The sequence below is a fragment of the Pan troglodytes genome, chromosome 19 (genome assembly GCF_028858775.2).
Source record: "Pan troglodytes isolate AG18354 chromosome 19, NHGRI_mPanTro3-v2.0_pri, whole genome shotgun sequence".
Lineage (NCBI taxonomy): Eukaryota > Metazoa > Chordata > Mammalia > Primates > Hominidae > Pan > Pan troglodytes.
This window is the reverse complement of record NC_072417.2, coordinates 62068225-62356582: the sequence shown is the minus strand read 5'-3', so window position 1 is coordinate 62356582 and position 288358 is coordinate 62068225. Positions and strand designations below refer to the sequence as shown.

General features: G+C 43.7%; 5 protein-coding genes, 1 long non-coding RNA gene, 1 other non-coding gene and 1 pseudogene across 34 annotated transcripts; 4 read left to right on the top strand and 4 right to left on the bottom strand.

Annotated features, from left to right (window-relative positions):
- Positions 1-16747: 16747 nt before the first annotated feature.
- Positions 16748-24011, bottom strand: KRBA2 (KRAB-A domain containing 2). The gene is made up of 3 exons (XM_024350497.3): positions 23901-24011; positions 19422-20194; positions 16748-18497 (listed from the first exon to the last, which is right to left on the bottom strand). Exons 2-3 carry the CDS (start codon positions 19510-19512, stop codon positions 17245-17247), a joined length of 1344 nt encoding a protein of 447 aa, XP_024206265.1. The 5' UTR covers positions 19513-20194; positions 23901-24011; the 3' UTR covers positions 16748-17244.
- On the top strand, positions 21536-30699 carry LOC107969259 (uncharacterized). Of its 2 annotated transcripts, none has more exons than XR_008540316.2 (3): positions 21536-21922; positions 23723-25280; positions 30416-30699. It is a non-coding gene; the product is annotated as an uncharacterized LOC107969259 (long non-coding RNA). The 2 variants fall into 2 exon arrangements; XR_008540317.2 differs by having other exon boundaries at positions 21758-21922; positions 23723-24949.
- Positions 25562-33391, bottom strand: RPL26 (ribosomal protein L26). Of its 3 annotated transcripts, none has more exons than XM_009432777.3 (4): positions 32488-33391; positions 31512-31684; positions 29168-29308; positions 25562-25731 (listed from the first exon to the last, which is right to left on the bottom strand). In XM_009432777.3, the coding sequence occupies exons 2-4, from the start codon at positions 31677-31679 to the stop codon at positions 25603-25605; spliced, it is 438 nt and encodes a 145-aa protein (XP_009431052.1). In that variant the 5' UTR covers positions 31680-31684; positions 32488-33391; the 3' UTR covers positions 25562-25602. The 3 variants fall into 3 exon arrangements, with proteins under 3 accessions (XP_009431052.1, XP_063655851.1, XP_009431054.1); XM_063799781.1 differs by having other exon boundaries at positions 32360-32497; XM_009432779.4 differs by having other exon boundaries at positions 32142-32495.
- A 6600-nt stretch (positions 33392-39991) lies between these two features.
- RNF222 (ring finger protein 222) lies at positions 39992-42781 on the bottom strand. Its single transcript, XM_003315596.5, has one exon. The coding sequence runs from the start codon at positions 42754-42756 to the stop codon at positions 42094-42096; it is 663 nt and encodes a 220-aa protein (XP_003315644.1). The 5' UTR covers positions 42757-42781; the 3' UTR covers positions 39992-42093.
- A 24343-nt stretch (positions 42782-67124) lies between these two features.
- Positions 67125-122173, top strand: NDEL1 (nudE neurodevelopment protein 1 like 1). Of its 5 annotated transcripts, XM_063798058.1 has the most exons (10): positions 89744-89948; positions 98169-98266; positions 99620-99773; positions 100660-100808; positions 102448-102584; positions 104677-104850; positions 108675-108766; positions 113872-114023; positions 117175-117209; positions 120937-122131. In XM_063798058.1, exons 2-10 carry the CDS (start codon positions 98181-98183, stop codon positions 120942-120944), a joined length of 987 nt encoding a protein of 328 aa, XP_063654128.1. In that variant the 5' UTR covers positions 89744-89948; positions 98169-98180; the 3' UTR covers positions 120945-122131.
- Positions 122174-128365: 6192 nt separating this feature from the next.
- MYH10 (myosin heavy chain 10) lies at positions 128366-282829 on the bottom strand. 21 transcript variants are annotated; one of them, XM_009432773.4, is made up of 44 exons: positions 282297-282739; positions 274804-274877; positions 274280-274655; positions 256123-256279; positions 240425-240452; positions 228583-228685; positions 227990-228019; positions 221067-221159; positions 205288-205351; positions 203378-203476; positions 201463-201606; positions 201133-201228; positions 199363-199481; positions 198282-198434; positions 194931-195104; positions 188593-188766; positions 188224-188338; positions 183468-183530; positions 173946-174139; positions 173732-173853; positions 171733-171802; positions 171483-171643; positions 166729-166837; positions 166479-166610; positions 165394-165600; positions 162776-162913; positions 161518-161641; positions 159301-159472; positions 157679-157891; positions 153773-153917; positions 152217-152423; positions 149177-149281; positions 147775-147927; positions 146815-147063; positions 146336-146548; positions 144396-144608; positions 141510-141671; positions 138224-138352; positions 135402-135490; positions 134444-134567; positions 134152-134360; positions 132389-132497; positions 130928-131100; positions 128366-129983 (listed from the first exon to the last, which is right to left on the bottom strand). In XM_009432773.4, exons 3-44 carry the CDS (start codon positions 274622-274624, stop codon positions 129839-129841), a joined length of 6024 nt encoding a protein of 2007 aa, XP_009431048.1. In that variant the 5' UTR covers positions 274625-274655; positions 274804-274877; positions 282297-282739; the 3' UTR covers positions 128366-129838. The 21 variants fall into 21 exon arrangements, with proteins under 21 accessions (XP_009431048.1, XP_016787918.1, XP_063655841.1 ...); XM_016932429.4 differs by having other exon boundaries at positions 282030-282297; XM_063799771.1 differs by lacking the exon at positions 227990-228019 and having other exon boundaries at positions 282297-282829.
- LOC112206133 (U7 small nuclear RNA) lies at positions 164069-164132 on the top strand. The gene has a single exon (XR_002940336.1). It is a non-coding gene; the product is annotated as a U7 small nuclear RNA (small nuclear RNA).
- LOC129137627 (small ribosomal subunit protein eS26-like) lies at positions 212550-212978 on the top strand (annotated as a pseudogene).
- Positions 282830-288358: the final 5529 nt, after the last annotated feature.

Here is a 288358-nt window from a genome sequence, read left to right as displayed (position 1 = left end):
AGCCTCAAACTCCTTGGCTTAAGCAATCCTCCTGCCTCAGCCTCCTGAGTAGCTAGGACTACAGGGATGTGCCACCATGCCCGGCTAATTTTTATTTACAAAACGTTTTTTGGGCCAGGTGCGGTGGCTCATGGCTGTAATCCCAGCATTTTGGGAGGCCGAGGCAGGTGGATCACTTGAGGTCAGGAGTTTGAGACCAGCCTGCCTAACACGGCAATACCCTGTCTCTAATAAAAATACAAAAATTATCTGGTCATGAGGCCGGGCGTGGTGGCTCATGCCTGTAATCCCAGCACTTTGGGAGGCCAAGGTGGGCGGATCACCTGAGGTCGGGAGTTCGAGACCAGCCTGACCAACATGGAGAAACCCCATCTCTACTAAAAATACAAAATTAGCCAGGCGCAGTGGCACATGCCTGTAATCCAAGCTACTAGGGAGGCTGAGGCAGGAGAATCGATTGAACCTGGGAGGTGGAGTTTGCGGTGAGCCGAGATCGTGCCATTGCACTCCAGCCTGGGCAACAAGAGTGAAACTCCATCTCAAAACAAAACAAAACAAAACAAAAAAATTTAGCTGGGCATGGTGGCGGGTGCCTGTAATTTCAGCTACTCGGAAGGCTGAGGCACAAGAATCACTTGAACCCAGGAGGTGGAGGTTGCAGTGAACCGATATTGTACCACTGCACTCCAGCCTGGGCAACAGAGCAAGACTCTGTCTCAAAAAAAAGAAAAAAGTGTTTTTGGAGATGGTGGGGGGGATCTCATCATGTTGCCCAGGCTGGTCTCGAACTCCCAGCATCAAGAGATCCTCCTGCCTCAGCGTCCCCAAGCACTGGGATTACAGGCATGAACCACTGTACCCAGCCTAAAATTTATTTTAATTGAATGTCTTGGTCCATTTGTGCTCTATAACAAAGTACCTGAGATTGGATAATTTATAAAAAACAGAAATTTATTTTTCACAGTTCTAGAATCCGGGAACTTTAAGATCAAGGCACCAGCAGACTCAGTGTCTAGTGAGGGCTTGCTCTCTGTTTCCAAGATGGTGCCTTCTTGTTGTGTTTTCACATGGCGGAAGAGAGGGAAGGGCCAAGCAAGTCTCTGAAGCCTTATTTTAAAAAATTAGGGCCAGGTGTGGTGGCTCACGCTTGTAATCCCAGCACTTTGAGAGGCCGAGGCAGGCAGATCACCTGACGTCAGGAGTTTGAGACCAGCCTGGCCAACATGGTGAAACCCCGTCTCTACTCCAACCCCGGCTGGAGTGCAATGGCGCGATCTTGACTCACCACAACCTCCGCTTTCATGCGCGTCCGTGTGAAGAGACCACCAAACAGGCTTTGTGTGAGCAATAAAGCTGTTTATTTCACCTGGGTGCAGGTGGGCTGAGTCCGAAAAGACAGTCAGCAAAGGGTGGTGGATTATCATTAGTTCTTATAGGTTTTGGGATAGGCGGTTAGGAAGTTAAGAGCAATGTTTTGCGGGCAGGGGTGGATCTCACAAAGTACATTCTCAAGGGTGGGGAAAATTACAAAGAACCTTCTTAAGGGTGGGGGAGATTACAAAGTACCTTCTTAAGGGTGGGGGAGATTACAAAGTACATTGATCAGTTAGGGTGGGGCAGGAACAAATCACAATGGTGGAATGTCATCAGTTAAGGCTATTTTTACTTCTTTTGTGGATCTTCAGTTACTTCAGGCCATCTGGACGTATACATGCAAGTCACAGGGGATGCGATGGCTTGGCTTGGGCTCAGAGGCCTGACACCGCCTCCTGGGTTCAAGTGATTCTCCTGCCTCAGCCTCCTGAGTAGCTGGGATTATAGGCATGTGCCACCACGCCCGGCTAATTTTGTATTTTTGGTAGAGACAGGGTTTCTCCATGTTGGTCAGGCTGGTCTCGAACTCCCGACCTCAGGTGATCCGCCCACCTTGGCCTCCCAAAGTGCTGGGATTACAGGCAGGAGCTACCGCGCCCAGCCTAGGATTGGGTATTCTTTCTTCCTTACCTATTTGGTGTATTGTGTCAGCTTAGCTAAACTGCAACTATTTTCCAGAAGTCTCTTCCTGCAGTGTTTCAGGTTAGCTTGAGCCACAGAGATATTTGGTAGGAGATTTGGAAGTGGATGTGGAGCATTTAATTACTAGTGTTAGTTCCCTGTGCCGCAGTAACGACATTCAAGGTGGTGGCTGATCTGTCACCCTGGGTGCTGGAATGAGGAGACATGGAGAGGAGCCCACAGCAGATACTTGATGGACAGGTAGTGCTATGGACTAAACCGTTTCTCCCTGAAATTTATATGTTGAAGCCTTTACTCCCAATGTGGCTGTATTTGGAGATAGGGCTTTTTAGGAGGTAATTAGGGTTAAATCACGTCATAAGGGTGGGAGCCCTATCCGATAGGATTAGTGGTTCTTTATAAGAGACACCAGAGCTGTTTCTTTCTCTCTGCAAACATGCACTGAAGAAAGGCCGTGTGAGGACATAGCTAGATGGCAGCTGTCTTTGAGCTAGGAAGGAAGCCCTCCCCAAAAACAGAATCAGCCAGAACCTGGATCTTGAATTTCTTGCCTCCAGAATTGTGAGAAAAATAATTCTGTTATTTAAGGCGCCCAGTCTATGGACTTTTGCAGTGGCAGCCTGAGCAGACCAAGACACACGGTGTGGGTGAGAATTTAACCTGGTTGTTGTAAGCATCTAGGATTTTAGGGTTGTTTATTACCTTAGCATAACTGAGACTGTGCTGATGGACACAACTTCTTTGGCTAAAGGGAGGATAAAAATAGACTGAAACTAAAATTGTTCTGCTTTACAAAGACAACTCCCGATCTGCAGACCTCAATTTGAATTACAATCAGACAGCAAGGCTTGAAGAGGCTGGTAATATTCCATCAGAGAGAACAATAAATGTATGAAGTCTGAATAATGAAGGAAACATTTACAAATACACTTGACAGAAGAAGAAGGGAGGCAGGGTGGTGGCTCACGCCTGGAAGCCCAGCACTTTGGGAATCCAAGACAGGCAGATTGGTTGAGCTGAGGAATTCGAGATCAGCCTGGGAAACATGGTGAAACCCCGACTCTACAAAAAATACAAAAATTAGCCGGGCATGGTTGCACAGGCCTATAGTCCCAGCTACAGGGGAGACTGAGGTGAGAGGAGTGCCTGAGCCCAGGAGGTCAAAGCTTCAGTGAGCCGAGATCGCACCACTGCACTCCAGCCTGGGTGCCAGAGTAAGACCCTGTCTGAAAACAAACAAAAAAAAAAAGAAAAAGAATGTAAAGATTTTAAGATACAGCACAGTTATGCTTTTGATGATCATGTCTTCGTTCCTCAATATAGATTAGAATTTACAGTAGTTCCCTCACTATCTGGTATTTCCTTATTATCAGTAGTTCTCTCATTATCAAGAAATCCAAGATCAAGGTACCTGGTGGTTTTGCTTCGCTTTCCATGGTGTCAATTACCCGTGGTCAACTGGGGTCCAAAATTATTAAGCATGGCCAGGCGCAGTGGCTCACGCCTATAATCCCAGCACTTTGGGAGGCCCAGGTGGGTGGATCACTTGAGGTCCGGAGTTCGAAATCAGCCTGGCCAACATGGTGAAACCCCGTTTCTACTAAAAATACAAAAATTAGCTGGGTGTGGTGGCGCATGCCTGTAGTCCCAGCTACTCGGGAGGCTGAGGCAGGAGAATCGCTTGAACTGGGGAGGCGGAGGTTGCAGTGAGCCGAGATCGCACCACTGCACTCCAGCCTGGCGACAGAGCAAGACTCTGTCTCACAAAAAAACAAAACCAAACAACATTCTTAGGTTTTATTAGTTTCCTCAAGTGACTGAGTGCTAAGCATATTGATTTTGATTTTCACAGCACTGGAGTAAGTAAACTTTTATCTTGAAAACAGCTTTTTTTTTTCTTTTAAAAATCTCTATTGTTGTTAGTTCAATAGTTTGTAGTCTCTGGCTGTAGCCAAGATTAGCCAGCCAGCTCTGAAACAGAGACATAGAAATAGGGTAAATAAAAACCAAGTGTTGGGCCGAGCCCAGCCATGGGGCAGGCTGAGGCAGGAGGATTGCTTGTGGCCAGTAGTTCAAGATCAGCCTGGACAACATAGTGAGACACTCAAGTGTCTCAAGAGTATGAAAAGACAAAGCACTCACTGGGACAAAATATTTGCAAAAGACATATCTGATAAAAGACTGTTTTCCTCAGCAGGCAAAGAATTCTTAAAACTCAACTAACCAATTAAAAAATGTGCAAAATATTTAAAAATATGCAAAAGATCTACAGACATCTCGCCAGAGATGATATACATATGGCAAATAACCATATGAAAAGATGTTCAACATCATATGTTCTCAAGGGAATTTCAGATTAAAACAATGAGATACCGCTGCATTTATTTGAATAGTTAAAATCCAAAATACTGACAACACCAAAAGCAAGTGATGATGTGGAATAACAGGAACTCTCATTCATTGTTGGTGGGAAGGCGAAATGGCCAGCAACATTGGAAGACAGTTTGGCAATTTCTTTTCTTTTTTTTTTTTGGGACAGTGTCTCCCTCTGTTGCCCAGGCTGGAGTGCAGTGGCACAATCTTAGCTCACTGCAGTCTCCGTCTCCCACATTCAAGCAATTCTCCCACCTCGGCCTCCAAGTAGCTGGGATTACAAGGGCGCGTGCCACCATGCCCGGCTAATTTTTTTTTGCATGTTTAGTAGTGACGGGGTTTCACCACGTTGGCCTGGCTGGTCTTGAACTTCTGACCTCGGCCTCCCAAAGTGTTGGGATAACAGGCACGAGCCACCGTGCCCGGCCTGGTTTGGCAATTTCTTAAAAAACTAAACATACTTTTTTATTTTTTGAGATGGAGTCTCACTCTGTCGCCCAGGCTGGACTGCAGTGGCGCGATCTAGGCTCACGGTAAGCTCCACCTCCCGGGTTCACGCCATTCTCCTGTCTCAGCCTCCACAGTAGCTGGGACTACAGGTGCCCGCCACCACACCCGGCTAATTTTTTTGTGTATTTAGTAGAGACAGGGTTTCACTGTGTTAGCCAGGATGGTCTTGATCTCCTGACCTCGTGATCCGCCCACCTCAGCCTCCCAAAGTGCTGGGATTACAGGCGTGAGCCACCGCGCCCGGCCAAAACTAAACATACTCTTAAAATACAATCTCGTGATTGTTGTGCTCCTATTTACTCAAATGAACCAAAATCTGATGCCCACACAAAAACCACACACAAATCTTTATAGCAGCTTTATTCATAATTGCCGAAAATTAGGAGCAAGCAAGATATCCTTCAGTAGGTGAATGCATAAACTGTGGTATATCCATACAATGGAATATTACTCAGTGCAAAAAAGAAACGAACTATTCAAGCCACAAAAGACATGGAGGAAACTTAAATACACATTGTGAAGTATAAGAAGGCAGTCTGAAAAAGGAACATACTATATATAACATTTTGGAAAAGGCAGAACTATAGAGAGTAAAAAGATCAGTGGTTTCCAGGAGTTTGGGGAGTAGGAAGGGAGGGATGAATAGCTAGCTAGAGTACAGGGGATTTTTAGGATAGTGCAACTATTCTGTATGATACTTTAATGGTAGCTACATGTAATTTTACATTTGTCAAAACCCATAGAATGAGCCAGGCATGGTGGCACATGCTGTAGTCTCAGCTACTTGGCAGGCTGAGGTGGAAGGATCACTTAGGCTCAGGAGCTTGAGGCTGAAGTAGACCATGACTGCGCCACTGCACTCCAGCCTGGGCAATAGAGTGAGACCCTGTCTCTAAACAAACAAACAAACACAATAGAATGCATAGCACAAAGAGTGAACCCTAATGTAAACTACAGATTTGCAGAGGCAGGAGAATTGCTTGAACCCGGGAGGTGGAGGTTGCAGTGAGCCGAGATCACACCATTCCACTGCAGCCTGGGCAACAAGAGCGAAACTCCGTCTCAAAAATAAAAATAAAATAAAAATAAAGTCCATTATTAAACAACAAAAAAGCACCCCAAAAACCAAGGGCCAAGAAAGAGGGAATATTATTTTTCTTTTCTTTTTTTTTTTTATGGAGCTCTGTTGCCCAGGCTGGAGTACAGTGGCGCAATCTCTGCAACCTCTGCCTCCCAGGTTGAAGCGATTCTCGTGCCTCAGCCTACTGAGTAGCCGGGGTTATAGATGCCCGCCACCTCGTCTGGCTAGTTTTTGTATTTTTAGTAGAGACAGGGTTTCAGCATGTTGGCCAGGCTGGTCTTGAACTCCTGACCTCAGGTGATCCACTCGCCTCGGCCTCCCAAAGTGCTGGGATTTCAGGCATGAGCCACCACACCTGGCCTAATTTTCTATAATGGAGAAAACACAAGGCTTATGATTTTCTGCTTCCACAAAGCATTTGGCAGAAATAGGCCAGGAATCCCTATTTTGTAGCCAGGGGAAAGGAAGAATTGTTCTCGTTAGGGGACCACTCTCTAGGGTGAAGCCTGGTCAGTGCCATAGAAACTGTCCTTGGTATTTCTGAGAATTCTGGTTCCATGCTTGGTTAGCTGAGAAACTTGTCAGACACCATATTCTAGTGAGTGCCTGGAAGATACCTGTGAACAGAAGGGGAAACGACACAAGGCCTGGGGGCTTTCAGGCAGCTTTTGGGATCTGCTACATAAAATGCCAGGACTTGAAGACAAGTGACTCTCACTCACATGAATACTGCCTTTGCAGGCCAAAGAGCAAACTGCCAAGTTACTACCCTGTATTTCCATGTTCAAAGCTGTCTCTCCTCTTTGGTGGGAACTTGTCAATTCTTCTTTTTTTGGACGTAATTGTAGACTTACAGAAAAGTTGCAAGAATAGTACAAAGAATTCCCACTCTTCACCCAGATTCCCCAAATGTTAACATTTTACTGCATTTTTTTTTTTTTTTTTTTTTTTTTTTGAGACGGAGTCTTGCTCTGTCACCAGGCTGGAGTGCAGTGGTGTGATCTTGGCTCACTGCAACCTCCGCCTCCTGGGTTCAAGCAATTCTCCTGCCTCAGCCTCCTGAGTAGGTGGGATTACAGGCGTGTGCCACCACACCTGGCTGATTTTTGTATTTTTGTAGAGACAGGGTTTCACCATGTTGGTTAGGCTGGTCTCGAACTTCTGACCTCATGATCTGCCCACCCTGGCCTCCCAAAGTGCTGGGATTACGGGCGTGAGCCACCGCACCCAGGTGCATTTGTTTTATATCTCTCTGTCCCTCTGTCCCTCCCTTCTCTCTCTCCACACACACACACACACACTCTCTCTCTCTCTCTCATTTTCCTGTACTATTTGATAATAAGTCGCCGACATAATGCTCTTTATCAAGATATTTCAACATCTATTTCCTAAAAACAAGGACATTCTCTTACATAACCACAGTACAATCCTCAAGATCAGGAAATTAACTTTGATACAATATTATACTCTTCAGACAATATTCACATTTTACCAACTGTCCCAGTGATGCTCATTGTAATAAAAGAATATCCTGGATCATGCATCACATTTGGTTCCCACATCTCTAGCCTACTTTAACTGGAATAGCTCCTCAGTCTTTCTTTGTCTTTCTCAACATTGCCGTTTTTTAAAGAGTACAGGGCAATTATTTTGCTGAATGCCCCTCAATCTGGGTTTGTCTCTTGTCTCTTCATAATTAGATTCAAGTAGCGCATCTGTGGTACAAATGACACAGAAATGTTCTCAGTGCATCCTATCAGGGCAGCAGTAGTTGTACATGTACTGGGGAGGTTAACTTTGATCACTGGGTTAAGGTGGTGTCTGCCAGGTCTCTGAGTGAGGATCCTGCTGATTATATTTCTCCCTGCAAGAAGTCCTCTAATACAAAGTAGGCAGGATGGAGAATGTTCAGCAGTGATCTGCAAATGGTCCTTGGAAACTGAGCACTCCTTTACAGACTTACAAGTCTTTACTCCGTGCCTATTTTTCTGCATTTAGCAGTCTCTTTATTTGTTGGTACCACCAAAGGCCAGCATGATGCCTGGTACATACTTAGTGCTTATAAATGTCCAATGAATGAGTGAAACTGACAGGCTAGAGAAGGGGGTAGGTAAGGAGAGCTGGTCCAGGAAAAGCCCAGAATGACAGTGGATTTCAGAGAGACTCTCTTCCTGATACAGAGGGCCCCTGCACCTACAGATGAAGAAGGGTGGCAGTTTCAGGTGTCTGGACTGGTTCTCTGCACCCCATTCAGGGCAGAAAGGCAGGGTTTCAGGACTGGGAGCCAGCTGTGTTATTACAGGTGACCTGGGTTCTGTGTTGAGCGAGATCCTAATGGTCCCTACATTTAAGGCAGCCATTTCCAGCATTTTGGCCATTGCATCAGGAGAAAGAGAGGCAAAAACAGAGGGGATGTCATTCAAAGAACAGTACACTGAATTGTGGGGGTAGAGTGGGGAGGAGGAAAGAGGCAAACATCTGGCCACTGAATGACTCACCAAAGTTAGGAGTGAGCCATCTGTGTGAAACCCAGAGGAAAGGCTCACAAGCACTCATCTGCTACATACTCACCCTGTAATGTCGCGGGAAATGCATAAAAGTGAAAAGAACTCCTATGCCAAAGTTCCAGGTGTGGAAAAGTTATTCTGAGCAAGGAGCTAGTCAACAGAAAGGATGTAGCAATTCAAATTACATAGAACAATAAGATTTAACAAATTGAGACATGGGGAAGCAAAAAGCAAAATATCAGGACCAAATTTTAAATGGAAAAGGGAAACTCTAACTAGATCCAAACCAAAATGATAATAATAATGATAATAATAATAATAACAATGAAGAAAAGTAAACATAAGAAAAATATGATTCTAAAAGGCAAAGTCTCATATTAAAACGGAAAGGCAATTTGCTCAGGAAGCTCACGTTTCCTGCCTTCTTTGTTTGCTTGGAAAACACAGTAGAGTCGACCATCTGGGGTAATTAATTCTAGGGTAAAAATGTCAGAACCTGGGTAAACAAAGATTAGCACCATGATAAAAATAAGGAAGAACCAGGAACTAAAAAGGAAACCAAATTCAGTAAGTTCAAAGGGATAGAATTCTGAAGAAAATTTTGAAGATTCCGGGGACAAGCTTGTTTTGCCATCAGTCAACTTTTTGAATGAGAGTCCTGGGATAACTCTTGCTCTTTTATATTTCAAAGTATCTCAGGTTTCAAATCAATTTCTATAAAGCTTCCACAAAACAAATGGAAGAACTGTAAATCACAAACTAAAAAAAACAAACAAAACAAAAAACCTTTCCCCCTTACAATTCGACAACCCAAAGTCACCAAATTGAACAAGGGTAAAGTAATTGCAGAGGTAACGGGCTCATGCAGTGATTGAACCTAACCTTGGCAAACCATACTTCAATGGTCTGTTGTACTAATGTCCAGAAAGCATGTAAAATAATTTGGAAGCAAGAACGTAAGTCTGAGCTTCTCGGTTGCCTCCCCCGCTGCCCTTCCTTCTCAGTGCTAATGACATTCTAATGCTTAGTCTCAAAAAAACCATTGGTAATAGGGATCTCAGAAATATCAGAAGAAAACGTTCCTTCTACCCCTAGAGCTGCAGACAAGCAGATTCTATTCCACAATATAAGGCCAAAGCTAGTTCTGAAAAAGTGGGTAAATAGAGAACATTCACAAAAGCATTCATCTCTAAGTCTCCCATCTTCTCTCCATCTCGGAAGTGGGGACATGTGCCCTGGCAGGAAGTTCAGGCTGGGGTTCTAGAAGAGGTAGGAAGTACAAAAGTACAAGAGGACAGTCTTCACACTACACAGGGCAGAACTGGAAGAGAACTTTAAAACGAGTTGGTTCAATTGTCTGTCACCTTAGATGAGGAAGCCAAGTTCTGGAAAGAATAAGTGACTCTGGCAGTGCCTAGAGTAGCCGATGGCCTGAGTTTCTTCCTGCCACCCCACACAAAACAAGTGAAACCAGGAAATTCATGTGCCTAGACCTGATGCCTTAATTCCAAAGCTGCAAAGGTAGTTGGGACCATATGATGGTCCAACTTGGATGCCAGGTTTAAGTTGTTATCCTGCGAGTGAGGAACCACTGCAGATTTTTTTTTTTCCCCTGAAGGGCTGTGGTGCAATCGTACCTCACTGCAGCCTTGACCTCCTGGGCTCAAGAGATCCTTCCACCTCAGCCACCCAAGTAGCTGGGCCTACAGTGTGAGCCACCAAACCTGACTAATACCATGCCTCACTATGTTGCCCAGGCTGGTGTTGAACCCTGTGGCTCAAGCAATCCTCCTGCCTCAGCCTCCCAAAGTGCTTGGATTACAGGCACGAGCCACTGCACCTGGCCCAATGGAGATTCTTGAGCAGGGGAGATGGTTATAAGCATTGACCTTGGACTTGACACTTAGGTTTGAACCCTGGGCTAGTTATTACTTTCTGAGCTTTATTTCTTTCTTTATGAGAGGAAAATTAAGTCCTTAATACACCTATTTAAACTCATTTCTTCAGCTTCAACTGACTTTGTAGGACTGTAAGGATTACATAAGAAAATGAATTTAAGGCCAGGTGTGGTGGCTCACGCCTGTAATCCCAGCACTTTGGGAGGCCAAGGTGGGTGGTGGATCACGAGGTCAGGAGATCAAGACCGACCGTCCTGGCTAACACGGTGAAACCCCGTCTCTATTAAAAATACAAAATAGCCGGGCGTGTTGGCGGGTGCCTGTAGTCCCAGCTACTTGGGAGGCTGAGGCGGGAGAATGGCGTGAACCCGGGAGGTGGAGCTTGTAGTGAGCCAAGATTGCGCCACTGCACTCCAGCCTGGGCAACAGAGCAAGATTCCGTCTCAAAAAAAAAAAAAAAAAAAAAAAAAAGAAAATGAATTTAAAGCTCAATACTAATACTGTAGGTAAATTAGTATTCAGTAGTGTTAACTATTATTCCAAGCAGAGCTTTACTTCTGGAAGATTCACTAGGTGGGTTGTCTCCAATCAACAAAGGTAACAAGGGCCTGTCCTGGGGGAATGGAGAGATGGTAACAGATTTAAGACATTTCAGAGTTAGCCTATCAGTTATGTACTGTTGCATAACAAACCACCTCTAAACTTGGTGGCTTGAAACAACAACATTCATTTATTTTGCACATGACTCTGCAATTTGGCCAGGGCTTGTGTCTGTTCTATACAGTATTGAATGGACGATGAACTGGGGGCTGGGGAGTCTCCTTTTAAGATGGCTCACTCACATGGTTGGCAGGTTGGTTCTGTCTGTTGGCTAAGAGCTCAGCCAGGGCCGAGGGCCCAGGGCTTTGGCTCCTCTCAATGTGGGCCTCTCCACAGGCTGCCTGGGCTTCTTCACAACATGGTGACTGTGTTTCAAGAGTAACCATTCCAAGAGAGTGAGGTGGCATTTTTATAACAGCCTCAGAAGCCACATATTATTACTGTTTTGTACTAGACTGGTCAAGGCAAGAACAAATTTCTGCCTAAGTTCCAGGAGGGGTGATAAAAACTCCATCTCTTGATAGGAAAGTGCAAAGTTCTCGAAGAACACGTGTTACAGATATACTGTTGCATTGACATTTGGAAAATATAATCTGCCACTGGTAGGGATGACATGATTTAGCAAATTGGCTAGGGGCAGTGAGGGAGAATGATACACTGATGACTCTGGGTTGGGTGACCCATGGTGCCATTAATAGAACTAGTGGAATACAGAAGGAAGAATATGTTAGGGGAGATTATTGACTCTGAGAAGCCCATAGTAGTCAGAAGGCAGGAGCCTGGAAGAGGCATAAGTGAGTCTTACACAGAAAAGTCACAGCTAAAACTAAGACTAGAAGAAATGGCCAAGGATGAGAAAGAAAATCATAACAGATTTTTAGAAAACAATTTTTTTTTTGAGAGGGAGTCTCACTCTGTTACCGAGGCTAGAGTGCAGTGGCACGATCTCAGCTCACTGCAACCTCCGCCTCCTAGATTCAAGCAATTCTTGTGCCTCAGCCTCCTGAGTAGCTAGGATTACAGGCACCTGCCACCATGCCTAATTTTTGTATTTTTAGTAGAGATGCGGTTTCGCCATTTTGGCCGGGTTGGTCTCAAACTCCTGACTTCAGGTGATCCGTCCATCTTGGCCTCCAAAGTGCTGGGATTACAGGCATGAGCCACTGCACCTAGCCTATTTTCTACTTTTTAAATGGCATTATTTTTCCATACCAGTATTTATTTTTATGTAGCCAGATGTATTAATATTTTTCTCCAAGATCACAAACATCTTTTTTTCATACATATATATATATATATATATATTTATTTATTTTTTAGACAGATTCTTGCTCTGTTGCCCAGGCTGGAGTGCAGTAGTGCGATCTTGGTTCACTGCAACCTCTACCTCCCGAGTTCAAGTGATTCTCCTGCCTCAGCCTCCTGAGTAGCTGGGATTACAGGCGCCTGCCACCACACCCAGCTAATTTTTGTATTTTTAGTAGAGACAGGGTTTTGCCAGGTTGGCCAGGCTGGTCTCGAACTTCTGACCTCAGGTGATCCACCCACCTTGGCCTTCCAAAGTGCTTGGATTACAGGCATGAGCCACCGCACCCAGCCCCGCAATATTTTTATCATTATTTTTAAATGTTTAATGTTTAGGGGTCAGACTTCATTTTTGTCAAATGGAGAGCCAATTGATCCAGCCCCATTAACTGAATAATACAACCCTTCCCACTGATTGAAATGCCACTTCTATCATAAGTTCCTAGAGATACACAGGTCTGTTGCTGGCCATTTTTCTTTTTCTTTTTTTTTGGAAACAGGGTCTCTGTCACCCAGGCTGCAGTGCGGTGATACGATCATGGCTCACTTTAACTTTGGCCTCCCAGGTTCAAGTGATCCTCCCACTTCAGCCTCCCAAGTAGCTGGGATTACAGGTACATGGCACCATGCCCCGCAGTGGCCTTTCTTCAGCAGTGGGCCACAGAAACGAATATGCATGTGAGTGGCTGAGGGTGGCCACCTGGAGAGTGCCACATGCACTGCGTCTCCTCATTTGCTGCTGTGCAGAAATTGTGGACCCACTGTAGCCACATATGCCGAGTTCTCAAGAGGTGCTAGACATCCAGATTTTTATATGAACTCTCCAGTGTTTAAAGTGTTGGCAATTAATTAAAAAAAAAAAATTAAAAATGCCGGGCACCATGGCTCACGTCTGTAATCTCAGCACTTTGGGAGGCCAAGGTGGGTGGATCACCTGAGGTCAGGAGTTTGAAACCAACCTGGCCAAAATGACAAAACCCCGTCTCTACTAAAAATACAAAAATTAGCCAGGCGTGGTGGCAGGCACCTGTAATCCCAGCTACTCAGGAGGCTGAGGCAGAAGAATCACCTGAACCCGGGAGGTGGAGGTTGTAGTGGGCCGAGATCACGCCATTGCACTCCAGCCTAGGCAACAAGAACGAAACTCTGTTTAGAAAAAACAAAATTAGAAACATTATGTGGACAAAATACATTTGCAAGCTGAGACTAGCCTGTGGCACACCGGTTAGTGACCTCTATTCCACATGCTGAAATAATGCAGGCCAGACTGGGTCCAGGAATCCACCTCTAACTCTTTCCCACTGCCAACATTAAGATGCAAAAGAGGAAGAGTGATGTGGCAGCTCCTGGAAACCCAGGCATCTCTGGGAAAGCAAGCAGTGTTATGGCTCATGTGTCACCTTTTACCCACAGGAGTTGATGATGTGGTTCCCGGTATGCCAAGTAACTAGGAGGGAGGAGGTCAGCACTGGGGAGGGGAAGGTAACATCCTCAGTCAAAGTTGGACCTCCCAGACCTGTTAGGCAGAGTTACAAAGAAAGACAATGGGTTGGAAGGAGGATGGAAACTGACGTGCTGGCCAAGAACATAGCAAGATTTTGGCCCCCCAAAACAGGCTGGAAAGTGATGTCACTTCCTATGTAATAATAATGCGGCTTCCGTGGAAACCTTCCAACTTAACACTGCAGAATCTGAAAAGAAATGGCAATGAGCAGAGGTCTCCCACTCTCACGTGGAGGACAGGGTCCGCAAAGATGAGTCACATTGTAGAACTTCACTATTCAGAGAAAGCCCCTTCACATGCAGAATCTCGCTGGTCTCTCAGGACAATCCTGTGAGGTAGGCAGCACCAGGGGTGTTACTGCCCCTTACAGAAGAGGGAACTGGCATTAGTGATGATCAGAATGGGTCTTAGATGGCTCTGGGATGTGCAGGAAGGACACTTGTATAAAGAATAAAAGACTGGCCGGGCGCAGTGGCTCATGCCTGTAATCCCAGCACTTTGGGAGGCCAAGACAGGCGGATCATGAGGTCAGGCATTCGAGACCAGCCTGGCCAACATAGTGAAACCCCATCTCTACTAAAAATACAAAAAATTAGCCGGGCGTGGTTGGCGGGCGCCTGTAATCCCAGCTACTTGGGAGGCTGAGGCAGGAGAATCACTTTAACCTGGAAGGTGGAGGTTGCAGTGAGCCAAGATTGTGCCACTGCACTCCAGCCCGGGCGACAGTGTGAGACTCCATCTCAAAAAAAATAATAATAAAATAAAAATAAAAGACTGCAGGCCCTTTCTCCTTCCCCATGCCCATTTCTGTAGAATCATTTATTCATTAAATTCACTGAACACTTTCCATGGGCTGGGCACTCTTAGGCATTGGGAACATAGGAGTACACAGGTCCTAGGCACTGTCCTCCCCTGTGGCTGGGTCAGTCATCCTTACTCTGAATCATGGCCCAGACTGGCCTTGCCCTACTCCTCTCTAGGTAGAGCAGTGATCTCAGGCCAACTCTTGCATTTTGTTCCAGAAACCTTGATTATTTCCCTGACTATTGGTCACTTCCCGAAATGCACTGAACTGTGCCAGAAATAGGATATGTTTTTAAGTGCTTGAGACACAGACAAGTGGCAGACGCATACCCAAATTCCAACCATACTTTACTTCTGACCTAATTTTAATATATGTTTCATGCAGTTACACAATTATCTGTGCATAATGCTCTGAGAAAAGGGATGGCACATACAGTTTCTCCTGAAGCGGGAAACAGAGCCCAGTTGGTAAGGTGGCCAGTCTCTAGGGCATCTTAGATGAACCTTGTTTCTTCCTATTACTTTTCCTTCATCTACTTTTTTTTTTTTCTGAGATAGAGCCTTGCTCTGTCACCCAGGCTGGAGTGCAGTGGCATGATCTCGGCTCACTGCAACCTCTGCCTCCTAGGTTCAAGGGATCTTCCTACCTCAGGCTCCTGAGTAGCCAGGATTACAGGTGCATGCCACCGTGCCCGGCTAATACTTTGCATTTTTGTAGAGAAGGGGTTTCACCATGTTGGCCAGGCGGGTCTCGAACCCCTGACCTCAAGTGATCGGCCGCCTAAGTCTCCAAAGTGCTGGGATTACAGGCATGAGCCACCGTGCCCAGCCTTCCTTCATCTACTTATTTTCCTGTGATGCCTCCATGTTTTAGAGTATGTGTCTGAGGGGCAGGAATATGTATTAGATACATCTAGGGCAGTCCCACCAGCTTTACATTCTTGAGACCTCATCCATCAGTTCTTGTTTTGCAGACATATACTTCTATTGACTATAATGAGAAGAGTGTCTCTTAAAAATGTAAGTCTGGCCGCACGTGGTGGCTCACGCCTGTAATCCCAGCACTTTGGGAGGCAGAGGCAGGTGGATCACGAGGTCAGGAGATCGAGACCATCCTGGCTAACACGGTGAAACCCCGTCTCTACTAAAAATACAAAAATTAGCTGGGTTCATGGGGGTGCGTGCCTGTAGTCCCAGCTACTCAGGAGGCTGAGGCAGGAGAATCGCTTGAACCTGGGAGGCGGAGGCTGCAGTGAGCCCAGATCATGCCACTGCACTCCAGCCTGGGCGACAGAGTGAGACTCTGTCTCCAAAAAAAAAAAATTAGCCGGGTGTGGCAGTGCACGCCTGTAGTCCCAGCTACTGGGGAGGCTGAGGCAGGAGAATTGCTTGAACTGGGGAGGCGGAGGCTGCAGTGAGCCCAGATTGTGCCACTGCACTCCAGCCTCAGTGACAGAGCGAGACCCTGTCTCAAAAAAAAAAAAAAAGTCCTGGTTGGGTGTGGTGGCGTGTGCCTGTAATCCTAGCACTTTGGGAGGCCAATCCCTTGGGCCCAGGAGTTTGAGACCAGCCTGGGCAATATAAGGAGACCCTGTCTCTAAAAAAATGAAATAAAATAAAAAAAAAAATAAGTTCAAGTTCAGGTCCCTAGTACCTGTGAATGTCACCTTACTTGGAAAGAGTATTCGCTGATCTAATTAAGGTAAGGATCTCGAGATGAGATCATCCTCATTAGAGTGGGCCCTAAATCCAGTGACATGGATTTGGTGTCCAGTGATGTCTTTACAAGAGACAGGAAAGAATACACACAAGGTATTCCTGTGTATCTCAAGTCAAGTTGTATATGGTAGTCCTTACTTAATAAGGGAAAAGTTCGGGTCTGTGTATTTATTCTTAGGGCTGCCATAAAAAATTATGGCCTTCTCAGGGGAGAAGGCCACATGAAGATAGAAGCAGAGACTGGACTTACACTGTCACAAGCCAAGGAATGCCAAGGATTGCCGATGGCCACTAGAGAAAGGAGAAAGGCATGGAATGGATTCTCCCCCAGAGCCTCCAGAAAGAACCTTACTAACACTTTAATTTCAGACTTTGGGCCTCCAGAACTGTGAGACTCAATTTCTGTTAAGTCACCTACGTGGTGGTAATGTTTTTTTTTTTTTTTTTTGAGACAGAGTCTTGCTTTGTCACCCAGGCTGGAGTGCAGTGGCATGGTCTCGGCTCACTGCAACCTCTGCCTCCTGGGTTCAAGTGATTCTCCTGCCTCAGCCTCCTGGTTAGCTGGGATTACAGGCACACAGCTCCAAGCCTGGCTAATTTCTATATTTTCAGTAGAGACAGGGTTTCATCATGTTGGCCAGGCTAGTCTTGAACTCCTGATCTCAAGTGACCCGCCCACCTCGGCCTCCCAAAGTGCTGGGATTACGGGCATGAGCCCTGCGCCCGGCCAGGTTGTGGTAATTTTTTATGGCAGCCCTAAGAATAAATACACAGACCCGAACTTTTGTCTTTTTGAGCAAGGACTGCCATGTACAACTTGACCTGAGAGTGCAGCCTTCAATCTTTTCCTCTGGGGCCTCTGGCAACAGTTCTCAGATGACTATGCTCAGAGAGACACCTGTGACTGTCCACCCAGCAGCCATCTGTTCACCAGCAGAGGAGACCGGAAGTCCCTTGTGAGGTGCTGGGTTCTGAAGCTTCAGGAGTGGGATCCATGTCATCGTCCATATCAGATCTGTCTGCTCCAATCTCAGCCCTTTCTTCCTGCCTGATCCAAAGGCTATTTTCTAGCTGTTCTTCAGCAATTTCTAGCTCTTCTTCCGTTTGTAAAGTAGCCACAGTTTCCCGGGGCAAGTTTGAGGAATATAGCCCAAATTTGGCTTTACAGCCAAACATTGCCTCAAATGGACTTTGCTGCAAGGAAACGTCGAAAGCCTGATTCCTCACCATCTGCATGAATCGGAGGCCTTTGGCCCAGTGACATGAGTGGTTACTCTGCATCCAGGTACTTATCATGTTCTTTACATCACGGCTTGCTCCTTCCAGGGAGCCCTGGCTTTGGCCAGGGTGGTACTTACCAGATACAATCTTTAGGTCTGGCCACAACTCATTGAGCTCATGAACAACCTGGTTTGTGAACTCAACGCCACTGTCAGAGTCTAACACACTGGGTGTACCAAGAATTGTGAAAATATCTAACAAGACACTGACCACCTCATGGGTCTGTTTGGTTCTTAATGGCCGTAAAATAATAAACTTGGTTGAGTGATCCTGGTAGTATAAAATGAACTTGAACTCACCATCGGCACTTGACTGCATGTCAAGTATTTCAACTTGGCATGTGGAGTCTATGTCCTTAAAAGTCATGGGCTGTGGTGCAAGGCCTCTCTTGGGTACTGGGTTCTTCTGGTGGCACTGTTTACACAGAGTCAGATATAAGACAATAACTTCTTTGGTGACATTCCCATATTTTCCTTGCAGCTCCTTGAGCATGCGTGTCCGCCCACCATGTCCAATACTGAGATGTGTATCATGAAGAATATCAAACAACTCTTCCTTATGTACATAATACCGTATTCGATCACGTTCTCCATGAGTAGCCTCTATCAGTTTCTCTGTGCCCTGTACAGAGATTACATCATATTTTGCTGCACGGCGATAATCACGTGATGACTTCTTCCCTTTTTCTTTAGCTTCTTTAACTTCCTTTATTGTTTGAAAGTACTTTTCTTTGGAAAATACCTTGCTGTTGTAACTTTTGCTTTCTACTAACTTTGTTACACTCATAAGAAACTTTTCTCTCATGTTACTTATCTCCATTTCCATTTCACTTGCATTTGAAACCCCAGGTGGATCATTTCCAGCTCTCTGAGGCATCATGGAGAACTGTAAGAAGGATCCTAAGAAAGGAAGAAAAGAGAACAAAGTTAAATTCACTGACACTCCCACCTGGAAGACTTTCCCTCTAAAGTTCCTCATCAATTCTTTCATCTAATTTTTGAAGATGATTATATGGAAGAATGATAATAGAATAATAGTTAAAAAGCAACTAGAAAGCCAACTAGCACCATCCAAAACCAGAGCATAGCAACAGAATTTGACATCAGTAAAGATCACAAATATGTAGAGGTTTTAGACTTTAGGCAAACAGCAAAAACAATGAAGTCATTAGCTTATAGCAAGAAACCTAATCAACTGGTTTTTATTAATTGAATAGGAGAGAGGATAAACAGAAACTCCTAAGGCAGTAGGCTAAAATCTTACCCTCAGTACCCTTTAAAATAATATAAATGGGAGAACGTTGCTAAAAGGTACCACATAATAACAGCAAACTCTTAAACTGAAATTTGTACCAGGGATTGCTTCTGAGCCTTCCCATGATCAACAGAAACAATTTCTTGGCCAAGCACAGTGGCTCACGCCTGTAATCCCAGCACTTTGGGAGGGCGAGGTGGGCGGATCACTTGAGGTCAGGAGTTCAAGACCAGCCTGGCCAACAGGGTGAAACCCCATCTCTACTAAAAATACAAAATTTAGCCAGGTGTAGTGGCAGGAGCCTGTAATCCCAGCTACTCGGGAGACTGAGGCAGGGAGAACTGCCTGAACCTGGAAGGTGGAGGTTGCAGTGAGCCGAGATTACACCACTGCACTCCAGCCTGGGCGACAAAGCGAGACTGTTTAAAAAAAAAAAAAAATTTCTTATGGCTGAAGAGTCTGTCCTTATCTTGGGGAATCGAGAAGAAAGCTGTGGGGATATTTTTAAATGACGGTTTCCCCTTGACAATTGTCCACAAGATTAATAAAGGAAGATTCTGAGCCCTTACCCTGTGGGACCGTGTTCTCATAACTGTCCAGCATTGTGTCTCTGTAGCAATCCTTTTGAGAGCCTTCTAAATAATTCCAATCTTTGGTCATATTTTCAAATGCTGTTGCTTCCTGAAACAACACTGGCTGCTGCCACAGGGACCATACAGTCTTGGGGCATGGGCTAAAGAGCAGCTTCAGCAGGACTGGGGAAGAGACAAGAGAGGGCACCAGGAAGGAAGGCGTGCAGCATAAAGGACTCTGAAAGCGAGTCAGGTGAATAAATGGAAGAAATAAGAAATAGGTCTCACATCCAACAAGATGAGTACAGCTTCATAGATGAGGGAAAGGAGTTTTGCTTTCCTGGGAGGTCTGTTGGTCTGGCCAGTTTTGACGCTGCCAGAGCTGTAGCCCATGTATTAATCTTTTCAGAATAAAGCAGAGTCCAAGTGAACTTGGGCGCAGGCTTGATGACTCCTAACAGGGGTGGCAGGATCTGTTTCCAATGGAAATATTATATCTGTGTACATAAAGATATGTCAGGAGATTATCCTGCAGAAAAGAGATACCCCAAATGGAGTCTACCTGCCACTGTGATCAGATAATTCCTTAGGGAGAGAACTTGATACTCAGTTGTCTAAACTGGGATTCCTTAGTCAGAACAGCTGTAAGACAGGATGGTGATGAGGCCAGGGGAGTTCACATGAGGACTGCAGGAATTCCAGCAAGCTTAGGAAAACAGGATCCCGAGATCCCAGCTGTCAGATGCAGAGCGGAGGGGCAGGGCAGAATCCTGAGAAGCAGAGAAAGATGGAAACTTTTAAAGTCTCTGAGCAAGAGTCTCAGTTAAGTGGGGCCTGCTTCCAGGTCCTAAAGGTCCTTCAGTAAAAGGGCTTCAAACTCCCCTCCTCAGCATTGCTAGTTAATCATGAATATTCCTGATTCTAAGACATTACTGATTGTAAATCACTAACTTAACAACAACTTTCTTTTGAGAGGAAAAACAGTGTGTATTAAATGAATGTATTGATAAGACACATCCAAAATTTAAAATGTGAAAAATATGCATTTTCATTCTTTTTCTTTTGTATTTTTTTATAGAGATGGGGTTTTGCCATGTTGCAAAAAACCCAGGCCGGTCTCGAACTCCTGGGCTCTAGTGATCCACCTGCCTCAGCCTCCCAAAGTGAGGTTTTGCCATGCTGGCCAGGCTAGTCCTCGAACTTCTAGCCTCAAGTGATCTGCTCGTTTTGGCCTCCCAAAGTGTTGGAATTACAGGTGTGAGCCAGCACACCCAGCCGGTCCTACTAGTTCTAACAGACTTGAAACCACAAGGTATTCAATGGAATCCAGAAAAAGCACCTTCCAGATTCCTTTCTGAAACCAGCATCTCTCAGAACCTGAGTGCTGTGTTGGTTGTTATTTGAGTCCCTTCAGGGGACCGCAAAGGAAGGGAAAGCCTCATCTTCATTCTATAAAATAATGAAGGCAACTGGGCATGGTGGCTCATGCCCGTAATCCTAACACTTTGGTAGGCCAAGGTGAGAGGATTGCTTGAGGCCAGGAGTTCAAGACCAACCTAGTCAACATAGTGAGACCGTCTCTAAAAATAAAAAAAAGAAAAAGAAAAAAGAATGAAGGCAACAGGCTAGAAACAATTTATAATCAAAAGATGTAGAATCTCAGTCTTTAGTAGAGGTACAGTCCTTACTATACCATGAAATTCTACAGTAGAGTCCAGGGTCTACAATTGTCTAATAGACCTATTTTGGTTGGTCCATCTAGTGATTTTAAAAAAATTTATCTCCCTCTCCCTCTCTCCGTCTCCACGGTCTCCCTCTCTCTCCACGGTCTCCCTCTGATGCCGAGCCGAGGCTGGACTGTACTGCCGCCATCTCGGCTCACTGCAACCTCCCTGCCTGATTCTCCTGCCTCAGCCTGCCGAGTGCCTGGGATTGCCCGCAGGCGCCACCATGCCTGACTGGTTTTTGTATTTTTTGGTGGAGACGGGGTTTCGCCGTGTTGGCCGGGCTGGTCTCCAGCTCCTGACTGCGAGTGGTCTGCCTGCCTCGGCCTCCTGAGGTGCCGGGATTGCAGACGGAGTCTCGCTCACTCAGTGCTCAATGTTGTCCAGGCTGGAGTGCAGTGGCGTGATCTCGGCTCGCTACAACCTCCACCTCCCAGCCGCCTGCCTTGGCCTCCCAAAGTGCCGAGATTGTAGCCTCTGCCCGGCCGCCACCCCGTCTGGGAAGTGAGGAGCGTCTCTGCCTGGCCGCCCATCGTCTGGGATGTGAGGAGCCCCTCTGCCCGGCCGCCCAGTCTGGGAAGTGAGGAGCCTCTTCCCGGCCGCCATCCCGTCTGGGAAGTGAGGAGCGTCTCTGCCCAGCCGCCCATCGTCTGAGATGTGGGGTGCGCCTCTGCCCCGCCGCCCCGTCTGGGATGTGAGGAGCGCCTCTGCCCGGCCGCGACCCAGTCCGGGAACTGAGGAGTGTCTCTGCCCTACCGCCACCCCGTCTGGGAGGTGAGGAGCGTCTCTGCCCTGCCGCCCCGTCTGAGAAGTGAGGAGCCCCTCCGCCCGGCAGCCGCCTGTCTGGGAAGTGAGGAGCCCCTCCGCCCGGCAGCCGCCCCGTCCAGGAGGGAGGTGGGGGGCAGCCCCCGCCCAGCCGGCCGCCCTGTCTGGGAAGTGAGGAGCCCCTCTGCCGGGCCGCCACCCTGTCTGGGAGGTGTACCCAACAGCTCATTGAGAACGGGCCATGGTGACAATGGCGGGTGTGTCGAATAGAAAAGGGGGAAATGTGGGGAAAAGAAAGAGAAATCAGATTGTTACTGTGTCTGTGTAGAAAGAAGTAGACATAGGAGACTCCATTTTGTTCTGTACTAAGAAAAATTCTTCTGCCTTGGGATGCTGTTAATCTATAACCTTACCCCCAACCCCGTGCTCTCTGAAACACGTGCTGTGTCCACTCAGGGTTAAATGGATTAAGGGTGGTGCAAGATGTGCTTTGTTAAACAGATGTTTGAAGGCAGCATGCTCGTTAAGAGTCATCACCACTCCCTAATCTCAAGCACCCAGGGACACAAACACTGCGGAAGGCCGCAGGGTCCTCTGCCTAGGAAAACCAGAGACCCTTGTTCACATGTTTATCTGCTGACCTTCCCTCCACTATTGTCCTATGACCCTGCCAAATCCCCCTCTGCGAGAAACACCCAAGAATGATCAATAAATACTAAAAAAAAAAAAAAAAAAAAAAAAAAAAATTTGAATGATTCGGCCGGGCGTGGGGGCTCACACCTGTAACCCCAGCACTTTAGGAGGCGGAGGTGGGTGGATTACAAGGTCAGGAGATCGAGACCATCCTGGCTAACACGGTGAAACCCCGTCTCTACCAAAAATACAAAAAATTAGCTGGGCATGGTGACGAGCGCCTGTAATCCCAGGAGGCTGAGGCAGGAGCATGACATGAACCCGGGAGGTGGAGCTTGCAGTGAGCCGAGATCGTGCCACCGCACTCCAGCCTGGGCGACAGAGCCAGACTCTGTCACCAAAAAAAAAAAAAAAAAAATTCAATGTTTCACCTATATTTACAGATTGGGAGATTTCACATAAAAATCTTCATTTCTTTCTTTCTTTTTTGAGACAGAGTTTTGCTCTGTCATCCAGGCTGGAGTGCAGTGGTGCGATCCCGGCTCACTGCAAGCTCCGCCTCCCGGGTTCACGCCATTCTCCTGCCTCAGCCTCCCGAGTAGCTGGGACAACAGGTGCCCGCCATCGCACCTGGCTAATTTTTTGTATTTTTACTAGACGGGGTTTCACCGTGTTAGCCAGGATGGTCTCGATCTCCTGACCTCGTGATCCACCCGCCTCGGCCTCCCAAAGTGCTGGGATTACAGGCGTGAGCCACTGCGCCCAGCCTCGATTTCTGGCTTTCTTGAAAAGGCAACGTTCTGGCTGCACTGGCGGCATTGCTGCCTGGCAATAGCTGGCTGTGATGGAGAGGCGGCATCTTCCTTTGGATCAAGCTTGTCCTACCTGTGGCCTGTGGGCCGCATGCAGCCCAGGACGTCGGGACCTACTAACCTATTCATCTTACTTGCCCACTCCTGCAGATTTCTAAGCTTTCAATATCTTTTTTCTTTCATTTTTTTTTTTTTTTTGAGAGGGTAGGGTCTCACTTTGTCACCCAGGCTGGAGTACAGTGGCATGATCACGGCTCCCAGGGTCAAGGCATCCTCTACCGCAGCCTCCCAAGTAGCTGGGACTACAGGCATGCGTCACCAGGCCCAGCTAATTTTTTCTTTTCTTTTCTTTTCTTTTTTGTAGAGACGGGGTCTCATTATGTTGCCCGAGGCTTCAGTATCTTTTCCAAAGCAACATGAAAGAAACGCGACCGTAAATCAATCAGCTTCTTGGTGTGATCTATGTGACGGCTAGGTGATAAACGAGTTGGTCAGAGAAAACTGGAAATATTTCCAAAGCCATGTTTACTCCCTTCACCCACCTGTGAGTCTTTGCCTTGGCTGTTTCCGACTCGGAATGTTCTCGCATTGATCCTCCCAATCACAGCCAGCTGAAACCAGCCTCCTTCCTGACGTATTCAGTAACTTCAGCCGATTGCCATCTCTCCTTCATCTCAACAACCTGTACCACACTCACTGGAGCACTTGGCTTTGCATCTTTAGTCGACCGGTTCAGATGTATACAACCTATAAGGTAGGGGCGGAGGCTACTACCTGCCTGTACCCCCTTTGGAGGGCCCACGAATACAGAGCTGAGCACAAAAGATGTTTAAAGGACATTTTGTCAAAAATGTCGCTTACAGGTAGGTCGTTATTAGCAAGGTAGAGCAGCGGTACGGCCGAGTCTACGCTTGGGAATTCATTTGCTGACTCTTATCATTTACTGACTAAAGCAAAGTTACTGAGGCCTCAGTTTCCTCATCTACAACCCGGGGAGATGACCAGTACCCATCACAATCGATTGCTATGAAGATTCAATGATAATGCAGATAAGGCATTTAATACAGTGTCCCCTCACCGTCCACACCACGCGGGCACGCCCGCTTATTCCTGAGGACCGGGCTGGGATGTCGCCTCCTTTGTGTAGCCTTCCTACCCTGACTTCGCAGACTGCTCCCACCGCCTGGATCCATGCCCGTCCACCCGCCAGCTCAGGGCTGAACGGCTGAGGCGGGCGCGCGGTGGAGAAAAGAGCCGCAGACTGAGGAAGGTCGAGAAGGAGAAAGGGACACACCAGACGCGGCGTCTGAATCCCCCTCCACCCAGAGGCCCCAGAGCAGCACCTCCGCCCCACCTCCCGCCCGCTCCGCCGGAAGCCAGTCAGCGCCAGCCGGAAGCCCCGCCCCCTAGAGGCACCGCGGATAGGAGGAGCTCCCGCTCTTCGCTCAGCGGACCGCACTGCGGACACCGTGCAGCGCTGTTCACCCAGATGCCAGCTGTGACCTTGGCTAAGCCAGTGACTTAACTCGGGCCCGTTCCCCATTCCCACGTTGTTGCCAAGTCTCCAGCCTGGAAAGTAAACGGGCTTCAGGTATCCTGTTTAGATCCTTAAGGAACGGCAGGAGCACACACACTGCTGCCACCTCACACCTTTTCACTTCATCCTGACGAAGCTGCAGTTTAGTTCATATTTTAACTCAAAGACGTGTTAGGTTTTGGTTTGATGGCACTCATCCAGCACTTGTGCAGAAAACAAGGTAAAGGGGGCCCATGGGTCTATCAGATAACCTGAACCCGAGACCTCTCAATCTGGAGGAACAGCTTGAAGAAGTGATCTAGAAGCTATAAAGTCACAGAAGCTTCTTATCCTATTGAAAGCAAGACTTCCTATCCAATGGCAATACAAACTTTTACACAGTAAGGTAAAAAATATAGCCTGTCCATATAGCAACCTATCCATAGTAAGAAAGTTAAAAGACAGGTTCAAGAGGAAGTGTTTCCAACTAGCTTTTCTTATAGGCCTTCTTCTTCTCAATGACACCCCTCCAGCTTCTGATACATCCTCAAATGCTGCTGCCCACTATAAAAAAAATCTCATCAGTCCTGATTTCAGAAAAATTTTAGACCAACAAATCAGAGGTAAGAGACTGATCCACTGAAAACTAGGGAGTGTCCTAAATCACCACGCACAAAACACAGGCTCTTTGTTTCAAGTTTTAATCAAAGCTTGTATATAAGATTACTTTATTCCTGCATCTTCTCAATGGTTTCTTCCTTGTATTTGCCCTTTTCCTTTCCTACTTGGCGAGATTTGGCTTTCCGTTCAAGGATCTTTTTGCGGTCTTTGTCCAGTTTTAGCCTAGTGATAACCACCTGCAGAAAAATAAGAAAAAAACACTCCCAAGCTTTAAATAATCACTAAAACACAAGGGAAAGCCCAACATTCAATACCATTTCCCAAACCTGGGGTAGGTGGATACCTAATAAGAAAAGATTAGTTAACTTTTAAAAAACTCCAGAAATCACTCTTTAGCCATCAAACCTGGCTTATTTACTAATTTCCTACCAACAAAGGAGAAAAGGCAAGATGGTATCAGTAATTCTTAAAGCCTCTTCTGTGCTTCATTATAAGATTTGTTTCTTTTTCACTGAGAAATATATGATTCTGCTCTTCTCACTACAGTTTTACAAGCTGTCATATACAAATATATTTGTTTCCAAAGTAACTTCAGCCTGGGTGCGGTGGTTCATGCCCCCAATCCCAGCACTTTGGGAGGCAGAGGCAGGCGGATCACCTGAGGTCAGGAGTTTGAGACCAGTCTGGCCAACACGGTGAAACCCCTTCTCTACTAAAAATACAAAAATTAGCTGGGTATGGTGGCACATGCCTGTAATCCCAGCTACCTGGGAGGCTGAGGCAGGAAAATCTCTGGAACCCTGGGGGGGCGGAGGCTGCAGTGAGCTGAGATGGTGCTATTGCACTCCAGCCTGGGCGATCAATTGAGACTTCATCTGCACTTCCAGGCTGGGCGACAAGAGCAAAACTCTGTCCAAAACAAAACAAACAAACAAAAACCCCACCCCCAAACAGAAAAATAATAAAGTAACTTCAGAATTTTAATGCTAGAAATTAAAGGTAGCATCCACACATAATTCCACCTGCAAAATCTTTAGTGAGAAGATGACAATACAGATCTTACTCCAACAGTTCCAATCCTAAAAGACATCCAAATTATGATAAATTTTAGTCTTATGAATGCGAGGAAAGGGTGAAAAGAGGTGCTGGAAATACAGCATGCAGACCAAACAAAAATCTCCAGTCACTGAACTCATTCTAGTATAGGGAGCCTGAAAACATTTACAAGTGAATCTACATCACTTTGATAGAGAAAGAAGGCAAGTGTGAGGAGGCCGAGGGGCTTTCTACAGTGATCAAGCAAAGCCCTACATTTGAACAGAGACCTAAAGTGGTGAGCTATCTATCTATGCACAGGTATCTGGAAGAGAACAGCAAGCTGAAAGGTTCAAAGGCAGGAGATTATCAAGTTTCATAGGTGTTTCTCTCAAACTTGAATAAGAATCAACTGGAGGGCTTATTAAAACATACACCTGGGTCATAAGCCCTAATTTTGCCTCAGTAGGCCTGGGCTCTTAGAATTTATAATTCTACCAAGTTGCTAGGAGGCGAGCAGACTAGAACATATAGAATGGAAAAAGATGTCAGAAGTAAGGGAAGATCAGTTAAGGTCTTTTTTTTCTTTTTTTTTTGAGATGGCGTTTTCACTCATTGCCTAGGCTGGAGTGCAATGGTGCGATCTCGGCTCACTGCAACCTCCGCCTCCCCAGTGCAAGTGATTCTCCTGCCTCAGCCTCCCAAGTAGCTGGGATTCCAGGCGCGTGCCACCACGCCTGGCTATTTTTTTTGTATTTTTAGTAGAGATGGGGTTCACCAGTTGGCCAGGCTGGTCTTGAACTCCTGACCTCAGGTGATCTGCTCGCCTCGGCCTCCCAAAGTGTTGGGATTACAGGCGTCAGCCACTGTGCCCGGCCAGATCAGTTAAGGTCTTACAAGCCAATGTGATGGCAAAGAGCAGACAGAATTCTAGGTATTATAATGAGACAGCAGTCCACAGATCTTATAAACTGATGTGGGGTATATAATAAATCAGTCAAAATGACATTTTTGGTTGGACAAGGCAGCTTACGACTATAATCCCAACACGTTGGGAGGCCTAGGTGGGAAGATAGCTTCCGGCTAGGAGTTCGAGACCAGCACCTGGGTAACACTTGCATGAGCCCGTATTAAAAAAATTTTTAAATGACATTTTGGCCTGAGCAATTAGGAAGATAGAGAGCTGCCATGCACTATGATGGTTTGAACATGCCAAGTTTGGGATACTAATTAGATATCTAAGTTGAACTGCGCAATTGCCAGTTGGATATTGAGTATAGAGTTTAGGGGAAGAGGAGAGTCCTAAGACTGGAATGAGACATGAAGATGATGACTGAGTTACTCAAAGATCGACCGTCACATGCTGCACTAACATCTACAGTACAAAAAGACTAAGAATCTGCTACCAAACTGGTGACCTTTTGAAACAACTTATCTGGTGAGGAGATGACTGGAGTAGGAAAAATGACTGGAGTAGGTTAAGGAATGGGGAAGTCCTTACTCTTAAGAGATACACACTGAAGTAATTACAGGTGAAGTGTCATGATCTTTTTTTAGTAAATTCACTGGGGGTGGAGAAAATGGATAAAGAACACATGACGAAATTTTAATAGAGAATTCTAGGTCAGAGATATACAGGTGTTTTACTATACCAGCCTTTTGACTTCTCTGAGGTTTAAAAATTACATTTATTGGCTGGGTGCAGTGGCTCACGCCTGTAATCCCAGCACTTTGGGAGGCAGAGGCGGGTAGATCACGAGGTCAGGAGATTGAGACCATCCTGGCCAACATGGTGAAACCCCATCTCTACTAACAAACACAAAAAATTAGCTGGGCGTGGTGGCAGGCGCCTGTAGTCCCAGCTACTGGGGAGGCTGAGGCAGGAGAGTGGCATGTACCCGGGAGGCGGAGCTTGCAGTGAGCCGAGATTGCGCCACTGCACTCCAGCCTGGGCGACAGAGCAAGACTCCGTCTCAAAAAAAAAAAAAGAAAAAAGAAAAAAGAAAAACCAGGGCCAAAGTGCCATTTCATCTTACAAAAACCTACTTCCCAAATTTTAAGATCTATGAATTATTGATTGTTGATCAGCTTACTAATAGCTTTTGAAGAAAAAGCACATTTAATATACGTAATGGGATGGGCATGGTGGCTCATACCTGTAATCCCAGCACTTTAGGAGGCTGAGGCAGGCAAATCACCTGAGGTCAGGAGTTCAAGACCAGCCTGGCCAACATGGTGAAACTTTGTACTAAGAAGTACAAAAATTAGCCGGGTGTAGTGGTGCACGCATGTAGTCACAGCTACACTCAGGAGGCTGAGGCGGGAGAATCGCTTGCACTTGGGAGGTGGAGGCTGCAGTGAGCCGAGATTGTGCCACTGCACTCCGGCCTGGGTGACAGAGCAAGACTGTCTCAAAAACAAACTAACAGAAACATAATGACCGTTAACACTTTGATGTCAGAAACATTTTAAATGGTATTAGAATTTTCAATACAAGTGCAGTAGTATTTACTTTAAAATGTTTTTTTCCAGCACATGTAAAATCAAGGACTATTTCTATGGGCTTGCTCTGTAAACAATCACGTCAACAATAATTGCCATAATTTCCTTCTCTCAAGCATTCTCAAAAACACCTACCTTGCTGGGGTGAATGCCTACGTGGACAGTTGTGCCATTAGCCTTTTCCCGCTGCACCCGTTCAATGTAGATAACATATTTCTTCCTGTAAACCTGGACTACTTTGCCAATTTGCTGACCTTTATAGTGTCCACGTACCACCTAAGAGCAAATTCAAAAGTAACAAATATTTGAATAAAAGATTAACCTTGTAAATCAAGTAAACAAACTCATGCATACACCATTCACCCTATCATTATATTAAAAGATTAAAAAAAAGAGCCCACTTCGGCAACCTGTAAGAAGTTGACAACAAGGAATCTGTTACTCCATCTCAAAAGCAGCAACAGACCAAGAGTATTTAAATCTGAACCCATTAATGTGTGCAACCTAGTGCTAGTCAGAGGGCAGCAACAAATGCTTAACGGAACAAACCAATTCTTTCCCAAAGGTTAGCGGACAGGAATCCCAGTGGTCCTCAGTTTGTGAGGACAAGTGTTTCTGAACAGATTCTTCTTCCCAGTTTGTGACTTTCTTGCATTGGTATGTACTGAAAACAGAGATGACTGTTTTCAAGGTCTACTGGCAAGTTTAGCACTACTGCAGCAGGGTCCAATGGCTGTTCTCAACCCACACTGCTTATTTGGGAACCCATTTCATCTTTTTGAAATAGGCATGAAAAAATATTGATGGTGTGTATGTAAATGGCTTTAGAGACTGCCTGAATTCTTTAATCACTAGCTGCACTACAGATTACACCTAAGGGTCATTTATAGAAACCTTCACCTAAATAGATGCAACAAATTATTTACCTGTAAGCGCAAACGATAACGTGACTGTGCTTCAGTTACAGCTCCTGAATCTAGATTGGGAGCAATTCTGTTTACTGGTCCTCAACTGCCTCTTCAATGACCAAACATTGAAACCTCCTTTGCAAAAATTGCCAACAGTGAGAAAATTACAGCAGTTAAAGAGAACTGACCTAACTCCCATCTTGCTTCTAACCTCCAAGATGTCCTTGTTCATTCCTGGGCATAGACCAAACTAACTTTGGGAGGAACTTAGTCTACAGTTTAACTTTGAAACAAAGATGCTCACAGTCCTTTCCTGAAACAAACCCCCTTCTTGCCTGGGTACCAGACTGCCTTTGTAGGCTAACAAATTAGCTGCAAGACTAGAAATTACAGTTTAGGCAGCTAGAGGCTTCCCCAATTGCTCCTAGAGATAACACACTGTAAAGCCTAAGATTTGCGTGATTTTTTTTTTCAGACCCTGCACTGATGGATCCGCTGGTGCCACCCAGATCAATAAACTGGCTCATCTGATCTTGTGGCCCCCATTCAGGAACCAACTCAGAGCAAGAAGACAGCTTCAACTCCCTATGCCTTCATCTCTGATACGACCTATCAACACGCCCCACTCCCTGGCCCCCTACCTGCCAAATTATCCTTAAAAAAACTCCCATCCCTAAATTTTCCGGGAGAATGATTTGAGTAATTAACTCTGGTCTCTTGTTCTGGCTCTGCATGAATTAAACTCTTTCTCTATTGCAATTCCTGTCTAGATAAATCGGCTCTATATGGACAGCAGGCAAAATGAGCCTGCTGGGTAGTCACAATATATTGATAAAAGGATAATCCCAAAGCAATGTTCTGATTATGTCACCTAATTATGGTCACATCATCTGACGTTTGAGGAAACTGATCTTCGGGCAGGATCCCCAGGAGTTGGAGACCAATCTGGGCAGTAAAGTGAGACCCCTCTCTACAGAAACAAAAAAAAGGTCCTACATGGGAGCATCACTTGAGCCCAGAAGAGCCATGACCACGCAACTGCACTCCAGTCTGGGTAAGAGTGAGACCCCATCTCAGCCGGGCGCGGTGGCTCACGCCTGTAATCCCAGCACTTTGGGAGGCTGAGGCGGGCGGATCACCTGACGTCAGGAGTTCGAGACCAGCCTGCCCAACATGGTGAAACCCCGCCTCTACTAAAAACACAAAAATTAGCCGAGCCGTGGTGGCGGGCGCTTGTAATCCCAGCTACTCGGGAGGCTGAGGCAGGAGAATCGCCTGAACCCGGGAGGCGAAGGTTGCAGTGAGCTGAGATCGCACCACTGCACTCCAGCCTGGGGGACAAGAGCGAGACTTCGTCTCAAAAAAAAAAAAAAAAATTGATCTTCACCAAATAATACAATTAAAAACTGAAAAGCAGCTTACTTACTGTTTTTTGGTCCCTGGCTCAACTCATCTTGCCATTCTTTGGGAGCAAGAGTCTCAGAAGCATCTTTCTCAGGAATGCAATCCCTCTTCTAAGCTAAGTGCGTAAAATATCCATCAAGACAACGAGAACAAGTAGGGATACACACCTGAACTTCATCATCCTTTCGGATGGGCATGGATCGCACGTTGTACTTCTGTCTCAGCTCTTTGGAAAGAGGGGAAGACATAATCTTCCTTCGAATGTGGGAAGGTGCATTGAAATGCCTTTTGCGATTCTTGCTTCGGTCGGAAGTCACAAAGGGATTAAACTTCATTTTGGCTAAATAAAAAGTTAAAAAGACTCTTAAATGACCAAAATCTCATCCAGCTTCCAAACAACCGCAATGATTTTATCTTGATAGTCTAGAATGATCATAGGCAGTGTCATGTTGTGCAACTTCAACAAAAACTGATCGGAAGGGCCTATCAACCGAAGCTCGAAACTTTTTATTTTTTGTTTTATTCGGGTGTTTTCCGTATATGTTTACGGACTAAAGACTTTTGCATCAAAAACACTTGTCCTAGTTATAAAACCTTTTAGTTACACTCTCCCAACTCCTCAAGTAGTGCCTGAGGAAATCAAGACTGGACTTACATCTCTGCTGAGCAGACCGACAACGCAATTCTCTTAACTATAACCTCACGTTTTAGAAGGTACAATCAACGTTCATCTTCTACAGGCTTAAGAGTGAATACGTATAGCCCCGCCAAAATGAATAAGGCCCACCAACCCGAACCTGGAAAAGCCTGCACACGTCTCGGGTCCTAAAAGCCTCCCAGTGGGCAAGTGTGGTCTGGAAATTCCGTGAAGACTTTACCGAGAAGTTACTTCGAGACCATTCTCTAGGAAACGACACTACCCAGACTCCAGACTATTTCCACAGGCTCCCTTCCCTCAGCTCGTTTTCGAGTCCCTAAATCCCCGGTCCCTCCATCCATCTCCGGCCCAGCGAACCATCCCAGTCTCTCCTTCCTGGCTGCAACTCGGCCGACGAGAGACTCTCGGGGTCCCCGCGGTCGGAAGCCACCATGCCCAAGAACGGATGGCTGCTGATTACACCCGCTTGCCCGCCGAATCCTTACCCGCTCCCGCTTCGGTGATGGCCGCAAAAGGGAAGAGAACTACACGCTGCTTCCGGTTCTGTAAGTTTACCAAAGATCTCGCGAGACCTATGTCTCTCGGAGCGAGAGGGGCGCGGAGTTTGAGCGAGGGGAGTAAACTGGGAAATAAATTTATGGCTAGTGTCACCTACTGGCTAGGAGGGGAACTGCGAGGGATTGCAAAACTCCCCTCCTCCAGGTCCTAGTGTCTCCCTTCCGAGACCCGGGTGCTGCCGCTGAATCCTCTGGGAAGGGTAGTCCCGGGGCTATTGGCTAAGGCTGCTCAGGGTCCAACTGCCCCTGGGGATGGTGAAGGAACGAGCGGCCCCAGGAGACCGCCCAGGAGACCCGCTGGTACCTTCACTCCCAGGTGCCGGGGTGGGGGCCGGCACCCCTTAGCCGGGGAAGCGCAGGCCCTGCTTCTGGCCGCCAGGAGGCGCGGGGACGCCGGCCGGCCGGTCGCCTGGGTCCCTGCACTCACCGTCCCCTCCCGCCCGTGGCGTGGGCGCGGCCAGCGTGCCGGTACTTTAACGAGCTCCACCGCGACGCCGGCCACCGCCCCTGCACCTGGGCGTCTGCTGACCGCACAGCAGGGCCCGCCAGAGATTCAGTTCTGGGTGGTGAGGGGCCTTGCGAGGACCAGGGCCACCGATCGCCGCCTGCCCCCGCGGAAATAGGTCCAAGGCCGCGTTTCCAAGGCGCCCCCAGTGCTGTGGGAGGTGCTGGTCCAGACCACGCTTCGAAGGAGCCAGGCGAGAGGAAGCCTCTCGGTGCGGGGAGCTGCGCGGGTTTCTAAATGCTCGGCCTGTTTGCGTCCAGTTCAGGACCAGACGGAAGCCGTGCGCTCCCTGCAAATGGTTTCTTTTCTTCTTCTTCGTGTGTGTGTGTGTGTGTGTGTGTGTGTGTGTGTGTGTGTGTGTGTCTTTTTCTTCTTTTTGAGACAGTTTCGCTCTTGTTGCTCAGGCTGGAGCGCACTGGCACGATCTCCACTCACTGCAACCTCCGCCTCCCGGGTTCTCCTGCCTCAGCCTCCTGAGTAGCTGGGATTACAGGCACCCGCCACCACGCCCGGCTAATTTTTGTAGTTTCAGTAGAGACGAGGGTTCACCATGTTGGCCAGGCTGGTCTCGAACTCTCGACCTCAGGCAATCCGCCCGCCTCAGCCTCCCAAAGTGCTGGGATTACAGGCGTGAGCCACCGCGCCCGGCCCCTGCAAATGGTTTCTGAGGCAGCGGCAGTGCAGCAGGCACCGGCGCTGAACGGCTTCTGCTGAATGAATGACACGGGTGTCACAGTGACAGAGGACAGGCGTTTCACAAGAATACCGAAGACGTAGTGAGCCTTCTGAGTGTGGGGACGCTCTTCTCTACACTTTACATCATGAATTCTTTTAATCCACAAAATGGCTCTGTTGTTGCTGGTATTATTGTCCCCATTTTACAGATTGGGCAACTCAGCCACAGAGAAATGAGAGGAACTTGGTGCAAGGTTATACAGGACCCATAAGTCACAGCAGAACCCGTGCAGGCTGGCTCCCCGGCCTCTTCTGGGAACTGTATATGGCCCCAATTTGTGGGAGCCTCATAGTCAGGACTGCCCAGAGGATGGTCAGCAACGAACATGCGTTTTCATGATTTAAAAATAGTTGTGTTCTTAAATATGCTGTGAAGGAAGTAGCCCTAGATTTTATTCATCATTGAAAAATTCAGCAAGAATTCCTCTGCTGCGACTCTTTTCAACAAATATTTATGAGGCTTCTTTCCTGGGCCAGCCCTGAAACTAGACACTGGCGATGCAAAATAGGTCAAAGTTTGTGCCTGCAGGAAGTTTACTGTCTATAAGAGATAGACAAGGGAATCAACAGCCACGAGACCACAGGAAAAGTGCTCGCTGAGCCAGCTGCCCTTGCTGTCTCTGTGATTCAGGAGCAGAAGGGAGCTCTGGGGTCAGGGAAGACTTCTGAGGTGAGGTCAGCATTGACTGGAATTGGAAGAATGTTAGCATTCGCTCCACAAGGCAGTAGGAATTGCTTGAAGGAAGGCTTGGAGGTGTGAAGCAGCGTGACTCGCGTTTTCCAGGAACCAGGTCCTTGCCGCTGAAGAGAGGCATTTAGACGGGAGCCCAGGGGTTCTAGGGCTGAGCTGAGTGTGATTTGGGTCTGGAAGTCCTAGGGAGCTGCCGAAGGTGCCTGCCTTCTTTCCTTGCCTTGCCTTTCTGGCCTTCACGTTGTCACTCCTTCTCTTTCTTCCTACTGTCCTTACTAGTTTCCCAACTCCCTTCCTGTTCGGGTGTCCCCATCGTCTTCCTGTCTTCCCACCAAGACCCTCTCTGTTTCCTCAGCCCTCACATCCTCTGCTGACACCCTACTCTCCCAGGCCTTCCTTTCTTTCTCCCTCTGTTCAATACCGAGCCTCAAAATGAAACCTTCAGGCCGGGCATGGTGGCTCACGCCTGTAATCCTAGCACTTTGGGAGGCTGAGGCAGGCAGACTTGAGGTCAGAAGTTAAGGCCAGAAGTTTAAGACCAGCCTGGCCAGCATGGCGAAACCCCATCTCTACTAAAAAAAAAAAAAAAAATTAGCCGGGCGTGGCGGTGTGCACCTGTAATCCCAGCTACTCGGGAGGCTGAGGCAGGAGAATCGCATGAACCTGGGAGGCGGAGCTTGCAGTGAGTGGAGATCATGCCACTGCACTTCAGCCTGCGAGACAGAGCAAGACTCTGTCTCAAAAAAAAAAAAAAAAAAAAATTAAACCTTCAGCCCACCATCCATACAGCATGACACTTGATACAATGTGAAAATTTGCAGGGTACAAATTGTCCATACAGATGCAAATGGCCAGTAGCCTAGTTAGAACGTCCCTATCTGTTTTTTTTGTTTTTTGTTTTTTTTTGAGGCGGAGTCTCGCTCTGTCACCCAGGCTGGAGTACAGTGGTGCGATCTTGGCTCACTGCAACCTCCGCCTCCAGGGTTCAAGCAATTCTCCTGCCTCAGCCTTCTGAGTAGCTGAGATTACAGGCATGAGCCACTACTCCCGGCTGGCTAATTTTTTTATTTTTGGTAGAGATGGGGTTTCACCACATTGGCCAGGATGGTCTCGAACTCCAGACCTCAAGTGATCTGCCTGCCTCGGCCTCCCAAAGTGCCGGGATTACAGGCGTGAGCTACCACGCCTGGCCGTCCCTTTCTCTCTCTTTTTTTTTTTGAGACGGAGTCTGGCTCTGTCACCCAGGCTGGAGTGCAGTGGCGCTATCTTGGCTCACTGCAAGCTCTGCCTCCCGGGTTCACGCCATTCTCCTGCCTCAGCCTCCCGAGTAGCTGGGACCACAGGCTCCCGCCACCATGCCCAGCTAATTTCTTTTTGTATTTTTAGTAGAGACGGGGTTTCACCGTGTTAGCCAGGATGGTCTCGATCTCCTGACCTCGTGATCCGCCCGCCTTGGCGTCCCAAAGTGCTGGGATTACAGGCGTGAGCCACCGTGCCCGGCCCCCTTTCTCTTAACGTGTGTCTGTTGGGTGCCTTGCCTTCACCCTGCAGCCTAGTCTGACTGCACTCTCTCTCCCTCGCTGCCCACATTCCTCTTCCTGGATTTGAAAAAGGTCCCTTTAGGATCATTTTGAAGCCTTCAGACATAGCAAAGCAGGGATTATAGCTAGATTCCACACCCAGAGTTGATTAGACTTAACTTTTTTCTAAACACCAAGCTGTCAGGTTTATTCATTCATTCACTCATTCTCCAAATATTTCTCCAGCTCTTACTGTTTACTAAATTCTGTGTCAGGCACTGGAGATACCAAGATCTATAAGATCTAGCCTCCCCGGAAGGAGCACTTCGTTAAGGAGGAGACAGATGTGACCAGATAAGCATAATCAAGTGTCACCGATGGATGCTTTGTGGGGGATGGGGGGAGCGGCGTAGGAGCTGGCAGTTCCCTTGAGCAAGGAAGTGGGCACGTCTTCAGAGGTAACCCTGGAACTATACTGTTTCTGAAAAGCTAGGTAGGAGTTTTCCAGGTAGATGGGGTGGAGTGAGGGTTGGGGTGGGGGGAGTGTGTTTCAGTCGGAGTGAGGCTCATAAGCACAGGCCCAGGCCTGCACCCCACTGCATATTGGGAACTGCAAGTGGTTTGTGCTGAGAATGAGCTGTGGAGTTAATTTATCCTGGTAGGAGGAGGAGTTGTAAGGGTGAGGCAAAGTTGTTTATTGTGTGTCCCTGAAAAAGGACTTTTTTTTTTTTTTGAGATGGAGTCTCGCTCTGTTGCCCAGGTTGAAGTGTAGTGGCACAATCTTGGCTCATTGTAACCTCCACCTCCCGGGTTCAAGCGATCCTCCTGCCTCTGTCTCCCGAGTAGCTGGGATTACAGGTGCACGCCATCATGCCTGGCTAATTTTTGTATTTTTAGTAGAGACAGGGTTTCACCATGTTGGCCAGGCTAGTCTCGAACTCCTGACCTCGTGATCCGCTTGCCTCGGCTTCCCAAAGTGCTGGGATTACAGGCATGAGCCACTGCACCTGGACCCAAAAAGGACATTTATACTGACAAGGAGGTCAAAAGGAGATAGCAGCTGAGTGGTCTTGTGAGTCACACAGGGTTCAGTGAGGGGAGAGGTTATGGAACTGTTTCTGAGGGGCACAGAGGTCTCTAATATGCCTGCCCAGGATCCTGGCAACCCTCATCAGGGCCCTGCTGGCAATGCTATGGATCCTTAAGCTTGACTGGTAGGCTCAGACTGTGTAAGTGTGTATTACTGTTAAAGGTTATTATGATGGGAAGTGGCTGTGTGTGTGTGTGTGTGTGTGTGTGTGTGTTGCAGGGGTTGGGGTGCCTCTGGACAAGGGGAGGAAGAGAAGAGCAACTAAGTTTAATCCTAGGCATCCATCCCTCTATCTATCTATCTACTATCTATCTATCTATCTATCTATCTATCTATCTATCTATCTATCTATCCATCTATCTATCTATGTATCTGTCTGTCTGTCTGTCTGTCTGTCTGTCTATCTATCTGTCTATCTCTGTCTGTGTAATGGTATTGTCCTGTAGTGCCCTCACCGCATGATGGTTGCTTAAAACAAAAGATTTTATTTGAAAACAAAGAGGAAAAGAAGAGAAGGGGGAATCAAAATAAGCACATTCAATGACGGGGCCCAGAGAAATGCTCAGGAACTCAGGAACGCTGAGAACATTAAATTTTTAAACCTTACTCCTTGGGCGCCTGTTAGCATAAGATGTCACACCTCCAACCAGACAAACCAGCCCCACTAAGCCAGTAGTTGACACTCTCGAACCACAGGACAGGTGGTTTGGCAGCTCTTGACTGTTCTTGGGGCAATCTTACTTGGCAACAGGCGTGTACACTGAAGATATCTTTAGCTTCTAATAATTTTTCAATTCAGTTTTTGAATGTCAAATTTACTTGGTTCAAACATCAAAAGGGATAAATTTAAGGTAAAGTGAGGCCGGGCGCGGTGGCTCACGCCTGTAATCCCAGCACTTTGGGAGGTCAAGGTGGGTGGATCAAAAGGTCAGGAGATCAAGACCATCCTGGCTAACACGGTGAGATCCTGTCTCTACTAAAAATACAAAAAAATTAGCTGGGCCTGGTGGCGGGTGCCTGTAGTCCCGGCCACTCGGGAGGCTGAGGCAGGAGAATGGCGTGAACCCTGAAGGCGGAGTTTGCAGTGAGCCGAGATAGCGCCACTGCACTCCAGCCTGGGCGACAGGGCAAGACTCCGTCTCAAAAAAAAAAAAGGTAAAGTGAAAACTCCCCTTCCCATTCCATCATTTTCTCATTCCTTTCCATGGCTAGTCAGAATTATTAGTGTTTTGTACATCTTCCCAACTTCCTTCCTTCCTTCCTCCCTCCCTCCCTCCCTTCTGCCCTTCTTGTCTTTCTTTTCTTTGTGTCATCAAGGTCTTACTCTGTTGCTCAGGCTGGAGTACATTGGTGCAATCATAGCTCACTGCAGCCTCCTGGGCTCAAGGGACCCTCCCACCTCAACCCCCTGAGTAGCTGGGGCTACAGAGGTGCACCACCACAAGGTAATTACAATTTTTTTAAAAAAAATAGAGATAGGGTCTCACTATGTTGCCCAGGCTGGTCTTGAACTCCTGGCCTCAAGTGATCCTCCCACCTTGGCCTCCCAAAGTGCTGGGCATGAACCACCGTGCCCTGCATTCCCACTTTTTTGATGCATAAGTAAGCAAATAGGAATGTAAATTCTTATTCTCCCCCTTTCTTTCTTTTTCTTTTTTTTTGAGACAGAGTCTTGCTCTGTCGCCCAGGCTGGAGTGCAACGGTGCGATCTCAGCTCACTGCAACTTCCGCCTCCTGGGTTCAAGCAATTCTCCTGCCTCAGCCTCCCTATTAGCTGGGATTACAGGCACGTACCACCATGCCCGACTAATTTTTGTATTTTTAGTAGAGACAGGGTTTCCCCATGTTGGCCAGGCTGGTCTTGAACTCCTGACCTCAGGTGATCCGCCCGCCTCGGCCTCCCAAAGTGCTGGGATTACAGGCGTGAGACATTGTGCCTGGCCTATTTCCTGCTCTTTCTATACAAATTGTAGTATCCAGTATCCAGTGTTCCACACCTTGCTTTTCCTCATTTTCCATTGTACCTTGGAGATATTCCATATAAGTTTATTGAGTCCTTTCTTGTTCTTTTTTTTTTTTCTTTTACAGCTGCATGATATTCCCTGGACCTTAAGATAGATAACCAGTACCCTATTGATTAGCATTTAGGGTTTTTCCAATCCTTTATTTTTATAAACAATGCTGCAATTATATAGCATCACATGTATGCTGCTGCCCATACATGCAAGTATATCTGTAGGATGTTTCTAGAACAGGAATTGCTGGAGCAAAGCAGAAATTTTGGTAGATAATGTCACATTGCCCTTGATAGGGATTTTAATAATACGCTTTCCCACTAACCATTCCCCTGCCTCCCTCAGCTTCAGTAGCGGAGTGGGTTATGAGGCTTCCAGGTTTCAACAAGCTCATAGGTGAAAAATGGCATGCCAGCCGAATTTTAATTTTAATTTCTTTTGCAACTGTGGTTGAATAGATGTGTAAGAGCCATTTCTGTTTGCATTTCAAACTTTTTCTTTTCCTTTCCTTCTTTTTTTTTTTGAGACAGAGTCTCGCTGTGTCACCCAGCTGGAGTGCAGTGGCATGATCTCGGCTCACTGCAACATCCACCTCCCAGGTTCAAGCGATTCTCCTGCCTCAGCCTCCCGAGTAGCTGGGACTACAGGCGTGCGCCACCATGCCCGGCTAATTTTTTGTATTTTTAGTAGAGATGGGGGTTTCACCATACTGGCCAGGCTGGTCTCGAACTCCTGACCTCATGATCCACCTGCCTCGGCCTCCCAAAGTGCTGGGATTACAGGAGTGAGATACCGCATCAAACTTTTTCACCTAAAGTGAATTGTCCTTCAAGTCCAGGCTCGGAGCTTCCCACATAAATTGCAGAGTCTCTGGAATCTTTGAGAAAATATATACCTTTATTTTAAAAATAGCTTTTGGCATTCTCTGACAATAAAAGGAGTTGCAGCTACAGGTCACCATTGAACATACGAAAACGCTGAGAGTATTTTGAAAGAAACTTTTGGCAAATACGACAGAATCTGAAAAGACTAGAACCAGGTTCCCAGAAATTCATGACACTGTTTAAAACAGCCTGGCTGAGGTTAAAAGAGACTCATTGGAGTCTTTGCAAATTTAACATTATTTTTATTCCTATAATAAATATTTTCCCCATGGAATCCATCTGTATCCCTCCCCTCCAATAGCACCTGTGCTCTTCTGTAATTTTTTTTTTTTTTTTTAGACGGAGTCTCGCTCTGTCACCCAGGCTGGAGTGCAGTGGCACGATCTCGGCTCACTGCAACCTCCGCCTCCCGGGTTCAAGCTAATCTTCTGTCTCTGCCAGGTAGCTGGGACTACAGGCGCGTGCCACCACTCCTGGCTAATTTTTGTATTTTTAGTAGAGATGCAGTTTCACCATATTGGCCAGGCTGGTCTCGAACTCCTGACCTTGTGATCCACCCATCTCGGCCTCCCAAAGTGCTGGGATTACAGACATGAGCCACCGTGCCTGGCCACTTCTGTAATCTTGAAATGCGCACAGAGAAGCCCACAAGTGCTTTTAAAGCAGCCCTCTCTATGTCCCAAATATCCCCTGTAGTGGGGCCCAAATCCCCAGCGGTCCCCAAATGACCACCACTGCAGGCATTTAGGAACTAGATAAAACGTAGACTGCTATTTCTTCCCTCCCTACCAAGACAGCAAATTGCCCAGAGGGGTATAGGTTGAGGGAGGTTGGGGGGGGCTCAGCTGTGGGCACAGCTGGGTGCAGACCACCACTTATTTGAGATAATTGCTGGAGGTTTTTGTTGTTTTCCATTGAAAGGTGTTGGTTGACTTACGGACCTCAATAAACAGCTAATAGCTATCCCCGAATGCCTCAGGCTAGACCCAACCTGAGGCTCTTCACAGTCCAACTTGGGGGCCCCAGGCAAAGAGACCTCGAGGAGCAGCTGAGGGCACCTGGGCCTCAGCATTTCTCGGTTGAGATGGCGGCGTCCCTGACAAGCACAGCTGTTTTCCTCCCCACCCTTCCTCACCCAGCCCAGCCTGGCAATCCACCTAGGAAACTGGCCCAGCTGGTGTGGCCTCTAAATGAGTGGCTGGGTCATGAGGAGGAGGACTAGCTGGGAGGGAGGCGGGAGCCCCCAGGGGTTCGTTTGCCCACATAGTTCTCAGCTGACTCAAGGCTCGCCTGTCAGGCTTCCCCTCCACTCCCTGCCACCCTTGAGAACCCCAGGACTCAAAGTTTGGATCCCTCCTTGGGCCTGGAGGGCTCAGGGAGACCTCTGGCTCCGTTCGTGGGGCACTCTGCTGGGGTGGCCTCTATCAACCAACCCCTGTCTCTGGATCTGGCCTCAGCTCTCCAGGAAGAACAGTTTCTGTTCATTCTCCCAGAAATTCTGGGGCAGCCTCTGAGATCAGCTTCTCCTTCAGGGAAGCCCTTCTAAGCTGGCAGGTTGGGGACAGGGAGGGTTAGGGGATGGGGTGCTGTGGTGGAGGTCGGGGGTGAGTGCTGAGATTCTGGGCGCCCCTTCTGTCTGTTCCCGAGGGCAAGCCACAAATCCCGGGTGGGAATTCTGGCCTGGAGGATCCTGCCATCGGCCAGCCCAGCAGGACGTCTGCCGGCAGGACTTTCTTGTCCCTGGAGGGGCCCACCTGGCTTTGGGCAGGTCACCTGGCAGGTAAGGTCTGCCGCTCAGGGCTGGTGAGCCTGCAGGAGGGCAGTGACCACCCATCTTCCCAGCCTAGAGGAAGGGGAACGCATCTGCTGAGGATTCACGTGGGGAACACGCGCCGCGCGCATGGGGTCAGCTCCAGCCTCTCTGTCGAGCGGAAGCCCCTGCGGGGGTCGGGGAAGCCCAAGGCCCTCTCTGTGCTCAGGTCCTCCCCTCTGCCTGCCCGCGTGCCCCTCGGAGCTTGGTGGCACCAGGGCTGCCGTGGGCCTCCTGTCCCACCCCAGGCCACGGCTAGCCCGGCGGCCTCCCTGAGGTGCGGCTCACGCCTGCTTCCTCACCAGCAGCACCCAGGGCAGGATGGCGGCCACCACGGCCACCACAGCGATGAGCGTGATGAGCAGCAGGGCCCGCGATCGGCAGCAGAAGGCGCGGGCGGAGCGGGGCGCCAGGGAGGCCTCCGAGAGCTCTGCCAGGCTGCGGCGGGGCAGCACGCTGTCCTGCTCCCCCAGGGGCATCCCGTGGCGGCTGATGACAAAGATCTGTGACTCCCGGGGCAGGCTGGGCAGCAGGTCCAGGGGGAGCTGGGCGCTCTGGCCCGGGCTGCCTGGCGGCCTGGCCTGGCCCGGAGGTGGCCTCCAGGCAGACGAGGAGGCAGCCAGGGGGTTTGTGTGGCCCAGGCTGTCCAGTGGGGGCACGGAGGGCAGGCCCACGGGCACAGCCAGCGTCTGGGAGCTCTTGTCCAGCATGGAGGGCCAGCGGGAGCTCTTCTTGCTAAGGAATGTGACGTAGCGGCAGATGGGGCAGACCAGGGTCCTCTGGACCTGCCCATCCACGCGAGTGGACAGCAGGTACTTGACCAGGCAGTCATGGCAGAACACATGGCCACAGCTCAGCGTCCGGCTGGCGCCCTCCAGATCCCGGAACTTCTCATAGCACACGGGGCACTCACTGCCCGAGCTGTCCTTGCTCTCCCCTTCTGACATGGCCACTGGGAGATGGCACGCTCAGCTGTGGACGGGAAGGGTTGTGAATATTGGGGCATTTCCTCTTTCCCTCCCCCGTCCTAACTCCCACCTACACCTCTGCCTCCACTGCCTCTTATCCCCTCTCCCTGTCTTCTGCCTCCTCTCTCTTCCTCCTACTCTTGGCTCTTCTGCTGCTCCTCCTCTATGGCCCACCTGACTCAAACCTAGAGCCCAAGACCCTTAGGAGGAGAGGAGCAGATGCTTCTGGAAGGGAGAATCGGGAGACAGAGAACCAGAGAACCCAGTCACACTGGACCCCAGGAGGAGGTGTGTGGAGTTCCTGATGTCTCACCTCAATCATCATGTACACACATGGTGAGGTCACTGCCTCACCTCTTCCTGCTTCAGTGACGGAAGTGAAGAAAGGAAGTCCCTGTTACCAGGGGAAGCAGGTGGCTAAGAAGATGCATGCACAGCCCCAGTCCAGTGTCCAATTTGGACCTGCACCCAGAGTGGCCATTTTCCAGAAAAGCCCGTGCTAGTCTCAACCTCTGCCCTCACCTGGGGTTGGCGGGTCCATTGGATTTCCTCCAGCCGTTGGATTGCATTCCTCCGTGCTAAGTGTGGCTATAAAGCAATGACTGTTTAAAAAAACAAAGCTTAGAACTTACACATTCAAATGCCTGCTGGCCCTCCACATAGTCACGTCAGGGAGCTTTAGGTTCATTCCCTCACCTGCCACAGCTCAGTCATTCTCCAAATTCTTCTTATGGGGCTGCCTGAGGCAGTGAGAGAAGCATCTGATTAACCGTGATGGAGACAGAATTTCATCCTTTGAGAATATGTCTGATACTTTGGAAATGCCCAGAAGTCATTGGGAGCCAAGTCTGATAGGAAAGTAAATGAGTGATCAAGTGGCATGATATTGTTTGAAATCAAAGCTATGGAGTCACTATAAAGTAACAAGATGGTTGTTTTTTTTTTTTTTTTTGAGAGGGAGTTTTGCTCTGTCGCCCAGTCAGGAGTGCAGTGGCACGACCTCAGCTCACTGCAACCTCCACCTCCTGGGTTCAAGAGATTCTCCTGTCTCAGCCTCCCAAATAGCTGGCATTACAGGCGCATGCCACCACCCATGGCTAATTTTTGTAATTTTAGTAGAGACAGAGTTTCACCATGTTGGCCAGGCTGGTCTTGAACTCCTGACCTCCAGTGATCCGCCCGCCTCGGCCGGCCTCCCAAAGTGCTGGGATTACAGATGCGAGCCAAGGCGCTGGCAACAAGATGGGTTTTAAACAGAATCTGAGACCAGATTTGTTTGATTAACTACATGGCTTCCCAAGTCGATGGCTTTGAAGGGAAACATCCACTGGGGTGTGTGGTGAGGTCCAAGTGTCCTCACTGAAAAGTTCCCAGTGTCACAACTGTGTAGCCTAAACTTATCTGGAACAGCTTCTTTAAAAAGAACCATGATTCCTTGTTATTGCTGCTTTCTTCCATCCATGACAGAGACAAAAGACCCCTGGACACACTGATAAAATAGAGTTGCATGGCAGCCCCCAGACCTGAGAGATGACATAGTGGGAACAAAACCAATGTGTAGGAAGGACAACTGTTAAGATCACAAATCTTTCAGAATCCCTCCCTCTCTTGGCTTGGCTCCAAATCTATTTTGCCGAGTTGAAAATGTCCCATAGTCAAAGAGCAAAAATATTTGGAGGTGGGATAAGGAATCTGGGATCCTGGAGGAGGCCCCCAAACCTCTTCGGGAGTTTCTAGCTTTGGTCTTTGAGATGGTCAATGTGGCCCCCAGGATGGGGGGTGGCGGTTCAAATCTTTGATCTACCCATTACTGTCTGTATAAGCTTAGCCAAGTTGTTTAACCTCTCTGAGTCTCAGTTTCCTGTCCATAAGACGAAATTGATAATAATGGTACCATCTTCCTCGGAGAGTTGTTGGGGGAATTAAGTGAGTTAATGTGAGTGAAGAGTCTGGCTCAGAGTAAGTGCTCAGTAAATGGCAGTTGTCATTATTAAGACAGACCATGTCCTGTCCCCTCTTCTCCCAAAGGGGACTTGGAGACCCCTGTCACAGCTCTTGAGGCAGCCACAGCATTTGCCTTCCTTTCCTTCCCTCTCATCCCCAAATGTTCCTTAGTATGTGGATGATTAAAAAATCACACCCACTTGACAGAGGGCAGCTCACCTCAAATTAGAATAACTGAACAAGATGACAATGGATAAGATAAGTGATGGGCGATGGATAATAATTTAAATGGTTATTCCAATCTTTCTTGGTAGTTATTTCATAACACATTTGCAAATGTTTATACCAAACAGCCATTATAATCAGGATGGGCATGATTTTCTTAAGCCAATCAACTATTAATATGTTTCCCTGCATTTCATAACCCCCCAGAGTGTATGATGGCAAGAGTTCCATCCTTCTATCCATCCATCCATCTGTCTAATTATTCAACACATATTTATTGAGCACCTGCTATGTGCTAGGTACTGACTTACAAATTGGGGATAAGTAGTGGCCAAGGAAGTTCTTATAAAACTTTAGAGCCTAGTGGACATTTATAAGTTTTCTTGAAAAAGATATTTTTTTGAAAGGAGGATTGATGATCAATGGTTTAAGTTGTTTGGATAACTGAGAAGTAGAGACCAAGGCTGACAAGAAGAGCAAATAAGGAATACTAGAGGGAAAAAGGACTTTAGAGATCACTTAGTTGAAGCTCCTAGTTTCAGAGATGAGCAGATCCATGTCTAGAGAGAGGGAAGTGAGTCACCTGAGGTGACCGGTGAAGGTGACGGAGAGGGAGTTAACAGAGACAGAGAAGATTCCGTAGATGGTAGAACATTGTTAGAATCAGCTGATAGGTTGGGTGAGTAGGTATTAGCCAAGTTAGAAAGCACTGTCCTCCTTGAGACGAGCAGGGAAGGAGAAGGAGAGCCTCTACTTTTCATCCGAGTTAGAGGAAAAGTAAAAAGGACCCAGGGAGTGCAGAAGACATCCGAGGCCCCAATGATGGCCTCTCTGGGCAATCCTTCTCCCTTCCAACGATGGCCTCTCTGGGCAATCTCTCCCTGTTACAACGATGGCCTCTCTGGACAATCCTTCCCCCTTCCAATGATGGCCTCCCTGGACAGTCCTTCCCCCTTCCAACGATGGCCTCTCTGGGCAATCCTTCCCCCGTCCCGTGCTTCCGGAGAGCCACGCCGTCAACACCTGGACAATGCTACCTCCTTCCCCACCTTCTTGCCTCCCTTTCCCAGTCTTTCCCTGACCCATCCCTCTTTGCCTCTCTCCCTTTCTGAATCCCATTCCATTCCCCATCCTTGAGTTCCTCTTATGGTATGATTCTGTTTGGATGCTGGGGTGAGGGAGAGGGCAACAGAAGAAATGCAAGGAACATACTCTAGTTTGAGCACAAACGAGTTGAAGAAGAATGCAGTAAGTGCCAAAGCATCCCTGTTGGTGCCTTAGGAAACTGAGGGGAGAGGAGGGCTGGAAAGTATTCCTAGGTGAAGTGGGACCAGTATTGAGCTAATAATAAATAATTACAACAGCGACCATTTATTGAATCCTAATTATGTGCTTGGCATTTTGCATCCCTTCCTCATCTGATCCTGACAAGGCTGGGGCGTAGGGATTATCTTCATTTTACAGATAAGGGAACTGAGGCTCAGAGCTTAAGACTTTGTCTTCAGACTTGGGTCAAAGGAATAGAAGAAATAGCACTGTTAGAAAAGTGACTACCCAAAGTTCCTTCCTCTTTAGGTTTAGAGTGACCCTAAACAAGGATGCCCCTCTGGCCACCTGGGAGGCAGGGGGAGGGCAATGGCTGGCCCAAGGGAGCTGACCTTGGGAAGCCCCAGTACTGAGCCTCCCCCACAGCAGTAGCCCATCTCCGGAACAGAGTGAGGGGGGCAGGTGTCCCCACCCCAGAGAAAACACCCCCCATCCCCACCTCAGCACAGGAGCCAGTGGGACAGAATGATACTTCCAGGCACCTGGGATTCCCTCCTGGAGCCCCAGTGCGAGGTCCTATAGCTTTAGCTGTGACTAGTTGCTTACCCACAGGTATCTCTTTCTCTCTCTCTCTCAATTTCTCTCTCCCTCATTCTCCTGCATCCTTCCAATGTTGGCAACCTTCCAACATTGCCAAGCTCCTTCCCCACGCCCATCCAGGCCCCTAGACTCACTTTGGCTGGGACCAGAGAGAGCAGCATCCACCTTCCCTCCTGGGGCCTCCAGCAGATCTGAGCCACCCCGAGGTGCTGAGCAGCAGCACGATCTCCTCCTGTTGCTGTTAGTGTGACCGCCACCGCCGAGGCAATTCCTAATGACAGAGCAGGTCGGGAGGACAGCGCGAGGAAGTGAATGTCGCCCAACCCGTTTGAGGCCAGGAGGCTTTGGCGTTGCCCAGGGGGTTGGCAGCTGCTGGAGTCAGGTGATCTTGCTGAGGATGCCAGGAGAGGAACCCCCAGCCTGAGGAGGAGCCCAGGGGTGGGTGCTCAGGAGAGTCAGAGGGTCTCACAGTGGAGGCAGTGACCCAGGACCCCTTTGACTGAGGCTCCCCAGGCATGGGTCTCCCTATCAATAGGAAAGTCACCCACACTGTCCTTCCTACCCTCCTGGACCCATTTCTGTGATCCCCATCTTCCCCCCACACCCCTATCCTCACACCATGCACAGGGTGAAGGGGTCAGTAGTAGATCAGCCTCGGGAAGTCTATGACACTCAGAGTCATATATTTGTGGGATCTGCCTGTGTGCATTTGTCATTCATGGAACACCCAAAGGCACTTAGAACTCCAGAGACCCAGCACCACTGGCATAAAGAATGAGCCGAGTAAGACCAGTGAAGCAGGAATGCACACAGATATGGAAAGAAGTCCCCGACATCACGATAAATGGAAGCAACTTTCAGAACAGCCTGTGTAATACAATTCTATTTATGAAGATAATAATACATGATCATATTCATAGAGGAAAATCTGGAAGAAAACACATCAGACTGTTAATAGCAGTTATCTCTGGAGAGACTTTCTCAGTTTTATATTTCTGTGATGTTTGCGTTTTCACCCTGAATGTATGTTTCTTTTGTGATTAGAGAAAAAGTCATCCACTGGGTATGGTGGCTCATGCCTGTAATCTCAGCACTTTGGGAGGTTGAGGCGGGCAGACTGCTTGAGGCCAGGAGTTCGAGACCAGCCTTGCCAACATGGTGAAACCCTGTTGCTACTAAAAATACAAAAATTAGCTGGGCATGGTGGTGCGAGCCTGTAGTCTCAGCTACTCGGGAGGCTGAGGCACAAGAATTGCTTGAATCCAGAAGGTGGAGGTTGCAGTGAGTGAGCCAAGATTGCACCACTGCACTCCAGCCTGGACGACAGAGTGAGACTGTCTCAAAGAAAAAGAAAAAAGTCATCAAGAATAATGGAGGAATGAAATTCGGGGAAATCATTTTGGAGGATTCCCTCCCAGTCCTCTCAGGAGGTCCCCAAGAAACCAGTTTTCTTCTGAAAAAAGTAAGTTACTGGGTCCAAGGCACAGCCCAGCATGTGTGTGACCCCATAGGATGACACAGGATGACCCCTCTTCTGTCCGATCAGTCATGGCTCTGGCTCAATGGACACCTTGAAGCTGGTGGGGAGGACAGTCAGGGCAGTGCACTCGGCCACTTTACCATGGACAGAGATCGGTGAGTGCAAGCCGTCATCACAGTCTCTTTTGTTCTTTCCCTGAGAGTCCCAGGTGGTCCTAGCAAATGAAAATGCAGTATGCCCAGGTAAATTAGAATTTCAGACAAACAACGAATGCTTTTTAGTATAAATATGTCCAGTACAATACAGTACAATATCTCGGATTTTTTTTTTTTTTTTGAGACAGTCTCGATCTGTCACCCAGGCTGGAGTGCAGTGGCCGCAAGCTCGGCTCACTGCAACCTCCACTTCCTGGGTTCAAGCGATTCTCCTGCCTCGGCCTCTCAAGTAGCTGGGATTATAGGTGTGCACCACCACACCCCAGTAATTTTTTTGTATTTTTAGTAGAGATGGGGTTTCGCCATGTTGGCAAGGCTGGTTTTGAACTCCTGACCTTAGGTGATCCGCCCGCCTTGGCCTCCCAAAGTGCTGGGATTACAGGCGTGAGCCACTGTGGCGGCCCTCTGGGACATATTTATACTAAAGAGTATTCCTTTTCTATCTGAGACTCAAATTTAAGTGGGCATTCTGTATTTTCATCCAGCAAGTCTAATCCCAGAGGGCTCTCCAAATTTCTCTCCTTCCACTGGCATCTCCAAGGGGCGCATTGCAAAGTTCTAAGCCCCTTCAACAATGTGGCTCATGACTCTGCCTAGGGCTTTCTGGGGATTCCTGAAAAGGTGCCCCAAATACCTCAGTATCAAGCCCTTGTGTGTCCCCAAGAAAGGAGACGGAGCCAGGCCCGGCCATCCTTAGACTTTTGTGATGTGATTTATGGGGTGATATAAAGTTCCTAAGGCACCAATATCTTTTCCACTGGCCCTGTCATGAAGCTTGACTATGAAAATTACCTTTAATATGTAAATATTTATTATCATTGTCTGTCCTGGTTTGTGTTCTAAAAAAAGAATTCTGGCCTGGCACAGTGGCTCAAGCCTGTAATCCCAGCACTTTGGGAGGCTGAGGCAGGTGGATAATGAAGTCAGGAGATCAAGACCATCCTGGCTAACACGGTGAAACCCGTCTCTACTAAAAATACAAAAAATTAGCCGAGCACGGTGGCATGCGCCTGTAGTCCCAGCTACTCGGGAGACTGAGGCAGGAGAATCGCTTGAACTCGGGAGGTGGAGGTTGCAGTGAGCTGAGATGGCGCCACTGCACTCCAGCCTCGGCGACAGAGTAAAACTCTGTCTCAAAAAAAAAAAAAAAAAAAAGAAAAGAAAAAGAAAAAAGAAAAGAAAAAGAAAAAGAATTCCACTTAAAAAATTGTGTATACTTATATATGTTGGCACGGACACACACATTTACCTGAGTAGGTAAATGCATCAGCCAGAGACACTTTAACTTGAATTTATTTTTCAGGTCGGCTCTAGCCATCTAGCAAGTTTCTGGGAAAGTGGACTGTTGGATTTTGGCAGGAAGAAGGAATTAGTTATCAGCAAAGGTTGAGAGCACAAGTATACTAGCCAGGAGGAACTACACTATAGGACTTGATGGTAGGGAGCTCTGGGAAATTAGACCAGTGCATGAGCATTCACGAGTGCTCTATGTGTGTTTATGTGTGTTGGTGACTAAAGAGAAAATGCCATGTGCCTTTGGGTAGGTTACTTAATCCTTCCGTGCCTCAGTTGCTTCATCTGTAGAAACTGCACCTCAATTGCTTCATCTGTAGAAAATGGGGATAATAGTACCTACTCTATAGGGTTGTTGTGACAATAAAATGAATGAATGCAAGTAATGTGCCTGGAACAACACCTGCTACACAGGAGGGGCTCTGTCAGTGTTTTCTATCTATATGTCTGTCTATCTGTCTATCAGTCAATCAATTCATCTGTCTATCTGGTTTCTCCATTGATCCACCTATCTCAATTGATCTATGTATCTATTGATCTATCTAATCTCTCTCTCTCTATCCTCTCCATCTATCCATCAATCAACCTATCCATTGATCCATCCATCCATCTATCCATCTCTCTATCTAATCTCTATCTCTCCATTGATCCATCCATGTAATCTCTCCATCAATCAATCATCTATCTTTCAATCAATCTATTTCTCCATTGATCTATCTATCTACCTAATCTCTCCACTGATCCATCTCTGTGTATCTATGTATCTACCTATCTCTCCATTGATCTATCTCTCCATCAATCTATCAGTCCATCCATCCATCCATCCATCCATCCATCCATCCATCTAATCTCTCTCTCCAATCTCTCCATAGATCTATCTATCTATCTATCTATCTATCTATCTATCTATCTATCTATCATCTATCCAATCTCTTCGTCTATCTAATATATATGTATTTCTTCATTTATCTCTCTGTATCGATTATTATCGAAATCATCCTTATTATTATTATGGCAAGAAGAGAAGGCTAAAGGTGGGTAAGGAGATGCAAACACTTTCTGACTCAAGGGTCCTGGCCAATCTTGTCCTGATTTAGTGAATAAGGTGTCTGTTGCAAATACTGCCATGTCATTTTGGAGTGTTCTCCCCTTCTCAGCAGAAAGGACAAATGCACGCTGAACCATGGAAGAATGGTTCCAGCTCAGGGACGGACGAGACCAGGGGTCCCTTCCCTGGGCAGGTCATGCTGTAGAGTTTTGTCTAGTTCTGGGGCCACATTGGAAGTGGTGTTGATGAGGCACCAAAGCGTGTCCTGGGGAAGAGCTTGGCCAGGATGGAGATGAGTCTGGTGACCATTTTGGCCCAGTGACATAAGATCTTCCTTAGAGAGACATTTTTGTGAGGCTAAGGGGCTTTTAGACAAGGGAAGAATCCCACCCCCGCTAACCAATGACTAACTGCAGGTGTGGTTTCTGCAAGGGGTGAGTAGCTGGACCAGGACAGAAGTTCCTAATGCCAGAATTACCTGGAGAACAGATTACAGAAACTGATTTCCAGGCCCCACTCATGACTTGCAGATCTTGGGAGAGGCTCAGGAAAGTACACTCTACTTATTTTTAATAATTGGATAGATGGATGGATAGATATATGATAATGTAAGAATAGTGCATGCTAATGGTGGAATCTAGGTGGTGGATGTATGGATTCTTGTAAAATTCTTTCGTCTTTTCTGTATGTTTGGAAATTTTCATAACACACGTTGGAAAAACAAAGTACCTTTTTGAGTAAGTAATATATTCAGATGATTCAAAAGTTAGATGGCCAGGCGCGGTGGCTGATGCCTGTAATCCCAGCACTTTGGGAGGCCAAGGTGGGTGGATCACCTGAGGTCAGGAGTTCGAGACCACCCTGGCCAAAATGGTGAAACCCCGTCTCTACTAAAAATTCAAAAAATTAGCTAGGTGCCTGTAATCCCAGCTACTTGGGAGGCTGAGTCAGGAGAATTGCTTGAACCCGGGAGGCAGAGGTTGCAGTGAGCCAAGATGACACCACTGCACTCCAGCCTGGGCAACGGAGCAAGATTTGTCTCAAAAAAAAAAAAAAAAGTGAGAAAGTGTCAAATGACCTGCAGTGAATATTAATCTCCCTCCCTGTCCCTCATCTGCCCATTTCCTGTGCATCCCTTCAGACGGTAACGATCCCTTCAAAAGGATAAAGAAAAACAAGACCAAAACAAAAACAAAAACAAAAAACAAAAAACAAAACAAAACAAGAAAACCACACCAGAAAATAACAGGGGTTGGTGAGGATATGAAGAAATGGGAACCCTTCTACCCTGCTGGTGGGAATGTAAAATAGTGTACCTTCTTTGGAAAACAGTACGGTGGTTCCAAAATCTTAAATATAGAATTACTGTATGATCCATCAATTCCGCTTCTGGATATATACCCCAAATAATTTAAGCACGGACTCAAGTAGATCTTTGTATACCCATGTTCATAGCAGTGTTAGTCACAATAGCTAAAAGGTGGAATCAACCCAAATGTCCATCAACACATAAGTGGATAAACACAATGTGATCCATCCACACAACGGAATATTTATTCAGCCTTAAAAGGAAGGAAATTTTACCACCTGCTACAACATGGATGAACCTTGAGGACGTTAAGTGAAATAAGCCAGATACAAAAGGACAAATACTGTATGATTGATTTCACTTATATGAGGTTCCTAGAGCAGTCAAAATCATAGAGACAGAATGTGGAATGGTGGTTTCCAGGGGCCGGTTGGGGGATGAGGGGACAATGGGGAGTGAGTGTTTAACAGGGACAGAGTTTCCGTTTGGGAAGATGAGCGCTCTGGATGGATGGTGGTGATAGTTGCTCACAATATGAGCGTACTTAATACTGTGGAACTGTACACTTAAAATGGTTAAGATGGGCCGGGTGTGGTGACTCACGCCTGTAATCCCAGCACTTTGGGAGGCCAAGGTGGGTGGATCATTTGAGGTCAGGAGTTCAAGACCAGTCTGGCCAACATGGTGAAACCCCATGTCTACTAAAAATACAAAAATTAGCCGGGTATGGCAGTGCGCACCTGTAATCCTAGCTACTTGGGGGGCTGAGGCAGGAGAATTGCTTGAACCTGGGAGGCAGAGGTTGCAGTGAGCTGAGATCACACCTCTGCACTCCAGTCTGGGCGACAGAGCAAGATTCGTCTCAAAAAAATAAAAAAAGGTTAAGATGGTAAATTTTGTTATATGTATTTTACCACAATAAAAAAGGTAACTGCTGTTATTAGCAGTTAGTTTTGTGCATGTTATTTATATTTATATATACACAAACAGATACAAATAGGGATTTGTATTCCATGTTTTTTTTTCTTTCCTTTGAGAGATAGGGTCTCACTCTGTCGCCCAGGCTGGAGTGCAGTGTTTCAATCGCAGCTCACTGCAATCTCGACTTTCCATGCTCAAGTGATCCTCCCACCTCAGCCTCCTGAGTAGCTGGGACCACAGGCACGCCACCACACCTGGATAATTTTTAAATTTTCTGTAGATACAAGGTGTCGTTGTGTTGCCCAGGCTGGTCTTGACCTCCTGGGCTCAAGAAATCCTCCCGCCTCGGCCTCCCAAAGTACTATGATTATAGACATGAGTCAATATGCCCCTCCTTCCCCCCGTGTTTTTTTTTTGTTTGTTTGTTTTGTTTTTGAGATGAAGTCTCATTCTGTTGCCCAGGCTGGAGTGCAGTGGCGTGGTCCTGGCTCACCGCAACCTCTGCCTCCCGGGTTCAAGCAATTCTCCTGCCTCAGCTTCCCAAGTAGCTGGGATTACAGGTGCCCGCCATCACGCCTGGCTCATTTTTGTAGTTTTAGTAGAGACAGGGTTTCACCAGGTTGGTCAGGCTGGTCTCGAACTCCTGACCTTAAGTGACCCACCTGCCTTGGCCTCCCAAAGTGCTGGGATTACAGGATTACAGGTGGCTGTTAGCCACCATACCCAGCCCTTCCCCCTGTTTTTAATCTAAAGGTGTGCACCACACGCATGCTGGTGCATCTTGCTTGTTTTACTGGACAGCACAGCTTGGAGCTTTCTCCCTTAGGTTCATGTACAGTTGTTGAATCTGAGTTTTCAGTAGCTTCCCCAGGTGATGTTAAGGAGCAGCCTGTGTGGGAACCTCTGCCCCCAGAGATCACTGGGGTCCTGGGTAGCTTGGAGAGGTATTCCTTCCTCCAGGCTAGGGGAGGAGGACTGGAAGTTGAGGTGGCTCAGCTCAGATGGAGGCCCAAAGGGCCCCCAGGAGCCTCTAGAGTAACCTGCTCTCTGTCCCCACCATCTTCACTGTCCCCAGCTTTCCCTGCACAGCATCTCCAGGGAAGTGGGATCCGTGAAGCTCCTGACTTTCCTGCTCCCCCGGAGGGACACTGGCTGTCCAGGTGCAGGGGTATTCCGCAGCTCTCTGCACTACCTTCCTGCCACTCCCTGTGGGGACAGAGTGGATGCAGCAGGCAGGGGCAACCCTGATGGGATGGGGTCACTCATGCCATTTGGAACCTTATGCCAGGGCTGACATTTTAATAAGAGTAAGTGTGAGTCACCCCGAATATCTAAGGCAGAGGGGTTGGAGGCTGGGGAGCAAACATGGGGCCAGGAACTGCAGGCCCGACCCAGAAGCAGTGGAGAGAAGAGAGGTGGGGAAGGGGATGGGATAGAGTGAGAATGCGAGTTTACAGTTAAGGCCAACCTTTGGCAGGGCAGAGACTCTTGGTCTGTTTACATCACTGCCATCCATGAAAAGACACCTGGCAATGATCTTTGCCATGCTGTTGTGGGCAGGCCTAGATTACCGACCAGGGCCCGGATAGGGGACACTGAAGGTTGTGTGCTGTTTGAAGACAGCCCTGTTGCCCTGAGTGCACGTAGTTGGCCAGGTGGGGCCAGCTCCAGTCCTGGCTCCAGATGAGGATGGGCTCATGCAAGGGAGGCAGGGCGAGGCAAGCTGGCTGCCCTACGTGTGCTCAGCATGAAGACAGTGAGGCGGTGCACAAGGGCAGGAGGTGGGGGCACCTCCCAGCCATGAGTGTGTGTGTGCACATGACCCTTGACCCTCCTCCCACCGCGCCTCCGCTTCTCAGCATCCTGCTTGATCTGGTAACTGTGGGCAGATGGGAAGGCCTCACCAGAGAGGGCAAAGGACCCCATAAGTATGGAGTAAAGTATGGCCGTGTCCCTAGGGAAGCCTACACAGAGGCCAGGGGACGAGATCTGCTGCTTCAGTGGCCCCACAGGATGCCGCTGGGGCATCCCAGGTGAGGCTGCAGTCTCCACAGTGAGACCAGGGGATTACCCTGGGTTGGTGCAGCCCTGAGGGTCTCCCCACCCGTTTGCAGCTGTTGGCTCTGGCCTGGCTTGCTCCAGCCAGCTCAAATGTTTGCTTTGCCCCAAGCTTCCCTGTTGTTTCGCCCTCCTGGGCTCTGCCCCATTATTACATAGCCCAGGACTGCTGGTAGAACCAGGGACACCTTGGACCTCTGAACAGAACACATAGAGGCGCCTCCCTCTAGGAAGTAAATTGGAAAAAGGCTCTCTTTCTTCTCCGGCTGTGTCAGGGCACATGGCTTGGCAGGCAGAATAGGAACTGATTTTCATTCCCAATTCACCTGCTTTGGTTCCCAAGCTCCCCAGCCCAACAATATGCAGTGGCCACAGGTCTCACCCCATCCCATCCCCTCTCTCTGAAGACTTCCTCGGCTCCCTATTGCCCTGAGGCACAGCCCATACTCAGGGAGCCCATGAAGCCCTCACTGCTCTCTGGAGACTTGCTCCAGCCAGCCCCTCCGCTGGGCTATCTTTTGCTACACAGCATGGCCACAGCTCTGGCTTCCAGCTCAGGTCCCTTGAAGGCCCTGGGCTTGTGGGCCTCTGTGATCTTTTTTTCATGCTTTTTTTTGGGGATTGTTTCCTGGCTGGAATGCCTTTCTACCTCATTACATCTCTCCTGGCATCTCCTCTACATCTTTTTTTTTTTTTTTTTTTTTTGAAACAGGTTTTTGCTCTGTTGCCCAGGCTGGAGTGCAGTGGCACCATCTCAGCTCACTGCAACCTCCACCTTCTGGGTTCAAGCAATTCTCCCTGCTTTAGCCTCCCGAGTGGCTGGGATTATAGGCATGCACCACACCTGGCTAATTTTTGTGTTTTTAGTAGAGACAGGGTTTCATCATGTTGGCCAGGCTGGTCTCGAACTCCTGACCTCAAGTGATCTGCCTGCCTTGGCCTCCCAAAGTGCTCAGCATGAGGCTGGGATTATAGGCATGTGCCACCACGCCTGGCTAATTTTTGTGTTTTTAGTGTGTGTGTACATGACCCTTGACCCTCCTCCCGCCGCAGATGTGCGCCATCGCCCTTGGCCTTCCTCTATATCCTTTAATACCTCGATGAAGGGAGATCCTATTTCACGCATCTCTGTAGGCTCTGGCACAAAGACCCAGTATTATTAGAGCCCAATAAATGTTTAAGTAAAAAAAAGCTGCCTTCTCAAGCCTAACTCATGTGTGTTGGGCCAGTAGTGAGGTGAAGGGGGTGTTTTAGCAACGCAGTCATTCTACTTTCCATTCTTTTTTTTGTTTTTTTGAGACAGAGTCTCACTCTGTCACCCAGGCTGGGGTGCAGTGCAGTGGCGCAATCTCGGCACACTGAAACCTCCGCCCCCCAAGTTCAAGCAATTCTCCTGCCTCAACCTCCCAAGTAGCTGGGATTACAGGCACCTACCACCACGGCCAGCTAATACTTTTGTATTTTTTGGTAGAGATGGAGTTTCACCATGTTGGCTAGACTGGTCTCGAACTCCTGATCTCAAGTGATCTGCCCGCCTCAGCCTCCCACAGTGCTGGGATTACAGGCATGAGCCACCGCACCCAGCAAAAACATCCATTTCTTAAAAATATCTTAAACATGGCCTGGCCTGGCACCGTGGCTCACACTCGTAATCCTGGCTCTTTGGGAGGCGGAGGTGAGTGGATCGCTTGAGCTCAGGAGTTAGAGACCAGCCTGGGCACCATAGTGAAACACCATCTCTACTAAAATACAAAAATTAGCCGGGTGTGGTGGAGCGGATCCGTAATCCCGGATACTCGGGAGGCTGAGACATGAGAATTTCTTTTGAACCTGGGAGGCAGAGGTTGCAGAGATCGCGCCACTGCAGTCCAGCCTGGGAAAAAATACGAAACAAAGCACAACCCTTAAACATAAGCATTCATACCTTTAACAGCCTCAAATATAAGTGTCTGTACCTTAAAAATATAATTAGGGGCCGGGCACGGTAGCTCACGCCTGTAATCCCAGCACTTTGGGAGGCTGAGGTGGGTGGATCACGAGGTCAGGAAATTGAGACCATCCTGGCCAACATGGTGAAACCCCATCTCTACTAAAATACAAAAAATTAGCCGGGCGTGGTGGTGCGTGCCTGTAGCCCCAGCTACTCGGGAGGCTGAGGCAGGAGAATCTCTTGAACCTGGGAGGTGGAGGTTGCAGTGAGCAGAGATTGAGCCACTGCACTCCAGCCTGGCGACACAGCAAGACTCTGTCTCAATTAATTCGTGAAACGGTACAAACTTTAATTAATTAATGCAAACTTCTAAGTATAAAAAGGTTCACTTGTGTACCATCTGAAGTGCCACGCATGCGGACTCTGGCACGAGTGGGTGAGAGCTGGCGCCCACGCAGGGGACAGAAACTTGAGGTCCCAGAGCTAGAAACAGGCGACTCTAGAACTTTCCGTGGCTGAGCCCAAGGCCCGGGTGAAATGCTTGACCCGAGAGCCCTTTCGATGGGAAACCACTGAAGTGGATCAAACAAAAGAATTTAGAGAAAAGTAGCTTGGACTCTTTCAACAGGATGAAACTAGCAAGGAAGGACGGTGACCCGAGGGTGCGGGCTGGGGAGGAAGTGGAGACAGCAGGGCGGGACACCAGGTGAGCAGGAAGGGGCTGAGTCATGGCCCAAGCTTGTGCCAGCCGGGGCAGCGCGGGGCTGCACTCCTGGCACCCACCTCACGGATTCCCTCTCACTGTTGTCAAGTGACCCACTCCCAGGGCAGAGATGCTTCAGGACAGGCCGGGGAGGGAAGCCACCAAGACAGTGGAGAGGTTTGTTCCCAGGGACACGGCAGCATTTGGAGAAACAGTGCTTGACATGAGCTGGCCGCCTTGGAGGATTTTCTGAGTTGGCAGTGTTCATCCCAGGGCTTAAATCCTCCCGGACAGCTAGGAGGCCTCAATTCTTGAGACAGGTAAGGCCAGGGTCAGGGACAGAGTTCAGAGTAAGAACAATCTTATTTTCGGATGATAAAAATAGCACTACTATTGAAAAAAATGTGGAAAATTTTAACACACACATAAACACACACGCACACACACACACACAAAATACAAGCTGTACACCACTTCTACAGAAAACTACCATTAATATTTTGGTGTTTATTCCAGCGTGCATATATATATATATATATAGCCATATAATATATAATTATGTTAAAATGTATAGTTGTATTTATACATATGATATATAATTATTTTTAAGATAAATGAGGTCACATTGTATGAATGCTTTTAGGACCTGTTTTTTTTTTCAATTGTTAACTTTTAATCCCAATAAACATTCTTTTAGATCCTCTTTTTTAATAGATGTAGTAATTTGCTTAATTAATCTCATGTTGAATAATATTTAGGTTGTTTCCAATTTTTCCCTATTATAAAAATTGTTGGCCGGGCACAGTGGCTCATGCCTGTAATCCCAGCACTTTGGGAGGCCGAGGCGGGCGGATCACCTGAAGTCAGGAGTTCGAAACCATCCTTGACCATCATGGTGAAACCCTGTCTCTACTAAAAATACAAAAATTAGCTGGGCATCGTGGCATCCACCTGTAATCCCAGCTACTAGGGAGACTGAGGCAGGAGAATCGCTTGAACCCGGGAGGTGGGGGTTGCAGTGCACTGAGATGGCGCCATTGCACTCCAGCTTGGGCAACAAGAGTGAAACTCCATCTCAAAAAAAAAAAAAGTCTGCAATAAGTGTTTTTACTGCAATATATTGGTGGTATTTCCTTAAAATAAATTACTAGCAATGGAATCGATAGCTCAAAGGATAATATTGTTTTAAAGCCTTGTGATAAACATTGTAAATTTGCCTTTTAGGAAGGTTGTGCCAATTTGGACTCCCTTCAGCGGTATATGAAATTGTCCTTTGTTGTCACCCCCACCCACCTTGCCTGGATATTATTATAACTTTATCTTCATCAAAAGAAAAAAAATCTGAAAGTCATCCACCTCTCTGTCATCAGGGTCAGTATCCTAGCTTAAGGCATTATCATCAGCTTATTTGGAATTCTGCAATAGCCTGTTCACTTCATTTTCTGCTTCTACTCTCTTCCCTCATGGTCTTCTCCAGAATGATCAGAGTTCACTCTCTCTCTCTTTTTTTTTTTTTTTTTTGAGACGGAGTTTTGCTCTTGTTGCCCAGGCTGCAGTGCAATGGTGCGATCTCGGCTCACCGCACCCTCCACCTCCCGGGTTCAAGCGATTCTCCTGCCTCAGCCTCTTGAGTAGCTGGGATTACAAGCATGCGCCACCATGCCCGGCTAATTTCATATTTTTAGTAGAGATGGGGTTTCTCCATGTTAGTCAAGCTGGTCTCGAACTCCTGGCCTCAGGCAATCCACCCGCCTCAGCCTCCCAAAGTGCTGGGATTATAGGAGGGAGCCACTGCGCCCAGACTAGAAGTCTCATTTTAAAAAATATGCATCCATTGCCTTTTGCTTTGGTCATGACAGACTTGCTTGGATCAGATTAGGATTCTTTTAGAGGACAATGTAAAAATTAGATCTCTCTCTCTTACACACACACACACACACACACTCTCTCTCTCACACACACACACACGGCTGTTTTGAGGTATCAGAAAGCAATCAGCATGTGCGGAATTAAATAACCAGAATTCTGAAGAGAAGGGAACCACTTTGAGGTCAGGGGATATTCTCCACTGCTTTTGACTCTCAAGAAATTTGCCACTTTGCTTGGGAGGCATTGAGGCTGTGCAGAAAAGGGTAACCTAAAGCTTGGGCAATATCACAGGGCTCAAAAATTGGAATCCAAGGCAAACAGAATTTAAGGAACTAAGATCCTGGGGACAAGGGCATAAGAGAGGTGAGCCCCAAATTCCATGTAGTTTTTTTTCTCAGAAAATTTGCCAAATCATATTCTCTGCATGTGCTGGGGTGAGGGGGAGGGGCAGAAGCAAAGCAGAAAGCTACTCAAGCTGAGGCTCGCTTTTGGGCTTTTCAGCGTGGTGAGAATTTAAAAATTGGAGTTCAGGGTCTCATAAGAAGAATGTGGTAAACGCCCTAGGGTTTCAGAGAGAGTCCTACAGAATCACGACCTAGGAATCAGGGCAATCCAGAAATAGACCAGCCCACACAAAGCCAGTAACATCCCAATTCCTCACTGGAGTAAATGATTTGACCCTACTCTAATGGGCTGGGAAAAAAAAAAAAGAAATTTACATATTTTCTGGAGAAGAACATCATCCAGAGCCTCTACAATTTTTCTTTTAGCTCCAACATGTAAGTGATAATGCAATTTTTCATTTTACTCAGCATTCAGTATTTAACAAAAATTAGCAGATATGCCGGGAGACAAGACCAAATAAACAAAAAGCAAGAAAAAAACAGAACCAGATCTAAAGGAGAACAAGGTATTAGTATTATCATATTTGAGCTCTTATACACTGAAGAAAGTAGATAGGGGTGGGGTACAGTGGCTCACACCTGTAATCCCAGCACTTTGGGAGGCCAAGGTGGGCGGATCACTTGAGGACCCGCCTGGCCAACACAGCAAAACCTTGAGTCTACTAAAAATACAAAAAATTAGCTGGGCATGGTGGTACATGCCTGTAATCCCAGCTACTCAGGAGGCTGCGGCATGAGAATTGCTTGAACCCGGGAAGCAGAGGTTGCAGTGAGCCGAGATTGTGCCATTGCACTCCAACCTGGGTGACACAGTGAGACTCTGTCTCAAAAAAAAAAAGAAAAAAGTAGATAGCTAGAAATTAGTTTTAAAAAGAATTAAATGGTAATTCTGGAACAAAAAACCTACTCACTAAGATGTAAAAAAACCCTCTATAGATAGGTTTAACAGCAAATTAGATACAACAGAAGAAAGGATTCATAAATGAATGACAGGTGAGTGGAAAATATTCGGTCTAAAGTATGGAGCAGGAAAACAGGTGGAAAATACATAAAAGAGCATAAGAGCATATGGAACATGGTGTAAAGGTCTACATACATTTAATTGGAATCACTTAGATACAGGAGAATGAGTGGCTGGGTCAGAGGTAATAGTTGAGGAGTTACTGACTATGAATTTTACAATATTAATGAACGACATTAAACTACACATTCATGAAACTCTATAACTCTTCAGAAAAAAAAAAAATCCACACCCAGGAGCATTGTAGTAAAACTTCTAAGAACAAAGACAGAGAATTCTTAAAAATCGGTGGGGGAGGAGCCAGGTACAGTGGTGAGAACCTGTAGTCCCAAAATACTAGGGAGGCTGTGGCAGGAGGACTGCTTGAGCTGAGGAGTTCAAGGCCAACTTGAGCAACATAGTGACACCCAGTCTCTTAAAAAAAAAAACTGGGCCAGGCGTGATGGCTCACGCCTGTAATCCCAACACTTTGGGAGGCTGAGATGGACAGATCACTTGAGATCAGGAGTTTGAGAGCAGCCTCGCCAACACGGTAAAGGCCTGTCTCTACTAAAAATACGAAAATTAGCTGGGTATGATGGTAGGCGCCTGTAATCCCAGCTACTTGGGAGGGTGAGGCAGGAGAATCCCTTGATCCTGGGAGGTGGAGGTTGCAGTGAGCCAAGATTACATCACTGCACCCCAGCCTGGGCAACAGAGTGAAATTCTGTCTTTAAAAAAAAAAAATCAGTTGAGGAAAAAAAAAGACACGTTATCTTTGGAGAAGCAAGCATAATTCTTTCAAGATAAATGATGGAAATCAGCAGACAATGGAAGTCAAGGATGCACATTTTAATCTTTAAAGGGCTGAAGGAAAATAGCTGCCAATCTAGAATTTTCTACACAGAAAAATGTTCTTCAAAACTAAAGGTGGGCAAGCCAGGTGCGGTGGCTCACGCCTGTAATCCCAGCACTTTGGGAGGCCAAGGCAGGTGGATCACCTAAGGTCAGGAGTTCGAGACCAGCCTGGCCAACATGGTGAAACCCTGTTTCTAGTAAAAATACAAAAATTAGCCGGGCGTGGTGGTGGGCGCCTGTAGTCCCAGCTACTTGGGAGGCTGATGCAGGAAAATAGCTTGAACCCGGGAGGTGGAGGCTGCGGTGAGCCAAGATCGTGCCACTGCACTCCAGCCTGGGTGACAGAGTGAGATTCTGTCGCAAAAAAAAAAAAAGAAAAAAGAAAAAAGAAAGGTGGGCTATAGAGGTTTACAAATGAAAACAGAGATAATTTATTGCCAAACGAGCCTTACTAAAAGAAATACCAAAGGAAGTTATTCAGGCAGAAAGAAAACAATCCAAGGGCAGCACAGAAATGCAGGAATGAATGAGTGAAAAGACGTAAATAGGTGGGGAAAATATATGAATATTGACCATACAAAACAATTAGAGTGTCTTAGGAATTAAAAAATATATGAGGAATTCCATGACTATAATAGCCAAAAGGTAAGAGGGAAATAGTGGAGTTAAATTGTTGTAAGCTTCTTGCATTACCTTGGGAGTGGTAAAAGTATGAATTATAGTGGTCTACTAATTTAATAATGAATGTCATAATCTCTAAGGTAACCATTAAGAGAATAATACAAGAATGCATAATTTAAAAGCTAATGGGGGCCGGGCATGGTGGCTCATGCCTGTAATCCCAGCACTTTGGGAGGCCGAGGTGGGAGGACTGCTTGAGGTTGGGAGTTTGAGACCAGCCTGGCCAACGTGGCAAAACCCCATCTCTACTAAAAATACAAACATCAGCCGGGCACGATTGTGCGTGCCGGTAATCCCAGCTACTCGGGAAGCTGAGGCAGGAGAATAGCTTGAACAGGAGGCAGAGGTTGCAGTGAGCCAAGGTCGTGCCAGACTCCATTAAAAAAAAAAAAAAAAGAAGCAGCTAATGGGGAAATGGAGTAATTCTAAAAATCTGATTATTTCAAAAGAGGGTAAGAAAGGGATAAAATAAGTAAATTTCCTAAAAATGTTTTTGACTATTTGCATTCTTCTGCTATGAACTTATCTGTATCTTTTCCGTAGTTATCTATTTGGATGCTTTCCTTTTCTTATTGATTTAAAATAGATATAAATACAGGTAAATAGAAATATGCCCATGTGGGCCAGGCGCGATGGCTCATGCCTGTAATCCCAGCACTTTGGGAGGCCGAGGTGGGCGGATCACCTGAGGTCAGGAGTTCGAAACCAGCCTTGACCATCATGGTGAAACCCTGTCTCTACTAAAAATACAAAAATTAGCTGGGCGTCGTGGCATCCACCTGTAATCCCAGCTACTAGGGAGACTGAGGCAGGAGAATCACTTGAACCCGGGAGGTGGGGGTTGCGGTGCGCTGAGATTGCGCCATTGCATTCCAGCTTGGGCAACAAGGGTGAAACTCCATCTCAAAAAAAAAAAAAAAAGTCTGCAGTAAGTGTTTTTACTGCAATATATTGGTGGTATTTCCTTAAAATAAATTACTAGCAATGGAATCGATAACTCAAAGGATAATATTGTTTTAAGGCCTTGTGATAAATATTGTAAATTTGCCTTTTAGGAAGGTTGTGCCTTCCTAAATGAGGTCATGAGGTCAGGAGTTCGAGACCAGCCTGACCAACATGGTGAAACCCCATCTCTACTAAAAATACAAAAATTAGCTGGGTGTGGTGGCACGCTCCTGTAATCCCAGCTACTCAGGAGGCTGAGGCAGGAGAATCGCTTGAACCCGGGAGGTGGAGGTTGCAGTGAGCCGAGATCACGCCACTGTACTCTAGTCCGGGTGACAGAGCGAGACTCCGTCTCAAAAAAAAAAAGAATGTCCATGTGAATGTTGCAAACGCTTTCTTATAGGGACCAGTATTAAATCTTTGTGGTTTTACCCTGAGTCAGAACACTAAGGGCCTGGTTTATTTACTGACCACTTGCTTTGACGCTCGTGAGAAGGCTGTTCTGTTGAAGTCGTAATGCTTTGCACCCAGTAGGAGCTCAACAAATGCCTAATGAGCTGAACTCAATTGAGAAGGTCAAGGGGCTAAGCAAACATGGGGGTGCTGCATCATTGCCATTTAGAGAGTAACGAGTTATCTGAACCAGCGACAGGAATAGTGAATGGTGAATGTTGAAGGGGCAGAAATAAAGAACCAAGGGATCCGTTACAGAAGGCTCAGACCTTGAGCTGCAGCTTTGAGAGGGAATGCCTGGAGCCGAAATGAGCGATACATACCTAACCAAGGCCAGCAGGTGGCGCTCTAAAGATGTCTCGTTGCTATCCAGACTCCCAGCCAAGATCTTGCTGGAGCACCGGGAAGTGGAAACTGAGTGAGGCATGGGGAACCTCTCAGCCCTAACTTTTTGCGCTGTGCTTCCTCCGGAAGTGCAGTTCCCAAGATCAGGAGCCCTGTAGGTATTTTTGCTTTGTTTTCCTATGCTTGTTTGGCTTGTGGGTGTCTCTGTAGAGCACCATCCATTCAATTCGGTTTCGAACAGTATGGTCTCGAACTTTGATGAGCAAACCCTCACCTGCTTCTCTTGTGAAAATGCAAATTCTGATTCAGTAGAACTGGGGTGGGGCCTGAGATTCTGCATTTCTAACAAGCTCCCTGGTGATGACTCATGCCCAGTAGTTCTAAAATTTGTTAGAACATGCTGTGTAAAGTTCCATCTCTATGCAATATGGGAGGTGAGAGAGAAGCAAATCCAGGCTCTTCTCTCAAAGAGTTTACCAGAGTGAACACAATTTCACAGAAATGTCTGAAATACAAGTTAGAGTGTGAGCCCACTCACGGCATGACCTTGGGCAAGTTGCATGACTTCTTTGGGTCTCAGTTTCCTCATCTGTAAAATGGGAATAGTAATAGCCTCTACCTTAGAAAGTTACTTGAGAATTAAAGCAGGATATTGTACATAAAACACTTTGCACAGTGGCTAGCACATAGTAAACCTCAACAAAGCTTGGGGCACCCTAAAAGCAGTATGGAGTCAGGCAGGTTACCCTGGCAGGGTGGTAAATCGGAGGAAGCAAGTGGTGGGGGTCAATCCTTACAAAGGCGCCATCTTGGGTCGGGTGCATTGGCTCACGCCTGTAATCCCAGCACTTTGGGAGGCCGAGGCGGGTGGATCATGAGGTAAGGAGTTCAAGACCAGCCTGGCCAAAATGGTGAAACCCCGTCTCTACTAAAAATATATAAATTAGCCAGGTATGGTGGTGGGCGCCTGTAATCCCAGCTACTCAGGAGGCTGAGGCAGAGAATTGTTTGAAGCCGGGAGGTGGAGGTTGCAGTGGGCCGAGATCGCACCACTGCACTCCAGCTCGGGTGAAGAGGATGCCATCTCAGTTGTCAGGATATCCATCATCTGAGAAGAAGGGTGTCAGGAGGTGAGGACAGAGAGCCAGGAAGAGGTCAGGTGCCTTGATTAGCAGGTGGCAAACCCAAGAGCTGCTTTTGAGGGGGATTTAAGTGTGCTGAGGCTAAGCAGGAAGCAGGCTTCCTTCTGGAGATGGAGGTGGGCAGGATTTCCAGGCAGATGAAGCAGCGGCTTTCCGCACACTCCCCTATTTCACATCTTTAGGAGCTTTAGGAACTTGCGAGAGGAGCTAAGAGGAGCCAAGGGTCACCCTGATCCTGCCTGCGTGCATGGCTTTGCCACATCCTGTAAAAGCCTCAGTCCCACTGCTATGGATTCCTCAGCCCAGGTCCCTAAGTTTACCCACATGCTTTAAATAGGGGTGATGTTTCTATGTACCTCTAAGATCCACAAATATTTATGGACTTAACCTCCAGGGCTCTGATGAGTGCTCCTGGGGATACAGAGACAAATCCACACAGCCCCTACCTTCACGGCTGACCCTGGGGAGAAAAGACATCACCCTGGGAAAAGGAAAAGAATGATTAGTGAAGGGCCTCCTAGCCCTTCTTAACAATGGTGCTTCTTCTAGATCGTAAGACTAATTGACCCATGAGACCTAGAGCCACTGCAGAGGCAAGAGTGTTCAGGGGACTCTTTAGACCAGGGTGTCTGACCTAATAAAGCCATAAGGAGTGAGTCAGATCTGATAGGGCTGGAAGGGGACAACCGCTAACAGCTAAAGGGACTAATTGGACTTGGGTGGAGCCAATTACGCACATTATCTCATTTAAGCCCTACAAAATACTATGAGGTCAGTACCAGCATTGTTTCCGTTTATAGATGAGGCAAATGAGACTCAGAGAGCAAAGCAACTTGCTCAAGTTCTTTTTTGGTTGAGATGGAGTCTTGCTCTGTCGCCCAAGCTGGAGTGCAGTGGCACAATCTCGGCTCACTGCAACCTCCGCCTCCCGGGTTCAAGTGATTCTCCTGCCTCAGCCTCCCGAGTACGTGGGATTACAGGTGTGTGCCACCAAGCCTGGCTAATTTTTGTATTTTTAGTAGAGACAGGGTTTCACCATGTTGGCCAGGCTGTTCTTGAACTCCTGACCTTAGGTGATCCACTCGTCTCAGCCTCCCAAAGTGCTGGGATTACAGGTGTCAGCCACCGTGCCCGGTTTCAAGTTCTCACAGCTACAAGTGGCAGGTGGAGGCTATGGGACAAGTTCATTCTCTTGTGTACCACGTTATGTGCTTGGCCCTTGTGGAGAGACAAACAACACTGGCATTCACTGTCTCCCCAACTTAAGTAGTGACAGCTCTTTCCCATGCCTTTACCCTCCAAATATGGGGATGAAGGCAGGAAAGTGGAGGAAAGAACAGGACATCTGTCCGGAAGACCAGTGGCTTCCAAACTACACATGCAGGGGAGATGGGAAGGCTGAAGGCCTGGCTGAGAACTTGAATTTCTTGTTTCCTTCCCAAAGCACTGAAGTCTTGCTCAACCCTAGCTGAGTGACGAGGCGGGCAGGGTTGCCTCACTTCAGGGCAGCAGGCCCCAGCCTTCCTGGCTCTAATCCATTTCCCGTCCTTGCGTATCTTTGGTCGGACGGTGATTCTCACTCTTCCTATTGACTTCTACTTTGCGTCAGCGAGTTCAGCGTGGGCCCCGTATGCTGCCGTGGATCTGATCAGCTGAGGCCTGAGACACAGGACCAGGTACATTGGGAGGAAAGAGCTGATTGGAGAAGGTCTGGGCCACATGAGGGTTTGCCTGAGAGATGCCAGAATGGGGGGCTCCTGATGTCTGAGGACCCTCTGTGCCCATGAGGCAGGCGGATTGTCAAAGGCTGAGGTCCATTTGGAAAGTTGGTTATGTCCCTGTGGCATGAGGGTTGGGTGACATAAAGAGACGGCTTTGGTGGTTTCCTGAAACCATATCATTTGCGCACATCTTCCCCCTGATATTCTGATCACCTTGATTTGGTTTCCTATTTCCTGAACTGCCCACATAGCATTTTTCTGGGTTGCAGAGGGAGTTCATAGGGTTCTGACAGGTTTATCTGGAGCCGACAGAGACAGTCAGTGAGATGCACTGAAGCCATGCTGAGCTGACCAAGTTAGGGGCTTGCGATCACGTCCTGGGACCTTGACTTCACTGCTCATGGGCCATTTGCTTCCCTCTGAACGTGTTTTCTCATCTACAAAATGTAAGACATCTCTATTTTTTTGGATGTTTGTAAACTTAAGCAGAATGATGATTGTGAAATTGTTTTGTAAACTGTATGATTGTATTCTTCAGGGTTTGGGGTTACTTTTATTTCATTTTGTAAATGGAACTAGATGATTTTTCCTGATAATATAATATCTGATAAAAATTTAATCAATACAGAGACATTGAAAGTGTTTGCATAATTCTATCTCTAAAGATTAATATTTTGGCATATAGACACCTAGACTTTTAAATGAATATTTTTATGTCAAATTCTACTTACTGTCTTTTAACCTTTTTTTCACTTAATAGTATCTCTTGAGTGTCATCTCTTGTTAATTCACAATTATCTACCTTGTCCTTTTTAACAGCTATGTAGTATTCCATTGTGTGGCTGTACCATGATTTATTAAACCAGTCTCCTATTGGTGGGTGTTTAGGGTGTTTCCAATTTATTTCTATAATAATAAACAGTGCCACAGTAAACATCACTGAATGTACATCTTTGCATACTATTATTTCCTTAGAATAAATCCTTAGGTGTTGGATTGCTAGGTGAAAGGTTGTACATATATTTAGTTTTCATTCATTTGTCCAGATTCCCTTAAGAAATGTCATACCACGGCCAGGCGCGGTGGCTCACGCCTGTAATCCCAGCACTTTGGGAGGCCGAGGCAGGCGGATCATGAGGTCAGGATATCGAGACCATCCTGTCTAACATGGTGAAACCCCGTCTCTACTAAAAATACAAAAAATTAGCCGAGCGTGGTGGTGGGCACCTGTAGTCCCAGCTACCCGGGAGGCTGAGGCAGGAGAATGGCGTGAACTTGGGAGGCGGAGCTGGCAGTGAGCTGAGATCGCGCCACTGCACTCTAGCCTGGACGACAGAGCAAGACTCCATCTCAAAAAAAAAAAAAAAAAAAAGAAGTGTCATACCATCTTATTTATTTATTTGAGGCAGGGTCTTGCTATGTTGCCCAGCCTGGTTTGACACACTGGCCTCAAGAGATCTTCCCACCTCAGCCTCCTGAGTAGCTGGGATTACAGGCTTGAGCCACTGTGCCTTCATTTGCTTAGTTTTTAGATACATATCACTGATTCCTCTCTAACAGACCTATAAAATTCCTGGCAATATGATCAAACACATTAGATTATCTCTCAGTCTCTATTATCTATTAGATTATATCTCAGTCTCTTTCTCTTATTCCTCAGAGACATCTGCCTGGTGCCTCATCCTACTGCTCCCTCTTGGATTGGTTTCTCCCCAGGACTGCTGAATGTTGTCATCTTAGGAGTTCCCTTTTCTCTTTCTTGTGTGAATCCTCTCTCTTTTGGATACCACCTTCCTTTCTTCCTCCCTTCCTCCCTCCCTCCCTCCTCTTCTCTCTTTCTGTCTCTCTGTCTCCCTCTCTCCCTCTCTCTTTCTCTCTTTCTTTCTTTTCTTTTCTTTCTTTTTTGAGATGGGGTCTTGCTCTGTTGCCCAGGCTGGAGTGCAGTGGTGCGATCACAGCTTACTACAGTCTTGAATTCCCGGGCTTAAGCCATCCTCCCACCTCAGCCTCCCAAGTAGCTGGGGCCACAGGTGTCTGCCATCATACTTGGCTAATTTTTTGCATTTTTTTAGAGACGAGGTTTTGCCACTTTTTAATTTATAGGTATACTTTTTTTTGCCACTTTATAGTTTTAACATTTATTTATTTATTTAGAGATAGGGTCTCACTCTGTTGCCCAGGCTGGAGTGCAGTGGCGCAATCACAGCTCACTGCAGCCTCGACCTCCCTGGGCTCGGGTGATCCTCTTACCTCAGCCTCCTGAGTAGCTGGGACTACAGGCACGTGCTGCCATACTTGGCTGATTTTTGTATTTTTTGTAGAGACAGGGCTTCACCATGTTGCCTAGGCTGTTCTGGAACTCCTGGGCTCAAGCCATCCTCTTGCCTCAGTCTCCCAGTGCTGGGATTACAGGCGTGAGACACCTATTTTCCATTTTTAATGTGCCTTGCCCATTTTACATTTTTTGTTGTGGTAAATAGATGGAGTCTCGCACTGTTGCCCAGGCTGGAGTGCGATGGCGCGATCTCGGTTCACTGCAACCTCTGTCTCCCAGGTTCAAGCGATTCTCCTGCCTCAGCCTCCTGAGTAGCTGGGATTACAGGCGCCTGCCACCATGTCCGGCTACTTTTTTGTATTTTTAGTAGAGATGGGGTTTCACCATGATGGCCAGGCTGGTCTTGAACGCCTGACCTCGTGATCCACCCGTCTCGGCCTCCCAAAGTGCTGGGATTACAGGCATGAGCCACCGCGCCTGGCCCATTTTAATCATTTTTAAGCGTACAGTTCAGTGGCATTAAGTACGTTCACATTGTTGTGCTTACTGTCACCACCACCCATCTCCAGAACTTCTTCATCTTCCCAAACTGAAACTCTGTACCCATTAAGCACTGAATCCCCATTTTCCCCTCCCTCCCAGGCCCTGGCAACCATCATTCTACTTTCCGTTTCTATGAATTTCACTCTTCTAATTACCTCATATGAGGAGAATCATACAGTACTTGTCTGTTTGTATGGATCTCACATTTTCCCCTTTATTTTCTTCCCTGTTTTGGTGACATGCATCTTCCAATGACACGAGGTAATTTTGATAGGTTTTGACTATCTGGAAACAGTCCTTCATTCTATTCTTATACTTGTTGAAGGGTCTGGCTTGATTTAGAATACTTGTTGGAAATGATTTTTTTCTCTGAATGTTAAAGGCAATGGTTCATTGTTTTCAAGCTTCTAGTTTATTGTTGAAGTCTTCTGCTATTATGATTCAGGATCCTTTGTACTTGTCCTGGTTTTATGTCTGTGGAAGTTTTTAGGAGTGTCTTGTCATCCCTAGGATTCTGAAATTTCATCTGTGGGTGTTTTTTCATCGATTGTCCTGCGTACTCAGGAGACCCTTTCAATCTGGGTGCTCATGTTATTCAATTCTGGAGGAATCTCTTGAATTATCTTAAAATAATTCCTTCCTCCTCATTTCCCCTGTACTTGCTTTCTGAAACTCCTATTATTTGAATATTAGACTTTGGGGTTTATCCTCTCATTTTCTTCCTTTAATCTCCTGTTTGGGTGATCTGTCTTTTGTTCTCCTGTTTTGGAAGATTTTCTCAATTTAATGGTCATGCTCTTCAAATGAATATTTTAATTTCAACCCTCATTGATTTTTAAAAAGCGCTCTTGTTCTCACTTCTTTTTTTGAAGCCCCGTGTTCTTGTTTCATGATGTAATGCTTTTGTTTATTTCTCTGAAGATATCAAACATTTTTTCCAGCTTACTTATGCTCCCTGCATTGTGTCTATTGCTGCTGAATCTCTCTCTCTTTTTTTTTTCTTTTTTATTTCTTTCTTTTTTTCGAGACAGACTCTTGCTCTGTCTCCCAGGCTGGAGTACAGCAGTGCAATCTCGGCTCATTGCAACCTCTGCCTCCCATGTCGAAGTGATTCTTGTGCCTCAGCCTCCCGAATAGCTGGGATTACAGGCATGTGCCACCATGCCTGGCTGATTTTTGTATTTTGACCTTAAGAGATCTGCCCACCTTGGCCTCCCAAAGTGCTGGGATTACAGGCATGAGCCACTGTGCGCAGCCTCTTTTTTCTTTTTCTTTTCCTGAACCTATGGATTATATTGAAGCCCTTGAATTTCTTTTGTGCTATTTTGTTCTATCTTTCACATTGGAGGCTTCCTCAAATGTTTGCTGATTCCTTGTTGAATGTTCATTTTTATGTTCAAGGAACTAGAAGCCGATTGAAGGGTGTTTGGGTCTGTGTCTGTGCGTGTGTCTGTATCTGGCCCTGGTTGTTGGATCTCTGTGTATGGTGATCAAATGGGGGGACCAGTCCAAATGATTGGGAACCCCCCAGAAGAATGCTCCAATCTCCTGCCTGGAGGGTACAAGCCAGGCTGCTAACATTCTAGGGGGCATCAGGGGACACGAGGGGGTCTCATCATTCTGTATGTAGCTTCAAAGACTTCCCCTCTCCCAAATCCTTCTTCCCTTTATGTAGTGACTTAACCCTGCCCTCAGATGTGTCCAGTCTCCCCAGATCTGGAGCTATTCTGGTTTAGTTCCTCCAGAAAGCAAACCTCCTTCTCCTGCTGGGGTGGGAGAGAAGTAGATGCCTTGGCTTGTTGATTGCCTGGGCTGTGAAGCCTGTGTTGAAATGCTTTGTAAACACATCATATGTTTCGACAGATCTTCCTGTTTTTAGCCCCACCCTACCTTGCTTTTCAAAGTAGCCCGCACCTCCAGTTACTGAGACTTTCTGGAGTTAGAGGCCCAGCACTGCTTGCTTCTGGTTGGCATTTAGTTTTCAGCCTTTTCTGAGCTACTGCGTCAGCTGTCGCTTACTCATCCACTTTCCAGCTTCCAAAATCCTGTTGACATCCCTTGTCCACTGTTGTTTCCTTTCCTATCATCTGTCCCTGTGGGTTTATACCTTTTAAAATTTTTGTTCGATCTTTCTTTTTGGTGGGATTTCAAGAGGAAGTGAAGATACACGTGTTTAATCCATCATGGTAACTGAGATGGTTACTGCATTTTTCACTCTGTGACCAGCATGGCAGGAGACAGTGGGCTTCCTTACACTTTACTAACATTGGGTATTACCATTTGTCTTAAATTTTGCTAATCTGATAAGCAAAAAGCAAGGAGATATCTCAATGTCATTTTAATTTATGTTTAAAAGTTATTAATGATGTAGCTGAGGGTCTTCTTAGGTGTTTATTGGCCATTTATATCTCTTCTATGAACCATCTATTTGGTCCATTGCTCATTTTTCTGCTAGGGCAGGATGACTGTTAAATTATTAATGTATGGCCAGCTCTATAAAAAAGTTTATGGCTGCTTCCTTCCTTCCTTCCTTCTTTCCTTCCTTCCTTCCCTCCCTCCCTCCTTCATCTCTCTCTCTCTTTCTCTTTTCTTTCTCTCTCTCTCTCTCTTTCCTTCCTTCCTTTGTTCTTTCCTTCCTTCCTTCCCTCCCTCCCTCCCTACCTCCCTCCTTTTTTTCTTTTCTTTTCCTTTTCTTTTCTTTCTTCCTCCCTCTCTCTCTCTTTCTCTTTCTCTCTCTTCTTTTTTATTTTTTTGACCAAGTCTCACTCTATCACCCAGGCTGGAGTGCAGTGGTGTGATCACGGTTCACTGCAGCATCAACCTCCTAGGCTCAAGTGATCCTCCCACCAGAGCCTCCCAAGTAGCTGAGACTATAAGCACACACCACCATGCCTGGCTATTTTTTTTATTTTGTATAGACGCAGTGTCTTGCCATGTTGCCCTGGATGATCTTGAACTCCTGGCCTCAAACAATCCTCCTGCCTGGGGCTCTCAAAGTGCTGGGATTACAGGTGTGAGTCACCACACCTGGCCTGATCCCTTATTTTCTTGTATATGCAGTCTCAGAGCAGACTTCAGAAAATAGTGATTCTTAATGAATTCATCTAAAGTGTTTGATGATTTTCTTCCCTTAGATTATCAAAGTAATGTGTATTTGCTATAGAAAATTTGGAAAATACTGATAAACACAAAAAAGAAAATATGAATTACTCAGAGATAACCACCACTTATAAATATATCCAGTCTAATACATATAAATATATTCCAGTCTTTTTTTCTGAGCATATACTTATAAAAAGAAAAGTGGAGTAATTTTATTTGGTGTCATGCTCTCAACTTATGAAATCATAATTTGTTTTCATATGCATTGTTCTATGACATCATTTCCAGTGACCATACAGTATTTCTTTGTATGTATATACAATCATTTATTTAGCCAATCTCCTAAATGACACACATTTAGGTTTCTATTGGGTTAAAATTTTGATTAACAAGTTCCTCTCTTGATCACGACCCCATCTAATCCTGTTTCCACCATGTATCTGCTTAGCATTCTCTTTTTTTGGGGGGAAAAGGAAAAAGGTAAACTTTAATTCTTTTCAGTTACATTATTACTAATTCCAATTTAATGAATACAGACTCATAGAGATTTTCTAGCACTTTCCATGTTTGTTGCTGGGTCGGAGGGAGTGATCGGGAAGGGTCATTCTGGGACCCTCATTAGATACCTCCACAGCTTTGCATCACAGTGAAACTGACGAGGGCCAGAAGCACCCATGAAGGAGTGCAAGAAGGAATGAGGAGAATAAAGAAGCAGATCACCCGAGAAATAATAGCTTAACGGAGAGAAAAATCCAAAGACACAGACTGGTCTAAGAGCTGAAGACCTGAATTCTGTCCCTGAGTCGGCCACTAACGCAGTCTCATGTGTCCTTGGGCAGATGGCTCAACACTTCCCTGGTTTTCTCATGTGGCAGATTATTTCAAGGTTCTCTTCTACGTCTGAGGGTCTATGAATGCTGAACTTGTCATACTAGCTGTGTGACCTTGGAGACGTTGCTTAACCTCCCTAGGACTGGGTTTCCTCATCTGTAAAGTGGGAACATGAATAGCTGCTTCATAGCATTGTTGTGAATGAGTGTTTGTAAAGCACTTACGAGAGTTAAGTTCTCTGAGCCTGCTCTGGTTCAAGAGCCTGCCCCCCCAAAATAAAAAATAAAACACTTCACACAGGGCCTGTCCCATACTAAATATTCAATAAATGATAGCTATTTTTTTTAAATTGCATGCTGACTGTTATGTAAGAAGAGGACAATTACATCATCCCACACTCTGTGTACAGAAAGGACTCTTGGCTTCTCAAAAGTGGTTTCAAAGTTCAATTTGCATCTGGGACAGATGCCAAAGGGCAAACTACAAAGTCACCACTGGCCACTGACCTCCATTCTCAGCTTATTCTTCCCTGGGGCCTGGACGCTGTCCAGATGTAGGTCAAGTAAACAGGCTGCTGTTTAACACAGATAAGTCAGATGTATGAATGCTGGTTGACAGGGGAAGCAAAGGGAAGCCCTTTATATAAGCCCTTGTAAGTCTCATTATATATTTTTCAAATATAAAATACCTATGAGTGTAAGAGAAGGAGAACCAAGCCTTAGATTATATGAATCATCAATGTTAGGGATGCTATTAAGGAAAAGCTGACGTACTTTGAAGTTGTCATTGATGAACATGGAGACAGGAAGCAGAAGTTGTGGGTGTAGCTGGAGTTTTGCTCTTTGCTGGTGTGTATTCTTGGACAAATTACCCTTTTCTGTAAATTCAGTAGGCTGGACTATATTTTTATTCCCTAAGTGATGGTCTGTGTACTACTGGTGAGAGGCAGATTGATGTTAAGTGGTAAGAGATGCACATTTGAAATTTCAATAGTTAGGTATTTATTTTAGGGAATGTTAGGGAAAATATGATTAACATAAATTCTATAGTTTCGTAGAGATGATCATTTAGAATGAGGTTAATGGAAGATTTAAGCTAATCTTTAAATAAATGAGTACATTCCAATAAATATTCAAAGATGATATGCAGAAACAGCAAATAATGTGCAGGTGGTACAACTGGAAGATCAGAAAGGGGTAGGCAGAATAATAGGCCCCCCAAAAATGTTCACATCCTAATCCCCAGAACCTGTATGTTACCTTATATGGCAAAAGGGACTTTGCAGACATAATTAAATTAAGGCTTTTGAGATGGGGGGATTATCTGGGTCAGCTCAATGTAATCAGAAGGGTCCTTAAAAGAGGGAGGCTTATCAAAGTCAGAGAAGGCAATATGATGATGGAAGCAGCTATTGGAGCAAATGCAGCCACAAGCCAAGGAGCGCCGGTGGCCTCTAGAAGCTGGAGGAGGCAAGAAACTGACTCTCTCCGAGCTTTCAGGAGGAACCAACGCTGCCCGACACCTTGATTTTAGCTCTTTAAGTATCGGTTTAGACACTACTGACCTTCAGAAGTGCAAGAAGATAAATCTGTTGTTTTAAGCCACCAGGCTTGTGGTAATTATAGCAGCCACAGGAAACAAATACACCAGACCTTAGATGCCCATGAAGTGGTTCATTCTGCAAGATCAGCAATTCCTTAGGGCATAGAAAGGAACGTTGGCAAGAATAAGACTATCCTTAGTCATTACCCTCACCCTCCCAGGAGAGGGCTGACTCTGCCATCACATTCTGCAGACTGGCCAAGGAGAGGAAGGGCTCTCTGCTCCACCGGGATGGTGCTTGGCTAGATGTCAGGGTGGGTCCTGACTCACTCACTGTCAACAATGTCATCTGGTTCAACCTGCTCATTTTACAGATGAAGAAACTGAGGCCCAGAGAAGGGAAGTCACTTTAACAAAATCAGCTGGGATGGCGCTGATTTGGCCAAGGTGAATAACATGAGGCATGGCTGGGTTCTCACACCAGTGTGGGAGCCCTGAGAAAAGGTGGTGCCTGCAATGGCTGGGGGTGGAGGGTAGACCTTGCTGTCCTTTGATCCTCTGCTCTATGTCTCTGGGCCTCTTGCTTTCAAACTACTTCCTCTAATATCTTTTTATTGGGGTGTTAATAACCATCCTGTTAACACATAATCTTTAGAAAATTGTTGAAACAGCAACGTGCTTGGAGAAAGGGCTCCCCTGCCTCTCCCCTCCACCCCCACCTTTTTTTGTTGTTGTTGACGGAGTCTCGCTCTATTGCCCAGGCTGGAGTGCAGTGGTGCGATCTTGGCTCACTGCAACCTCTGCCTCCTGGGTTCAGGTGATTCTCCTGCCTCAGCCTCCCAAGCAGCTGGGATTACAGGCACCCGCCACCATGCCCAGCCCCCTGCCTCCCCTTTATCTTGTCCCCAGCACTTCAGTGAATGTCTTCTCTTCTGCCTGGCCTGCTTCCCTCTCCTGGAAGGGGCATTTCTACTGTGATTAACATGGAAACTGGGATGTTTCAGGTCTGCAATTCAGTGTTTATGAGTAAAAATCCACCTCTATAGTATAGGCACTCCTGAGTGAAGAAGTCCCATCGCCTAATTTTCAACGGAAAATGTTTTCCACGTAAAGGCCATAAAACCACCTTGTAATTTTCTTTTTTCCTTTTCCTTTTTTTTTGAGACAGAGTCTTGCTCTGTCACCCAGGCTGGAGTGCAATGGTGCGATCTCGGCTCACTGCAACCTCTGTCTCCCAGGTTCAAGCAATTCTCTGCCTCAGCCTCCTGAGCAGGTGGGATTACAGGCACCCACTACCACATCCGGCTAATTTTTGTATTTTTAGTAGAGACGGGGTTTCATCATGTTGGCTGGTCTTGAACTCCTGACCTCGTGATCCACCCGCCTCAGCCTCCCAAAGTGCTGGGATTACAGGCACGAGCCACTGCACCCAGCCCTCCTTGTAATTTTGAAGCAGACATCTAGATTTGTGTTGTATCTCATAGGGATGGATGAAAACTAGTGTGAAATTTCTTCTGTGATCCCACGTACTGTTATTTTATCATATTAAGTTTTAGTTTTAAATGGTTGGGGTATTATTTTGTTCTTATTTCAAAAATGGTCACCAGACAAGTGACCCCCCCCAGAGAAGCAATCCTTAACATTCCAGATTAGTGACAGTTGACATCCCAGGTAATTCTACCACTCAAAGTCTCACATATCATTATGTTTTCAGTTAGTAGGTGTTTAGAAGGTATGAAATTGAAAAGATTGTAGGGCGGAAACTTACACTAGAGAGCCAGTATATATGTTCAAAAGAGGGAAGTGTAGTCCGGGTGTGGCCTACCATCCCAGCACTTTGGGAGGCTGAGGCGGGCAGATTGCCTGAGGCCAGGCGTTAGAGACCAGCCTGACCAACATGGCAAAACCCCATCTCTACTAAAAATACAAAAAATAGCCAGGCATGGTTGTGCATTCCTGTAATCCCAGCTATTCAGGAGGCTGAGGCAGGAGAATTGCTTGAACACAGGAGGCGAAGGTTGCAGTGAGCCGAGATCAGGCCACTGCACTCCAGTCTGGCTGACAGAGCAAGACTCTGTCTCAAAAAAAAACCAAACAAACAAAAAAGGAGGCAATTGTACATGACAACATACATAACATCAGGTTGGACTAATTAGGGAGTCATAGCAGAAGGGAAATAATTCCTGAGATCTGTGTTGCAGAATTGGGAACCCTTCCTTTGAGGCTTTACTGACACGAGTGCTCAGGTCACTCTTGTATCTACTGGGGTTACTTGGCTGAAAGGCTGCCTTTTAAAAAAATTTTAACAGATCCTAAATCCATAGGCTTAGGAAATAGTTTACATAATTTACAAAGAATTTTGAGGAAATTATCTTGCTTTGTTAAGTTTGGATGCATCCTTATTTTTTAAACTTTAGAAAATTACACGTTTAAGACATTTTTGATAAAAATACAGAAAAGAAAAAAAGGAAGGAAGAACAGACGAGAGAGAGATTAGACTGTGATCTCACCTCATTTTGGTGTTTTTGTCCCCAGACCCTTTGTCTAACGTATAACATATGTATGTTGTTCTACTTTACAAAGATGGGATCCCATACCGATGGTTGAGTTAATTGCTTGATTCATTTAAGTGCATATTGTGGACATTTTCCTTATTAATATTCTTCTGTAACGTTGTTACCATTTGGTTACTATTATATTGTGTAGCTATTACATCATTCCACTTCATTAGTCCTTTAGTCCTTGTTGTTCCTATTTTTTTGCTAAACAATGCTTTGATGAACATCCTGTTGGACAATTTGCACACATCCTTAATACTTCCCTTTAGGTAAATTCCTAGAAGCAGAACGCTGGATCACAAAGGTTGCACCTTTGTTTTTTGCTTTGTTTTTTTTTTTTTCTTTTGTTTTGAGATTGAGTCTCTCTCTGTCGCCCAGGCTGGAGCGCAGTGGCGCGATCTCAGCTCACAGGAAGCACCACCTCCAGGGTTCACGCCATTCTCCTGCCTCAGCCTCCTGAGTAGCTGGGACTACAGGCGCCCGCCAACATGCCTGGCTAATTTTTTTTTGTATTTTTAGTAGAGATGGGGTTTCACCGTGTTAGCCAGGATGGTCTCGATCTCCTGACCTCGTGATCTGCCCGCCTTGGCCTCCCAAAGTGCTGGGATTACAGGCGTGAGCCACTGCGCCCAGCCCTTTGTTTTTTTAATATAAAGTTTTTATTCCTTTTAGATTTTATGTAGAGATGGGCTCTCACTGTCTTGCTCAGGCTGGTCTTGAACTCCTGGGCTCAAGCAGTCCTCTTGCCTTGCTGCCATGGTGCTGGGATTATAGGCGTGAACCCCCATGCCTAGCCTAGGTTCCACGTTTCTAAGTGTTTGATACAGGCTGCTAAACTGCCTACCAAGAACTGTGACATCCTCCTTGGCCCTTTTCACGAGGGTGCTCGTTTCTCAGTGCTCTTGTATGCATTTGTAGTCTAATGTTTTAGAATCTCTTATACCTGTTGGATGAAATATAGACTCTCTTCTTTGCTGTCCTACTTTGAATGTGTTTGATTAGGATCAAGGCAGGATATGATTCACATGTTTCTTAACCACCTGCATTTAAAAATTTTGTCAATTGCTTCTTATTGCTTGTTTCTAAAGGGAAGTTCTTTATTAGAGTTCTAAACTAAAAAAGTGCTTTGAGGCCAGGCACAGCAGCGCATGCCTGTAATCCTAGCACTTTGGGAGGCCGAGGTGGAGGATCGCTTGAGCCTAGGAGTTTGAGACCAGCCTGGGCAACGTGGTGAAACCCCATCTCTACAAAAAGTACAAAAATTAGCTGGGTGTGGTGGCACATGCCTGTGGTCCCAAGTACTTGAGAGGCTGAGGTCGGGGGATCACCTGAGCCCAGGAGGTCGAGGCTGCAGTCAACTGTGAGCGAACCACTGCACTCCAGCCTTGGTGACAGAGTGAGACCTTGTCTCAAAAAAAAAAAAAAAAATCATTGAAAGCTTTTATTCATTGAATAAATGTTAACTGCCCATAACATGCCAGGCATTGGGGCCAGAGATAAATAAGTCATGGCCGCTGCCCTAGATGCTACCTTAAATGTAAAATATTAAAAAAACCTTGACTAATTTTTTCTCCTTAGCACTTGTTACTGCTGACATACTCAGGGTTCTTTTGTCTTTTTTTTTTTTTCTCTTTTTTCTTTTTTGAGTTAAGGTCTTGCTCTGTTACCCAGGCAACCAACCCATGGTACAATCATGGCTCACTGCAGCCCCAAATCCCTGGCCTCCAGCCATCCTCCCACCTCAGGCTACAGAATAGCTAGGATTACAAATGTAAGCCACCTTGCCCAGCTAATTTTTAAATTTACGTGGAGATGGGTCTCGCCATGTTACACAGGCTGGTTTTGAATTCCTGGCCTCAAGTGATCCTCCCACCTTAGCCTCCTAAAGTGTTGGGATTACTGGAGTAAGCCCTCGAGCCTGGCCTCTCTGTCTATTTCTGTTTCCCTTCTATTTTCCTTCTTTTTGTTTTTTCATTTTTAGAAAATCTCCAGGAAGGAAAGAATTTAGCTTCTTTTGTTAATTGTGCTATGCCAGGCATCTAGAACAGGGCCAGGCCCTCATTAAATATTTGTTGAATGGTTGGAAGCATGATCTTTTGGTCCTGGCAACTTTGACTCATTGGCTTACCTGGTAATGGGAATCGGGCTGAAATTGCTTAATAAGCTTAGACTGGTAAGAAACACTCCATTTCTTTTCAGCCCTGTCATTTCATTAGTCTAGTTTGGGAGTAGGTAAACCTGGCGCCACCTTGTCTGTATAAAGGTATGTGAGCACATATCATTTTTTCCCAGGGACAGTCACACTGTTTATGGAGGTGTGATGTCAACAGCCCTTGGGGTTGCCAGGTGTTAACCCAATGAGCAATTAACAGTGTCATGCCATCCTTTTCTTGGGAGGCAGCTGCCACTCTGGGGTGTGGGTAGTGCCTGTCAAGAGGCCAGGATGAGAGCCAAGGAGATAGTGAAGACTGAAGCTTGAGGAAGTCAGGAAAACCATGAGGTTCCAGATCAGGAGGAAGTCCACAGTTGAGGGAGCCTTCTGGGAAGAAATTAGGACTAGCCAGAGATTCATGGGAGCATGGCAGGGTATCAAGTTCCATCAATAGGGGAGAAAAGGCCAGACAAACCTCAATAGGGGATTAAAGGCTCTTGAAACCTCAGTTTACCCCCCCAGATAAGGATGAGGTCTCTTTCTTTCCAGGTACCATCACCCAGGGCAGGACCTTCATAGGAAGGCCTGTTTCAGCCGCAACCTAAACTGTTCTCATTTTTCTCTTTTCTAAAAGCCACCTTTCAGCAGGCTACACCTGGCGGCCTGCACAAGGCAAAGCACCTTCCTGGCAAGGGAGCCAAGGGCCAGAAGCAGGCCGCATTCTCAGGCACAGTGGAAAGGGAAGGAAAGGGAAGGGGGCTTGGAACCTAAGACACTGCATAGCAAATTCATCTCTACCCAATTCCAGCCTTTCTGTTGACTTACAGCCAACTGGAGTTTGAAAGTGTGGGGATAAACTGATGGGAGAGCTGAGGTTTGGGGAGTCTGAGCTGCTTTGAGTGGTCGGTGAGCTCTGTTTGCTCCAGAAGCTAATGAGGATGCAATAAAGACAACAAATGGAACCTTCTTTCCCTTTGGGCTATTCCTGGGTATAGGAATAGCCCAGGCTGGCTGTTTGTGGCTGGCTGGGTCAGGGACCGAACCATAGTGAGCATTTTTGAATCGGACATGAGTTGGTTACCATTCAAAGTCTTGGAAGGGAGGCTGGGCATGGTGGCTCATGCCTGTAATCCCAGGACTTTGGGAGGCCGAGGCAGGCAGATCATTTCAGGCCAGGAGTTCAAGACCTGCCTGGCCAACATGGTGACACCCCGTCTCTACTAAAAATACAAAAAATTAGCTGGGTGTGGTGGTGCAGGCCTATAGTTCCAGCTACTCGGGGGCGGGAGGCTGAGGCAGGAGAATCGCTTGAACCTGGGAGGCAGAGGTCTCAGTGAGCCAAGCTCGCGCCACTGCACTCCAGCCTGGGCGACAGAGCAAGACTCCGTCTCAAAACAAAAACAAAAAACAGACAAACAATAAAACCACCCAAAGTCTTGGAGGGGGAAATTCATCTCCTGGTTGAAGGCTCTGGCATTCTGTGGACCGCCCAGCAAGCCATTTATACGACCAATATTTATTGAGTGCCCAGTCAGTGACAAATGTTATGATGAAAAATTAAGATGCATTTCTCTATTTAAGGCATTTGCATGTACTTTTATGTTCTTTTAAAATTTCACATCTTGGTTACATCTTATATTGCAGTCTTTGGTTTTAAGGGCCTTGACAACTTTACGGAGGAAGAGAATCCTATGAATATTAAGCCCTATTTTCACTCAGGCAGCAGCCCTGCCACACTATATCCTTTGCCCTGGTTGTTTTTCTTTATAGCATTTCTCATGACCTGGCAGAAATAGATTAGTCTGTTTGCTTATTGTCTATTTTCCCTTTAGAATATAAGCTAATTATATTGGGTAGGGGTTGGGGGTGCTTTTTAAAGTTGTGGTGGGATATCCGTGGCTTAGAACAGTGCCTGGTCCTCAGCAGGCACTAAACTCCTTGCTAATGAATGAAAGACTTTTCTCTCTATATAAAACCACTTCTCGCCTCAAGGCTTAAGAGTGTGTGTGTGTGTGTGTGTGTGTGTGTGTGTGTGTGTGTGTATTTTTTTTTTTTTTTCCGAGACAGAGTCTCACTCTGTCGCCCAGGCTGGAGTGTAGTGGTGCGACCTTGGCTCACTGCAACCTCTGCCTCCCAGGTTCAAGCAATTCTCCTGCCTCAGCCTCCCGAGTAGCTGGGATTACAGGCATGTGCCACCACACCCGGCTACTTTTTGTATTTTTAGTAGACATGGGGTTTCACCATACTGGCCAGGCTGGTCTCGAACTCCTGACCTCGTGATCTGACCACCCTGGCCTCCCAAAGTGCTGGGATTATAGGTGTGAGCCCCCATGCCTGGCCCCAAGTGTATATTTTTAAGATTTTTGTTTTTTTGAGATGGAGTCTCACTCTTTCACCCAGGCCAGACTGCAGTGGCATGATCTCGGCTCACTGCAAGCTCCGCCTCCCGGGTTCACACCATTCTCCTGCCTCAGCCTCCCGAGTAGCTGGGACTACGGGCTCCCGCCACCACCCCCGGCTAATTTTTTGTATTTTTAGTAGAGACGGGGTTTCACCGTGTTAGCCAAGATGGTCTCGATCTCCTGACCTTGTGATCTGCCTGCCTTGGCCTCCCAAAGTGCTGGGATTACAGGCATGAGCCACCGCGCCCGGCCTATTTTTAAGATTTTAAAAACACATTATTATTAATATTATTTAATTACAAAAGCAAAGGATATTGCATTAGGGATTATAGACGCTATGGCCTGGGTTTAAGATTTAGGCTAGAGAAAAGGCATAGTTGCCTATGACCCAAATCTTAGTTCCTTTGTAACCTATATCATCTAAGTTCAGCCTTTCACACCAGCGAAAATCTCTGTCTATGGTGATTTTTTTCAGGATTTGGGGTATTTTCCAGAATGTTCTGTCAGTCTTGCCTTTGAAGTTATAGTCACCAGACCATTGGTTCATTCTTTCACTTTCGTTGAAGCATATTAAATGAGTGTTTGCTAAGTGCCTGTTGCTGGGGATATATTAAGACAATCAACACTGTCCCTACACTCAGTGAGTTTTGGTTTCTTGGGGCAGATTGGACATCTCTGTAACCAAAAGGCCATGTTTAATAAGTCTCTTGTGAACTGTGTAGGGCTCCATGTGAGCTCAGAGGAAGGAGTGCTCACTTTGGGACTTTGAGTATCAGGGAAGGCTTCCTGGAGGAGCTAGCATATGAGTGAGACTTCAAAAGGCAGAGGAGAAGGTGGGTTGGCCAAGCCTAGGGAGCAGCTGCAGTGTAAAGGGCAGGGGAAGTCAACAAGATAGGCCCATAGAGGAAGGGAATCATCTATTTGGGGGACCATGCTGGTGGGTCTGGCCAGACCTAGAGAGGTGATCCATAGGATATAGACCGTAGAAGTGGGCTGGAGTTGCTTTGGGAAGGCCTTGAGTATGAGACTACTTTGTTCCTTATCACAAAGGTAACAAGATGCCAAAACAAGTTTTGGAGCCAGGGATGCTCTGCATACAGTGGGATTTTAGAAAGATTATTCTTATGGTTATGTGTGGACTGCTGGGCTGAAACAAGAAGAAATTCGAGGGAGAGAAGTTTGGGGAGAGAGGGACAGACAAATAAGAAACTTTGGATTATGGGCGATGTGGGAAGAAAGTACTGAAATATGACTAGATTTACTTGAGTTTAGGAAGGGAAAGTCTTTGGGCTTTGGTGACCACATGCGTAGATGCAAGCTGGGGAGGGAAATGATTAGGGGGATTGGATGAGTGCCTTGTGCCTCACTGACTGGAATGATGGCACCATAGGCAGAAACATGAAAATTGTTTTGGAAATTTCTGTTGGGGCAAAGGAAAATCTGTTTGGGGTTTCGGCATGTAGAGCTGGAGGTGGTGGTGGGACATCTGGTGGACATATTTGCCAGACCATTAGCAACTGGCCAGTCAGTGGGTGTCCCTTGCCCAGCTAGATCTATACCCTTAGAGATTAGCAAAAAATGCTGGCCAAAGGAATAGAGAGAGATTAGGTTGAAGCTGATTTTGAGATGTCTTGCTCACCTGATTCAGTACAGTTAAGTATGCCCCATCTCGTCAGAATTTCCACAGTGGGCCTGTGTGCATTACATCACCTTCTGTGAGTGTGTGATGTGGCCGAAGTCCAGCATCTTTACTAGCTAGAGTTCGGGCTTGTACCCAGATCTCTCTTAGGGTAGCCGGTCAACCTCCACCCCTCCCAGTGGTGGAATCTGGCCTCTGTTTCCTGAATCTCAGAGTTTGTGACAGGAGATATGTTGGGATCCTCATGCATGCTCTCAGGGACTGTGACATTAACCTCTTTGGCTCAATCCAAGAAAGACCTTGTACTGGGACCCATGCCTCGGCAAACCCCTTCCTAATGATTTATAAAGGCAGAGGGTAGGGCAGCCCTCACTCACCTTTTTTACCACCACAAGGGCTGGTTTTATAACTTCTGTTCCCTTTTGGGGCTGATTTCCATCTTCCTTTCCACTTTATTTTTTCTGGATTTGGTATATTGGAAGCAGGGGCTGGGGCAAAGGTTGCTGATGGTTAATTGCCATGCCCAGCCCCTGGGCCCATCTCCCAGGGAGAAAGCTCAACCACAAGAGGGAAGGAATTACATCAGTTTGGGCCCTTCGGCACCTCTTAGAATCCTGCCATGCAAAGCCCATTCATTAAGATAAGGCCAATAGTCCAGTCCTGACAAACACCAGTTCTGGGTCCAGGCCGCGTGGGAGGGGTGGCAGCTTGGAAGATGATGCCAACATTTTCTGAGGGGCCTGGCCTGCCATTAGATGACTCAGTGCGTTTCCCAGCACCTCAGCCAGGAGGCAGGGAGAGAGCCGCAGCCCTTATTAATTTTTTTCCTCTTGGGATAGGACTGTTTTGTCCTGGCACCAGGTCCACAGGAAAGCCTTCATTCATCCCCTCCCTGTCTGTGATCTCATCAGCCAGAGCACAGCTTCAGCCAGGGAAGCAGAGCCCCAGAGCCTGAACAAGCTGTACCAGTTCATTGTCCCAGGCCACTGGCCTTGAAGTAAGACCTACTCGAGTTTAAGCCCTAGCTCCTCTGGGTCTCAGTTTACAATATGTACAATGGAAGCAATAATCACAGCCTCACAGGCTCATTGTGAGGACTGAGGGAGGGAAAGCATGTAAAGCACTTAGCACAGTGCTCTAGCCCAATACATGGTAGTAATTGCTAATACTCCCCCTTCTTGAGTAGCAATATAATAGTTGTTAATAGTGTGTTTTCTGGAGAGTTAGACAATTCGAACAGGGTGGGTTTGAGGCTTGAGGCCTCATCTTTCTAGTTGAGAGACTTTGGGAAACTTCATCTTGCTGAGTCTGTTTCCTCATTTAAAATATGGGAATAACACTACCTATCTCATGGGATTACTGTGAGGATGAAATTAAGCAGACCAAGTGTTCAGCACAATTGCCAGTGCATACAAGAGAACTTCGGAAAGTTCATAGAAAAATGGAATTAAAAGATAAAATTAAAAGATATAAACTTTATTTCTCAACGTAAGCTCCCTCAAGGTCAAGACACCTTTTTTTTTGTTTTGTTTTTTGAAACAGGCTTGCTCTGTCACCCAGTGGCATGATCTTGGCTCACTGCAACTTCCACCTCCCAGGTTCAAGCGGTTCTCAAGCTTCACCCACCTGAGTAGCTGGGATTACAGGCACATGCCATCACATTCAGCTAATTTTTCTATATTTTTAGTAGAGACGGGGTTTCACCATGTTGGCCAGGCTAGTCTTGAACTCCTGGCCTCAAGTGATCTGCCTGCCCCAGGTCTCCCAAAGTGCTGAGATTACAGGTGTGAGCCACTGTGCCCAACCAAGGTCAGGATACTTTCGTAACCATGATATCAGCCATTTATTTAGTACATCCCTAAAGAATTGAGGATCTGGGGATTTTAAGCATGTTAATGCAGTCTTTTTTACATTATTAACTGAAGAAAAATGGATGCCCTTTAAAGAGAGAGATATATATATATAATATATATATAATATATTATATAAAATATATATTATATATAATATATAGATATATAATATGTATTATATATCATATATATATAATATATTATATATATATATATTTTGAGACAGAGTCTCGCTCTGTTGCCCAGGCTGGAGTGCAGTGGCGTGATCTCGGCTCACTGCAAGCTCCGCCTCCTGGGTCCATGCCATTCTCCTGCCTCAGCCTCCCAAGTAGCTGGGACTACAGGCGCCCACCACCACACCCAGCTAATTTTTTGTATTTTTAGTAGAGACGGGTTTTCACCGTGTAAGCTAGGATGGTCTCGATCTCCTGACCTCGTGATCCGCCTGCCTCGGCCTCCCAAAGTGCTGGGATTACAGGCGTGAGCCACTGCGCCTGGCCTAAAGATTTTTTAAGATTAGGAAACAAAAAGTCTTCAGAGGGAGCCAAATTGGGACTGTAAGGTGATGTCTACTGATTTTCCACTGAAACTCTTGCAAAATTTCCCTTGTTTGATGAGAGAAATGAGCAGGAACTTTATCATGGTGGAAAGGTCTCTCTGATGAAGGTTTCCTGGGCATTTTTCCACTAAAGCTTTGGCTAATCTTCTCAAAACACTCTCATAATAAGCACATTATTATTCTTTAGCCCTCCAGAAAGTCAACAAGCAAAATGCCTAGAACAACCCACAAAATGGTTGCCATGATTTTTGCTCTTGACTGGTTCACTTTGCTTTGACTGGACTCCTTCCATCTCTTGGTAGCCACTGCTTTGTCTTCAGGATTGTACTGGTAAAGCCAAGTTTCATTCTTGGTTACAATTCTCCAAAAAAAAGAAAGCTTCAGGATCTTGATCCCACTTGTTTAAAATGTGTGAAATTTTGAAAGCTCTGTTCTTGTCAGCAACTGACCTGGGCACAATGGTTTTGCCACCCATTGGGTGGAAAGTTAGCTCAACTTTAATTTTTCAGTCAGGATTGTGTAGGCCAAATCTGTTGAGATATCTGTGGTGCTGGCTATTGTTTCTGCTGTTAATCATTGATCCTTTTCAATTAGCACATGAACAAGATTACTTTTTTTCCTCACAAATTGATGTGGAGGGTCTGCTGCCGTGGGCTTCATCCTCAACATCATCATGTTTCTTCCTAAAATGAATTATCCATTTGTAAACTGCTGACTTCTTTTGGGGCTTTGTCCTTTTACGCTTTTATAAAGCATCAATGATTCCACCATTTTTCCACCCAGGCTTCACCATAAATTTAGTATTTTTTATTGCTTCAATTTTGTAGAATATGTGTTCTGATAGGGACTCTCTTCAAACTGATTTCTTATCTTTCTTGGTGCTTCAAGCTAGATCCTGTTCAGACATGTTATAGCAAGTTAGAACAAATTTATTTTGGTGCAAACATTTATTTTCTTTTTTTAGAGACAGGTGTCTCACTGTGCTGCCCAGGCTGGTCTCGAACTTCTGGGCTCAAGTGATCTGTCTACCTCAGCTTCCCAAAGTGCTGGGATTACAGGTATGGGCCACCATGCTTGGCCCTGTGCAAAAAAAAATTGGAAATCCATGCATAGTTTTTTCATAATATGCATATTATTCATAATATTATTCATAATAGGCATATGTAATATGTTACCCTTCCCACAAACCCCATTAATCCCTTCTCTGATCTTTATTGATTTGGGTACCTCTTACAATCCATCTTGCATTGTTCCCGTTTATGTCCATCTCCCTCAAAAATATAAACTGGGCCTCCTAGGCTCACTTTGTTTTCACCTTGAGGCATGTCTTACACATTATTTTTGTGTTCACACCCACAAATCCAATCCTAAAAGCACTGAAATTGGAAAGGATTACATTGCGTGCCGCATGGAGGCTGGTGCCTGTAATCCCAGGACTTTGGGGGGGCTGAGGTGGGAAGATTGCCTGAAGTCAGGAGTTCTTTTTTGTTTTGTTTTGTTTGTTTTTAGACGGAGTCTCACTCTGTCGCCCAGGTTAGAGTGCAGTGGTGCTCACTGCAACCTCCGCCTCCCGGGTTCGAGCGATTCTCCTGCCTCAGCCTCCGGAGTAGCTAGGATTACAGGTGCCCACCACCATGCCTGGCTAATTTTTGTACTTTTAGTAGAGACAGGGTTTCACCATGTTGGCCAGGCTGGTCTCGAACTCCTGGCCTCAGGTGATTTGCCCGCCTCGGCTTCCCAAAGTGCTGCAGCGCCTGGCCGAAGTCAGGAGTTCTTGACCAGCCTGGGCAACACAGTAGACCCCGTCTCTTAAAAAGAAAAGAAAGGATTACCTTGTACATTATACAGCAAAAGTTCTTAAAATTGTTTTTAAAATGAATCTCTTCCTTTAAGTTTCCACTCCCTATGTAAGTTGCCTATCCCTCTTTCCCTCCTTTTTGAGCTAGTATCGCCTCCAGCCTGCTTCCAAGTCCGCTAGGGAGTACACACGCGCGCGCACACACATACACGTGTGTGTTTACATACTAAAAACATATAAACATTAATAATGCAAGATGGGGCCGGGCGCTGTGTCTCACGCCTGTAATCCCAGCACTTTGGGAGGCCGAGGCGGGCGGATCACGAGGTCAGGAGTTCGAGATCAGCCTGGCCAACATGGTGAAACCCCGTCTCTACTAAAAATACAAAAATTAGTCGGGCGTGGTGGCAGGCGCCTGTAATCCCAGCTACTAGGGAGGCTGAGGCAGGAGAATCGCTTAAACCTGGGAGGCGGAGGTTGCAGTGAGCCGAGATCGCGCCACTGCACTCCAGCCTGGGCAACAAGAGCGAAACTCCGTCTCAAAAACAAACAAACAAAAACCAAGATGGATTGTAAGAGGTATACATATATACATAGGACTCCATTTCTTGGGGGACCTGGAGGGGAGAAAGTCACACCCATACACACACGTACACGCATGTATACAAAAATGAATATATGCTCAGATATATACAATATATAAATGGGCAAATATAAAATCCCCTTTGTGCCAACGAATCCATTCATTCATTCATCAAATATTTGAGCGTCCACTTTGCCTAGAACCAAGTTATCCGTTGGGATGAGCAAGGCATAAGAGGTTCTAGCTCTCATAGAACTTAGAATTCTACTGGAGGAAGATGAGAACAAATACAAAATGTAAACAGTGGAAGTTCTGTAAAAACAACAGAGCTTTGTGAGAGTGATGCTTAGAATGCTCCTGGTGTTCCATTGGGTGTTCGGGCAGGGGGAATGGACTCGGAGGGGAACTATGAGCCGAGATTCATTTTATAAACGGGAACACAGACACATGGACACTTGAAGGGCCTTGGTGGCCAGAAAACTGAAGGCAGGTTCCCATCCGTCTTAGCACCACTCTCCCGGATAGCAGTTTCAGGGAACTGCACAAGCCAAAACCAGCCAGTCGCAGAGTCCAGAAGCGCCTGCGCAAGAGGACGCCTGCGCAAGAGGACGCCGTCAGCTTGGCGTGAGCGCGCCGGGCTCTGGCCCGCCCCCTGTGACACCAGTCCCGCCCCGCCCCGCCCCGCCCCGCATACCCGTGCGCTGCCGCGCATGCTCCGAGCCCCGCCCCCGTGCGTCACAGAATGGCCTCGGACACCCAGGCAGTCCCTGACGTGTCGGGGAGGAGCCGGGCGCGGAGGTACGCGGAGTGGAGCTCGGGGCTGCGTAGGGGAGCTGAGCCGAGCGGCTGGGCGGGCCTGGCCGGGCCGGCGGAGCGGAGACGTCGGTTGAGCGGCGGCGAACATGCGCTTTTGACACATTGGAGGTGAGCCTGCAGCGCGGGGCCGCTCCCTAAGGGGCTGCGCTGGGCCGGCGGCGCCGAGGCCTGCCCTTGGGGAGCCTTTCCGGCCCGGGGCCGTGTCTGAGGCTCCGCCGGGGCGGGCCGGGCCGGGTTCTGGGGCGGCCAGCCTGGGGGCAACTGTTCCAACCGCTCTAACTGTCCCCTCCCTTCCCTGGTCCGATGTGTGGCCCCCCAGGGGCGCCTGCAAGGGAACGATTCCGGTGGCCTCCGGAGGATGTGCCCCGTTCCGGGTAGGGTGAGGGCTGGCGGTGACGGAGGCCGGGACGTGGCACCGTGGGCTGGGGCGCTGGCGGCGCAAGGAGTGGCCCAGTCGGAGGTGGCAGCGGCGCGCCCAGCCCGCCTCCTCCTACCCCCTCTCCGAAATTCCTTCATTTGCGAGGGTGGCTTGGAGCGGGGTTGCATTTTGATCTCTCAGTGCCTCTCTCCCATGGGGGGCGAGAGCGCGAGCAGCCCACGTTGGGCTCGGATTGGCATTCTCCTGACTCCCGCCCGGAACTGCTAATCATCCTCCCCCTGGAGTTCGGCAAAGTGTCACCAACGGGCTCGGGTTACTTGTGCTCGACTCTTTTCTTGCTGTAAGCCATGAGATGACCCTTTAAGTTTTGCAAAGGAGGTGAGAGTTCTGTCACCACTGATTATTACATTCTATTTACGTGGCACCCTTACACGTTTCAGACCACTCTTCTTCCTATCTTTTTCGAACCGCATCACCTTGTGGTTGCAACTGATTATGTTATCGCCATTTCGATGGAGAAATGGAGCTGGGATGGGGGTAACTGATTTATACTTAGGTTCAACCAACTGGTGAGTGGTTTAGCTTGGATCATAATTTACATTTCTAGGCTCGGAGTTCTGGTTTCTTTTCGTGGGATTTTTATACCCTTCTCAGCTACAAAACAAGGCAGAAAATGTGACTTGCCAAAAATATGCCAGAAGCTGGTAGATTACTTACTCAATTATTTTTGAGCAAACTCACCTAGGATGAAAACTGCTGCTCAGTCGTGAGAAAAATCTTCCTGTGAAGCTTGTTCAGGAGTTGCTGGTTAATGGCTTTGCTAAATCGTGAAGTTGATGGGCACAGTGCAGCGTTAAGTCATGGGCGGAAGAGAAGTAAAGGGAAACCAAGTGAAGTATTTCTTCTGAATCATTATTAAAATTATTGTTATTTAAAATTAGAGTGCGTGGGAAACAAAACCTTTGGCCAGCCCTGGTTAGAGGTTGACTTGATCCAGACAGAAGTTGCTAAATCTTCTGAAGCTGTAGTTCTTTTGATTTTTTTAAATTAAATACATTGAAGTTGGATAAGGAGCTTAAAATAAGTAGGAACCTTACTAAAACTTAGATCTTGCTTTCATGACATCTGCAAAACAACTTATTTTTGTTTTCATTTTAAACCATGCTGAGATAAATTTGGTTACTAAAGCTTAAAATTACTTCTGACGTAAGTTTCTGAGCACTCCATAAAGTAAAAAAGAAGTCTGATAGAATCAAACAGAGACCGTGTTTATGATCAACTTTGAATAGTTAAAAATTCTGTAAATGTCACCTTTGAGAGTAGTAGAATTTCAGTAAAAAGGCATATATTGCCAACAGTGAGTTCTGAAAGAACTCTTCTAACGTCAGTCCATTTTAGAACTGTTAACCAGAAACAATATCATTGAAAATAGATTTTCTTACCATTGTACAAAGAATAATTTCCTTGTAAATAAAAGACATTTTGGACAGCTGTTTTAAACTCAAATGAGTTGATTGTTGCTAGATTTCTGAAGGTCATACACAGTATGATAATGCTTTACGTAAAAATTGTCATGCTTTTGAGACTGTGTCCATATTGAGATCTGGTATTAAAGAAAGATGGGGTGGGGGCGGGCAGAGAATAATAATTTTTTTTTTCTTTGATGGAGTCTCCCTCTGTTGCCCAGGCTGGAGTGTAGTGGCACGATCTCGGCTCACTGCAACCTCCACCTCCTGGATTCAAGCGATTCTCCTGCCTCAGCCTCCTGAGTAGCTGGGATTACAGGTGCACGCCACGATGCCCTGCTAATTTTTGTATATTTAGTAGAGACAGGGTTTCACCATGTTGGTCAGGCTGGTCTCGAACTCCTCACCTCGTGATCCGCCTGCCTCAGCCTCACAAAGTGCTGGGATTACAGGCGTGAGCCACCGTGCCCTGCCAATAATACATAATTATCTATCTTCATTCTAGCTTCAGAAAATTGTGGATGTACCATTAGAGCATTGTTTTAGCAGTATGTTTTCTATATTAGCTAACTTTCTATAGCCTGAATATCTCCAGTTACATAGTTTGAAATAAGTGAACACATCCTCCCAGTGTAACTTGAAGCAAACTGAACAGACTGTATAACAGCCCCTGAAACTGTCGTTTGAGTATCTGCACTGGTAGCAAATTTTATTATTTGTAAATAATCTGATTTTTATTTTTATTTTTTTGGAGGCAGGGTCTCATTTTGTCACCCAGGCTGGAGTGCAGTGGAGTGATTACAGCTTACTGCAGCCTCAACTTCCTGGACTCAAGTGATCCTCCCACCAGAGTCTCACGAGTAGCTGGGACCACAGGTGCATGCCACCACACCCAGCTCATTTTTGTATTTTTGTTAGAGATGGGGTTTCAGCATGTTGTCCAGGCTGGCCTTGAAGTTCCAGGCTCAACTGACATTCCCACCTCAGCCTCCCAAGTGCTGGGATTAATATGCGCGAGCCACTGTGCCTGGCCAGAATCTGATTTTTAAAAAGAGTAAATCTGATGGGTAAAAGTAGGGCAATAGAGCTGGATAATATCAGTTAGGAAGCAATAAAGATGAGGTGTGACCACAAAGTAAGAAGTTTTTGCTTTGTTATTTTTTTTTTTTTTTTTTTGAAACGGAGTCTCTCTCTGTCACCCAGGCTGGAGTGGAGTGCGGTGGCGCGCTCTCGGCTCACTGCAAGTTCCGCCTCCCGGGTTCACGCCATTCTCCTGCCTCAGCCTCCCGAGTAGCTGGGACTGCAGGCGCCCACCACCACGCCCAGCTAGTTTTTTGTGTTTTTAGTAGAGACGGGGTTTCACCATGTTAGCAGGGTAGTCTCAATCTCCTGACCTCGTGATCCGCCCGCCTTGGCCTCCCAAAGTGCTGGGATTACAGGTGTGAGCCACTGTGCCCGGCCTCTTTTTTTTTTCTTTTATTTGAGATGGAATCTCACCCTGTTGCCCAGGTTGGAGTGCAGTGGCCAATCTCGGCTCACTGCAACCTCCTCCTCCCGGGTTTGAGCGATTCTCCTGCCTCAGCCTCCTGAGTAGCTGGGATTACAGGTGCCGGCCACCATACCCAGCTAATTTTTTTTTTTTTTTTCATATTTTCAGTATAGACGAGGTTTCACCATGTTGGCCAGGCTGGTCTTGAACTCCTAACCTCAAGTGATCTGCCTGCCTCAGCCTCCCAAAGTGCTAGGATTATAGGCATGAGCCACCACGCCTGGCCTGCTTTGTTCGCCTGCTTTGTTCTTAATGTGGCTCATAAAGGCTATTCCAAAAAAGAAGTTTTGGAAATGTTTTTCAGCAATGGTGATATCACTGGAATATGCATATATTCCTGAAATGATCAGTTTTAAAGAATCATTTGCATGTTTTAAATTTTGAAGCCTGTTTGCTTTGTGGTCATACTTGAAAGGTCTGCTATCGAACTACCAATTTTTAATAGCTTGATGAACATTTATGTTTTTACTATGTGCCAGGTTCTGTCCTAAGTACTTTACAAATATTAGCTCACTTCATAAACTCATTTTAATGATTATCCCCATTTTACAGGTGAGGAAATGGGGCACTGAGTCATTAAGTCACTTGCCCAAGGTCACCCGAGTAGTGAGTAGATGCATCAGTAGTGAGTCTGAACTTCCAGGTCTGACTTCAGACTTGGGCAGTTTGGCTTCCCGGTCTGGGCTCTTAACCACTATGCTATGCTGCTCCTATGACTTATTCTTGGTTAAATGTTTTAAATTGTTTTGATCTGGAAGAGATGATGGTCCTTTTAGTAAATGATATCCAACATAGGTTATAATACTGTTAGAGGGGCCAATAAGCGGGTTATGAAAATAGCCTATTGATTAGAAAAGTTGTGGTCAACATTCAATTCACATGAGATTCAGCAAGAAAATAAAGAATGTGACCAGGCGCGGTGGCTCACGCCTGTAATCCCAGCACTTTGGGACGCCGAGGAGGGCAGATCACGAGGTCAGGAGTTCGAGACAGCCTGGCCAACATGGTGAAACCGCGTCCTACTAAAAATACAAAAATTAGCCAGGTATGGTGGTGGGTGCCTGTAATCCCAGCTACTTAGGAGGCCGAGGCAAGAGAATTGCTTGAACCTGGGAGTCAGAGGTTGCAGTGAACTAGGATTGTGCCACTGCACTCCAGCCTGGGCAACAGAGTGAGACTCCATCTCAAAAAAAAAAAAAAAAATAAAGAATGTGTGTGAAGTAAAATAATTTTGCTAGAATTACTTGACACTGAATGTAAGTAGTTGGACAAAGAGGATGCAAGGGCTAGAACTAGATTCTCAAAAAGTTTCATGCAAAAGGCTATTTAAAAACCTGAGTTATCAGGGGACACTCATGGAAAAGTTGGTGTTGTATTAAGAATATGTCCCTGTTCAAGAACCAAAAGTCAGAGACAAATGGATACTCGCAGTACATCCAGAGGGGTAAACAATGCTATTCCTCAGGGATTACTACTTAACTAGGTGCTCTTCAAAGCATTAACTGCTAGTATGTCCTCTGATACTATATAAATGGGTCAAAACCAACAAAAAATACCCCCACGTGGAAATGTTTTGAAGTGGACTCCTGAATAACATTTACAGATTCAAAACAATCCTAACTCTTTTCGTAGAAGAATTGGCCCCACATTCAAATACCTTCAAATAAATGTTAGATGCCAAGGAAGGTATCTAACAGTCATTAGGAACTTCCATAATGATACCGGTTCATGGGCCACACTACTAGCAATATCATCAAATGCTGCACAGTAACAGAAAGAGTACTGAAAAAAGAAAAATGATCCGACCAGTGAATAAAATGTTCAGTACAGAAGCAGCACTAGGCACTCAGCCCCAGAAAGGCAGATAGGTAATCTAGGGGCAATACAAAGCATGACAAAATATTTAAGGGACTGAGATGGCTGCCAAATCATTATAGGCTAAAAAGGCAAGAAATAATCACTTTGGGAAGACCAAGGCTGAGAGGTATTATCATCAAAGGCTACAAAACCAGAGGGGACATAAAAAAGGAGAATACAATTTTGTTCGCCAAATCCTGGAACCTTCCAAGAGAGCAGCACATGGGACTCAAGGCAAAGCTAAGACCAAAAACAGGAAGTTCATCGATGGCTATAAAGTTATGGAACTTATCCCAGTTGCTTCAAATAAGATAAAATCAATACATTACAAGTTTTAGACTTGAAATCATTAACTTACAAAATGCTTTATATAGGGATCAGGACTTTCTTCTATTGCTTTTTTTATTTTCCTGAGCTTTTAAATTTCTCTTTTTCTTAGTGACAGTAGAGTAACATGTCTTCACCACAACCTCAAATATATCTAGCTTCTCACTTGTGCTCTATGCTATCTGTTCTATGGGATTCCTTATTTTTCTTGGTGTCATCTGTCTGAAGCATTCTATGGGCCTGATGGACTAGGCTTCATCCTGGGACTTTTCATTGCAGCCCTAGGTTGGAGCCCCTATTTCCTGCATCCCATGCTGTCCAGGTCATGGTTTTCTCCCTTCTTTTGTACTTGTCTCAGGAAGTGTGTAGGAGGTAGCCCTCCTGACTTTTTTTTTAAAGTCTTTGTCTAGTACCTTCTGAGTTCTTGTATAAGAAAAAATCTCATTTCCTGAACTGTCTGTTTCCTCTCAGTTCACTAGGTCCTAAAATTTTCTTATTCATGCTACTGGGTTTTCTTACTTGTCAGATGGCTCTTGGTTGTCCATTTATATTTCAGGGCTGGATAATGATGATTTGAGGTAGCTAGTGTGCAGTGGTTATCTCTAAGGTTCTTCCCAATAAATCCCATCAACTCCCTATTCTTTGATGTGGAGCCTGTACTGAGCCTATGTCAGTGACTGAATGTGGCTGCCCATGTATCAGATTAATAATTTTGTCTAACTGATAATGATAGGTTTTCTAATATTGATTTAATATATGGTGGTACATTGTAAGGTGGAAGTAAACTACCCGCACATCTTTTTGCTTACTCCATTCCTGAAGTAGGAATTCAGATGTTAATAAAGTGGTACTTTGAAAGTCAAGAGGGAATATTGAAAGGATGATTATAAATCAGTTCACATATTTATTTATTTATTTTAGAGACAGGGTCTTGCTGTGTTGCCCAGGCTGGAGTGCAGTGGCACAATCATGGCTCACTGCAGCCTCAAAATCATGGCTTACTGCAGCCTCACTGCTTCTGGGCTCAAGCAGTCCTCCTGCCTCAGCCTCCCCATGTGTTGGGATTACAGGCATGAGCCACCGTGTCCAGCCTCAATTCAAATATTTATTGAACTTCCACTGTGTTCTATGTTTGATGATGTGGAGAGATTTAACCATTCATTCCTTCAAAAAGATTTTTTTTTTTTTTTTGCTAAACCTTCCTGAGTGGCTTGTGCTAGATAAACTCCAAGTTCTCTGCATCTCCAGGTTTTTATTAATTAATTAATTAATTTATTTATTTTTAGATTTTTAGACGGAGTCTCGCTCTGTCCCCCAGGCTGGAGTGCAGTGGCGCAATCTTGGCTCACTGCAAGCTCCGCCTCCCGGGTTCACACCATTCTCCTGCCTCAGCCTCCCGAGTAGGTGGGACTACAGGCGCCTGCCACCACGCCCGGCTAATTTTTTGTATTTTTAGTGGAGACGGGGTTTCACCATGTTAGCCAGGATGGTCTCGATCTCCTGACCTCGTGATCCGCCCACCTTGGCCTCCCAAAGTGCTGGGATTACAGGCATGAGCCACCACACCTAGCCTATTAATTTACTTTTAAAGCTGGTCTTGAGTTCTTGCTGCCTAGTATGGAATAGGTTGAATCAATTATGGTTTAATTCAGTAAATATCATTGAGTATCCACTATTGTGCAGGCATTGGGCTGAGACGGAAATAAGTAAGCCAGCCTGACAGGCAACACAAAGGTGTAAGCAAATGCATTGCCCTGTGGTAATAATATCAGTGAAAGCATGTGTGGGGTACAGAGGTAGCAAAGAATGCAAGAGATTTTAATGCTGTCCAGTTGAGGACAAGAAAACCTCTCGGAAAAGATGACAATTAGGTTTTAAGGATAAATAGTAGTTTTCCTATTTAGGGGAGCCACTCCAGGTAGAGAAAACCTGGAGTAGTTTTCCATGCCTGAAAGAGCCTGGTGTGTTAAGACAGTTTCGAACAGTACTGCCAGAATATAGAGTGGGATGCCTGGGGAGGGGGTGCTAGGAAGCAGTAGGCATGCCTCTAGAGTGGGCCTGACGGTCAGTTGGGAGTTGTAGGTAGCCAGTTCAAATGTTAGTTAATTAAATCGCTTTTTTTCTCCTCTCTGAATGCCTTGGGAGAGAAGAACCAGGATGAGAGAGAGATCATTGAAGTTGGAGATTAGTGGACTTTTGGAAGGAAGCTTTGGACTTAAAAGATGATTAACAGGAGGTTTTTAGAGATTTGATAATAGTAAATTATTGGGAATGTGGTGCCTGATTTTCTAGTAGGGTCACCTGGCATAAAATGTTCCAAGCAGATGTTTTGAAGCAGTTGTATACCTGGGAAGGGCAGCATGCATGCGGTAGCAGCATCTCTGACAATAAGCTTGTTTCTGTCTCCCGATTCGCAGAAGACCACGTGGCCTTAAACCAACTGCTGCAACTCTGTGTGCAGGATGATTCTGTGGGCCCAAGTCACCCAGCACCTATGCTGCAACCAAAAGTGCCTCCTGTCGCTTTGTATCAAAGGACCTTTGTCATGATCTCAATCACAGTATTGGTGGTCCCTGAGAGTGGAGCAGTGGAGTGATTGACGTGCCTGAGTTTGAAGAGAGTTAACCACTGGAATCTCTCATGTTTTATTCCCTCCAAAATGCTGCAGTTCAGTGTTGTCCCAGATTTTATGCTTGTGCTTAGATTTCTCTGTTCTCTAATTTGTTAAGTTTGTCTTTAATATTTCACAGGCTTTCTTGATCATGGATGGTGAAGATATACCAGATTTTTCAAGTTTAAAGGAGGAAACTGCTTATTGGAAGGAACTTTCCTTGAAGTATAAGCAAAGGTAATGTTGGAAAGCACACTAAAAGTAGGGGAGGGCATTTGGAATACACTGTGTCTTGTTTGTGCATTTTTCTTTTTAACATAAAGCTAAATTTAGAATTGCAGATTTAGGATTCTAGGATTGAGATTCTACAAACAGTCACCACATGGGTTGTATTTAAATAGTGTAAACATGCCATAAGTCTTTATATTGTTCAAATTATTAAAATAGTAGGAAAACTGTCATTTATGATTTCTTCTGATTGTTACCTCTTCTATGCTTTTTAGTAGGCGGGGCCATCTTTGGCCTGTTTTGCATGCACTGATTCTGCCTCATCATTTTGGTCATTTGGAGATTCTGATAAGCTGTCTGGGGCTCCATAGAACAGACTTTACGTTCTCCTCAGGCAAGCATGATCAGTGTCTGGAGCCAGCAAAGCTTTGAGGGAGGGGGAGAAGCTTCAGGGGTATGGAACATTTTATAAAATTTCAGTTATTTGGTTGGGAGAACTTTCAGGCAACAACCTTTTAAGCAACAAAACTTGTCTCAAATTTCTTTTTTAAAAATGGGATCTTGCTAAATAAAATATTGATACATTTTCCTATTTTGGTTAACAGAGTTTACTAAGTCTTACCAAACCTTTTACTGCCCTTTCATTATTATCACCGAAGTCAGTTATTCTATTGTGCCAGTGGATATGAAAGGTGTGTATCTATGGCAGGGTTCTTAATCTTTTTCTGTGTCATAGATGTCTTAATGGGCTGGGGTAGCCTGTGGACTCCTCAGCATAATATTTTTAAATGCATAGAATAATAGAATTACAAAGAAAGTCAATTATATTGAAAAAAGTTATCTAAATATTAAACTAATTTATGGCATAGTAACATGTACTTCTCTATTAATGCATTAAATAAAAAAAGATACAGAAGTGAATGTAATAACTACCTAATTTTGAAATAGTCATGAGAATAAATATATTTAGAGATACATGCAACGATTGTATTGTGATGTGAAAATATCTGTGATTTCTGTTGAATATGGTAGAAGGAAATGCCAAATTTGTTACTTTAATGAAAGTAAAAATGCATTTTTCTCGCATCTGAGTTCTGTGGTGGAAGAAGCTAATGGTATTGAGCCACGTAGCCTTACTTTTCATAAATATTGTAATCACTGACTTGTGGCTCCTTTTTGGGCTTGTCGTTTTCATTGAACCCTGAATATATACAGTAAGAGATGCAAAACAGATTGTCTTTAGTATATTTTATGAGAGCATTAGCATTCAAGCAAAAATTATCGAATTGCTCTGTAATCACCTCCAAGACAATCCTTGTGGTTCTTAGTGTAACTCGTCTTTCCCACTTTGTTTCTGATTAGCTTCCAGGAAGCTCGGGATGAGCTAGTTGAATTCCAGGAAGGAAGCAGAGAATTAGAAGCAGAGTTGGAGGCACAATTAGTACAGGCTGAACAAAGAAATAGAGACTTGCAGGCTGATAACCAAAGACTGAAATATGAAGTGGAGGCATTAAAGGTAATTGCAGCAGTAGACGCTGGGGTCTAATGTGTTGAGTTTTATTAAAATGAGAAATATGTTTTTCAGGTGCTTAAGAGCAGCAGGCGACAAAAAATAGTTTGAAAAAAACGCTTAAAGTGAATTTTTGAATAAAATGTTTTCTTTCATGGAACCAGGGGAAAAGGTGGTTTAGAGTTTAGGAGTTCACTTAGAAACTTTGTAGTTGTCACTTGTCTAGCTATAATATTCCTAGCTATATTATATTATAGTTCCTATAATTTTCAAAAGCTGCCTGATGATTTGTTTTGACAGATAGGTTGCCTCGTTCTGCAGTATGTTTACAATTATATTGATAGGGAATATGCATTTATTTCATTATTGTTCATAGCCCTTTCAGTTTTGGAGTTTAGTTAGGGTTAAAAATTTCCCTTCTAAAAAGGAATTTTCAGGAGCAAAAGGATTCACCCCTTTCTCTGCCCTTTACCATCTACTGTAGCCACATGCTTGAGGGTGTTTAGTGTCTGGGGAGTGGGTGGGTTCTGGGAAGGTTGGGTGGGCAGGTGAAAGGTAGGGAATGTGAACTCTGTGCTTACCCTGGGCCGCATTTAGCCTGAAAACCCAGAGGTTTCCTTAACAAGTTTGCGGATTTTGAGGCAAGGGTTTTTTATATTCTTTTCAGAGAGATTGTTATTGGGTTTCTTTCTGAGAGGAGAATGGTTGACAAAATTTAACATGAGTTTAGGCGCTTAGAATGAATGTGTCATTTAGTTGTTTTTAAAGTAATTGTTACAAGAGTGTGGGTAAATTCCTTGGGTTTCCCCCCCACCCTTTTAACTTGAGTTACCTCTTTAGTAAAGAGAACTGTATATTAATGACATGTACTTTCCTATACTGATGCCCTCAGGAGAAGCTAGAGCATCAATATGCACAGAGCTATAAGCAGGTCTCAGTGTTAGAAGATGATTTAAGTCAGACTCGGGCCATTAAGGAGCAGTTGCATAAGTATGTGAGAGAGCTGGAGCAGGCCAACGACGACCTGGAGCGAGCCAAAAGGTAAACGAATGACTGCATTTTGTTAGAAAAAAACCACCTTGGTAATTAGTGATTAAAATCTTTATTAGGCTCTTCCCCTAGATCTTAGTCCCAGAACATTTCCTGTTGGTGTTTCATGTCACCTGTAACTCATCGGACGGAAAGGAACCCCAAATCCTCATCTCCCAGATAACGCCCTTCAAAGCTTTCTCTTTGAATTTTTCTTTTTTCCTTCTTTCATATACTGTGGTTGATCCTATTGGTTTTGTTTTGTTTTTTGAGACAGGGTCTCACATTGTCGCCCAGTCTGGAGTGCAGTGGCATGATCTCGGCTCACTGCAACCTCTGCCTCCCAGATTCAAGCGATTCTTGTGCCTCAGCCTTCCAAGTAGCTGGGATTATAGGCATGTGCCACCACACCCAGCTAATTTTTGTATTTTTAGTAGAGACGGGGTTTTGCCATGTTGGCCAGGCTGGTCTTGAATTCCTGCCATCAAGTGATCTGCCCACCTCGGCCTCCCAAAGTGCTGGGATTATAGGCATGAGCCACTGCACCCAGCCTAGGTTTTGTGTATTTATTTTTTAAACTGTCTCATGCATTCCCCCATCTTCCCTCTGTGCTCTTAACACTTCCATACTTCCTGTAGGTCCTCATATCTTATACCTGGATTCTGTAGTTATCCTCTAGCTGATATATCTTTATATTTCTATTCCTTTTTATTCTCTTTTAATACTGACTGATGAATTTTCATAAAATGTTGATTTCAGTTCAAATTTCTGAACAACGTGCAGTGGCTTGCTATCACTGTTGCCAAACTTTTATGCATCTGTAATTAGTTGTTTCTTAACCATTCCAAACTTAATTCCTATTACTTTATAATTGTTTCCTGGTATTTCCTTCCTTAATATTTATCCAGTGAGTCTTAAGTGACTGACATGATGCTAAACTTACAGATGCCGAGCTAGTCTGGTCACTACCCTTGGGGGTGACAGATATGTACATTCACTATCTTAATACCCTAGTAAAAAAAAGTGGGCAAGCTGCTGCTCCAGGGCATAGAGGAGGCTGCAGCCAGATTGGTTGCGGGGAGGGGGGGGCTGGGGGGGGAACCAATCAGAGGCTGAAGTGAAGTTACAAAGGGACATCCTATGCAAATGTCTGAGTGGTTGCAGAAAGCAAAGGGAATAGCTTCTGGTCCTTTTGTTACTTAGGTGTGGAAAGTTCCGGTTTTCCTTTTGATTTAGTTCTAAGAAGTCAGTGTGAATTGGCCTTAGTTAGGTTCCCTGACTTGGGACTTAATGTTTTAAACAAACTCTTACATATATTACAAGTTTTGAAAAGTTTTCTTTCTGAAAATGTGTAAACTTGATTGTATTGTGTTCAAAACACAGTGGAGATATAAATAGTGTAACAAATAGCCTTTCTGTAGGGAACATTAAGGAATAGATGGGAATTTAAAAGAATGTATTGCATATATTGCCCAACTGATAGAGACACTACGTGCCAGCAGTGGTCAGGAAGGGGCAAGATCATCTTGTTTGAATGGGGCCAGGCTGGCTAGGTCAGGAAGTGTCGCGAGATAAACTGACAGTTTCCTTTTGTACTATCTGTTTGCACATGTTATTTATTTAATTCGTGTACTCTAATTTTTCTTTTTAGGGCAACAATAGTTTCACTGGAAGACTTTGAACAAAGGCTAAATCAGGCCATTGAACGAAATGCATTTTTAGAAAGTGAACTTGATGAAAAGGAATCTTTGTTGGTCTCTGTACAGAGGTTAAAGGATGAAGCAAGAGGTAAAATTTATAACTTAAAGAATACAGTTGACCCTTGATCAACATGGGTTTGAATTGTGTGGGCCCACTTATACTCTGAATTTTTTTCAACCAAACGTGGATTGAAAATACAGTATTCACGGCATTCAAAACCCTGTATATGGAGGGCTGACTTTTCATATATACGGGCTGACTGTGGGACTTCAGTAGGCGCCAATTTTGGTGTAGGTGGGGGTCCTGGAACCAATCCCCATGTATACTGAGGGACAACTGTATTTATCCTCCCTTACCTTACTGTCCCTATGCCAGAAGAAGCTTAGAGTCAACTTTTTTTGGAGACGAAGTCTCGTACTTTCACCCAGGCTGGAGTGCAATGGCGCAATCTCAGCTCACTGCAAATTCCGCCTCCTGGGTTCAAACAATTCTCCTGCCTCAGCCTCTCGAGTAGCTGGGATTACAGGTGCCCGCCACCACACCCAGCTGATTTTTGTATTTTTAGTAGAGACGGGATTTCACCATATTGGCCAGGCTGATCTCGAACTCCTGACCTCGTGATCCGGCCGCCTTGGCCTCCCAAAATGCTGGGATTACAGACGTGAGCCACGCGCCTGGCCCCATCCAGCTAATTAAGAAAACATTTTTTTTGTGGAGATGGTCTCAGTATGTTGGCCAGGCTGGTTTTGAACCCTTGGCCTTAAATGATCCTTCTGGTTCTGTCTCCCAAAATGTTGGGATTATGGGTGTGAGCCACTGTGCCTGGCTTCTTAATCATTTTAAAGTGTACAGTCCAGTAGTGTTAAGTATAGTCAAATTGTTGTGTAAACAAATTTTTAGAACTTTTTCATCTTGCAAAACTGAAACTATACCTATTGAATAGTGACTACCCATTTTCCCTTCCCTTCAGCCCCTGGCAACCACAGTTCTACTTTCTATGAGTTCAGCTACTTTAGATACCTCATATAAGGGAGATTATACAGTATTTGTGACTGGTTTATTGCATTTAGCATAATGTCCTCAAGGTTTATCCATGTGTAGTATGTGACAAAATTTCCTTCTTTTTTAAGGCTGAATGATACTCCATTGTATGTATTCATTTTCTTTATCTGTTCATCTGTGGATGGACATCAAGTTGCTCCCATCTCTTGCTATTGCGAATGATACCGCTGTGAACATGGGTGTCCAAATATCTCTTTGAGATCCTGTTTTGAATTCGTTTGGATACATACCCAAAAGGGGGATGACTTTGTTCCTTTTTTAACACAAGCAAATATTCTGTAAGTTAAATTGCATAATTGGAAAAGATAACATTAATTTTGGGTTAAAAACTCGACATTGGCTGGGTGTGGCGGCTCACGCCTGTAATTCTAGCACTTTGGGAGGCTGAGGCGGGTGGATCATTTGAGGTTAGGAGTTCGAGACCAGCCTGACCAACATGGTGAAACCCCATCTCTACTAAAAATACACAAAAAAGAATTAGCTGGGTGTGGTGGCGGGCACCTGTAATCCCAGCTACTTGGGAGGCTGAGGCAGGAGAATCACTTGAACCCAGGAGGTGGAGGTTGCAGTGAGCCGAGATTGTGTCACTGCACTCTAGCCTGGGCGACAGAGCAAGACTCTGTCTCAAAAAAGAAAGAAAACCCTCAATATTTGAAAGCATGAGAAAAATTTAAACCGTTCTGAATACTTCTTTTCTAAAACTAAATATTTCATAGTGATAATAGTTAATGCCAGCCCATTTAAAATTACAAAAATGCACTTAGTTGATTTTGCAATAACCCCAAAACTACATCATTTGAAAATAAAAGCAAATAAGTTGGTGAAGAATATTTACTTTTGTGTGAATTGTACTGTGGACTCTGCACTGTTTCTTTTTGCATATAAGCATAAGTAACTTCTCTCAGGTTATAGCATTTTTAAATTCTAAAAGATCGTTTAGACAGTAGTTTTGCCATTTTTATTCCCCTAGAAATGAAAGTTATACTTAAATAGGAAATTCATTTTTGAGAAATAGTAATTTAGGAAGAAGCCCTTTATGACATTTTAGATGTCACTTTGCTTGATATATTTGCTCCCTCTAGTGAGTATTCCTGCCCTTGTTTGCAATATTTTACAGATTTAAGGCAAGAACTAGCAGTTCGGGAAAGACAACAGGAAGTAACTAGAAAGTCGGCTCCTAGCTCTCCAACTCTAGACTGTGAAAAGATGGACTCCGCCGTCCAAGCATCACTTTCTTTGCCAGCTACCCCTGTTGGCAAAGGAACGGAGAACACTTTTCCTTCACCGAAAGGTTTGTAATGTCTTTTCTTTTTGAGGCGATGTGTTAGATGATCAGCTTACGGGGGTTTGTTGCTGAAGGCGGTTGCTAAGGTTTAAAGAGTAATTTTAGTTTAAAAGTTGGTGAAGTCTAGTGCTATGTGAAATAGAAGAAGGAATTGTTTTCCTAGGCCACTAATATATAGGAAACAGTGAAATGATGGTTACATTTAAGATGAGATTTTTAAAAGTTAAAGGTTTTTAAGGAAAGTTAATTTTTTGATGATAGCAATAGATTTTGTGATTACAGCAGTATGTTTAGGTAGAAAATTTTAAACACAGAAAAAAAAAGAAAATAAAAATCATGTTATCTTACCACTTACAGGCACCCACCATTAACATTTTGAGTTTTTTTTCTATTGTGTGCTTGTGTGTGTTTGTGCACATCTCTTTGTCACATGCAAATTTGGGGATCATATTTAAACACAGTTTTATTTCTTCCTTTTGCCACTTTCCATATCATGGGAGACCTGAGGCCTTTCTACATAGAATGTACAGAGAATCATTAAGTTATCTTTCAGACTCATGTAAGACCGGCTTGGATGGACATGCCCATTCTGTTACATGCTTCAGGAGCTGCCATTTTCAAAAGCATTGTTCGGAGTAATTGATGATTGGCACATACAGAATACTCACATTGCCATGAACCAGTGTGTTTTTTAAAATCCGGATAAGCAGAAAAACCACCTAGTAGCCACTAGATAGAACCTTAAAATGGAATCTTAAAGCTCTCAATTGAGATTTGTTTAGATTTTGCAGCTCGCAGTTCATATTTCTGCTACTCTCATCCCCCCTTGCTTTTTTTTTCCACCCTATATTGAAGCTGTCATCCCACCCTTTTTAAAATATAGGGTTTTATCTTTTAGAATGCTGTGTGGGCAACTAGTACAGTGAGCTCTCTCTGTCTGCGCTACTCAATAGTCACCAGCCCATGTGGCTATTTAAATTTATATTAAAATGAAATAAAATATAAAATTCAGTTTCTTCGTCACATTAACCACATTTCAAGTGCTCAGTAACCCTTGAATAGGTAATTCAACTTGTCTTTGCCTTGTTACGAGATGATATCAGATAAGGTATGTGAAGGTGCTATATGGTTGTAAGGTGTTACTAATTGCACTAGGTTTACTGCTGAGGACAAAGGGCAGTTAATAGATTATTAGCAGTCATCAGGAGCCCTCACGGTCAGTTTTTCAGAAGAGCCGCTTGTATATTTGAAGATTTCACAATTACACCTGAGGACTAACAAAGTTTTGCTTTTATGTTACTGATTAGAATTATGCAGATCTGAAAATCCTTTAATTGAAGACGAATCAGAATAGTGAAAAGCCTCAGGTGCGGTGACACCCACAGGTGGTGCACATTTTTTTTTAATAGCCCGTTAGAGTTTTCATTCAGGGACTTGGGGAGTCAAAAGGACATGGAGCCTGCTCTGGCACGGCATGAGATGTGCCAACCCTATGGCAGTAATATTTGCTTAATAGATATGTTTTTAGGCTGGAACCAATAGCATGAATTTTCACTGGCTAACCTAAAAGCTGCTGTGCACTAGATCACTGCAATTTCATTACAAGAAAGCACAGAGTTGTGAGCAGCAGCAGGTGGTCAGAGAAATCGGTAAGATCTTAGAGCTGATCTTTCTGAAGTGGTCTGTCTTTAATTGTATTTTACCTTTTACAATGTTTGTTTCTCTTTCTTTCTTTCTTTCTTTTTCTTTCTTCCTTTCTTTCTTTTCTTTTTCTTCTCTTTTTTTTTTTTTTTTGACAGAGTTTTGCTTTTTTTGCCCAGGCTAGAGTGCAATGGTGTGATCTTGGCTCATTGCAACTTCTGCCTCCTGGGTTCAAGTGATTCTCCTGCCTCGGCCTCCCAAGTAGCTGGGATTACAGGTGTGTGCCACCACACCCAGCTAATTTTGTATTTTTAGTAGAAATGGGGTTTCACCATGTTGGTCAGGCCAGTCTCAAACTCCTGACCTCAGGTGATCCATCCACCTCAGCCTCCCAAAGTGCTGAGAGTACAGGCGTGAGCCACCATGCCCAGCCTACAATGTTTGTTTCTAAAAAGCATTTAAAGCAACTTACCATAAAAGCACAGATTTAATAACACCTAAAATGTAAAACTTGAATAGGGAAAAATGAGATCTAGAAATCCCTGCCAAGAACAGTACAGTGGTTTTTTATATCACGTTGAGCGCCTGTTATGTGTCATGTGTTATTCTGGATGCTGGGAGCACAGTGGTAAGACAAAGCCCCTGCCTTCAATGAGATTATATTCTAGAGGAGAAGAAGGATAATAAACAACAAAAAAGCCACACAAGTATTTTCGTTGCTGATTAGCACTCTGTGGAAAACAAACATAAAAAATAATAGCTAACCTTTATTGAGTACTTACTACGTGCATTTTTAAAGTACATTAATTTAAACTTCACAACATCTTTATGATGAGGTAGTTGTTATTTGCCCCCTTTTACATATGGGTAACTTACCCAGTGGCTGAACTGGATTTGAATACAGTAGTTCAGCTCAAGAGCCGTTAATCATGATGTCATATTATCTCTTAAAAATTAAGAAATGTGCACGACTGAAAACCTTACTGAGTGTGGAAGAAGATATGGGTAAATATCACGGTAAATACTATGATTCTGAATGGGAAGACTTAATTTTCTTACAATATCCATTCTCCCCAAGTCAATCTGTAATTTCAACTTCTAATAAAAATCCTAATAGGATTTAAAAAATTGATATGTTGATATTAAAATTATTTTGGAATAGTAAATGTGCAAGAACAGCTGAGAAAAATTTGAAATGGGCTAATAGCAAGAGGGATCTTTGCCTTTTGAGATCTCAAAATATATTTTAACATTATAATAAAGTAGCATACGTCTGATAGAATAGGCTAATAGTTCAATGGAACTGAAATATATTCATATATTTAGGGAATTTAGTTTATAGTTATAGTGCTATTTCAGATGAGATGAGTTTTCCCTAAATGATACTAGGACAATTGGCTCTCCATTTGGAGGAAAAAATTTAGATATGTATCTTATAGACAACTGTAATTTCTAGGTGAATTAAATGATCTAAATGTAAAAAAATTAGAAAAATACTAGGAGAAAGTATGGGAAACATTATGACATTAAGACGGAAAAGCCAAAGGTTCTCCTACCAAAACACAGTGTTTACAAGATGAATGTCACGCTGAGAGATAGAACATCTATAAGAGAAAGGGTGAACATCCAGAATGTATAGAGTTCTTACAAATTGATTACAGGAAAGACAAACCAGTAGAGAAATGTACAAAGACTAAACAGCTGATTTTCAGAAGAGATTGAAATGACTAGTTACTATGGAAATAGAAACTAAAAAATGTGACTATGAAATTGTCAAAAAAAAAAAGATAATATCTAATATTATCGAGGGCACCACCGCATAGATTGCTGATATTAGCACAGGCTTTTTAGAGAGCATTTTGGCAGTGTCTGTTAAGGTGAAAAAAATGGGCATATGCTCTGACCCAGCAGTTCTATTTTTAGGAATCTCTTTTCCAGAAATACTTGTCTAGATGTTTAAGAGTATATGTCCTTGTAGCATTATTTATAATGGCGAAAAATTTGATATAATGTAAATATCCACCAATTGGACAGTGGTTTAGCCTATTTATGGTATCTATACTTTATCCATAGTTTGAAGTAGTTTGTTGATATTGTATTGAGTGTTACACTACTTTGTAACATCAACAACAAAACCCAAATGTAAAGGGAACTGCAAGTGTAATCACTCAGCTTTTATTTTTCTCTAGCTATACCAAATGGTTTTGGTACCAGTCCACTAACTCCCTCTGCTAGGATATCAGCACTAAACATCGTGGGGGATCTCTTACGGAAAGTAGGGGTAAGTTTCAATTATTTATCACTAGGTGTTTCCACTGACAAGGTATTGAATTATTTCTTAATTTGAAGTGAGGGAAGAAAGAAAGGATACTTTCCTGTGGTAAAGGCTGTCATGAAGCTCAGAAGCAAAAGCATCCATTGACTAGCCAAGTCCAGATGACACTTCATGATGCCCCTGCCGAAGGGCCTGTACCTTGAGCTCTGAGGTTCCCACCGGGGCAGTCTTCCTGTTCCCCACTCCTGTTTCAACAGCACGATGCCTCTGTCCTTGCCTAGAATACTTTGTCTAAGGCCTGCTGTGTGTCTTCTACCACCCTCATCCTGGTCTTTGCTGCTGTCTACCGTCTTCCTGGTCATTCGTTTGTTTTGTGTTTGTGGGACTTTAACATTTGGCTCATGGCATTACTCTCTACTTTTAGTCTTGCCCACCTTATTTCCTTGGCCACCTCAACTTCAGTGCCTTCTCCTTGGTGTGAGCCTTGTATTCCAGAACAGTTTCGCTTCTGAAATATTAAACGCAGCCAGACACGGTGGCTCACGCCTGTAATCCCAGCACTTTGGGAGGCCGAGGCGGGTGGATCACCTGAGGTCAGGAGTTCAAGACTAGCCTGGCCAACATGGTGAAACCCCGTCTCTACTAAAAATACAAAAATTAGTCGGCATGGTGGCAGATGCCTGTAATCCCAGCTACTTGGGAGGCTGAGGCAAGAGAATCACTTGAACCCAGGAGGCGGAGGTTGCAGTGAGCCGAGATTGAGCCACTGCACTCCAGCCTGGGCAACAGACAGCAAGACTCCATCTCAAAAAAAAAAAAATTAAACCTGTTTTTCTGCTTAATCAGTGTGTTACTGTGTACCATACCTACTCTTTAACCTCATCAAGAGTATTACCCCATTTTTTAGTGTGTTTGTTTTTATCAGCCATCTCTTGCTTTCACTTCCTTTCTATTCATCTGTGATCTCACACATCTCTTACTCTGTCACTGTTGACTTCATGGTCTCTCTGGCCACAAAGGAGATCTGCAGTCTGAATTACTGGAAACAGTTGCAGAACCATGTGGATTTATGCCACTATCAAGTCAGCATTTCTAGCATTAGCTCCCATTCCTATTTCCCATAGTGAGTTTTACCTCTCCTTTCAGTAATCAACCCTTGCCATTTCCCACTATCTACTACCCCCTTCGCTTATTTTTGTGTGTGACACTTTCTAAAAAATGTAGAAATTGCATTATACTTTATCTAAAGCAGATATGGGAGGCCAAGACACAGGTCCTATGTTTGCCTGTTTCAGCTCATCATAGGGGTTATTTTCTAACCATCAGATTAAACCTGCATTTTTAAGGTTAAAATACAAAGTAAAGTGCACAGGTCGTTCCTACAGTACATAATCTTTCTTCACTCCCAAGATAACCATTTTAAAATCCTCTATGTTGGAGTATTTGTCTTTATAACTTGAAATCATGTGCTTATTTTTCTGTTTATCTTGATTTACTCAACTTTAAGCAAAGAGATTTTTATTTTTATTTTTTGTTCTTTTAAAAAAATTAACGTTCTTAAACTTTTGTTTCCGAATGTATTAGGTTATATCTTTTTTTTTTTTTTTTTTTTTTTTTTGAGAACGGAGTCTCACTTTGTTGCCAAGGCTGGAGTGCAGCGGCACGATCTCAGCTCACTGCAACCTCTGCCTCCCAGGTTCAAGCGATTCTCCTGCATCAGCCTCCTGAGTAGCTGGGATTACAGGCACATGCCACCACACCTGGCTAATTTTTGTATTTTTAGTAGAGACGGGGTTTCACCATGTTGGCCACGCTGGTCTTGAACGCCTGACTTCAGGTGATCTGCCTGCCTTGGCCTCCCAAAGTGCTGGGATTATAGGCATGAGCCACCATGTCTGGCCAGTATTAGACTATATCTTAACTCTCTGTTCTCTCCCTTTCTTCCCCACCACACTCCCACTCCGCTTTCCTTTTCTGAGCCCTCTACTAGCTGTGTGAGCTCTCTGTTGGTTGGTTCTAAAAATGGAAAAGTAGTCAAACAGCATTTGTAACAATGCACATATATGTGTTATTTACTGTGTAATCACAGAGGAGATGCTGGACTTTCAGGTGGGTCTTTATATTTGTGCCATTCAACAAATGTGTTTTGAGAATTTTGTTCTTTAACTGTAATTTACTCAAAATCATACTGGGTTTTTAAATATTTCGTATTGTAGCTGACTGTACGCTGCTTTCTTTTCCTAGCATTTCTGTTTCCCCTTCTTTCTTTTGAGTAGAAGAAACCTACACCTTTCTTTGCTCTCGGATCTTCTAGCTTCTTCTTCACACTCTTTGTGGGATGCCCTGATGGGCTTCGAGGGCTGCTGCATTGTTGTCGCCCTCGAATTTCTCTCCATTTTACTCTTGGGTTAGTTCTGCCTGTTCCTCACCCCACGTTGTTGTCTGTCTTTGTTCCTTGTTTGTTTTGCTTTAGTACTTTAATTTATTCAGAAGTGGTGCATGAAAGTTTAATTTGGCATCCTTGTATGGTTTACACATTCAGCTGACAATCTGTCTTCTAAGAGTTATCAAAATAACGACCTCCAAAAGTCATCAACACTTTGGGTCTGCTGGTGTCCACCGGCCCTTGTTGGCTTTTATGAATATTTCATTTATGCCTCTTTACACGACTTTGTCCACTGACTTGAACTGGAAGCCCTTCTCCACTCTTGCATGCCTTCACAGAGAAAATCAAGCTTTTGTTTTAAGCTTCTTTGATTTCTTTTCTCATCTTTTGTTATTACTCTCCTATTATTACCTCTATTTGTAGCCATTCCTCCTTTTTGTCCCAGTGGTAAAAGTGCAAATTCCTGTCCATGGCTAATTTTGTCCATCTGTGCTTTGGATCTCATTTCTTCCAACCCGTAAATCTTTATTTCTCCTGTATTTCAGCCTTTTACTATATATGCGTTAATATTTATGTATAATGTTTATGTATTACACATTATATGTTATGTGTTATACAGGTATACTTTGATATTTCTGTATTACACGTTATCCATATAAATATATGTAATACTTATGTGGTACATATTACATACTTTAAAGCTTCTTGAAAGCGTGTCCCCATTTATTGTTAGCATTTTGACTGCATGCACACGCCCCAGACACTTTAGCCTGGGCTCTGTCCCCTGCTCATGCCGCTAAAACTGCTCACTGGTGATCTCAGTGCTGTCAAATCCTGTGGATGCCGTTCTGTCTTAATTTTACTTGAAGCATTCAACACTGACCGTTTTTTTTTTTTTTTAATGCCCTCTTTTCTCTCCTTCTCTGATGCTGTTTCATGGCTGCTCCCAACTTTCTTTCCATTCCTCTTAGTCATCTTGTTGGGTCTTCATCTGCTCACCCTTTCAATATTGGTTTTACTCAGAGTTCTGTCCTTGATTTTCTGATCTTAATCACAGCCATAGTTTCATCCACCCCTGGGTGTGGATGTCTTTCAAATCTTAATCTCTAGACCACCCTTTCCCCCCTCAAAAGACCTGGTGCTCGTGCTTGGATGTCTCACAGATGTCTCAGACATAAGTTGTGCCTGCCGTGTGATAGATACTCAGTATGTATTTGAATGAATGCGTGTCTTGAATATAGGAATTGAATGGCTCTCAATTTGTACTGTGTGTGTGTGTGTGTAGCTTTAATAAGCTGCTGAATTATTGCTGAATTACGCTTATTCAGAGTTTGTTTTACAAGGTCATTACCTCTCTTCCTTTTTTCTGTTGTCATTTTAGTAGGTCATTGTACTTTTGTCATAGGAAAGAAGGAGAAGAAAAAAGTTTGTCTGTTTTTGTTGCTGTTTCTTTTTTTTGAGACAGAGTCTCACTCTGTCGCCCAGGCTGTAGTGCAGTGGTGCTATCAAGGCTCACGGCAATCTCTGCTTCCTGGGTTCCAGTGATTCTTGTGCCTTAGCCTCCTGCGTAGCTGGGATTACAGGTGCATGCCACCACACCCAGCTAATTTTTTTTATTTTTTCTTTAGTAGAGACAGGGTTTTACCATGTTGGCCAGGCTGGTCTCGAACTCATGGCCTCAAGTGATCCACCTGCCTTGGCCTCCTAAAGTGCTGGGATTACAGGAATGAGCCACTGCACCCAACCATTGTTGCTGTTTCTGAATAGCTGTTATTGAAATGTGGCGGGAGGAGGTCCAAATGGATTCTCAAAGTGAAGTATATGTTACCTGTGGGTTTAATTTAGCTGTGCATTCCCAGTCCTTTACTGTCATGGATAATACACATGAATTGTGTGTATATATATGTTTTGCCATGGATAGTATTTTTCTTTTTGGAGAAGGAGGGGTTTGATTTGGGCAAAGTGTTTATGGGAAAGAGACAGCTGGTGAAGTCTGAGTGTGTGGAAATACATGAGAAACGCCTGATCTCTTCATGTCATCTGCGCTGGTAGAGCCCTGTGCTTGCCAGGTGTTGTGGTGACAGGTGCAAAACAAGGGTGCCCAATTTAGAGGTAAATGCTAAAAGGCCAGTGTCATTTGCGGGTGAATTATTTAATTACAGACAAAGGGTATCAGTTAAACATTTTACAGAGTGCTGTCAGAAATAAAATAGCTTTTAATTTCATGTAAAGTGTTGTAAATGTTCTCATCCATTCTCATGCAGTAGAAAAAATGAAGAACCTAGAGAAAGAATTGGCTACTGTAAAAAAAATTCTCAAGTGATATTTTTGGGTTTTTTAATAGTGCTTGCTCCCAAAACACACCCTGCCCCCCAACACCAACTAACAGTCTACAGCTTAGAAACGAGCAATGGATAGGGTCAAGAGACCTGGGATCTGCTGTTCCACCTCCTGTACCACACTTTTTTTAGTTGTAAGGGGAAGATTATATGTATTTCCTTCAGTAACGCTAAGAGGAGGAAACAAAATATTCTGAGGTCATTAGAAAGGGAGCATAAGTATTCCCCCTTTTTATTAGAAAGTTGATTGATTATGGCTGAACTAACCACCATTATCAACTGAGATGAGTAAGTCTCGAGGCTTGAAATAGAAATGGTTTGAAATGCAAATTTTTATGTGCAGCTACTGTTTTGACAACCATATCATTCCTTCTTCTTTTTTGTAGGCTTTAGAATCCAAATTAGCAGCTTGCAGGAATTTTGCAAAGGACCAAGCATCACGAAAATCCTATATTTCAGGGAATGTTAACTGTGGGGTGCTGAATGGCAATGGCACAAAGTTCTCTCGATCAGGGCATACATCTTTCTTCGACAAAGGGTAAGTCCTGAATGTTTTAAGTGATAATTTTTTGAGTAGTAAAGTGACAGGTTAGTAAGTGAGCATAATGAAGCCTTGAAAAGGTAAACTCAGCTTGACAAACCTTCCCGAAGCCTGTTATCATTCTAATCTTAGGGGACATGACGTCTATTGTTGTCCTCTAGTCCCCATGGAGTCTGTTGCCCCAGGAACCCTGAATCTGAGACTTCTGTCCTGGGAAGCAGACTCTTGAAAGGCAGCAGTGTGAGGCTCTGGTGAGTCAAAATGACTGCGATAAGGTCCCTGTTCTCCAGGTGCTTACAGGCTGGCAGACTTGGAAATATTTTTTTGGGGTAGAAGACAGCATCACAATTAAATATATGCAAACTCTACAACAGACATCCCCTGTGAGAATTTTAGAGAAATATAAAGCCCTGAAGTACTTAGGCACTGGATCAAATACAGTTTAGGAGATACAACTTTTGTATAAAGTTAAGGCTTTTTTGAAGATTGAAATAAAATTGTCTTAAGGTTGAAGCATCCTTAATGCAAAAAATTTCAGTTAGTATGGAAGTATATGAACTAAAAAGTCATGGTTTCCTGCCTTCACACTGTTTCTGCATTCCTTACAGTTATTCCAAGGCATGCCAAATCATATTTTTATGGCATCTGCTCTAAGTTGTTTGTAACACAGTTACGGGATTATACTTTAAATATTGCTTTGCAGTGTGCCTATCATGACTTCTATTGCCATTATCTTTCCATGTCGTGTATATTATTCTACCTCAATTTACTTATTTATTTTTAAATACTACATGGTAATACATGGTTGTACAAGTATGCCTTAATATAGGTCACTATTAGGACCTGTGGCCTGGGATGCTCACGGTGTTGCCTAAGGTAGTTGTTATTGAAACAGCCAACAGGCACCCGTAATCCTTGGCCACTGTCTCTGCTTTGAGTCAAAGAGGTAATTCTTGCTTGTTTTTCTCTGAAAGCAGAGCAGGTACAACTCTAGAAACGCTCACAGTTTCTGAAAGCAGCTGGTGTTTTCTGCCGTCCTCAATAATTATGGCACACGTGTAAAGGAGCAGATTCGACACACGGTGCACTCTGAATAGGCTCTTATCCTTGCAGTGGAGTGTTTTGGTTGATCTCTGTCCCTAATTTTACCCTGGAGTATATACATTTCATTAAGGATTTTGTATTAAAAGCACATCCTAAAACATCACTATACAAATTAGAACTTTATTCTTTCTTAAAAAATTTGTTTAAATAATCTTTGTTTTCTTTTGAAGAGATGGGGGTCTCACTCTGTTGCCTAGGCTGATCTCAAACTCCTGGGCTCAAGTGATCCTCCTGCCTCAGCCTCCCAAAGTGCTGGGCTTGCCGCCGCGCCCAGCTGAAATCAGAACTTTATTCTAACCATTGGGTTTCCTCGGGTGGAGTAAACATAAAATTGATTTTCCTCAGGCTTAGGAGTTTCAGGCAGACTTGAGGCAGCCCTTGTTTTTATACTGGAATGATAAATGGAATGACTGGATGGTTTTACATGAGCGTAGCCATTTCCCCTGAATGATATGGAGAACTTTTAGGGTAGTCTTCATAAATGTTGGAAGCAGTGCCTAATTATTTTTCCCTACAACTTATAATGATCCTCTACTACAGTAGTTATTAGTTTCTCCTTGGAATCGTATTTCTTGATGGGCCGCAGGTGCCTTTCATGAGAGCAGGTGTGAATCATAAATGGATAGGTCGGACAGGTGCCTGTGCGTGTGGAAGCCCTGAAGAACAGTCACGAGGAGGGAAGGATGACACTGTCTGTTCAGGGTCGCTACTCCTGCCTGCCACTTGCCTCCCAAGACAGAGCACCAGGGCAGGGATTGCCAAGAGGTGAGCCTGCTCTGAGGGAGATGTGGGGACCTTAGGGTGAGCTGAAGCCAGGAACAGGCCTTGGGCACACTGACTGCACCCCTGCCCCTTGAGAGCATCCGAGATGTAAGTGTAGGCTTTACTTCCTGAGCTGAACCCTGAAATGTGCTGTGCTTCCCAATCGGAACAGTTGCAGATACTGAGTTTTGGTTTTAAATGGTAGACATTTTACATTGTGCCTTTTCTATTAAGAAATATGCTTTTGTGGGCTGGCTGTTGTGTGAGTATTTAGCTTATATGATAAGTGGATTGTGTATGCGCACTGAAATATTAACCTACTGTTGCTGGAGTTGTCTTTCTAGTTGCTGAGGATAACTCTTTTGTGGGTTTTGTTGTGTTTTCACTTTCTTGCCGCTTTGCTTCGATTCCGGCTTTTGGCCTGTCTGGCTTTTTACCTCTGGCTTTTCTTCTGCCGACCTGTTGACCAGATAAAAACCAAGATGTTGTGTAGCAGCCGCAAAAGGAAGGGCAGGATATCCCACTTCCCAGGTCCATTATACACTCTGGCAGGTTAAAAACACAAAAGCCTGTCTGTGTAGAAGTGGAGAAGTATGGCTTGTAGTTTCAGCATGAGAAAAGTGCCCCATTTGAAAAAGCCCTCCACTGCAGAACCTGCCTGCCCTCCCTCTCACTCCTGAGGAGTCTGTAGCACCGTGGCGATGGCTCACTAGTGCTGCCAGAAACCGGCGGCAGGATTGTTTGGGGGAGAGACATCATCAAAGTAGGTTTGTGTGCGTGTGCATGTGTGCGGGTGTACGTGTGTTCACCTTCCCACCCGCTGAAACTTCAGATGCAGTGAAGCCTTCTCACATAAAGCAATATACCTTAACTGGGCATATTGCTCTGTGGCATTCAAAAGTATTTTGTAAATTCTGGTCACTTGAGGGCTTCTTGGAATCAGGATTTTGTCTAGTCTGTGAGTACTTCTGCCAGTTCCTGAAACATGGGCTGCTGTGCCTGCTTCCCAGGTGCCGAGCTGTTTCCTTCAACCATGGTCACCCTTTGTCTCACCATCTGAAAGGACACACATTTCATGTGGAGTGTGGTCGCTTGGAGTCTCTCAAAAACACTCTTTTTTTCCCATAACTTTATGTAGTTTCTTAGGTAACATGTGCTCTATTTTTGTAAGCCACTCTGAGTTCTTTTGGGCTGTGTGTAGGTGGGCATGGACTAATTTTAGAGCATGATGTGGAAATAGTATTTGTATTACTATTTAATATGTTTTCCTTTCTTTTATTAGGCAAGAAAAAGTCATATTTCCCACGTTGTTCATGGGTAACTGAATTTGTTTGCTGTGCTCTTTTTCATTCTTTCTTAATCCTGGTGTGTGGTGGAAGACACATTAACAATCTGGTTTTACTAACTGCATGGGGCTGACTCAGCTTTAACCAACTTACAGCCCATCAGTGAGCTTTCACGGTCCTGTTCGACTTGACTGTATGCCGTTATTAGTTCAGCTGTGAGAAACAAGAACAAATTAGTTGCAGTGGTCCTGGGGTGGCTGGGAGTAGCATGCCAGGTGGCCCGCCTGAGATGGGCTAGGGCGCTGTAGTGTTGATTTCAGAGTCTGGCGATGGGGGTTTGAGGTCACTGTCAGGCCCTGGGATCACCTTTGACTGTCTTCCTGGGACTGGGGTTCTTCCCGTTACCCAGTTGCTTCTGTTTTCTCAAGTCAGGCACCAGTGTGAGCACTCCCTCACCTCTGCGCTCACGCATGGAGTCCCCAGTTAAAATGGAATGGTACATGGGGACGTGTGTAAGATCTGCCTTACATTTCAGAACTGCTTTGCAGTTTGCAGAGCCTGGGCTGAGAATTGGAGCAGGCTGGAGCTGCTCTGAGCCCACACTCATCCACTGAAATAGGAGACTCAGGTGTGGCGTGTGCCTGCCTGCAGGCTCTTCTGGATAGCTTGAGCCCACCCTCCTGCCCTCTCCAGTGTCCTCATCCTTGCTGCTTTGACAGAGTTAATGTTTCCGTCCTTCATCTCAGCTGCTTTAGATTTATTGTCCTGAGTAGCTTCTAAGTGTGCCTTGGCTCTTCCCCCTTTTCACTTCTTCCACTGACATTTTACAACTGACCTTAGCACTTTTTCTTAACTGGATTCTCTATATTTCAGTCTCCTTAACTAGTCTTTGGTGGTAAGATCATGAAATTTTATAGCTCTGGAACCTTTTTTTTTACATATGTGATTCCCAGATCTGTATCTTCAAGCCTGCCCCATCACTCTTCCTTCAGTCCTGTCTTGTGCACTGGGACATTGCCCTGTGGCTCTTTGCTGCTCCCTGAAACTGAATCTGTTGAATATAGAGTCTCTTCTCTTGCAAATCTTTTCCCCATGCACAGCTTTGCAGGCCTCTGAAGGACTTCACTAGACCTGTCATCCCATCTAGAAGGCCAGCTTTCTTCTCTCTGTGTTCTTTAACTTTCTACTTTTTGAGTCAGGAGAGAGGCGCTAGGTGAGACCCTGGTGGATTGATGTTCTCTCTCTACTCCACCCACCTTCACATTAAGCGTTCCATTTCTGCCCATGTAGAAATTTACTGGTTCTCTCTTTATAGTCTGGGCTGCACCACTTACTTTTCCCATTAGAGCCGGCCTGCATTGGAGTGCCGAAGTGGTTGCTTCTGAGGGCTGCTAGGTGGCCTCTGACCAGGAGGAGACTAGAAAAGGGTCCTGGCCTGGGCATCTGGAGGCAGCTGTGGCCCCGACTTCCCCATCAGTGGCTCACTAGGTAAGCCTAGGCTAATGGCTGGACCTTCTCTTGCTTTGGTTGCCTTGGCAGTGGAACAGTGGGATGAACCTGTTGTTCCTTACGGTCCACTTGAAAATGCCAGAATCCCATCCTCAACCTGCTCGAGGAGCCATCTCCTAGTTGCTGCTTTTGCACACCCCCGTGGCCCAGGTGCCAGATTCTTCTTGGCATCCAATGGTGCTCCCTTTCTGCCAGGTTCCGGGCGCTGTCTGCAGTACAGGTTTAGGGGCTTGCCTGCCACTGTGATGTGTGAGGCCGGGAATCTGAGGTTCACACGTGCTGAGAGCTGCAGGCATTTGTGGGGCCTGCCTGGTTGTCCCTGAGGTTTCTAGGAGAAGCAGGTGTCAGGGACTCTGGGACTAGCCAGACAGATGGAGCCTATTATATGAGGGCTACCGTGGCAAATAGGATATGGCCTTGGCCGCGGAAGAGGCACAGGCCTGTGACCTTGGGGGAGTGGGAAGGATGATTTCAAACTTGCAAATGTGTTGAAGCTCAAAAATCAGACCTAACCCAGTGAGGAAAGAGACAATCTGGCTGTTTGTCGTCGAAGTAGGACAGTGTGCAACAGGGAGAAATGACATTTGTCAGAGCCTTTCTCCTGGGGCTCTTGGTCTCTGTATGCGTGGTTGGAATTTAAACTCCACATATGTACTCTGAGTTTAGTTTCTTTAGACATGAACTTTGTTTCTTCCAAGTAGGCAGGGACTATTTGTCAAGTCTCTGCATGCCTGTTTCTCTGTGAGGTTATCCTCGCCCCGTCAGTGTACGAAACAGCTGTCTCTGCAGGGAGTGTGTGTCGGCATTTTTTTTTTTTTTTTTTTAAGGAGAACCTCTCTCCATGAGTCTGTATTTAGCTCCCTGGAGCCGTCTGATGAGTGGGTGGGGGCAGTAGTGGGCAGGTGTGGTGCAGTGTGGCCCCTTGTCGTAGTTGGCTTTATCTCCCAAATTGCTAGTGGGACAAATTTTCCTAGGAAGCTTTTCAAGGTGGAAAGGCTGAAGTGGCTCCTGAGAGAGGTTCCAGGCTGCACACTCCCTCCCCCTCTTGCTGCTTCCTGTGGCTGTGCTGCATGGTGCGTGAGGGGGATGCTGGGGGGGCTCCCTGCATCGCTGGGCTCTGGGTGCGTGAGGGGGATGCTGGGGGGGCTCCCTGCATCGCTGGGCTCCGGGTGCGTGAGGGGGATGCTGGGGGGGGCTCCCTGCATCGCTGGGCTCCGGGTGCGTGAGGGGGACGCTGGGGGGCTCCCTGCATCGCTGGGCTCTGGGTGCGTGATGGGGACGCTGGGGGGCTCCCTGTGTCGCTGGGCTCCGGGTGCTGGGTCCTGGCTGCAGGCTATTGGGTTGGGCTGGGCTGTCTGCACACGAGTCTGCGTTGAAAAGCCTACTCATCTGGCATTGCTTGCTAAACAATTTTTAAAAGGTTATTTTTCTCCACATTATTAAGATATTCATGTATTAATACATTATATTTGGAAAATGTAAGGAGATTTGGAAAATGATTAAAAAAGGATAAAGTAGTAAACAAAATTCACCCACAGCCCAGAGGGAAGAAAAGTAACGACTCTTAAATTTTCTTTTTATGATATATATGATCCTATGTACATATATGTTGGTGTGTGTATATATATGTGTGTGTGCGTATATATAACGTATGTATATATACATTGATTTATACACACTCCCCCTCTGCCCCTGCTTTGTGGATTTAGCTGTATGGATAGTAATGTCTGTCTAAGGGGCTATAGTCTAGAATCTAGAATATACACTATTTGCTTTTTTTTCTTTCATATCATTGAATCTACAGAGTTTGGTAACCTGCATCTTTTTCCACTTAGTGTTAGTTACATTCTGAATATTTTCCCATGCTATTAAAAAACTTGTGGAATGTGTTTTTAATGGCTGTGCAGTATCTTATTGTTCAGTTGTACCATTATTTATTTAACTAGTCCCCTATTGCCAGGCATTTAGACCTGCTTTATGGGGAAAGAATCAGGACTGTGGCTTCCGTGGCCAGTGTGCGGCAGTTGCCAAACAGGTCATGTGGTCCTGGTTCCCCAGGATTCCCAAAGGCTCAATTCTCTAACCAGCTGGTGCTTTCCAGGCAGCCAGTGCCCCTTGGGCCATCAGGACCCTACAGCCTGCGAGGAATAGTTTTAGAAAGCAGATGAATTTCCTATTGTGTGTGAGTGATTTTAAATGAGTTTTTCTTTTCCCCTTTCTTCCCTTCTGTGCTCTGGTTGCTCCCACAGGGCAGTAAACGGCTTTGACCCCGCTCCTCCTCCTCCTGGTCTGGGCTCCTCGCGTCCATCGTCAGCGCCGGGTATGCTGCCTCTCAGTGTGTGAGTGCCCAGCCTCCAGGTGGGGGCTCCTGCCCTCCTCCAACAACCCAGGACACCCACGCCTCACCCCTCGGTGCCTGGGCCCAGCCCCGTGCCCCTCCGTCTGCCTCCGCACAGCTGGCAGAGGGCAGGCTGCATGCAGTGGCGGCTACTGGGCCCTGCCCAGCCCCGGAACTCTGCGCGATATCAATACTGGCTATTTTCTCTTCTCGCCGTAGTGCCGTTGGTTTCACATGATTGCACTTTTGTGGGTCGCAAGGTGATACATACGTGTATTACTTGGTCACTGGATGCAGAAGTACCCATTCATCACACCTGCCTCATAGACCCCACTCTGCTGTACTGATAGGATTTAGTTGTGTTTAGGACATTGCAAATCTTCTAGAAGTTCTCCCCCAAATCAGGTCAATGTGTGCCCTCCTGAGCTCCCTCCCACCCAGGCATCTCCAGTGCTCATGATCATGTGTCCCCCAACTCCACCCCTCACAGTTTGGGCCTGTTTCTGGCAAAGAGTCAGGAAGGTTACTGAATTAGGGAACATTTTCTGCACCTTCTGATTTTACTTAAGCAGCTACCATTCCATGGACTTGCCTCCCAGAGCAGCACAATGCCCGTCTGAGCCCCACGTGGCAAGAGCCTCTGGGACGGGGCACACACAGGCCCAGCCTCTGTGCTGTCTCCTCCTCCGTGCGCCTCAGACTCGGGGTGAGGGAGGCGGGCAGCCTCTCGCCAGCCTTGCCGTCCTTCAGTTCAACGACATCTTTGGAGTGTTTTTGTTTTCTCTTCCAAGGGCCGTCCCGTTGTGTTAGGAAGGGTGAGTGGCTGGTTCCAGGGTGGGCCGGTGCCAGCTCCGGGGTGGACTGAACAGCGGCGGCTGTCCCTGTGCATCCTTTGATTACTCTCATGCTGCATTTACTGTTTACATTTGTTTTATTGTACATAGGTTTGTAAACATTATTGCCTGAGATATTTGTATATAACTTGGGCTTTGTAGCTTTTATTTATTCAGAACGCATATGGCATGTTAATGACTCTGATGGTGTCCTCCTCTGGGCAGCTGTATAGGATCATCATGTGGTTACAAAAAATACTTCCCTCAGAAAAAGTCTTTTAATGTGGAAACAATAAATTTCACAGAAAAAAAGGATTGACGTTGCTTTATTCAGTCTCTGCCATCCCATGAGAGGAGAGCTGGGGCCCGTAAAGCCAGGTTCCAACGTCACTGCTGCTCTGACGTGGGACATGCGATGGACGGACAGCAGCTGTGGAATGGGACAGAGATCAGGCGGCCTCCGGAGATGTTTTCTGTGCGGAGCGGGCGTCCTCATGCTGTTTCTTGGCACTGGCTTCTGGGCTTGGCTGTGATTTCCAGGAGCAGTTTGAGAATGGCCTGGGCCCCATGTGAAAATCTGGAAGGAAGGACCAGGATGTTGAGGGCGGAAGTTCACAAAGTCCCAGAGTAACTGGGATGGATCCGGGACCTGGTCCTGCAGCTGTGCTGCCATTCATGACAGATGTTGTCATTCTGGGATTAGAAGTCGCTTCAAACCGGCACTTCTCCTCATCCCTCAGGTTAATGCTAGCAAGTGAGAGAAGGTGTCAGATATTTGATAGCAAGACACATTGAAGAACGCGTAAACTGGGGGTCTGTGTGAATGCATCAGATTCTGAGCACTGTTTGCTTAGAACAACAGAAACAGTACATTTTATAGTTTTAAAACTGTAAGTAACTGAAAACGATGTGAATCAAAACCCTAAGAGACTTTGGGAGGCCGAGGCGGGCGGATCACAAGGTCAGGAGTTCGAGACCAGCCTGACCAACATGGTGAAACCCTGTCTCTACTAAAAATACAAAAATTAGCCAGGCATGGTGGCGGGTGCCTGTAGTCCCAGCTACTTGGGAGGCTGAGGCCCGAGAATCGCTTGAACCTGGGAGGTGGAGGTTGCAGTGAACTGAAATCATGTCACTGCACTCCAGCCTGGGTGACAGAGCTAGACTCTGTCTCAAGAAAACCCACAAAAACCCTGAGTGAATAAGAACTATTAAGTAGGATCCATTGTCAAACATTTCTCTATTAATCTATAGACAGGAATATCTGCTGTTAGTTCCTGGAGATTTTGTCCTGAGCTGAGTCTCCAGGGACACTCGCAGTGGGTGTGTGCTGTGCTTGGCTGAGCTGCAGTGCTTGAGAGGACAATCCTAAGCCTCTTGTTGATGTGCAGCAACTTCATCATCTTTCCCAGCCCTCATTGGAAGGATTGGATTAGATGAGAGGTTTCAGCATTTAGCCGACCTCTTTATGTAGGAACCCCAACTAAAACACAGCAAGCAGGGCTTTCACTCTGGTTAAAGCACAGTTGATGTTTGGAGCCCTGAATCTTCGTCCCTGGCTCCCCAAATGATTTCTCACTTCCTTTGCATCTGAACACCCTGGGCTCCTCTTATCCAGACTGTTCTGCCAATTGCTGGTCACTCAGTTGATAGCTGGAGGAAGGGCCCTGGCTACAGGGGCCCACGTGTCATCCACTGCATGTCACCACTGCTCTAGGTCCAGAAGAGCCTGGGCCAGGTCCCTGGAGGGGTAGCAGCGTGCTGTTGGGCTTATTTTTGATCCCTTTGGGAAGAGACTTTCACTTTAAAATTAAAAAAAATTTTGTCCTAGCCAGTCTAATTTAGCAGTGGGGGGTTATATACCAACTTTAGTGACTTTTTTTTTTTTTTTTTGAGATGGAGTCTCGCTCTGTCACCCAGGCTGGAGTGCAGTGGCATGATCTTGGCTCACTGTAACCTCCACCTCCCGGGTTCCAGCGATTCTCCTGACTCAGCCTCCTAAGCAGCTAGCGCCCGCCGCCATGCCTGGCTAATTTTTTTTTTTTTTTTTTTTTTTTTGTATTTTTAGTAGAGGCAGGGTTTCACCATGTTGTTCAGGCTGGTCTTGAACTCTTGACCTCAGGTAATCCACCCGCCTCGGCCTCCCAAAGTTCTGGGATTACAGGCGTGAGCCACCGTGGCTGGCCTTAGTGACATTTCTTTTGTGGCTCTAGCAGCTCTTGGCAAATAATCCCCCGTGAAGAAAGCAGCTAACTCCCTGGCTCATCTCCCGCTTTCTGTTTGGACTGTGGGGTGTAAGATGCTACTTTGGACATGGTCAGAGAGAGCATCTGCCACCTGGCATGAATGCCGCTACGTACCGTTTCCCTGTCTAGCTGAAGAGTGCCTCTGGGTAGAGTGCCTCTGTGTGGGTTTTCTTCCTGGAGCTGCCGGGTACCTGGTTTTGCATGGCTCTCCATGAAACCTCGGGAATGAGCCCTCCTTGAGCCGCGTCTGTGTGCCGTTCCTCCCTGCTGGTGGGGCTGATCTCCCGGGTGGTGGACAGCCTCTTGCCTCCAGGTGTTTTCATTTCAGCCGCTCAGTCCTATCCCTTGCTCCCAAATATTGTCTTACAAGAGAGCAGTAGCCAGCACTCCACTTCCTTCAGCCCAGAGTGGCCAGAAATGATCCCTGACCAACGCAGCTGAGACCCAGGAGCCAAAGCTGGGACCTTGAGTCACAGTGAGGCCTGCAAGAACTATACAGAGGTGACCTGAGGACAGGACACAGTGCTCTGACCTCAGGTGGCAGAAAGGACAATGGGCCTGGGTTTGAGTTGACTGAGCTTGCACGGCTAATTCATGGTGAAGCCAGGCTTGGGCATGAGCCGTCTTTTTTCTGCTGTGCCTTTCCAGACTTGAGGCCTCACTGGCCTTGACTCCCACGCTCTGTCCTGTGCCTCGGGAGAGGAGTAGGTTTTGAAGGCTTGGAAATGACGAGCGGCAGGACCGGCACAGCCTTTGCAGCAGGAGGAATCGGTTCACGTAGCCTTCCTCCTGTGCCCGCTGCGCATGCTGACTCCACCTTTCTTGGCAGCTGCCCCAGAGATGCCACTAGTGTGCGTCTCCTGAGAGCCAAGGTGGAAGCTGGCACTTCTGGGAGAGGGGAGGCATCCTGGGTGGAGCCACAGCTTTAGGGAGCGCCCAGTAGCCAGCTCTGCCCCCTCCCGGACTGTAACAGTGTTGTGCCCTGTCTCGTGTGTGTTGGTGATACAGCATTCCTGAAAAGCAGATTCCAGTGAGGCTCCAGAACTTCCTTCTAAGCTGCTGATGCTCATTCTGCAAGTTTTTTGTTGTTGTTGTTGTTGTTTTGAGACAGATTTTCGCTCTTGTTGCCCAGGCTGGAGTGCAATGGTGTGATCTTGGCTCACTGCAAGCTCTGCCTCCATGGTTCAAGCGATTCTCCTGCCTCAGCCTCCCAAGTAGCTGGGAGTACAGGCATGTGCCGCCATGCCCGGCTAATTTTGTATTTCCCATTCTGTAAATTTTGATGCTGTGCTTTATCGATCTTGCCAGGAGTCGGGCAATGACACCATCACAGCTGCGCCTACTGACAGTGATTGTGAGATACAGGAGATGTGGCCCACGTGAAGCTGGGGGTGCCTTGGCACCTGTGCAGTATGGCACATACTTGGGAGAGGCAGCGCTCTGCATGGGGATCTGTGAGACTCAGTTTGTCGGTTATGTCACGTTACCTCTTGAATAAGGCTTTGTGACATCCAGTCAGCCGGAATGGAGCCTGTTACTGGGCTGCCTAGTCTCAGTAGGGGTTGAAAGCCGGGGCCACACTTTCTGCCCAGCTTACAGGCTCTGTAGCTACAGTGAATGCCTCTGAAAAGCAGTAGCATGATGGACTTACACCCCTTCAATAGCTTCATATAAGATTCCCAACAAGAATGAGGTACTTCACAATCTGCTTGATTCCCAAATGGCAGGTGCCTACAGAAGGAAGTGGACTTCTCTGTCTGGTCCTGACAGCTGACTTAGGACGGCATTTTGGCAAACACTCAACATCTGGGAAAGCTCTTGGTGCAGATGTTGTCCCCGAAAGGTGGAAAGGGAGAGGTCCTTTCTTGCATTCCTCCCAGAGACTGGGAAGCCTGTGTGGGTGGGGCCTCGCAAGGGGAGACCTGCCTGGAACTCGAGGGAGAGGAGTCGTCACCACTTCCTAACGATTCCAACCTGGAGCCTGTTCTGGCTTTTTTCTTTTTTGGGGAGTGAAGGAAGAGCAGGAAGGTGTGGTTTGACAACAGTGAGCTCTCTTCTCCAGTCTTGATGTGGACATGTCTGTCCCTCAGCAGCACCGGCCTCTGGGGAGAAGGGCCCTGGGTCGGTCATACCCAGAGCCATAGGAAGGGCTGGCTAGAACAGCTTGGCCTTACGGCCCACAGTTCATCTTAGCTGAGGTTTCCTGGGACAGGAAAAATTGGTGACACAAAGATGTGACAAATCTATAGCCTGATGCCATCAGGAATTGGAAGTGTCCCCTCAAGCCAGCAGGCTAGAAATAGGTGTTAGCTGGGCATGGTGGCTCACACCTGTAATCCCAGCACTTTGGGAGGGAGGCCAAGGCGGGATGAATCACGTGAGGCCGGGAGTTCAAAACCAACCTGTCCAACATGGTGAAACCCCGTTTCTACAAAAAAAGAAAATACAAAAATTAGCCAGGCCTGGTGGCGGGCGCCTGTAATCCCAGCTACTCGGGGGGCTGAAGCAGAGAATGGCTTGAACCCGGAGGTGGAGGGTGAAGTGAGCTGAGAGCATGCCACTGCGCTCCAGCCTGGGAGACAGAGCGCGACTCTGTCTCGGGGAAAAAAAAAGTTGTTATCCTTCCAAAGCAGTTTAAAATAGTCCACTGGAATGGCTGCATTAAAGAAAATAAATAAAAACAACAACAAAAACTGGCATCTATGATGTGGCAAGGGCAGAGCGCTTATGGCCCTAAACGAAGCCCCGGCACTGCCTCATGTCGTCTAGACCCAGGCTCAACGAAAGAGCAAGACTTTCCCAAGTCTGGCCTGAGTTCCTCCTCCCCGGGAACCACACTGCTGCTGGGTAGAAGCTGACCAGCTTGATCTTCTGATACACTCAAAGCCCAGCTGCCATAAACTGTCTTCCTTGTGCTCTGAATGCCCAACGAAGGTTGTATAAACTACCTTTCCTTAGGTCTGGAGTGTCGGGTCAGTCAAGAAGGGACCCTTTTAGTTATTAAATAGTATCTCTGCAGAATCAGGGCCTGGAATTGGTTCACACAGATTGTTTCTCCTGGCACGCTGAGTAGTTGGGAAACTGTGATGTGAACACCAGTTAGACCAGCCAGTAGGGAAGAATTCTTTTTTTTTTTTTTTTGAGACGGAGTCGCCCTTCTCCGTCACCCAGGCTGGAGTGCAGTGGTGTGATCTCGGCTCACTGCAGCCTCCACCTCCCAGGTTCAAGTGATTTTCATGCCTCAGCCCCCCAAGTAGCTGGGACTACAGGTGTGCACCACCACACCTGGCTAATTTTTGTATTTTTAGTAGAGATGGGGTTTCACCATGTTGGCCAGGCTGGATTCGAACTTCTGACCTCAAATGATCCACCTGCTTTGGCCTCCCAAAGTGCTAGGATTATAGGCTTGAGCACCACGCCCAGCCCAGAGTTCTTACTTTTTGAGAAAAACAAGCCTCTGAATTCTGTACACTCTTGGATAAGATACTGGATGTGGGGGTGGGAGCCCTGCTGAAGCACCATACCTGTGACTCACCTTTCCTCTCCTATGGTAGTGGCACAGGAGGAAGAGGGCACTTCGGCCCATTTCACACGTTTCCACTGCTGCCAAGAAGCCTAGTCATAGGCCCCTTACCCCCAGAACCAGTCTAACCCGAGAATATTATGGAACAAGAAATCGGCATTCTCTGTTTGATTCTGCGCTGCCCTAGTATTTCTCTCATCCTAGTTGGCCCGCACTAGAGAGGCTGCCCTTGGCCTCATCACTGAATCCTCCAAAAGCATCTTCAATGCGTGTCTGCCTGAAAATGCAGCCTGAAATGTCTTGGACCCCTGAAAATGTCCTAACCCAGCAGTGAGCTTCATTGGCTGGTGACCAGAGCCCTCCTAAATCACTCCCTTGACAGGTGGGCCAGCTCCTGCCTTTGGGTGGTCTTTCCCTTCCTAGTGCGTGTGCATCCTGTGAGGCACTGGCAGGAACAAGAGTTGGAGCCAGGACTGGCAGGAACAAGAGTTGGAGCCAGGACTGGTCGGAGAATTATTCTGTCGTCTGACCTGGGAGACAGCGCCCTCAGCAAAAAGGGCCTGGCGCCATCATTTGAAGTTGGTGTGTAGCACCCACCCTCCAGTCAGATCACAGATGGGAAATCGAGAACAGAAGGTGAGAAAACAGATTCCATGTTCACATGATTATTCTTGTTTATTGAGGTCTCTTTATTCTCCACGGGTGCTTTTTTCTTCAAGTAAACAGAGCAGGCGCAAATATCTATAATGAATAAATTTATTGTCTTACAAAAATCATTGTCTAGAAATATGGGAATACAAGAAAAGATATTTGCGGTCAGGTGTCTGGTGGTCAACAGCCAGTACAGTTCATAAAGGGGGAAAATCCAAGATTCCAAACCCACAGGACAAATTCTTCCTAACAGATGTTAAAGCTTTTAACCCAAAAGGTTTGTGTTTTCAAGCACATTGCAGAGGATCAAGGATTTAGAATTAACACTGATTCATTGTCACTGAATGTTTGTAATACCACTTTGACTAGAGAGGTACATGATATGAAGCACAGTCAAAACTGAATACATTAAATTGTTATAGAGGCGAATGATATATTCAACATTGTCTTAGTACTGTAGTGTCTAAGGCACTTTCCGTAATGTCAGTTTGCTTAACTATCAACCAAAAACAGGATGCTAAGTGTTCACTGTAACACTGTCCAAAGGGAAGGGAGAAGGAAAAATGAAGGAGTCACACCCACTGGCATGTCAACATTCAGGAAGATGGCATCTGTTCTGGCCTCGGACACAAAACCAATATTCCCATTTTGGGCTCAAAGCAGCGGCTGAATTTGCAAGGTCAGCATGAGGGCCCGGCTGGCGACGGGGAGGGGCCTTCACCAGCTCGGCTTAGGGGTCCACGGCTGCTTGCTCCTGACATGAGGAGGGCGCCGGCAGAGCCAGGCGGTTCGGGAGACCATCTGGAAGTCTACATGATCCATGGCGGCCGCCTGGGGCCTCAGCTGCAGTGTGGCCACTATCCCTTCTATGCACAGACCAGCCCTGGCCAAGGCCAGTTCACATGAGTAGATGCGGGACACCATCGACTCGAGGGGCAGGGCCCCCCTTGGGGGATGGACATGGTAACCCCAAATGGGTGTTGCTTCCAATCCAGCCCACCCCTCCTACTCTTTCCAAAGCCCCTTTCACAGTTTGCTCACTGAAATAGCGTTGATCATTATTTGAAGGAAATGAGAGAGACAAGTGCAGTTTAGAGTCCACAATGGTCCAGGAGACTTGATGTGGCTGAGGAGTCGGGGGCCACGTGAACACAGAACTAGGTTACCTGTCTGTATGACAGAGAGCATGCAGAGCGACTGAGCGACGACCACGGCGCTGCCCCAATCACCCAGCGACCCGCAACCAAGGGCCTGGAGTTTGTTTTAAAAAGGGTCTTACCATGTGTTATAAAATGGTCTCTTGATGACTATATGGAAAATAGATGCAATGATGAAACAATCTGTTTAATATATGTGTCCTGTGTGTGTCTATATATAAAAAGGGGAGCAATTGTACCTAAGTCTGAAGCAGGATACAGTATGCGTAGGCTGGAGAGCCTTAAGACACAGTTGATCTTTCAGGAAGGAATCCCGTAGCTTGCCAATTTCCGAAAGCTGCAGGAGGCCCCGGGTGCATTCCGAACTGTCCCACTGTATTGCCTCCTCTGGCTTCCTGCAACTTTACTCTGACTGGGGTGGCTGCGTCTCGTTGACATCACTGGTCTTACTTTCTGTGTCATCGTCGGAGAGCTCCAGGGAAGCTCCTTCAAGGTGCAGCTGGCGCCGGCCAGATCGGCTGGAAGAGAAGCTGATGGGGCCACCCCGCCTGGAGAACACAGGAAGCAGATGTGTGTGGGTAAACAGACAGGAGCACATGGCTGTCAATATGTTCAACCACTCAATGCCACGGAACCTTCCCCTTGCACCCCCTCCTCGGACACACGACCTTGTGGGGGTGGCGGTACGATGGGGAAGGACTGTGTGCTTTTCTGCCTCTCCCACAACCCTGCCTGCAGAGTACGCGAAGCAGGGTCCTTGGAGAACTGGGGAGGACTTGATTCAGCCTAGGACTGTGTGATGGAAATGGTAAGGAAGACGGATTAAGGCCAAGCTCTACCTGCTAACCAGGGAATCAGCCAGATAGCAAATATTTTATTGAGGATTTGTGGGCCACATAGGGACTCTGTTGCATATTCTTTGTTTTGGCGTTTTTATAACCATTTAAAAATGTAGAAACCATGCTTAGCTTGATGGCTGTATAAAAGCAGGGTATGCACCAAATCTGCCCATTGGCCAGATGTGCTGAAACCGCCGCCGACCTGGTCTTCTGGGGCAGAGACTTCAGCTATAGCTCTCTCACGCTCCGCCCTCTCGCTGGTACAGAGCAGATCCAGTGTGGTGAGGAGGACGGTGCTGAGGAGGGCTGATGGCACCAGGTCCCAGGAGGAGCTCCTGCCCTGCTTTTTAAGAGAGGCTGGGAGCTCACTTCACTAATGGATATCTGGACGGGGATGGATGCCTGACCCAGCTCCAGCCTGGTGTGGTGGATTAGTGTGGTCCTCTAGTGACTGGCAATGAGTAGGGCCGCCTCCTCTTTTATTCTCCCCAAGGACGACTATAAAGGTCAGAAATCTCAAATGAAGTGGTTCAGGAGAAAGAATGGGTCACTGGGTATGGATCTAAGTAAACTTCCTCTGACCAGCTGCACCCCGAGCCTAAGCTAACCCACAAAGCAGCTGCCTGTCAGCTCGGGGCCGCATGCCTGCTCACCTCAGCCGGTTCTTCAGGGTGCTGACCTCGCGGCTCAGGCCCTCGTTGGCCTCGGTGGCATCATCCAGTTCCCGCTGGAGTTTACGCCGAGATGCGTTGGCACGCGTCGCTTCTTCTTCTGCTTCCTCCAGCTGGCGTTTAAGCTGCTTCATCCGAGCGTTGGCCTTCTCCATCTTGGGGAGGGTACATGAACCAAAACAAACCAAACTGGTGAATCCAGTGTCGGCCTCTCTGCACCCTGAGTGTGGCAGTGTGGGGCTCTGCCTGTTACCCTTGTGAGCACGCGTGTACACGGATGTACACGCGTGCCTGGGGGCTGGTCGGAGGCTCTGTAACCGGCCTGCCGCTCTCAGCAAAGCTAGCATCTACAAAGCACACTAGGCCAAAAGAAATGAAAAAGTACTCAAGACTCTGTTTTTACCAGTGAGTTTTCTGCAGAAAAATGACAGTGTTTACTATCTTCACACACGTGACCTAGGGGACTGAAAGGGAATTGCTATTCTTGCAAAATGTGGAAGAACCAGCAATGTGGGACAATCCCCAGCCCAGAAGATGGTACAATGCATCTTTACACCTCCTTTCAAGGATGGGCATCTCAGATACTAGACTCGGATTCAAGCAGAAAGCCACCCTGGGATGACATGCCACAGAACTAAGAGCCTCCCTTTTGGACCCTTCATTCCTGAGCCACACAGGCACTGGTCAGTGCCTCGTGGGTCCAGTGCACACCACCCTCAACTGTGCTCCGTGTTGCTAGGCCCCAAGGGTGGGGGTGGGAAGGGAAGGCCAGGTTGCCTGACTGAATGAATGAAGTTGGGGAGGGTTCGGGCCAAAGGCAGTGAAATCCTCAGATCCATCCACCTTTCTGGCCAGTGTCTGCAGTGTGAAGTCTCACCAGGCAGAGGGCAGGGAGCGGGAGGGAGGGTACAGCTGCCCACGCTGCAATCAGGGCAGGCCTGACCCACAGTTCAAAGTCCTGCGGAACATTCCCTGTGTACTTAGAAAAGGGGGCCTGGATGCAGACACTGAAGCTCACTCGGGTGCAGCGTGCAGTACCTTTGTCTTCCCTTCACTTTCTATTCAGTATCTCCTGTGCCCACCCTACACCCAGCCAGTATCTCATGACTGCCAGCAATATCCAGGAACTATACTAGGCATTAGGGAGATAACAGGGAGCAAAACAGGCAGAAATCCCTGTACTCACGAAGCACACATTTAGTGGAGAAAGCAGGAGCTTTACAGTTCAGTCCAGGCCTCACTGAACTTGCTTCCTGACCTGCTCTCCCCGCCCTCCTGTGTCTCGGGTACTGGGAGTGCCCACCAGGAACATGGAACAGCCCACGTTAGCTGAAACATCAGAATCGGGAGGGCCCTGAATTCCACTGGTCAGTTGTGCCAGCAGCTCATTCTCCACCAGTTCCTTTGCTCACGCGCTTCCCAGGGAGGCACTTCCTCGCGTACCTGCTCTTTATACTGGTCCGCGTGTCGACGCTCATCCTCGACCTGCATGAAGATTTCTTTCAGCTTCTTCTCAGTGCGACGGACTAATTTGTTGGCGGCTGCTCGTTCCCTGTGAAAGTGGTCACAGTAGTATTGAAATTCTTGAAATGGTATTTTGTGTGGGAAAAAATATTTTTTAAAGCCCCTTTTCTTTGGGAAGATGACACATGGTGGAGGCATTATGGCCCTCTCTGTCCAGAATTCATGACTCATGTGCTGAAACCTTTCCTTCTGGTCAAAATCAGAATTGCCTTTAATGTATTCCTCAACAGTGACAGGTAGAATAAGTGCATTATTCCCGCACGTGTAGGTGTTAATTACTGTACACAGGTATTAATCATTGTACTCAGTTATCTTACTTTGTTTGTTTTTGAGATGCAGTCTTGCTCTGTCGCCCAGGCTGGGGTGCAGTGGCGCCATCTCTGCTCGCTGCAACCTCCGCCTCCTGGGTTCAAGCAATTCTCCTGCCTCAGCCTCCTGAGTAGCTGGGATTACAAGGCGTGCACCACCACGCTGGGCTAATTTGTGTATTTTTAGCAGAGACGGGGTTTTACTACGTTGGCCAGGCTGGTCTCGAACTCCTCACCTCAGGTGATCTGCCTGCCTTGGCCTCCCAAAGTGCTGGGATTACAGCCGTGAGCCAGCGCACCCGGCCTGTACACAGTGATCTAAAGAGCAAATGTTACATACAATCTACCTGTCAGTTATACTGAACATAGACTTTTGAAGACACCATCCTTAGTTTAATCACCTAAACTTTTAGCCTGAGAAACAACCCAATTTATTAAGTGATTGTTTCACTTGATAATTTACTAATTACCTATTGTGATGTAGAGGGCTTTGGCAGCTCACATTGAAAAAAAACCCAAAAACAAACCCCCTACACTCCCTCTTTGGTTAGAGGTGAAACAAATCCATGTTTCCAGATGCATGTACGTCGTCCCATATGAAGGAGAGGTAACTTATTTGGAGGACTCCATGGAAGACAGAAAAAGTTATTTTGTTCCTTAACAAATATTATGCAAAAGTAGATAGAGACAGTCAGCTGAAAGGGTGTTAATTCCAACTAGAAACAAACCCTTAATTGTTTGCTTCAGCCCACTGGAGTCCAAAGAATGGAGTGGGAAGTCCTGGCACGAGAGGCTGGGGAGGATGCAGGGTTCTGGCCGCGAGCCCTGCATTTCTGGGCTCCAAGCTCCCCAGCAAGAGGGTGAATCTGAAGGTCTGCCCTGGCTCTGGGCGCTATGACCTAATAGCTTTGTAAATGCCTGCCAGCAGCTGTACTGTACAATTTCTCGTCAATTTCAGAATGCTTTAATACAACAATATGAAAGCTGTTAAGCAATCCCTTCTATGGGGAGAAGAAAGGCTCTGATTTGTGTCATACTGCATTTGTTCTCTGGCAGCAAACTAGCATTTCATGGGATGCCACACGCTTGGGAAATCGACTTTGGGTAGGAGATGCAAACTCAGGGTGCCTAGGAAATTGGGGCGCCGTCCTAAAGCCCAGCCTTCCCTGACTGTTCACGGATGCCGTCTGTCCTCCCAGCCTCTGAATGCTCACAGCTCTTCTCTCACAGCTCACACCAACTTCTGTGTCCCACTCTGGTTATATGTGTTCTCTGCCCACGTGGTGGGGAGCCCCCCCGAAAGGGGCATGCCTGTTTTGTCTCTGACTGAGCCTAGTTGGTAAGTTTTGGTTTACGGTAGCAAAAACCTCTTACTTGGCTTCCTGCTCAAGCTGCTCCTCCAGCTGCCCAATCTTGGCCTCCAGGGCTGAGATGGTGGCCTTGAACTTGGACTTGACAGCACCCTCGAGTTCCTGCAGCTTGGCCTTCAGCTCCTTGTTCTGCCGCTCCAGTTGCTGACGTGCATTGTCACTCTTCTGGGCGGCGCTGCGCTCGGCTGCTAGCTCGGCGTTCAGTGTGTCCACCTAGAGAGGAGAGAGGAGTTTAGTCACTTGTGCCTGAGGGGTGGCACAGCCCTCCCTGGGTGACGGGCTCCTGCATGGGCCACCTGTAGAGTGGTCTTGCGGAAGCGGTCGTTGAGCAGCTCCATGTTGCTCTGCTCCTCTTCCAGCTCCTCCTCCAGCTGTGCGATCCGAGCTTCCAGACGCCGCTTCTCATCCAGCAGCGCGGACCTGGCGGGGAGAGGAGGAGGGGACGGTTCAATCCCAGCTCAGCACAGCACGGGAGCCTCAGGGAAGGCTCCTCCACCCACCCTGTTGCTGGAAACCTGAGCAGCCATCCTGAATTTTCTCTTTCCCCTGCACTCATCCCTGAATCCATCAGTAGGTCCCACTGATGACACTTCCAAACACCCTCCCCCGCTGCCACCACCCAGATGCAGGCCTGTCATCTCTCACCTGGACTGCCGGGTGGCCTCCCGCTGCCCTGCCTGCCTCTCTCCAGCTGTTCTCCACAGACAACAGCCAGAGTCGCTTTCAAAACGCAAGCACGACCCCAGCCTCCCCACCGCTGAAACTCTTCAGTGGTTTCCAATGCACTGAGAATCAAATTCTAACTACTCATGATGGCATGTTCAAAAAGGCGCATGATGGACGTTCAGTTCAGTAATTAAGTGGAGAAATCAACTGAATTGGAAAAAAAGATAATGACTTTTAACGAAAAAATGAATTCAGAGAAAGGTCCTATCTGAGGAACCTGCTTGCCAAAGCTAGCTGGAAAGTGAAGGCCTGCAGTGCCCGTTGGCGCACCCCACGGCTCCCCCCTGCGGTGTGCAGGGCTTGGCAGGACTGGCACGGGTGCAGTGCCCGTTAGTGCACACCACGGCTCCCACCTGCGGTGTGCAGGGCTCGGCAGGACTGGCACGGGGTACCATGGCTGAGGCAGCCCAGGCCCAGCGAGGGAGGAGCAAACCACCCGCTGATGCCAGGTGCGTGGACACCTCCAGCCTTCTCAGCAGTGCGCGTGCCTGAGGGCGAAGAACCCACCTCCGGCCGTGGGAGACTCACTTGCCAGAGGCGCTGTTGGTGATCTCGTCCGCCAGCTCATCTCTCTCCTGCTCGGCGTGTCGGCGGGCTCGCTCAGATGAGGCAAGTTCCTAAGCAGTGGAGACTGCGTTAAGCTCTGGCTGTGAATAGTTTCCTCACCTGTGGAATCTGACAGTGCCTGGAGCTACAGCGACCTTGCTCCTGTCACTGTTTACCTGCACCTCAAGCTGTCATTTAGATTTGAGAAATTAAACTGGCAAGAAAATCTGCTCGGTGCAGGCCAGCCAGGTGGTGTGTGGTGTCAGCATCTGACACACAGATGTCCAGAGGAAAGTCTTCATTGCCATAAGGGCTTTGCTGTCACCTCCAACGTAAGAGGTGGCTGTGTTCCTGCCCTTCTTGGAAAGCTGGTGCTTCTTAATATAAACTGAGCATGTACTTTATATAAACACTGAACCCTAAGAAACATGAGCTATACCAACTTATGGCCCTGAAGTATCTTTCACATAAACACTTTGAGATCAAGGACGCTGGCTGCACAGACCAGTGCGGATCCAGGCAGCTGTGCCGCAACAAGGATCAACGCTCCCATGGAGAGGAGGCAGGTGGGGGCCTCCGCAGGGGCTCAAGTGTTTGCAGAGCTGGGCCTCTAAGGTGGGCAAGGCCTCTTTCTTGAAGGGGACTGTGGCTCCACAGGGGGCTCTCAGAGGACTGGGCAGGACAATGGGGACAGCCCTGTGCCTGCCAGCCCACGGGAGGAACTGCCTGATGGCTGCCTTTCCACAAACTTCTTTGGAAGGATGATTTGCCATGGAAAGGAGTCAAGGGTGCATTTATCTTATAAGTGAGGGAACTGAGGCCCACCTGGATGAAGATACTGGCCCAAAGTCCCAAGGTTAGTCAGCAGCAAAAAGTCAGGGTTCCGACTCCCTGTCCAGGGCTCTTCCCAACAGCTGCCCCTTCCAAAAGATGCCACATTTGGCAAGAGCACACCTTGAAGGTGTCTTAGGAGCAGGGCTGCACGGGAGCTCCTCTGTCTGCTCCAGCACGTGCACCTGCCTTACATGAGTGTAGGCTGAAGGTCCTCTGACAGGCCTGGGTTCTAGCACATCCTGGCACACAGGGCAGGGTGGGAGTCAGGAAGGAAAAAGAGGCAGCTGACGGATGTTCCAGGCCTGATCCCAGGGCCACTGACTCCAGACAGCTCTACCATCTGGCCTCTGGTGTTTTGTCTTCTTGGGCCTATGAAACACTCACTGTCCACTGGCTTGGGGGTGGGGCTCTAGGCAGACTGAGGGACCCACGGGAGAAAGGAAGGGACCCCGGAGCCTCTAAGCCAGATGAACGGAGGTGTTTGAGGGAAGGAAAAGTGTCAGAAATAGGGGGAAGGGCAGGGCCAGCTTTCCAGCTCAGTCTCTTCTCCCTAATGCAGTGTGAGTCAGGCCTTGCCTGAGAGTCTGAAAGAGACACTTTCAGAAAAAACAGTGTGGTACAGAGAATGCCTCTTGGACAGTTGGGTAATGGCCCAGGAGCGCTCTCTAGGAGGCAGGCTCCAACAGCCACATCGCCTTTGGGGAAATGAGCATTTGGGGATCTCACCAATCAACTCCATGATGGATACATAGAGCTTACACACCTACTTCATTGATGAACATGCATCATTTTTAAGTACACACGGAACACTTATAAAAACTAACGTGTTCTACGTCCCAGAGCTCTTTCTCAGCATTCTCTGACCACAATGTGATAAAACTAGAAATCAACTTAAAAAACAAGCAAATGCCATACATTTGGAAATTTAAACCGCAAGCTTAAATTATTCACAGGATGAAGAAGAAACCATAATAGAAATTAGAAAAATTTAGAATTACATGATAATGAAATTATTCCACATCAAAATTTATGGAACATGATGAAAACCGATCTTAGAGGGGAATTTACAGTATTTTATAAACATATTAGACAAGAAGCTTGAAAGCTGATGAGCTAAGTGTCCAACTCAAGAAGTCAGGAAAAAAAGGAGCAAAAAATGGTGAGATAGAGGACAGCAGGATGAAAACCTCTTGAAGCTGGCTCTCAGGTTCTCTCTCAGGGTCGGCTCCGTGTTTACTGATCTGGTTTTGAGTTCCTTGTTCATTCCTGACACCTAGAGAGCCGTCCTCCTTTCTTGCAAGCTCAACTCTGCCTTTGCTAATATTTTATCCAATATTTATGTTTGTATTGGGAGTTTTTTCGTATTAACTGATAATAACATTTAACTTACCTTTTCAGGTTTGAAGAAATTTTGATTATCCATCATTTATACGGTAATGTGTATATTTAAGTGTGCCTCGCACTGTTACAGTTCCTATATGCAACACTTTATCAGTCTCTGCTTCATGAGAACTTACAAAAAAGATAAATGAAGGAATAACAGGAATTCAATGAAACAAACTTCTCTCCTTTTAAGTTATCACATGAGTAGTGCTTCTGTGTAAAAACAAGGCAATTTTGCATCACCAAGGTTGGAGTTACACAGTTCTCGTGCTTATCAACACTTCCCTTTCCTGCACATGGGAACAGGCCAAGAAGGTGGCCTGAAAAGCTACTCATCAGCTCCTTTGTCTTTTGCCAGGTAGAGGAATATATGTGAGCAGTGTCGAAGTGATAACTTTCTGTTTCCAAACTGAAGCAACAAGAAGGTTGAGGACCATATTAAAAATGGATACTTAAAAAAATAAAAAACAAAAATGTATACTGACATTACAGTGGGCTACAAATATATTAACTTTTTTTTGATCTTGGAAAAATTTCAAGGGCAAATATATTTGTTGAACAAATGGATGAATAAGTAACAAACCAACCTCCTGCAATTGAAGGATTTCTGCTTCCAGACTCTTCAATTTCTTTTCACTCTCTTTGGATTGAGCAAAAATCTCATCTCTGGATGCACGAGCTTCTTCTAATTCACGTTGGTAATCCTTCATCTGAGCCTAAGATTAAATAAGAAGGTTTTGGGGTGGTTTACATTCTTAGTTTTAGTTAAAAAAAAATTTTTTTTAGAGATGAGCCCTGGCTGTGTTGCCCAGGCTGATCTCAAACTCAAGGCCTCAAGCATTCCTCCTGATTACAAGTGTGAGCTGCGGTGCCTGGCCCCATTCTTAGCTTGTAAACATGGTATTTTTTTTTCTAGATTATAAAAGTAATATACATTCATTGTAAATATAAAAGTATATGGGAATGACAAGGATATCATAAGAAAACTACAGATCAAAATGAAATCCCTTATGAATACAAATGCAAAAATCTTCAACAGAATAGTAGCAAACTGAATCTGGCAACATGTAAAAAGGATTATACACCATGACCAAGCAGGATCTATCTGAGGAATGCAAGGTTGGTTTGACAACCAAAAATGAATTAATGTAACCATATGATCATCACAATAAATGCTGAAGAAGCACTTGACAAAATCTAATACCCTTTCAATATAAAAATACTCAACAAGCTATGAACAGAAGGAAATTTCTTCAACTCTGATTAAGGGCATCAATGAAAAACTGACAGCCAATATCATACTTAAGGATCAATGACCAAATGCTTTCCCTCTAAAAGATGAGCAACAAGACAAGGATGTCCGATCTTGCCACTTCTACTTAACAATGCAATAGAGATTCTAGCCAGGGTAATTAATTAGGCAAGATAAAGAAATAAAAGATATCCAGATTGGAAAGGAAGAAGTAAAACTAGTTCAATTTGCAGATGATCTGATATTGTATATAGAAAATCTTAAGGAAGACACTGAAAGAATTAGAACTGCTGGTAATATGGACAGTAAAAGAAAAGAAAGCCCACAAGAACTAATTGATGAGTTCAGCAAGATTGCGGGATACAAGATCAACATACAAACATCAATTATATTTCTATACACCAACTATGAACATTCAAAATAAAGCAATTACATTTATAATAGCATCAAAAGAATATAAACTTAGGTATAAAGAAAAAAAGTGAAAGACTTGTATACCAAGAACTACAAAATGTCACTGAAAAAAATAAAAAAGATCTAAATAAATGGAAAGATTATCCATGTTTGTAGACCAGAAGACTTAATATTGTTAAAATAGCAATACTCTCCAAATTGATCTACACATCAACACAATAAACTATCAAAACCCAAGCTGGCTTTTTTTTTTTTTTTTTGGTGGCAGAAATTAACAAGCTAAGGCAGGTGTGGAAATCATTTACTCATAAAGAATTTATATGCAGAATACAGAATTGTTTCAGCTCAATAATTAAAAGAGAGCTCAGCTGTTTAACCTCATTAGTCATTAGAGAAATAAAAATAAAAGCCACAATGAAATGTCACTTCACACTCGGTTACAATCAAAAGATGGACAATAACAAATGTTGACAAGATGTGGAGAAATTGGAACCCTCATACATAGCTGGTAGGAACGTAAAACTGCAGTGACTGTGGGAAACAGTTTGGCAGTTCCTCAAAGTTAAACACAGAGGTACCATATAACCCAGCTCAATTCCACTCCTAGGTATATTTCTGAGAAAACTGAAAGCACATGTCCACACAAATGCATATGAATGTTCATAGAGGCATTATTCAGAAGTCAAAAAAATGGAAGCAACCCAAATGTCCAACTGGGGGATAGATGAGTAAAATGTGGTAGATGTATCCACACAGTAGAGTGTTACTCAGTAATAAAAAGGAGTGTGGTACTTGTTTATGTGGCTACATGGATGAACTTTGAAAACATCATGCTAAGTGGAAAACCCAGTCACAAAAGGCCACATATTATATGATTCCACTGATAAGAAATATGGAACAAAGGCAAATTTATAGAGACTGAAAGATTAGTAGTTGATTAACGCAGGATGCAGCAGGGATACAGGGAATGGGGAGTGACAGCTAATGGGTGGAGGATTCTTTTGGGAGAGACCAAAATGCCCCAAATTTGATAGTGGTGATGGCTGAATAAGCCTATGAATAACTAAAAAACACTGAAAACACTAAACTGGCGAATTGTGTGGTATGTGAACTATATTTCAATAAAGCTGTTAAATAAAATCACAGTATTATAGTTTATATTCTTTGTAATTAATTAGCTTAATAACTTTTGTAATTAGCTAATAAAAATCTTGAGCCCAGGCTGCAGTGAGCCATGACTGCACCACCGTACTTCACCCTGGGTAGCAGACTGAGACTCTTATCTCTGGGAAAAAAAAAACAAACAAAAAAATCTTTATATTTAGCTTCAAAAAAAAAAAAAAAAAGAAAGCATATGGAAACAAGTTCCTACCAACCTATTATCCAGAGATGACTTTCCCTCCAAACTTTTTTCTAGGTATAGTATGTCTGCCTACATGTCTGTATGTGAAAATGTATACACACACACGTGTAGAGTTACAAGTCAAACCGTCCTACACCGTATTTTCCTTCATTCATTTAAGTCTGGCCATCATTCCCCACACCCCCCATCACTTAGATGGTTAGCAGTCCATTGACATTTAGGGGGTTTCCATTTTTGCTATCATAAATAACAACACTTCTGCTAAAGATCTTTGTACATAAAAATTTCTTCTTTATATTTTGTTAAATTTTCAAGATGTATCAACAAGGTCAAAGGAAAAGTTTTCATCATTAACGGACCAGTTCCCCTGAGAAGTTGCTCCCATCCATCCTATAGGTGAGGGCCCCCTGCCTGCCTGCTCACACCATGAACTCTTGCAGAGATCACTTCTTGTCATTGTGGTAGTGAAAACTAGCACATCATCTGGGTAGAAAAAGTGACGATTAAAACAGACCAAAAAGATCACAAAAGCTACAGCACTAAGGGGCTGGGTCAACATGACCCTCCTCTCGAGGTGAGGAAGAGTGGGTTTTAAGCATTGCCAGAGGCTCTCAGGGCCACAGGAGGCCGGCATGATGCCTCCACCCCAACTGTGTTGCTAAGTGCATTCAAGTATCTCCTGTGGACACAGCGGACACACAAGCACTCTCTTTATGGCCTGCTGCCCCACCACTGGCCACGCTGACAGCGGTGCTGTGCCCCCCAGCTTCATTGCTGGACTCTGTGTAAAAGCCACACAGGTCACGTGGTGCCATCCAGAGACTCCATGGGTGGAGGCACATACCTGGAGCTTGCGGAGCTGCTTAATCACCTCATCCCGAGCTTTGTTCGCAGCCTCGATTTGGGCTTCGAGGTCCTTCAGGTCTATCTCCATCTTTTTCTTTGAAGCGACAGCAAGCGCCCGCTGTTTCCTCTCATCCTCCAGCTCCGCCTCGAGCTCCCGCACCTAATGGACAACATCGGGTTATGCTGGGTTACATCCAAGTATCTGCTCGCAGAACAGGCAGACTGTTCTCAAGTGGGGGGCTCTGGTTACTCGGGTGAGTGGAAACTTCTGTTACTCTGTAGAGGTCTCTGTTACCAAACAAACAGTTACTATCAACAGAAAACCACAGTAGCTGAATTTTGTTCAAAGGGGTCTTTAAACACCACCACCTAGTACAAACCATCCCACTGACTGCTACGAGGGCATGCGAGAAGGCAGCCAGTGACCTGAGCTCGGTGTAGATGAAGCCAAGATGGAAAAACCCAAGACAATACGGTAACCATGTAATAAAGGCTGGGGTAGGCACAGAGCGGGCATGGGGTGGTTGCTAAGAGGTACAGAAGACTAAGCGGGCATTCCTGTTTCCTAGAGCTGTGAGGACATGGGGCATGGCCATGTTGCAGGGGTGTCAGAACCAGGCAGAAACTGCCTTTGATCAGCAGGAAAGGGGGGAGCAGTCAAAGCTGTCCAATGGAGGAGGGACAAAATGAAGGCCTGCTCTGGAGCAGGCAGATGGGAGAGTGAGGACGAGTAAGATGTGGGCTGGAAACCGAGGTGGACACAGCTGTCAGCCACTCACTCACTCTGTGGCACTCTTCACTCAGCCTCCTAGTGTGCAGTGGGGATGGGGAACTGTGCTCACACTGTGTGAGGGATGCTCAGAAGAAGGTGCTCTGGAGTCCTTAAACCAAATCCTAACGCCTCTGTCACCAATGACGAGGACCAGACACAGAGCTGTTGAGCTCCACACCTTATCAGCCCATGAGTCCACAGGGACTGTGTGTCATTGCCTTGACATGGTCTTCCCAACCTGTCCTGCTTCTTCCACTTATTCAGCCATAAATGAATGTTTCATCATGTATTTATTAAGGTATAGGTCATAAATACCTTAATAAATACCTGCACCCTATGTAGTGCAGTAGCAGCTGGAGGCTCAGCGAGCAAAGAAAGGTCCCTGCCTTCACAACCTTCCGCTTCCTGCAAAGAGGATGATGGCTGGTGTGGGAGCTGGTATGGAGGCACCAAGGCTTGACGGAGTGGTGGCTCCACTGGTCCTCTCCAAAGGGGAGAAACAAGGCCACCGCTGCTGCTGCTCTGCAGGGGTTGGCATGGGAGAGGAGGAGCAGGGCAGCTGCTTCCGCATAGGGCAGAGGTGCTCGTCATCTGCTTGCTGTGTTCTGCAGAGACCTGGGGCTGTACCTCAAGGCACAGGATAGCAGAAGGCTCCTAATGTAGAGCCACTTACATGAATTTCAAAGTGTGGTTTAAAAAAATTTCTACAAATTCTTTAATACTCTCCACCTTAAAGAGTTGGAGCATAATCTCCTCTTGAATGTGGGCCAGACTTAGTGACTTGCTTCTAATAAACAGAATAAACAAGTGATCACATGAGACTTGGGAGATTAGGTCATAAAAGGCCCGGAAGCTTCCTCCTTGCTTGCTTTCTTTTGGATCTCTCACTCTCCTGAAGCTCCCTCCAGGACACTCAGGAGGCCCATGTGGTGAGCTGCTGAGGCCTCCTGCTGACACCATGTGTGTGAGTCAGTTTGGCACGCTCCTCCAGCCCCGGTCAGGCCTTCGGATTATGCAGCCAGGGCCGAGGTCCTTACTGTACCAGAACCACTGACTCAACTGCTTCCCAATTCCTCACCCACAGAAACTGACAAAAATGTTGTCACAGTTTGCAATAATTTGTTAAGTTTGGGGTAATTTCTTATCCAGCAATAAATGATCAATAATTAGTGGAGCGAAAATAACAAAATAAAGCAAAATTCAGTAATTCCAAATCTGGCCGGGCATGGTGGCTCATGCCTGTAATCCCAGCACTTTGGAAGGCCAAGGCAGGCAGATCACCTGAGTCCAGGAGTTTGAGACCAGCCTGGCCAACACGATCAAATCCCATCTCTACTAAAAATACAAAAATTAGCTGGGCATGGTGGCGTGTGTCTGTGGTCCCAGCTACTTGGGAGGCTGAGACAGGAGAATCACTTCAACCTGGGAGGCAGAGGTTGCAGTGAGCCAAGATTGTGCCACTGCACTCCAGCCTGGGTGACAGAGCGAGACTCCGTCTGAAAACACACACACACACACACACCCCAAATCCAAAACTTACTGCCATGAACTGGAAGGGACTGGCAAAATACCCACAATTCATTTTTAAAGTAAAGTTTTAGACTAGAAATTTAACATATATGCAGAAAAGTGTCTAATATACATTCAGAAAAGTATACAACTTATACATGGATAGCAACTTTATAAAAGGACAAATTTAAATATCTGCTCTTTTTCCTTTTGAAGAGTGATCTAATTATTAGGACTTGGAATCTGAACCACAGACATCTGCCGAATCACCGTGTCTGGGATGCATCAATTCTTTCCTATACCCATGTTCTAAGACAAGGAACTTGAACCTAACCACGGATTCCTTTGGGAGTCCACTGAGGGCTTTCTGACTGATAAGTGTCTGGCTTGTAAGCAGCAATGATACTGAGAAATAGAAAAACCTAAACTAATTACAATAAAATTTAAATAATAAAATTCTCAAATGACCAAATAAATTCATTTTACTCTATGTGTTACTCTGTGTTTACTCAGATGTGTTCTAACACGAATGAACAGGATACTGACCCAGAGCTGGGCTTTGAGAGCCTGCATCCCTTGTGGAGGCCGCACCCTCTGCCCTACCTGTTTGATCAGCAGCCGCTTCTTCTCTTCATTCTGCTCATCCCTGGTTTGCAGGTCTCTCTCGAACTGCGCCTTCATGGCCTGCATGTTGACCTCCAGACGAAGCTTGGCATCTTCCGTGGCCTGGAGTTCGTCTTCCAGCTCCTCCAGCTGGGTCCTCATTTCCTCTACCTGCTGCTCCAGGGCCCGTTTGGATTTTTCAAGTTCGTGAACCTAAACCACCGAAGCATCAGGAAAGAGTTGACTGGGGTGGAGGCACATATGAAGAACAGCAGTCTTACTGTTTTACAGGCCCAGGCGTGGCATGCTGGCCACTTTGGTCCCCCTGGGCCGGCCCCCTGCCACATGCATACACATCCTTCCCTCTCCCCTGAAGGCTGCTGCTATTCTCCATTTCAGTGTATGCAGTTCAGAACTACAGTGCGGATGTCTTTATTCCCACGTGTTCTCTGGTCATCCTCCTCTGATGACCTTTAAGCTGACAGCTCTTCAGTGAGCCAAAGAACAAAGGAAACAGCCATGTCAGGGAACCTGTCTGTTGACTGACTCCTTGCCTGCTGTCTGTGAGGAACAAGTACAACAGTACATCTCTTCTTGCTGTAGAGAAGATCATTCGTATTGAAAAGCACATGTGGAAACTGCTGATTATTAGGGTGGCTTAGGCCTAAGAAGCAGGGCACAGTACACAGGCCTTGATCTTTCTCTGGACAAAGATGCCCCCAGCACCATTTCCCTCATTCTCTGTGCCAAGCACTGTGCTGAGAGCTCCATCTCCTGTGCCCTTTGACCCTCGCAGCAGCCTTTGGAGGGAGGCCTTGGTGCTGCTGTGCACTCCCTCTGGGGTCCAGGACCACTGCAGTTCTCACGGGGAATCTTAGGACAGGAGGAAGGTCCATTTCTACAGTGTCTGGTGCTCAGTAGGCACAAAAGACCTGTTTGTGGGATCAACATGTGAGTGTTGATGCTACAGAAAACGAACATGAAATCAACTGTAGAGTTCTCTCTCCACATTTCACTGTGTAACCATGGCCACTTCTACTTTCAGTGGCCTCTTTTTGTCCATGGGGCTAGTCCCTGGGCGCCAAGTTGTAGGAGACCCAGCAGAAAGGTGGGACCACCTTCGCTGACTTATGATGTGGCCAGATGGCCCATAGCACATGAAAATGAGATCCTGCCTTTTTAGAGGACTTTGTGTGCTTTTCAAAGCAGATGCAGTAACTTCATGAAATTGGGCAAGTATAATGTCCATCTGGCAGATAAGGAAACTTAGGCTTCAAAAGCTTAAGTGGCTTCCCATGGTCAGAATGGAAGCCTGTGGAGGAGCCAGGGAATCTTGCCTTTGATACCAGGCCTGGGTTTGTTTTGCTATCTTCAACACGTCATACACTAAGGGAGAGACGTAGGGTAAATAAATATGGCAGCTGTTGTGGAAGATGTATGCAATGGAAAGAAAAACTGCCACAGAAGCTTCCAAGCTGTGGATAAGCCCCCAAAGCTACTGAAGCTCTCAAAGAAAACAATGGGGCCTCCCTGGGAAGAACCAGGTCAGAGGGAGCTGCCATTCCCTCCTCCTCCTCTCCAGGTCCCCACTCACCTCATGTTTGATAACTACCTGGGACGGCAGAACCATGAAACCTTTTGTTGAAAGGCCCTCCTGCCAGGATGCAGGCTGCAGCAGGGAGGGCAGTGAAAGGACGAGAAGAAACATGTTCACCTCCAGCCAGTGCTGGGGGGAGACTGCAGAAAACCTCACAGCAGTCCCAGAAGACCTGAACCCCGTATGCATACACAGGCCAAAACACTCCTAGATGGCTTTGCTGCTGGGCTGTGCATTCCCAGGTCCTTCAGGCTCCCCTGAGGAGTCGCCTGCTCCCGTGTGAAGGCCCAGGCCCCTGGGATACTCTCCCGTGCGGAAGTGTGGAGCCCACCAGGCGACTTACGTTTTTTCCCACATCATCTTTGGAGCTCATGAGGTCTTCCATGTCTGCTCGGAGCTGCTTGTTCTGCCTCTCAAACTCCTCCTTGGCCTCCAGGGCTTCCTCGAGGGCCCGGGCCAGTGACAGGGCTTTGGTTTCTTTCTCTCTGGCCTCGGCTTCGGCCCGGTCCCGCTCTTCGGCATAGCGAGCAGAGATGCTCTTCTCTTCTGCTAACAGCTGTGCAGAAGGGGATGGGGGAATACGAAAAACCGAAACAGTGACATCAACTTTCCTCTTCCACCACGTGGCTGATTTATCGCTAGAGTGCTGCCACTAGATTATGGTGTTCTTGTATTTCCTTTTTTTTTTTTTTTTTGCTTTCCCTTTTTCCAATTTTGATATAAACATGTATCACATTTAAATGCCTTTAAATAAGATTATTTTAAACCAAACAAACAAAAGCAAGAGCTCTGCCAGGAGGAAACGACACGTGGCCGACCCACCTGGTCAAACTTCTTCTGCTTCTTCTCCAAGTTGGAGGCGACCTGGCGCTGGTGGTCCAGGTCCACCGTGAGGTCGTCCAGCTCCTGCTGCAGGCGGTTCTTGGTCTTCTCCAGTTTGTCATACGCCAGTGCCTTCTCCTCCAGGCGCTGGCTCAGGGCCTCCGCATCCTTCAGAAGCTTCTTCTTGGCTTCTTCCAGACTTTCAATTGTTCCCAGGTCGTCATCTACTTTCTTCTTGGTATCAGCCAACTAGGTTTTGTGTAAGGACAAACAGAAAGCTCAGTATTAATGTACTCAGTTGGGGCCGGGCATGGTGGCTCACGCCTGTAATCCCAGCACTTTGGGAGGCTGAGGCGGCAGGATCACTTGAGGTCAGGAGTTCAAGACCAGCCAGGCCAACATAGTGAAACCTCATCTCTACTAAAAATACAAAAATCACCTGTCTGTAGTCTCGGCTACTGGGGAGGCTGAGGTGGGAGGATCACTTGAGCCCAGGAGGTGGAGGTTGCAGTGAGCTGAGATCACGCCACTGCACTCCAGCCTGGGCGACAAAGTGAGACTCTTATCTCAAGGAAAAAAAAAAAAAGAACTCAATTGGTTTTTGCCTTTGAAAAAAAAAAAAACCTTTTGTTTTTAATATTTTGAGAGAAGAAAAATCAATACGGTGATTTTAAAACAAATGAGTCTTAGACTGTCACTTAATTTCTTAGCTAATAGTCCATAAAATGATGACTGGATTGAAATCTTACATGGTTGACACAGTCCTAGGTCCTTATTTTAAGGGCTTCCAGCATTATAACCAGCATGTGGCTGGGTCAAAGAAAAACCATTTAATGGGCTTAATTTAGTACAACCTAATTAACTGTCCCAGATGGAGCTGAGACAGCCCAGCACAGCAGGGCCAGGATCTGCTGAAGGCACACATCGAGGCCACTGCGGCTTCCTAAAGAGGACGCACACCTGGGACTGCAGGGCCAGCACTTGCTTCTCCAGGTTCTTCCTGGCCTCCTCCTCCTCCTCCTGCTGCTCCTGAAGACTGTTCTTCTCCTCTTCCAGCTGCCGGATCCGACTGCTCAGGTTTAGTTTCTGGCGTGTCTCCTCCTGAAGAAGCTCCTGTGTTTTTTTTAAAAGGGCAACACTTCCGTTATATTTATCACCAAAACAAATACACCTGTATTAAAGAATTCATGTCGTACAAAAGAGACAGCCTCAATGCATGAGAATGCCCAGTGACATTAACAAACACAGATGATTTAAAAACACACACGATAACTTTGTAAAAGCTCTTCACACCAACACTGCTTCAGACTCATCTCTGAAAAACGAACGGCGGCGCCATCCACCCAGGGGCCCAGGCTGGAGCCTCCAGGCATCCCCGAGGCCTCCCCTCCTGCGTCCCCCACCACACCCCGCCTCTCCTCAGTCACACCTGGAATCCCTTCCTCTCCACCCCCTACCCCGTCTTAGTTCAGGCCCTCAGCCCTTTGAACTAGGATCACCTCTCCCGTCTTAGGCATCCCCTCAGTTATCGTCCTTTGTATTTCCTGCCAGATTGACTTCTAAAATGTAAGCACAAACATGTTTTTCCTGTTACTTTCAGACTGGAAAGTCTTCAGAGGCATTGGTTGTGTGGAGCAGAATTTCTGGGCCATGGCTCCGGCCTCCTCTAGTCTCACTCACCAGGCCGCACCTTGTCATGCATGGGGTGTGCTTTGGTTAAAATGAACTTGTCCCCAACTGCCTAATTATTCCACTTTTGGCCTGAGATTTTTTTTTTTTTAATCCCCAGCACCTAGCCTAAAGCCTGGCAAATAAACACTCATAAGTGTTTGTAAATTTAACAAAACTAAGCTGTAAAACTCCAAGAATAAAGTGCTACATTATTTTCAAGTAACCTGTAGCTGACTTAAAAACATCCCTAACGGATGATGCAATACAGGTCTTAACAGTCTGATAAGCCTCAACTCACCCTTTTACAAAATGGACTGTTTCTCACAGGTCAGCACGATGAAATTCCAACCATAAGGAAACAATCTTATTGGAAATGGCCAGCAAGACATTGTGTGCAGCAGGACCATAGCTTGGGTCAACCACAGCCCAGGCAGCGGCCGTGAATGGCAGCTGGAGCTGTCTCCGAGGCCACCCACGTGCCTGCCAGACACACGAACCCCAGGGGCTCTACATCAAGACACTGAGCTTCCAGGGAGAAATCCCGAGTAGCAAGGCTGGCTCCAAATAAAAGTATGACATAAAACTAGTAAGAGGTGACACAGAAGGCAATTCTGGGGCCAGCATATTTCACCAGCTTATATATTACAGAAATGTTAGTTATTATAAAGACCCCTTGCTCCCCAGGGAATACCTGTGTATCCTGTAGTTGAGACTCAAGACTAGCTGCATCCTTAGCAAATTTAATACCCTTCTTCTCTGCTTCTTCCAGAAGGGTGGAGACATTATCTAGCTCATTCTGTAAGGAGCAGAAGATTAAATTCAACTCAATAGTAAGCAAGCAGAAAGGGTCTAGAAACACAGCTTTTAAACAGAACACAAATAGACAAGAACTCGGCGGGAGTGTGAACCTGAAACTACCCATTCAGTTAAGGAAGACTCACTACCAAGAGTCTGTTGCCTTCAAATGGAGCTCAAATAAGTAGGTACTAGAACCTGCCTCCCTGGCCACCTTAATAGTCTCTACCCATGAAAAGGACAGGGGGCGGGGGGTCTCCTAACTGGTTTCCTACCTTCTTCTATTTTTATCATGAAGATACAAAAATGAAAGCAAAGCCTCTGAAAGAGTGACTGTAACCTCTGTGGGGAGGCTGAAGGCCAGCAGGTGCTTGATTTTGGTCCTTCACACGAACATGCGTTAACCATATGTTTTGGGAGGAAAGTATAATTCACATTCTTATAGAACTTGAAGCTTCTATAAAAGGGGTACAAGAAAGTTTTTTTTTTTTTTTTTTTGAGATAGTCTCACCCTGTCGCCCTGGCTGGAGTGCAGTGGTGCAATCTGGGCTCACTGCAACCTTTGCCTTCTGGGTTCAAGCGATTCTCCTGCCTCAGCCTCCCGAGTGGCTGGGATTACAGGCGCTTGCTACCGCGCCCGTCTAATTTTTTGTATCTTTAGTAGAGACGGGGTTTCACCATGTTGGCCAGGCTGGTCTCGAACTCCTGACCTCCTGATCTGCCTGCCCCGGCCTCCCAAAGTGCTGGGATGACAGATGTGAGCCACCAACCCGGCTGGAAGTTCTTTTAGGTTTCAAAAAACTGGTATTATATGTTCATCATGAATATTTAAGCTATTTCTTATGGTCAGATTTAATTAATAATATTTTTTTCTTCTCAATTAATGATATTTCTAAAATATTTTCCAAACATATCTTTGTGGTATAAGATGCTTTATAATTTTTGACGACAGTGGGTGCTGGGAAGACGCAGAGGGACGCAGAGGGGCAGCAGGGCGCCGTGCGTTCTCGCTAGTCCTCGTCACACCGGCCAAGGGAGAGTGGACGGTGGCACAGCCACAACAGAGCACATGCTGTAATGCTTCCATGTTCACTCTGTTTAGCAACATCCTTCACAGAGCTCACACTTCATCAGTCTTGGGAACAGTGTGGTGGGGAAGGGCTCCAAAGTCAAGAGGGACTCCTGCCTTCAGCACCAGCTCTAGAAGTTGCCAGGTAAGTCACCAGAGCGGGCAAGAGCCTTAGCTTCTTTGAGCCTCAGGTTCCTCACCTACCAGAGGGGTTGACTGAGGATTAAATGGGGAACAACGTACATGGGAGCCTAGCATATGCCTGGTGCGGCACAGGGGACAAGGAACTGTCACTCCCCTCCCTTCCCCGCCGTAGGCAGAGTTCATAATGCTGTTTCAGAGATTTTCTCTTTTAGGAATAGCTTTCCAGATTGTGTGTGAGAGCACGCACACAATATTTCAGTACCTACACATTAACACAGCAGGCCGGGACCACCCTCCTTCGAAAGGCCTGCTTGCGATGTTGACCTTTGGCCGGTGTGTGGGAACTTGAATTTAGCAAGAGTTCCCACTATTTCCTGAACAATAAGGGTGGCTTTTCTCTAAACTGTCCATGTAAACAATATGGTCTATGTTGAACACCTACGTTTCTTCTGGGAGTCTGCAATTTGGGTTTATGCTAGGCAAGAGGTGCCTATGTAACCAGCCCCTAATAAAAACCCTGGGGGCCGAGTCTGTAATGGGCTTCTTGGAAGAAAACATTTCACGCATGCTGTCAGGACTCACTGCTGGAGGAATTAAGCACGTGCTGTGTGACTCCGCTGGGAGAGGACTCCTGGAAGCTTGTTCCTGGTTTCCTCAGCACCTCAGCCCTCGTGCCCTTTCCTTTTACTGATTTTGCTTTGTATCTTTTCACTGTAATAAATCTTTGCCATGAGCAGGCCTCTCTGCTGAGTCCTGGAGTCCTGGAGAATCATGTACTGTAGTGTGGTCGTGTGGTCTTGGGCCTCGGACACAAGACAGCTCTGTAATGCTTTTTCAATGTGGCAATATAGGATGTACATCTTTTCTTACCAATAAGGACTCATCGACTATATTGTTTTTGCTGGTTGCATGGAAGTCCGTATTAAACATTAAAGTTATTTCCAACCACAGTCAGCCCTTCCTATCCATAGGTTCCATCTGTGGATTCAACCAACCATGTATTAAAAATATTCAGAAAAGGGCCAGGAGCGGTGGCTCATGCCTGTAATCCCAGCACTTTGGGAGGCTGAGGCAGGCAGATCACGAGGTCAGGAGATTGAGACCATCCTGGCTAACACAGTGAAACCCCATCTCTACTAGAAATGCAAAAAATTAGCCAGGCATGGTGGTGGGTGCCTGTAGTCCCAGCTACCCAGGAGGCTGAGGCAGGAGAATGGTGTGAACCCGGGAGGCAGAGCTTGCAGTGAGCCGAGATTGCGCCACTGCACTCCAGCCTGGGCAACAGAGTGAGACTCTGTCTCAAACAAAAACAAAAACAAAAAAAAAGGTTGCACTCATTTATACCAGCAGTGTAAAAAATAAAAGTCTCGTAAATCTTTGCCAATGTGAAGTATAATTTTTTTGGCCCATTGTTCCTATTCTCTTATTTACTGGACTAATGGAGAAGCTGAAGTGCTTAAAACTGTTAAGCAACTGTAAACACAATTCAAAGTGGAACTGATCAAGTCCAATCATGCTGTGTTCTTCTTAAAATAAATATTATTTAACTTCATCAAAGTAATAGACACTAGGGACACCTAAGACTCGATGTATTTACTGGATAGCAATTTTCAGGTATTGCACAGCACACTGGCCATGGGTCTCTTATTGCACAGAGGGATACAATGGTAAATTAGGGACATGCTACAGTGGGACGTGTGTAGAGCGGAGGTTTCCGGCTTACCTGCAGCTTACTTGCTTTCTCCGCCAGCTCCACCCTGAGCCTGTCGCCTTCAGAGACCTTGGCATGGAGCTCCTGGACCTGCGCGTCGAGCTTCTTCCTCTTGTGCTCAGACTCGGCCTTGACCTGCTGCAGGACCTTCACCTCACACGCCAGCTCCTTGTTATCTGTCTCCAGGCCCTGCTTGTTCTTCTCTAGATTTGCTTTGAACTAGGAGACGGAAGGGAAAACATAATTCACTAGTTATTTTCTAAAACTCCATACAGAGGACTGCTTTTTGAGTCTGCAGAATTGTGCCTAACACACAGTGAGTCTGTAGTCAACATCTGTTGAATGAATGAATGAAAGTGTTTGCTGTTCTCTGAGTGTGAGGATTTCTACGTAAGGAACACACGCGTACATACTGCTCCGAGGAGCAGATGCAGATATTTAGGGGCTCACTGTGCTAAGTAATTAGCCTTGTCCATGCCAGGTGTGTCCTGTCTGCAGCGTCATCACTCACACTGTCCTCTGTATAAAAAAGTGTTGTTAGTGTAAAGAATTGTCTTACACTTACTAACATGAGCAGGCACCCTTGGTGCAGGGGTGGCCCCAACAGGATGTATCTCCAATGACATCCTGCCTCAGGGACAAGATTGGGTGTAGTAAGGTGGTCACATGGGAATCTGGGCCAGACTGTCTGGCTTCAAGCTGCCTTTCCACGAACCAGCTGTGTGACCCTGGCTTAATTACCTAACACCACTGGACCTCAGTTTCCTTGTCTTTTAAATGGGAATTATAGGAGACTGTGCCACAGGGTTGTAGCAAAGATTAAGGAAGGCAATTCGTGTAGGGCACTTAGCACAGTACTTGACACAAACATAAATGTTCCGTAAATGCTAATATTGTCATTGTCTAAATTAAAAGGTGGCATGTGGCTAGGCAAAGAACAGAAAGATGGAGAAACTGGAGCAAGAACCAAGTCACAAAGGCAAGGATGATTATGGGAAGTCATGGAGGCCAGTCTGCACAGGAGGGTGGCGTGAGTCACAGGGCACATGAAATTAAGTTTCAGGAGAACGGAAAGCCTGTGTCTGAGATACAGAAGCAGGAACAATGAATGAAAGCCAACACTGTGTTTGGTGGCTGAGGTGAGATCACAGGCAGGGAAGGACAAGAAGGGAGAGATGAATGTCAGGAACCCCTGAAGGGGAACATCGGCAGGACTTGTGACTTACTGGCAGCAGACAAGTTAGGGAAGAATGACTTTCAAACCATTCGGGGTTTTGAGTGAAGCCACTGGGAGAAGGGTTTAGTGAGAAGAGACACTGGGGAGGACTGTGTGGTTTGAGATGGTGGCTGGATCCATGCACTTGCATCTGGCTTTTCTTCCTAAGGAGACAGTGTGTTTTCTGAAAGCCGCTCCTGCCTTGGCAACTGGGTACCCAGCAGCCCACTCAGTGACGTACAGAGGCTGGAGACTAATCAATACATGACTGAACAGAACGGGCAGATAGGATGGGAGTGGCTCTGACGGCAGACTTTCTCCAGGCCACAGCACACGGCAGGGCCTCCCTTACCCGCTTGGCCTGTTCCAGCTGCTCTGAGAGCTCCTCCAGGGCTGTTGCGTGTCTTTGTCTCATGTCCTGGATTTGAGCTTCATGGTTCTTAGTCTCCTCCTCAAGAGCTTTCTTCAGCTCTGCCACTTCTTGTTCACGTTTTGTACTAGAGAAGGACATTTTTTAAGAGAGATCAGAATTAGCTGACTGATTAAAAACACATTTTCTTTTTGAAAAAGTACTGTTTTTGTTTTAAATATTACATAAATTCCTTTAATAAATATTTGATGTGCTATTTCCAGTAGGCTGGCAGGTCTATTACTGCGATATCAGAAATCCTCCTAGAGAGCTGAGTAGTGGTTCATGCCTATAACCCTGGAAATTTGGGAGGCTAAGGTGGATCGCTTGAGCCTGGGAGGTTGAGGCTACAATGAGCTATGATTGTGCCACTGCACGCCAGCCTGGGTGAGTGAGACCCTATCTTTAAAAAAAAAAACAAGAAAACAAACAACCAGTGCAACTTCCATGCCATGTCTGGCTTATCAAGACACAGGGTGACATCCCTAGGGGTCTTCAAATTGTTCTGGGCAGTCTGGTTTCACCGGAGGTCAGGAATTGGTTAACACAAGATGCCAAACTGCCTGCCATAGCCCCAACAGACTTGAATAAAACTGGAAAAAGGGAGTCTCCCAGAGATTTTCAAAAGTGAAGGGATGGCAAAGGCCAAATGAATCAGGACGTTGCAGTGTAACAAAGCAAGACTCTTAGCGTTCATGTGAAGAAGCCGCAATTAACTAACATCCTCCCAAAATTCTACCAGGAAATGGCTTAAGGTTGGGGAGGAGGGCATTATCTTTTGGAGGGGCAGGAAAATTAAAAGGCAGCTCAAAGGGTTCAGAAAGGGTCTCTGATGTTTGATATGAGAACACAGCAGGTCTATGGCCATAGAATTGGAATGTTCTGACATAAACTGTGGTTTTATCTAACCTGCACTTTACGGTATGAAGATCACATTAGCATTAAATATCTTTCCATGGCTTTCTTATATTTTTAAAATTGGCTGTAACAAATACAGGGTAACTTGAATAACCAGAGTTATTCACTGTCTAGAAGAGATCTTACTTCTCATGGCCAGTCCCTCTAAATTTGTTAATCTGAGCACCGTGTTTAAGCACGAGCTTGATGAAGACTGAAGCCAGTCAGGTAAACAGCACTCCTGCTAAGACCTATATTAGCACCGTTGAATTAGCTATAACCTCACACTAATCCTGAAGCACACTGCTAGCAAACTTGCTCTATACTTTATAACATGTCACAACTTAGAACAGTGATTTACACACTGATTCCCGTGTGGACACGTTATCCCTCTCTTCACCTCTCTTTTCCTCTCTTCTCATGGAGTCACGAGATGCAGGGGCTGGCTGAGAGATCCCTGTGCCAAGAGAACAGGGCCTGGTGGCTGCCAGCTCCATGGTCGCATGTAGCCCAGCCAGAAGGAATCACTAAGGATTCTTTGTGGTCCAGCCTAGCTCAGCCCCAAGTTCCACTGGCTCAGCCAGAGGTCAAAGATGTGCTGGTCTAGTCCTGTCCTCTGCAAGGCTCCCAATGAGATTGTTTCAGCTCACTCCAGGGAAATCTCTCCTACTAGCAGCCGTTGTCTTTTGGGAAAATAGTTGTGTGTGTGTGTGTTGTGTGTGTATATGTGTGTGTGTGTGTGTGTGTTCCTCATCCCTACTTAAATCCAGTGGTCAAAGGAAACCTTCACCTTCTCTTCTCCAGGCTGAACAACCCCATTTCTTTCAGTTTTTCATCAAAAGTCCTTAAGAGAGTGAAAATGCCAGTGAGTCTGCAGAAGAGTATATGATTTACGGAGGACTGTTACTTTATACTAATCATGGGAAGAACCAGGGCCCAGGTGGGGTGGTTTGCGTTCTCTAAGGGTCCTTAGCAAGAATGGAGGACATGTCTGAGCTGCAGGCAAAACAGAATCAGTGAGTGCTACAGCTGGGCATAGGCATGGTTTTAATAAATATGCGCATTTAGTTTTTTGCGAGGGTTGGATGGAAAAATGATCAGAACCTTATTTTCTATTGCAGTCAAAAGCCCAGCTGGGAGTGGAGAGTTCAGCCAAGTCTAGTTCAGTGGTTTCTAGATTTTAAAAAAGCAGATATGTCAAAGAGAAGTCCAGGACTTAAACTACTAAAAGCAGTTACTCTGCTGAAGTGGGGTAAGGGCTGGGCGCGGTGGCTCACGCCTGTAATCCCAGCACTTTGGGAGGCCAAGGCGGGGGGATCACCTGATGTCTGGAGTTTGCGACCAGCCTGACTAACATGGAGAAACCCCATCTCTACCAAAAAATACAAAATTAGCCGGGCGTGGTGGCGCATGCCTGTAATCCCAGCTACCCGGGAGGCTGAGGCAGGAAAATTGTTTGAACCCGGGAGGCGGAGGTTGCAGTGAGCCGAGATCGCACCATTGTGCTCCGGCCTGGGCAACAAGAGCAAAACTCCGTCTCAAAAAAATAAAAAATAAAAAATAAAATAAAATAAAATAAAAAAGTGGGGTAGGAAGCCTCGAACCATGCCTGGCTCAGATGGGGTTTTTCCTCTCTCTGGGTAAAAGCTGAAGACAAAAACCAACCAACCTCTGTCCAGCTGCCATAGCTGTACATATTCATGGCTAGGATCATGGCAAACATTCCAAGGCTCACCCCTCTGTTCTCCAGCACAGAGAGCCTCCCCACACCCACCATCTGACCTCAGTCTCACTGCTCTATCGAGCCGGCCTGCCCTGTGGACACCATGATGTCATTCTTTCCACGACCAAGTGCCGAGGTTTCCAGCTGCTGGGTGGACCCAGCTGATGACATCCTTGTCCTCTGGGGAAACGCACTGGTTTTCACCACAACCTGTTTCCCTCCTGGTTGCTCTGGGTCATTTTCTGCCTCTCTGGCCACACCTGCATTCATAAACAATTCCCTCTCTCCTTCTTGCTTTATTCCAGGCCTCAGCAACTCCCCAGGGTGATGGGCTATCCTTTCCATCATTCACACCCTGGAAGAGCCAGCAGGTGTGCCTGCAGCCAGCCAAGGCGCGAGGGTTCCCTTCTGGCTGGGACTCCTGGGGTGGCCCTGAGGCACTTGGCAGTGTGAGTCTGGGAGGGAGCAGATGGCCTCTGCCAGGACAGCAAGCTGGCACACCCCCCACACTGCTCTCCACAGTGATGACACCTATGAGTCCGTGGGAGCCGCAGGCCAGCACCTCCAGGCCTGCGTACCGGCTCACTGCTAAGGCTCTCCTGCGACTCGTGGGCTGCCACACTGCAGCTTTCTACCCGGGAGCCTTCTCTGGCCATGTTCACCTATGCTCGTCACTTTTTTCATGCCCGCCCTGGCTGCTGGCTCATGATGCTGCATATGCCTCTGCCCACTGCACACTCTGTCCCAGTGCGTGCACCAGCCTTCTCACCCTTGTGAAGGCACCCTTCCCTTTTCAGCTGGTTACCTACACCGTTCACACCACCTGGCACTGCCAGCATATGTGCCTGGCCTCCTGGATATCTCCTCCTATTCCTGTGTTTACCCTTCTCCCTCTGGTCCTATCTATCTAAATCTCTTTTCACTGCCCCCTGCTCTGTGTAGTTGTCACTCTCTCCCCCTAGATATCCATCACTGACCACAGCTTTTCCGATCACATCCATCTCACTCTGTGTCCCTCAGTCTGCTGGTTTACCCACCCACCCCTGCACAGGTATTTCTACCCATAGGCTGGTCTGTTTCTAACCATTACCATTTAATCACCGTTCCACCTGCCATCACAAGGAAAAGCACACCACCTCCCAAAGATAGCAAGCACACCAGGCATTTCTGCACGGGCTCGGTGGAGAGGTTGGCGGGCGCCCGGGCCCTGCTTCCTCTCCCACACTCACCGTAGTTCCTGCTGAGCTGCCGTGGTGTCCAGCGTGTCCTCCAGCTCTGTTTTCAGAGCTTCCAGTTCCTCACTCAAGTCCCTTTTCTGCTTTTCGGCCTTGTTCCGTGAAGCCTTCTCGGATTCAAAGTCTTCCTGAAGTTCAGCAATTTGGGCTTGTAGCTCTCGCACAACTTTAAGGGCATTGTTCTTATGGAGTGTTTCATCGTCACCTCTGTTAAAACACCCAGGCGCAAGAGGCACTCAGAGATGGCACCCGGATGGCCTGTTTCTCAGGCGAGCCCCAGCCCCTGAGCACCTCTCCACGAGACCCCAGTCCCACATCCCTCCTCCTGGGGCCTGAGGCTGGTGCAGATGCTCAGCACCTGCTAGGGCAGGAGGAGGTTCTCAGGTAGAGGCCTTGCTGAAGGCCCCAAAGCTAATGGTGGCAGAGCCAGAACTAGATTCCAGCCCAGCCCCCTTTCCAAACGACCATGCTTCTCCATTAAAAGGTAGGACACTCTTACTTTAGCCCTTAGAATATGAAAACATTTTCTCTGAAGTCAAAGGCTGTTATAGTTAAAAATCTGCTTCTAACTATGAAGGAGTGACCTCCTCATCACACCGGAACCCAGCCAAACCAGGGATGCTCAAAGAACACAGTAGAAGAAAGAGGCTGTCATCCTCATACCCTCCAGGTGCCTCTCTTCCATAGGGCATCTTTTTGTTTATGTCTGTGGTTTAAAATGTTGGAAGATTTTTCTGATTGGGAATAGTTGGGATGTTTGAGGTAAGGGAGATTTTTCTTGAAAGATTTTGATTGTAACACATTATAAACTCCAAGTATTACAATCATGTAGCCAAATAGTTATTCTTTATAAAGAAATGAAACATTAGACATATATTTATTACATCTGATTTGCATTCTAAACTGAATGGTTTAGAACTGATTATTGAATCATGCTCTCAGTGGAGAAATATAATTTCTGAAAAGTGATTTCCCTTCAAGTTCTAAAACATACTACAGGCTGGGCGTGGTGGCTCACGCCTGTAATCCCAGCACTTTGGGAGGCCAAGTCAGGTGGATCACTTGGGGTCAGGAGTTTGGGACCAGCCTGACCAACATGGTGGAACCCCATCTCTACTAAAAATACAAAAATTAGCCGGTGTGGTGGTGCACACGTGTAATCCCAGCTAGTCGGGAGGCTGAGGCACGAGAATTGCTTGAACCCAGGAAGTGGAGTTTGCAGTGAGCTGAGATTGCACCACTGCACTCCAGCCTGGGTGACAGAGTGAGACTCCATTCAAAAAAATAAATAAATAAAACATACTACAGTTAATCTGTAATGTACACAGACCAAAACATTTGTTATAGTGAAATAATTTGTTCTGGTGTGAATTTCCAAGGGTTTCATAATATAACTTGTCATTTTAAAGTATAAATATTGAGATGGTTTATGAGACTTTCTTGCTGCCCTGACACAAATTCTGTACGCCTGGGCTTTTCACTTTCTCAGGTCACACCAAACAGCAAGCAAACCCCATCTCACTCTCCCAGGGTTTTTGAATGCTCCCGAACATAACAAAGTCTGCTGAAACTCAGCCCCATGGGCTCCCGTGCAGCGCAGCTGCTGGGCTGCAGACCTGGCCAGTGCGCCCTGCAGCTCCTCCTCCTTCTTGGCCAGCTGCAGCTTGAGCTCATCAATCTGCGCCTGCAGCTCTGCGATCTGGTCCTGCAGGTCGGTCGTCTCCCCGTCGAGTTTTCTTTTGGCCTTTTCCAGTTCCTGACGAGTCTTTTCTTCCTTCTTTAAGCGTTCTTTAAGGTAAGACATAAGAAGCTCTTCAACACACCGAGTGACTCACCACAGGAATAAACTAAAATACAGACTGATCCAAGTTGAAAATAAGCCATTTTATTCAAAAGCATGTCACTGCCCTGATGACATGGTCATGCGCTGATGTCAACTACTCAGTCATTTCAAACCCACCGAGATCTGGAGGGGAGATAAATTAGTGTGGGGAGGGAATTTTAAGGAAGAAGTTGAGTGTCCTAAGAATGTCCTTTCATGGGAGGTGAGACCACACTGTGAGAGCCGAAGGGAGCTGGAATCCTCTCATGTCAAACACATCACTGTACCCAGGTTTGCAAAGTGGCTCAGCAGGTGCTGGGGCAGCAATCGTAGCTGCCTGTCATCCCATTCCCTTTTCCATGGGAACCCCTGTTCTGAACCAAGAAAACTGCCGTCCTCAAGTACTGGGAGAGAGGAGACAGAAGAGTGGGCAGATAGGGCCAGGCCTTTTTTCCACCCTCCCCTCTAAAATTCTGCAGTGATCTCTCAGTTAGCCCTAGTGATCTATTTCACTGAATGATTTATTTCCTCACAACAACCTGTATGCCTTTGTGTTCTCCACCAGGAACCAATTTGCTGAGAGGATGAGACCGAGTGTCACAGGCTGATCAAACAGGTGAGTAAAAAAGCACATGTGCTTATGGGTACTTCCTCAGCAGAAGAACCATATACTAGTACAAATGGTTTATGAAAGTAATTTCATACTGACATGCCCTCTTTTGTTTATACTAAAACAAACAAACAAATAAAACCCCAAATATTTTTTAAAAGCCAACCCCATCATCTTCCTATCATAAACGCACACATTAACCAAGAGTGGGCACCTGCCTGCAGGCGCCTGCACAGAGCTCCCTCCCCCTGGTGATGGTACCAGTCTCTAGCTGCTCTTTCCAACTTCCATCCTCTTTTCTTATTTCTTTTGCAGAAGCTGTAATGTCCTAGGATTTCCTGATATTACACTGTGGCTTGGCCCTCAGTAGTGTCTTCTCTGTATCTGCCAGCTTTTATGTCACTGGCCAGTCCCTTTGTGAGGTACTTTGTGGGCACTTTAATGCAGCTTTAGATTAAACACAATGGTCTGTAGGACCCAAACAATATAACCCCAACCATGCCCACCAAAGAGCAGTATCTTTTACCACAGTACCAAAGTTAAAAAAGGAAAACCAGGCCTGGCGCCATGGCTCATGCCTGTAATCCCAGCACTCTGGGAGGCCAAGGTGGGTGGATCACCTAAGGTCAGGAGTTTGAGACCAGCCTGACCAACATGGTGAAACCCCATCTCTACTAAAAATACAAAATTAGCCAGGTGTGGTTGGTGCATGCCTGTAATCCCAGCTACTTGGGAGGCTGAGGCAAGAGAATCGCTTGAACGCAGGAGATGGAGGTTGCAGTGAGCCAAGATTGCGCCACTGCACTCCAGCCTGGGCAACAAGAGTGAAACTCCATCTTAAAAACAAAGAAAAAGAAAAAGGAAAACCATTTTATCATCATTTCAAGGCAACACAAAATAATCTTAAGAGCCCTTTTTATTACGTTTTAAATACAGTGTCTCGCTGTGTTACCCAGGCTGTAGTGCGGTTGCATGATCATAGCTCACTACAGTGAGCTCCTGGGCGCAAGCAATTCTGCTGCCTCTGTCACCCCACGATCACAGCTCACTCTGGTGAGCTCCTGGGCGCAAGCAATCCTTCTGCCTCAGCTTCCAAGTAGCTGGGACCATAGATGTGCACCACTACGCCAGGCTAATTTGTAAATTTTTTGTAGAGATGGGGTCTCACTATGCTGCCCAGGCTGGTCTTAAACTCCTGCCTCAGCCTCCCAAAGTGCTAGGATTACAGGCCTGAGACACCGTGCCCAGCCAAGGGACCTGTTTTAACAAGTCAACCCAAACTGAAGGTCCTTATTGTTAGTAATCATCGTGTATATTTTTTATTTTTGCATGTTCTGATTACAGTAAAAGCTAAACACTCACATGTCCTAGTCCTTGATTTCTCTAGCCCCAAACACTAACCTTCTAAATCTGAGATCATCACTTCTTGCTTATTCCTGATTTTGGCCAAGTTTTTCGCCTTTTCTTCCTCTTCAGCCAGCTGAGAGGAACACTCAGCAATGCGATCTTCCATGAGTTTCTTTTCCTGGACAGGAAAAATTGACTGCTTCAGAAAAGCCATTCAGAATGACCACTTGGGTTCTGTATTCCTCATAAAGGTCAACTTTGACTCGAGGGAAAATAAGTTCTATCGGCACTGCCTCCCCCAGCAGACTGTACACAGTCACATGCTGCAGAACGATGTTTTGGACAATGATGAACCGGATACACGACAGTGGTCTCCTAAGATGATCATGGAGCTGAAAACTTCATCAAGAGCTGTCATAACACCACAGTGCAATTACTCTATTTTTAAAATAAATGTACTGCAGCCTCAGTGTGCCATGTTGATAAAGTCTGCAGTCATGTACAGCAATGTCCCAGGCCTTCACATTCACTCAGCGCTCACTCACTGACTCACCCAGAGCAGCTTCCAGTCCTGCAAGCTCCGTTCGTGGTGAGTGCCCAATAGAGGTGTGCCATTTTAAATCTTTTCTATCATTTTTACCGTACCTTTTCTATCATATTTTTACTGGACTTTTGTGTGGATATGTTTAGATACACAAGTACTTATTAGCACTGTGTTCCAACTGCCTACAGTATTCAGGACAGTAACATGCTGTACAAGTGTGTGGCCTAGATGCAATCGGCCCACCGTCTGGTCTAGGTGTATAGCAGGCTCTACCATCTAGTTTGTGTCCATACACTCTATGATGTTTGTACGAGGATAAAATAACTTCACAATGCATTTCCCAGAATGTGTCCTCATCGTTAAACAACACACGACTGTACTCCAAAAGGGCAGAAAGGCTTACACATCTTGGTGCCCACCCCGGGAGCTTGGCCCAGCTGCCTGGTATTCAGAGTCCCACAGTCAATGGTGGATGAATTAATGCTTGCACAGATGGAGACAAGTCATCATTGAGTGACCATTATGCACAAAATGCACATGTTACAAGTCTAAAAGATTATCAGGATATTTGATAAGGTTTAAAAAATTCAATGGTGCCTGTATCTTTAGAAATCTATACAAGTAGAGACTTACAGAGAAAATTCAGTAAATGAACCTAAAATCTTGAGAAATTTCTGTTTGAGGTCACTTTCAATGAGTGTATCAACATAATATTATATAAATATTTTCTGTAACTAAAATCAGCTTTTTGTGGGAACACTCTCTTACTTTGATAAACTTGGAATTTTGGTCCTCGAGAAGCAGAATCTCCTCTTCCATCTTCTTGATCTTGGCCTCTGCTGTCACCTTTTCCAGCTGCAGCTTTTGCCGAGCCCCTTCCTCCTCGTCCAGCTGCTCTTCCAGGTCCTTGTGAAGAACACACAGTCAGTCTCGCCACTTTCTTGAGATTTGACCACACATTCATTGTGCACAGGAATGCATTACAATGAGATACTAATTTTTTTTTTTTTTTTTGACACGGAGTCTCGCTCTGTTGCCCAGGCTGAAGTGCAGTGGTGCCACCTTGGCTCGCTGCAACCTCCACCTCCTGGGTTCACGCCATTCTCCTGCCTCCACGCCATTCTCCTGCCTCAGCCTCCCGAGTAGCTGGGACTACAGGTGCCCACCACCACGCCCGGCTAATTTTTTGATTTTTTTTTTTTGGTAGAGATGGGGTTTCAGCATGTTAGCCAGGATGGTCTTGATCTCCTGACCTCATGATCCATCCGCCTCAGCCTAGATACTAATTTTTGATTCTCAAAATGCCAAGGATATTTAAAAAAATATGAAATGCAGTTATGTGAAATAGACATTTGTATCCGCTACAGGCTAAAGTACAAACTGGGTCAATCCTTCTAGAAGCCAACATGGCAAAACATAGCTTTAAAAATGAGCCTTTCCTTTCAACCAGCAATTTCAGGAAATTGTCACAGATGCAATTTATATAAAAAGACATACAGTGATAAGTTATTTATAATATTGAGTAACTATGAACATGCTACAAAAAGGTCTTGGTAATTAAATGTTGGCACATTTGTTAAATGGAATAATATATAGTAATTAAAATTCACATTTTGGAATAATAGCAACACAGGCAAACATGAATAATGTAGTAGCACTCATCAAATGTGTATTTAATTTAGCTGAATCCAACTATATACATGTTCGGCCAAAGAAGAGAGAAAGAGAACATGAAAACAACAATTTAAATAGTACAGGTCGTGAGAAATGAGCTGTCTCAGTTCAAGTGTACCTTTCACAGCAGAAGCACCTCATCAAACTGGGCGGGAGCATAGAGTTTACATGTATTTTTATTAGAACGTGCAGATCTTTATAATCTACATTACTGTTTATGATAAACATGCTATTACACAGGATCACAGATAGATTACCCCATTTTATATGAGGTGATTATTACACACTACATGCCTGTATCAAAACATCTCATGTACCCCATGTATATATATACACATATACACACACACACTTAATATATATGCATAAAAATTAAAATTAAAAACAAAGTGTTACAGCTCTTTTAGAATTTGTCTAGCAGGATTTCCGGTTTCTGGTGGAAAGCTCCCACCCCCTCCAAAAAATGAAATTAAAAAAAAAGTTAAACAAAGCAAAACCCAGGCTGGGCACAGTGGCTCACGCCTGTAGTCCTAGCACTTTGGGAGGCCGAGGTGGGTGGATCACCTGAGGTCAAGAGTTTGAGACCAGCCTGGCCAACGTGGTGAAACCTCGTCTCTACTAAAAATACAAAAATTAGCTGGGCGTGGTAGCAGGCGCCTGTAATCCCAGCTACTGGGGAGGCTGAGGCAAGGGAATCACTTGAACCGAGGAGGTGGAGGTTGCAGTGAGCCGAGATTGCGCCATTGCACTCCAGCCTGGGCAACAAAGCGAGACTCCGTCTCAAAAACAGAACAAAAAAACAAAAACAAAAACAAACCCCAAAAAACCAAAACTAGGGTTGTACAAATCAACACATGGCCAACTTAAGGAAATGTTCAAGAGTAACTTCGGCTAAATAATTTACTCATCGTTAATTTTAGAATGAAACCATGGCAAAAAATGAGTGTTTTCTTGTAAAAATTTCAAACACACATACAAGCACACAGACCAGCATAATAAGCCCCACACAGAAGCATCACCTTGACCTTAACAAGCATCAACTCATGGTCAATTCCATTTCATGTGTGCCTCCACCTGCTCCCTTCTCCCCCTAGGTTATTTTGAAGCAAATCCCAGACATCATATTTCACTTGTAAAACGTTCAGGCTGTACCTCTAAAATATAAAGACCATTTAAAAAGCACATTTGTCTGTTTCAATCAGAATCCAAAAATTGTGCTCATGAGTACAGCCTGTATTTCAAAAAGAAAGTTAAGTACCAGGGAAGGGCTAATTTTTAAAAATTCTCATTCTGACTGTTGGCCACCTCCTATGTCAGTGCTGAGCGTTTCTTATTAGCCAAACCACGTAGTAGATGTCTATCTAATGAATGGAGTGAGCAACAGAATCACTGACAACATGAAGAACAAGTTAGGTCTTCTACAGAATGCTATAGATCCTGGGAGGTTTGCAACTGTGAATCTCTTTGCAAACTGTAAGATGCCACTTAGAACATAAAAAAGATTCCTATACAAAATGACAAATCTGTGTTCAAAGAAAATCTATTATAGGTGTGTTTCAAATGATGGTCATCTTTCTAAGAGTGGCTTCTCATAACCCAGAACCCTTTTGCTTCTCTGTGGACTTAAGAATCCAAACACATAACTTCTGTTTATTCAACAGATCCACTTCAAAATCCAAAATATGCTTCTAAGTAAAAATTATTATACATACCTGAATATGTGCTTGCATTTTTTTCTTTTCATTTTGGAGGATTTGGTTTCTTTCTTCTTCTTCTTCAACCCTAGACTCCAAGTCATGTAGAATCTCTTCTAATTCCTGCTTTTTAGCAGCAAGTCTTGCCCTCATCTCTTCTGCTTCAGCAAAGAGCTCAGTCTCTGCTTGTAGTTGCTCTGCAAGGATATTCTTCTCTTCTAAGAGCTGCAATCACAATAAAGTGTCTGTGATTTGCCCCCATTACATACGTACACAGTATATATTCGCCGTGATTTCAATGGTCAATGCACATCAAAGAAACTGGGAGATAAAAATACATAACATCACGGGAAGAACTTTCAAATACGTTTTTGTCTATAGCAAAATAAGCAAGATGAAAATATTTTGGTTGTTCCTGTTGTCTCAAGTTACTGTGAATAATACATATTAAACTCATTATAGTTCATCTATGAAGGTAATTTACAAGGGACAGATAAATAGGAGAGTGAAAATATTATTCAAATGCCATAAAGTTCATGGTGATTACTAACGCCTGTTTGGTAGTAAGTGATATCCTTGGCCTTTATTGTTAATATTTTTGGCCTTGAACACTATAATTCTATTATTGCCACAACAAACATCTCCTGAGCCTCAGCTTTGTCCATGAAGAAAACTTCCCAGAAGAGGGACACACATTCAAGACCACTGCTGCTAGAGAAGTTCAGGTGGTGACCTCTACTCAAGCATCTCGTCCTTTGACCATTTTTCTATTTCGCCTCATAAACAGACATAGGAAGGTGACAGTACTGGGAACCTCATCGAAAACGTGTTAAGTACATGCTTGACAGCAAGAATAACAAAAGCAAAGATGCAAGAGGTAAGGTTGATTTTAACTTCTACAAATCTAAAATGCAAGGCAGAATGTATCTGTTAACTCTATTGGCAAAATATATACAATTTGGAAATGAGTGAAAAGGCCTCCCATAAAATAAGATGATATGGTGGGTATAGCTATTCATAATGAAATGTGTGGGGGTTGCTACCAGTGCAAGATCTCATGGGGATTCAGGGCCAAGTGTGAGTTACAAGGTCACTGCACACACCTGCTGGTGCTTCCGCTCCATCTCCTCCAGCTCTCCTTCCACCTTCGTCTGCTTCTCCTTCACCTTCAACAGCTCTTCATCTTTGGCCTGAAGTTCTTCCTCCTGGCGAGTCACTTGTAGAAGCGGCTTCACCTATGACAAAATTAAGCAGTTTTTTTTTTTTTTTATCATTCCAGCTCTTTCCTATGGGTTTTTCCTGATCAGACTCTGCTATTTGAAAGGGATCTGGAAAGAAGTGAGCCAAGCTCACCTTTGTGAAGACTCGCCACCACTGCCAGTGCCGTAATTTCAGGTACGCGGCACAGTTCCGCTGCAAGACCTTTAAGGCACTTAGTTGCTGCTGCTTCTTGGCAAAGGCCCTGAAGAACAATAAGAAAAACTTATGATGTAAAGAAAAAAGTGCTTGAATGGCTGTTGTCATAAGAAGCCTTTCTAAAGGCCCGTGTTCTTCTTTGTCTAGGATAGGGAATGATTGCATCAATCAAGTCCTGGGTGAAACGCACAAGGAAGCCGTTCTGGCCGCTCGAAGCCACACTGGCTTGTTGGCCTGCTCAGCCCACCTCAGGCCCCTGGCACCAGTTCCTGCACTGACTTTCTTCAGGGACGCTGCCCTGCACATTCTCCTGCTGCCACTCAGCCATATACCCACACTGCGCACACTAAGAAATAGATTTTCCTGAGGCAATGAAGACTGTAGACAGAAGGGCCCGTTTTCTCTGTGCTGCTGCTCTTTATCATGCCTTTAGGAGCTACTCTCGTTTTCCTTTTGATATGTCACAGAAGAAACATTTCTCCCCAACCCCCAAGGTAATTTTTCTCCTCCTTCCCTCCACTTTGCCGCAATGGAGCGCAGCACTCAAAAGCTACAATGGGGTTGTCAATGTCTCTCATTTACGGCCCGGCCTCCTCTAGGGCCTGGAGATGACTCTAGATCTGTGGAGCCCTCACCTCCCGTGACCATACCTGGGCTTCCCACTACACCCTGTCACCTCCTCAGCCCCACAGCAGGGTCTGAGACCCAGTTCCTATTCGCCTTCACTCTACTATTTTTCAATTTCTCACTCTCCTTCAGGAACACAGAAACCCTCAACCCCCCTCCTGCCAAAAACAACCCCCAGGCCCAAATGAAGCTCATTACCTTGCGGTTCCTTCGACAGACAACTGACATTTTTCTACTCCTTATGAAACTCTCAGGGTCCACAGGCAAACGTTCCTATTACTGACTTCCTGGCTTCCAGAAGTCAGCTTTCTATCCCACCATGCTACCGAAGCTGCATTTTAGATCTTGACAAAGGACTCCCAGACTCAGAACTTAGCGGCTTTTCCTCAGCCAAATCCCAGTGCCTGGCACGCTGCACTCCTCTGGGGACTACCCACTACTGGACATCTCATCCCTGCATTCCAGAGCACCAAACAGCCTCCGAGTCTCCTGGGCCCCGCTAACAGTGCTGACGCTCCACTCCGACAGTCCACTCACACGGCTGCGCTCCCACCTAGACTCTGAGTTCCTCAGGAGCAGGGATCATGGCCCAGGCATTTTTGTTGGCACAACCACGTGACCGACAGACTCCAGGCCTCCTGAGGATGTTTGTTGAGTAAATTAACTGGGTATTTCCTAGAAATAATCTGTAATTGTTTCTCTGGAGTCCTTTTATAACAGCTTGCAGGAGTAGCTATAGGACTCTCCTGGGAAAGGGAAGCAATTGAAGGCGATGGAAAAAATAAGAGAAGCATTTCGAATTATTCATTCACTCCAGCAAACAGTGGTATCAGGAGTGGGAGTGTCTTAAGAAAAGACAGACAGTTGCTGTTTTAGAGCAAAAATTACCTACCTGTCACATTTCCTTGCAAGAATCCCACAACTGCCATACTGCCAACGAATTCCTCCTTGCTGGTTAGAATTTTCCCTGAGCCCACTGCTTCATAACTGTTTTTATTCTTGCTCCTTACAAAACCTTCTAACTTATTCCTACCAGCCAAAAAGAATTAGCCAAGTCTTTTTTTTTTTTTTTTTTTGAGACAGAGTCTTGCTCTGTCGCCCAGGCTGGAGTGCAGTGGTCCAATCTTGGCTCACTGAAACCTCTGCCTCTTGGGCTCAAGCGATTCTCGTGCCTCAGCCTCCCTCTTGTGCCTCAGCCTCCCGAGAAGCTGGGACTACAGGTGTGCACCACCATGCCTTGCTAATTTTTTGTATTTTTAGTAGAGACAGGGTTTCGCCATGTTGGCCAGGCTGGTCTTGAACTCCTGACCTCAAGTGATCCCCCTGCCTCAGCCTCCACAAGTACTGGAATTACAGGTGTGAGCCACCGTGCCTGGCCGGGATTGGCCAAGTCTTAATTCCAAGAGTTTCTACTACAAAAACAAAAGTTTCAAAAATGACTTTTGAATCTATTAAGCATCCACCTTCCAATTCTTGCAATCTCCTTCAGGAATGCTGTACAAATTCACCCAATCTTCTTATTAAAAACTACTGCCCTAGTTGCTTCTTTGGCCCTCTGGGAGATAAAACTGTCAAATGATGAGTCAGAAACATGCCGGGCACTTTGTTTAGTGGAATGAGGCAGCTGGTTTCCTTCTCCACAGTGGTCGGCTGATTTCTATTACACCTGTGTGTCAGGCACTGTCCTCCAGGTTTTCATGAGGGAGCTGTGACATCAGCCTATCTCCGAGTGTTTGGAAAGTGGACTTCAAAAGTGTTCAAAATCACTTTAGCTCCTTCCCCCTTTTTATCCTTATCCCAATGTCCTCCAGGGTGCTTCAAGCTCAAGTTCATGGATTTCTGTAAAGATACCTATTATTTTGACTATTGTAAGCACTATTCTGCCTTTTTCCACAGTACAATCTGGTTCTTTTGAATAGGTTATCTTCTTTTTTTGATGTATCCTGATTTTAAATTCCAGCCTATCATATGCATAGTGTGAATAAAATATTTAGGGGCAGGGGCTGCAAAGGCAAAGGCATGCTGGCTTACATATAAGATTACATGGATTTGTTAGCTTTAAGTCCTTAAGATGAAATAATGCAAGTGAAATATCTTTGTTTTTAACTTTCTATCTTGAAAATTTTGCAAGCAAGGTTTAGATCAATGAAAAAGCTGCACAAAGTATATCTATATACTTCGTTTCCTGCACTTTTGATAGTTGTAGCATGTTTCTGGCAGGTGTCAAGTTTTTTGCTAACTCTATGAAGTTAGCCTGGCACCTGTCATTGCTCACTCCTTATGCTATGTTAGGCATTCTGCAGTTCAGTGGATACAGTGAGGAGAGTCTTTGCTATCAACAGGTTCTCTTTATTATTTATATAGTATCTAAATATTAGTATATAAAAACCCAGCCGGGCGCAGTGGCTCACGCCTGTAATCCCAGCACTTTGGGAGGCTGAGGCGGGTGGATCACAAGGTCAGGAGATCGAGACCATCCTGGCTAACACGGCGAAACCCCATCTCTACTAAAAAAAATACAAAAAATTAGCCGGGTGTGGTGGCGGGCGCCTGTAGTCCCAGCTACTCGGGAGGCTGAGGGAGGAGAATGGCATGAACCCGGGAGGCGAAGCTTGCAGTGAGCCGAGGTCGCGCCACTGCACTCCAGCCTCGGCGACAGAGCGAGACTCTGTCTCAAAATAAAATAAAATAAAATAAAAACCCAATTCTTTTACTCCTTTTTGCCAAATGTTTCTTAGTATCAACCCGAAGATATCATCTATTTGTCTTCAACTTTCCATGCTACTCTTTTTACTCTGTATTCTATTTTATAGGCAAAAATCCACAAGTATTGCCTTTACCTTCTTCCGTTTAAAGCCCTCTTGACCACTGTCTGGGCAAGCAGACTGCCCAGGAACCAGAGCTGTTTTCCAACCCACATGTAGAGGACATTATTGCAGAGTGCTGACTTCCAGTCCAGGTGTTCAGATTCTGTTTGCTCAAAACTGTCTGGATGGCAAACTATTCAACCTGTCTCAACTTCTCTCACTCCCAAACCCGAAGTGTTCAGTAGAAAGAAGTAAATACCAGTATTACCTTCTAAATCCAAATCAGTTCTAAGTCCTTTGTATTCTATCTCAAATTTAACAACTTTTCTCTCGTTCTCTACCACCACCTTCTTGGGTCCAGGCACCATCATCTTCTCCCCAAATCACTAAGACAGCTTCCCAACTGGCCTTCCCAATTCTATTCTTGGCCCATCTCAATGGATTCTGCCCACTGCAGCCAGGCGGCCTTGACAGTATAGATTCCCCCTCACTGCACTCCTAACCCCTGTCCAGCGTCTGATTCTCAAGCCTCTTCTCTCACCTTGCTCCCTCTCACCCATCCTGCTCCAGCCACACTGGACTGTGTCACCTTCTCAAATGCTGCCAGATTCTTGCCAGGATGCTGCTGTAGTTTCCTTACTGAAAAGCTTCTCTCTCCTCCCTTCACAGGGCCAGCCTTCTTACCCTTGAGGTTTTAGCCTCAGAGAAGCATTCTCTGAGGACTTGAGCTGAAGCAGGACCCCATACCCCTTGGCCCTGTGTGTGTGTGTGTGTTTGAGATAGGGTCTCACTTTGTCACCCAGGCTGGCATGCAGTGGTACCATCTTGGCTTATTGCAGCCTTGACCTCCCGGGTTCAAGAGATCCTCCCGCCTCAGCTCCCACAGGTAGCTGGGACTACAGGCACATGCTACCAAGCCTGGCTAATTTTTGTATTTTTAGTAGAGATGGGGTTTTGCCATGAAGCCCTGGCTGGTCTCGAACTCCTGAGCTCAAGTGATCTGCCCACTTTAGCCTCCCAAAGTGCTGGGATTACAGGCCTGAGCCACCACGCCCAGCCTCCTTGTGTGTTTTCGTATTGCAACATCCCATTACTTAGAATGTTCCTGTATTTACCTGACTATCTCTGCCACTATAAAGCAACTTCCGTAAGGACAGACTATGTCTCACACACTCTTGCACCCCTAGGTCAAAATGCAATGCTTATCTAGCACAAGCACTTCCTCAGTGAACGATTAATTCGCGAACACCCACTCACTTTCTGGCCAGGTAACCTCTGCAAACAGCCTGGAAGAAGATAATGATATCGGTGATTTTTAAATCTCTTTCTTCCTCTAAGTGTGCCAGAACTCCAGCTCTGAAAAATATCTTGCTCTGTCCAATTCTGTACAAGTTTGGGTCCAATTCTAAAGCCCGGATCTAAGAGAGAAAGAGTTCATTTACTTTTTTTAACTACAAGAAAGATTAGATTAAATCTACAAGCCAGAAAAAGATCAAGAAAACCTTACCATTCGTTCACAGGCCTGTTTACCATCCATAAAACCTTTAGGAATAGCATTTGGAGTTAGGATCTCATATCTGTAAGAAAATATTCCAAGAAGTATTTTGTAGAAATTTGTGAACGATGTGTATCTACTAACTGTGTGTTTTGCTCTAAGAGGCAACAAAATGTTGGGTAATACATGTTAAAGATATGATGTAATACATATTCAAGAAATGAACTGGTGATAATCTGATGTTTTCTGTAGATCTACTTTATTTCTCATAAGTAAAAATGAGGTTAGTTCTTTCAGGTCAAAAAGTAGGTTTAGGAGGTTGTGGCAGAGAAAAATCAAAAGCATGGTGTTTTAGAAACCTTTCATTTTTCTTCATTTCCCATAAAATGTTCATATCCTTAAGACACAAAAGAGAATCTGGCTTTCTGTACTTTAAGTCACTGTCAATTTGTAGCATTTATTAGATAACAGGAAGGGCTGTAAGAGCTGTGTTCATAGGCTTCTATTCAAAACATCAGAAAATATCAGGGTGACATGTGACATGACGTTGGTCTGGGTGTATACACATACATATGTTCACTGAGCTGCACATTTAAAATCTGTGTACCTCACTGTACAGTCTACACCTCAATCAGAAAAATAAAAGATACTGGCTATATATTAAAGGAGGAATCCTGGCTACATCAATCAACTTTGTATCTTGGATGCCAATTATACTCCCTTTTTCTCCTAACGATAAAAAATGAAAATCTACCAGACTTCATCATACAATGGGATCAGAATGATGGCTTTCCTGAAGACACACATGGACTGGAAAAGCTTCTCAAGGTGATTCTATCTGGAACAGTGGGAGAAAGGGCACAAAGACCATTCTTTGACCTGGCAGCACCATTTATTTCATGGAACAGCAAATGGTGTCATACTTTCAAATCTGATTTCCAGAAAAAAGAAGAAAAAAAGCAAACTAAAAGTAACTATTCAAGAAAATTACCAAATAAAAGTTAAAAATAACTCTTTCTCATCATATGTTTGTATCCATTTCCACTGCAAGTTGATAGATCTTTTCCCTTTTGTTTTTTCTTAATCCTTTTCTATCTATTCCTTTCCCTATGTTAGCTAAAAGACTGTAATTGCACGCATGTGTGTGCACATGTATACACATACATTGGAAAAAATACATACACATACACACACACATACAGATATATTCATTGAGAAAAGATGGACAGAAGTACCCCAACATGTTTTTAGGAATCACTCCTCGATGATTTTTATTTACTTTTTTACTTCTCTTGTATTTTCCAATTTTCCTAAAAGGAACATACATTACTCATCTATTTAAAAAATCAATTTTAAAAATAATTATGTTAGGCCTGTAATCCCAGCACTTTGGGAGGCCGAGGCGGGATCACGAGGTCAGGAGATCGAGACCATCCTGGCTAGCTCAGTGAAACCCCGTCTCTACTAAAAATACAAAAAATTAGCTGGGCATGGTGGCACATGCCTGTAGTCCCAGCAACTCAGGAGGCTGAGGCAGGAGAATTACTTGAACCTGGGAGACGGAGGTTGCAGTGAGCCGAGATGGCTCCACTGCACTCCAGCCTGGGTGACAGAGCAAAGACTCCGTCTCAAAAATAATAAATAAATAAAAATAAAAATAATTATGTTTGAATCCCAGGTAGAACTGTCTGAATGAGTAAACTGTAAGCTTTCAGCTTTCTATGTTTATCTCAAAGCTAACTTCAGGGCCCTGAAAACATGGCGTGTTTCTTTGCAGCACCCATAGCAGTTCCTAGCACACTCCCTTTTTATAAAGTAGGCGCTCAATCTTCCTACCAATAATCAAGGTAGTAAGGATTGTCCCTTTTCCAGAACCTCACTATATGTTTGCTATATAAGAAAACAAACTATGTAGGGGACAAGGAAAAAGATTTCCTTATTTTATCACTGTTTTAATTCATATCAAGATAAACTCTGATACATAAGCAAAAAAAGTAAAAGTTAGCAATACCTCTGTCTGAATTCCTGGAAAACTATTCGGTTAGGGAAGCCCTGGCGACAGATTCGGATCCCTTCCAGGACACCATTACAGCGAAGCTGATCTAGGACTAGGTGTGGATCCAATTTTCCAGCCTAATCAAGCAAACAATAGTTTCATGGTTTAATCTTTAGCATCTGACCTAGATCAGTTTTAAATACTAGCATATGTTTTGCTCAGCACGTACCCTCTTCTCGTGATTTGGAATGATACAACGAACAAAGTTAGGGTTGGTGTTTCGGAGAGTTGCCATCAGCTTGGTGAGAGATTCTTTGTAGAGTTGCCCAACGGTACGAAACATGCCCTTCTTGGTTTTATATGCGGAGCCAAAAGCTGTCTCAGTCATACCAGTGACTTGATCCAGACCCACGATACGGTCCACTGGGGAGAAGAAAGGAGAAAACAAATATAAGCCAAACCTCACTCGTTAGCAGGGAAAGAAAAGACACAGTGAAAGTGCAGCAGCACAAGCTTTGTGGAACAAATGACAGGAGATGCCATATAGGTAAGGCAGTCAGCATACTTAGGCACTGCACAAGCCGGGAACTAACAGCCACACACTTATATGGCAGGATACTGTAGTGCTCTGACAGCTCCACACCAACACACACCAGCAGATGCCTTCCGCTGCGCTAGTTTCAGGAATTCACTGTCTTGGATAACATTCTGCCTGTTACATTTACAATTATTTGGAAAATAAAAACTCATTGGCTGGCATTATTGATACATACAAACTGATACTGTGAAAGGCCTCCAAATAGGAAATGGCTCATAAAAATATATATAAGAATATCTGATTGTACAAATCCACTTAACAAATAACCTCAGGGACTAGGGACCAGAATTCTCTCTTATTAGTCATTAGATATTCAGTGAGAAAAGTCATTCAAGTTTTAGGAACAAATGCAGGAAGATTAGATTACAGGAGTTCAGATTTTTAGCAATGTGTAAGCTTCAGCTCTCTTCTCAAAACATGAATAACACTTATTAAAGGGCAAGAACACAAAATAGGAAGGACTCTTCTGAAAAGATAAATGACTAAGCTTCCTAGGTGTTCAATGGCTAAACTCGTCAGACATTCCCTTGTTAGAGCAACCGATAGTTTTACATTATCCACAAAGACCTAGTACTTCTAATGATGAGACCATAAACAGTACACCAGCCACAAGCAAAACATTTGGTGCATAATGTACATATCCTCTTATTGAAAAGAAGTTAAATGAATGAAACACATTACTCAAATACTTTAAAATCAATCAGAATTATCAACTGAACTGCCCTTTTTAATGCCCTCCTCAACCCTAATGGACACCTCATTTCTTTCATTTGTTTCCTATGACAGAAGCATATGGGGACCTGACACTGTATGAAGAGCTTTATGTGCAAGATCTCATTCAATTATCAATTTCCAATGAGGTTTTTAACAGAAGAGAACCAAGACCCCGGGAGGTAAAAGTGAACTGCTCAAGTTATGCAGGTCTTCAGTGGAAGCTGGGAGAAGGGCGGGTAAAAGCTGTTTAATTTCCAGGCCCATGCAGGCACACTACACTACAACTGCTTCCAAGCAAAGCTACCAGATTCAAGGGTGTGGGTCAGAGCTACCTCTTTTGCTTGTGCATTGGAGACTGTCTACCTCAGAGACCACCATTCTTTCCTGTGCCTTCAACCTCTCCCTCTTCACTTGCCCCAGCAGAAAGCAGCACAAACCCACTTCTGCAGGCCCCATAAAATACTGATCTTCCCTTGACCCTGTATCTGCCCACTTCTCTTGTCAGAGCCACGCTTCTTTCTTGAGTAGTTCACACCGTTGCTACACCATATCCTCTCCCACTAACTTCCCAGTGTGTAGCCAACTGGCTTATGGCCCGTCCTCTTCCTCTCCTGCCCAACACTACTCAGGCAATGACTGGTCAATTGCTAAATGAATAGACACCACCCAGTGCTTGTTTTTCTTGACCCTGGTACGTTTACCTGGTGATGTCACAGCACCATTGTAAAAACTCTCCACTCCTGGCTTTTTTAGGAGCTCCACCTTCTCCTGTACCCTACTTCCCCCTCACTACTTCAGTCCCATGTTTCTTGATGATTTCTCTTCTGCTTTTCCTGTACCTCATGGCACTCACCTGGGATCCCAAATCAATTCATCTGCAACCCTTCTAGAATAAGGCACAATACAAATGCTGACACTGGCCCTCTGCTTTTCTCAAGCCATATTCCCAACCCAGGTGATCTCAGCTATGACTCTAACTAGATATACCTGACCACCCAGAGCCAGCTGCCAAACACCTATATTCTACTCTCCACTCAGATGTCACAAAGGTGCCTCTGCCTTCTACAAATGCTTGTTCAATCCTAGCATGTCTGCTTTGACTCAGTGTTGCATCCCTGCTCCCTGCATGATGTCTGGCACCAACATACTTCATCCAACATACTTCATATATACATGTCAGTGGATAAATTATGTAAACATTAAATATCTTTGTAATTAAAAAGAGTGAGAAATGCATTCAAAGAAAATAACAGGATGCCATAGGAGAAATGAGTGGTTAGAGATCTCTCTGGGGAAATGCCACATAATACCCCAAAATTAACAATGGGCCTGTGGGAAGATGACCACTCCAGTCGGTGCAATCAGCATATGTGAAAGACCAGGGGCAGGAAGAAGCGAAGGAAGGCCAGCACGGAGGAGGAGGCACCAGTGTGAGGAGGAGCTTATGACACTCGCACTGGCTGCTGCCTGCAGAATGGCCTGGGGAAGGGGGAGGGAGAAGTGGAAGTGGGGAGGCCAGACAGGTGACCCTTCCAGGAGTCCAGGGTCTAGGCGATGAGGGCAGCTGGAGCTAGTGAGATTAGAAAGACGGATCGAGAAGGAAGATTCAACAGGTATTTTAGTGGGAGGACTGGCTTGCTCTTGGATGAACTTGATATGCAAAGTGAGGCAGAGGAGCATTTCAAGAATAACTGCCAGGATTCTGGCTTGAGCAACCGAGTGGCGGTAGGGAAGACAAGGAGGGAAGTGGGTTTTGTGGATGGGAAGACAAGACCCAAACTCTAAATAAGTCTGGGATGCCTGGGGGACTTCGAAGTGGAAGAGAGGTGTCAAGTGACAAGAGGAAAATTCCAGTCTGCTGCTAGGAAGAGAGGTTGGAACTAGAAACGTAAATTTGGGAGTTGTCAACTTTTATCTAGGGGAGACCAGAAAGAGATGGAGGGCCTAAGACCATCCCCAAGGAGCTCAGCAGAGGAGGAGGAGTTAAAGAGGAATGAAGGGCAGGCATGGTGGCTCATGCCTGTAATCCCAGTATTTTAGGAGGCCGAGGCGGGAGGATCACTTGAGGTCAGGAGTTTGAGACCAGCCTGGCCGACACGGTGAAAACCTGTCTCTACTAAAAGTATAACAAATACAAAAATTAGCTGGGCGTGGTGGTGCACACCTGTAGTTCCAGCTACTCGGAAGGCTGAGGCAGGAGAATTGCCTGAACTCAGGAAGCGGAGGTCGCAGTAAGCTGAGATCATGCCACTGCACTCCAGCCTGGGCAACAGAGCGAGACTCTGTCTCAAAAAAAAAAAAAAAAAAACAAGGATATGGAGAGGGGACAAAGGCCCATGTCTTAAACCCAAGCACAGATCCACCCTCTGTTCTGTTCTTCCTCCTGGGTTTCCTATCCAACGGAACCACTGACCAAAAGTGGTCAAGCCAAAAGTTAAGATGTCATCGATCCACCCTCCTCTCCCCTGCCCTTGCTGGGCTCCTGCTTCTGACCTGGATCCTGCACTTCTCCCCCATTTCATCCTCTACCCGTAGTGCTACATGTTTCCTTCATTTACACCTTTTGTCCCTGTGTAATGTAGCAGCCATTTCTAAAAGACAAAACTAAGTATTAACATCCTTGAGTTTCTCCCACAACCTGTCGGATATTGTCCAAATAACTCAGCTCAGTAGTACAGCACAGCAATGGCCTTCACTCAGAGTCAGACACACCACACTCATGAGCTGGGTGATTTTGGGGCAAGTGACTCAACTTCTCTAAGCCTCAATTTCCTCCTCTTGAAATGGAGCTAAGGAGACCACGCTTCAGAGTTGTGAGCCTGAAAAACATTCAAGTGTTCAATGAAGGCACCTCTCTTGTCCCTTTCACACATGCCCCTAAAGGCCAACTGTACAAACTAGTTGCATTTTCCCAAAGACACAATGACTTCACATTCCATCCTTTTCTCTCTGCCTGGAATGCCCAGCCCGCTCCAGTCATCTTGGCAAATGCTTAAATACTTTTAAATCTCCATTCCTTGACCAGCTACCTCAGGGAACTCTTCTTACGCTCAGTTTTCACCCTGCCTCCAAAGCTAAATACGCCACTCCCTTCTCTAGGCTTCAAATCCCTGGGACAGAACTTCCACACTGTTTCTGTGCTTCTTCTCACTGGACTGAGCTTCCCCAGGGAACATTTTTCCAGCATCTCACATACTCAGGGCCCCGAAAGCTGTGCCTATGGTGTCTCTGGCCCCCCAACCATCAGCGGAGACAATCTCCCAGCCCCAGATGTTGGCTGGTGCCTGGTGCTGGGCACACAGTAGCTATTTAATAAATATCTGCTAAGTGAACTTGCACGAAGTTTACCAGAAGAACAAATCACCACTACAACAAAAGAGGAAGAGCATCATGTTACTCTGGAAGGATCAATTACACTGGTTGTGCAGTACTTTAGCCTGCATGGGCAGTTCTTAAACACAATCTGCTGTCAGTGTTGTGTGTGTGGTTTTTTAAAAATATAGTAACTAATAAATAGTCATAATAATCCTGATTTTCAAATTTAATTTTAATAAGGACAATCCAAAGCTAAATATTCAGATTGAAAAAAAAATGCTTTAGACTTTCAGTTCTTGTTTTTTGTTTTTTTGACATGGAGTCTTGCTCTGTCACCCAGGCTGGAGTGCAGTGGCACAATCTTGGCTCAGAGCAACCTCCGCCTCCTGGGTTCAAGCAATTCTCCTGCCTCATCCTTCTGAGTAGCTGGGACTATAGGTGCCTGCCACCATGCCTGGCTAATTTTTGTATTTTTAGCAGAGATGGGGTTTCACCATATTGGCCAGGCTGGTCTCGAACTCCTGACCTTGTGATCTGCCCGCCTCGGCCTCTCAAAGTGCTGGGATTACAGGCGTGAGCCACCGCGCCCGGCCGTTTTTAATTCAACATTTTAAACTCAGGGTTAGATTCCACCAACAAAATCATCTTGTGGGTAAAAGAGAAACACTTTGGGAAATTCATTAAATGATTTGAGCCACACTAATAATGTATGATTTCACTCAATAATCAAGACCCGAAAAAACTCTATTTTAAGAGTATTTTCTTGTTGATCAAAGCAGAAACCAGAGAAAGGCAGAAAATGCGAAGAGAAGACTCCAGCAGCTCCTTGAAATGAGCAGCGCGCCTCACTGGAAGACCTAATATTGCTTCTAAATCTCAAGTGCCCTTCCTCCAGCCACAGTTTCAGGGTAAAGATTAGCTTTGTTTATTCTTGCACTGTAAATTCTTCTATCTGAGATGTCAGGAGACCCTGGTTAGGATTGCTGGGGGGCATTTAAATTCATTACTTGGTTCTAGAAGCCTGAAAAGTATTTTCTACTAACACCTAATTTACTAATCTATAACAATGTATTTAAACAGTCAGAAATTAGATGGGTTCCAGACTGAAATCTGTGAGGACATATTCGCAGTTTAAGAGAGAAAATGCAACGTGTCGTCTATCTCATCATGAAACTGCCACCAACAGTTTCATAGAAGGAATGGCATCGCTTGGTGCCGAATCCTTAACTGGCCCTTCTAGGGGATAATCTAGGAGACGGGTCCATAAGATTTTTATGTTTTTCAAATCTGTGCATGGGCCAAAATACTAGTGTTACTAAATTTACTTTCAAGTATTTAAGCTAGATCTTCAGAAATTCATTCTAGTTAATATAGCTGGAAACCAAAAAAGGGGGAAGAAACCTATTTAATGTTAATTTCAACAGCCAGATGCTGATGACTGAGAGCAGCATCACGCGCTCCTCATGAAAGGTATCCAGTGCCCAGCACTGTGTGAGGCATGGAGCAGGTTCTCAATACTCATTTAAATAAGGTAAGACAATTTCACCCTCATATAGATGAAAATGTCACTGTTATAGACAATTTGGAAACAAATATATTTAACTATTATGAATTCGCAGAAACAATCTTAACATCAGTCTGTCTCCGTAATATCCCTGTTATGTGGTACTGTAATAACAAGTTTACAGTGGTTACATAACTAGTTGCTAGAACCGATCTGCTAATTACTCTAGCACTTGGAAATTTTTAGAAAAACCCCAGGAAGTTGAGAGGTTGACAGGAAGCACATGATTTAAGGAGAAAGCAATCTTCTTTCTCCCAAGCACTAGTCTCAAGCCAAACTTGAATGTCTCCCTTATTTCCATCTACCTTCCTATCCCTTTCGGCCAGGCCATCTAAGGCGCTGGGCAGACAGGAAGCCCCTCTTTGCCTGCAGCTTCCACTGTGCTCTGCGCTCGCTTTCTCCCCTTGTGGGGTCCCATGTCCCCAACTCATGCTGAGACTGGGCAGCCTGGCACCACGGCCTATCAGCTGCACCTTGGGACACTATGAGCGATACTAGACTTACGTTAAGTAAAGCCAAGGAAATAAACATTTATCGGGTTTCTCTGTTGTTCTGTAATTACAGCAGCAGCTGCTGCAGATGCAGCCACGGCAACGGCAACTCTACAACACCACACATTCAGGCACTCCCCATGTGCCATGCATTCAGGTTCACGTTGCTTCAGTTGATACTCACAGTAACCCTGAGAACTAAATGTTGCTGTCCGCACTTGCCCTCAGGAACTCAAGCTGCAGTACCCAAGCGCTGCTTCTCCTCGGTGAGTTTCCAACTATTGCTAACACTCAAGATCAAAAAACAGGAAGGAGGAGAATATATTCCAACAATAACAAAAACCTTCATCCATTGAAAGCGAGAACAATTTAAACACGTAAACTATGTCAGACCTAAACCACAGATTCTAAAACGGGACTTGAGATGGAGGTTATGATCAATGGATATAATCTATATGGAGATTAAATGGGTACCATCTTATCAGTCATGATACTTGACTCTACCTGGACTTCTCAGGTTTTCCCCAATTTTTGCTCTGGTAGTACACTCTTCCGGACCTGTCAGCTGCAATCTAGCACACATGGAGGTTCAAAGAGCCTAACTGGTCCTGTTCTATGAAGGAAATTGCAGGTGCACGTATAAACTAGCATTAGTGAAAATGATACATAACTGTACCTCCAACATGCTTTGGATCAGGTCTAAAGCCGTTGATAGTCTCAATTACCCTATTACCCATCACCCCTTTAGTCCAAAAGCCCTGCCTGTAGCTTTCAGGTTACAACCCCTTTTTGCTGGTTCACTCTGCTTGCATCTTCCACTACCGGTTTATCTCTGAGGTCCAGACTTTCAAAATATACTTGTAAGAAAACAGTCCTTGACTTTATAGCAGAAACTTATATGACCTCCGTATTTGCCTCTAGGAATCCTATTCTCCCCTGTTCCTTTCTCTTCTGTACTTGTCCTGTGATTTTTCTGCAAATCTCTCTTTATTCCAGTCCCAGAAGCCTGCATGCTCTTCATAATGATATTTTCCCATCATTACACATGTACTTAAGCACATGGGTCCTATCAGCTTTGTGTCACCTGCTTTAGAGAGGTGCTTACCATATGTCAGCACATCACAGGCAATCACAATTTGGATCCCTAGAAACTCCTTCATCCATTGTCTTCCAAGAAATCACTGGAAATATTAAAGTCCTACATTTTCATTTTAAAATCCCTTAGCCCTCTCTGGGGTGGTGGTCTTGAATCCATAAGCGCATTAAAGAGAAAACGATTTTGCTGTAAAATATTACACACAATCTCAAAGAACATATTTGGCCTTGGTAGATGGATGGGCTTCCAAGGAGAAGCAGAGATTGAGATCCTTGGTACTTGGTTCAGCTAAGTAACTCAACCAAAGGACACCTCACAGAGAGAGACAGAACCGGGAACATTTTCAGTGCCAAGGTGAGGGTACAGTGAGGGGAATGAGCCTCCCCGCTGCTCATTCACTAGCATGAAGTCATCTAAGAGAGGCTCTCTGCTGGATGCTGCTGGTACAGCAAAATGCCTGGTGTATGCACCCCAAAGATCATAGTCCCACAGGAAAGAGTGTCTGTGCTTTAGGTGGTCACAGTGGGAATGGAAGGCGAAGCTGCTGGGGCTGAAAATGGGTGTGGGGTCGCCACCCCCTATCCATCCATCAGCTCTCTCTCAGCGACTTAGTGATGTTTTGCCTCCTCTGCGCCAGGTGCTGCAGAAATGACAGTGAGCAAAGCCAGGCACTGGCCCTGCCCTCAAAGAGCTCACAGCCTGAAATTCTCTTACGAGGTTAGAAATCCAAAGGGAATTCATCTAAAGAGGGCACTCACTTTAGGAGAAAGTCCAAAAGATCAAGCACTAACTTTAATAAAGCACAAGTCCCAGGTTATAGCTGAAAACTACCTCCAAGCTTCCCCCGTCCATTTCAACACTGTCAGCATTCCCCAACACCAAAGAGGACTAAATTTAGAGATCTCTTCCTTTGGAGTTCTGTAGAATTTTCATTCCTGCTTATGCTGTCTCTAGCATAATCTTTTCTCTCCTCCCACTCCATACTTGCAGTCTACTTCTTTCATAGTATGTGAACTAGAGGTGATGGCAGGAATTTTGAGTTGGATTAAAATAGGCATGGTCCTTTAACATTTTAAATATAACTTTTGAGATGGATTTGGATCTCAGCATTATCATGTTCCAAAAATCATAAAGGAAATTTCATAAGATAAATTTATCTTTGAGTTTCGCTACTTGCCAGTTTCACTAAACATTCGGAAGGCTGGGTGGGCTTCATTTTATATTGGGCTTTTGGAGACTCTGTAGCTGTAGTTAGGCTGTATTGTAATACAGGGCTGAGGATTCAGATCACAAAGCCCAAACATTTGGAGCTCAATTTAAGGTTCAATGTATAATTCTGACAACATTCCACTCTATTTTAGTCTCAACTTGCACATATCAGGCCTTGTAGATAGTTTCAGGGCCTCTGGTTGAAAACAAAAGGCCAAGTAGCCAGATAGGCACACAAATTCCAGACAAAAGGTATAATGATGAGACCAACACACCTGAGGTAGCTATGTAATTATTTGTCTACAAAATGTGTCTTAAATAAAAGAAAAAAATCCTCCTTGGAATTCCTCAGAGTTGAAAATTTAAAGGTGACTCAAAAGCAAAGGAGATGTCATTTAGCAGATCAGTTCTTAACAATTTCCTTAGAGGACTGTGTATCACAATGGCACTATTGGAAAAGGTAGTGGCATACCTTTTAATATGCGGTGCTATAAGTGCTATGCATAAAATAAGAAGCAATGTGTAGGCAGTAGCAATTAAATTGCTTATGCACTCAAACATTTGCCTTGAAGTATAATAAAACTGAGCATGAAATGAAAGGTTCATGCAGGCCTATGAGCAAAACAAAAACAGAAACCCAAAGCCCACCCCAGCCCCCAGTCTACCCCCGCCCTCCCCGGCCACCCTGCCGGTCCCCCCACACGTTTTTCCTGTGGGCTTAAAACCCTTCTGTTTTGGAAGACCTACAGGCTTTATACATTCACCTGGTGGCTCATGAAGACCAGAAACACTGTCATAGAAAGAAGCTCTCTGAATATTCTGAATCTCTAAAGCAGAGAAACAGCAAAAACAGGACAGAAGAGCAAATACACAAACACTTCAGTTAGTGTGAAAGACATTTGACAGCACAAGTCAACTTTGAAATCGGGCTACAAAAGGAGCTAGTCCAAGGCAGATCCCATGCAAACATGACTGTTTAGAGAATTTGCACATTTGGATAAAGTTCTTTATAAAATAGATTAATGCTAAATCAAAAGAGCACATTCCCAACTCCTGGTGTGAGCATTATATGATATCAATGTCAAATGATTAGCCCATGTAAATGCAAGATGACATTTATGAGGAATAAGGCACTATTTGAGTTGTCTATTATAAAAATATCTTATCATTAGTAGCTTAGGGCATGACTGCAGTGAAGTCACAGCACTATGGCAAATGTAAGTATCAATGGCTTTTACTGTCAAAAATTACGCTGCTGTGTAATTTTACTTCCAATACAGATTTTCGGAAATATAATTTCCGAAAAATAATTTGAATACAAATTACCATATGACAGATAACTACCATTAAGGAAAACAAAATTCAAGTTCTGTTGTAGCAAAATGTTAAAATAATTTTGAATTATAAGCGAGATTATACTTATTGATCATACTGTTACTCAGGAAAATATCCTAGGAGGTACATTGACATGAAAATGCGATCTTTAGGATTTTTTTTTCCTCAATATAAGCTTTAAGAAGTGCCAAGAAGTCCTTTGCAGCTGGTAAAGAGATCCCAAACAACATCTTTTAGTAAAAAGTAGGGCATTATAAATCTCTAGGGCAGGGCTGCCACCAATAAATCTTATTTCTCCTGGTTTGGCCTTGAGAAAACTCTAAAACTCTAACACAAACTCTACTTTTTTTCTTTTTCTTTTTTTTTTTTTCAGTTGAGACAGGGTCTCGCTGTGTTGCCCAGGCTGGTCTTAAACTCCTGGGGTCAAGCGATCCTCCTGCCTCAGCCTCCCAAACTGCTGGGATTACAGGCGTGAGCCACTGTGCCCAGCCATAAACTCTATTTTAACACAAAATGTTTCATACTGTAGGTGTTGTACCTTCACAGGCAAACTATATTCACATATCATATATTCATCTATTCATGTTCAACTTGTCATTTTCTGCTTTTGCATTTAAGTGGCTCTAAAAAGAGGAAAATAATGTTTTTCCAGGGTTATTTTTCTAGAGAAAAATTGCTCCCCTTATCCTGAGATCTCTCTATCCAGAGTGAGCAGTGATAAATCCTCCACCTTAGAACCCTCTTTAACCTTCTGTGCCTGCCACTGCTTTCTGTATGAAACAAACTGTCCTCAAAATTGGACAAACATGGTACTGCTTCTCTGCCTGCTCCTCACCCTGAAGAACAGTGCCTCCCAACAGTGAGTGGCCTCTGAGATCTTCTCTGTCACTCAGATGAAACTAACTGTCCACCTAAGCTGAAGAGCGACAGCACCTCCTGCTAAGAGCAGCATTATCAGGAGAGCAAACATGTAGGAGTATTCCAGAGCAGAGGCTAGCAGAGCCAAAGCAAACCTGGGGTAGATAAGATATCCCTTGGCTTATTTTGACAAGAATGGCCAAATGCACTCCCAACGGCATATCTTTGGAAAGACAAGGGCCATAAATAGGGCTGTGCAAACATGGCATCTGTGAGTCAGAGCTGTGGACTAAGTACAGATGAACGGGGCTCACGCCAGGGCTGAAGGAGCTCAGCAAGGCTTACAGTTTCCTCTAAGCATTTCTGTAATCAAATCAATAACTTTCCTGTATCTCTTAAATGGAAGACACAAAAGTGCAGGTAAGGAGTCTCCAGACAGGGTCCTACCTGTAAGACATAGCATCTGTGATCTGTAATTTGTATGACATCCCAGCCTCCCACCTCCATCCTTGCCCACCAAATCTTATATACCTATAGCTTCTGACCTATTGTTGCCAAAGCCCTATCCAGTATCTGGGGCTGGTGAGACCTTAAATTAAAGAAGAAAGGAAGGAGGAAGTAGGAAGCTGGGAGCCAAGAAAAAGATTAGCTCAGTTCTAGTACTGCATCTGTGTATATCCTGGTTTCTCAACTGGATCACTAGCTCTTGGGAGGCAGGGGACATGTCTCTCATTGCTTCCAGATCTAGCTCACAGATTATTGCCATGGGAAGCACATACTTAGGTATGTAGAATTATACGAATGGGTCAAGTGCTGAACAGGTGTTCCCAACACCATTTTTGGTTAAGGGATATAAGACAAGGACTAAAAAAGGGTTCATAGTGTCAGAATAAATATGTAATAAAGGACTTAATTTCCATGCTTATAATGTCAGTAGTCCCAACACCTGTTTTCCTTCAAAATGAAGAGAAAACCAGTTTTTGAGGCTTGTTTTCAAAAACCAGGAAAAACCCAGTTTCCTCTGTTCCTGTTTCCCAGGCATCATCTCCACGCCCACTGTCATCTTCAGTCGCCCCATATTCAACTCCTCACTTCCAGGCTCTTTCGCTCCAATCTACCCAAAACACACGGCCTGTTTTACTTCTTCGAATTCAGAATGGGTCACTACCCAAGGTCACAAACCTACTGATGCTATTTATTCAGCACAGTCTCAAGTCCAAATTCCACTAGAGATGGGACATGAGGACTCTCCAGTCTAGCCTCAACCTACCATCCCAGCCTCATTTCCTGCTCACTCTTCTCTGCCCCAGCCCTCTCTAAAGCCAAATGGAACACTCCTCCTGAGCTATGATTTTCCACCTCTCCACTGTGATCATTCTGTACTTCTTCTCCTGCCAACTTCATTTCTACAAATGCCACCCCAGACACTCACTCCTAGAGTCAGTTCATGCAAACCTTCTTACCCGTTTAAGGCATAACCGGGCCATAAATGCTCATAAATTAGTGCTGAAAACACTGTGTGGCACTTAGTAGGTGCTCAGGAGATGTTAGCTTTCATTGTTTAATCAACAAATCATTATTCTCTTTTAAGGACAAGGAAAATTTGCATTCTCTCATAATGACATTTTTCCCCTAGCGCCCCAGAAAAAGGTAGTCCCTTCCTCTGTTGCACACCCCTAAAAATTCACTGTACCATTCCCATGGCATTTATCACAGATCCACTTTGCATACTGATCTCATGCCTTCTGCTGTGTTCTAAGACCTTACAAGGGTATCCAGAGGAGAAGCTGAACATGAGGAGACTTTGTAACCTACACAGTCTCCAACACTGTCACAGCTGAAGTGATTCCTGAAGGAATGCAAATCCTTATGACTGCAACATTACTCCTCCCTCTTCTTCCTCACATATTTCCCATCCACATTTCCAACTCACCAGCGCTGGCCTTTCTAGCACTGTAGACCCCGTAACAACAACCTGAGCTCAGAGGTCTTTTTCTGTTCTCGTCTCAGTTTCTCATATCCCACTCTTTAACACTGCCTGTCGACAAGGTGAAGAGGAGCTCAACTCTGAGGATACTGTAAGTTCTATTGCAGCTCCCTGCTTCTCTTCCCAGTCCTCACACAGCATCCCTCGACTGACTAGGTCACTGGAAGTGACACTGCACTCAGTAGTCAGTTGAAGACTTTCACCTAAAGGTACAAAGATTAAAGGCTTCTGTTTTACTTGTTGGAAAGCTCGTCTTTCCCCCAGGTCCCTCCCCTCTTTGCTATGTCTCAGGCCCACAGTCTGCTCCCAGGACGCATGCGTGCCTGTGTTCAGTGCATCCCCCCCTGTAGCTCCCTCACACTGACTTGATCTGATGGACACAGTCATTCTTAAGATGATCTTTTATAGGGTCACATTCCCCCTAGTCACTTTCTCTGTGTCCATTCTTCAATTCCTGTCTCTTTCCTTTGGCCCCAATTGCCCTTAGCCTGCTTCCATTTGCCCTTCTCTGCTTCCATTCCTTTCCCTCTACCTCTAAGACAGCTAGATTACAAGGCTTAAGATGCTACAGAGAAAGCAGATGTGACCCAGGTTACTGAACAGGTCTGGCCTCAGGGTCAAGGTCTAGGCAGGGTTAGATCCAGGGCTAAGGTCCTGCATGGCCTGAAGCCAGGCAAAGAGGTGGAACAGAGCCAGGATGAAATGTAGCAGGTGAGCTGAGCTCTAGGAGAAGATACTGGTTCCTAAAATGCATAGAGACACAGAGACATTTTGATTTTCTGATACTAGTAAAATCTTCTAGTCTACAATAAAAATCACCAAAATTCTTCAAATGAGGTTCATATAACAAAAGAACTATGAGGACTGATGGAAAGAAGAGCAACTGATCTGTATGCAGGCAATTTGAGTTTATCCACTAGCCACTGGGTGTCGGGGCGGGTGCGGGTGGTGAGGAAGGACGGAGCTCAGCAGGCCTGACACAGGGAAAAAATGGAATGAGCAGGCCTTCTCGGGTTTTGTGTTCCAGTGTTCCTGGATTACAACTGACTTGGGACTGTGGTGGCCTGAGTCATACGTGTACGTCTTTGTGGCTCCGGGCCTAGAATGTTTCTGTACTCCTACAACATCTGACCAAGAAGGTAGATGTCTCTGTATTCATTTCTTAACCCAAGTATTGTTAAAACGGATAAATTCCAATATAACGGCAGCCCTGCTCTAGGGAAAGAAAGATTTTAAAGTAAGAAGTATATGTATCCATATATACGTAAAAGAACCATCTATAAACCTTAATTATAAAAGATTCCAGCCAAGCATGATTACAAAGATAAGCACTTTCTTACCATCTTTCCAAAGCTCTGCCACAAATCTGTCTGATGACTGGTGCAAAAGGGTGGCCACGTTGTCATTCAGGGGATCCATATTCTTCATCAGCCACTCATCTGCCTTATAGTCCACCTATCCCGCACCAAAGCCAAAAGTGGTGAAATGGAGAACACAAAACCAAATGCAAAAACAAAAACACTTTAAGCCTCAACCAGAAACTTTTATACAACAGTCCCCAAAATGGGCTGTCTGAAAGACAATGTTTGTAATATATACTGTATTTGTTTATAAACGTTTATCAGCACCTTTGTTACACCTTCATAAAAATGTAGCAAAATTTCAAACACAGCCATTTTAATCCAGTTATTCAACATAAGAGCTCTTACCTTCCCTGCATAATGTATAATGCAAAAATCAGCTTTGTCTTTTAATTGTCGAGGTTTCTGAAACTTGGAGTGGGAACCTTGCTCTTGAACCAGTTTTTCAACAAAGGTTTTATCTGTGGCTTTAGGGAACCAGCATTCTTCATCCAAAAGGGCCAGTACACCAGGAGGGTTCGCCTGATAATGACAGGCAATAAGAATTCACAAGTTTTGCATGCCACTTTAATACTACTGAGTCTGGCACTTAAACTTCTAAAACAATTAGTTTTATGAAGATCCATGGAAAACAAATTGCTAGGATGGAAAGGAATGTCTAAGCCATAATAAGTTTATAATTCAAACACTGACATCTCAAACTGCTAAATAAGTACTAACAAGAAAACAGAGGAGTAACTTATCTCAAACTTATAAATACTGTATGTAAATTGCAAGTAAATGAATTCCAAGCAGATGGCCCCACAAAAGTGGCAAATAAAAGAAGCCAGAAACGCAGTGGGAAGTGGAGAGATGAAACTGAATGTTCATATTCAGTGACTGGCTGGAGAAATCATTATAACACCTCAACTAATGAGAATGCTTCAAACATTTTATATCCTAATCAGTTTAAGTTTCTGTTTAAGTAATTTTAAATTAAATGTATCACTTTATATTTGGCGAAATATTTTAAACTATTATTAAGTAGAATATATGGAAATTGATAAACAAAGTCAGTCATCAATTGCCTTATATATTTGTTTTAACAGGCATTTGACAACCCATTTTATGTGATGCAATTATTACTTCATTGAAAAAAAGTAGCACTTTGGGAGGCCGAGGCAGGTGGATCACGAGGTCAGGGGTTTGAGACCAGCCTGGCCAAGATGGTGAAACCCCGCCTCTACTAAAAATACAAAAATTAGCTGGGCGTGGTGGCACATGCCTGTAGTCCCAGCTACTCAGGAGGCTGAGGCAGGAGAATCGGTTGAACCTGGGAGGCAGAGGCTGCAGTGAGCCGAGATGGTGCCATTGCACTCCAGCCTGGGCAACAGAGCAAGACTCTGTCTCAAAAAAAAAAAAAAAAAAGTGCTAGATGAATCCATAGAGACAGAGGGTAGATTAGTGGCAGCCGGGGATTGAAGGAACAGAATGTGGAGTGACCACTGATGGGTATGAGGTTTCTTTCTGGGGTGATGAAAACGTGGCAGGATTTGGTAGTGGTAATGGTTCCACAACTTTGTGAATATACTACAAACATCACTGACTTGTAGTTTTAAAAGGGTGGATTTCATGGTTTGTGAATTATGTCTCAATTTTTAAAAAGGCCTAGAGCTCACCATTGTCTGGAGTGACTTCCTTTTTGGAGGTAAATGACACATGAAAGCTAAATAAGATATTTAAATAGTGATGGTCTATTTTCTAGTGCTTCTGGGCCATCATTTATTGCCACACTGCAAATATGGCAAGTGTGTGATACAAAACTGAACTCGTACCAGTTCTAGGGCACACTCATGAAATCAGCTGTTTGAATAAGACTCTAAGATCAGTTCTCATCAACTCACAAAGCCTTCATATTTACTGGCAAAGAGTTGGCAATACACACAAATGCTGTTTTTAAAAGTAGCTAGAGGCTATGGTTAAATATAAATGAAACAGTGTAATAATGTGGTCAGAGAAAGGGATGGGTGATCTGAATGCCAGCGGGTGGAAGCTGAGGGAACCCTTCTGCAATGGAGACCCTTACCCCAGGGCTCCTCCACCTGAAAGAATTGTCAGGGTTTCAGATCAGCTAAAAAGAAGACAGTAATCTGAAGCAACTGGGATTAGGTCACTTTAGAGGAGCTCAGAGTGGCAGGTAACTCAATCCACCCTAATCACACAACAACTGTGAGAAAGGAAGTTCCACATTAATATTAATATAACAAAAACATCCTCCTTTTACCCTTTTACATTCTTAACCACTTTTAATGAGAATTTTCCTAAATTCTGACACAGTATCTCAAATAAAATTTGTATTTTTTTCTAAATGACTTGGTGACAGCATGATCATGAATATCATTACTGTGTCTCCTTTTTATTTTTTCCACTTCATCCTTCAATGTCAAGGTCTCTATTATCATTCCTTCTCTGAACCGGGTATTTCCAAGAGCTGTAAGCTTAGAAGCCTGTGTTTCTGAATATTGGTCATAGGTTTTGTGAAAGCTTGTGAACTCAGAGGCTTGCCTGCCACCAGCCCACAGTCTGGCAAGGCAGGGGCTGGGATTATGCGAGATGAGCTAAGCCTGGCACGGGCCTGTCAGGTGCCACCACAGAGGATGTTTTTACAGCATTTTCCTTCTAGAAAGTATTGTTTTCACTCTCCATTTTGCAAGGAACATCAATGGGATCATTATCCCATGTCATTCCACAGGCTGTCGTTAAATTCCCCATCATCATAAACTCTCATGGGGTTTACAAAATGTTATGTTTTTATTTTTTATTATTATTATTTTTTGAGACGGAGTCTCGCTCTTGTCCCCCAGGCTGGAGTGCGGTCACGCAATCTTGGCTCACTGCAACCTCCACCTCCCGGCTTCAAGCGATCCTTCTGCTTCAGCCTCCCGAGTAGCTGGGATTACAGACAACCGCCACGACGCCTGGCTAATTTCTTTTTGTATTTTTAGTAGAGATGGAGTTTCACCATGTTGGTCAGGCTGGTCTCGAACTCCTGACCTCAAGTGATCTGCCCGCCTTGGCCTCCCAAAGTGTTGGGATTACAGGCGTGAGCCACTGTGCCTGGCCATGTTTTTATTTTTTAATCAGATATTTCTATGAATAAGTAGAATAATCCTCAAATTGAGGTAAAGAGTGAGTCAGCATTAAATCTTGAATTCCTTCCCTCCCCTTTCTGAGCTATCTCTCCTATAAATTAGGCAGGGAATAAAGGGTCCACTCTAAAGGCTGAAGCAAGAGCCTAGAAGTGCCAGTACAAAGAGGATAGGAAGGAAAGAAGGAACGAGTTACTTAGTTCTACTCATTGCCCATCAGTGTCTGGGCATAACTGGTGACTAGGAACATCATGACTTCCCAGCTCCAATACTTTCTGAATGCCCTGGCTGCTGTGGTTTCAATATGTTCCCTGAAAGTTCACATGTTGGAAACCTGGTTCCTAATGCAGCCGTGTTGAGAGATAAGACCTTTGGGAGGTAACTGGGTCATGGGGCTCTTTCCTAGTAAATGGATTAATTCATTCATAGATCAATGGGTTGTTGAGGAGGTGGGTTAGTTATCATGAGAGCGGGTCTGTCATAAAAAAGCCAGTTTGGCCATTTCTTATGAGCCCCCCCAACATGTGATGCCCTGTGCCACCTCAGGACTCTGCCAAGAGTCCCCACCAGCAAGAATACCCTCATCCAATGCAGCTCCTAGACCTGGGACTTCCCAGCCTATAGACTACAAGAAATCAATTTCTTTTCTTTATAAATTACTCCGTCTTAGTTATTCTGTTATAGTAACGGAAAACAGACTAGGACACTCGCCAAATAATTCCCTAAAATACCACTTTCAACGTGCTGTTCACCTGCTGATTTCTGACCATAAAACTCATCCCTGGAATGCTCCCTGCACAGCATCCACACCTGTAATACCTTCCACAACACTGCCAGCCTACTTTGTGGCCTTTGCCTTTTTCTGAATTCACAGAGCATCAGTTAGAGTCGTACCCAGGAACCAATGAGCTCACCACTATGTTGTGTTCTGTTTTCTGGCTTCAAGATCAGGTTCTTGAGGACCAAGGCCATGCTATATACTATCTCATATCCCCATGGCACCCCCAATCTGCATTTCCAGGCCATAATTGAGGATTTAATAAATTCTTTTCTTTTTTTTTGAGATGGGGTCTCACTCTGTCACTCAGGCTGGAAGGCAGTGGTGTGACCATATCACTGTAGCCTCCAACTCAGGGCCTCAAAGGATCCTCCCGCCTCAGCCTCCTGAGTAGCTGGTACTACAGGCACATGACACCATACCCGGCTAATTTTAAAACTTTCTTGTAGAGATGTAGTCTTACTATGTTGCCCAGGCTGGTCTCGAACTCCTGGTCTTAAGTGATCCTCTTGCCTCAGCTTTCCAAAGCACTGGGATTACAGGCATAAGCCACCACACCTGGTCCAATAAATTGCTATCTGGATCTTATTCTACCACCACAATATTTACACATAAGGCCTGGAAAATAATTAAAAATGTAAACATCAAACCCTTTCTACTTCACTTATTTATTTTTTTGTTTGGAAACAGGGTCTCATGCTGTCGCCTAGACTGGAGTGCAGTGGTGCAGTCTCGGCTCACTGCAACCTCTGCCTCCTGGGTTTAAGTGATTCTCATGTCTCAGCCTCCTGAGTAGCCGAGACTACAGGCACATGCCACCACATCCGGCTAATTTTCTGTATTTTTAGTAGAGATGGGGTTTCACCATGTTGGCCAGATTGGTCTCGACCTCCTGACCTGACTCAAGTGATCTGCCTGCCTCAGCCTCCCAAAGTACTGGGATTATAGGCGGGAGGCACGGCACCTGGCCTTCTACCTCACCTATTTTTGCTTGGAGTTGGTTATTAGGGTTGAAATGTTTAATTACTTTACCCCATGATTTTCACCTTTAGAGTACAATTATTGTGTGAGAGTAAAAAAAAAATACGCAAAAATGGTATATAAAGTATTTTGTCCTAGAGGATAAAGCAAAAAAAATGCAATTAAGTAACATTAAGAAGAATTAATATTTGTAAGACTCATTTAAAGGTCACAAAACCATTAGATTTAAAAACACTCTAAAAACATTTTAAAAATTAAGACAGGTAATTTTCCATTTGGAAGACTTTCGGCACAATTATTCCTATAAAGATACTGACCTAGCAAATTTTATGGGTTCTCGTCCATCCTAAAATAAAACTGCAGGTACATAATCATTATATTCTTAAAATGTAGGACTTCCAGTGTCATATGGACGCATATAATGAGCATGTCAAAAAACGTATCATATAGTCATCAATAGTACTAATGTGAAATACTCCCTTCCCTTATTTACATAAATGCCCAAACAATTCTTTAGGCAACAAAGCAGTGATGAAATGTGATGAAGTGTGTTCATGTGCTTGTGTATGCACAAGTTACCTGGAAGTCACTACAAGCACGCCACCTCTAAATGACCCTATAAGCTACAAAGAAGCAACTATCCTCACAACTATAAGTAATTTAAGATTTTTGCTCTAAACGTCACTTGAAAGGTAAAATGATTTCTTATGTATTATAAAAGCCAAATGAAAATTTTCTATTGCTTTCCTTAAACTCAAATTTCTAATGTGCTGGAACTACATCTCTAATAGGGGTGAATGTCTTCTAGGTTCTTCCTCTTCCCGATGTGCCACTGCTCCTCCTGACTGCAGGTACTGTACCATCCATGATGTCTAGCCATTAGACCTCCAACACCTTCAAACATGAAGAACGCAAGTGGCAACCAGAGATGGAGCAGCAAGAACCAGAACTGCTTCGAAGCCTGCTGCACCTCCTAGGAGAAAACTCTGCGTTATTCAAACATACCTACTTAACTAGTGTTAGAGCTTCCTCTGCGTTACAGATATCGGTGGTTAATCATGTTTTAGTTTTTCTTATATTTTGGCAGATAGCAAAATAAAATAAATGAAGCTGACACCTTGTTGAGCAAAAGCTAACTGATAAGGAGTACAGAACCAGATTGTCAACACTTGCTTGAGATCACATGGAGTTGAGTTCCAAAAGTGAATGAGTTATACACTCAAAGCTTGAACGTGAATGAGTTCTATGTATTTTTACAGAACATTAAACCACCAAGAAAAGAGTTTCTGATGCTTTCTAAGATTGCCACTAAATATACATCTGACAAGACTTCCCTGAGAACAAAAACTTCAAATTAAAAAAAAAATCTGGCAAAATAAAAACATCTTTGTACTTTAAAAGGCCAAACTTTAGTTATCTGCAAAATGGATTTACGTGACACGTCTTGTTCTCAGCTAAATAAAGTGTCAGGTGGAGCTCCACATCCTTTGAAAGGTACACACAAATGCCAGCACACAGGGCCATCTGCAGTCTGTGCGGGCAGAGCCCACTATCCAGTATTCCCATGCAAGCAAGGACAGGAATCAAGCTGCGAGGAGAGCTAAAGAAGGGTTTTACTGGCATGCTACTGACTTTTAAATTCTGTAGCTATTTTATCAGAGTATCACCTTCCTAGAAAATTTAGATCAGAAAATTATTTCACCACTGAACAGACTGGGTAATTTCTGTCTTAGGTTATGCCACTTAAGGTCACTGCTTGAGTGGAAAATGAAAGACAGCGAGCAAGTGAGCACTCTTACAGGTCTCTCTATCAGGTCGATGCATGGCTGCAGATCCAGCCCGAAATCGATGAAGTTCCACTCGATGCCTTCGCGCTGGTATTCCTCTTGTTCCAGGATAAACATGGTGTGGTTGAACAGCTGCTGCAGCTTCTCATTGGTGTAGTTGATGCAAAGTTGCTCAAAGGAGTTCAGCTACAAATGTCAAAGGGTAATTTTCCAAACATGGGGAGGCGGAGGGAAAACGGGAATAATTAGTTATGTAGTTATAAAAAAATTTTTCATTAAAAATTACTAATTAGGTAGGAAGTACATGATTGCTTCTATCTAATGACAGTGACTAAACCAAGGGGGGTGGTCTCCCAATCCCTCTCTCACACACAGCCTTTTTGAAAAGGTAAAGAGAAAGAACATACTGTCTATGGCTGCATTACTGAACTGCTAAAATGAAAAGATAATAAACTTAATATGCTAACTGAATGCTCTGCAAGTAAAACAATTCAGCTCTTATTAGTGAATGGTTAAGGACTATAAATAAATAAATAAATGAGACAGTAAGAAAAAGAAGAAAAACAAAGGCTTGGAAAAACCAGAGGCAAAGGAAGGCAAACAAGGTGGTGGGCGCGCTTCTGAGCTGGGGAGGAGAATGCATCTGGTTCTGTCCCACTCCACTGTCACTCAGGCTGTGGGCTCTAAGGTGAGGTAGGAAAAGAGTCATCTTTACTGCATGGAATTGCTGAGAGCTCAGCCAGGCCTGGCACATGGAATGCGCTTAGTATGAGACTCTCTATCGTTTCTCTAAGCATTCCCTTCCCTCATCAAATGTTTGACCTTTGCAATACCAAAAGTGATATTGGACTGCCCTCATAAAGTGAATTTAGGCATTTTTCATATGTTATTGTCATTTCTGTTCCTTCTCTGTGAACTCTGCCCATTTTTTAAGAGAAAAATTGATTGGGCGAATGCATAGATGGGTGAATTAATAGGTATAATTTTCTTAATCATCCTATACACTAGAAGTGCTCAACCTCTTTCCTGCTTCTATACTGTTCACACAAGCTGCATGTGCCCATAAATAACCTCTTTCATTATAAAAAGTGATTTTCAATTAAAGAGGATTTAACCCATCTCCAAGGAGTTGATTTACAGTCTGAAAAAGCCACTCCAATCTTTTCCATTCTCCAGAAGCTGTTAAATTCACTATTTCAGAATGAGGTCATGCAAGGAGGGCAGGGGCAGTGCTTGCCTTGCTCAACACTGTATTTCTGGCACACAGGACAAGCCTCATATTTACAGACTGCCGGATTCTGCTTATTCATGTTCATGTAGGTGAACTTTGCTTTGCCTCAGGATGATGACATCCTATTGCTCTATTTAGCCTGGGCCATTACAAAGAAGGTTTTTTTTTTTTTTTTTTTTTTAGGAGTCTCGTTCTCTTGCCCAGGCTGGAGTACAGTGGCACAATCTTGGCTCACTACAACCTCCGCCTCCCGGGTTCAAGCAATTCTCTGCCTCAGCCTCCGGAGTAGCTGAGATTACAGGCATCCGCCACCATGCCCAGCTAATTTTTGTATTTTTAGTAGAGACGGGGTTTCACCATCTTGGACAGGCTGGTCTTGAACTCCTGACCTCGTGATCCACCTGCCTCGGCCTCCCAAAGTGCTGGGATTACAGGCGTGAGCCACCACACCCGGCCAAGAATGGTATTTTTAAAAATGAATTTCTACTTGTCTTCCATATTTAAACTACCAATTATAATTTTAATTGATTTTTAAATCAATAATGCATGGTAGAAAATTCAAAGTGTACAAAGAATTGCACCAGTTTCACTTCAATGAAACTTACTTGTTCTCCCTATTATCAACCAGTATCTCCTATTTTTGTGATCTTTCCAGAAATATGCTATGCATTAAGAAATGTGTGTATGTGTGTGACCCTGATTTTTTTTAACTTAACAATGTATCTTGTTATGTTGTAGGATCTTTCCTTAGTGTATAAAGCCAGCCCATTCTTTATAATGGATGCGTAGTATTCCACCATATGGAGCTATCACAATAATTTGAACCAGTTTCCTAAAGGTGGGCATTTAGGCTTTTTCTTTCCTTTTCTCATGACAAATAACACTCACTGAACAACTTAGCATTTTTACCATCTACATAAATGTCACATTTTCCCATCGACAACAGGGTGTGTCTCCTCACTTGTTCAAGTCTTCTTTTCTTTTTTGCAGCAGCACTGTAAAGTTGCCTTCATTTAAATCTTGCCCATTTCTTTTAAAATTTATTTTTAGGTGTTTTGTCTGTTTGTTGCAGTTGGAAATGAGGGTCTTTTCTTTCACTATATCTTCTGATCATTTATGTAGAGGAAAGTGACAGATTTTTTAAATGCAATTTGTACCCAGCCACTTTTCATGATTTCTTAATTTATTTACAAATCAAAACAACTTAAAGCAATCTCTTAGAGTGGCAGTGGCAGGTTCAGTATTTATGAGGATAGACTTATAATTTTAAAGGGGTTCATTTTAATATAAGACAATTCAATACCCAATAGTGGCTAAAGTAACACACAGATGATCACAAAAAGCACTTAATATTTGTGCCGTACTATATTTACATAGTTTACATCTATATTTATGGAAATAAAGATATAAATTTTTAGATGCCCCAAATTTTATGCACCTCCTTGAAACACCGTAGCAGGTGTGTGACTGTGAAACTTTTCTGCATTGATGATGAGTAAGTATTTGGACAAATCTAGTCAGATCAACAGTGAAATCTATTGTTAAACCCTGGTTATATCTGCAGTACACAGATCACTGCCCGTCCAGGTGCCTCCCTCTCACTTTGCTCCTCTCCTGATTCCCCAGCCAAGCCCCCGTCATCTTGCCCGTGTTCTACTACAGTGGCCCCCTTGATGGTCTCTCGGCCTGGCCCCATGCTCTACTCCACGTCTCCAACTCCTCTCTCCCTCTGGTCAGCTATATCCAGTCATACTGGCTTTCTAGCAGCTTAGAACATTTGATAAGTTCTGTCCCATACAGGACCACTGGAATTACTCTCATTATGCCGGGAAACTGACCGAGGCTGGCAGCTTCTCATCCTTCAAGTAAGCCTAACTATTGCCAATGCAGAGGCAACCTTCCCTGAACAGCTATCTCAAGCTGGCCTCCCAGTTCTATCACAGCACCCTTTCAGTGCATTCTCACAGACCTGCGGATTCACTGATTATTTGCCATTTATTGTTTGGCTCTACTAGAATGGCAGGGACTGTATCCCTGGTGCCTGGTATGTACTGGGCACACAGTAAGCCTTCATATTTGTTAAAAGAACAAACAAAAAGAAGGACAAGCTAGAGGAAGAGGGGGAAGAATACCTCAAAAATTTCAAATCCAGCAATATCCAGGATTCCAATGAAAGATGCTCCCTGACGTTTGGTCCTATCCAGAGCTTTATTGATGCGATGAACGAGCCAGCGAAAGAGCCGCTCATAGGTAGCTTTCGCCAATGCTTCTACTGCAAAATCTGCCTGTAATTAAATCACAACAACCTTTTATTCTGGAAACAATCTCAACAAAGCATAAATAGCTGTTTTACGGAATTTAATGTTATACAGCACTCAAAAAACCTGAGATGGCATTCACTGCTTAATCATGTCTCAATTTTACACATCAATAGAAGGCAATATTAGAAGAATTAAATGAACACAGGGAATAACGAATTTGGGGGATGGGTAAAGATGCCTAATAAAAATAAGCTCCTCCCCATGCGCCTGGGTCCTGGGTAGCACTGTCCGCCTGGATTCAGCTCAGTTAGGCTGGTACTTTCTCTAGGGACAAGGCGGCAGGGGCCCTTCTGTTGGTCTGGTTCCTGAAGTATGCAGATTTGTCTACTGGATTATCTATCTACCTGGGGAAAACTAGAGATTATAATTTGACATTTACTTTTTTTAAAAAATCACCTTTAAAAAAAATTTTTTTTTTTTTTTTGATACGGAGTCTCGTTCTGTTGCCCAGGCTGGAGTGCCGTGGTGCAATCTCAGCTCACTACAACCTCTGCCTCCTGGGTTCAAGCAATTCTCCTGTCTCAGCCTCTTGAGTAGCTGGGACTACAGGCGCATGCCATCACGCCCGGCTAATTTTTGTATTTTTAGTAGAGATGGGGTTTCACCATACTGGTCAGGCTGGTCTCAAACTCCTGACCTCAGGTGATCTGCCCACCTCAGCCTCCCAAAGTGCTGGGATTACAGGTGTGAGCCACCGGGCCCGGCCCCTTTTAAATTTTTTCGAAAACGAAAAAGTAAATATACTTAAAAAAAAAAAAACTCATTTAGTACCTAAAAACACCCACGTAAGACAGTTTGTATTGATTCAGTTTGTTACATGTCAATCAGAAGGCCAAATGGCCATGGCTTATCATTCAAACAAATCAGTAATAACAATGAACATGAAACCTACCTGTTCTTTGGTCTGGGCTTTTTGCACATAGTCTCGGCCGACCTTGATCCGGGGAGTCAGGATGGCCCGAGTAAACTCCATCACATTCATCCCAAGAAGATGGCAGAGCTTCTGCGCAACTGAAGTGTAAAAAGTCTCCTAAATCCTACATTTTTTACTTATAATCTACTCACAATATATTCAATAAACACTGGAAAAACCTTAGTAACAATTAAATTGTATTAAGAAATAAATAAAAGTCTTAAAATCAGACAAGTTTTAGGTCTAATGAAAAATACCTTCCATCTTTTCAAATTAATACACACTCATTTTTAGGCTACAAGAGATGGCTAGTCAGCATTTGACTGCCTTGCCTATTTATTCATTTTTTTAGAGGCAGGTTCTCACTATGTTGGCCAGGATGGAGTGTAGTGGCTATTCACAGGCGTGATCTCACTACTGATCAGCACGGGAGTTTTGACCTGCTCCATTTTCAACTTGGGCTGGTTCACTCCTCCCTAGGCAACCTAGTGGTCCCCTACTGCTGGGAGGCTACCATATACTGATGCTGAACATAGTGTAGACAACCGATGGGCATAGCACGACAGCCTAGAACTCCTGGGCTCAAGCCATCCTCCTGCTTCAGCCTCCCGAGTAGCTGGGACTACATGGCCACTATGCCCAGCCTCCTTACCTTTACAAGAGTGACTGATCCTCTTCTATTTATGGGTCATTAAAAAATTTCAAAGCCAAGCTATACTAATATATGCCTTACTCTGCATTTTAGATGGCTCCATTTTAAGTCTATTTAACCATGGAAAAGCCATACGGAGGATGAAGGCCCAACCGCCAATCAAACTACTTTGACTGAATGACAGATGAATGGTCCTGGAAATCAACAGCCCTAAGAGGAGGTGCCACAGCTTGGCCAGAAAATGGTGACCAAGAAGCAGCAGGAGAGGCAGGCCCCTTAGAAGAGCCACACAGAATTAAATTGTTATCAAGCCTCAAATTGGTTACAAAGAACGATTATTTCAAGGGCAGATAATGTGACTTTATGTCAGCCTTCACCCGCCACAGTGGACTGCGGATGCCTCCATGAGGCAAGATAACTAACTTGTTAGAATAATCAAGTAGTCAAGGCAATATAGAGATTCCTCACTTTTTCTCTCCAGACCATCTGAAGCAAACTGATATATATATATAATATATATGTATATTATATATACATATATTTAATAAATATATAATTTATATCCATATTATATTTATATATTTATATTAAATATATATTTAATAATATATAATATATATATATTTGGGTCACAAACTTTTGTTCCTGACCAATGCAAATTTAAAACCATTTTCGACATTTAAAAATGGGAATATTTCCTATTAAGATCTAGATTTCCATTTTTCTTTGAAAAGTCACTTATATTTGGCAATACTGGGCCTGTAATCCTGGCAAGGTGCACACTGGCTGGAACTCAGCAGCTGCACCTCCCTCTCAGGTAAGTGTGTGACCTCCTGCGGCTGAGTTCTCCTCCCTCAATTCCCAAGGCCTCCTGCATGCTAAGGCAGAGACCACTGCTACTTTTCATCCTACACCCTGTCCCCTGTCCTCATTTATAGAATCAGAGGAACCCTCGTGTAAATACACGATGTTGTCACTCTACTCGAGGGTCCCTTCAGAAATGCTTCAGAGGTGCTTTTACGCTTGCACTGTAACACCTTCTTAGAGAGCACAACAAGCCATCGAAACAGAAATAAAGTCAGTATTCATCAGTTTACCTGTATTTTCTGGCATGGAAGCTTGATCAGTATTTCTCTCCTTTTTGAAAGAAATATTTCCAAACTGTAGCACTGAAGATACTACTTTAAGCATTGCTTCATATTGATAAAAAGAAAAAAAAATTAATATTGCCTCAAAATGTAGCGGAGACATATTCTCATTTATTTTGTGCTAAAAATTAGCTATACAAAACTTTTCAGTAAGACATGTCTTTTCAGGATTTCATACAATTCATTAGTTTCCCAGTCATTTTCTAGTTTAGGTGATTTACCCCAGATGTATAAGTCTTAGGAAAGTGAGTACCAGAATCTTAGAGAAATCACACATACACAGAATCTCTTCATGGGAGAAGCCCATTATATGCATTGCTTCCATGGTCTCCTGGAAATTATCTTTGTCTTGCTGTCCCGGAATAGGAATATAGCCATTGGAGAGAAACCTGTAGTTATTAAATCCTTCAAGAAGCAAATCAGCTAAAAGGAAATATAATGGAAGAAAATTTGATAAATACTCATGAAGACAACTAAGCCATACCTGCATTCAAACTGTGCCAGTGTCACAGGAGAGCAGTGGTCACCATGCAACCCATTGCCAGCAAAATGTTTTTTTTTCTTTATATATTCATGTAAATACACAAACATACATTTTTTAATTATCTGTACCAACAAAGGAAAATGATGATGTTAACAACGCAAAAACCTTAACAGGAGTTTTGGGGATGGCAGTTTGTACAATATTCTGTTTGAAATTGGTTATCTGTGAAATGATGTCAATTTTCCAGATGACAAAACTCTATTGTTTTCAGATTTAAATATTTTAGCCCTCTTTTTTGAAGGAAAGCTTTTAAACTCATATTCTATATTCCTATCTTAGCAAGTAGTTTGCAGCAAACACTATGAAGTGAATATGAAAACTACCATAGACATAAGCTAAAGATACAGTGATGTGGACCAAGCACGTCCCGAGCCCAGCAAAGGCCCTGAAACACTTTCTCCAAGCCAGCTTGCTTGGTGGTTAACTTGCCTTTAGAATGATGATGTGATGTGGCGCAGCAGACTATTATAACAGGTACCCGCACTGACTACTTGTACCGTAGGAGACATGAATTAAAGAGAACTTACTCTTTTGACAAATGCATTCTTGAGAGCCAAAGAATATTTCTCAGGAGTGCTCAAAATAGCAGGGCTATTTATCGTTATAACAGATATGCAAATGTGCTCCCAGCTTTCTTTGTGACTGGCTCTCTTGCTCTCCTGCAGAGAATTTCTGCAGGTCACCCTGTCCCCTTATTCTTGTCTACATCACATTTAACTTCTACAGGGTACTGACTGCTGCTTTCTTTTTCTATTTCTTTCAACACTTTGATCATTTTAAAGAATTTACTCCTATTGCAGTTATTGCCAGTCTGAAAGCCTGAGCATTTTCTTCTCTTCAGTGTTACATACTGCATCATCTTGAATTTTTAGTCTCTCCTTGGCAATAACTCTATTTTTTTGTTGCTTGATTTTTCCCTTGCAGGTCGTTCTCTGATTAATTTTTGGGTTAAAAGATTTCACAGATGTCTGTGGTTAGCAAAAGCCTGGATGCCAGATGAGAAAACTTTTACTGTATATGTGTCTACTTTGATATCTAGATAATATATATAATAATCATGCAGAAACACTAAATTTGAGAATCAGAAGAGATGGGAAAGTTATGCATCTTCTCCTCTCCCTCAATATATTTCTAACCCAGCAAAATTCTGACCCAGACCTGAGCTCTCCTTTGTACCTGTCCAACTCTAAACTTCTAGTCCTTGTGATCCATGACATTCAATCAATCAATATCCACCACAGGCTCTTTCTAGTACTAGTGGAAGCAATAACATATATTCAGTTGTAAATCTAGAAATAAAAATATTTATTCTACTTAATTTCATTAGGTAAATTTCTTTTCCCTTACTTTCGTATTTTAAAACGTTGAAACAGAGTTGTAAAATACGCATCATTTGTCTTCTAATTTAAAAAATTTTAAAAAAGAAATAAAAGTACAAAAGATTATATTATCTACAATACCTGCCGCTTAAAATAAAGTACTTACCCCATGGCATGGAAGTTCAATTTCATTTTGATTTTCACGATTTAACCAGCTGGAAATTTGGTGTTTTGTGTGTAAAAAACTGTTTCCCAAAATTGTTTTTTCTCAAAAAAATATTATAAGAGATATTCCAGTGAATATAAAATACTAAAAACCTTTGTAACTTACACTTTAGGTGTTCTCCTGCTCCAGATAACAACTGGTAAAAGATATGAAAAGTACGTTCATCTTTTGCTTGACGAACAGCACGAGACTTTTCCAGAAGGTCTGAGCAAAGACAGTTAAGAATTAAATTATTTAATATAATTCTTAAATAAATAAAGGCCCTCTTTCAGCGTCTGTAAATTTAAATCATAAAACATCTTCTTTCTCTGATTATTATATAAACTATCCTGCAATGAACTATTCTAAATGACTGTCTTCCATCTGTGAAAAAAGAAAATAGGTGCAACTTACGTTCCTCACTGATCTTCCAGAATCATTGGTCTGGGAAGGAACTTAAAGATTATACGTGCTTCCCTCACTCAGCTCCACTCTACCCCATCCTTCCCCTAACTTGGATTACATTCCAAGAATACCACACTATATGAGGAACTGTAAGAAGCTATTAAAAATGAAGTACAGTTGTTTAAGGCAGGAGAAGCTCTATAATACCAGATTAACACAATTTTATAAATAAGGAAGCCATGGTATAAGGAAATTAATCAAAATAATATAGTTAATAAGTGGTACAGTTAGGAACCAAAAACTTGGCTTGACTCCAAAATGCATGCTGAGAGTGCCCACAATGCTACCCTATTGAAAGCCTCCTATATGAGAGGCACTCGCCCCTTCACACTCAGCAGCACATGTAACTTTCCCATATGCCTTGACAGCTACGATGAGATTAAGCACTAGTCTTCCCTCTGCTGCTCTGAAGAACCAGTGCGGCCAGTACCTACGCCTGCTGCTACCCACCCTGCCTGGGCTTCCCAGGGGGCAGGTGGCACAGTCCCCAGCAGCTCCTGCATTTCAGACCACTGCACACCCAGCTGTGTATCTTATCTGGGGCTCAGATCCACAGTTCTTGATGCTCCCGGAGTTCCTATGGGTTGACAGTCACACTGGCATCTCAGAGAACGTGGATCACAGCTTTGGAAGATGTTTGCCTCTCTTGAGGTAAACCTTCCCTGGGGCCACCAAAGTAAATTAATTCTGTATGTGTCAGATAGCCTGAATTTTAAGTCAGACTATCCCACACATCCTCCACATCTGGTGAAAGACACACTCATATGAATCATGCTCTGACACACCTATATGAAGAAAGCTGAACTGCAGATTCATTCTCCTGTCATTTTCAAGTATTTCCAGATTTTGCTGGCTGTGAGTCTATTTGGAGGCATAAAATACTGTTCTTAACCAGAAAATCATGGTCTATCCCTCGAAGGATAGAAACAATGTATTTCTATCACTGGAGATTATTCTATTAAGTACCCGAAAATTGTCATCTATCTTTCTAATTGGCACACTATCATTCAGAATCATTTCTATTTTATTATATCTCTACTCAAATGTGTTTTACCTGGGTATGTATGTGCATACACATATATAAACCTTCTTATGGCCATTCTATGCAGGTGACATTTCTTAGGACTATTCTATGTACTTGACATTTTATTTTTTTCTCCAGCTTTATTCTACTTAACACGAATTGAGATTACTTTAACTCTGTAATCTTATAAGGATGTTTTCAATGATTACATGCTCATCCTTCTAATATCAGAAATAGATGGTAAAAAGTGGGCTAACAGCAATAGGGGGAGGGCAACTGCATTCATCTGAATGTCCTATACCACACAAACACTGTGGCACTCTCCACTTCCCCAGCCATGTGAATAAGTTATGGCCTGGTTTTACAAACAACAAAACAACTTGGAGTTAATATTCACTAGTTGAAAGTATTTGAACAAGGCATGCTATCTCTGGGCTCAAGTTTTATCATCTGGATTTTGGGAGTGATATCACAGACGGTTGCCATGGGGTTGTAGGAAGACTAAATCCTTCTTTATTTTGGATTATACATTTATGAAAAAGGATACATGTTTCAATGTTGGCCCCAACGATATAGCCAGTTACATCAAAGTTGATCCGAATAAATTTGCCCTGAAAATAAATTAAAAAGAGAAAATTGAAAATAAGTAAGTACATACTGGATATGAACACTAATAAACTAAGAAGACAACAAGTATCCATGAATTAGTTACAATAATGGATCTTATATATTGCCTCAAACAAAAAGAAAAAAAGAAAACAGGCTGTGATACATTTCAAAAAAGTAGCAACAGAATAGGCTATTTTCCTGGACTATAACATAATAAACTTAGAAATTATTAATAAAAGAAAGTAGTGAGATCCCAGTCATTCAGAAGTTTTTAAAAGCTCTTCTAAATAATCTGCAATATGAGAGATTTTAATAGTTTTAAAGGACCACTCTATCCAGCACTATAATGGTAGATTTAAAAATCTGAATAGTATAAATGATTTCCTAGAAAAACAGAAATCCATTCAAGAAAAAAAAAAAAAACCCGAAAACTTAACCCATAAAAATAAAAAATAGTAAAACAGAATTATTTCTTTAAAAATGCTGGATTAGTCTTATGAAACAATTTTACAAATTTCTAAGGAATATTTGATTTCTTTACTATATATAACTGTTTTAGGGAAAGAGGAAAATCGTGATTATTTCATCATTCATTTTATAAAGTTGTCATAACACTGAGTACCCAATCTGATAAAGATATTACAAGGAAAGCAAGCTGGGCGTGCTGACTCACACCTGTAATCCCAGCACTTTGGGAGGCCAAGGCAGGTGGACCTCCTGAGGTCAGGAGTTCAAGATCAGCCCGGCCAATACGGTGAAACCCCGTCTCTACTAAAAATACAAAAAAATTTAGCTGGGCATGGTGGCGCATGCCTGTAATCCCAGCTACTCGGGAGGCAGAGGCCGGAGAGTCACTTGAACCCAGGAGGCGGAGGTTGCAGTGAACTGAGATCGCGCCACTGCACTCCAGCCTGGGTGACAGAGCGAGACTCCATCTCAAAGCAAAATAAAAGCAAATATGGTATGGTTATATCTTACTTATAAAAATATATGTAAGGAGAATCGCTTGAACCCGGGAGGCGGAGGTTGCAGTGAGCCGAGATTGCACCACTGCACTCCAGCCTGGCAACAGAGTGAGACTCTGTCTCAAAAAAGAAAAAAAAAGAAACAAGAAAAAAAAATTAAACATGTTAAACATTTTGCAAAACAAACATAATGATCAAGAATGGTTTATTCTAGGACTGCTAAGAAGGACTGACACTAGTAAACATACCAGTATTATTCATCATATAAACAGTCAAGGGATTGGAGGGCTTCCTTTGAGGAAACTGACAAGCTGTCTCAAGTTTATTGGGAAATGGAAAAGGACTTAGACTAATCACAACAATTCTGAGAAAGAAGACCAGGGCTGGGGGAATCACACTACTTGATTTCAAAAAGCTATAAATTTACTAGGACAGTGTGGTATTGGTGTAAAGACAGAGATACAGATTAGTGAAACAGAAGACAGTCCAGGAATTGATCATGTATGTAAGTTAATTCATTTCAACAAATGTGTCAAGGTAATTTAATAGGGAAAGGAAGGACAGTCTTTTCAATAAATGGTGCTTGAAAAATATGTAAAATGAAACAAAACAAAATTAAAGGAACCTAGACTTTTACCTTACACTACATATAAAACTTAAAGCAGATCACATACCTAAATACATGGGCTAAAACTATAAAACTTCTCAAAGCAAACAGGAGAAAATCTTCATGACCTTAAATTAGACAAGGATTTCCTAGACAGAATGCAAAAAGCATGAACCATAAAATAAAAAACTGGTAAAATGGATTTCATCAAAATTTAAAACTTTTATTCTTCAAAAGATACCACAAAGAAAATGAAGAGAAGCCACAAACTGGGAGATAATATTTGGGAAACACATGTGATAAAAGGCTTGTTGCCAGAATATACAAAGAACTCTTATATTTCAATAGTAGGACAAACAACCCAATAAGAAAACGAGGTAAGTGATCTGAATAGACACTTCATCACAAAAGATACGTGAATGGCCAACAAGTATATGAAAAGATGTACACTATCATTAGTTATTAGGGAAATCTAAGTAAAAACAGCCACGATGAGACACCACTATATACCCAGTAGAGTGGCTACACATTTTAAGAAAGACTAGCAAAGATACAGAATAACTAGAACTATCAGACAACCCTGGTGAGAAGGCAAAACGGTACAGCCAGTTTGCCGGTTTCTCACGGCGTCAAACACAGATTACTCTATGACCCAGCAATTCCATTCCTGGGCGGGGTTTCACCCACAAGAAAGGAATGCATGCATCCACATGGACTTGTACATGAATGTCCCCAGCCACTTTATTCTTAATAGCCCTAAACTGGAAACAACCCAATGTCCACCAACTGGTGAATGGATGAAGAAATCGTGGTATATTCACAAAATGGAACACTACTGAGCAATGACAAGGAATAAACCAGGGACACACCCAACAACGTGGATGGATCTAAAAAGCATTCTGCTGTGTGAAAGAAACTAGACATAAAGCACTACATACTATATGATTCCATGTACTTGACATGCCAGACGTTACTGAAAACTCTAGGGACAGAAACAGGTCAGTGGTTTCAGGGGCAGGGGCAGGCGGAGGGAACTGACAACACAAAGGCAAAAGAAACCTTTCTGGAGTAAGGGAAACATTCTTCCTCTAGAGCATGGTGCTCACTACACCACGTACACATTTATCTAAACGCACTGAACTGTACACTGAAAAAGGTGAATTTTATTGTATGCCAACATTTCAAAAACAATCAAGGGAGAGATCTTAGGAACTCCTAGATAAATGCCAATTTTAAAAATGTAACTCAACATCTGTTTTACACAGATGAGCATGGCCCCTGTGCAAGGATGACATTTGGATCTGTGAAGCATTCTATAACATAATAATAATAATAATTCAATTCTGTGTATTTACTATAAACATATTAAGTTAAATATGCTTCCCTATTCAAGTGAAAGCCGTTAGATTTACACTCTTCTGCTTATGGTGCCAGGCAGCTTGCCCATCCTTTTACTTACTACTTTAGGGCCCTTCTCACCCTTCCCAAAGTGTTACTTTTTCCAGTGTATTAATATTTACCTTATATTAAAAAAATGAGTAGTCAGTTTGGGATGCTACCTACTAAAGAAGTTCCTCAGCTATATTTTATTGTATGCAAATTACACCTCAATAGTTGATTTTAAAAAAAGAGGAATCACTTTCTAAAATGAATAATCCATTGTATTTTTGCTCAATATTATGAGCATTCATTAAGAACTCACCTCATTTTCCTATTAAAAAAAAACCCAAACCAAGCTAGCAAACAAGGTGAAAGGGAATGTGTGTGGGGAGTGTGGGGGAAGAGCCCTGGGAATATACTGACTTCCCGCCTGAGGAACAAACTGTGATCAGCTTGCAGGATTAAGTTCTATCTCAGGTGTGTGTCAAGGAGCTCCTTTAGCACTCCTGGTTCTCTTTCCAAGTGTCCTAACTCTGCCCCACCAAAATGTACCTATTCTATTTCACGTTATCTGACAGCACTGCTTTGCACTAAGAAATACTTGACGAGCTTGATATACTCAGGCACTATGTCGTCATCACAACAGAGGTGCATTCCATGAAGGGCCGGCTCCCAGTGCCACTAAACCACGGAGTGTTCAAGAGGGAGTTGGAGTAAGAAGCAAAGGCATTTTGTGACAAACAGGCTCTCGCTACATCTTACAAAGTCATGAACAAAAAAACCACTGATGCTACATAAGTTATCAAAACAAATGGCAAAAACAATATTACTCTGGACATGAGTCTAACACACGTGACAGTGAAAGTCGACAATGTAATAGAAGATATGAATTTAGGATTTCTTTAGAAGTTAGGATGGTGTTAGTCGCCAAACCTGCAATGCCCTCTAGCCTAGATACTGATTTTATGCCATCAAATTTACTGAGGTAATGATTTAAATTCCCCTGGAGACCACAAGGCAAATCCATCATTATGAGGCTGCTTGACTATCAGTGGTGAGCATTTAGTATTTTTCTTCTATAGAGACCTTGTTAATTAAGAGTCGCAAAATAAAACTGACAATTTGTTTGGTTAGTTTTGTTTTATGGTGTGGAGAGAAAGTTTTGTTTGGATTTTTGTTTTAATAGGAGAAAAATTTTCCCTTCTTTGAGATAGGCTAAACAAATAAGCACTCTACACAAATAATATAATTATTGGCATGAAGAGATGCTGACCTAATGCTCCCCAAACTTAAGATGAACACTGAGGCTGTGCTTTTTCAACATCTGAAGAACAATGTGGTCTGTGCACTTCCACACATAGCACAGAGGTGCTATGGGAACATAGAGAAAGGAGGAGAGAAGGCTTCACAGAAACAGTGCCAGCCGAGCCTACCAATCTTAGTGTTTACCACATACATTAGCTGCTTCAAGCTAAATGGTATTTCAAAGATAGGTGCTGTGCTTAAGTTCACTTGAAAAAAACAAACAAAAAAAAGCAAAACAAAAACAAAAACACTACAAAGAGTAGGAGTCCTTGGCACACTGCAATCTAATTTCAACTTCTAAGTTGTAACACCTACTATGTTGAAGAGATACAACATTCTGGGTTAATAGCTATTCTAGATAGCAACTATAGGCACCCTTCTCTCTTCTGCCAGTAGGCTCTTACTTATTATTGCCTTTGCATTGTCAGAATGCAATAGTTGAATATACAAAATTCTGATAGCTCATATTTTGTTGACAAGAGAAAGATCTTTTTTGCTCTGTAATTATAAAACATTTTCATCTTTAGATTTGTAAGCATCAATTAGAATGGTCAACCCAATGACTTCTCTCATTTTATATTATCTATTTCCTTCTAACAATTTTCACATACACACCTGCTTTCTGCATTTGTCCACTTATGAAACTTATCCAGGTACATATTGGTACAGAAACATCATACAAGATTAAAGAATACTGTTATTTTAGCAAAGAGATGAAATAACAGTATTCTTTAATCTTATTGCAAAATACTAAGGAAAATCTTCCTACAGAATGACCACCTGGATGCTAATGTCATGTTTCTTTTTTGCCCTTAGAAATATACATAATTCTTGAGTTTGAGAAAATTCTAGGCTATCACCTGGAGACTCAATCTGAGACTCTCTTTATATAATTGATTTCATCATCATCTTTACAGTCTACCATGCTATCTGTCTCTCTGTATTCATCTTCCGGTTCATCCAATGTTTGTGAAATGTTTTTCTGTCAATTTCCTTCTCACTGACATAATGACTAGAAATTGAAAACTTCTGATTTTTCAACTGTGTTCACTAAAAGCTAAAAATAACCTACAAAGATGGTTTCTCTAGTTTTCTTTCATACCTACTTGAAAGACAATGCAATGTTTGGGGTGATATAATAAATAAATCAAAAGATGATGCAATAGTTATTACTGTAGCATCCTTCTAGGCAATCCCATTATTCTTATTATTTTATTCTTTTTTTAGCATAGTTGAGAATAAATGAGTTAACAATGAATCAATTTCTAAGATGACAAAACAGCAAACTATTTCAAGACACAGAAACAAATAAGATCACTAATACTCCATAATGTATCTTAGATTTATAAAATGCTTCAATGGACCCATATGTAATTACAAGAGAGAATGAACTTCATTCTATTTTAAAAATAAGTATATTTTATCTTTGTTTTTTGGAAGACCCCTAAGAAAGATTTAAGTTAAAAAGCTATCAATCCTATGAATAGTTAGAACTGTTCAAAAAAGAAACTGAAATTGGGTCCTGATGTTAAACTGATGGTTAAAATTCTCCACAAATTTTAAACAGCTGTATTATCTATACAATACCTCATTGAGTTAATAAAAATATTGCTATTTTAAGAGACAGTAGTCAAAAGGCAATGTTATTGCTACAAAGCTGCTAAGGACACACGGCCAACGTGACTGCCCGGGCAAATGCGTTCTCAAACTTCTCATTTTAATGCTGCAGAAAGGTTCATCAAAATCATATGGTATCACCTAGTTCTTATTTTAAGAAAACATTTCACTAAAAAAAATTCTTTATATCCAGTAATATAAACTTTTAGCTCTCACCAACATGTATGTTTAACTTCTTTATTAAGTATATATATATCAACATGCGGTTTAAGCTTTCAACTCCGAATACTATTTCCTTTTTTTTTCCTTTACCACCTCAAATAAATTAGAAGTTCGAAATTCATCAAACAAAACTAATTCTTTATTTGGGCAATATGATAACATTAATACACAGATAACTTTGAATTCTAGCAACTGTAAAATCTAAACTTAAATGTTATTTACCGTATATTTAGTGAATTTATTTTTCCCTACCTTCACGGGACATTAAAATAGGAAAGGAAGTTAGGTTCAAAGGAGAAATGGGGCTTTGTAGTCATCGCTGCCACCTGAAGCCACCTGCCTCTAGCCATGGTCAACGCCACTGTGTTCTTTTGACATCATTGTTGATGGTAACTCCTTTGACCCACGCAGCTCCTTCGAGCTGTTTGCCGACAAAGTTCCAAAAACAGTGGAAAACTTTCGTGCACTGAGCACTGGAGGAAAAGGATTTGGTTATAAGGGTTCCTGCTTTCACAGAATTATTCCAGGGTTTATTTTATCTGCCAGGGTGCTGACTTCACACACCATAATAATGCCAGTCCATCTACCAGGAGAAATTTGATGATGAGAACTTCATCCTGAAGCACACAGGTCCTGGCATCTTGTCCATGGCAAATGCTGGCCCGACACAAATGGTTCCCAGTTTTTCACCTGTGTGGCCAAGACTGAGTGGCTGGATGGCAAGCACAAGGTCTTTGGCAAAGTGAGAAGAGGGAGTGAATATCATGGAAGCCATGGAGTGCTCTGGGTCCAGGAATGGTGAGACTGGCAAGAAGATCACCACTGCCAACTGCGGACAACTCTAATCAATCTGCTTGTGTTTGATCTTAACCACCAAACTATTCTTTCTGTAGCTCAGGAGAGCATCCCTCCATCCCACTTGCTCACAATATCCTGTAATCTTTGTGGTCTCACTGCAGTTCTTTGGTTTCCTTATTCCCCTCGACATCAAGCTGGATTGTAGTTAAGCTTAGGATTATAAAATAAAAACTCAGTAACAAAAACAAACAAAGGAGAAATGGGAGAAAATTAAGATTTGGGGCCTCTCCTCTCCGGTCCGTGCCTCCAAGATGACAAAGAAAAGAAGGAACAAAGGTCGTGCCGAAAAGGGCCGCGGCCACGTGCAGGCTATTCGCTGCACTAACTGTGCCCGATGCATGCCCAAGGACAAGGCCATTAAGAAATCCGTCATTCGAAACATAGTGGAGGCCGCAGCAGTCAGGGGCATTCTGAAGCAAGTGTCTTCGATGCCTATGTGCTTCCCAAGCTGTATGTGAAGCTACATTACCGTGTGAGTTGTGCAATTCACAGCAAAGTAGTCAGGAATCGATCTCGTGAAGCCCGCAAAGACCGAACACCCCCACCCCGATTTAGACCTGCGGGTGCTGCCCCATGTCTCCCACCAAAGCCCATGTAAGGAGCTGAGTTCTTAAAGACTGAAGACAGACTATTCTCTGGAGAAAAATAAAATGGAAATTGTACTTAAAAAAAAAAAAAAAAGATTTGGGGCCTCTGAACAGGTGAGCTGTAGAGAAATGTTCCAAAATAATTCAGACATGTGGTCACTTACTTAGATAAATAAGCAAAGTCACCAACATGCAACACTCTATTCCTCATCAGTTCCCTAGCTTGGTGTCCTTTTCACACCTAGGGTCCATAGTGGCACTAGCCATGATAGTGAGTGCCAGTGAAATATCTTTCGGCTAGATGCAAAGGGCCAAGCAAAGAGCAGTGAAAGAAGAGATGCATGGAGAACAATGATGAAGGAGACAGGGCTGCAGGGGCCTGTGGTGTGGAAGGAGGCAAAAGAGAACGGTATTTCTGAAAATATATTTGGTAACCAATAAATCTCGGTTATAAGCCAAAGCACTAACATGTATTCTATTTTAAAAACACTTTAACAAAACAAAAACCTTATGAAGTTGAAAATGGTCAACTTTCTAGCTAAATGACACTCATACTCAGATATTTTACGAGACATAGCCAAGCACTTTGACAACCTGACAAAGTGAAATTTCAGAAGCAAAAATGAAAAACTTTACTGAATATCCCCAAGTGATCTAGGACTTAAATTATTCCCCTTCATGTTGGATACGCTGGCAAATCAGGTAAGATGCAGGCCATGGGACCTGACGTCACTTGAGTGTTGGCCACTTGGCCAGATAAGCAAAGGTGACTTTTCTTTCTTCCTTGGCGGCAGGCCGAGGGGAGGGAATATCTGTTAAAAGTTAAAAAAGCTTTCTCCTCACATCTATAATAAATACTTTCAGAATTAACATTTTTATTGAAACACATATCTAGACTAAATTGGAAAATACGAGTTTTACTTTTAAGTGGGAACGCTATCTTTAAACATTATGTGAAGAAATCTGTGCCGAAAATGCCCACTCCATAATTGATTTGCATAAAGGTCAGATTATGGTACTTAGAATATTCAATCGGAACTTCACCAGTAAAAACAAAAGCATGGAAAACCCCCAAAACATGACAAGTACCTTGTGTATTAATTACAGCTACACATTTTGATAACGCTTGTTGTATACCAATCCAGAAACAAGTGAAATTACACGTGTACTGTGAGAGCTCTCAACAGCAAAGACAACTAGAATTCTCTCATATATAATCAAATATAACTTGTTAAGGATTTCACTCAAAATGTGCAATAGGGAAACCTGGATATTTGATATTTTCATACCCTGAAGAAAATAAAATGAAAATTATCTTAATTAGTTTCAAAAATTTTGTTTGTTCTGAATTGACATCGATTTCTAGAATCTTTTCTGGGGTGATTATAATGTATCTATAGTAATTAAAACTAGATTAGTTATTAGTTAGCAACTTAATTTAGGGGCAATGCAGGTTTGTTTCATATTCTGAACATATTTTCCCCCTTCTTAATTTGGCATCTAAAGTTATTACATGATCTGCAGTATGCATTAAAACACATCAGCACAGATAGGGTGCTATGCATGTGTGTTAGCTATTTGCCCTAAATGAGAAAATCCATTCTAGGAGTAATGAGCTAGCACTTAATCCAAAGGCCAGATGGCTACCTTAAATGCTTTAGCTATCTTAATCTCCAAACCAAACCAGAAGCTTTGTTGTTAGTAAAATGAGTTTTCACATGCACTAAGTGGCCTCATTACTTAGTATAATGGATATTAGAAATCACTAGGGTAACATGAGTTGCATTAAGCCATGGACTGATTAGAAAGAGATATATATTAACTTCAAATAGAGCCTTAAAAAAAGATAAATACATAAATAAAAACAAAGAAAGATATATATAGACCCTCCCCAATCCGGGGTCAAGGGAACAAGTGTTGAGACTCCAGCAAGTCCAGGAGGCTGTATTGTTGGGGGTGCTCCTAGAGCTTCATACTAAATGGCTGTGTGCAGCCAGTGATCTGGAAGATGCTGGTTGCCTGGTGCAGACCATATTCTGTCACTGATACTGTCACATTTGCCTCAGTAAATCTTTCAAGTAAAGGTTTGGTTAGAGAAATTAAACAGAGCTGGGCTGCATGCAACTTAAAAAACTGTTTTCAGCAACTGCCTGCTGATAAATAGATATGAGGGTGCAGAATCCGGACATGCTTTCATTATAACCTGGTCGCCAAACTGTAAGGAGGATGCCTAGAGCCCTTACCTAGCTTTAACTGCTGGAGGATACTTATCTACCAAGAGGTACATAATAGTTGGAAATTGCCAGCCTGGCTTAAGTCAACTTGTAAAAAAAAAAAAAAAAAAAAAAAGAGAGAGAGAAAGAAAATAAAAGGAAAGAAAAGAAGGATTTGTGGAAATAGAGAAAGTGATTCTAACTAAAACTCTGTGAGGGAAGATGTACCTGCTGATCCAAACAATCATTTTGAAATTGAAGTCCCTGTTTTTAAAGTTTCATTATGAGAGATTCTTTTTACATAAATCTCCTCCATCTGGAATGCATTTTACTTCTCCATAAACAGAGAACTGGACTAACTGTGAACGATTATTTTCTTAAGGGTAATGCTCTCCTAAAGAAAGAATCCCTTTAATATAAACCATATGCTAGTATCTTTGAAAGAAAAGATATTCTTCAGGAAATTAGTCGTCTATATCAGATCAAAGAAATGGAACCAAATGGATTCTAAAGCTTATGGAGTTTATAGCCTCAAATATTTTCACTGTAAGCATGTAGCTTATAAATATGACTGCATGAAATTTCACTGTATACACAACTCATTTTTTAACATCGTATTACTCTTGGTATGACATTGATCTCAACCCAAGGCCTGGCCTGCCCACGGAGCAACTGCCTCCCTCATGTTCTCTACCCATGCTTCTAAAATGGGGGCATGCATATTCTCAGAGGATCTAGCATATGTACTACCTTCCCCGAGCTCAACAACATCATGACATGCCGTTGAAAACATATTACAGTTAACACCAATATGAAGGTGTGCTCTACAGGGCTAGGGAACCTTAGTTTTGACCCCTGGTATATTCCCAGGGCCTGGAAGAGTGTATGGCACTTTGCAGTGTCTGCCACATTTTCAGTAAATGAATTCCATAAAATCCATAAATATACCTGTGGGGCACTATGCTAGGAACCAAAGATACAAAGTCCCTACTGATAAAGATCTTAGACATTCTACTAGGAAAGATAATAAATACACAAAGTAATTAGTTACAGCTTGTGATAGGTGCCATGAGGGAAATAAACAGGATACTGTGATAGAGAATAATAGAAGAAATAGCCTCAGATATGGTTTTAGACTAACTAGCTAGTTAGGAGAAGAAATGTGGACAGATCTGAAACACCTTCTAGATGTTTAACCAACAGGATTCACTGTTGGCCTGGACGTCGGCCATGAGAAAAAGGCTGATTCCTAGGTATTTTGTCTTTCTAGGTTTTGCTATTGCTTTTATTTTAAGTTTAACCAACTGGGTGATTTCATAATACCATTTATTGACGTAAGACATAAAGGAACAAATTTTGAAAGGAAAGGAAAAACTTTCATTTGGAATATGTTAAACTTGAAGAATCTATTGACATCCATTTGGAGATATCAATTAAGCTGCACAGTGGCTGGCAAAGAATAGGTGCTTAATAATTAAAAGAACTAAATAACAAATCAAACATCAAAATTACACAGAATTGAATTTAAAAATGAGTCTACAACAGTTTCTTTCAAACCCCAAGAACCAACACCCATAGAGAAATATTAAAGGGGAATTTTAACTGAACATTATTGAATCAATGGACCTAATTATTTTTAATGGAGCTACTGAGATCAACTACTTGTTTTAGTACTGTGTAGGTAACACCTTATGATAACAGTAGATAGCAATAAACTATTACTAAAAAAAATACGTATCAATAAAAGTTGACTTTCTAAGAATTAAAGCCCAAAGTAAACAATTTAAAGATATCTCTGTTTCTTGGTCGAATTGAAAGCTACGTCTAAGAACAATGCCTTAATAAAAAATCTTTTTTCTACTAAAAACAAATCAGCTTTTACTATATTAGAATGCACTTATTATATAGTAGTGCAGGCACTTTGGAAGGTGGTACTTCAGCTGAAATAGCATTTGTTGAACATTTGGATTCAATGGCTAATTCCTGCTTCTTTCCTGTGTGCTGCTTCCAGGTGGCTAGAAAACAATCTAATTCTTCCTACCAGCAGAATGTAAAATAGGTTTCTATCAGACTTGATTGTCAACCTTTGAAATAGGATGTATAAATAACAAGCATTAAATAGACTCATGTATTACTTTGCAAATAAATTTCAGAAAATAATTACCTTAATTTAGACTATAATTTGAAGGAACGATCTAGAGCAGGGTTTCTCGATCTTAGCGTAACTGATATTTTGGGCTCAATAATTCTAAGCGGTGGGGACTGTGCCATGCATTGGATGATATTTAGCAGCATCCTTGGCCTCTACCAACTAGATGCCAGTGGCACACCACTACCCAATCTCCCAGTTAAACAAAGAAAGATGTCTCCAGACACCGCCAACGTCCCTTGGGGAACCTCCAATTAAGAATCACTGACCTAGAGTCACTCCAGTTACAGGTTAAAACCCTACATACATCAATGATGGAAATCACTGTAAGGATTCATAGTAGCCATGATAGCCAAGACCACCTCAATGATCCCCACCTCTGGTATTCACAGTTCCCTCCCACACAGTATCAGGGTTGGTTTGTATGACCAATAGAAGACAATAGAAGAAGGCATGTGATTTCCAAGGCAGGGTGTGTAACTTCTGTCTTTCTCTTGGATCACTTGCTCTGGGAGAAGCTGGCTGCCATGTCATGGCAACATTCAAGGAGCCCTATGGAGAGGCTGCCTCCAAGGCCAGGAACTGAGGCCTCTAGCCAAGAGACATGTAGGATAGGGACCTCCCACCAAGAGCTACCTGAGGAAGATTTGAAGGAGATCCTCCCACCTCAGTCAGGCCTTCAGATGACTACAGCTGTAGCCAACATCTCAGTGATGACCTCCTAAGAGACCCTGGGCCAGAGTCACCCAGCTAAGCTGCTACTGACTTTCTGACACACAGAAACCATGAGATAATCGATGCCTGAAGCCACCAGGTTTTAGGATCATTTGTTACGTAGCAACTGATAACTAATACAGAATTATATCTGTCCAAACACTAAAATAATGAGTTGAAACACACCCTGGCAGGGGGATAAATCCTTACACTTCGTAACAGAACCACTACATTCTTTACCCAAGGACACAAATGACGGCTTAGTAGCAATTTATCTTTTCCAGGAAAAAGCGGGGCCACTGAGCACCAAAACTGTCTCTCTTGAATTTAGGGTATGGTTTTAGGGCTGGGGGTGGGGGAAACAGAATAGATTAGTAACTTGATTTCTGTGGTAAGATAAACAATTTTCCACAAAGAAGTCCTTGAAGATCTTGATGGAGATTCACATACCAAAGCTGGCAGCTCACTGTTCCTTCTTTCCTGTGATATAGCCACTAAACACAGGGCATTTCAGTAGGAAAATTTCAGATTTAGTTGTGGCTCAGGCTCAATGGGGATGATCCAGGAGAATGACGGAAAGTCTGAAGGAATGCAGTTTCCTCAGATCGTTTCTAAACCCACGAGTCAAGTCACAGGCATGCCTCCTACTGACACAGGCACATTTGTTATCCCACTTTGCACATAAAAAGCTAAATTAATTACTAAATGAACTTGGATTAAGTGAATCTTCAAATTTTATCTTCCTGGGAATAAACAATATTCCAAGAAAATACATCCCTATTTCTTACATAACTTGGAAAGCATCTTGCACTGAAACTATCTCTGAAGGTGCTATGGGCTGAAATGCGGCCCTGCACAAATTCCTGTGTTGACGTCCTAACCCCCAGGACCTCATGATGGAACTGTAATTAGGAAGAGGGTCTTTAAAGAAGTCATTACATTAAAAAAGGGTCATTAGGGTGCACCCTACTTCAATATAATTGGTGTCCTCATAAGAAGAGATTAGGACACAGACACACACAGAGGGAAGGCCACGTGAAGACATAGGGAGAATACAACCATCTATAAGCCAAAGAAAGAGTGCACAGTGAATCAGCAAGAGAACTAACATAACCAACTCCATTTTTGTTTAAGGGGCCTTTACCCATTCCTGCACATGGACAAGGATAATTTTAGAGCACTGAGATAATATGCAAAAACAGCAATCAGGTAGTTTTTAAAACTAACTCTGAGATTAAAGGAGAAGTGTATGAACAACTATGTTTCGTTAAAGATTGATGAGAGCACTGTGACTTGACTAAGGACAAGGATATTCCCAACCTCCTTGGACCCTTGCCGGCGCCCAGATGTCTGTGGTCGTCAGTTACCTCTTCATCCCAACCCTCTCCCCTTCCCCCTGCCTTAACATAAAAACAGCCTAAAATGTATTCTGACTTGAGAGGGTCCTCTGGGACACTAGTCCACCATCTTCTTCGTTTGCTGGCTCTCCAGATAAACCTGCTTTTCCTCCCACCAACTCTCGTCTCTCGTGGGTGGCTTTCAAGTGGCACGCAGCCAAACTTGGGTTCAGTTATGAGAGGCCTCAGAAGAAACCAATCCTGCCAACACCTTGCTTCAGACATCTAGCCTCCAGAATTGTGGAAAAGTACATTTCTGTTGTTTATGCTGCTCCCAGTCTGTGGTACTTTTATATCACAGCCCTAGTGAACTAATCCAGAGGGCTTTATGGTTGCCCTTGTGTTTGCTGGGTCCTCTGTGATCCTGAATCTGGTCGCTTCCACTAATCATAGCAACCACACCATCGGTAAATTAATGTGCAGACCATGATGTTATCTCAATTTTAAAAAGCGTGTCACAACGACACTAGATCCCCCAAATTATCCATCAATGAACTGCTAGAACTGAGGTCTCTTTTACTCTGGCGTTCTTGACTTTTACCAATACTTCAGAGCAGGGAGAAAAAAAAGGGAAGAATTAATTTGAACAACTTAAGTGGAAATAATTGAACAATGAAGTCCTTCTTCAATCTAACAGTGGAAGGGGTTTCTGAAACTTGATGACCATAATCCAGGGCAAAAGACTTACTGGAGGAATGTCCGTTGTGTTGAATATGGGTTTAGAGATGATTTGCTGTGACAGTGTTGAAGGTGAGCAGCTGGGGTGGAGAGGGGCAGTGTCTCTGAAGTAACAGAGACCTGGCCATCACTTAGGATAACATTCTCAGGTGAACAGGTACAGCTAGTCAAACTGAGGAGGAAAGTAAAGCTTTCAAGTTGAATAGCTAAGGAGAATTTTTAGGCTGGGTGTGGTGGCTCATTCCTGTAATCCCAGTACTTTGGGAGGCTGAGGCTTCCAGCGATCCTCTTGCCTCAGCCTCCCAAAGTACTGGACAACATAGTGAGACCCTAGTCTCTAAAAAAAAAAATAGTCACTCTTTTAAATTAGCCTGGTGAAGTAGCGTGAGCCTGTAGTCCTGGCTCCTTGGGAGACTGAGGAAGGAGGATGCCTTGAGACCAGGAGTTGGTGGCTGCAGTGAGCTATGACTGTGCCACTGCACTCCAGGCTGGGTAACAGAGCAAGACCCTGTCTCAAAAAAAAAAAAAAAAAAAAAAAAAATTTAAAGAGAAGTCATAGTAGTGACAAATTATTCCGAAGTCCAAATTCCACAGGAAATAGCAAGGTAGGAAAAGGTCAGTTTACCACATCTAATGCGTTGAATGTTTACTATGCATAGTGCCGGGCTAAGTGCTCAACGTGCACACCATTTATTCTCTACTCCGATTCCACTGACAGGTGTTATTATCATGCCCAATCAAAGATAAATAAGCTCAGAGAGGTTAAATTACATATCCATAAAATAAGACAGAGTTATACATTTCTGTATGATAAAATGATGAAAGTTACTTACACATTACCTTTTTTCTTTTCAAATGTGACTACTAGAAAATTTAAAATTACATATGAGCTTGTATTATGTCTACAGAACTACATCTATTAGCTTCTTAAAATCTAGGAAGAAAAGTAATTAATTTGCTTAATCACAGTAGACATTTAACTAGAAATCTAAGGAATTAAAAGCTTCTGGTGCTTTGAAACTTACAAAACGAGATGAGTTATCATTTTTCACAGTCTTCGCATTTCCAAATGATTCCAGAATTGGATTTGCTTGCAAAAGCTGCCGTTCAAGTTCCCCCTAAAAGACATTACACACACACAAATAAAAGCAGATGTACGTTAATCTAATGTCTTTACTCAAGTCATCAGGGGAAAAATTTCTAAAAAAGAAACTGCATCTTTTCCTCAGTTCTTTCATTCTGTCTGCCATCCAGCAACTTTTGTTGGCTTCTTAATCCTGGTTATGATAATGGACTCTACTAAAGGAAAAAATTAGCATCTATAAAGTGATCACAAGGAGAAAAAAATGTCACGCTGAACAGAGAAGATCAACTTAAGCATGGGGCACGTAAATCAGGCAGAGAATTTTGAAAATAAAACAGACTGGCTTTCATGAAATGAAATTTAGCACGACACTTCAATTAAGAACATATTAATACTTGTTTATTTTAACTCTGCCTTATTTGAAAACTTTAAGGCAGTTAATTTAACAGTTACCACTGTATTGATGTAGCACTTTCCAGTTTTCCAAGGAGTTTCATATACTATCTCTATCATATAGACAGGGCAATGTCTTCACCTCCACTTTCAGAGGATGGTAAAGACGTTGATGCTGCTAACTTGCTCAGATTTAAAAGGCTAAGTAGAGAGGATTCGGTAAAATGTCTGCTTTAGTCGGTGTCTTTACTTATATGTAAATTAGGCTATAAAACAGATTCTACAAACAAAAGGTGGAAATATATTAATACGTACTTTAATCATGAAACACAATAGAAAGCTGTATGAGAAAGCATGATGCCATTTCTGGCCATGAAAAGCACCAGAAGTGATGTTGTGTTTCTGGAATGTAATTTCAGAATTATATTTTATGACTTAAATCAATCTGCTTTTTCCAAACATAAATCTTACCCCTATATTTTAAAATACCCACAGTATTTTAGACCTAAAGAAAAACTAAATAAAAGCCACTAGGAAATGCGATACTCTAAGCAAAAAAGATGAATATAAAGAACCTCACATGAGGCTTTTAAATTAGTGGCATTTGGTATGTGATGCACTCCATCACCATCAAATTAAAAAAAAAGAACAAATATATGTCATCCGTACAGTTCTGTCACGCCGCCCTGGTGTGGACTGTCACTCAGCTGAAAGGGTGGGGAAGTGTTCCTCAGGCACATTACACAGGAAGGCGACCTGCTCCGCCTACATCCATTACAGCATGATCTGGACTATCCGCATGTTCATAGGTCTTAACTACAATCTACAACCGTGTTCAACTGAAGCCAGTCAGGAACCAGTCTTGTCGAGAACCTCAAGCTACGTGGATGTCATTACATGGCATCAGTTTATTTTCTTGGCATTAGACAGTTTCCTCCCTGTACAACAAATCTTCTGTTTTCCTCACTTCAAAACCCTTACCAGACTATTTTTCCTGTAAAGTTTTTTTTTGTATTTTTTTTTTTGAGACGGAGTCTCACTCTGTCGCCCAGGCTGGAGTGCAGTGGCGCGATCTCGGCTCACTGCAAACTCCGTCTCCTGGGTTCATGCCATTCTCCTGCCTCAGCCTCCCGAGTAGCTGGGACTACAGGCACCTGCCACCATGCCTGGCTAATTTTTTGTATTTTTAGTAGAGACGGGGTTTCACCATGTTAGCCAGGATGGTCTCGTGCTGTAAATTTTTCTAAACCATTACCTGCTGCCAAACTGTCTTAAGCATGGTATCCTGAACAACTTTGATGACTGAGAGCCATTGTTAAAAATGCCAGTCAGGGGCCAGGCGCGGTGGCTTACGCCTGTAATCCCAACACTTTGCGAGGCCAAGGCGAGCGGATCATGAGGTCAGGAGATCGAGACCATCCTGGCTAACACAGTGAAACCTGTCTCTACTAAAAATACAGAAAAATTAGCTGGGTGTGGTGGCGGGTGCCTGAGGCAGGAGAATCGCTTGAACAGAGGAGGCAGAGGTTGTAACGAGCAGAGATCGCACCACTGCACTCCAGCCTGGGAGAAAGAGCGAGAGACTCGTCTCCAAAAAATAAAAAATAAAAATTAAAAATGTCAGTCATTATTCGGTGATAGACTGCCTTCCTCCACCCCCCCGGGGTCAGCAGTCAGTTCCATCAGCATTCCTATGACCAATATCTTGCAAAGCCCTTGGTATACTCACTTTGCATTAACTGTTTGGGTCTCTAAAAGCCTTTTTTTTTTTTTTTTAAACCTAATTCAATCTATGTGATGAGAATGTGGAAACTTGGAAAAACACTGGCATTCTAGTAAGTGGGACATTACCTTAATACTAAATATCTACTGCTAGACTTTGGATTCCTTAAAAGCACACACCATCCTACCAAATCATAAGAAAAAGACTTTGATAGTCCATCTTTAAAGAGTTTTCCTAACTTGGAGGTAAAACCAGTAATGCATATCTAACTTTAATATTACTTAGATATGGCTAAAAGGATTATTTGAGTCAAATTTTCTATTGGTTCTTTTCTTTTCCTCTGTGTGTGTGTGTGTGTGTGTGTGTGTGTGTGTGTATGAGAGAGAGAGAGAGAGAGAGAGATCCACTGATTCTATTCTTCTTGTGTTGGCTTCAAGTAACCTGGTTGTATCCCCTGTGCCTAACTCGGTCAGTATCAGGTCAAAATGATGCTTGGCAAATGCTTTGCTGAATGAATGTATAATCAGAGGTTCCACGGGTGTCCAACTCTTTAAATGTGAGGACATTTTTTGCTTATCTGTGATGGTGGATATCATGAAAATTATGCACAAACCTTTTTTTCTTAAATAGCTCATCAGCTATCGTTAGTGTATTTTATGCATAGCTCAGGACAATTTTTCTTCTTCCAGTGTGGCCCAGGGAAGCCAAAAGGTTGGAACCCAGAATTCTAGAACTATTTGGGGAGGGGATGGTGGTGAGCCAAAGGCAGCAAGAAGATTTATGGGTCCTCAGAGTCACCATGGTAATGGTGGACTCAGGCACTCCTCCGTCCCTGTTGCTGGTCCCACTACATTGATAGTGTCATGGTATCACTCCTACTAATGGATTTGTGGACATTGGTGAGACTGAGTAACGATCTCAAAAATTCCCCAAATGAATCCCCAAAAACCTGGTACAAAGCCAATTATCATAACATATAGAAATTAACATGAGATAATTTCTGTGTTGAACAATTTCATAATTAGATAAATGGTGCTAACAGATCTCAACCAAATTATGAAGGCATTTGTAAACCATCAGGGGGCAGTGACTATTCACTTTTCCTCTAGAATTGGATGGGCAATGTCCCTTGTTTCTATTCTATAATGTTATTTTGGAATGTAGAAAACAAGCAGCCTTAGCTATTGAAATGATTTTTAAAGTTCTAAATATTTAGAGTTATATACTGCTTTCAAAGTTTACCATAGTGAAAATTATACTCCTGGGTTTATAACATAGTATATAATATACACTTGCTATATGATATAGCATGAGTTCGAAATGGTTAAAAATATATACCTCTTTCAAAAGTCCAGTTCAGCCCGCAAGGGGACTCAGGCTGAGATCCGGCTGTACCTTGCAGGCCTGGCAGGGCAGAGCTGCAGGAAGGTTAAAAGCAGGCAGCAGCAACCAACCACATGTTGAAAACCAGACTCTAATCTCAACTGGCAGGCTCTCTATCACCTTTCTGTCTTGGTTCAGCACAGTTTAAACCAGGTTGGGGAAAGATACAAAGTCATCCTGAAGATGACTGGAAACACAGGGAGACAAGTGGGCTGGCTTGAAGGTATCATTTGTAGGGGACGGTCAAGTTTAAGAACTTAATCGATTATTTTCAAATCTGCTCTGAAATTGCACTATGTTGAGGCTTTGTGAACTCTGTGCTAGACTTTGAGGGTCTCTAAGAGCAACCTCTCTTGAGGAAAGAGGGCATACAGAAGCTGTACTTGCAGTTGGCTGGTGGATACTAAGGGGATATAGCCAAATAAGACCTTTAATTTTGTTTTAAAAAGTACACCAAAAGTTCATAGATAAATGTTTATTTCAAAAGTTAAGTATTGTCACTTTAATTTTGAAAACTGATTTGCTTATATTTGTTCATATTTTGAAAATGAAGATGAAATTTAAAAGGTAAACATAAAAGACTGACCACACCGCTCACTGGGATGGCTTTAATAAAAACACAGACAATGCCAAGTGCCAATGAGGATATGGAGAAACTGGAACTCTCACATGTTCCTGGTGGCAATGTCAAATGGTGCAGTCTCTTTAAAAATGTTTAACAGAATTACCATATGACCCAGCAATTTTACCTCTAGGTAGCTACCTAAGAAAAATGAAAACATATGTTCTCACCATAACTTGTACATGAGTGTTCACAGCAGCATTAATTACAATGGCCAAAAAGTAGAAAAAAATCCATATCCATTCACTGATGAATGGATAAACAGAACGTGACACATATTTAATATTATGGAATATTATTTGGCCATAAAAAGGAATGAAGTACTTATATGTGCTAGAATCTGGATGAACCTTGAATATATTATGCTAAAAGAAAGAACCGTCAGGGAGGACCACATATTATATGATTCCATTCACATGAAATGTCTAGAATACGCAAATACATAGAGACAGAAAGTAGATTAGTGCTTGCCAGGGGCTGAGGGGAAATGGCAGGTGACTGCTAATGGGTATGGAGTTTCTTTTGGGGTGAGGAAAAGGTTCTAAAATTGATTATGATAATAATTGCATAATGTGAATATACTAAACACTAAATCGTACACTTCCAATGGGTACATTGAATGGTATGTGAATTATATCTCATTTAAATTGTTTCAAAAAAAGAATGAGTAGATAAACAAGCAAATATATAAAGGACTGACAAAATCAGGAGCCTAGAAATGCCCTCTCCTTTGGGTTTACAATTCATACTACCGTTTAGTGATAAAATGCTGGATGTACACTCATGGTTCCTCGGGATTTAACTTTTGCTTATAAAGTTCAATGTAAAATCACAAACCAGTGGTATCAAATCAACCAAAAGAAACTGTAACCTTGGAAAGTACAGACTTTTCACACTGTAACTATAACTTTAAGGCAATCATTCAAGTTGGGTGAAGAAGTCGCAGACAGGGACACCCAGCAGGGGGAGAAGTAACTTCTTGAATGGTACCCTTCCAGGGTGTGACCATTCCGTACGGTGCTGTTAAGTATTTCATGTTCCTCAGTTGTGTTGGGGAAGAAAAATTGAGAACGAGTATTCTTCTAATATTTCTAAAAACATCAGCATAGCTACTGCTTAACTACGATTAAAATCAACTTGGGAAAAGCAGCACTGAAGATTGTGTGCACAGTGGACACATGCAGTACGACATGCAAATCGGCAATGACCGGGAAGCATGGCCCAAAGAAGCTGCTGCCTTCTTTGGGAGAACCTGCTTCCCAGGGATTGATTTGACTCAAAGTAAAATCTAGGTGGGGGTAGGCATGCTACTCACATACAACAGGGATCCACTCTGTAGTTTAAAATGACATCGAAACAAAATGTTAACAACAATGATTTATGTGTTCCATAGGGAATTTGGAAAACCTAAATCTGTGTATTAATTGCTTAACATTATTTCAATAGCGACACAAGTACAAATTAAAAGGACATTTAGCAAGTACCTCTAAAGCATAAAGAAAAACTGGTTTCTGGTCCAGATTTTCCTTCTTTAATTGGCAAAGAAGCTTTTAAATACCCTACAGGATAATGATTATTTCTTTTACCCTCTTCATTTGTATCACTGGTCTATTCTGCAGCTAAAGGAGCAAAAGGACATCATAGGCCTTCATAGGTACAGTACAGCTTGGGTGGCTGGCAATCTCTTAAGAATCTTAAGTAAGATATCTTAAAATCTCAGTGTCTATGACAATTCCTTAGATATTTATGATTATTTCTTTATATTAACAGATCATTTCCATAACTCGATATTGTTTCTTGCTTTATATCAGCTTTATATCATTATGTTTGTGGAAGACCAACCAAAACCATTCCAATGCTAGGGAAAGGATTAAATCCAAGTATAGATGTCCTACTCTATCCAAGGTATCTGGCTCAGGTCTGCCCTCCTTCTCCTCCCAGGTAGTGAGAAATGGAGGTCATGCTATGATTCTTGCTTTTTTCACTGCTATGGTCTGTGGAGCTAAAAGGCAGGCATCTGATAACTAGGAAGAATAACAGTCTTCCACTACTTGCCCAGCATTAAGAAAATTGTAATTGATTTTATTTTACTTATTTATAGAGATGAGGTCTTGCTCCGTTGCCCAGGCTGGAGCACAGTTGTGTGATCATAGCTCACTGCAGCCTCAAATACCTGGGCTCAGGCCTTCTGTCTCAGCCTCCCAAACAGCTGGGACTATAGGTGCGTACCACTGTGCCCAGCTCTAATTTATTTTATATATTAAATATAATTGGGCCTTTGGTTTAAAACACATACAGGCATAAACTATGCCATGCCATAAAACTTTAACAGATCAGAAATTTGTTAGCTCTAAAGGTATAATTTTTAAAGGGGCAGCCCCAAATTCAAAATGTAGTGTAGGGCACAGAGCTAGGTTTCCATGTGTCTGGTAAGTATTAAAATAATTCCACCTAGTAAATGACATATGAAACCATAATTTATAGGCTTCATAAACATGCAGTTCAATGTCATGATAAAAGGGCAAATAAATATTAAAATTTATTGAGAAAACAAATTTAAAGCAAAACGGCATGCGCTTCTCAAGAAAGAATAAGGCTCTAAGCAATAAATTTTCAAAATTAAAATTTTTTAATGACAGATTTCACTTAGAACTAGTGGCATTTGATTCTAGCAGAGACTCAATCTACAGACAGAAATTAGTGCAAACACTTAAGACTAAGAAGCATAAAGAAGAGCACTTGCCTGGTGTTTCACTGGTTTAGGCGATTCCTGCTGTTCATTACAAACAGACAAATGCAAATGTTAGCAAGTTTGAGTCTTTGCCTAGCAGTAAGCCATTTCCAAAGCACCAAGCCAATGTGCAGTTGAGAACTGTGGAAGCTGGGTTGGCTGGCGTTCTCTCAGGCTGTATTAACTACCACTTCTGCATGTCTAAAAATTAAGGAGAACCGACATTTCTATTCTTGCCCTTTTTCTGTCATCACTTCTTCCCATATCTCTACCCTCCCCTCAAGCTGCTGTGGGTAGTAGCAAGAGGCTACTGCAAGTTCAGAAAGAACTGCTGAACAATTCTCAGCAAATCTTTGCAAGAAATTAGGCATCAAGCCACAACCATAATTCCAGTTTGCCCTGTCAGAAAACCTCTTTAACAGCAATTTCCTTGTATCCTAGCCTCTGGGGTGGAAAAAAGCATTGCTGGGTAGGTGGCGGGGAGCAGGTGGAGACAAGGGAGCTGTCAGTTATAGCAGTGTGGAGAGTAGACTGGCTTCCTTATTTTTGTTTCTGAAATTATAAAAGAAGAAGAAGATTTAAAAAACAACAGAGCAGAAACTTACAGGAATATTATGGTCCTTTCTTCCTTTATGTGAAGAAGCAACATGGGCAAGGTACTGAATAACTTTCTTTGTATTTTCTGTCTTCCCAGCACCTGACTCACCCCTGAAAGAAAGAATTAATATAGGCTGCTTTAACGAAAGCACAGCACATGCATTCCAAAATTACAACTGATAAAATTAAATTGTATTGGAACAATAATTAATAAAAATAAAGAGAATAAATAGAAAAAATAACTATCAGCAGTAGTTAGAAAAGAAAATCATCCTTGTAAGAGGTATTAAATAATAAACCCAAATAATTCTTTTTTTTCTTTGAGACAGAGTCTCACTCTGCTGCCCGGGCTGGAGTGCAGTGGCGCGATCTTGGCTCACTGCAACGTCTGTCTCCCGGCTTCAAGGAATTTTTGTGCCTCAGCCTCCTAAGTAGCTGGGATTACATGCACACACCACCATGCCCGGCTAATTCTTACATTTTTAGTAGAGATGGGGTTTCACCATGTTGGCCAGGCTGGTCTCGAACTCCTGGCCTCTAGTGATCTGCTCACCTTGGCCTTTTAAAGCACTGGGATTACGGGCCTGAGCCACTGTGCCCAGCCAACCCAAATATTTCTTGATAGATGCCAGTAAGAGGACACAGGAAAATGTTCACGACACTCTTTTTTCCCTTGGGGGTGGGGGGGTTCTACCAGAGAAGTGAAATTTATTAGAACATTCATGAAGAAAACTCCTCAGTACCATAAACATATCTGGCACTGCAAACAGAGAATCCCTAAAACAATTAAATTAATATGATTTAATCTGAAGCAGCTGAAAGAACTCTGAGATGCCTGCTGGTATTGATACTCATCTTCAAAGCCACTGAAAGCTTTCTCAGATCCCCCTCTCAGAGCAGGCTAGTGACGATTCACTTCCTGGTGCCAGTGTTGTGCCTCACAGGCTGGGTTCCCGATGGCAGGGGCTATAGCCTCATATATTTATTTATTTGTGTTTTGTTTCTTTCTTTCTTTCTTTTTTTTTTTGAGACAAAGTCTTGCTCTGTTGCCCAGGCTGGAGCGCAGTGGCATGATCTCGGCTCATTACAACCTCTGCCTCCTGGGTTCAAACAATTCTCCTGCCTCAGCTTCCCAAGTAGCTAGGACCATAGGCACACGCCACCACGCCTGGCTAAGTTTTTGTATTTTTAGTAGAGACAGGGTCTAGCCATGTTGGCTAGGCTGGTCTCAAACTCCTGACCTCAAGTGATCCACCTGCCCAGCCTGTGTTTTGTTTCTTTTTAATCCTTGTAACTTTTCCCAGTGTTGACACATAGGCAGACGTAATTTGTTGTCAAAATGAGTAAATACTATGAATTTTGTTGTGAATGAGGACAAATGCTACCATTTTAAATGATTCATATTTACAAGCAAGGCTGGCACATTTCAAAAGTTTTCATTTCTACTCACTACTAGGCTTGAAATTCAGACAAGCTGCTACACACACAGCGAGACCTGAATTACGGCCTCTGCTCAAACACTGAAGCTCCCCTAAGACGTGATCAAAGCAAACCTAACTTTACAGTCAACAAAATTTTCAATTTGGATTATAAGAAAAATTTCAATATCTAATTAATTTTTCTTAAAAAAAAACACCCCAAACTAAAAAATGTTATTATATACCTTGCCAACAAATAATCCTCTAAGCATTTAATCTAAGGATTGAAAATCTAATTTTTCGAACAAAGCTGGACTCCTTCTTGGAATTGTACTTAGAATTGCACTATTTGGGCCGGCCACAGGGGCTCATCCTGGGACTTTGGGATGCCAAGGCCGGAGAATCGCTTTAGCCCAAGAGTTCAAGATCAGCCAAGGCAGCATAATGAGACCCATATCTACAAAAAAACCACAACAAATCAGCTGGGTGTGGTAACTCCCACCTGTAGTCCCAGCTACTCAGGAGGCTGAGGTGGGAGGATCTTTCGAGCCTAGGAAGTTGAGGCTGCAGTGAGCTGTGATTGTTCCACTGCACCCCAGCCTGGGCAACAGAGCAAGACCCTGTCTAAAAAAAAAAAAAAAATTGTACTATTTGAAGTGTCCAAAACTTAAATTTTTCGGTAGTTTACTGAAAAATTACTGGTTGCATTATCTTCTTAACTCTGCACCCAGATAACCACAAACTCAACCGCAGGGAAGACTGGGTGAAGGAACCCTAGTGACCAACTGTTTGCCTCAGTAAAGAAATTTTCTTCTCTGGGCCTCAGTATCCCAAATCTGTAAAATGCAGGCATTGGATTAGATCCTTTCTAGCTCCAAGAGCTGACAATTCTAGATATAACCCACTTAATGGTTTATAAGACTATTTCCTATGTGAAGCTTATTAACCACCCCTCATGTTATCGTAACATTAGTTCCCTTCTGATTTGCCACCCTCAAGTGTTTGAATCTTAGGTACTCCAATCTACCAAACTTTTATTTTAAGGTTTCTGCCCACTATTCATGCTAAAAGAGGCCTTTCTGGCAACCAAGATTACATCAATCTGTACTCTCATTTTTATATCATCTGTATTATTAAATCCATCTGTTGTTTTCTTTTACAACTTTGATAGCTTCACTTTTTACAGCTGAATCTTCAACCTGAAAAAAATTTTATGATTTCAGGTAAGAATTTAATCTAATTGTTTCCCCTAGATGATTCAGCCCACCTCCCAATATCAATGACTGACAAAGACATTCATTCTCAGGTGATATAAAATGTTATCTTTTAGACAGGCATGGTGGCGGGCGCCTGTAATCCCAGCTACTCGGGAGGTTGAGGCAGGAGAATTGCTTGAACCTGGGAAATGGAGGTTGCAGTAAGCCAAGATCTTGCCACTGCACTCAAGCCTGGGCGACAGAGCGAGACTTCACCTGAAAAAAAAAAAAAGTTATCTTTTTCTTATTCCCCATACCTGTGGCATATTTCCAAGCCAGCACCATATTCAGTCGTTCTGAAACGTGACTAACCAGAGCACCCACCATCATCCCTCTTTTTGAAAAGAGCAAAAAGAAATCAAGTAGACTCTGAGGTTTTTTTTTTTAGGTAAACTTCAAATAGTTTTTTTCTGTTATCTCTTCCCCATCTCCCTGCCTCCCAAATAAAAAACAATAGGTAGAATTTTGAGTTAAGTGGTATCAATATTCATCTTATTTTTTTTTTTTTTTTAGGAGAAATGATGTCTTCATCCCTGTGTCTCCCAGGTATAAGTTTTGTATTTTTCTAAGTTCAAAACAAGCAAGGATCATGTTTGCCTTATTTATCCTTAAAATCATAGTGCCTAGCAGAGTTAAGTGCTTGATATAGACTGCTGAGTCAATGAATGAATGTAGGTCCTACATATTTTTAAAGTTTATTCCTAGGCTCTTTTTAATAATTTTTGTTCCTATCAATCTCTTTTCATCACCATTATATTTTCTACCTGGCTGCTATTGGCACATAGATAAGAAAATAGTTTCTATTCATTTATTCAATCACTTATTCTTTCAACAAACATTTGCAAATCAACTTCTATGCGTCAGGCATTCTTCTGAGTGCTAGGGATAGAGTGTGAATAGAGTCCATGTCCTTGTGGGGTGCAAGGTTAGAAGAACATACATAAAATAAATAAGAACAGATAAAGATTATTAGATTATAAGGATATAAGGAATGCTGCAAAAGACACTAAAAGGAAAAAGAGAAGGAAGGACAGCCCCTCCTCTAGATATGAAGGTCAAGGGAAAGGCTCTTGAAAGATGAGCAAGAACTGGCAAGTGAAGAGCTGGGGAATGTGTTCAGGAAGATGGAGAGGTACATGCAAAGACCGCAAAGCAGAAAAGAGCTTGGCATAGTCCAGGGACTGATGGCCAGGTGCCAGGATTTGATACAAATAACAATCAGGGGAGGGAGTGGAGAGAGAGACAGATGGAGCAGGAAGGGGAGGGGTGCCATGGACCCTGGAGGTCATGGTAAAGAATCTGGGTTTTATTCAAGTGTAATTTCTTAATAGCTATGACAGTGGTCTCTCTGTTTTGTTCTTAACAGTATTAGAAATACTGAGTGTTTCCATATTAATCGTGATGTTGGTTGTTGGTTTCAAAAAGATAATTTCTTATTACACCAAGAAATGGGCCTCTTTTTTAGACTGATGATGACTTGTCTCAAATATAGTTATGATTGTTACTTTCCAGCCTGGTTTGTCTCTGTGGTTTCCCAGCTAACCGCCTCAATGGACATGCTTCAACGTGTCCTTAAAGCATTTTTTCCTGCCTGTCACACTTACGCAGCCATACTTCAACAATTGCTTATGAGCTGTGCTACATTTTACATATTTCGGGTCTAAGGTAACTCTGCTATAGAAAATATGGCTTCAAAGATAGATACATTCAAAACCTTCCTGTTGAGCTCCCAAGAGGATAGATTATGGGTCTTATATTGCCCACTATAAAATGGAGATAATAGCTCCTAATACATAGGGTTGTTGAAGAAAAAATACAGCTCAACTAAAGCATATAGATGGCATTCAATAAACATTATCCATTATTGTCCACTCAAATATTCATCCACTATACATGAGGTGATTTGAATTACTAAACTTTATGAATCAATAGTTAGGACAGTGGTTAAGAACCTGAGCTACAGAATCAAAATGACCTACCTAGATTCAAATCCTTCTGCCACTCCCTAGCTATGGAGCTTTAGGCAAGTTACTCAGTTCTCTGAGGCTCAGTTTATATGCCTTTAAAATGAGACTTCATAGGACTGAGATAATGCGGGAAAGGGCCTAGCACTGTCCTCGCCCAAAGGCTCTCAATAAATGGTAGTGGTGATACCAATAGTTATGATAATGATCCATGATGATGATGATGAAGATGGTAATGGAAATTTTTAAAATCTGATTTTAATGAAGGAGGTGGCAGGATCAAAGGAGTATAAATCTTGGAAAAATAGAAAAAACAATGAGAAATGGCACATCTGTCCCAGATGGAAAAAGAGGAGGTAACTAAAAGCAGCTTGAACAAAAGCAGAGGGAAGAGAGCCAAAAAGAAAGCTCAGCAGACTTCTCTCTAAGAAAATTAAGAGACTCCTCAGAAAAGTGAACAACAGGCCAAGACCTCAAAGAGTGAGGACAAAGGGAATCTGACCTCATTTCCATCAACAAAATGAGATGTTAATGGTGAAGCAGTCTTACACTTTAAGTGGGTGGTTGTTTCACTGCTGGTCTAAGACAGGACTATGGTTAAGGGGAAAGGCTGCAGTCCCAGCATCGTGCTCTTTTGGAGAAGAAATCCTTCAAAGAGAGTGGTAGAAGTACAAAGCTAACAAGAACAAAGCAAGGAGGCTTCTAGCTGGAGGTGTCCTGCATCTGTTGAAGCACATTCGGACACAAAAGATCAGGAGTTTCTAAACATGAACATGTTTGCGTTTCCTCAATAGGTCTACAGCTTTGGCTTCTCAAAGGGATGTGCAATCCAAAACAAAACATAAAAACAACAGCCTAAAGAAGCAGTGACGCAGATCATTAATACGTGACCAATTCTGAGACCTTTGAATTCCTTCTGGACCATGGGGATTTCCCCAATGAGAAACCCCTTTTTCAGATCTTTATTGGTAAAAATATTGCTATTTTATTTTGTCTGGATATTTGTAACACTGAATTCAGCCTAGCTTCAAAAATCACCCTCTGCTTGAAGTTCTTGTTTTAGATAACCTCGATTTGAAAAACACCAGATACATATTACCCCCTATATTATCTATACCTATGCAAACATATAACATTAGTAGATGACTTCCTACAGTTTCCAAACTCTCTTTAGAGAGCAGCTTACTGGGAAGAGCAGAGATTTTGTGATCAACATAAGCTTGGACTCAAGTCTCCCCTATCGCACTGGTACTACCTCATCAGGTCTTGGATAATGTGACAGTAAATGGACATAACAGAGGTATTGCAAAGATTAACGGAGAGAACACTTCCAAAGATATGTTCACTTTCCTTGCATATTTGCCTAGAACATTTTACATTTCTATTTACAAGTTGATTTGATACTTCTTTTTCTTCCATAACATAGATGTCATCGAAAGTGAGACACACAGCTATAGCCATCTAATAATTCCCAAAGTTTTAGGACTTGAGGACATCTAAAATAGAGTCATTAGAAAAGCAAATTGACTAAATAGTTAACTAAATAATACCTTTTTTTTTTAACAAGAGGAAAGGCACACAAATTCATTTAACATGAGCGTGGGGAGAATCACAGACTGATTGCCCCCCTAAATAGTTATTCTCATATGGCAATAGGGTTTAGAGAGGCTGACAATCTGATCCAGAATCACATAGTTCATGGCGGAGCTGGGAGAAGAAAGAACACCAGAGTTCTATCTGACCACACAATGTTTTTTCAACTACATTACACTGTTGCCTTCGCTGTTTAATCAATTCTATCAATTTAGTTGCCTTAAAACTTTTAACGTATGTTATTCCTAGCAGGAATCAACTGTTCTCAATCCTGGCTGGCTGGCTATCATTACTTAATGTAATATTTGTATATAATAGATAAGATTCCTTTACAAAAACATCGACTGTCACATCTTAATAGGCCATTGTGAGGCAACCATTATTTTATAATTTTTACATTATACTCAAATATACTCAAAAGGAGAAAACCAACTTGCCTAAAGCAGTTAGAGTCATAAAATATAAACAGAGTATTCTTTAAAAGGGGGGTTTAAGAGAACAGAGTAATTTCCTCATCAAGGGTGACTGCTTTGTGAATTTTAATGCTGATGAGAAGGAAAATCAACATGAGGATTACACTGTAGCAGGATTTCACCTCCAGTTCTATGGGGGTGCAAGTGTGAAAGACCACTCTCTCCTGAGAGAGGATGCATGCAGCCTGAGTGTCTTCACCACACACGAGAATACTAGGATACTCAGATAAACAAGCATTAAACAGGCAGCTTGCAAGCGGGAGCTCACAAGGCCTGGCCTGAGTTTGCAGAAACAAAAGGTTACCTGGGGAACTATGGGCAGATAAGGCCAGAGTGTAAATTAAGAAGTATATCCTTTTGGGGGAAAAGCAAATTACAGAATAAATGACTGAAAAAGTGAAATGCTGACCTAAAGGAAGATGCTGAGGCAAAATTAATATAGAAAGTGTATTTGGGCCAAGGTTGAAGCCAGCTGCCCAGGACACACTTCAACTTGCCTTGGGCCATTTTTACAAGCAGTTTTTAAAGGACAGAGGGTACAAAGAGTGGGCTGATACAAAGCTGTGTGACAGGAATTCTCACTGGTTTACAGAGATAACATTGATTAGTGATTGGATACACACTGTTGAACCACAGGGGTGAGTTATAGTGTCTAGTGTATGGCATTTTTTGGCTACTTGGCATCAGTCTAGAGCACACTTAACAGGTGGCTTTAAGAGGTAATTATCTAGTTCAAGGAGGGAGTGAAACTGTTGTTTCCTTCCAATGCCTCTCTGGGCCTGATAATTTAAAGGGGCTTGCATTCCTCACATAAAAAGGCTTTCTTTCTCAAAAGCTTAAGGAGATGCTATCAAACTACTTAATACTGATTAAGAAATAATAATAAAACCATGTTGCACCTAGTTGTATTTATTATTTATTTACTTATTTTGAGACGGAGTTTCGCTCTTATTGCCCAGGCTGGAGTGCAATGGCGCAATCTCAGCTCACCACAACCTCCGCCTCCCGGGTTCAAGCAATTCTTCTGCTTCAGCCTCTCAAGTAGCTGAGATTATAGGCATGCACCACCATGCCCAGCCAATTTTGTATTTTTAGTAGAGACGGGGTTTCTCTATGTTGGTCAGGCTGGTTGCGAACTCCCAGCCTCAGGTGATCCGCCCACCTTGGCCTCCCAAAGTGCTGGGATTACAGGCGTGAGCCATCATGCCTGGCCTGTATTTTCTTTTGGTCGTACTACATATATATATATATGTGTGTGTGTATATTATATATATATGTGCGTGTGTACATATATGTGTGTGTATATATATGTGTGTATATATCTATATATGTGTATATATATGTGCGTGTGTGTGTGTGTGTATATATATATATAGCTACATATGGAAAGTTTGTGAAGTTGACTAAACAGTTTTTTAATAAGAGAAAAGGCATACAAATTTATTTAACATGAGCATGGGGAGAATCACAGAGTGACTGCCCCTAAATAGTTATCTTATGCAGAAAACTTAATTAGCTTGGCGGTGGACTAAGTTTATGAAGACCCCAGTCACACACACTTGGAGTACTGTATTTGGTGGATCCTCAAAGGCACCATGGAACATATAATATTTTCTTAAATCTAAGATACATTGTTTCACTTTTTCATATTTTTCAGGGCACAATGTAACTTTATAATAGACATGAACATGAAAAGCTGTTACTAAATATCAGCGGTATCTAAAAAATTTTAAACTATAATGAGGCTGAGAGAGGTGGAGGTAGGTAAGTACGGGGGGACAGGAGAAGGAACTTTCTGGGGTGATGGTATTATTGTCTACATCTTGATAACGGTTCAGGTTATACAAGGACTTAGGAAATGAATAATTAAGGTTTGTGCATTGAATTCTAAGTAAATTTTGTTTCAAAAGAAAAAGATGAAAATACTGGGCTTCAGTTAACACTATATGCTTAAGTACTTAGGGGACAGTGTACTGATGTCTATCTACAATTGAACTTGAAATGCATCAAATGAAGGGATTAATAGCCCACTAAAGTGGTATGAAAATCACTTTAAACTGAAAACATCTCAGCAGCCACGTAAGGAAACATCATCTAAACTTTAGCAGGACCCCCAGTATATGCAGCTGTCACTGACCCCTCCCAGGGAGGTTCCCAGATTGAGAAAAGCATGCCCTTTAGCACTGAACAGAGTGAACCCAGCTGTTCATCAGCATCAAATAGACCAAGAGAACCCTCCATACTTTCCCACTGAAGCCTTAAACTTCACGGGACCCTTTTGTCAGGGAGAGGATATATGCCTTTTATTTCTATAATTCCGTAAGACACTCATCACTGAGTACGCTTGTGTAAATAAGTCTTATCTTTTCTCTGTTAATCTGTCTATTGTCAGTTAACTTGCAGGTCCCCTGAACCCAAGTTGCAAGAGGAAAAGTTTTCCTCCCAACATAAACAGTATAAGAAGGACTGATGGATGACAGACAGGATAAAGCAAGTACAGTGAAATATTAACAGTAGAGTCTAGGTGGTAGACACATGGGTGCTCACTGCAAAATTCTTTCAACTGTGCTTTATGTCTGAAAATATTCATAATAAAATGGAAAAAGCAATTTAAAAAAGAATGGAAGAAAACAAACATGGTACTTGATGACTGCCCCTTTGTACCCAAGAAGAGATAAACCCAGGTGCTAGAAGACTTACCTCATAAATCCAAGTCTATTAATTGGTGACAAAGTACAAACTAAAATGGTGTCGATCATCTAATCATAAGTGCTAGCGTCTGTACTGGCCACTTTGGGTAACAAAATAAGTACTCACGAACTTTTGTTCTGTCAAACAGCAAGTCATTCCCTCCCTAAGTGCTTCCTGCTTTCAGACGTTCCCAAAAGTCTTCATCAAACCACTTCATCTAAGAGAAGGTACAAGTCTCCACCTGGTTTTGGTTGTATTCCAACACATCCATGGTGGATCAGCTAAAGTAATGGCTCCAATTGTTTCATGCCTCACTTTATGATGTTTCCCACCTGACTCATGCCATGCCTTGCCATGTCTTGCTTGGGAATGGGACAGCAGAATGTGACACAAGCAGAAACGTGAACAATGCTTACACACTGGAGCTTGCCCTCTTGCTGCTGTTGAACGCTGCTACCACGTTAAAAGCCAGGGCTAGACTGCCAGAGAAAGAGACACCAAGTGGAGAAGAAACCAAGGCACCCCCACCAACAGTCAGCCAGCCATCCCACAGTTGTCCGTAGACGCAGCAGTGAGCCTTCAATAAGAAAGCTGAGCCTGGCCCAGATCTGCAGAACTGCCCAGCTGAGCCCAATCCAACTGCTGGGAAACCTGTAGAACCGTGCTGATTTGAGCCACTAAGTTTCAGCGTGATTTGCTGTTCAGGAAAAGCTAATTTATATAACTCCTCAAGGCTAAACAATGCTAGCAAAAAATTCATATAACCAAGCCGACTGACTAACTCTCATCTCCTCAAACCTCCTATCCTGCCACTCCTCCCCTTTCTTATTAAATACCAAGTCTTCTACTTCATAGAAAAGAGAAACCATTAGATTAGAATTTTCTCAATTCACAGCTCCCCACCCCTACTTACCCGCATTGGTACTCATCTGCCTCCTTGGCCCGTCACTGGAGAAGAGTCGCGCCCCCCGCTAGGACCTCACTGTGCCCAGACACCCAACCCCTGTGCTCTGCACCTCATCACCCTCCTTGCTCTCTCAATTCTCCTTCCTGCCCAAATCCAAGCCACTCCCAAAATGTTATCTTCCTCTCATCAGCACTGAATCTCACCCACACTAAAAACACCAAAAACAAAAATCCTATTGATCTCTTACCACCACTCAACTACTCTCCACCTTCCCAAACTATCTGAAAGTAGTAGGTTCATACTTGAGTTTTCTAAAAATTGTATTTTATTTTTGACATTTTCACCTCCCCTTCATGCCTCAACTGCCACCCGGCTTCTACCTCTTCGCTATCCCCAGTCCACTCCAGCACCCTCCACTCTCTATTGCTGGGTCCAGTGGGCACGCTGCTGCTCATCTCATCCACTCAATCTGAAGTGCTGACCCCTCCCTCTGTCCCGAAATGCCTCTCTCCCCTTGACTGCTGTGCCACCACACCTTCTTGCCTCCTCATGCCCCTATGATGGGTCATTTTAGCCTTCTTTGTGGTTCTTCCTCCTCTGCCTGACCCTTGAGTGTAGGCTTTCCTCAGGATTCCACACTCTGCTTTCTCTCAACACATTCTTCTAAGGTAATCTCATTCATCGGCATGGCTTCCATCACCTTCCATGCCACTGACTCTTCAGATCTGCATTTCTAGCACAGATCTCACTCTCCTGAGCTCCAAACCCACATATCCAAGAGCCCAATGACAGCTCCACTTACATGAGCCATAGGGACCTCAAATGCAATGTGTCCTAAACCAAACTCATTATCATCCACTCCAAACCTGTTCTTCCTCCCATGTTCCCATGTCAGGAGATTTCAGCAACAAAACCTTCTCTTAGCTCCTTTTTCTTATGCATGTAAATCACCAAGTCTTGGTAAATCTGCCTCCTAAACTGAACACCGCTTAAACGCAACCACTGCTCTCTAGGTTCATAACTACTTCTATACCTGAAGTCCTCACCATCTCTTGCCTAGATAACTGAATAGCCTCCTAACTGGTCCTCTTGTTTCAACTCTTCCTCCACTCCATTTTCCACACTGCTGCCAAAGTAATCTTTCTAATGTGCAAATCTAATTGTGTCCTGTTGTGGATATTGTTTTATTCTGCTGTGAATGTTTAACACTGAGCACACAGTACAGTAGGCACTTGATAATCAGTAAATGCTTATTGAGTAAAAAGAATAAATTACTGAAACGTCCAGTAGGCCTACACTTTGACCTATGAACTAAAGATGTAAGTTTCACAGATTAACATTATAAAGTGTGTGAAAAGCCCAGACTGACAACCAACCATTAACACCAAATTTAAGCAACTTACATAATCTTAGTCTTAAAATAACTGCGAGGTTTACATCAAACTCTTAAAAATTACTGCTCTACTTCTCCCCTCCCCCCAGACAAAAATAGTTGCTCCACTTTCCAAGAAAATCAAAAACAAATCTGAACATTCAACATTTACTTACGTGCAAAGAATTGACTGGTCCTCACGATCTATAAAACAGAACAAAACAAACAAAAAAAAGAAAGTGACCATTTGCCTGGTTTAAAAATATTTGATATAATAAAGTTGCAGTAATAGCCTATAAAATATTAGTAACTACTCCTCTCAAGCCAAGTTAATGCCTCCAACCCCATTATACAGTCCTAAATCTAATCAAACCCCCTCATTATCTCCTATTATTATGCCAGAGTCTCTGGGGGTAAATAACAGTAACTCAGGCTTATGCCACACATCGTTTGCCTGGATGACTTTATATGCCTAATTAACCTTGATTCTCAAACCCTGCCGCATACAAATTCAACCGGGAAGTTTTATAAAAATGTATTTCCTGGCACTCCACCTCACTAAATCATTCAACTCTGGGAGATGGGGATTAAAAACCCTTCTTTAAATAAGCTCCCCAGGTGATTCTGACACCTGGCCAGATTTGGAAACCACGGCCTTTCAGAATGGCTTCAAGAATACCCACAACCAGAGAGGAATCATTGCTAATGTCATCTTAAAGGAGGAAAAAAAGTATTAAACGCTGAGTGGAAAGAAAGTTGAAGGAGGATAAACATCTATAAATATTGTCTCAAGTCAACATGTTTTATACACCAAATACAACAAAAGAATCTAACATGATTCTAAAGTGATTAATAATTTAAGGATCCAACTAAAATTTTCAAATAAAAAGGTGAAAATCAAACCACTATCTAGCCCATGGACAAAATTACCAGTAGAGGATGCAGAATTTCTAATCACTTATGAGTATTATTATCCCTATTTCACAGATGAGAAAATGTTCCTCAGGGAAGCTAGGTAATCCTCCCAAGTGACACGGCTACGAGGGGGCAAGGTTGCCAGGATGAGGACCCAGGCCTGTCTGCCTCTAGCACCTGTGTGTGTTCTCAACAATACAAAACAAGTTTGTCATTGCCTAGAAAGGAACTGAGCTCACAGGTCCTGGCCAAAGTAGCTTTTTTGCTGCTTGCTATGCTGTGCTTTCTTTTCCTCTGGTGGATGCCTCGGGTGCCTAAGGAGGATTTCACAGCAGTTAGGCATAAATAACTTCCATGAAAGAGAAATAAGTGCTCCGTTCACTATGTCGTATTCTTTTTTACATAATATTATTAAACAAATCCATTCATATATTCTATGTATAAACTGAGATTTACAAAGAACATAGTACTGTCCTGCTCAAGTCTAATTTCTTTTTTCTTTTTCTTTTTTTCAGACAGAGTCTCGCTCTGTTGCCCAGGCTGGAGTGCAGTGGTGTGATCTCAGCTCACTGCAACCTCCGTCTCCTCGGCTCAAGTAATCCTCCCACCTCAGCCTACTGAGTAGCTGGGACCACAGGCAGGTGCCACCATGCCCGGCTAATTTTTGTATCTTTGTAGAGACAGGGTTTTGCCATGTTGCCCAGGCTGGTCTTGAACTCCTAGGCTTAAGGGATCCACCTGCCTCGGCCTCCCACAGTGTTGGGATTACAGGTGTGAGCCATGGCACCCGGCCCTAATTTCATTCTAATAGCTCATAACCTGGTGTTATTCTTCCTTCTGGCTGCCACAGCCAACATTTATAGTACATAGTCAATGTCTGCCTCCTTTATTCATTTACTTACACAGAGATCACACTATATCCTTTCTTCCAACATACTCTTCCTAGACACAGAACCACTGGGATATCTCCTGCATGTCCCTTTGGCCTCGATCCAGCTTCACCTCCTCTAGGAATACCTTCCCAAACACTCTCCCTCAGGTTTCTCAATGTCGCTTTTTTTTTTTTTTTTTTTGAGATGGAGTCTTGCTCTATTGCCCAGGCTGGAGTGCAGTGGCACAATCTCGGCTCACTGCAAGCTCCACCTCGCGGGTTCACGCCATTCTCCTGCCTCAGTCTCCTGAGTAGCTGGGACTACAGGCGCCCGCCACCACGCCCGGCTAATTTTTTGTGTTTTTAGTAGAGACGGGGTTTCACCGTGTTAGCCAGGATGGTCTCGATCTCCCAACCTTGTGATTCACCCACCTCGGCCTCCCAAAGTGCTGGGATCACAGGCGTGAGCCACCGTGCCTGGCCAATGTTGCCTTCTTTTAAGTGTATTTTAGAATCAGACAAACAATACTGCAGTTGACTGCCCACTAGAACGCATTGCTTGAGATCCGAGACTGTCTTACTTCTTTATTCTCAGCATTAACAGCCTTGGTGAGCCACAGCTAGCTTTAATAGAGGTCTGCTGAGAGAAACCCAGTGCTAGGTGCCATGTGGGCACTGGCAAGATAATGGGGCCTGGAATCTTTTCTAGTTCTAGTTCTGCCACAAACTGTATATCTATAAATGAGGCATTTATTCCTTGCTGGCTGGTTCTTCACCTATAAACCATGATTTTACCACGTCTTTGCATATTCACTCTCAATACGAATCTTCAGACCCCCGAATTTTCCTGGTCTTAGCAATTTCTATAGAACTCCACTTTACCAAGTTGTTTGTGGCTTTTCGAAAGTAGTTTACACATTAAAGAAATCAAAGCACACAAAAATTAACCCAAATCTAATTGCCTCCTAATTCATTCAAAATGGCATTCTTCCTGCGTCTGTACATGCTATTATCAATGTCTAAAATTTGAGACCTACACTGCAGCCTGCTGCATACTTCATTCCCCCACGCTTCTTGCTATCCCACCCCCTGTCAAACAACAACAAAAAACCAAGTCTCTTCTAGCCAGACCCATCTATTTTTGTTATTTGTCTGTCTGATCTTGTATTAACTTTGGGCCTCAGTACACCAGGGATAGGCTTGCCAACCTCCCAGATTCTCTCCAACTCTGTGATCAACTCCCCACCTCTGCTTCACTGAATCCTCTCTACCCTTCAAGGATCAACTGCAGGACTACGACAGTTTCCAATGATCTTTATACTCTAAAACCCTATACATGTAACCAAACAGAGCCTTATGGTGATATTAAAGGGGGAAAAACTCACTTTCAAAAATGCAACTAGCCTTCTAAACAGTAGGGACTCATTTGATAGCTCAGTATTTTCCAAAGCACCTTCTAAAAATCACATAAGGAGGTATGCAATAAATCCGTGTTGAATCAAATCATTTTCTAAACATGAGAAAGTTTTTAAATCAATGATCTGGGCTCTTACCTAAATAAAAACTAGAAAAGAGCAAATTAAATCCAAAGTAAGGAGAAGAAAGGAAATGATAAAGAAATCAATGAAATGGAAAACAGAAAAAAGAAAAAAAATCAATGAAACCAAATGTTCCTTCTTTGAGAAGATCAATGGTATTGACAAACCTCTAGCTGAAGTAATCAGGAAAAAGGAGAAAAGGACACAAACTGCCAATATCTGTAATTTTTAAAAAGTAGTATCATTAAGAACCCATGGATATTGAAAAGATAATAAGAAAATATTAAGAATGACTTTATGACAAAATATTCAACAACTAAGATGAAAGGGATAAATTATTTAAAAGACACAACCACTAAAACTCACTCAAGAAGAAATGGTAACCTGCATAGCCTTCTATCTATTAAAGAAAATGAAATTGTAATTAAAAATCTTCTCACAAAGAAATCATAGCTCTATTAGAAAATTCTACAAAACAGGTAGGGAATAAATAACACCAATTCTATATAAACTCTTTAGAAAACTGAAGAGGAAGAAGCATTTCTCAATCCATTCTAAGAGACAAACCTTACCCTGATAATGAAATCAGAAGAAGAAAAAAAAAAAGACATTGCAATAAAAGAAAACCAAATATAAATATCACTCATAAACAAATGCTCAAAAATTCTTAACAAAATGTTAGTAAATCAAATCCAGCAATATATATATATATATATATATATATATAAAAGATGATGCACAGAAAGAACAAATGGTGTCTGTCCTGGGAGTGCAAGGCTAGTTCAACATCCCAAAGGTGAATAATCTAATTCATCATATCAACAGACTTAAAGAAGAAACACCCTCTGACCATCTGAATAGATGTAAAAAAGCGTTTGACAAAACTTAATATCCACTGATGATTTTTAAAAACTCAGCAAACTAGAAATACAAGGGAACTTCAACCTGATAAAGGTCAGTCACAAACAACCCTACAGTTAATATCCTCTTTAATAGTGAAAAACTGAATGCTATCCCTCTAAGGTCAGGGACAAGGGAAGGATATTTGTTCTCACCATTCCTACTCAACGCTACAAAGTAAGAAAACAAAATCCAAAGCATAGATTGAAAAGGAGGAAATAGCAATGTCTCTATTTGCAGAGGACATAGACAGAAAATCCCAAACAATGTACAATACACAAAAACAAACAAACAAACAAAAAAACCCTTTCAGACTAAGTTTAGCAAGGTTGCAAAAAAAAGTCAATGTATATTTTAAATATCCTATTTCTATATATTAATAATGAACAATTTGAAATTGAAATTTTGAAAGTTCCATTAAAACTAAAAAAATTAAATGTTTAGTTATACCAAGGTATATGATATACTTGGTTATAAATCTCACGAAGTATATGCAACATCTCTGTATGCTGAAAACTACAAAACACTAATGAAAGAAGTCAAAGAAGACCTATAGAGAGACAAACCGTGCTCATGGATTGGAAGACTCAATATTGCTGTTAATTCGGCCTCAACTGATCTATAGATTCAGTGCAATCCAATCAAAATGTTAGCAGGATATTTTGGGCAAAAAGCGACAAACTGATTTCTAAAATTTATACCTATGGAAAGACAAAGGAACTAAAATAAAGAATTTTTAAAAAGAACAGTGGTGGAAGACTCACACTACCTGATTTCAAGGTTTACTATAAAGCTACTGTAACTAAGCCAGTGTGATACTGGCAAAAGGAAAGACATATAGATCAAAGGAACAGAGAGTCCTGGAATAGACCTTCGTTGATTTTCCACAAAGGTACAAAGGCAATTCAATTGAGAAATAGTTGTTTCAACAAACAGTGCTAGAACAATTGAATATCCATAAGCAAAAAGATGACTCGCAACCCATACTTTGCACCATATACAAAAATTAAACCAAAATAGGTCACAGGCTGGGAGGAAAAAAATTGCAAATCACTTATCCAATAAAAGACTTATATCTAGAAAGGACAAAGAACTCTCAAAATTGAAAAATCAGAAAACTATCAAATTTTTAAAAATGATAGTAAGATTTGGACATTTCACCAAAGATATACAGATGCAAAATAAGCACATCAAAAGATGCATTAGGAAAATGCAACTTAAAACTACAGTGAGATACTACTACTCATCTATTAGAAAGACTACAATTTAATAAAGATGGACAATACCAAGGGCTAACAAGGATGGTGAACACCTGGAACTCATCTATTGCTGGTAGAAATGCAAAATGGCACAGCCACTTTAGAAAATAGTTTGGTAATTTCTTATAAAGTTAAACACACATCTACCATATGACCCAGCGATCTTACTCCTAGGTATTGACTCAAATGAAATGAAAACTTATGCTCTCACAAAAGCCTGTATACAAATGTTGACCCCTGTTATCTGTGGGGGATTGGTTCCACGACAACCCCAACCCACAGCAGATAAAAAAATCCATGGATACTCAAGTCCCTTATATAAAATGGCAGAGTATCTGCATATACCCTACACACATCCTCCCATATATTGAAACTTTATAAGTCCTGTCTAGATTACTTATAATAGTACAATGAAAATGCTATGTAAATAGTTGCTATAGTGTATTGTTTAGGGAATAATGAAAAGAACAAAAGTCTGTCTGTACATCTTCAGTACAGGTGCAACCATCCATTATTTTCCCCAATCCACAGTTGGTTGAATCTGCAAATGTGGGACCCACGAATACAGAGGGCCAACTGTACAGTGTCTTAATTGCCAAAAACTGAAAACAATCTAAATGTTCTTTACATGGTGAGTGAATAAACCATGGAATATGCATATAATGGACTATTACTCGGCACTAAAAAAGAGTGAACTACTGGTGAATGAATCTCAAATGCATTATGCTAAAAAAAGAAGCCACACTCAAAAGGTTAAAGTGTGGATGACTATAGGACATTCTCGAAACGGCAGCACTAGTGTTTATTCCTAGCGTTTATTTATTTTTGGCTACAGTAAAGGATAATGGGTGATTCATAAGAAAGCTAATGATTTTTGGACATTTTAAAACTAATCGCCTTATGAAATCGCCATTTCACTCTCCTTAATCCCTTCAGTCTGTGTGCCCTTACCCTCTTTTCGTTTTCCTCATACTACTCAATATTGTCTTTATTTGTATGCTGTCTCCCCAATAAGAACAGTTCTTTTTTTTTTTTTTTTTTTTTTTGAGACAGAGTTTTGCTCTTGTCACCCAGGCTGCAGTGCAATGGCGCGATCTCCGCTCACTGCAACCTCCGCCTCCCGGGTTCAAGTGATTCTCCTGCCTCAGCCTCCCAAGTAGCTGGGATTACAGGAATGCGCCACCACACCTGGCTAATTTTGTATTTTTAGTAGAGACAGGTTTCTCCATATTGGTCAGGCTGGTCTTGAACTCCCGACCTCAGGTGATCTGCCTGCCTTGGCCTCCCAAAGTCCTGGGATTACAGGCATGAACCACCACGCCCGGCCCAAGAACAGTTGTTTAACGGTGTCAGTGCAAGGGTTTTACCATATCTTACAGCTTCACAGGGTGGGTGAGGACGGATAGTTCCTACTGTCTATATCTCTACATCAGAAGATTCAATACAAAGATCCAAGACGACTATAAATCACTATTAAATGTTCCTTTTCCTGACATAAAATAATGCTCTTTGTCCCTGTTTTGGCTTTGAGGTCTACTTTAGGCTGAAGTGACTTTGGACTATGCTTTCTTTTTGTATGCATTTGGCTGAGGTATCTGCCCAGTCTTGTACTTTTATTATTTTGCTACTTTGAGATGTCTTTCTTGTAAATGGCATATGAGTGTATTAGGCTCTCTTTTATTTACAGGGGTGTTAAAAGTACTTATGTTTATTGTTATAAGTGCTATATTTGGTGTTACATATTTTCTGACTTTTTTTTTTTTTTTTTTTTTTTGAGATGGAGTCTCACTCTGTTACCCAAGCTGGAGTGCAGTGGCGCGATCTTGGCTCACTGAAATCTCCGCCTCCCAGGTTCAAGTGATTCTCGTGCCTCAGCCTCCTGAGCAGCTGGGATTACAGGCATGAGTTACCACGCCCAGCTAATTCTTTTCTATTTTGAGTAGAGATGGGGTTTTTGCCATGTTGGCCAGGCTGGTCTCGACTCCTGACCTCAGGTGATCCACCTGCCTCGGCCTCCCAAGCTGGGATTATGGGCGTAAGCCATTGTGCCTGGCCCATTTTCTGACTTTTTAAAGCCTTCCTTGATGTTTCTTTTATAGAATGGCTTGTTTTCCTTGCTTTTATTTCTCCTAATGTAGGAAACTTGTATCCAGTTTCGAAGTCCTTCAACTTGCTTTCTCAAGGTTCACATTTTGATGTGTAGCAACCTTATTCTTAAAATGCTTATTCTTAAAAGGGAGGGGGAGTAGGAGGGAGGGGGAGTAGGTCTACCTGTTACCCTCACAAGATCACTCAGTAGTTCTAACATCTTTTCAAGGTGGCTGCTTGCCATTTCACTGTATGGATGAGCCATCCTCTAATTAATTACTTATTGATATAATAATTGGTTGTTTCCAGTGTTTCTCAGGAAGCTACCAGAGGTTATCCTCTATCCAAAAATTTTAACAGCATATGAGATCCATAAATTAATACAACCAAGGAAAGAAGCAAAAGGAATTTCTAGATTACGTAAGGGCAAAGGCAAGTCTAAAGAAACAAGCACGAACTGGAGGAGGATAACAGGCTTTGGGAGGTGCGTCTTCAAGGGGGAAAGACCCTGAGAAATTACTTGATGCACTTGTGTCTACTGAAAGAGGATGTGTAGTTCAAATTAATGTAGGTGATTGCAAAACTACCCTAGTCCCCAAAATGGGAAAAATACTAACCACAAAGAAAACAAATTATATAAGAAAGGAAATGTAATCATAGGATAATAATTAAAATGTTGAATGTTAAAATGTAAAATGTTGATTGAACTTCTATCAGGAAGATATGGGGAGGGTTTAGATGAGTATAAAAACTCTTCTTCCATAATAGGAAGTCTAAAGATAGAAAGACAAGAAAGAAAGAAAAGAAAGGAGAAGAAAGGAAAGAAAGAGAAGAAAGGAAAGAAAGAAAAAGAATATCATAGGCTTCTTACTTATTAATATTTATATACTTATATACTTATTTATATATGTAAATATGTAAGAAGAAATTCCTAAAGAGGGAATCCAGAATAGTTAGGGTATCTCCAGTTTTATGTCTTACTCTACTGTGTATTTGTGTTTTTTAAAACTATATGTTGCCTTAATTAAAAAGTAAAACATAATTTAAGCATTCAAATTTCTTTGACAAATTCTGATCTTGATGCTATATAGTTTACTCATTTTTTTTTTTTTTTTTTTTTTTTGAGATGGAGTCTCTCACTGTCGCCTGGGCTAGAATGCAATGGTGCAATCTCAGCTCACTGCAACCTCTGCCTCCCAGGTTCAAGGGATTCTCCTTGTCTCAGCCTCCCAAGTAGCTGGGATTACAGGTGCCTGCCACCAGGCCCGGCTAATTTTTTTTTTTTGTATTTTTAGTAGAGACGGGGTTTCACCATGTGGGCCAGGCTGGTCTCGAACTCCTGACCTCATGATCCACCCGCCTCAGCCTCCCAAAGTGCTGAGATTACAGGCGTGACCCACTGTGCCCGGCCTACTCTGCATTGTTTAATGGTCTAACCCATTTAGATTACATAGGAAGTACCTAGTCCTTAAGATTTTGTTTGTTTGTTTTTGAGGCAGAGTCTCACTCTGTCACCCAGGCTGGAGTGCAGTGGGCGTGATCTCAGCTCACTGCAAGCTCTGCCTCCCGGGTTCAGGCCATTCTCCTGCCTCAGCCTCCGGAGTAGCTGGGACTACAGGCGCATGCCACCCTAGTCCTTAAGATTTGACAGACCTGACCACTAAAATTGTTTGGGCCTTGTGTCTTGAAGACATAAAGATAGATCTTCAACAACCTGTTCTATTTCTCCCATGGACGATGTTCTGGTTAAGTTTTCCACCTTATTTTGAGTCAATTTTGTCTTTGCTTATGGTGTTCTGTATACTCTTTGTCATTTCTGGTAGTTCTGTCTTCTTGATCACATTTGCCAAACATTTGTCTAGTCTGTCTTTTCGTGGGACCAGCTCTTAGTTGTACTTACCAGTTCTAGGAGAAAATGTTCTTTGTTCCAATCCACTTATCTCTTCCTACATTTTCCCTCTTGTTTTGGTTCATTTCATTGTTGTACTTTTAAGTACCTTTTTTATTATGAAATGACACACAGAAAAAAAGCAATGTACAGCTCAATAAATCAGCAAAAAATTGTCTATTATCTATTTTGCTGAATACAAACTTTAATTTGTCTATAACTCTTTCTTTCCTAATGAAAACGTTTAGAGCCATGAACTGTTTCTTAAAAGTGGCTTTTGCCATAACTCACAAAATTTTTATATGTAGCATTTTGTACCTTTTTTTTTTTTGAGACGTGGTCTGGCTCTGTTGCCCAGGCTGGAGTGCAGTGGCATGATCTCAGTTCTCTGCAACCTCCACCTCCCAGGCTCAAGCAATCTTCCCACCTCAGCCTCCTGCGTAGCTAGGACTATAGGAACATGCCACCACATCTGGCTAATTTTTTTATTTTTCGTAGAGCTGGGGGTTCACCATGTTGTCCAGGCTGGTCTTGAACTCCTGAGCTCAAGTGATCTGCCCGCCTTGGCCTCCCAAAGTCCTGAGATTACAGGCGTGAGACATGGTGCCCAAACTGTTGTAGTGATTTCTAAAGAATCTGTAAGTTTTGATTTCCTCTTTTACCAAAAGCCATATAGATGAGTGATTAATAACAAAACATTCATACTCATTAAACACACTCCCACAAACACTAACCCATTTGGAAATCTTTTTATTGCTAATATCTTGTCTTATTGCACTGTGGTCAGAGAATGTAGCCTGTGACTTCTTCTTTCAGGAACTGAGATTTTTATTGGTGGCCTGCTATATGGAATAGACACCACATTTGTAAATGTGCTTTCTGCTTGCATACATACATTTTTCAATATAAGCTTGCTAAGTTGTATTAAATCACATTCTTTAATATTCTTTTTTTCCCTACTTGATATGTCAAATTCTGAGAGAAGCATATTAAAACTCCCTCTATAACTGTGGTTCACATTCTCCTTACATTTCCAATAGCAACTGTTTTAAATATTTGATGCAATGTCAGTGATGTACATGAAAGTATTATCTGTCTCTCCTAGATGACTACATCACACTATTTCTATCTTAAACCTCCAATCTCTCCTCCCTCCTCCTCACTCTCAGCTGAAACCCTGCTTCATTTTCACAAGCTCCTGCCAGCAACCATATCTGCCTACCCATCTGCAACACTGGTTTGAAAAATCTGGCTGTAAAAGGAAGGTGGAAAGAACTAACTTTCTTATTTAAAGTAACGGGTAAAACTTTAGCTAATAGGGAAAATTTATTGCTAATGTTAGGAGCCTATAAAAAGAGAAGCAGAAGATACAGTCACAACCCAGAATAATCAACACCATGAGATTCTTAAGAAGGTTAAGAGGATGTGATCAGCATCAGAGGTGAAGGACTAGGTAAGACCAGCCTTTGACAGGAGTAGACACAAGAGAGAATGATCTGTTCATCCAGCTGGGGCAGTTTCTCTGCAGTGCCTCTGTGGAATGGGAAACAAGCCATCAGCCAGGGAGTAGAGGGGCAAGGAGGGACCCAGAGATCTGGAGCCCGCAGAGGTTTGAAATAGTCATTATGGAGAGTGGGAGGACCAAGGTAGGATTAGCAAGAGTTGAGTGTAGAATCAGGGCTCACGGTCAGGAAATTACAGTGGTATTTGTCTGTTCCATTATGTGAGCATAACTCCAGAAGCATCAGCAACCCAAGTAACAGCATTAAAAGAGACAAATATCTTGATTCATCCAGCGTGAGTTTTACCAAACAAGAATAACCAATGAACAATGGGACAAGGGAAGGGTTTAGGAAATGGGTAGAAGATGGCCATGAAATCTAAATTATACAAGGCAGAAAGTGAACGGTGTTGTTAACATAGGGGGAAAGTAAAACAAGTAATGGGCTGGGGATCCACATGAAGTCAAAGAACACATTTAGGAGATTGGACTCTCTTCTCCTAAGAAGTCCAATCTTCTTGATTGGACTACCAATATGGAAGGATGCTGCATTAGAACTTCTGAAACATTATCTGAAAAGTCAGTTAATTCTAAAAGATGGCAAAGTCTAGAGCATCACCATAGATGTTGGTGGCATAAGTGAGAGACGGAGGAATTCATATGAAGGACCTCACGATCAAGGGACTTGACTGTTCATTAAAAACTATGAAGTAACACAGGGCAATGGCAAGGCTTGAGGCAGAGACGAAACAACGTGCTGGGGCCCATGATGGAGTGAGAGAGGAACCAAGAAGAAAGCTGCTGAAAGTAATGAGTGGTGACGGAGGTGCGGCTTTTCCAAGGCAGTAAAGGAGTAATGGTTTAGCAGACACATAGACACAGTGTTAGTAAGGACACTAACCCTATCTCCCAGTGCATAGGATTTGAGTGATGGAGCACCCTTCACTAAATGGACTCATACCCCATATGTGGGGGAAAGCCAAGTCTCGGTTAAAGCTTGAAGGAAAAGAAAATATTCACTGAAGATACTAAACATACAGAAAGTTTGCACATCAGAGAGTGGGAGTTACCTAAGGCAAAAATGAAAAGGGAATATTATGGAAATGAAAACATGACTGGAAACACAGTGAATTTCATTCCAGGATTCCATGAAGATGGTGGACTCTCACGTCTTAAATTTTCATTGTGGCCTAAAAAAGTGGCCCCTGCGGGTATTGTTACAGCAAGCAAAACTTCCTTTCCATCTACCCAGGTCAACAGGGGTTGGTAGCAGTGTTGGTTGCCTGCTGCTGAATGGAAGCTAGCTGGGGTGGAACTGGGCTGGTGAGGCATCAGGAACAAAGGAAGACAAGCCACAAGGTGGTGAGCCTCACTGTGGGTACTCCTAGGTGACCTCAGATGATTATGTGCAAGGTAGAGACCTCGGTGTTCCTGAATTCAGTTCCTAACACACAGTGTTGCAAATGAGAAGCCCGATGCTACTGACTCCCTTTCCATGTCATGTTGCCCTATCCACCAAGGTATGCAAGACGAGGCGTGTCTCCTTTCACTATTTCCACCCAGCACTTTTATCTGAAGACCTGAGTGTGTCTTTAGTTCAGGTGACCTTTTTCAAAAATATCACTTTTTTCATGGAACCCGAGAATCTACTAATACATTCCATGTTTCCTGCTCCTTCTCTCATAAGTACCATCTGATTTTTTTGGTCTCCATGCTAGTCTTCAAATCTACTGCTCTAGTTTCCTATTCTGTCTAATCTACCATTCCATGCTTTTAATGAATGCACGATTTTTTGCAGTCAAGTTTATGTCTAAGAACTCTGCTTTCATTCATTCATTCAACAAATATTTATTAAGCAACTACTATGTGCCAGGCACACAACTGCATTTTGATACAGTATCCCCTAAAATCCAATTTAAAAAAAATTAAGCTAGCTTCCTGCTTTTTCACATAAAAAGCAAAAACTTTTGAATATTTTTTATTAATACACTTAAAGATGTGGGATGTGTGACCAAAAAGTTTGTGCATGATATGAAACTAGGAAGGATGATAAATACATTTCATGCAAGAAACAGAATCTTTTTTTTTTGAGACGGAGTCTCGTTCTTTCGCCCAGGCTGGACCACAGTATCACGATCTCGGCTCACTGCAAACTGCGCCTCCCGGGTTCACGCCATTCTCCCACCTCAGCCTCCCGAGTAGCTGGGACTACAGGCGCGTGCTGCCATGCCCGGCTAATTTTTTGTATTTTCTTTAATACAGATGGGGTTTCACCGTGTTAGCCAGGATGATCTCGATCTCCTGACCTCGTGATCCGCTGGCCTCAGCCTCCCAAAGTGCTGGGATTATAGGCGTGAGCCACCGTGCCCGGCCAAGAAACAGAATCTTAAAAGCTCTTGGCAGCTTGGATGGGGAATTGAATCTAAAATGATAGATCAGTGGGGCCACGTGCTCTGAATTCTCCACACAGTCCTTGGTCAGGCTACTGATCCTCTTCTTAGGTCCAGTGACACTTAGCTATCCATTCACATTTGTAATTGAAGACCTAGATTGATTGGCATTGGTAGCCGGAGTGAGCTTTACCAGCAATGCTGCATATGCTAATGTCTGACTAGCCCTGCAGATGCCCCCTCAATTATGTTGTGTAGTAGATCAGCAGGTAGCCCCCTACTTACAAAATCAAATACAAAGGGAAATTGTTTAGAGCAGGTTGTTTTCATTTTCTGTATCAAATTTTAAATTTTTATGTAATCAAAACTATCAACTAATTCCTTTTAACTTTCACATGGAGGTTTATTATTGTGGATAAGAATGTGTCACACTGCCTGGTTTTGAATCCTAGCTTGTATTTTTCACTATATACACTTTGTTGGTCAAGTTATTTATTTAACTTTCTTGTGCCTTGGTAAAATAGGGATAGTAATTCTATTTACTTTACAAGCTTGTCATGAACTAAATAAGACACAAAGCCTTTACCCAGTGCTTGACACACAGTAATTTTCAATAAATGTTTATTCTAGCACTAAAAATGATATTAATAATATGATATGCTGATAAGCCACATCTGCCTCATATCTTCCTCATTCTGTTTACTAAAGAGGAGTTTTCACCAGCAAAGCCACAGAGCCAACAATTCTTCCTCATACTGTATCCATACAGCTGGTCTGGGAACCCACTAATGGGATATAACGTTTATCTCTGTTAACTATTATGTTAGATTCAACTCCTCATTCAACCTGTCAAGAGATTTTTAAATCCTGTTTCTTTTCATCAAATGTATTATTATCCCTCCCAGTTTCATGCCATTGACAAATTTTATAGGAATGCATCCCACCTCTTCAAGTATACTGATAAAAATGTTAAAAGGGGGCACACACCCTTTGGTGCACATCCGGATAGATCTGGTCAACCTCAGTCATTAATCAGTCATTAATCAATATACTCACATTGTTTTCAGACTGTTCTCTTAACATATTTTAAGCTCAAGGATTGGTTTAAAGGTTTCCCTTTTAAAAAATTAGAATGATACATGTGAGCCTGTCCCCAGATTTCTGGAAACTCCCCTTCTATAGAATACATCAAAGACCAGAGGGTCAACAATCTCAATTGTGAGATGTTATCTGTTTAAATGAGAAACAATATGGGCTTAATCAGAGAAAGAGGGCGCTTTCTTCTGTTTCTTCTCCCACATATGGCACAGTTTGCTCACTAATACAAACACTCTTCTGCATCTAAAGAGCATTCTTCCTAACAGAGACAGAACCAAAAACAAAAAGAGTGGATGATTCTTCATTCTCCATCTCTAACAGCAATTTTTCACAGTCCTAGCCATTTCTTAGTATTCCCTAAGAATACTAAGAAATTGTATTGAACTCCAAAAAAAGATTATTAAATTTAATCTTTCTTTAAAAGCCTAAGCTCATTTTTAAATTACAAAACTGTCCTTACCAACTTATGTATGACACTATTCTAGTCTTGAAGCACCTCCTGTTTGCCCTGGAAGATCTGGTATATAATAAGTATCCAAACAAAAACTAGAAGTAGGACATGGGTATTGTACTTTATTAATTCCTTCACACTATCCTTCAGACCTAATCACCAAAAAGGACTTGCCATGACTGCAATTTGATGAAAAGTGGGTGTAGCACAGCCCGTTTTCTGAAGATTGTCGAACGATTTTATAAGAACCTTATGCTTTTTATTAAAACTTATAGAATTTAGTAACAAAAAATACATTAAAAAGGAGAGAGAGGGAGAGTTATTACAGAAGACTGGGTTTTCACGTAGCACCAGGAACTCCCATGTTTAAATGAAGTCTTGTAGAGCAATAATATTAATTGCATTCAAAACCACTACATTCCGGTCTTTTAAAAATGTCCCTCCATAAATCACTGTGTCTAAAGCCAAGGTTCAAATGAATGACTCCTCAAATTTATATTCATTCTGATCCAAAGGAATACAATCAAAATCAACCAACTTAACACATGCTTTTTAACTTTTATTGTCACCCTTTTACATGCACTTAAATCACAAATAATACTTTATAATTTTTCTTTCCCCAGTGCAGCATCTACCTTTCCTATTATTCTTCCTATTGGTTTTAAAACCTAATATAATGAGCTTTGGTTAGACCGCCTTGTGGTGGGAATCAAATGTATATGAAAACTAGATGCTTTTTAACATACAAATTTATGAGGTATTGTTTTAGAGCAACAAACATACTTATCATACTTACAGAAAATGGCCGTGTTGTCTTTTAATCTTAAAAACTCAATTTTTCTACAATAAACATTACTTTTTTATTAATTTAAAAAAAATAAAATTTAACTTTTGTAGAATACATTGAGACATTAAAAAACAGTAAATTACACTTAAGAAATTCTGAGCATTTAGTATTCAAATATTTCCAATTACCTTGAAGCATGCATCTGTAAGCAGATTCAGATATAGCATAGATGTGTGGAGGCATCTCATGACGCTTCTTCCCTCTGTACATTTCAATAATATTCTCAGAGTAAATTGGAAGATTCTTGTAAGGGTTTATAACTACACAGAAGAGTCCAGAATAAGTCTAGAATAAAAATAAAATAGAGTATTAAAAAAAAACCTCTGCATTTATCAGTCAGGGTCCAATCAGGAGACAGAAACCACAGAGTCATTTAAGCAGGAGATCTTTACCTTTTGGATAATTAATCTATCCCCCAAATTAAACTTAGCCTATAATGGGCAATTTAGTACTATGAACCACAAGTAGTTCTCCCACAGATAGCTTATTAAGTGGCACTCTGCTGGACTCAATTTCCTCATCCATGAAGTAGAAATAATGCGAGCTTCCTGACTTCACGTGGCTATCATAAGGTACAATCAATATGTTATTTACTTTTTTACATTCATTCTCTCATGAGTACACAAGCTATGAAAAGCTCGTTAATGCAGTTTCAGATTCCATATTGCAATTAATCTTTAAGAAAATAGCATTTGTCCAGTTTGGGTACAGTATCAAAGAAGAATATCCACAATTATCTAAAAAGGGTATTAAAATACTCTTCTTGGCCGGGCACGGTGGCTCACGCCTGTAATCCCAGCACTTTGAGAGGCCGAGGAGGGTGGATCACAAGGTCAGGAGTTCAAGACTAGCCTGGCCAAGATGGTGAAACCCTGTCTCTACTAAAAATACAAAAATTAGCCGGGCACAGTGGCAGGCGCCTGTAATCCCAGCTACTCAAGAGGCTGAGGCAGGAAAATCGCCTGAACCCCAGGGGGCAGAGGTTGCAGTAAGCCTAGATCGCATCACTGTACTCCAGCCTGGGCAAGAAAGTGAGACTCCATCTCAAAAAACAAACAAACAAACAAACAAACAAACAAACAAAAGAAAAACCACTCTTCTTTTTTTCCAACTAAATATCTCTATGGCTGGATTTTCTTCATATGCCTTACCCAAAATGACATATTATAAGAAAATAGAATGCAAAAGCAGATATGAGATTCCAGCTATGTTTGGTTAATACTAAAGAGATTTGTAAAAATGTAAGAGTTTTCATCTGTCTAATTTTTTTTGTTTTGGAAAATACAGGGATTTTTTTTTTCTTAAAAATGTATTTACTTATGTTAACTTGTCATGATTTACTACTATTCTTTTTAAATGAATTAATAAAGATTTTAAAATGTATTTTAATTACTGATACAGTAAATATCAATAAACATAAGCCAAATAAACAAAAGCTCTTTGGGATGGATCTTCAGTAAATAAAAGCTGCTAGGCTAGAAAATACAAACTTTTCCTGATCAATACTATCACCATTACACAGAATTGGCCCTATGAATGCTTATGACTTGCGGGTTTTTTAAATGTAGACAGAATGATTTCTGAGAATATTCTACAAAACTGATTCTGGGCACTATGGAAAAACAAGAGCAGTCAGAATTGCTGACAGATGCTCTAACCCTCTAAGGGACTGAAGGCATCTGGAAGGGCACTCAGTTGCATTATGAAACAGATCTTTTATTTAAGGTGATTTGGGTAGACCAAAATCTAAAAGCAAGAGGACATGAAAAAAGGCTGGAGAATTGGTACTGTATGGCCAGCTTCCCCGGGAACACTAAGGGGGATTCTAACAGCCGTGTTCATAAGAGCTGAAACCCCCAGCAATTGCCACCAGAAAGCCCTCCAGAGACTACTCTGTTTACTAATGCTAAACCAAGAGAATGAAAGCCTGCCAAAAAATTTCAAGTGATCAGAACTGTCTCTCTGGCTGCCCGCCTTGTATTTTCCTGAACTCACAATTGCAGGCTCAGATGTGGAATGCACTTCCTACTTAGGTTAGCAGTTTAGAAGGGGCAAAGGGCTCTTATCCTAAATTCAGATTTGGGCTGTTTGCTAAAGCCTTACTACTGAGCAGACCAGGAGGTTATCTGTTCGTTCTTTGCCTGAGACTATATTAATTACTATAGACTCCTCAAGTCTTCAGACTCTTGGCCTTCTTGTATGCAAAGTACAGACCTGGCAAACCCTGGCTGGCCCTTGGGCTTCCCAGACCATCACCTTGCACTTTCTCCCAATCAAGTCTCTTGTCTATCTAGTCCCGTATTTCTTTGCTGCCCACAGGACAAAAAGGCAATGAGGAACAATAAAAATAAAGGCTTTATTAAGGCTGAGAAAAACAAAGGAGAGGCAACCTCAATACCTTTTTAGGAGTTTAATTTATATAACGTTAACAAATCGCAACCATACATTGATGAATTTTTGTACACCCAACCTCACTTTTTCATTCAAAAATGAGATCACAGTCTATAAGGAAGCTACAGATTATACTCTTCAATTTTATAAAAGGCATGTAATTAGAGACTAGAAAAGAAAAAAGCTCCAAGAAAGCGAAAATACACAAATTCAGTTTAGTGTCCCATAGCATGTATGGCATGGTAACAGATAATAACTGACACATTTAATCAGAAGTAATTCCAACATGTGTGTCTACCATGCATTAGGCACTTACCTGAGGACTACAATAAGAGAGAATAAGTCTCACAAATATGAGCTCATCATCAAAAATATAAAAGGTTAACTAATCATCAGTATCCCATGCTTGCCAAAATGGAGCAGTAATCAATGCTTAAGAAGGAACATTATTAAAGTGCTTAAAGAGCTAACTTCTAACTACCTAAAAAATTAGCTCAAGTATTGAGCTCTTGCATAAACTGATCACTGAATAGATACTGCACCAGTTCTGTCTTCCCCCAGACACATGGTAGGAAGGCAATATGTTGTTAAAATAATTATTCTGGAGACCTTAAAGTTCAAATGAACTTAACTATTTGAATACACACAGAAGATACTAAGCTTCTTTAAGAAACATACACTCTGGGCATGAAGACAAATAGATGCACACTAAACAAGCTACAATACAAAGCACCAAAAAGAGAAAGAGAAAGATGAACTGGTATTATAAATAACAGAAAGCTCTGGGGCAGAACACAACAAACCCCAGGCACTGAAAGTCATGACCACCTTGTCAGAGACTGTAGAACAAGGTAAAAAATTCAGACCCAAATGGTCTTTGATGTTCTTTTTAAAGACTATGGGGTCAAAAGGAGAGATAAAGGAATTCCTATCAAAGTAGTAAAAGCACAAAACTCTTACAGTGGCAGGATATACTCGAGGCAGTGTAAGAAGACCAGCATAGCAAAAATAGTTTGTACCATGGAATGTGAGCGACAAGGGCCTAGAAAAACAAACTGAACAATTCAGATTTTGTCATCTATGGGTGATGAGGTATTGAAGGTTCAGGAGAGAAAAGTGATTGGATGAAATCAGCATTTTAGACAAAGTACAAATCTGGCAGCCATACGGAGAACACATTGAAGGGGCAAAAGGTGAGAAGCAGGAAGACACGTGGAGACTGCTCAACGGTCCTGGCACAACAGGGCCTAGATGACAGAAAAGGCAACACAAAACAGAGAAGGCCGGAGACTTCACAGTGCTCAGAAACTTTCAACACAGAAAAGCCATTAAAGACCGAAGTCAAAGAGGACTCCAAGGTCTCCAGGCCTTACAGAAATATTATTCGTGGAAGGAAAAACAACTGATTTGTGGGAAAAGATAACAAATCCCTTTAATGTACTGACACTGTGGTATGGTGGGTGAGCCAAGCAGGATGCCTCTTGGGCAGCTGGAAATATTGGATTGCCAGAGCCTTGGGAAAATCCTGAAGAGCTGCAAAGGCCTGAAAGGTTAAGTTTGCAAAATAACAGTACTGTATACTTTACCTAAGGGAGACATACAAAAATATTTGCAGTTGGAAACATTTACAAATTTTCAAGCACACTATGCTGCTTTATGCCTCCAGGCTCCACCTATGCTGACCACTCTGCCTGGAATGCCCATCTTCCTCTGTCTATGACTGGGAAATTTTTTTTTTTTTTTTTTTTTTTTTGAGACGGAGTCTCGCTCTGTCACCCAGGCTGGAGTGTAGTGGCGCGATCTCGGCTCACTGCAAGCTCCGCCTCCCGGGTTGAGGCCATTCTCCTGCCTCAGCCTTCCGCGTAGCTGGGACTACAGGCGCCTGCCACCACGCCCCGCTAATTTTTTTGTATTTTTAGTAGAGATGGGGTTTCACTGTGTTAGCCAGGATGGTCTCGATCCCCTGACCTCGTGATCTGCCCGCCTTGGCCTCCCAAAGTGCTGGGATTACAGGCATGAGCCACCGCGCCCAGCCGATTGGGAAATTTTTCAGCCTGGAAGTGCCAGGCCTCTGTTTAAGAAAGCAGGGCTATGTATATGCATTGTTTCATAGGTTCAAAGGATTAGAGAAACAGGAAGTGTAGGCTGGTGCAAATGTCAACGCAATGGAGCAGAGATACAATAGTCTCCTACTACGAACAGGGATTGAACTGGGAATATCATGTAACCCTACATCCCAACTGTAGCTCTCAGAAGAAATCAGACCACCATCCAGAAGGAAAGGGAGGGAGGAAAGAATAATTCACCCATACCACCTGCAAACACTGCACCTAGTTAAAATTCACATGAAAATTTTGAAAAAAAAACCTAAATAATAAGATCATCATTCAGAGGATTCAGAAATAAATTACCTGTGGAAATTATCTATAAAATAACTAAAAGAAAACTTTAGGAGACAGATTTATATCTGTAACAGAATATAGTATAACATAGAGTCTACTTATTAGGACAGAAATGCATAAGAAAAAAAATAGGTGACCAGGGCCAGAAAAGACTGTAAGGAATCATCTGAAAACGTAAAATTAAAATCCACAGTGGAGAAAATAAAGGGCAGAATGGATACCTCAGGAAATCAAGTGATAAGAGCAGACATTTATTCTAGGAGAGCATCCTTCTTAAAGAAAAATAGAACAATGGTAAAATAATAAAAGAAAATGACGTTACAAAGGCAAAACTTATCAGTAATAATAATACATAGAGGGCAGAGGAAGGGTAATTAACATTAGTTGCTATTGCTTCTTTGAGAGAAAATAGCAAAAACACTCTGTAAAAAAGAAAAACTTGAGAAAACTGTGTGTGTGGAGGAATACACATTGAATTAAAAGGAATTCGCTAAGCTAATAAACGCAGAAGGAATAATGGCACTGGACTCACCATTTTGCAGCTCCCAGTGCCACAGTGGATCTGCACAATGCCCATCACTATTAAAATTTTTAGGTGACTGGCAGATGAGGCCACTCCTCATGCACAAACCAGGCTGGCAAAACCTAAAATGACTCATTACTGATCAATCTCAACATCATAAAGTGAGAGACAATGTAGCATTAAGTGTCTCCTGAATCTGAATCCGTTTAAGCCTCTGGATCCAATTTATGGATTTTTCTCCTTCCAGTTTATAGGGAGCACCATAGGATTGCAAAAAAAAAAAAAAAAAAAAAAAAAAAAAAAAAAAAAGGGTTGGGGGAAGTGGCCGGGCATGGTAGCTCATGCTTGTAACCCCAGCACTTTGGGAAGCCACGGTGGGAAGATCACTTGAGCTCAGGAGTTCAAGACTAGCCTGGGCAATATAGTGAGACCCCTATCTCCAGAAGCAAAAAAATAAATAAATAAATAAATAAATAAATAAATAAATAAATAAAAAAAAATAAAAAGAGGGGAGAGAAAAGAGATTAAAAGTGATATAACAATTGCTATGCTTTGACTGTGTCCCCACAAAAGCATGTGCTGGAAATTTAATCCCCAATGCAACAATGTTGGGAGGTGAGGCCTATCGAGAGGTGCTTAGATAATGAGGGCTCCACCTTCATCAATGGATTAATGCCAATTATAAAAGGGCTTGTGGCTATAAATTCTATCTCTTGCTCTCTCTTGAGCATGCTCTTCTTGCCCTTCCGCCTTCTCCCATGGAATGATGCCGCAAGAAGGCCCTCACCAGATGCAGCCCCTTGACCTTGGACTTCCCAGCCTCTAGAACCATAAGCCAAATAAACTTCTCTTGTTTATAAATCATACAATCTGTGTTATTTTGTTATAGCAACACAAAACAGACTAAGCAACCAATCTCAATATGTCAACCTTGTTTGGATCCTGAATTGTACAGACCAACTATTTATGAGATTATTTATGAGACATAAGGAAAATAAGAAAAGTAACTGAATATTTGATGATTAGAGAATTGTTATTTCTTTCTTAGATAAACAGTTATGCATCCCAAAACCTGTTGCTGAGAAGATGCTAAGCAGAGCTTTCAGCAGCACAAAAGTCTAAGAGAACAAAAATTAAAACATTCCAGTCTACTCAGGAAGAGGTTGGTGTGGGGGTGGTAAATACCCCAAGCTTTCAGCTGGGACCCTGATGGCTACACCCTAAGAGTTAAGACTATATGAGAAACAGACCAGCCCTCACACAGCGTGAAGCCCAGTTGGAACAGAAGTCAACTCCTGCATGGACTACATGTCCTAGTTTCCCTAAGCCTGCCTGCCCAAAGCAAAACTCTAGAATAAGCTTAATGCCAGCCAGAGTCTCAAACTATTTCCACAATTCCTTGTAATAACTGGGCATATGAGGCAACAAGTTGTGGCTGAAATCCAAGATAATATCTGGAACCTCTGTGTGTCTATTTTTATTGACTTGTATTATTGCCCTGGGTTACAATATGTTCAAGTAATTAAAGACGTGACTGAGAATTCTGACAGAGAACTGGAAACTATTAAAGGAAAAACCCAAATGAAAATTCTAAAACTGAAAAACAAAACAAAACAAAACAAAAAAAGAAAACCAGTAACTACAATTAAGAATTCATGTGTTAAACAGCAAGCTAGATACAGCTGAAGAAAGAATTAGTTACACGGCATTTTAATCAGAGGCAAACAGCCAGAGTGATCCATGGGGGAAAAACAAGGATAAAAATGTAGAGGAATGTGAGAGCCGGATGGGACGAGGTGAAACGATCTGGAGCATGTGAAGTATGTGAGTCCAAGAAGGAGAAAAAAGAGAATGAGGCAGAAGCAGTATCTGAAGAGATAATGGCTAAGAATTTTCCCGGACCAACAAAAGCCATCAAGCCACAGAGTCAAAACCACTACAATCTCCAAGCTGAATGCAGTAGTGCCCCTTATCTGTGGTTTCACTTTCTGCAGTTTGTTGTCCACAATCAACTGTGGTCCAAAAATATTTGTTGAAAAACTCCAGAAATAAACAGTTCATACATTTTAAATTGTGCACTATTCTGAGTAGTGTGATGAAATCTGGCACAATTCTGCTCCATCGTGCACAGACCGTGAATTATCCCTTCGTCCAGCATCATCATGCTGTACAGCTATTACTCACTTGGTAGCCCTCTCAGATCTCAGATCAACTGTGTTCAAGTCACCTTTATTTTACTTAAGAATAGCCGCAAGCACAAGAGTAGTGATGCTGGCAATTCTGATATGCCAAAGAGAAGCCACAAAGTGCTTCCTTTAAGTGATATGGTAAGTTTTCAACTTAATAAGGATAAAATCATATGCTGAGGCTGCTAGGATCTATGGTAAGAATCAATCTTCTATCTGTGAATTTGTGAACTAGGAAAAAGAAATTCATCAAATCATCACAAGAAGAGTACAATAAGATATTCTGAAAGAGGGAGAGAAACCACTTACATAACTTTTTATTAAGTATATTGTTTTAATTGCTCTATTTTATTAATAGTTATTGTTGTTAGTCTCCCACCACACCTAAATTGTAAATTAAATTTTATCATAGGTATGGCTAGGTGCGGTGGCTCATACCTGTAATCCCAGCACTTTGGGAGGCCAAGGGGGGGGGGGGGCAGATCACGAGGTCAGGAGTTCAAAACCAGCCTGACCAACATGGTGAAACCCCGTCTCTACTAAAAATACCAAAATTAGCCAGGCGTGGTGGCGCACGCCTGTAATCCCCGCTACTCAAGAGGCTGAGGCAGTGGAATTGCTTGAACTGGCAGGTGGAGGTTGCAGTGAGCCGAGATTGCACCGTTGCACTCCAGCCTGGGCTACAGAGGGAGACTCTGTTCTGTCTCAAAAAAAAAAAAAAAAAAAAAAAATTATCATAGGTATGTATGTATAGGAAAAAAACATCATATATATACGGTTCAGTACCATTTGTGGTTTCAGGCATCCACTGGGGATCTTAGAATGTATCCCTTGAAGACAAGGAGGACCCACTATATACAAAATAAAACTTTACCTAAGCCCATCACAGTAAAAGTGTTGAAATCCAAAGACAGAAAATTTTAGAGACAGCCAGTAGCCGGGGTGGGAAAAGGAAAACCGATGACCTTCAAGGGAACAACAATCAAACTACAAGCTGAATTCTCAACAGAAAAAGACGAAAGGCAGAACCCGATGCAATGGCATTTTCACAATGTTAAAAGAAAACAACCGCCGGCTCTGAATTCCAAATCCAGCAAAAACCAAAAAAACTTCAAAAATAAAGGACGAGTAGATACTTCAGATAAAAGGGGCCCTTTCTAAAAGAACGGAAGCTAAAAGATGTGGAAAAAAAAGAGTAATGGATAAAACTAAATGAATGTCGACAGTATTAAAATGTAATATGTGTCTTGTGGGTTTTAAAATATAGAGAGAATTAAACAACGAAAGCACATAAATTAGGAAGGAAGAGGAAATAAATTTGTTCAGGTGCTCTCAGGCCCTACCTATCATGATCTACAAAAGAATAAGAGCTCCACATGTGTAATAGGTCAAGGATCCATGTTGGAATATGTAACCACTAAAAGAATAGCTAAGCAAATAGCAAAAATGGACAGCTAACACGAGGTGAAAAGACAGAATAAAAATTATAACCAACGGAAAAAAAGATTAAAAAATAAACATAGAGCGGGTAGGATAAAAAGAAAGCAATGAATCAGAGGACAGATTTAAGCTAAAATGTAACAGTCATTACATCACATGTACATAAACTAAATATTCCAGCTGAAAAATATTGTCAGATTTGGGACAAAAATAACCACCATAAGCAGTTTATAAGAGACATATTTTAAAGGCACAGGCACAGAAAAGCTGAAAGTAAGTTAAGAAAGCAATTAACCACACAAACACTAATCCAAAAAAAAAAAAAAAGGCTAATGCAAATATCAGACTTTGCAAGAAAACAACAGTCAACTTTGCAAGAAAACAACATCACTAAAAATGACCATTCCATGATTTGCCAGAAAGACATCAAATTTCTACATCTGTATATACGTGATAATAGCTTCAGCATGTACACAGCAAAAATGGACAGAACTAAAAAGGAAGGGATTTTCACAGTAACTGAAACAACAGATAATAAAGTATATGTATTTCTCAAGTGCATAATAACCCTTTACCAAATTAATCACATAACGAACCATAAAGCAAGTCTAACAAATATAAAAGAATTGAAATTATTCAGGGCATGTTATTTGACCAAGGGGGGAATCTATTAGAAATAATAAAATAAACCTGAAGATCCCCTAGATTTAGAAAGTAAGCAATTCACTTCTTTTTTTTTTTTTTTTTTTTGAGATGGATTCTCGCTCTGTTGTTCAAGCTGGAGTGGTGCAGTGGCGCGATCTCGGCTCACTGCAGCCTCTGCCTTCCCGGTTCAGGCTATTCTCTGTCCTCAGCCTCCCGAGTAGCTGGGACCACAGGCACACGCCACCACACCTGGCTAATTTTTGTATTTTTAGTAGAGGCGGGGTTTCACCATTTTGGCCAGGCTGGTCTTGACACTGGCCTCAAGTGATTCATCCACTTGGGCCTCCCAAAGTGTTAGGATTACAGGCATGAGCCACTGTGCCCAGCCTAAGCAATTCACTTCTAAATTACCCAGAGAGTCAAAGAAAACATCCTCATTAATTTCAACTGAATGCTAATAAAAATGCAACATATTAAAACTTGTAGAATACAGCTACAGCAGTACTTAGAATGAAATTTATGGCTTTTAAAGCACACATATAGAGGACCAACAAAGTCAAAAGTCTATTATTTGCAAAGAATAAAAAAATTGATAAGCCTCTGGTGACACTCATTTTAAAAAAGGGTAATACAAATAAATTATCAGTATCAGGAATAAAAGAAAACATGACTATAAATCCTACAGAAAATAAGCATATTATGAACAACTTATACCAATAAATTTGAACATTTAGATGAAACAGATAAATTCCTAGACAAACATAATTATCAAAATTGACACAAGGCCAGGAGCAGTGGCTCATGCCTGTAATCCCAACACTTTGGGAGGTCAAAGTGGGTGAATTGCTTGAGTTCAGGGTTTTGAGACAAGACTGGCCAACATGGTGAAATCCCATCTCTATTAAAAAATACAGAAATTAGCCGGGTGTGGTCCCAGCTACTTGGGAGGCTAAGGCAGGAAGATCACATGAGCCCAGGACTTCAAGGCTGCATGAGCTATGATTGCACCACTGCAATCCAGCCTGGGTGACAGAGTGAGACCCTGTCTCAAAAAAAAAAAAAAAAAAAAAAAAAAAGAAAGAAAAAAAGAAACACTGATACAAATAAAAATCTGAAAAGTTCTGTATCTATTATAGAAAAACTTTCCCACAAAGAAAACTCTATCATTACTTTAAAAAGAAATAACATCAATCCTATCCAAACTCTTCCAGAGAACAAAGATGAAACATTTCCCAATTCATTTGATATAACCAGCATAATCTTGATAGCAACATATGACAAAGATATTATAACAAAGGAAAATTTTAAGTTAATCTCACTGATGAATGTGGATGCAAAAATCCTAAACAAAATACTAGCAAACAGAATCTAGGAATCTCACTCTCTCTTTGTGTACATATAAAGAATATTTGGTCCTTGCAAGGTTAATTTAACACTCAAAAATATGCACAATTCTCCACAATAACAAAATAAGAAGAAAAATCACATTATCATCTCATTAAATAATGGAAAAACATTTGATAAATTAACATTCATTAATTTTTAAAAAATCAACCATTCAGGATAAAAAAATCACCCATTCAGGAATACAAGAAAATCTCCCTTAATCTGATAAAGAATCGGTATTTAAAAAAACACCAACTACAGCAAATATCATTCTTAATGATGAAATGTTGACAGTTTCCCCTCTGAGATCAGGACTGATACAAGGATGCCTCTGATTATCACTTCTGTTCAAAAAACATTGTACTGAAAATTTTAGACAGTGCAATAAAGCAAGTAAAAGAAATGTGTGTCAACTGGCTGGGCATGGTGGCTCACGCCTATAATCCCAACACTTTGGGAGGCCGAGGCAGGAGGATTGCTTTTGCCCAGTAGTTCGAGACCAGCCTGGGCAACATGGCGAAACCCTGTCTCTACAAAAATACAAAAATCAGCCAGGCATGGTGGTACATGCCTATGGTCCCTGCTACTCGGGAGGCTGAGGTGGGAGGATCGCCTGAGCCCAGGAGGTTGAGGCCATAGTAAGCCATGAGTATCCCACTCCACTCCAGCCTGGGTGACAGAGCAAAACTTTGTCTCCAAAAAAAAAAAAGTATAAGATTTAGTAAAAAATAAAACTCATTATTTGTGGACAACATGTGTGCTCATAGAAAATCCAACAGAATTTTCGGCTAAACTATAATAACCAATAAGTAAACTTAGGTCACTGAAGATAAAATCAATATACAAAAATTAATTGTAAAAAATACAGTATTTCTACATAATGGTAACAATTATGTACATATTATCTATATACCATATGAATAATAAGGGAAAAATTTAAACACCATTTAAATAATATTCAAATAAAATAAAATACCCAAAAACAAATAACAAAAGATGTACCTGGCCTCTACAAAGAAAACTATAAAACAATATTAATAAAAATTAAGAACAAAATAAATGAGTTTACCCAGGAATTAAAGATAAAATATTATAAAGATCTAATTTCTCTCCCAAACTGATCTACAGAATCAGTAAGATCCCAATCAAAATTTCAACAAGGTTGTGTGTGTAAATGAAAAACTGACAAGTAGATTCTAAAATTATATTGAAATGCTAAGAACTTAACAGCCAAAACAATCCTAAAGAACAAAAAAGAGAGGATTTACCACACTAAATACCAAGACACATTATAAAGCTGTAATAAGTAAGAAAATGTGATATTAGCTGAAAGATAGGCACACAGACCCAGGAAATACAATAGAGTCAAAAACATACTTATGAACCCTGATTTATGACTAAGATGCCCCTTCAGAGCAGTGGAGAAAGGATTATGTTTTAGTAAATGGCACTGGGTTAACTGGCTAGCCATATGGAAAAAAAAAAAAAGAATCTTGTCCCAACCTCACACCATACACAATATTCAATTCTAGATGGAATTGAGGCTGACCCTAAGAAAAGAATCATCAAATTCCCTTCCCCTCTGGCTTCAAACTGAGTTCAACCAATGGGAGACATCAGCAGGAGACTAAGGGTGAGAAGAGAAGGTCAGGATATTTATGCCCTAGGTTCTCTCCCAACCATGAGCTGCCTTTCATGCCTCTAAGGAAGGCAATTCCTATCAGGTAGCCCTCTCCATACAGGTACCTCTCTGAGTTGAGGCAAGAGCTCTTTCCTAAGGCTTCTTTAAAGAGCAAGATGTTTCAAGGGCTCTCAGTCATCACTAGTGCTGAGATACTGCACTAGTCCTCATTTATTTTTTAAACCCTACCCACATTATTTGTAAATCTACCCTTTATTAAACTCTCAAATACCTCGTTTGAGAGCCTTCTGTTTCCTTCTGGGACTCCAACTAAATCAGACATTATCTAGAAAAGCTGAAGATATGAGTTACAGATATGCATATCCTATCATCCAGAAATTCCACTCCTAGTTACACACCTTACAGAAAGGCATGCTTACTGTGCACCAAGTACATGTATATGGCTGTTCATTGAAGCAGTGATCATAATATTACCAACAGAGAAAAAAACAATGTACAAAACAGTGTAGTAGGCAGATAAATTCATTGGGTCAAAAATATTATGGTGGAATACTATATTCCAATAAAAATGAATAAACTACTCAAACTTTTAAAATTTCAGGGCCTTTTTGCACTCTTAGAAATTATTAAGGACCCCAAAGACCTTTTGTTTCATATAAAATATAAAGTTTTATAAATATCTATTTATTCTAAAACAATAAATACATTACATGTTAACATAAATAACATTTCTTACGAAAAATAACTTTTCATTTTCCAAAACAAAAGTGAGAAGAATGGCACTGTTTTATATTCTTGCAAAACTTTTATTGTCTGGCTTAATCGAAAACAACTCAATTTTCATGTCTGTTTCTGTATTCAGTCTATTGTAATACGTTGTTTTGGATGAAGCATATGAAGAAAAGCAAAGCAGACTTACAGATATTTAGTTGGAAGAGAGAGGAATGGTTTAACAGTCTTTTCAGATAACCATGGATATTTATCTTTGATACTACTAAAACTTAATAATTTCCTTTTTTCTTTTTCTTTTTTTTTTTTTTTGAGATGGAGTTTCGCTCTTGTTGCCCAGGCTGGAGGGCAATGGCACGATCTCAGCTCACTGCAACCTCTGTCTCCTGGGTTGTCCTGCCTCAGCCTCCCAAGTAGCTGGGACTACAGGCATGTGCCACCATGCCTGACTAATTCTGTATTTTTAGTAGCGACAGGGTTTCTCCATGTTGGTCAGGCTGGTCTCAAACTCCCGACCTCTGGTGATCCGCCTGCCTTGGCCTCCCAAAGTGCTGGGATTACAGGCGTTAGTCACTGCGACTGGCCAACAAGTGATAATTTCTTAAAAATTAGATGTAGTGTAGCATCTGAAACCCTATCAGTGAACTTCTCATATTCCACTGCATCAAAATCTACGGTTTACCTTGCATATTGAACAAGTCTTTTTACCCATGCATGATTTCATAACACCATACACACATCATCTGGAGAATACTGGCTCACTAAATATGCAAGTCTTTCAAATGATGACATTTTACTGTATGACGTCAAAAAAACCCACTTTCATTATTATCACCATCTATCATATCAGAAAGGTTTTTCAGTATTGACATGCTGTCAAGTTCATGGTGGTAGATACAAGTTTCCTAAAATTCTAATTTTCACATAAAAACTCAAATTTTACCATTGGCAACAAATACAGTCGGTTGTTTTCTTTGAAGTGACAGGCTCGTTTTGTTCATTTTCAAGAAAATGTCTGCCAAATACCTCTGTGTGAGTAACCATAGTTTATCAGCCACTCTATCAAATGAAAATAGTATTCTACTTAAAAAGTAGCAAGTTTAGCTTGCAACTCAAATAACTACCCACATGCTCGTCCTCAAGGCAACCATCATACATTGATATGCATCAAAAGTCCTTTAGGCATACTTACCATTTTGTCACACTGAATATTAAAAAGATGTGTTCCCAAAGGTTGAGATTTAATAAAATCAATTATTTTTCCTGCTTTACCAAGGACATTCTTGAGTGAAACTGCATTTTTTTTAAACTGCCAATAAGTGGCAGTGAAGAATAAAATGGTGCTAGTACAGTTTGGTACTAGTACACTGCCTTTATTCATGATAAGGTGTCAGGAGTTTTATTCATCATTGCTTTTGAACCATCACTACAAATATCAACAGTAAAAAGGGCCGATGACATATTCGTATTGTTATAAAAATAGTTTTGACCTTGTGTGCTCCCCTGAGAGGGTCTCAGGGAAATCCTAGGGGGTCCAGACCACACTTTGGGAACTACTGAGTTACATCAACGTAAAACAATAAGAATAAATCTTAAAAATGTAATCCTAAGCCAACAACAACAAAAAACACAAAAGGCTACACACTATGAGATTCATTTATATAAAAATTCAAAAACAGGCAAAACTAGGCAGGGCACGGTGGCTCATGCCTGTAATCACAGCACTCTGGGAGGCCAAGGCGGGTGGATCACTTGAGGTCAGGAGTTCAAGACCAGCCTGGCCAACATGGTGAAACCCCATCTCTACTAAAAATACAAAAAAATTATCTGGGTGTGGTGGCTCGAGCCTGTAATCCTAGCTAATAGGGAGGCTGAGGCAGGAGAATCACTTGAACCGGGAACCGGGAGGCGGAGGTTGCGATGAGCCGAGATCGCACCACTACACTCCAGCCTGGGCGACAGAGGAAGACTCTGTCTCAAAAAAACCAAAATCAAAAACAGGCAAAACTAAATTGTCATTTAGGGATGCATACTTCATTGATAAACCACAATGGGAGATTTTTCACACATTTTTCTCAGTAACTGACAAATCAAGCAGACAAAAAGTAGCAAGGCTATGGAAGATATAAACAATACAGTTAAAAAGCTTAATCTAACAGCCATATATTGAACCCTATATCCAACAATAACAGAATACACATTCTTTGCAAACACAGACCACTCATAAAAGCTGACAATATACTACACAAAAAAGTTTCCTATATGAACAATATTCTGTGATTGAGATGTAATTATTTTAAAAATCAATAATAAAAAGATAACTTAAAAATCAACATTTTGAAATTTTACAAATACACTTTTAAATGGTTCACTAAAGGAATCATCATAGAAATTAGAAAATATTTAGAACTGAAGACTAAATACTACATATAGAAACTTGTGATGTGAGCTAAAACAGTATTAGAGAAGACATTTACAGCTTTTAAACTGTTTTATTAGGAAAGAAGATGAAAATTAATGACCTGAGAAATTGGGGGGTCAGAGAGAATAAATCCAAAGAAAAGGTAAGAAAAGAAAATAACTAAACCTGTTAGCAAGCTAATTTGTTTAAATAAATTTATGTTATATCTTATCTATAGAAATATGTCCAAAAAAGGTCCTACCCAAATTATTCTAGTATCTATATTATTGCACCTCAACTGATCATCTCAACTGGCTAATTCCAAAGCCCAATACATATTTATCACAATGCTAGCATGGCTCTCCCCAACCCCATCCTCTTAACGACACAGACTTCTTTGGAGTCAAGTTCTCCAACTAGAACCTTAGGTAAGAACCCTTTCTCCACCCAACTAATTGAAGATATGATCCTCCCAAACCCCGACCTCTGTGTGACCTTGAGACTTTGAGAAAAACTCAGATTCTCCTGTAGAAGGAGGCTGTGCTTTGACAAGAAACTCAGAAGTTCACTCAGGTTGTCCATGAGTTAAGTTGGAAAAAAATCCAACAAACTCAGTAAGAGATAACTGTAAAATCTCTGAATTATGTGGAATGGCTGCAAAACAAAAACAAAAACAAAAACAAAAAACCTGTCCTTTCTTTCATTCCTTTTCTACTTAGCGCCCTTTGCAGCTACCTCCAGCTGCCAGTGTGGGAAATTAAGGTGAAGGCTGGCAGAAAGGCAGCCTGGCTCCTCTTCACACACTGCACAGCTTTTGATGGTGACATCACATTTCCATACCTGCACAATTTATTGCAATGGGCTTCATCTGAAACTGATCAACCTCTCAAATCTTACATGTCGACATTACAATCTGACCATAACCTCTTAATTTTGCAGTTTTCTCACTCCTTCACCCCATGATCCCTGTTCCTCAACATTCTGAAAACTTCCAGGCCTTGATCCATCAGCCCCTCCCACCCAGACTCCCACTCCTACCGAACGAGGACTCCAAAGACGGCCACTGAATCCTCCTCTCACTGTGGAACCCATGCAGATCCAATGCCCCCCACACTCACAGACCTGGGACAATCCCATGGTCTGGCAAAATCACATAGCCAGGCAAAATTGCGGTCACCCTACACGTGGTTATTCAATCTCAGCTGGACTCTCAACGCCACTCTCCAGTCGCTTTCTTATCCCTGGCTTAGTCTGAAATTGGAAAAGGGTTGTTCCTAAGCCTTTCCATTCTCCTCAAGCCACCGTTCCAACCCTGTGGCCTCTTACTCTCCTACCTCATAGAGAAGAAAATAAGGGAGATCTATCAGGCTTGGTTGAAACTACTCTGGCAAAGGTCATGAATGAATCATTCTTTTCTCAGCTTTTCTCGTGGCTAGCTGCCTCCCACCAGTCAGACTCCAGCTCAAATGCTACCTTCACAAACAGCCCTTAACTGACCCGCTGGGGAAAGCCATTCTCCTACTTACTCTCTCCATAGCCTTGTTTCATTTCCTCATTGGACATTTCAGAAGGGCAGAGAGACCTGGCCTGTCTTCTTCACTGTACTATCCCCAGCACCTAGAGCACAGGGGGTGCTTAATAAATATTCCTTAAACTAATTCTGTAGGAAAACTAGCTCTGATTTACTGAAGTTTTGAATTATTCATGACCTTCAGTAGCACACTCCTTGTGTAAAATTCAACACCCCTTTTCCGATTTCAAACCACGACCATCAACTTTTCTTCCTACTTCCCTTCAACGTCAGTTTAAGTCCCATATGTGCCACCTTCTTCAAATCATTGCCACCTCTGTCTACCATTCCCTCAAACCTATTTTGTCATTTTAGACTTTTTTTTTAGTATCTGGCTTACATTTTTCCTCTCTACATTATCCCTTATGATTTTCAATAACTTCTTCTACATGGTCAGTGACAAAGTCAGTGACTCCAACATTCATGTCAGCTGCTAACCACAGGACGACCCCAGCCAGCCTCAATCTTACCCTAATTGTTTCCTCTTAAAAACCTCAGCATTCATCTTTCCTACTTCCCTACTACATCCAGTGAAGCTGTTCATGCTGTCCACAGAAATTTCTCAGCTTACAGCCCCTCCACTTTACTCTCTTGGGTATGCACTTGATTTTTGACCGTTTTGCTGTCTGCGTCCTATTAATGCAACTCTCTTTACCTTATTAAACCTTCTGGTCTTCCTGTTACATGCTCTCTCCCACCTTATGATGCTCCAGAAGACCACTACAAAAGTCTTCAAATGCCATTTTATTATATGTAATTGCAGCCTGTATTATTTAAACTTAATGTGTTAAGATTCAAAGAAAAGCAAGACATGGGTAAGCAAGCAACAAATCTTTCTATCTTAAAGAGAAATAGAAATGTTAAACAGAGAGTTTGGGTATTCCACATTCTCATTTGATTATGACAAGATGTATAATTTACATTAATTCCTAGCTACCACTTCACATGATTATTTGGAAGAAATACTTACATAGATTAGTCCTGAATAGTAGCGATCCTTCAGATTATGTAAAACGGAAGCTTCATTCAAGCATGTCAATTCTGCCATATCCTCTACCTTGGAAAACTTAGGTGGGTTCATCTTCTGAATATCATCTTTGTTGACCATTGCTTTCTTTCCATTCTCTGCCAACTCCACCATAACTTCATCTCCCCGTTCTTCTTTGATACTAGCTGCCTCAAAACCATGGCGTTCTGATGGAATCCACACTAGCTTTTTAGCTGTCCAATCAGCTTGAGTGGCAGGGTTGTAGATGACAGCCCTGTCCACAAAGAGATACCTCTCCGGATCCTCGAGTCCAGTTCTCTGCGCCATTGTAAATGGAACGATCCAAAAGCAATTGCCTCTAAGAGAAGAGGAGGAGGGCAAAATTAGATGTTTAAGAAACATAAAAGAATGTACACGTTTTTCTTTTCTAAGAAACTTAAAACCTTAGATTAAGCATTAACTCTGTGTTAAGGAGCTGGGGTATACCTCTTCACAGCCATACTAACCGAGTTTCCAAGGTAAATTTCAGCGGTGACCACAAATTATGGCTCTGGTTGTCTGATGGGTTTGCCCTCAGTTACTGAGGGCAAAAAAAAGAAAAGAAAAGAAAAGGCAAAGTTACAAGTTGACCCTTTTTTTCCTTTATCTCCTCTTTCACCCTCACCACAAATTAAACAGGGAGTTAAGAAGGGAAAAAAAAAAAGAAAACAAAGATGGGTAATAAAAGGTTCATGAAGTGGTACCAGAATTAATATGACCACAAGGAAACAGCTACAAAAACACATGATTGTCAGAAGAGTAAAGAATCTAAAGAATCTAAAACATGCCTCCCATTCTACCCTCAGATAACAGACTTAAAGTTCTTCTTATGAATAACCCAAATCAGTCTCCCTAGAGGGAGACTTTTCTATGGCCCCATGAGGTCTTAATGTGATCAACTGGGACCACAAAAGACAAGCATAACTTGGCTTCACACGGCAGCCTTTTGAATATGTCATGGTAGCAGTTCAGGCCTCTATTCCCATCCTGCAGCTCCTCCACCCCTCATTCACCAAGACTCCTTCCCCTGCCGGATCTCTCGCCTAAACAGACTCCAACATGCTGCTTGTCTTCCCTCTAAAGTGTGTGGCCCAGAAGCAAACATCATAGCCCAGATACGGTCTGACCAGTGCAGAAGAAAAAGGAACCATCAACTATCTTAGCCACATTGAGGAAAGTACTGGTTCTGTGACATTTACAATTAATGTATCTCAAGACCTAGTTGGTTTATTTAGCACCCATTTACCATTGGCTCACAAAGGGCTAGCAGAGGAAGCTCCATCACTTTGTGGCTAAGCTATGTCCCCTCCTCTACTTGTGCACTGGCTTTCTGGACCAAATGGCAGGATTTTACATCCATCATCTTTCTAATGTGACTCATCATGATTGCCTGACAGGATCTTTTTGGGATTTGATACCAACTTAAACATTTTTGCTGCTACTCCAAATTCCAGGTTATTATAAATTTCATAGGCATGGCTTCCATCACTTCATTCAAACCAACAGAAGAAGCCAACTGAGTACCTACTCTTGCTCTATCAAATCCCCACTTCTCCCCTCCGTTCACTCCACTCCCCTAGCCAAAAATGCTAGGGGTTCTTTGTAGGCAAGAGGAAATCATAAAGTAGTCTAAGGTTGTTAAGAGGTTCTTGAGTCCATCAGCTAATCTCAACTTCAACAAAATCCCTGAAATGTTATAAAAATATTATGCACTTAGCGTGTGTGTATATGTGCTATAACGTTCTCTAGATTCTAAAGGGCTCTATCTGTATCCTAAAAGATTAATCACTGATAGTGGTTACACATTCAACCAACTTCTGGGCACAATGGCCCATAACTGTTATCTCAGCAACTTGAGGGGCTAAGATGGGAGGAGTGCTTGAAGCCAAATATTTGAGACCAGCCTGGGCAACATAGCAAGATCCCGCCTCTACAGAAAAATTTAAAAATTAGCCAGGCGTGTTGGTGCATATCTAGCCCTTTAACTACTACTAATAATTTACTAGAACCAGCTGGGTGCAGTAGCTCATGCCTATAATCCTAGCACTTTGGGAGGCCGAGATGGGTGGATCACCTGAGGTCAGAAGTTCGAGACCAGCCTGGCCAACATGGTGAAACCCCATCTCCACCAAAAATAACAAAAAATTAGCCAGGCGTGGTGGTGGGTGCCTGTAATCCCAGCCACTCAGGAGGCTGAGGCAGGAGAATTGCTTGAACCTGGGAGGCGGAGGTTGCAGTGAGCTGAGATCGTGCCACTGCACTCCAGGCTGGGTGACAGAGCAAGACTCCGTCTCAAAAACAAACAAATAAATTTAAAAAAATAATTTACTAGAACCAAATAGCTAAGATTCTTCAGAAATTACTTGTTGCAATGTAATGCGTTACAAACACTCATCTTCTATAGTAGCGGCGGTCAAATTCAGGCATGCATTTGCAGCACCTAGAGGGTTTATTAAAATACAGATTGCTGGGCTCTATCCCAGAGTCCCTGATTCAGTAGGTATAGGGTAGAGCCTGAGAACTATTTTTTTTTTTTTTTGAGACAGAGTTTCACCCTGTTGCCCAGGCTGGAGTGCAGTGGACGCAATCTCAGCTCACTGCAACCTCTGCCTCCAGGGTTCAAGTGATTCTCTTGCCTCAGCCTCCCAAGTAGCTGGGATTACAGGCAGGCCTGCACCATGACCGGCTAATTTTTGTATTTTTAATAGAGATGGGGTTTCACCATGTTGGTCAGGCTGGTCTTGAACTCCTCACCTCAGGTGATCCACCTGCCTCGGCCTCCCAAAGTGCTGGGATTACAAGTGTGAGCCACCGCGTCCAGCCTGAGCCTCAGAATTTGCATTTCTAACAAGTTCCCAGATGCTGCTGCCCCTGCTGGTCCTGGGACACATTTGACAACCATTGCTCCAAAGTTCTGTGGTTGCCATGGTGCGCCACTGCTACCAGCAGGTATGTTAGAGTAGAAAAAGCGGTTGAAAACCAAATTCTACACTAATTCATAACAATTTAAATAACATGTTGATGTCTTAAAGGTTATAGACTTGGATAAAACAAAAATCGCAAAATAAGATGAAAGAAAAAATCACAAAACATGTGATTAATGTTATTAAAACTTCTATACAAATAAAATTGCTAACACATTTTATACCTAAACTTGCATTAGTCTTCTAAGACATCCTCTTTGGAGAGGGCAATACAGAAAACATTCATAGGTACATGTACATTCTGCATAATAGTTTTAAAAGCCTCTAGGGACTGGTCTAATAACACTATTAACAAGTTGTCTCTTTCCAACTTAAACGTTGCACACTGGTAAAAAGAAAGGAGGCCAGGTGGGGTGGCTCACGCCTGTAATCCCAGCGCTTTGGGAGGGCGAGGCAGGTAGATTGCTCGAGTCCAGGTGTTCAAGACCAGCCTGGGCAACATAGCAAAACCCCGTCTCTACAAAAAATACAAAAAATTAGCTGGGCTTGGTGGCACAGGCCTGTAGTCCCAGTTCTTCAGGAGGGTGAGGCAGGAAGATCACTTGAGCCCAGGAGGCAGAGGTTGTAGTGAGCTGAAATCACATCACTGCACTCCAGCCTGGGCAACAGAATGAGACTCTGTCTCAAAATAATAATAATAATAATAATAATAATAATAATAATAAGTAAAATAAAAAATTTTAAAAAAAAGAAGAAAGGAGGCATAGCTTCAAGGTGGGAAACACCACAGGTAAATTTGCGAACAAATAATAGGATACACACTCCACCTTTCAGAAGGGTAGAATCTATTAAAAGAAAATATTCAACTATAACAAAATATAACAAGTTTCTCTTACTATTCTTATCAGGTGTAAACTGCATATCCTACAGAGCACTTAGGAAACTGTCTTGATGTCAGTAGACACGCACACACTTCTTAAATTTTACACGGGACATGTAATTAGATGCTTAAATTTAGCAGGTGACTATAAATTAGAATAATTTAACAAATAACTTCTAGAACAGGTCTAGAAGCAGTAGATTATATATCTTAAAATTATTTTATCAAATTGGGACATCTTACATTTATCAGTACTTTTTCTAGATGGGGAAATGCTTGTAATTTAGTATTTTTAAAAACCCAGTAGAACACAAAAGTGTAATTACACAGCACATTCACAATTTTGTGGGGAAAACTACATACACGTGTGTATTTTTTTTTAAAATAGAACAAATATTCATTGGGTCTTTACTGGGTAGTAGGATTACCAATGACTTTCACCTTTTCAGTCTCTTCTACAACTAAACACTATGAGGAGAGTCATCTGTTCCACGCTGTATCTTGAGCATTTTGTCTAGTCCCTGGTATATAACAGGGGATCTGTACCTATTGATCAATATTTACGTGAATGGTCCCAACCCTCATAGTGAAATTCAACTTCTCCACAACCAAAAAGCTATTATTCCTTCAACTCCTGACCCAAATGCCATCCTTTCAGAAGTTCTTTTCAGGTCAATGTGGCAATTTAACCCTTTTCCTTATCCTAACATTTTGTACTGTTCTCCTGACTTTCTTCTTACCCTACCCTGCGTTGTACCAGAGGGCTTTGCAGCTGTTAAGTGTTCATATTATTGTTTACCTGATAGAGTTCATAAGACCATTGGAGATATTTTGTTCAGTTTAATTCTTCACTTGTGATTGTCAAATACATTTATTTCACTCCATCACACATTGGTACCCAATCTGGATAATACTGGTGTTTAACAGTGTACCACTCACCAGTGCTTTGCTTTGCAGAAAGGACAACACTATGATTTTTAAAACAGCAGATACCATTGTCATATATCACTAATTACGGCCAGGCACTATTCTAAGCAGTTTACATACATCAACTCTTAATCCTCACAACAGCCCTATGAGGTAGGCACTATTAATATCTCCATTTTACAGATGAGGAATCTGAGGTACAGAGAAAGCCAATAACCAGCCCAAGGGCACACAGCTAACAAGCAGCAGAGCTGGGATTAAACTCAGAGTTCAGCTCCAGAGTACACACTACAATGATGGAAGGTGACGTGGAGGAAATTTTGAAGGGTGTGTAGTGTACAATGCTATATACTACCTTTCTACTAAATAAAAACCCAATCAATTACGGCTTAAAAAGTATAGACTTAACCAATGAATCATCTGGCAAAGGTTTTATATATTTTATAGAAAAAGATACCCATAACTTAGGGGAAATAAAGACAAACAGGAATCTTTTTGTTAGCGAACATAAAGATGGTCTGAGGGTTATTAGTGTCATTTTAAATTGCTGCCTAATTATAATTAAATCATTTATCTGTGTATGAATTAGCCCCCTACAGAGCCGAAGTTGCCGTCCCTTTCAGTGGTTTGACACACACACCCCTGGGGCTCCACCCCCAGGTCATTTTTCACTTCCAATGAAATGTCACCCAGCAAACTTTTCAAACCCCTCCCAGCACCTACTATGAGTGTGGACAGAGGCAAACAATTCAATTTTATGAACGGCCTGCACATAGAAAGGCAAACAAGAAGGATGGATAAATTATCCATGACAGAGCATCCATCTATAACAGATGAGCTAAAACAGAACTGTCCCAATTTGGGTACTGCTACCATTGAGGTCACTTACATGACAGGGCTAGACGAGTCTGCTAATTTATCAAAATCCTGCTCAACCCAATGATCACAAACACAAACCAAACACAAAAGGCCACTATTGCTACTTATGGCCTGCCCCATCTCCCAATTAATATCTCTATACTGTGTTTAATATTTCCAAAACTAGGATCCAACACCAGGAACTTTAATTCCTCACATGTGATAACAAAGTGCATAAACCGCTGAAGCATATAGTCTTCCACCCTACAACGTGCCCTTCAAGATTTCCTCCATCTCACCTTCCATCCCAGCTGCCTTCGTTATAATGATTTCCCTATGGAGCCCAAATGAAAAGCCAGGCTCCCAGGGGTCACATCCTTCTGCTGCCAAAGCTCGTGCTATATCGCACAATTACACCATATGCTTTCTCCAGATAAGGACGGGGAAGAACTGAATTTAAGATGCAGAAGTAAGGAGATGCATAAAATGGCCACTTTTCCAGAACCCGAGACAGGCAGGGCATACTTAAACATCAAAAGCAAGGGACTCAAAGAATAATTAATAAAAGCAGATTGATGAAGGAGATAAAACAATAAATAGATTATAAAGTTTTCCAGAGTGAGATACTATCAAGAATAATTAAACCTGACTCAAAGAATCCTCAGTTTCAACGTTAAAAAACAAAATCTCAGCAAAGCCAAAGTATTATGTTTGGTATTACATTATTCAGCGAAAACAGCAGTCTTTGTTTCATCTGCAGTCTGCATCTACCCCGCCTGCTTTCCCCTACCCCACCCCAGCCCACCCCACCCCCTTCCATCCACCGCAGTGATCTTGAAGGGAGCTGCAGAGGCCCTAAAGAAACAGAGATAACGGCTGTAGGCAGAGGCCACGTTATCCAAACCTCACCAGCCCGGTCCGACCCGCCGAGTCGCCAACCTCCTTCCTAAGGCCCTAGTTCCAAACAGGCCTGGCTGGGGGCCTCCCGCTTCCCAGGGCCGCATCCGCCCACCACAGGCCCACAAAGCCCCCGCAAATGCCAGGACTCCGCGGCTTCAACTTCCCTCCGAACCAATTCCAGTCCGATTTTATGGGATCAGGGTGTGACCCCCAACTGCAGAAGGCAATGAAGAGACTGCGGCGAGCCATTCCCAGCTCGCTTACACAATAAAGGGATCCCGAGGCGAGTGCTGACCCTCCCCCCGGCCGTCCTGCTGCAGCGCGCCCCGCCACATTTCCCGCCTCGCCCCCCCAAACCGCCTGGGCCTCGCAGGGCGTCCACCCCCGGCCTAGGCGCTCCACGGAGGGCGCGGCAGGACGCCCTCCTCCCGCGCTCCTTCCCCGGCGCCGGCGGAGTCCGACCCTCCCCACGCCCGCGGCCGGCTCCGGAGCCCCTCACCCGCCGCGCGCTTCCCCGGCCGCGCAGAGCCAATGCCCTCCTGTCCCTCCACCCACGGGTCGGGCGCGCGCCGCCCGCCTTCCAAGCCCATGGTAAACCCCTCTAGCGCTGCGAGGGACTGGTCGGGCCAGGCCTAACCCACCCAGCAACCCACGCAGGGGCCCTTCCTGCCCAGCGCCCCCCCACCCTACCGCCGGGACTGCGCTTTCCAGCCCCGCTAGAATCCTCTCTCTTCCTGGGAGGCAGACACTGGCTCGCGGGGCACGCCGAGACCTCCGCCGGGGCACTAGCCCCTCGACCTCGCGCCCCCAGGGATCCCACCCACCGAGAACCTGGTCCTCACGTCCCCACCCCCAGATCTCCATCCCCCAGCCCCCCAGGGGTCGCCCTCCTGCACACCCAGGCCCTGACCCCCGCGGGTTTCACAAGGACTTCATTCCCCGCTCCTCCGGGAGTCTCTCCATCTCCACCCACTGAGGTCCCAGTGCCCCCAGCCCAGGACCCTGCTCAAACTAACCTAAGGTCCCCGCAGCACAAACCCTACAGCTCAGAAGCCCCTCTGTCTTCCCCAGCTCCCGCTTCGGTCCCCCGTTCCTGTCCTCCAGAGCCGCCCGGGACCCCTCAGCCCAGGAGCCATTCCTCCCTCCACAAACTGTCCCCCAGCCCTGGGCCGTGCACTCGGACCCGGGTAGCCGCACCTCTCACCTTCAGCCGAAGATGGTGGCGCGGGCGCACGTCCCCAGCCGCGACCACGGATCCAGCGCCTCAGTCCCAAACCCACCGCTGCCTCCGCCGGGCTCCTTTAGCACTGCTGCTCCGGGCTGCCCCACCCACTCCTACCCTCATTGGGCCAGCTCCACGCCCATCACGGCCGCCCCCAGACCCACTGGTTGGTTTGCGCGCCCATCTCCAAGGGAAGACGTTAGCAACCCGAACGAAGCTACCTTCCCGAGTCCGGCTCCCTCCACCCACCTGGAATGACGCTCATTGGCTCCCGCTCCCAGCCCAGGCCACCGAGGCCCCAATCTCATGGGCTGGCTCTTACGCCCGTCATAGGCTCCGGGAGGTGCGGCCGGGGCAGTGGCGCGGGATTGGCTGGCTCGTGCGTAGATGGACAGCTGAGGCTGGCTGAACGCCCGGCGATCCCGCGAGGCGGCGGGTGCGGACCCCGCGGCGGCCGGCGCACTGCGCTGACACTGGCTGTGCTGGCAGCGGGGCAGGTGGGCCGCGGCAAGAGTTTGGCGCTCTGACTGCAGACTCCTCGTCCTAGCGTCAGGCAGCCGCCGCAGCCGCAGCACATTCGAGCGCCCGGTCGCCCCCTCTGCTTGCGGCAGCCGGCATCTACCGCAGCGGGACGGGGTTCCACCGCGGAGTCGCGGGCCCTCAGCGTTGCCTGCAGGGGCGGGGCGGAGCGCGGTCCAGAGTCCTGACGTCACCCCCGGGGCTGCGCGGGGTTGGGGCCGCGGCCCTGCGACTCACCTGCAGTGGGGGAAGGAACGCGGGGGAGGGCGCTGCTCCGCCCATGCGCACAGGGTTTGCCCGGGACCCGGCTGCGCTCCACGCTGCGGCCACTGTCCCGACCCCGGCCCCAGGCGGACTCTGCCGGGATCGGCCGAGCGCCAGGCGCAGGACACGGTCTTCCAAGGTCGCAGTTTTGGTGTTAGCGGGGTGAGAGGCTCTCCTGCCCAGCCTCCAGGCAAGGCTGAGATTCCAGAAGAATGAGAAGAGAACCGACCTTGGAGAGAAAACTTGGAAGAAACTTTATTCACCTCATTCATTCACTCGTTCAGTCGCTCCTTCATTCATTCATCAGAGCTCCCTACGTGAAGGGCTATGAGAGGTTCTTAAGAATATAAGGCTGGATTCCTGTAGCGCTGTCATATCCCCTAGGGCTTATGAAAACGTTGGAGACTGAAAAACAGTGGCCCCAAAATAAGGAAAGGAAACTGGAAAAATCAAAGTAAATAAAATTTAATGAAATGTCTGCAGAATCTAGGCAACTGCAACAAAACTCTTGCATAATTATATATAAATATAATAAAGTCTAAATCACATGAACAAAATGAATTATTCATACAAAACCTGAAAGTCAAGATCATAAAAATTTACAGCAAGATGCAGTTATTAATCAGTTATTAATGTAGGCTATGGGAGCATTTTAATACATGTGATAATGATGTGTTTGCCTAAGCCTAGGAAACGTCTAGTCTGGCAAAAAGTGAATTAAGCAAAAAACAAGGCAGGAAGTCCTAAGGAAGGGTTGGTGGAACTCAGAAGAGGCTGGAAGGCAGCTGAGTGCAGAGTCCTTCCTGGGGAAGTCCGAACCAGGCTCTGTTTTGTCCTTTGTCCTGCTGCATCTGGTCCCCCACCCCCACCTGCCTGCTGGGGTACTACCCCGTGTCCAGGTGTCTTGTGACTTGGCTCTGTGAAGAGGTCTGTCCTTCTAATGCAGTCTGCACATGGAGTACAAATTAACTTTCCAAAATATATGAATGATATTCCTCTAATGAATTTTAAAATGTGTTTAGAGAAGACCAAAGACTCCCTCTCTGAGGCCTGAGTCTCCACTTTGTCAGCCACGGAAGTCATTTCTCAGTGCAATGTTCTATGCTTAGTGCATCCACTCGCGAATAACACTGTAAGCCACAGAGTCAGTAGTTTCTCATAATTCAAAAACTTTTGCATATATATGTGTATATATATGTATATATGTATATATATGTGTGTGTATATATATTTTTTTGTTTTGTTTTGTTTGTTTCTTTGAGATGGAGTCTCGCTCTGTTACCAGGCTGGAGTGAACTGGCATGTTCTCAGCTCACTGCAATCTTCGCCTCCCGGGTTCAAGTGATTCTCCTGCCTCAGCCTCCCTAGTAACTGGGACTACAGGCGCGCGCTACCACGGCCAGCTAATTTTTGTATTTTTAGTAGAGAGAGGGTTTCACCATGTTGGCCAGGATGTTGGCCTCGATCTCTTGACCTCGTGATCCGCCCGACTCGGCCCCTGAAAATGCTGGGATTACAGGCATGAGCCACTGTGCCCGGCCAACTTTCGCATAATTTTAACACAAACTCAATGGACCATCAGAAGAGGAGGGCAGGAAGTTCACCAGAAGGAAACACCATAAAGACATTAGTCTTGATGAGAAATTAATAATAAAGAGAATATCCCCAAATGTATCTCTCCCCCTGGTGGCTCTTTGGCACTTGGGCCCTACATGTCCAACTGCCTGGATGAGAGGGGGACTGCAAAAGCAGAAGGTACCAAACCTATTTTCTTCTATCACCCTTTCCCACTACTCAAACTCTCTCTTCCCAACTTCTTTGTGAATGGAACCGCTCTTGCAATCTCTTTCTTTCCTTTCTTTTTCTCCCAACACCTAGCCCCACTATATATCTATCATCCATCCCAGGCAGCCTCCTCTGACTCCAGTTCCAACCATGTAGCTTCATCCCAGAATTTGCTGCCATCTTGATGAAGAAAGCACAGGATTTAGAAGCAGATAGACCTGGCTTTGAATCCAACTTTGCCTTTCACAAATTACTTAACCTCATCTCTAAAAAGGGGATACAAATGTATACCTAAAAGACTCGTTCATGAAGATGGAGCATAATGATTTCCTGTAAACAAAATGTGGCATTATAAATAGATTGAAAATTGTCCCTTTTTCTAGTGTACATGTTTATTACAGAAGACTGAGGAATCTTTCTCCTCTCTCTCTCTCTAGTAATTTTTGCTGTCGGTCTAGGCTGCTTTTATCTCCAAAAGAAAAAGTTCACAGACTATTGTTTTGCAGGGTCTAGGTCAGAAGTCCACATTTGTTCCCTCAGGGCAGTTCCAGCCCCTGAACTTGTTTTGTTCCATCTGTACAGGACTGATATACAGCATTTTTTAAAAAAAATTGAATGAATTCCAACATTTAAAAACCAAGCACTATCCCACATCGTTAGCCATTAGGGAAATGCAAATCAAAACTACAATGAAGGCCCAGGCACGGTGGCTCACGCCTGTAATCCCAGCACTTTGGGAGGCTGAGGTGGGTGGATCACTTGAGGTCAGGAGTTTGAGACCAGCCTGACCAACATGGTGAAACCCCATCTCTACTGAAAATACAAAAAATAGCCGGGTGTCGTGGTGGGCACCTGCAAGTCCAGCTACTCAGGAGGCTGCGGCAGGAGAATCATTTGAACCCAGGAGATGGAGGTTGCAGTGAGCCAAGATTGTGCCACTGCACTCCAGCCTGGGCGACAGAGCGAGACTCCGTCTCAAAAAGAAAAAAAAAATGTTTTTATTTTCTTTCTCGAAAACAAACAAACAACAACAAAACAACAACAACAAAACACCGTGAGATCCCACTTCACATATACTGGAATAACTATAATAAAAAAGATGGACAATAATAAATGTTGGTGAGGATGTAGAGAAACAGCAACCTTAGGCCACTGCTGGCAGGAATGGAAAATGGTTCAGCCACTTTGTAAAATAGTTTGGTGGTTTCTTAAAAAGTTAAATGTATTCTGTGTTTTTGACCACAGTTTTTTTAAAAAGTTAAACATAAGGCTGGGGGCAGTGGATTACGCCTGTAATCCAAGCACTTTGGGAGGTCGAGGCGGGTAGATCACCTGAGGTCAGGAGTTTGAGACCAGCCTAGACAACATGGTGAAACCCCGTCTCAAAAAAAAAAAAAAACTGTAGAGACAGAAAATAGAATATTTGCCTGTGGTGAGAACTGGGGCTGGGGAGGAGAGTCAGCATGGTGAATGTAAATAAGAGATCTGATTGAGTTGATGAACTGATTTATGGTGATGGTTGCAGAACTTGGTAAATTTATTTAAAAAATTATTATACACTGCGAATTATATGAATATGCAAAATATACCTTAATAAGGTAATATTTGAAACATAAAGAAAAAAAGAGCTATCAAGGCGAGTGGATCACCTGAAGTCAGGAGTTTGAGACCAGCCTGGACAACATGGTGAAACCCCGTCTCTACTAAAAATACAAAAATTAGCTGGGCGTGGTGGTGGGCGCCTGTAATTCCAGCTACTCGGGAGGCTGAGGCAGGAGAATTGCTTGAACCTGGGAGGCGGAGGTTGCAGTGGGCCAAGCTCGTGCCACCGCACTCCAGCCTGGGTAACAGAGCAAGATTCTGGCTCAAAAAAAAAAAAAAATTTAAACATAAATTCACCATATAATCCCACATTTCTACCCTTAGGTGTCTACCAAAAAAGAAGGAAGACGTGTGGACACAAAGACTTGCACACAAATGTTTATAGCAGCATTATTCATAATAACCAAAAGATGAAAACAACCGAATGGTCCATTAGCATAGTGAATAGTCAAAAGTGGTCTATCCATACAATGGAATATCATTCAACAATAAAAAGGAAGAAACTTTGAGTACATGCAAGAACATAGGTAAACCTTGAAAATATCATGCGCAGTGAAGGAAGCCAGACACAAGAGACCACATATTGTATCATCCAATTTATATGAAATGCCCATAAAAAGCAAAGCTGTAGACCAGGCGCGGTGGCTCATGCTTGTAATCCCAAGACTTTGGGAGGCTGAGGCGGGTGGATCATGAGGTCAGGAGTTCGAGACCAGCCTGGACAACATGGTGAAACCCCGTCTCTACTAAAAATACAAAAATTAGCCAGGCGTGCTGGTGCATGCCTGTAATCCCAGCTACTCAGGAGGCTGAGACAGGAGAATCGCTTGAACCTGGGAGGTGAAGGTTGCAGTGAGCTGAGATTGTGCCATTGCACTCCAGCCTGGGCGACAGAGCAAACCTCCGTCTCAAAAAAAACGAAGAAGAAAAAAAAAAAAAAAGCTGTAGAGAAAATAGAATATTTGCCTGTGGTGAGGACTGGGGCTGGGGAGGAGGGTCAGCACAGTGAACGTACATGAGAGATCTGATTGAGTTGATGAACCGATTTATGGTGATGGTTGCAGAACTTGGTAAATTTATTTAAAAAATTATTATACACTGCAAATTATATGAATATGCAAAATATACCTTAATAAGGTAATATTTGAAAAATAAAGAAGAAAAGAGCTGTCACATGAACATCCAGATTTCTAGCTTCCCTTGAAAAATTGGAAGGTATGGAAATTCAAGCAACAATTTGTCGATGCCTTGGCTGCTGCTCATTTTTAGACAAAGTATGTGCTTCCCAGGGTGCTTTGGTCACTGCCGCTCCTTGCTGTCTGTTTTTTTTGTTGTTGTTGCTTGTTTGTTTGTTTTTGAGATGGAGTCTCGCTCTGTTGCCTAGGCTGGAGTGCAGTGACGCTATCTTGGCTCACTGCAACCTCCACCTCCCGGGTTTAAGCGATTCTCATGCCTCAGCCTCCCAAGTAGCTGGGATTACAGGCGTGTGCCACCACACCTGGCTAAGTTTTATATTTTTAGTGGAGACAGGGTTTCACCATGTTGGCCAGGCTGGTCTTGAACTCCTGACCTCAGATGATCCACCTGCCTCAGCCTCCCAAAGTTCTAGGATTATAGGCGCGAGCCACCGTGTCCAGCCCCTGTTATCTCTTAAAGCTGACCCACTATGCTCATTAACATTATTTGCCCCATCTTTTTAGGTATTTATTTGAGTTTTCAGTCTCTGCCATACGTGTTGGGGGGCTTCATGTGAGATCATCCCAGAGAGATAAAAAGGGTAGTGTTTTTGAGTTGAAGAATTGTTCCTTTGACGGTGGTAAGGCCGTGGGAGGTTTGGGATGTCTAGAAGTGTAGACAGGGATACCCTTTGAACATGATTCCTGGAAGCAGTAGAACCTCAGGGCGTGGACTACCGTGATGGTCATCTCACAGCCCATCCAGGGCAGTAACACCAGACCAGTGAGAAAGATCAGTGCTCAACTGTGATATCTTGAGCAGAAGGAGTGATGGTAAAAACAGAGGCTTCAATGAGTTGAGAAAAAAAAGAAACTTCCAGAATTTTCTTGAGGCACTTAAGCTCTGGAGGTCTGAAAAAACCCAGGAGAAGAGGTTCCTGAAAATTGCTAATTTAACATTTCTCG

Coding starts and splice junctions, on each gene's coding strand:
- RNF222 (XM_003315596.5), bottom strand. CDS start 42,756: ATGTCAGAAGGGGAGAGCAAGGACAGCTCGGGCAGTGAGTGCCCCGTG.
- RPL26 (XM_063799781.1), bottom strand. CDS start 32,435: ATGGTGGCTTCCGACCGCGGGGACCCCGAGAGTCTCTCGTCGGCCGAG. Junction 29,309..31,511: donor GAAAGGATGATGAAGTTCAG/GTGTGTATCCCT, acceptor ATTTGCTCTTAG/GTGGTACGTGGACACTATAA. Junction 25,732..29,167: donor TAGGCATTCACCCCAGCAAG/GTAGGTGTTTTT, acceptor ATTTTTCTGCAG/GTGGTTATCACTAGGCTAAA.
- MYH10 (XM_009432768.5), bottom strand. CDS start 282,355: ATGAGATTGGGGCCTCGGTGGCCTGGGCTGGGAGCGGGAGCCAATGAG. Junction 199,482..201,132: donor TTCCATGCCAGAAAATACAG/GTAAACTGATGA, acceptor TTTACACTTCAG/TTGCGCAGAAGCTCTGCCAT. Junction 157,892..159,300: donor CTGCAGGGCGCACTGGCCAG/GTCTGCAGCCCA, acceptor GTGTTTTAACAG/AGGTGACGATGAAACACTCC.
- NDEL1 (XM_016930574.4), top strand. CDS start 98,181: ATGGATGGTGAAGATATACCAGATTTTTCAAGTTTAAAGGAGGAAACT. Junction 102,585..104,676: donor GTTAAAGGATGAAGCAAGAG/GTAAAATTTATA, acceptor AATATTTTACAG/ATTTAAGGCAAGAACTAGCA. Junction 108,767..113,871: donor ATCTCTTACGGAAAGTAGGG/GTAAGTTTCAAT, acceptor TCTTTTTTGTAG/GCTTTAGAATCCAAATTAGC.
- KRBA2 (XM_024350497.3), bottom strand. CDS start 19,512: ATGACCAAAGATTGGAATTATTTAGAAGGCTCTCAAAAGGATTGCTAC. Junction 18,498..19,421: donor TGAGAACACGGTCCCACAGG/GTAAGGGCTCAG, acceptor TTCCTTTCTTAG/GATCCTTCTTACAGTTCTCC.